Source organism: Pelophylax lessonae (genome assembly GCF_965119305.1).
Source record: "Pelophylax lessonae genome assembly, chromosome: 7".
Taxonomy (NCBI): Eukaryota; Metazoa; Chordata; class Amphibia; order Anura; family Ranidae; genus Pelophylax; species Pelophylax lessonae.
Window position 1 is genome coordinate 60,891,490 of NC_138774.1, and position 258,652 is coordinate 61,150,141.

At 44.0% G+C, this 258,652-nt stretch overlaps 1 protein-coding gene across 1 annotated transcript; it reads left to right on the forward strand.

The window, feature by feature from the left end:
• The first annotated feature begins 38,578 nt into the window (after nucleotides 1-38,578).
• LOC309559769 (complement factor B-like) lies at nucleotides 38,579-229,152 on the forward strand. The gene is made up of 18 exons (XM_082263204.1): nucleotides 38,579-38,699; nucleotides 70,924-71,127; nucleotides 73,034-73,219; nucleotides 85,690-85,863; nucleotides 87,866-87,958; nucleotides 90,486-90,619; nucleotides 118,530-118,662; nucleotides 144,735-144,866; nucleotides 155,381-155,479; nucleotides 158,962-159,099; nucleotides 164,052-164,158; nucleotides 172,273-172,387; nucleotides 173,711-173,873; nucleotides 195,742-195,821; nucleotides 214,787-214,890; nucleotides 218,347-218,479; nucleotides 220,233-220,282; nucleotides 228,626-229,152. The coding sequence occupies exons 1-18, from the start codon at nucleotides 38,666-38,668 to the stop codon at nucleotides 228,776-228,778; spliced, it is 2,232 nt and encodes a 743-aa protein (XP_082119330.1). The 5' UTR covers nucleotides 38,579-38,665; the 3' UTR covers nucleotides 228,779-229,152.
• The last annotated feature ends 29,500 nt before the right edge of the window (nucleotides 229,153-258,652 follow it).

Below are 258,652 nucleotides of genomic sequence, written 5' to 3' on the forward strand. Positions count from 1 at the left end.
AGCACTGACACTCCTCCCACCCCCCCAGCACTGACACTCATCCCATCCATCCCTAGCACTGCCACTCCCCCCCAGCACTGCCACTCATCCCATCCATCCCTAGCACTGCCACTCATCCCACCCCCCCAGCACTGCCACTCATCCCACCCCCCCAGCACTGACACTCATCCCATCCATCTCTAGCACTGCCACTCATCCCATCCATCCCTAGCACTGCCTCTCTTCCCACCCCCCCAGCACGGCCACTCATCCCATCCATCCCTAGCACTAACATTCATCCCACCCCCAGCACTGAAACTCACCCCACCCCTCCAGCACTGACAATCATCCCATCCATCCCTAGCACTCCCACTCCTCCCCCCCAGCACTGACACTCATCCCATCCATCCCTAGCACTGACACTCATCCCATCCCCCCAACACTGACACTCATCCCACCCCCCAGCACTGACACTCATCCCATCCATCCCCAGCACTGACACTCTTCCCACCCCCCAGCACTGACACTCATCCCATCCATCCATAGCACTGACACTTCTCCCACCCCCCAGCACTGACACTCTTCCCACCCCCCAGCACTGACACTCATCCCATCCATCCATAGCACTGACACTTCTCCCACCCCCCCAGCACTGACACTCTTCCCACCCCCTAGCACTGGCACTTCTTCCACCCCCTCCAGCACTGACACTCACCCCCCAGCACTGAAACTCATCCCATTCATGCCTAGCACTGCCACTCATTCCACCCCCCTCAGCACTGCCACTCACCCCATCCCTCCGCCCAGCACTGACACTCCTGCCATCCCTCCCTAGCACTGTCACTCCTCCCACCCCCCACCCCCAGCACTGACACTCATCCCACTCCCCCAGCACTGACACTCATCCCCCCAGCACTGACACTCTTCCCATCCCCCCAGCACTGGCACTCCTCCCATACTACCCTAACACTGCCACCCATCCCACCCCCAGCACTGACACTCCTCCCACCCCCCAGCACTGACACTCCTCCCACCACCCCTCCCCCAGCACTGATACTCCTCCCATCCTTCTCTAGCACTGGCACTCATCCCACCCCCCCCCAGCACTGACACTCATTCCATCCCTCCTCTAGCACTGACATTCCTCCCCTCACCCAGCACTTACACTTCTCCCACTCTCACCCCCTCCCCAGCACTGACACTCCTCCCTTCCCTCCTTTGCACTGCCATTCACCCCCCCCCCAGCACTGACACTCATCCCTTCCCTCCCTAGCACTGCCACCCATCACACCCCCCCTCCCCTGGCACTGACACTTATCCCACCCCACCCCCTTCCCCAGCACTGCCACTCATCCCACTCCCAGCACTGCCACTCATCTCATCCCTCCCTAGCACTGCCATTTATCCCAACCCCCCCGAGCACTGCCACTCCTCCCAATCCCCACCCCCAGCACTGACACTCCTCCCATCCCTCCCTAGCACTGCCACTCATCCCACCTCCCCCCCAGCACTGCCACTCATCCCAGCCCCCCAAGCACTGCCACTCCACTTATCCCGTCCCTATAGCACTGCCACTCATCCCACCCCACTGCACTGCCACTCATGTCACCCCCCCATAGCACTGCCACTCATCCCACCCACCCCCCCCCCAGCACTGACACTCATCCCACCCACCCCCCAGAACTGACAATCCTCCCACCCCCCTCCGCCCCTCCCCCAGCACTGACACTCCTCCCACCCCCCCCTCCCCCAGCACTGAAACTCCTCCCATCCTTCTCTAGCACTGACACTCATTCCACCCCCCCCAGCACTGACAGTCATCCCACCCCCCCCTGATATCTCACCCACAGTGCATATTCCCATCAAACATGTGCATGGAAAAAGCTCTTACGGTACTGGGTGCTGCAGCGACCACCAGCTGGGTACTAGAACCTGCACGATATGTAGCTATTCGCCAAAACACCAGGATCATCACTAAAATAAAAAAAAATACTGACACCAGTGGCTGAACTACCAGGGTCCCAAAAGTTGCACTTGTGACCCTGCCCTAGAGTTTCGCCACTGGCTGGGGGTCAGGGGGGCCCTTTATGGTGTCTTGCACCCGGGCCCAGAAGGTTCTAGTTACGCCTCTGATCGGGGTGCCTGGCATGATGTGGAGCAGGGTAGTACTGGAGGTGCATAGTTTTTCTTGTCTTGACAGGGCCTCAGATGTGTTGTTGTTACATGTAGATGGTAATCCCTGTGGGGCCAGGTCCATGCGAGAACTAATTTGTGATGTAAAATTTGATTTTTTGCTGCTACGTGCTGCATTTCCTGGTATGTTGATTGTATGGTCGGAAATGGTGGGTAGGTTGTCCTGGGGTTTGGTCAGGTCAGTAGATAGGATTAACAAGGCCCGTATTGAGGTCAACAAAGAGGTGGGTAGATTTGTGACTCACAATGGAGGCTTGGCCACCTGGCACCGGAAGCTGGAGGTTGACACTTACCAATACCTTTGGGGTGATGGGATTCACCTTAATGCGGTGGGGATTGATATGTGGGCCCTAGGGTTGCAGGAGGGCATTCAGCAAGCGACATGTGTGTGACGGGGCACGCAAGGGTAATGCTTTACCCTTACGCGCTGTGGCAGTGGTGGGTCTTTGGAGGAGGAGAGAATTATTGATAATAAGAATGGTCAGGACCCTTCGGTGGTATGGGGTTCTCCGATACATTCCTGTTAACGAGGGGTTTACTCGGAATATGTAAAAAAGGAGGTCATTGCGAACTATGAGGTTTGTCTCTGAGCCGGTGTGTTGCGGCTGGGGGCCGAAGTGGAAGCAAAGGTTTTCGCAGTGAATAGTTTCTGTGTTGTTGCCCTCAAAGATCACCAAGCTTCTTGTTCAAAGTATTTTATTAATGTTATGCACGTACAATAGATACATCAGAGATGTAAAAAGGATACAACAAAAAATGCAAAGAAGACTGAGCCCAAATATAGAGTGGCCATATGGTATAAAGGATATGAAGAAAGTCACCGAACTATAATGAAAAATTAATAAGTATAATAAATAATATAGAAGTGGAAGTCAATGAAGTAGATACAATAGAAATAGTATGTCCGTGTCCTCCCTCTAGGTCACCCCTAATTGGTGCAAGCTGTGACCCAGAAGGAGAACAGGCAAGGAGAACAATCCACTAATAAAAGGATCTCTGAAATAATTATATATCTCAACTAATAAAAATATCTCATATAACATATGGAAAACAACATAAAATAGTATAGCATATAGTCATCTAGTCATTTAAAGTAATCAGGGACTCAAATCTAGTAGAGAAAATACAAAGTATATTGTTGTATCAAAAAATCACTAGAAACCAAACAATATTAAAGAAATATAAAAAAAGAAGTAGAAGGAAAGAGAAGAAAACAGAAGGCAAGAAAGCCAGAAAGGAAAACGAATAGAAAAAAAGAGAAAAGAAGCAAGAGCAATTTTCAGGAATAAGGCACCAGCTGTAGGAAACAATATACAAGGACATGTGGGAATGTTACCAAGAAAGTAAGACAGCTTCATTGAAGTCTGAGGGAAGCATCTTGGAAATCCAGGGTTTCAAAAGAATGTCGAATTTACCCAGGGTGCCATTATCCAAGGCTGACATCTTGGCATGTATCATAGAAATGTTCATTTGTTGTTTAGTTTCACAAAAATGTAGGGAAGGGGATTTCCATGCTTTGGCAATTGTCTGTTTGTGTCTGTTAAGAGTTGTATAAGGAGTTTAAACTGTGTGCGTTTGAGAATATCTGGTTTTGCATTTAAAAGTGCAGTCATTGGGTCTGGCAGTAATGGCATATCAAACGATTTTGAGGCCAGTCGAAAGATTTTCTCCCAGAAAGTGGAAACAATTGGGCATTGCCCCAGGGTGTGAAAGTGGGTACAAAGCTCTGAACAGCTGCGGAAACAGAGTGCTGAGGGTTGAGGCGTGAATTTAGCTATTCTGGAGGGCACCAAATACCAGCGCATGAGTACTTTTAAGAAGCCTCCATCGCTATAACATGGTGGAAGATTTTGTATTAGACCATATATCCGACCATTCTGTGTTATTCAAATGGCGACCCAAATCCGATTCCCATTTAGCTACATAATCAGGGGGTCCTTCTTCAGGTTTAACAAGAAGTTGCAAATATAATTGCAAAATAAGTCCCTTAACGTGGGGTTCTTTATAGCAAACACGTTCAAATGGCGAAAGCTGATTCAGAGGGACAGTTCCAGAAGGAAGTGGAGAAAATAGGTTTTTAATTTGCAAAAATCGAAAAAGTTCAGAGGAAGGGAGAGAAGTGGAAGCACATACATTCAGAAAAGATATGAAGTCAGATTAAGAGATCAAATTACAAAGTCTAGATAGTCCCGATGTGACCTAGTTATGGAAAGATGACGGGGATACCCAGGCTGGGTAAAAGGAAGGATTTCTAAGAAAGGAGAGTAGAGGGTTATGTGCTGACTGAAGGCCGTATGGTGTTTTCATTCTATCCCAGATTATAAGTGTGTGTTTGATAATGGGGTTATGAATAGGTGAACGAGCTTTGGGTTTTGGCCATATAAGATTGGAGATCGACAGAGGATCAATTTCAGTAGATTCAATAGCAACCAATAACGGTATTTCCTGTGTTGCATGATATTTAGTGACCGGTGCAATCTGAGCAGCTATATAGTAGGTATTAAAATTGGGAAACCCTAAACCACCATGCATTTTCAGAAGGAATAAAGTTTTACTAGAAATCCTCGGTCTAGTACCACCCCATGTGAAATTCAAGGTTTTCCGTTGTAAAATACGTAAAAAATGAGCTGGTATTGGGAGGACTCTGAAAAGATAAAGAAATTTAGGAAGCATCATCATTTTAATAACTGCTATTCTCCCAAACCAGGAGAGGGGAAGAGATATCCAGTATTTAAATAAATCATTCATCTTTTTCAACAAGAAGGGTAGTTGGCTCAGAATAAGCTAGATAGATCAGCGGTAAGTTTGATACCAAGATAAGGAAGGTGGTGTGAGGACCAGGAAAAGGGTAATGTGGACTGGGTCAAATGGAGTTTTTCAGTGGATAGGGAAATATTCAATGCTGTAGACTTATGGAGTTTCACATGTAGGCCTGAAATATTACTAAATTCATGCAAAGTATGAATCAAGTTGGGTGCAGAAATATGAGGGGAGGAGAGAAACAGGAGAACATCATCCGCAAACAAACATAGTTTGTGGTGATGGTCCACTAATTCGATCCCTTTGATAGAAGAGTTTTGTCTGATATGTTGGGCGAGTGGTTTAATTAATAGGGCAAAAAGTAGGGGCGACATGTCCCTTTTTTCACAGAAAAAAGCTCAGATTTGTAGCCCGAGTATTTAATATATGCTCTAGGTTCGTTATATTAGGCGGGCCACCCATGTTAAGAAATGAGGGTCAAAACTCCATTTGCGTAGGGCAAAATCCATATAAGACCAGGAGACAGAGTCAAAAACTTTTTTAATGTCTAAAGATAGGAAACAGGTTGGATGTTTCTCTTTCTAGCAATGTGGGAAAGTAGTAACGCCTGAGGAATATTGTCGCCTGCTTGACGACCAGGAATAAAACCTACTTGGTCTCTGTGAATACGTTTTCCAATAATATTATTTAACCTTAAAGCTAGAATTTTTGCCAAGATTTTAATATCCAAATTTAAAAGGGATATAGGATGGTAGTTAGACCAGGTAGTGTCATCAGTATGAGGTTTAGGTATCATACATATGGAAGCTGTTAGAGATTCCCCTCTAAAAGATGAGCCATGCAGGAGGAATTGAAAGCATTAGCCAAGAGTGGAGTCAAAGTAGAGGAAAATGTTTGGTAATATAATGTAGAGAACCCGTCTAGACCCGGTCTTTTATTATGTTTCAATGATTTGATAGCTGCTAATATTTCAACATGTGAGATGGGAGAATCTAAAAAATCTAGTTGTGGAGAAGGGATAGATGGAAGATTCAGGTCAGAGAAAAAAGAATTTGCTCGGTCAGGATCAATAGAACCTCTGGAGTTATAAAGAGCGGCAAAATGAGATCTGAAGTTAGCTAGAATTTTAACAGGGTTTCTAGAATAGGAATTGTTCACAATCTTAAATTTAATATTTTTGAAGGGATTGTGAGCTTTATTAAGCATGCGGGCCAAAAGGGTATTGGGCTTATTAGATTTAAGGTAGAAATAGATCAAATTCAAGCCTGGCGTTATCTAAATCACGTTTACGGGTAGGTGTTGGGTCACATTGGAATGCAAGATAACATTTGTTAAAGGTAGATTCCAGTTTATCGCTAAGGGTTTTACGTTCCTTTTTCAAACGTGACATCTGTCGCATACATATACCTCTCAGTACCGGTTTATGTGCTTCCCAGAGGGTTAAAGGTAGAGTTTCAGGTAAGAAATTATTAGTTAAATATTCTGACAAGGCATTAGCTATTTTAGAACGATGAGTCGGATTTTTAAGTAATAGGTCATTCAAATACCAAGTAGGGTCGTGTGCTTTAGGTTTGGCGGAAGCAAGAGTGGTACAAACTGCACTATGATCGGACCAAGGGATGGGAATAATTCTAGATGAAATAAGTTCTGGGAGCATACCAGTGGAAAGGAAAATATGATCAATTCACAAGATAGAGTTGTGAGAATGAGAAAAATGGGTGAAACTCTTTTTAGTCGGATTGAATTCTCTCCAAGAGTCAGCAAGGCCATATTGAGAAAGTAGGTTGGTCAAAGATAGTTTTCTCAGAGGGGGAGAAGGAGCAGGTGGTGCCCTATCTAGAAATGGTGAAATGACCTGGTTCGAGTCACCAGCCAGCAGAAGTGTGCCTATTTTATGGGAATCTATTATTTGTAAAAGGTGTGATAGGAAAGGTAAAGAATTCTTTTTGGGAGTATAAAAAGAGACAATGGTGACGGCAGTGTCTAAAAGGTGACCAGTTAAGATCAGGTAACGACCTTCAGGATCTTTCATCTCTTTAAAAGCTGAAAAAGGGGTGTTGTGGCAAAAGGCTATAAGAACCCTGCGTTGTTTATTATCTGCAGAGGCTGTGTAAACCTGTGGAAATTTAGAGTTGAAAAATTTGGGAGTAGAGTGGATCGAGAAGTGGGTTTCTTGTAGGCACAGAATGTGGGATTTCAAAGAGGCAAAAGCACGGAAAGCTTTGGTACGGTTATGCGGATTATTTAATCCCTGTAAATTCAGGGATAAAATAGTCAGTGGAGCCATCTTGTATTAATAAACATTATGACATTAAAATGTACTTTTATAACACATCTAAAAGGTATAAGTTTTATTCCCGAGGTCATAGATAAGAGCAAAAGGAGGAAAGAAAGGAAAAGCAGAAAAGAAAAAAAGGACAAAAAATAAAAATAAAAGCATGTAAAAGAGCATGGATATATACATTTACAAATAAAAAAGAAGAAAAAAGAAGACGTCCGTTAGTGGGAGAACAATGGTCCCTCACTAAAGGAAAGGAGGCCAACGTCAGGAGTTCTGTAAAAAAACGCAAACTCCTGAGGGTAACCAATGGGAGCACATGGAACAACCCTGGCAGAGGCAGATAACCGAACCGTAATAAACAATACCAATGATAACCTATGAGGGCAAGGCAAAAGAAAACGCCCAACCTATACCCATAGACCCGATAGATTATCTCAGGAACCCCTAAGAGGATTTAACAAGTCACCGGGGGTCTAAGGGTATATACAAAAAATATTATTAGTAAATATTGGAGAAAGGATGGTATGGCATGGGTTTTATTGATCTAGGGCATAACAAACAGCCCTAAAAAACTACAAAAAAAAAGATAAAAAGCTTAAAAAGATAAAGTTAGAATCAGCAAATGCTGTATAGCAAAAAGTGATGCGCAGTCACACAAAAAAAAAATGAAAAAATTGAACTGGCAAAAAAAGGGTTATGGAAAAAACGGCAGTTAATTATGCAGGAAGTTGAAACAGGAAGGAGTTCTATCAAAAGGGCGTAGCCACAAGATGAACTAAGAAAACTCCATTGAGTCTGCTGGATCAGGTGTAGGAGAGATGAAGCGGCTGCGCTTGTTTGGACTTTGTTTGTCATTCTTCCCAAACTTTCTGGGGTAGTTCTGCGGTGAAGTCGAAGATGATCTGCGATGTGGGTTGTCACTGGCAGACGGGGAATCAATCAACTGTAGATCGTGAAGTGTGGACTGCAGATCTTCTGCTGTGCGGCATACATATTTAGTACCTTGGAAAGTGAAGCGAATGGAGAAGGGGAAACCCCACTGATATGAAATTTTATTTTGCTGCAGAATTTGAAGCTGTGGCTTCAGGGCCCTTTGCCTTTTAATAGTGAGTGGGGAGATTCAAAAAAATCTTGGAAATTCAAAACATCTTTTCCCCTTGCTGCAGACATAAGTTGTTTTTTGGTGCGATAATAATGGAAATTAGTTGGCGGACCATCAGGTTTCCTGGGTGTAAGTGCACGGTGGACTCTGTCCATTTCCAGGCAATCCGCTGGAATAGTTGGCTGTAATTCTTGGAAAAGTGCCAACATAGTGGCTTGTAAGTCAGTTACAGATTCAGGGATGCCCCTAATGCGCAAATTAGAGCGCCTAGCCCTATTTTCAAAATCATCCAGGCGATATTGTAGTAAAAGATTTTCCTCTTTAACCGCTTGCCGACTGCGCACAGTATATTTACTGCGGCAGTCAGCCCCGGCGTCGCTAGCCTGTCACCGAGTTTTGAGCCAATAGCGGGCGAGCGCGCGCCCGCTGAGGCGCACGCCCGCCTCGGTTCGTTCACACTACGATCGTCGGTAGAGCGGGAGAAAGGCGGAGCGGCTTATGTAAACAAGCCGCCTGTCATTCTCCCTGGTGTAAAAATGAAGATCAGATGGTTCTACTATGTAGAACCGTTGATCTCTGTTTTTACAATAGGAGACCTGTCCCACTACAGTTAGAATCACGCCCCTAGGACACACTTAACCCCTCCCTCTCCAATACAGTTAACTCCTTCCCTGCCAGTGTCATTTTTACAGTAACAGTGCATATGTATAGCACTGATTACTGCAGTAATGTCACTGGTACCCCCAAAAGTGTCAAAAAATGTCAGTCAAGGGTCCGATCTGTCCGCCGCAATGTCGCAGTACCGCAAAAAAATCGCAGATCGCCGCCATTACTCGTTAAAAAAAAAAACACCAAAAATGACAAAAATCTTTCCCTTTGTTAGTAAACGCGATAACTTTTGCGCAAACCAATCAAAATACGCTTTTTGCTATTTTTTTTACCAAACATATGTAGCATAAAACAAATTGGCCGAAAATGTTAAAAAATTTTGATTTTTACATTTTTTTGGGGGGGAATTTCATATAAAAAAAAGTGAAAAATATTGTTATTTTTGCAAAATTTACGCTCTTTTTTTGTTTATAGCGCATGATCAAAAAATCGCACAGGTGATCAAATACCACCAAAAGAAAGCTCTGTTTGTGGGAAAAAAAGGACGTGCAATTAGTTTAGGTATAGCGTCGCATGACCGCGCAATTGTCCGTTAAAGTCACGCAGTAAAAAAACACAAAAAAAACCCTGGTCAGGAAGGGGGTAAAATCTTCCGGGGCTTAAGTGGTTAAGAGACTCAATTTCTGAAGTATAAGTTTGGGAATCATTTTCTATATCCTCCACTCTGTTTTCAAGGTCAGATAACCTAAAGCCCATGTCTCTTATTTCCTTAGTGAGGCTGTTTGTAATGTGGTCAGATGTTTGAGACAATGATTTTGGAAACATATTTTCCATTTGCTGTAACAGTGGGGATTCTGCCTGATTGTTTAAGCTTCCCTGTTTATTATTATGTTATATTATGGTCAAACTGCTGAGAGAGAGACCCAGAAATCTGAGGGGAAATAGAACACTGGGCAGGCCTCACAGGGCGTACAGTCACACCTGCAGCAGCTGAGGTATTAACAATAGCTGCCGCCATTTTGCTAGGAGCGCAGGACAGTGTCTCTTTAAGGGATTTAGTCTTATTTTTGTGCCTGTTCCCAACTAAAACCATACCGCCGTTTTCCAGACCGTTTTAACTACCTTTTAGAGCAGAATAGGTTGAATTTAGCAAGCGGTAGTCAAATGTAGTTATCAGTCTGTCAGGAGCGGAGCTTCAGCCAGGCATAACCGCCTCCACGCATGCGCCCGACCACCAAGCTTCTTTTATCAGTTTCTGTTGTAAGGAATGTTAGGTTATTTATTTGAAATTGCTGTTTTGTAATAAAAGGCTGCGATGGCCATTTTACTCCAAAATGTTTATTGTGCCTTTTTTATGGTATAAGTGGGGTTTGGAGGGGATGGCCTAGCAGGTTGGGTAGTGCTGTCAGGTATCTATACTACACATGTCATGTTTTTAGGTAGTCACGTTTATCAGGTGGTTGGGGGGGGGCACTTTAAGGTAAATGTGTGTCTATGAATCTCCCACTCATGGCACAGTAATTTGGGGTATTTTGTGGGTACAAGGACTAATGACCAGTTTATATTATAGGTAGACTCAGATTCTATTTAACCTTTTCCTTTTAAGCCACACCCAATTTCCAATGTAGCCACACCTTCATCCAACATGTCTTCACCATCCCAAGATGTGCCTCTTTCTTCAGGGTTGCAAGGTATGTATGAAAGTACGAGATTGATTTAGATCTACTTTAAAGTGGTCATGTCATGACATAAATTTGTCCTAAACATGCATATCTGTAGAATAAGAGAGGGGATACCTACCTTTCCTGCTGCTCACACTACTAAAAAGTCACAGAGTTCAGTAGAAATATTTTTCTGTCCACAAGAAACTGACACTTCCAGGAGTGTCGACTTCCTGTGTTCCCTCCACTCTTCTCATTGCTTCCTCCTGCTGGCCTTCTGTAATTACACGAGATAGCAGTCATGCAGAGGTGAGCAGCAGGAACTCATGAGAGCAGCGGGGGGACCAGGAGATCGACACTCCTGCAAGTGTCAGTTCTCCTGTAGACTTCAGAGAAGGATTCTACAGAAAGGAACAGTATTGCACGCACCAGGAAAGGTAGGTATTCCCTCTTATTTTGCAGACATGCCTGTTTTGGACATGTTTATGTTATTATGACAGGTCTGCTATAAAGTATATCTAAATCCAGAAACTAAAATCCAATGCCAGGACAGGGACATCCAGTGTCCACAGCTAAAATACGGAACTGCATCCCCCTCTTTTGCTGCCTAGTCCACTTTTTAATAGTTAGCCTCCACCACCAATCTAGTGTGTGCATGCAGTGGGGTGCTAGATAAGTAGCGCCCCCTTTCCTTGCACCCTGGTTCGCTGCCTCTCCTGCCCCTTCTCCCAGTCCTGCTAAAATCTCATATTCTCATACATACGCCAACCCCAGAATCTGAGAAAGAGGGACACTTTGGGATGGAGAAGGCATGCTGGACAATGGTGGATGTGGCTACACTGCATCACATAACAAAGTCCCTATAAGAAGAATTTACCTTGTCTTTCTTTGCTTAACCCAAAGTATACAGCAACAAGTTGTGAAATGTTTATTTTAGCATTTAGCAACATATAGCTAGAATTCAGGAGAATTTCCTCTCTTTACCTTTCTCCTGTTTTTCCGTAATATCTATCCAGAGTCTGATCAGTACCATCATTGTCTGGGACAGAGAGTTGAAAGGACAGATGGTGTGTTGGAGAGGCACTTTTCAGGATGCTACCTCTGCTTCTACTCATCCACATTACATGATGTAAGTAGTGATGGGCCGAACACCCCCCTGTTCGGTTCGCACCAGAACACCACGAACGGGGGAAAAGTTTGTTCAAACATTTGAACTCCATTGAAGTCTATGGGACTTGAACCTGAAAAATCAAAAGTCCTCATTTTAACCACTTGCCGACCGCTCACTGGAGCTCTACTGCGGCAAAGTGGTTAGTTCCCGTCCAGCGACGTAGACCTACGTCGCTGGACTCCTCCCCTTGTGGGCGGCGCACGCGTGCCGCTGGAGGCTCGCTCCCGCTGTATTCAGTCACAGCGGGAGTTGGGCCAGGGGAGGAGTGGCGGTGATCACCGCCGCTCTTCCCCTATCATCGGGGAATCGAGTTTGAAGATCCGCCCGCTTGTGTAAACAAAGCAGGAGGATCTCCTAAGTGACAGACAGTGACAGATTGCAGGGTTCAGCATAGCTGAACCTGCGATCTGTCCCTGTGTCACTCAGTCACCTCCCCCCACACATGTCAGTAAGCACCAGGCATACATTAACCCCTCCCTCTCCAATAAAATGAACCCCTTCCCTGCCAGTGTAATTTTTACAGTAACAGTGCATATTTATAGCACTGATTACTGTAGAAATGTCACTGGTACCCCCAAAAGTGTCAAAAATGTCAGTCAAGGGTCCGATCTGTCGCAGTCCCGCAAAAAAAAAAAATCGCGGATCGCCGCCATTACTCGTTAAAAAAAACACCAAAAATGACAGAAATCTTTCCTTTAGTTAGTAAACTTTATTTAATTTAAAAAAATTTAGATTTTTCAATTTTTTTGGGGGGGGGAATTTCATATAAAAATATGTGAAAAATATTGTTATTTTTTCACAATTTACGCTCTTTTTTTGTTTAAAGCGCAAAAAGTAAAAATCGCACAGGTGATCAAATACCACCAAAAGAAAGCTCTGTTTGTGGGAAAAAAGGATGTAAATTTTGTTTGGGTACGGAGTCGCACGACCGCGCAATTATCAGTTAAAGTCGCACAGTGCCGAATCGCAAAAAGTGGCCTGGACGTAAGACAGCAAAATCCTCCGGTGGTAAAGTGGTTAAAGGCCTAAATGCAAGTTATTGCCCCCAAAAAAAAGTGTATGGGGCCCCAGGTACTGCCCTGGGGGACATGTACCAATGCAAAAAATTTTTTCTTAAACGATTGTTTTTAAAGGACCAGTGATTTTATTGATACTTAAAGTGAAACAATAAAAATGAAAAATTCCTTTAAATATCATGCTTGGGGGGGGGCCCTTGAATGTGCCTGTAAAGTGGCGCATTTGTGCGATGTATATAGCCTGCTGCAGCTATACTGACATTTCCAAAGGAAAAAAATGTAATTTAAACTTGCCTTGCGGCTGTAATGTATTGTCGACTCCCGGCAATACAGATAAAAAAAAATGAAAAAAGATGGCGTAGGGACCCCCCCCCCCCCCTCAGTCCCTTTAGGTCTGATATGGATTTGGATCTGGTACGCCAAAATTATTTTTAAAAAAAACGCACAGGCGCAGGGCACAGGAACGGGCCCTGCTGTTAAAAATTTGATACAAAATTGAAATCGCATGTACTTGTCATACAGGTGCAGAAAAATTGGGCCTTGGGTGTTGGTGGTGCCTGAACACCACAACCCCTCAGTTACTCTTGCTGGGTGCCTGAAACTCGAGTTTATGCGTGGGGTAGCTCTTCTCGGCGGGTGCCAGACTCTGGCTCACATAAGTGACTGGCCGCAGGCGCCTGTCATGTTCTTGAAACAGTACCCCACCTAGCCCTTCTCAGCTGGCATCAACATGTAGCTCTTATGGCTTGGTTGGATCTGCATAGGCTAGGACTGGTGCGGTTGTCAAACTCCACTTCAGCTGCCCAAAAGCTTCCTTACACCAAACAGTCCACTGGTCCTGAATGGACTCTCGAGGTCTTCTGGGCCCTCCAACTGGCCTGACAGGTTTAGTTAGGTCTGAGTCACTGTTTTCCTCTTCAGTTTTTAGCAGCTCATTGAGTGGGCGAGCTATCTTCGGGAAACCCTCAATTAATCTTCTATAATATGTGCAGAATCCCAAAAAGAACCTGAGCTCGGTCACATTGGTGGGCCTCAGACAGGAGGTAATGGCTTCCAGCTTCTGAGGGTCGGTGGCCACTCCTTCAGCAGACACAATATGACCAAGGTAGTTGACAGAGGGTTGATTGAACTGGCATTTTTCCAACGACAGCTTCAACCCTTCGTCATGAAGTCTCTTCAAGACCTTCTCCAAACGCTCTTCATGTTCCTCCAAAGTCTTTCTGAAAACGATAATGTCATCCAGATACATCAACACTTCTATCAAGTTCATATCTCCCACCGTCTTCACCATCAGTCTTTGGAAGCTGGCTGGAGCGCTGAACAGACCCTGAGGCACCCGGTCAAAATTCAAAGAATCCTACCGGGGTAATGAAAACTGTCTTCTCCTGATTTTCAGGGTGCATAGGGATTTGGTAGTACCCACTTTTCAAGTCCAGTATGCTGAACCATCTTGCCCCTGACAGGCTCTGCAGGGCATCTTCTATCATAGGAGTGGTATATTGATCAGGGATGGTCTTCCGATTCAATGTCCAATAGTCGATGCACAGCCTTAGCTACCCATTCTTTTTCCGTACCACCACTATCAGGGAAGTGTATGGACTCTGAGACTCTTGGATGATACCTGCTCTCTTCAGTTCTGTCAGCTGCTTCCAAATCCTCCAAAGGGATTCATCGCACTCATTCCCGGAATGGCTTATCCTCCTGGAGGCATATCCGGTGGTGGGAACTCTTTGCACACTCCATGTCAAATTCACTCTTGGAGAATTCTATCTGCCATTTCCATAGCTGATTCTTGACCTTTTCCTTCCATTCAGGTGGTAAAGGAGTGTCCTTCGGGTAGAATTCCTCCACAGGGATTCCATCCTTTGCTCCCCCCACCAAATCAGATGGTGAGACTGGGGTGGCTGGATTCACTTGGCCTATCAACATCCGAGCAGGCATCTTCACTGGATAGGCCGTGATGTTACAGACACTGACTGAGACCTTCCCTCGGCTTCTATGCAGTGCCTTAATTGCATCCAATTCTGGGATTATTTCCAGCCCTGTGTCTTCCCCTTGGCCATCTGCTTCCAGGACAATGAAAGGACCTGGGTTCTTCCAACTAAGCTTGACAGTGGCTTACAGAAAATCATTTCACCAGGCTGTAATACCTTCTCACACCGGTCCAGGTGCCATATCTTTCCTACCCCCTCAACTGGGGCCTTCTGCTCCTGTACTAGGCATTGTTTGGCTTGTCTCAGCATGGGATGTACATCGGTAGTTGAAGTACTAGACTCCAAAACAAGAGGTGTCAACAGCCTTCGAACAAGATCAGTATTGGTCTCCATGATCAGGGAATTCTTGCTGGCCCCAGGCGGGTGAGGGCAAACCACTGCCAGAGTATCAAACATCTCTGTCTTTCCAGCCATGGATGGGTCAAAGGTCAGTATGACTGCTAGATAGCCATCGTAAGGAAAACTTTGAATCCCAATGCCCCATATCTCTTCCACCTTCTACAATGGCAGGTGCTTGAGGTGCCTGTTGTAAAAGGCTCTGTAGAGGAGGGTCACTTGAGCTCTGGTATCCAGAAGGGCCTTAGTATAGATTCCCTCTACTTGGATGGAAATGACAGGGGAAGGCCCCACTAGCTCGGCAGGGAACTTGTAGGAAGGGGTTGCTTTGGCCTGTTCTGTGGCCTGTATCCACGCCCCTTTCTTGCAAAAATCCTGATTTGGCTTGAGTCTCCTTTGATCTCTAGGGGTCTGGTGTGCACTGACTCTCCCAAGCTGAGTAGGGAGTGGAACTGAGGCAACATTCGGGGCCCTTTGCAAGAGTTTGGACTTCTGCCGCGGTCTCCTCGCATCGTTGGTTTTGGAGCTAGCTATTGTAGATGGGCACTCCTTCGTTGGCTCCTTCATCGGGGCCCTCTGAAGTTTTCCGTCGGCTTTGCGGGGGGACAGCTTCTTCAACACTCTCACCACCTCCGCAGTGAGATTTGTCTGGTCCTCTTCATTTGGACACTTGGCGATGAAATGTCCTAATTCCCCACAGCGATAGCACTCCTCAGCTGTAGGAGAGGCAACATCTCTTCTCTCAGTTGTAAGGGTGGACACTGTTTCACTTCCTAGTGTGATTGTTGCATATTGGCATGGGCTTCCATCACTTGCCCCTGTGTCTTCTGAATCCCACAGAATGTTTGCTGGAAAGTAGTTTGCACTTGGGCTATGGCTTGCACCAAAGTGTCAATAGGAGTGCAGGGCCCTCCATCTGAACTGGTCTCCAGTCCAAGTCCAGATTGTATGATATAGGCTGTAGCACCGGGCTTGGGACTCTTGGTAGACCCCGAACCCCGTACTTTGGCTTTAATGAGGGCCGCCTCCTCTCTAATAGACTTCATGAGTTTAGAGTAGCTGAGGTGGTCACTTGAACCCCGAGTTTGAAGCTGTAACACGATAGGATCCAGTGGCTGCAACACAATAGGATCCAGTGGCTGTGCTCCTCTCTGCACCTGTAATATTAAAGCTTTACTGGCATCTTTGGCTTCCATCCCACCTTTCATTATGACTTGATGAAGGATTCAGCCATTTGGTATGTGTAGTTGAACAGATAGATTAACTCCATGCAGTATTCAACTCTTCCATAAATCTCATGAAGTGCTTCTAGACACTCGGAAATGGAACAGCTGGGTTTATCCCATTTCAAATTCTGAATTACATCAGAAGCTGGGGCTTGCAAACTCTCAACCACTCTTTGTCTCTTTACCATATCAGTCACTTCCCACTCCTCAACTGCTCGGATGACTTGATTAATCCAGGTATCAAAATCATCTTCCCCTGAGGGTGTGGAAACTTTCCCATAAAAGAACCGTAGCTTGTGATAACCATAATTGATTAACACTACTTAAGGAGCCCTGTTACCAACTTCTCAAGCTCAGCCACTAGAAGGGAAGAGGAATCTTCAGAGGATGTAGCTGGCTTTGAAGTGGTTACCTCTGGATCGGGCAGGTGGATCCGGAGCTCTCTGGAATAGAGCTTGATTCACCCAGATGAATCAATAAAGCATTAAGATCTGTGGTTAGTTGGAAGCTATCTTTGCGCAGAACATCAGGGACTTCCTTCTTCCACTCTGTCAAGACAAAGGTACAGTTGGAGCTAAGATCCATCTTTTCCTTTAGTATATATGCTCTCTGGCCTAGGTCTGAGACAACCAATGCTTGGCGGATTTGGTCCTCAGTCTATTCTGTGCGAGGGAGATTAATCAATACACACAGCTCCACTTTGCCGTTTTCCTTTCTATACCACTGAGTCGCTGCAATGGGGTCCATCTCAGTGTCTTTAGGGATGCTGTCTTGAAAAGTTGATTGCAGAGTAACAATATATCCTGGACGAGCCCCCACATGTAACGCTACCCCTGCAGGAGCCACTTAAGTAAACGGGTCCCGCACTCTGCTTCTCAACCACAAGAACAAGCTCCGCCCCACTGACACACCTGGTGATTTGATAGTGTATACCTTTAAATGACACACTGACACAAGACAAATAGATTCTTGCTCCTTAGTTCAGCTTTACTCAAGGAGGAGACTTGAAAAGAGTATTATTCCACTAGACCCTGGATAAACAGGCAGGCTCAGTTGGAATAACACTAAAGAACAGTGAATAAGCATTTATAATAACAAGTAAATGTAACAAATATACACAGTATCTTTGCAGTAAGTAAAATAATCTCTCAGGGCAACATATTGCTGTAAGAAATGCTTTTACTAAAGGGGAACCCCGGGCCGGCCTATAATTACTGTATCCTAATGAGAAATAAGATAATCTAGATACCAGAAATGTGTCCTCTTTAAGAGCAATAATATAGCAACGTTCTACTTGCAAGGCCTTGCTATGATCTTCACCGGCAGTTAGAGCTCATTACACATATGATACCCAATGTGGCACAATGTATAGCAAGTGATGTAGAATAGTTGATTCTTATTTTGTAAAAGATCCTGTAACTGATCCAAATGTAAAGTGTCTGTGTTCAGTGTAAAAAGAACTGTAGTGACTGGTGTCTGAACTCTGAGCAGGTGCCCTCTCACCAAATCCTGATGTCTAGCAAGGAAAGTCCTGAAAGAAACAGGCAACGGCAGTCCTCCAGACTAAGAGGCCCCGAGACGGCTGCGATCTGCTGTCTCTGTGAGTTCCACCGACCTCACACGCTCAGCGATGCTTCAGGGATGTCTGGGATGCAGCGATGCACATCCGTCCCACCAGGGCTGAGTCCGTAGGCAGATCGAAGGTGTACAGTAGGCCGCAGTCTGCTATCGCTTTCTCTCTGTACAGCAGAGAGATGTGCACACGATGGATCCCAGGATGCAAGAGAGCCTGGGCCTGTTTAGCAGATTCCTTTATAGTCTCTCCCACAATCCTCCCCAGCAGCCCAAGGCTTGCTGGGAAGTACAGTTCCCAAACAATCCAGCAGTGCAGTAATATCCTTGTAAGAGACTATAAGTCCCACAATGCCCTTCTTCCAGTCTCAGGAGTATGATACATGAAACCTGAGACCAGCACTAGAGGTATGCAAAGACAGTCTGAAGAAGCAGAAGGTAAGTCTGCATTATTGGCAGTCCGCTACACATACAATACACTTCAGTGGCCCCACTACAATCACAGCACAGCACTAAACTGACTGCAGTACACTGTGTAACATAAGAATCAGCCCTACACTACATTGCAATGGCTGATATATAAATACTGCTTTGGTGGATATATACACTGGACTTGGCTGATATACATACTGCACTGGCTGATATATATCCTGCAATAATTGAAAATAAAAAAGTGGTTGGGACCAAAATAGGACTACAAACACTCGCCCAGCGCTCTTGGTACAGGGGATGAACCACACACTAGAACACGGTATTGACAATAAATAACATTAAATAGCATAAAATTGTTGTTGATCGCAGCCGCTGTGTTAAAAACAATGTATGTAAAATGATGAAAAAAATACTGTAAAAGTACATAAAAGTAGAGTCCAGCACTTAATTGCATCCAGCAGCGCACAATATATCACCATATATCGTAGACCATAAAATCCTTAAAATGAACAAAACTGTCTTCAGACACAATAAAACGTTCTTAAAATCTCCAGACAGTTCATAAGGTGCTGATAATAATCATCCCCGGTGTATAGATGTCAGTAATTGGTTTCCAACCTTCACCACACCAAACGTGACCCCCCTAAGAGTGGGCACTCACCGGAAATATTATAAACACACGCCTGTAAGCATAGGTAGCTTGGACCCTTTACACCTTTGGATATCCACATCACTACCAGATGACTTCCACATACGTATTCCAATTTTGGATTCAGATGTGTCATGGAAATAAAGATGGGGGGCAGCTCACCACGGCTGCATGAAGATAGTCAAGCCTGCCACTCAGGGGCGTAACTACAGGGGTTTCAGGGGTTGCAATCACAACCGGGCCCCATGCTCAAGGGGGCCCATGTGGCTCCCCTGTACACCTGAATAGGAGGGGTGGCGGGGGCAGCATGTAGAGAAATCACTGTCCTCCTTTTTCCTTCTGTAGCTGCAAGAGGAAAATGGAGGAGATTGTTTCCTCTGTATGCTGCCCACGCCACTCCTCCTATCCAGTATACTTATGTTCTGCTGTCTCTGGGCCCCTGTGTGCTCCCCTGGTCCCCCCCCCACTTCTGTGCTGCCCCCCCTTCAAAATTCTCCCTTCCCTCACCGTAAAAAAGGGCCCCGCAACTAGAGTAAAGGGCTCCAGGGGTCCAGGGGGCCCTTCATGGTTTCTTGCACCGGGGCCCTGAAGGTTCTAGTTACGCCTCTGCTGCCACTCCTCAGTAGAAGTCCACACGGACGAAACGCGTCAGGACACAGGCATGCTGTCTCCTTGGTAACCTCAAGTGGCTTTGGCTGGCATCCGGATCTCACCTTGAAGGAGGCTTGAACATTTTCATGCAGCAGTGGAGGCTTGACTATCTTCATGCAGCCGTGGTGAGCTGGCCTTAACCAATGGGTTACTTTTATTCTGCTTGAAAAGTTCTGTTTACATGTAAGCATATTGGATTTGGGGTGTTTTGGGTGTGATTTGTGCAATAAATGTTGAAACAGTATCACGCTATTGTGCCCCCATCTTTATTTCCATGACACATCTGAATCCAAAATTGGAATACGTATGTGGAAGTCATCTGGTAGTGACGTGGATATCCAAAGGTGTAAAGGGTCCAAGCTACCTATGCTTACAGGCGTGTGTTTATAATATTTCCGGTGAGTGCCCACTCTTAGGGGGGTCACGTTTGGTGTGGTGAAGGTTGGAAACCAATTACTGACATCTATACACCGGGGATGATTATTATCAGCACCTTATGAACTGTCTGGAGATTTTAAGAACGTTTTATTGTGTCTGAAGACAGTTTTGTTCCTTTTAAGGATTTTATGGTCTACGATATATGGTGATATATTGTGCGCTGCTGAATGCAATTAAGTGCTGGACTCTACTTTTATGTACTTTTACAGTATTTATTTCATCATTTTACATATCCTGCAATAATTGATAAATATATATGCTGCACTATCTGATATGTCCTGCAATAGCTGATAAATATATGTATATACTACACTGGCTGATCTATTAATATATAAAACGCACAATCCAGTAACTTTCTGCCTAATCTCACTCCTATCTCATCCTCTAACACACTACACATGGCTGCCATGTAAGCAGCCTTATATAGTGTGGGGCGTGGACTTAGCCTCTGAGCCATGATTGGCTAAAGGCACCCTGCGTTTGGCCAATCATGGCTCTGACAGGACATTGTGCTGTGATTGGCCAAAGCATAAAGGTTAAGGTGCATGCTTTGGCCAATCACAAGCATTGCATTATGGCGGCAAATTTCCCGCGAACGGCCACGTTTGTTCGTGTGTTCAGCGAACGCACGAACACCCGATGTGCGAGTCAAAATCAAAGCTCATCCCTACTTGTAAGTAAAAGAGGGACTGAGTTTTCAATGTCAGTAATCAAGATTGTCTTCCTTAAATGATCTATGACCACAGAGGTTTTGTTTAGAAAATGTGGGTCATGGGCCTGGCAGAATCTTCTACTTGCTGTCCATTAGACAAAGACTTGACTTTTAAAGGAGTTGGAAAGTCAGAAGGTGATTTATCTTAATGCATTCTATGCATTAAGATAAAAAACCTTCCGGGTGTAGCAGCCCCCTAATACTTACCTGAACCCCATCTCTGTCCAGCGATGTCCACAAATCCCTCGGTTGTTCGGGATTCTCCCTCCTGATTGGCATCCGCGGCTGTCAAAAGTTAGTTAGCCAATCAGGAGAGAGAGGAGGTGAGCCGAACTGCAGCTCTAAGTCTGAATGGACACATGGAGCTGCAGCTCAGCCTGGGTGCCCCCATAGCAAGCTTCTTTCTGTGGGGGCACTCAACAGGAGGGAGGGGCCAAGAGCAGCAACGAGGGACCCGAGCAGAGGAGGATCCAGACTGCCCTGTGCAAAACCAACTGCACAGAGGAGGTAAGTATAACATGTTTGTTATTTTTCTTTTTTAAAAATCAACTTTTCAATCACTTTAAAGGATAAGTTAATTAAAAAAAATAATAATAATAAATGCACATTTTTTGCAGGTAAAAAAAATGTGTATTTATGATTTTTTGTTGCAGGAGCCTGGAAAACATTGCATATGTGATTAGTAGATCGCTGATCCCATGCATGTCTCCTGCACACTGTCAGTGTATCCGCTTACCCGTACATCCCATACAGGTAAGCTGATACTCCCTGACTGGAACATTCAATGAACTAACAAAGTGCTCCACAGCGGCCCACAGCGCCATGGTAGTTCATTGAGAACTACAAGCCAACAGCCGCTAAGGTTGTCGGGGCTTGTAATTCATTCACACACACAAAGTTGTGTGTCTGAATGATTGAATGATGCAGCCGTGTGGTCGGACCTCAGCATGGCCACTCTGTTTTTTAACCATTTATGGACCGCCCCACACAGATATACTGCGGCTGGGCAGCCATCCTGCGTGAAATCACGTACCTGTACGTGATTTTGTGCTCAGGGTATGGGGTGCGTGCACGCCGCTGGCGACCCGCTTCAGCTGTGGTTGGACAAAGGGGGAGCCAATCAGCGGGTCCAGTGGGCTCGATGTAATACCTGGACCCGCCGATCGTTCACAGGAGAGACAGAATGGTGGTCTGCCTATGTAAACAAGGCAAACCCCCATTCTGTCAGAGAGAAAGATGAAGATCTTGTGTTTCTGCAAAGGAGGAACACAGATCTTTGTCTTCCTCCAGTTAAGCCATCCCTCACACAGTAAAGCTGGATACACACTACAGTAATCCCCCGCTCCATCGTGGTTCAGTTTTTGCGGTCCCGGTAATTCGCGTTTTTTTTTCTAATGTTTTTTTACTATATAAATCATTAAAAATGAAATATTTTTGTGTTTTCCATAGCTCTTGCTCTGTCTCTTAGTATCTTTTATGTGTTTAAATGAGTTTCTATTGTTTTAAAAGTGTGTTTAAAGACCTTAAAATGCTTTTACAAGTACAGTGACAGTAAAAAAAACATGCCTACAATGCATTTTAATAGGGTTTTTCTATTTTGCGGAATTTCACTTTTCGCGGCTTGGTCCGGAACGTAACCCCCGCAACGGAGGGGGGTTTACTGTATACAACTTTTGTTGGTAGATTTCCTTTAGATTTTCCTTCAACTATGTATGTAGTACAAGGGCCTGCCTGATTGCATATAAATTGAAAGTGTTTAGGTCTGACCCCATATTATATTATATTGTTTTGGTAAATCTAAAGGAAAAAATCTAAAGAAAATTGTATAGTGTGTATCCAGCTTTAGAAAGCACTCCTTAGGCCTAGAAGCACACTTAACCCTTTGATTGCCCCTGATGTTACCCCCTTCCCTGCCAGTGTCATTAGTACAGTGAGAGTGCATTTTTTTTAGCACTGATCACTGTATTGGTGTTACTGATCCCCCAAAAGTGTCAGTTAGATGTCCAATTTGTCTGCTGCAATGTCGCAGTCGAGCTAAAAATTGTAGCAGAATACATATTGGCCTAAACTGATGAAGAAATTTGATCATTCACATTTTTTTATTGGATATGTTTTATAGCATAAAGTAAAAAATATTGTTTTTTTTCAAAACTGTCATTTTGTTTTTGGTTTATAGTGCAGAAATTTAAAAACCGCATGTAGCCGGGTCCGGACTACCATGTATGCAAGCTTATCTTATCTTTTGTTTGTTGAAATCGTTCCTGTGCCCCTTTAATGCTGGACTCAGATGGGATCGTCATCTTGCAGGAACTGGAAGACTGGCATTGTGGGAACTGTAGTCTTTTTCAGAGTGTTGATCATGTGCCTGGATTGCTAAGGAAACTACCTTCCCAGGAGGCCAAGAGGGAGTGAAGATTTTGGGAGGGGCTATAAAACTATCTGTGAGACAGACTTAAATTATCTTGCTCCTGGGACCCATCGCGTGCACATCAGGCTGCTGAGTGGTGTGTAAGACAGCAGATTGCGGCCTACTGCACGAGGCCTGACCTGCTTACAGAACTCAGCTTCAGCAGAGCTGATGCCTGACGCTGCACTGCGGATGACTTTGCAGTATCGCTGAGAGAGAAAAGTGGAGGTCAGCTGAATATCCTGAGGCAGCAGAGCGCAGGTTTTCCAGATGCCAGAGCGTGGAAGACCACATCGCCTGTCCCATAGGGCCCTCACAGACAGACATTAGAAGTTGGTGAGAGGGTGCCTGTTCTTGGTCCAGACTGCAAGTATACATTTCATCTTTACACTGAACACAAACATTGAAGCAGATATTGGATCCCTTAGAATTACAATTTATCATCTTTTGTTATATTAAGCCACAGTGGAAATTGCCTTATATGAGCTCCAACTGCCGGTGAAGAATATAGCAAGGCCTTGCTAAGGGGAAGGACATTGTTGCAAGGTTGCTCTTAAAGGGGACATTTTCTAGATTCTATTGCCATATCTTTAATTAGAATACTGATGGTATAGATTAGCTTAGAGTTCCTCTTTAACCTGAGTACTGCTTTACTATAGTAGAGGATATTTATATACTTTCAGAATATAGAAGATTGTGTTTAATACTGTTCGTTGATATTATAATACTCTGTTTATCTGTTGTTTTCGGTGTATACACTATGTCTGAACCTAGAGTGTCAGGAGGGCTGGACGGTTTACATGGTCACGGTAGTGCTGAAGAATACCCATTAACCAGCAGTCCTCAAGGGGGTAGTGCTACACGCATAAGTGATCAAATACCACCAATAGAAAGTTCTATTTATGGGAAAAAAAGGACATACATTTTATGTGGGTACAGTGTTGCACGTCCGCGCAATTGTCAGTTAAATTAACGCACTGCCGTATTGCAAAAAATGGCCTGGTCATGAAGGGGGTAAACCTTCCAGGGCTTAGGTGGTTAAACAGTGACAGCTAGTACGGGAAACTTCTTCCCATACAGCTGCCACAGGAGGGGGGGGGGGGGGGGCAGTGGGCGGCAGCTACACCAATGGGAACATTCACACCTCTGCTATCCGATCCAATCCTGTTTGTGAAATTCAGATGGATGGAAACCCTATTTTCCATCTGTCTGGAAGATCGGATTGGATCGGATGAAAACGGACAGGCGGTTCATTTTCATCTGACCTCCCATAGAGGAGAGTGGGAATATGACAAGTCTGTCTCTGCAAAGTAAGCGGAGACGGAGCTGTCATCTGCCTGCTCAACAGGGATCAGTGAATCGATCCCCCGCTGAGCAAAACAAAGTTCGCCGGGTGGAAAGCCCATGTGAATGGACCCTAACGTTCCCAAAATAGGGTGACCAGACGTCCCTGGTTCCTAGGGACAGTCCCCGGACCGAGGACACTGTCCCCGGACCAAGTCTGTCCCCGGTTTTGTCCCTGGATTGGATTTGAACAGGGGACCGGGCAATTTCAAAGACAGTCAGTGCAGAATTTTAAAAAAAATTCTGAATTAGACAATCCCACTCCGCTGCTCCTACTAGCTCGGGGGGGGGGGCATCCCCGATGTTCCTGCTAGTCCCCTTGCTTTCCTATTAAAAACTGACCACACTAAGCAGGAGAGTACAGCGTGGTCAGTTCTCTAGCTGTGCGAGCAACTCAGCCTGCTCTCCTCCAGTGATCGGACTTGTCTTGAAACACGCCCCTGCTGCACAGCTAATCACTGGGAAGCTCAGTGTGCTGCTGCTTCTCCTCCCCTCAGCTCTTATGCAGCTGGAAACAGAGGGAATGTGATCACTTATGAAAAAAAAAGGTATTTATAATTTATAGTCTATATCTATACCTACATACAGCAAATAAATAAACAATTGAATTTTAAAAATGGAGATTGTTTTTTCTTTCAAGTAAATTTCACCTTAGCCAACAGTGAAACTGGTATCTTCATGGTGAAATTAATTTAGCCAAAACTTCTCCGTGCCATCGCACTTCTAACACCACTTTTAGATTGGCCTTTTATCAGCCATTGATGCAAACATTTTAAAAGACAAAAGGCAAATATGTTGTTCACATTGGAAGGGAATTTTCCCCACAGCTTAGCGAATTTGGGGACATTTTACTTTACAAAAAATACCCAATCAAATGCAAGCAAAAAAATAAAATCAATATTTTTTGCTTGGACATGATTGGATTATGGAAATAAGCAGAGTTCCGCCCCCCCCCCCCCCCCCATTCACTGAACTCTGGGAAAAATTCCCTTGCAAGGTGAACAGTCTATTTGCCTTTAGTAAATCAACCCTAAAGTGTGAAACCCACGGCAGTTATTGGAAAACAGGGGCGATCTGTCTCTTGCCTGTCCTCTTTGGCTGTCTTGACTATTTGTGAGGGTCCTGCTCCTGTTTCTATATAGGAGCACATAGACTTTGGGAGGAGAGGATGAGGGAAATTCCAGTAATTGATAAAATAAATAGATTTTTTTTATAAGTATTTGCAGAAGGGAGAAGGGATAGAAAGAGAGAGTTATACAAAGACATGTGCAGCGTTGCTCCCGTATGGGTCGCTGAATTATGCTTTTTCTCTGGAACTGCCCTGACCTTGCAGCATACATCTCTACCCGTCTGATACTCTAGGCTCAGTCATGGATTTCACAAGCAATACTTAGCAACCTTGGCACAAGTAATACCCAGCACAAATATTAGCAGTAAACCTAAAGTTTAGTCAATGCTACTGTATCCACTTGCGGACCGCAATACATATTTATACATTTCAGTTTGCAAATGCTGAAGCTATTAGCCATAACCCTGGTCATTTTTTTTTTCCAGCCAACTTTCTTTCTTACGAAAGCGGTCAGAGCGGCTCATTAGCCACTGGATCGCTTTCAGAAGCGGCGGGAGGGGATGTCACTTCTGGTCTAAGGTAGAAGTAAACACATTTTTTTTTTGTAAAGCAACAGATCAACAAATTTTGATTTTTGCTTTTAAAAGGTAAAGGAGAGATTTAGGGTCTTCAAGACGCCAGATCTCTTCATCCTTTTTTATATTACAAGGGATGTATACATTCCTTGTAAACAGGTGTAATAGTGATAAAAAAATAAATAAATAAATAATGGGACAGTGTAAAAATAAAAAAAAATAAAAAAATTTAAAGCGCCCCTTTTTCTCTGAGCTTGCGCGCAGAAGTGAACGCATATGTAAGTCACACACCCATATGTAAACGGCAGTGGCGGCCAGTGTAATGAGGGCGCAGGGGCGCCGCCCCCCCCATCCATGCATCCGGCCCCCTAATCTGCATGCAGGGGCGCCGGACGCATGGAGCTTAATGGGTTTTTTTTAATCACCTGATTAGAGCCAGAGGCTCAGTGCAAAGGGTGGAGCCGGGGCGCAGAGCAGTGTGCCCCGAGCCCACCCATTGTGTGACAATAGCGAATGAAAATTTGCTATTGTCACACCGATCCTCCTCCTGGCCAATCAGGAAGCGCGTCCGATACGCGCTCCCTGATTGGCCGCAAGGCAAACCCCATGCCATTGGCCGAGGAGGAGGCGGAAGCAGGAGGACTCAGAGGTGCGCTGCCGGGACTGAGGAGAAGCCAATGCCGGGACACTGATGAGAAGCCGCCCGCCGCCGCTGCTGCTCCAGGTAAGTAAGGGGGCACGCACGCTGATCTCTGCATTGGGGGAATGTATGCTGGTCACTGCATTGAAGGGGGCACGCACGCTGATCTCTGTATTGGGGGCATGTATGCTGGTCACTGCATTGAAGGGGGCACGCACGCTGATTTCTGCATTGGGGGAATGTATGCTGGTCACTGCATTGAAGGGGGCACGCACGCTGATCTCTGCATTGGGGGAATGTATGCTGGTCACTGCATTGAAGGGGGCACGCACGCTGATCTTTTCCTTTGTGGGAATGTACCCTGGTCACTGCATTGAAGGGGGCATGTACGCTGGTCACTACATTGAAAGGGGCATGTACGCTGGTCACTGCATTGAAGGGGGCATGTACGCTGGTCACTGCATTGAAAGGGGGCATGTATGCTGGTCACTGCATTGAAAGGGGGCATGTATGCTGGTCACTGCATTGAAGGGGGCATGTACGCTGGTCACTGCATTAAAAGGGGGCATGTATGCTGGTCACTGCATTGAAGGGGGCATGTATGCTGGTCACTGCATTGAAAGGGGGCATGTATGCTGGTCACTGCATTGAAAGGGGGCCTGTACGCTGGTCACTGCATTGAAAGGGGGCATGTACGCTGGTTACTGCATTGAAAGGGGGCATGTACGCTGTTCACTGCATTGAAAGGGGGCATGTATGCTGGTCACTGCATTGAAGGGGGCATGTACGCTGGTCACTGCATTGAAAGGGGGCATGCTGGTCACTGCATTGAAGGGGGCATGTACGCTGGTCACTGCTTTGAAAAGGGGCATGTATGCTGGTCACTGCATTGAAGGGGCATGTACGCTGGTCACTGCATTGAAAAGGGGCATGTACGCTGGTCACTGCATTGAAAGGGGGCATGTACGCTGGTCACTGCATTGAAAGGGGGCATGTATGCTGGTCACTGCATTGAAAGGAGGCATGTACGCTGGTCACTGCATTGAAAGGGGGCATGTACGCTGGTCACTGCATTGAAAGGGGGCATGTATGCTGGTCACTGCATTGAAAGGGGGCATGTATGCTGGTCACTGCATTGAAAGGGGGCATGTACGCTGGTCACTGCATTGAAAGGGGGCATGCTGGTCACTGTGCATTGAAAGGGGGCACATTGGTCACTGTGCATTGAAAGGGGGCACGCTGGTCACTGTGCATTGAAAGGGGGCACGCTGGTCACTGTGCATTGAAAGGGGGCACGCTGGTCTCTCTGCATTGAAAGGGGGCGCGCTGGTCTCTGCATTGAAAGGGGGCAACCTGGTCTCTCTATATTGAAAGGGGGCAACCTGGTCTCTCTGCATTGAAAGGAGGCACACTATACCTTATTTACTGAAGGCCCCTTTCACACTTTTGCGACCTCAAAGTCACGCAATTTTTTCCAGCGTTTTTTGCCGCAAAGCAATGCCTATTACATTTTTCTGTTTGTGCCCCCGAAAACATTTTGAGCACCAGCCGCCACACATGTGAGGTATCGCAGCAAACATTTTAGTGCTAGACCTTCTCTGTAACTCTAAACAGAAAACCTGTAAACATTTTAAAGAGTCGTCAATGGAGATTTTTAAATACTGTAGTTTGTTGGTGTAATAGTATCTTTCATATTTTACAAAAAAAATTGGGATATATATATTGTGTTTTTTTTTTTTTTTTTTAATTCATTAAAGTGTGTTTCTTTTTTTTTTATTTGAAAAACCGCTGTGCAAATACCATGTGGCATGAAAATTGCAACAATCACCATTTTATTCCCTAGGTTCTCTGCTAAAAGAAAAAAAAAAATATGTATATATAAATAAAATGTTTGAGGGTTATAAGTAATTTTCTAGCAAAAAAATACTGATTTAAACTTGTAAACAAAAGTGCCAGAAAAGGCCTGGTCTTCAAGTGGGTTATGTACTGTATACTTCAAAGCAGTTCAGATTTGTAGTAGAAACAAACAGGGAGCAATACACAGTCAATTTATATTAGACAATTTTGATAGATTAACTTTTCCAAAAGAGACAACTGGGTTTATACAAACGAATTGCGAACGAGGTAATTATGTCAAGGAACTTTTTAATCTCTAAACAATGGAGTTTCTGGTATGCACACAAACCTGACGCTTGGCTTTTACTACTTTGAGACTGGGCTATATTTACAAATCAACATTATTTGACAAGATAGATAAGAAAGAAATCCTTATTATTCCTGTTAACTTTTTCAAGGACAACTTCAATCCTTTGTAAAGTCTCTGAAAGACCTTCTCTAACCTTTGTTTCATGCTCTTCCAACGTTTTAATGAAGATGATGATGTTTGTCAAGGTGCAGCAATACCTTGGATTGCGAGCATAATTTGTTCCGGAAGCATGCTTGTAATCCAAAGCGCTCTTATCGCAAAGCAAATTTCCCCATAAGAAATAATGGAAACTCAGATGATTCATTCCACAACCATTTATTCTATTCTATTCTTATATAAAAATGATTACGGCAATACTGATGTAGCACCATACAAAGTAGGTGCTAGGTAAAGTATAGTGGGCCCTGGCTGCCTAACAGCAGGGCCATGATTTTCAGCTGGGTTGTCATGTCTCCCAGGTGTAGCTGTTGGGACTGGAGAGTCTCCCCACTGTGCTCCATGAGAGAGTTCTCATTGGGCAGTGGAGGAAACCCAGCCAATGGTACACTAAGGCCTGTATCTACCACAGAAAGGCAGATTCTGCCGCACAGCATTCTGGGAGTGGGTATATGTTTGAGGGGAATGCATGACGCAGCGTCTTTGGCAGGAAGCAGAGTCCCAGGAGGGAGAGTACGGCTGTCCCTCCTCCTGTCAGCAGGATCGGGTGTCCCAGGCGGCTTGCCTGAGGTGACAGAGGGCTGAGCTGCAGAGAGGATTCGGTGTGCCAAGGATCAGCGGAGCTGAGAGGGGTTCGGTTTCAGGAAAGCATGCCCAGTTTGTGAGTACTGCAACTGCCCCTGGGGGTCTGCCTAGTAAGAGGGGACCACTCCGGTGAAGGTCCAAGGGATCCAGGAGCTAGCTAACTGTAAAGGAGGTGCCAGTGTTGACCCTGAAGTGTAGAGAGGGCGCCTAGTGAGAGGACCCTGAAGTGTAAAGGGGGTGCCTTGTGAGAGGACCCTGAAGTACAGAGGGGGCACCAGCGATTGGGCCCTGAAGTGTTGAAGTGTACAGCGTGCAGTGTACAGTGTTGAGAGTTGCAGCAGCACAAACAGTTATAGTCAAGGAGGACTGGAGGGAGCTGTATCTAGGACTTTTGAGCTAACCAGAGCATCAGGAGTCAAGCCTCAGTGCAGTCCAGGACTTTTGAGCTAAGCAGAGTGTCAGAAGTCAAGTTCAAGTTCAATACAGCAAGTCAGTGTTTTTCAAGCGCCAGCAAGCGTTGGTCGGCATCCAGTTGGCGTCAAGATAGCGCTAACAGGCATTTTTCTACAAAGTGTCCCAGTTGTACCTAGTTGAGCCAGAGGAGTATCCCACTCATGGTGCCATAGGCAGAACATCTATTTACCATAAATAATTAATATTTAAATACCTGAAATAAATAAACTAAGACACTTTACTTGCATTGAATACAATTGGCCGCGGCCATTTATTAAAATTTACTAAAATTATAACTGGTGGGATATAAACCATTTACTTATAGTTTGGCCAAAAAGCCCAAACTAACCATTACAACAACACCATAAATGTAATTCAGCCAAATTGCTTGAATTACCCATTAATATTTAACCATAAAAAATCATCCTCCCACACATAAGAAAGACTGCGACAATACAACTAAAAAAAAAAAAAAAAAAAAAAAAAAAAAAAAGTAATAATAGGGTGGGGAGGGAGGGACAACTCTTCTTCCTCTGCTCCCACTGACTGTTTGTAATAATGGTTTTCTCTTCCTTAAATAGGCTCATTTCTGGATCCAAGGTGGTTGTTCTTGACAAGTTTGACCAATCACAGTAAGTACTTAACTGACCAATAAAATACTTTATTTAAAGACCAATCATGTTTAACATCTTTATAACTTAATGTCATGCCATGGCCCCATACATGTAAGGCGGGTACAAGGATGACCCACCTTCCATTTTCATTCCCTTCTCCCATCCCCAATATCAAATAAACAAAACAAACCAAAGACGCCAGAATGGTCATTGTCTCCAATCTCACACTGGGGTATTCAGCTTAAATGGGCTGAAGGTGTCACCGGTAACCATGGCAGACCCACATCAGGCCCAATGCCTGGAAAACCTGCTACACTAAATACAGTATAAAGTGTACCATGTAATTTGGCCTGTGTTAGGTGCCCTCCCCCTCCCCTTCTAATACTGAAAAACCTTTTATTATCTTATATAATCCTCTTTGTTTCCCAATGCTAGCTGCTCCTGTCACTGTGTTTTAAGAAAAAAAAATGGTTTTACCCCATTTCAGAGTGACAATCAGCCATCACGTGACCTGCTGCCTCTCTCCTCCTCCCCTCCTGACGGACGTCAGCGGGGAAATCTTGGCTCCGTCTGCTGCAGCTGTCAGGCGGGGAGAGGAGAGAGGCAGCGGGTCATGTGATGGCCGATGGGCGCTCTAAAATCGGGTAAAGCCAGCATTTTTTTTTATAAAACACAGTGACAGTAGCAGCTAGCATTGGGAAACAAAGAGGATTATAGCAACATAGCAGTGTGGGTTAACAAACACTTTAACATTGTGAGTGTCATTCTTTTTTTTATTTTAGCACTGCCCCCTTGAGGACTGCTGAATTATTCACCAGATCCCCCTGGGTTACCATTAGTAACTGCAGCATGCACAATTTAACACTTTACTTTTTGGCTCAGTCAATGAACAGTCTAGGGGATGTAGTTGTTTTTTTGTTGTTTTATTTAATTAGGGATGGGAGAAGGAAAGAGTGGGATACTCTAAATTAAACTATTCACAATGGACAAGGACTCTCACTGACGATGTAGCCAGGCCGCTCCTAGTAGACGTCCTTCGACGAAACCGGTAGGGCGGAGTCTTCGTCATCATTCGTCATTTTCGGCACCCGGAGCCAGAGCCGTGGAACGCGGAAGCTTCCCGGCGAACACTACCACTGACCGCGGACAGCCTGAATCTTCCCTGTGAGTCTCTACACATTTCTTTTGTATGCTTTTTGGATATGGCACCTAGGGGTCTCCTTCTCTTCATTTCTCTTTGAGGACCACACGATCCACCAGGGAATCAGAAGGAACGGTGAAACCCCAAAACGGTACCCCCCCAGCAGGAAAGCCATATCAGGTCGTATACAAGGAGCGACACCTAGCGGTCACGCTGGTGGTTGCAACCCGTAGTCATCCCATTCATTTCTCTTTGAATTTCCTATAAGGAATTAAACTCTATCATCCATGTTTGATTTTTGCTCATAGTAGCACGTATTATTTATTTATCTTTATTTTTCACTGGGCACAATCACCTTTATTTTATTGTGAGATTGGCTATACACTTCACTTGGTATACTAAATTTAAAATAAAAATCACTACCTTGCTTTAGCCTTGTGTCTTCCTTACACCAGCACTTTGCACCATACTATTGCACTATTTAAAGGCACAGGGTATATATATTTCCACCACAACTGGCTTCTGTAAATAAACTGTGAGTCACATCTAATTTATTTCTTAAAGCACATTCAGTATTTTATTATTTTATTATTTTACATCACTGCTCACGTCACTTGTTCATCATTTGTTGTTAACCCTTCAAACACGGTAGCGCCGTTCACAACCCCACTTGCACACATTCCATTCTTTAACCCTTTTGGGTTTGGTTGTTGGCAGCTTACACCGCAATTCCTAACCTACATTCACTGTATAGTCCATAGCGCTGGTCACCCTTGTCTTAATTAGGCTGCAGATTCACCTTGCCACCAGATGAATTTGGGTTAAGTCTCTGTATAGATGACTTGTTTGGGTAGATTATCTTCAGGATACACTCCTAGTATTCCCTCTCAACAGACTGACACCTGTCCTCTGACTATCCTACACCTACGTGGGCCCGCTCAGGTCAGGCCTCTAAACACGATCCCCTGTACTCATGATACTGTTTTTCGCGGGTCTCCAGTGTCTCTACCCCTCCAGTCAGCTCTCTTGGACCTCTGGCTTCAGTTCCTTTCCTCTGGTCCCCAGGCCGACCGCCTGTAACCACGAGCCACCACTACAGAGGAGGAGGCAGCCACCACCCTCCCTCCGGGACTCTGCTCACCAGCCAAAGACCCCGCAGGCTTTTATACAGTATCCCAAAATGCACCGAGACAGCCGGTCTCTATCAATCACCGGGACTGTATCAAAGCCTGTGTACCCATTGGTCAGGTTTCCTCCCACTGTCCAACATGCCTCCCTGTTGGACCAGTGTGAAACACTATCGAGACCCAATGAATCACACACTGAGACCTAACTCACAGATCCTGTTCTCTGGTAGGCAGAAAGCAATATAGATTTGTCTGCTGCTCCTCTGATAGGCAGACAGAGCCAAAAACTATACTCTCTCACTAGCACCTAGCTAGGAGGGTGCTACATTATATTAAAACTACTGATCGGATATTGCTCGTATATCAAGACAGCACTTGCAAACCAAAGCAAGATTTAAAAAAAAACGTTGCTCGTCTTTCAAAAAAATCCTACACCGCGTTACTCGTAAACCAAGGTTTTACTGTATACCAACACTTCTATCAAGTTTATGTCTCCCACTGCACGCTCCATTAGTATCTCGAAAGTTGGAGGGGCATCTGACAGCCCCTGCCCGTAAAAAAAAAAAAAGATCAGCATGTTTGCGTCTCTGAACTGCACATGCATGTGCATTCCAGAGCCGGACAATTGTAAAACTACCAACCTCGGCCTTGACTCGGTTCCTGCCAACCACCACACTATTCACAGACAAAGCTTGCCCAGGACAGTAGGAGTAGGATGGCTGAAACAGCATAGTTAGCCCAGCGCCCACCCACATTTCCTTAGTTCTTTCCAACAGCGGGTTGGTAGCTAGCTGCTGCTACTTCTAGCGGCACTGCACTGTCTTTGTACATAACTTTATGACATACCGAGTCTGACTGGTCAGTTTGAGGGAAGGGGCAATCTCTGTGGTGTCATCTCTCTGGGAGCAGTCTTTCTATGTGGGGGCAGTCTAGGAGTCACTATTGCCTTTGGGGGCGGTCACTCCTAAGTTTCCACAAGCTTTGGCAACCCTGCTTGCATGTGTGGGATTTTTTTTTAAATGGCAGGGCAGGTTAATTGGTGTGGGATCCAAGTGCTGAGACTTGTGTAGCACTGCCCCTGTAGGGGTTGCTGGGTATGAAGCTCCCTGGATTTCCCTCTAATTATCCTGCAGCCAGATGCATGAGTATTTTCACACAGCCAGGTGCACACTCATCCACTTGTTATCCAATGACCAGTCAAGGGAAGTGTTTTTTTTTGTGTTTATTGGTAGAACTTGGATAGGAGAAGGGATTAGTGGTATACTCTAACTTGAACTATGCACAAAAGAGGACAACTCTTACTTGGCCTCACTTAATTGAACTGAATAGCAGACCCTCTGATGAACCATACAGGATCTGTATGGAAGAAAAGTCCTTTGCTCACTCTAGCAGCAGACTCAATGAACACTGACTCTTTAGTATCCTCTTTAGCTGGTACCCGTCCACGGACTTCACTGGCATGAAGGGATGGCCCTCACCGAACAGGCCCCTAGATGTAAATCTGTGCTTTACAGCAACCAGAAACAGATCCTTCCAGGTATATCCCCTTCTCAGTCAGTTCTGCCGGACATCAGGGTTGAAGCTTCTGTAACTCCAGCCCTCAGGATGACCCCCTGAATCCACATGGCAGCTTGTACAAAGGAGAGCAGCCCCCACTCTTCTGGACTCCGCTCTCCCGCTGAAGACCCTCTGCACACGTTCTCTCTGGTATAAATACAGTCACCCAGCTTGCCTTTACTCTGCCAATCTACAACCATGCTCCCATTTGTCAGGTTTCCTCTCACTGTCCAATATGCCCCATCCCTTTGGACCAGTGTGAAACAGGCAGACAATATGAGCAGCATCTGATCACACTGAGCAGACCCTATAAATGGATCACTGCTCCCTGTTAGGCAGAGAGTACCTAAACAGACCTGACAGTTCCCTTGGTAAGCAGGGAAACCCAAAAAAACTATGCACTCTCTAGTACCTACCTAGGAGGGTGCTACACTTGGGAACCTGTGGAAGGAGGAGAAAGCAGGTAAGTACTACAAACGTTATTACTTTTAGATAGAATGTTTTTAGGTAGTCAAGTCTATAAGGTGGTTGGGGGGGGGGGGCACTTTAAGGTAAATGTAGGTCTATGAATCTCTCACTCATGGCACAGTAATTGGGGGTATTTTGTGGGTACCAGTCTATATTATAGGTAGACTCAGGTTCTATTTAACCTTTTCCCTTTAAGTCACACACAATATCCAATGTCGCCACACCTTCATCCAACATGTCTTCACCATCCCAAAATGTGCCTCTTTCTCCAGGATTGTGAGGTATATATGAAAGTTTGAAATTGATTTAGATCTACTTTAAAGTGGCCCTGTCATGACATAAATGTGTCCTAAACAGGCATATCTGTATAATAAGAGAGGGGATACCTACCTTTCCTGCTGCTCACACCACTAGAAAGTCACAGAGTTCAGTAGAAATATTTTTCTGTCCTCGAGAAACTGACACTTCCAGAAGTGTTGACCTCCTGTGTCCCCCCACTGCTCTCATTGCTTCCTCCTGCTGGCCTTCTCTAATTACACGAGATAGCAGTCATGCGGAGGTGAGCAGGAGGAACTCATGAGAGCAGCGGGGGGGGGGGGGGGGGGGAATTTTAGCAGATTGTAAGATTGAAATTATTTGGGATTATGGCTGTTTTCTATGGAATGACATAAAAATGATAGAAGGAAATGCCAATAGAGAATAAAGGGAAGCAAATTGTGACCCGGAGTCAAAACTTGGGATCATTTTTATGTCAATCCATAGAAAACAGCTATAATCCCAAATAATTTCAATTTTACAATCTGCTACTCTACTTGGGGAACACCTGTGGGAAAGAATAAATTGCTGAGCTTCTCATATTTGCCTGCAAATGAGTTTATATTTTGCTTCCCATTACCAGTGGCGGCCGGTCGATAGGTGGCGCAGGGGCGCCGCCCCCCCCCCCCCTCAATCATCTTCAAAGAAAAAAAAATAATTACCATATAAAGTCCACTATGGGGCGCCGGACCTATTGCTGGCTATGGGGGGGGGGGTGGAGTTTGGCATCCCACGTGGTGCCAGGAAGAGGCGCCGATTGGTGGACGTTCTAGGGGGTCACCGGGGCGCAGAGCAATGCGCTCCGACACTCCCCACTAGTCCTGTCCTGGCTGTGATTGGTCCAGACTCCAGCCTGGACCAATCATTCAGGACATCTCGGCTGACGTCGTTGGGGGCGGTGCCGGTGTGTGCGTCAGTCCGACTCTGTCAGCTTCCCGCCGTCAGAGCCCTCAGAGCGAAGAGAGAGGGGCAGCGCGCCATGGATGTCTCGCAGAGTGTGGAGTCACAGGACAGGAGTCGAGTCAGCGAGTCAGCAAGCCAGCCCAGGAGAGCAGGTAAGTGAACAGTGATTGAAGCCGCTGCAGTGCGATGCCATGCCCTTACCATGACCTGTGCCATGCCCTTACCATGACCTGTGACATGACCTGTGCCATGCCCTTACCATGACCTGTGCCATGCCCTTACCATGACCTGTGACATGCCCTTACCATGACCTGTGCCATGCCTGTACCATGACCTGTGCCATGCCCATACCATCACCTGTGCAATGCCTGTACCATCATCTGTGCCATGCTTGTACCATCACCTGTGCCATGACCTGTGCCATGCCTATACCATCACCTGTGCCATGACCTGTGACATGCCTATACCATCACCTGTGCCATGACCTGTGACATGCCTATACCATCACCTGTGCCATGCCCGTACCATGACCTCAAAGTCATGCAATTTTTTACCGCGTTTTTTGCTGTGAAGCAATACCTATTACATTTTTCTTTTTGCGCACCAGCCGCCACTGCCCATTATACTCTATGGGCATTCCCTTCTGTCATTCACCCTTGCCATTCCCTAGAAAACAATGCTAATCCCACTTCAAAATCAATCTTATCTCTGAACGTGGAGAGAATATCTGCTAAAGATTGCTTTGATATGTCTAATGGTTTTGACTCCAGGTCACAATTTGCTTCCCATTATTCTCTAGTGTTATTCCTTTCTATCATTTTTATGTCATTCCATAGAAAACAGCTATAATCCCAAATAATCTCAATCTTACAATCTGCTACTCTACTTGGGGAACACCTGTGGGAAAGAATAAATTGCTGAGCTTCTCATATTTGCCTGCAAATGAGTTTATATTTTGCTTCCCATTACACTCTATGGGCATTCCCTTTTGTCATTCACCTTTGTCATTAAAAAAAAAAAAACAATAATAATCCCACCTAATCTGAAAATTTAACATCGCCACTGATATTAAAAAGTATGTTTATTAAATATTTAGTTGATATGTCTAAGGCCCCGTTCACACTGGGGCGATCCGACTTCCCGGGGCGACCTCACAGGTCGCGGCGCGCAGCTCGCACCGCGACCTCGGAGCGGCCGGCACGGACTTCATAACATTGAAGTCAATGCAGGTCGATCCAGGTCGCCCCAAAGAAGCTCCAGGCCCTTTTTCTAAGTCGGAGCGACTTGTGTGGCTCCTATTAGAACGGGTCCACAGCTTCTCTATGCCAGGCAACCTACGGCGACCTGTCAGGCGACCAGGTCGCCTGACAGGTCGCCCCAGTGTGAACGGGGTCTAAAGGTTCTGTCGCTAATTTAATTTTTTTTACCATTGTTGTCTATGGGCATTCCAATTTGTTCCATTTTTCTCTATAGGCATTCCATCTTCATGTTAAAGTCTATGGGCATTCCTTTCTGTCATTCCTTTTAGTGTGTCCCGTAAAGACTCCAAATGTATGAAGCAAGGCTATAAAGCGATGTTAAACAATTCTATATAAATAATAAAAAAAAAAAAATAATAATAATAATAAAACTAGATATCTTCTGGGGAATTTTTAGTATTGCGCTGATCATTTTTTGACTCATGCTTATGCAATTTTTTGCAGCCTATTAGCAGCAAATACTTATTCCCAGAGTGAGTAGTAGCCACACCACTGACGTCCTGGGCGCTTGATCGTTTATTTCACATACAATGTGTAAGCAGTAGCTGTTAAAGCAAACAGAAAGCCATGGCCCAGTGAAGGGAAGTCCACGTTTCAATAGTTAGCCTCCACCAATCTGGTGTGTGCATGCAGTGGGGTTCTAGATAAGCAGCGCCCCCTTTCCCTGCACCCTGGTCCGCTGCCTCTCTTGCGGCTTCTCCCAGCCCTGCTAAAATCTCATACTCTCATGCATACCTTCCAAACCCAGAATCTTAGAAAGAGGGACACTTTGAGATGGAGAAGACATGCTGGACGATGGTGGATGTGGCTTTTGCATCACATAACAAAGTCCCTAGAAGAAAAATGTACCTTGTCTTTCTTTGCTTAACCCAAAGTATACAGCAAAAAGTTGTGAAATGTTTATTTTAGCATTTAGCAACACATAGTTAGAATTCAGGAGAATTCATTCTGTTGATCTTTGTCCTGTTTTTCCCTTATATCTATCCAGAGTCTGATCAGTGCCATCATTGTCTGGGACAGAGAGGTGAAAGGACAGACGGTGTGTTGGAAAGGCACTTTTCAGGATGCTACCTCTGCTTCTACTCATCCACATTGCATGTAAGTAAAAGAGGGACTGAGTTTTCAATGTCAGTATTTAAAATTGTCTTGCTTAATGATCTATGACCACAGAGGTTTCCAAAAAAAAATTTCATAAAATTTGGGTCATGTGCCAGGCAGAATCTTCTACTTGCTGTCCATTAGACAAAGATTGACTTTTAACCACTTCTTGACCATTAGGTTTTACCCCCTTAACCACTTTACCACCGGAGGATTTTGCAGTCTTACGTCCAGGCCACTTTTTGCGATTCGGCGCTGTGCGACTTTAACTGACAATTGCGCGGTCGTGCGACGCCATACCCAAACGAAATTTATGTTATTTTTTTTCCCGCAAACAGAGCTTTCTTTTGGTGGTATTTGATCACCTGTGCGCTTTTTACTTTTTGCGCTATAAACAAAAAGAGAGCGTTTATTTTGAAAAAAATAATATTTTTTAAATTTTTTTATATGAAATTCCCCCCCAAAAAAATGTAAAAATCAAATTTTTTAAAAATTTTTGGCCAATTTGTTTTCTGCTACCTATGTTTGGTAAAAAAAAAATCACGATAAGCGTATTTTGATTGGTTTGCGCAAAAGTTATTGCGTTTACTAACTACGGGAAAGATTTCTGTCATTTTTGGTGTTTTTTTTAACGCGTAATGGCGGCAATCTGCGATTTTTTTTGCGGGACTGCGACATTGCGGCGGACAGATCGGACCCTTGACTGACATTTTTGACACTTTTGGGGGTACCAGTGACATTTCTATATTAATCAGTGCTATAAATATGCACTGTTACTGTAAAAATGACACTGGCAGAGAAGGGGTTAATTTTATTGGAGAGGGAGGGGTTAATGTATGCCTGGTGCTTACTGACATGTGGTGGGGGAGGTGACTGAGTGACAGAAGGACAGATCGGATGTTCAGCTATGCTGAACACTCCGATCTGTCAGTCCCTGTCACTTAGGAGATCCGCCCGCTCTGTTTACACAGGCGGGCGGATCTCCAAACTGGATTCCCAGATGATCGGGGCAGAGCAGCGGCGATCACCGCTGCTCCTCCCCTGGCCCGACTCCCGCTGTGACTGAAAACAGCGGGAGCGCGCCTCCGGCGGCGCGCGAGCGCCGCCTACAGGGGGAGGAGTCCAGCGACGTAGGTCTACGTCGCTGGACGGGAACGAGCCACTCTGCCGCAGTAGCAGCACAGTGGCTGGGGGTAAAGTGGTTAATGACCAGGCCATTTTTTGCGATTCGGCACTGCATTACTTTAACGGACAATTGCGCAGTCGTGCAACGCTGTACCCAAATAAAATGAATGTCCTTTATCCCACAAATATAGCTTTCTTTTGGTGGTATTTGATCACCTGTGCAATTTTTTTTTTTTTTTTTATAAACAATAAGAGCAACAATTCTAAAAAAAAAATAAACAATATTTTTCATTCTGCTATATAACATTCCCAATAAAAAAAATGTAAACATAAAACTGGCCACAAAAACCCCTACTTTCTCTATACTTTGTTTTTGCATACATTTTTGGGGCATGGGCCAACCTCCACGGTTGATTTACTTTAAGCATAAAATGTTTTCATAATTTTAGGCCAATTCGTATTCTGCTACATATTTTTGGTAAAAAAAAAAACCCAATAAGTGTATATTGATTGGTTTGCGCAAAAGTTATCACGTCTACAAACTACGGGAAAGATTTATGTAATTTTTATTTATTTATTTACTTTTTTACTAGTAATGGCGGCGATCTGCGATTTTTAGTGGGACTCCAACATTGCGGCAGACAGCTCGGACACCTAACTGACATTTTTGGGGGGACCAGTGACATTACTACAGTAATCAGTGCTAAAAATATGCACTGTTACTGTAATAATGACACTGGCAGGGAAGGGGTTAACTCAGGGGCGATCAAAGGATTAAGTGTGAGCCTAGGGGGTGTTTTCTAACTGTGAGGTGATGGGCTTGTGGAATCAACACAGAGACCTGTGATCCTAAATAGGAGGATCACAGGTGCTCTGTGCTGATTCCTGAGAGAACAACAGTCTGCTGTGTTTACAACAGCAGACTGCTGTTCTCTTTCCATGGGTAGTGATCGCGGGTGCCTGGTGGCAATCACGGCTGCCGGCCCGTGAATCAGCTTCCCTGCTGGCTAATGGGGAGCGCGCATCCCCAGGATCACTTCCGCGGATCGCCGTATAGGTACGGCGATTTGCGCAGCCGAGCCAGCTTGCTGCAGTATATATGAGGCGGGTGGTTGGTAAGAGGTTAAGGAGTTGGAAAGTCAGAAGGTGATTTATCTTAATGCATTCTATGCATTAGGCTTCTTTCACACGGTCCGCCTCCGCAGGCGGATCCGTGTTGCTCAGCGGGGATCGATCCGCGATCCCCGCTGAGCCGGGCGGATGACAGCTCCGTCTCCGCTTGCAGAGCGGAGAGGGAGGTGTCTCAGCACCCGCTGCCCTCTATGGGGGATCGGAGGAGAGCGGACCCCTTGTCCGCTCTCATCAGATCCGCTCCGCTCCGATTACTGAACGGATGGAAAAATAGGGTTTCCATCCGTCCAGATTTCAGCACAGGATCGGATGCGGATGGCAGCGGGTGTCAGCAGAGGTGTCTCCGCTGACATCCGCTGCCCCATAGAGCTGCATGGAGGATCCGATCAGATCCGCCTAAAAAACTGACAGGTGGATTTGATCGGACCGCCCGTGTGAAAGAGCCCTTAAGGTACAAAACCTTCCAGGTGTAAGCAGCCCCCCTAATACTTATCTGACCAGCGATGTCCACGAGTCCCTCGGCTATCTGGGACTCTCCCTCCTGATTGGCTGAGAAATAGCTGGGGCGCCATTGGCACCCACGGCTATCAAAATCAGTTAGCCAATCAGGAGAGAGAGGGGGCAGGGCCGAACTGCAGCTCCGTGTCTGAATGGACACACGGAGCTGCAGCTTGGCTCGGGTGCCCCCATAGCAAGCTGCTTTCTGTGGGGGCACTCGACAGGAGGGAGGGGCCAAGAGCAGCAACGAGGGACCCGAGAAGAGGAGGATCCGGGCTGCCCTGTGCAAAGCAAACTGCACAGTCAGAGGAGGTAAGTATAACATGTTAGTTATTTTTTTATATTTTTTTTTAAACTAACTTTACAATGACTTTAAAGGATAAGTTCGCTTTTAAAAAAAAAAAAATAATAATAAATGCACATTTTTTTTAAAGGTAAAAATATGTGTATTTATTATTTTTTGATGCAGGAGCCTGGAAAACATTGCACCGGTGATCAGTAGATCGCTGATCCTATGCAGGTCTCCTGCACACTGTCAGTGTATCCGCTTACCCATATATCCCATACAGGTAAGCCGATACTCCCTGACTGGAACATTCAATGAACTAACACTGTGCTCCACAGCGGCCCACAGCGCCATGGTAGTTCATTGAGAACTACAAGCCGACAGCCACTAAGAATGTCGGGGTTTGTAATTCATTCACACACACAAAGTTGTGTGTCTGAATGATGTCGCCGGACCTTTTAACCACTTATGGACCACCCTACACAGATATACTGTGGCAGGACAGCCCTCCTGCGCAAAATCACGTACCTATATGTGATTTTGTGCACAGGGTCTGGAGCGCGCGCGTGCCACCGGCGACCCGCTCTAGCTGTGATTGGACATATGGGGAGCCAATCAGCGGGTCCAGCAGACTAAATGTCCACCTGGACCTGCCGATCGTTCACAGGAGAGACAGATATGCGGTCTGCCTATGTAAACAAGGCAGACCGCTATTCTGGTAGGGAGGAAGATGGAGATCTTGTGTGTTTCTGCAAAGCAGGAACACGGATCTCTGTCTTCCTCCAGTTAAGCCATCCCTCACACAGTTAGAGAGCACTCCCTAGGCCTAGGAGCACACTTAACCCTCCGATTGCCCCTGATGTTAACCACTTCACAGCCAGTGTCATTAGTACAGTGAGAGTGCATTTTTTTAACCACTGATCACTGTATTGGTGTCACTCGTCCCCAAAAAGTGTCAGTTAGATGTCCAATTTGTCTGAGTCCCGCTAAAAATTGCTGATCGCTGCCATTACTAGTAAAAAATAAATAAATAAAAATTCCATAAAAATATCCCATAGTTTGTAAATATTATAACTTGCACAAACCTATCAGTATATGCTTATTGGGATTTTTTTTACCAAAAATATATAGCAGAATACATATTGGCCTAAATTGATGAAGAAATTTGATTCTGTACATTTTTTTTATTGGATACATTTTTTATTACTTAAAGTAAAAAATACTGTTTTTTTTTTTTTTTTTCAAACTTGTCTTTTTTTTTTTGTTTGTTTGTTTTATAGCGCATAAAATAAAAACCACAGGAGTGATCAAATACCACCAATAGAAAGGTCTATTTATGGGAAAAAAAGGACATACATTTTATTTGGGTACAGTGTCGCACGTCCGCACAATTGTCAGTTAAAATAACGCACTGCAGTATCGCAAAAAATGGCCTGGTCATGAAGGGGGTAAACCTTCCGGGGCTTAAGTGGTTAAACAGTGACAGCTTGTATGGGAAACTTCTTCCCCTACAGCTGCCACAAGGGTGGGGGTGGGGGGCAGTAGGCGGCAGCTGCAGCATTGGGAACATATTAAATTTTCCACCCTAAAGGCCCGTACACACGTTAAGAAAATCTGTAGGGAAAATTCGTCCGACGACCGATCTGCCGATTTTCGGATTGTTAGTATGGTGCTTTCGACAGCCAACTCCGACTTTTCGGCTGACAAAATCCTGATGTGCAGGCTATAAAATGTTTGTCCTCCGTAATACAATGTCCGATTTTCGTCTCATTAGTACAGATTTTGACGGAAAAAAATCTTAAGAGTAAGACTAGGCATGCTCAGAGACGAAAGAACACATACAAAGCAATCCAACACATGACATCACTTCTGAAGTAGAATTCTGTCGTACGGGAAAATTCGTATGAAAAAAACCTCTTCACTTTCCACATCAAACTAGCATGCCACAAAAAACGGTCGACAGATCTTTCGATAATCTGATCGTGTGTACGGGGCTTTAGGCTCCATTCACACCTGAGCGTATCGTTTTCAGGCATTTTTTCGAGCATTTTTCAGGCGATTTTACGGGCACTTTTCCAGCCATTTTTTACAGGTGTTTGGAGGCAGGCATTGACACTAGTGATCAACCGATATCATTTTTTAAAGCCGATACCGATATTTTGGGCATTGAATATCAGTATCGGCCGATATTGGCCGATATTTTTGTACATTTAAAACATTTGCTTTTTTAATGACAGGTACTGTTGTGGAGGGATCAGGGGGATCTCCTTTGCACTTAAAACCATTCAAAACGCCAAGTTTGGCTGTTTTGAATGCTGTAATTTTTTTTTTTAATTTGGCGCAGAGTACCCGGAAGTGATGTCATGACATCACTTCCGGTTTTTTACATGGAGACCTGATCAGAGTTTAATGAGGCTTTGATCCGGTCTTCGGCGGCCGTGCAGGATGGTTGCCCAGGTCTCCTGGTGGTACGGAAGACCTGGGCGAGCCACGGAAGGCGGCGGGAGGGGCGTCCCCTCCCGCTCCTTGTAATGACAGCCGAGCGCGGCTTCTCAGCCGCATCAGTTGTCATTACAAGACAGGCGATCATCGGCTATGGACGCCGGTATCGGGGTGATGCCTCTAGCTACAGGCATCACCCTGGTACAAGCACTTTCCCGAAATATCGGCAATATCTGTAACCTCAGGGACCGATTCCAATATATCCGCGAAAGTGCATATCAGCCCCCAATATATCGGCATTGCCGATAATCGGTCGATCCCTAATTGACACCTAACAAAAGTGCTTGTAATCTGCCAAAAAAGAAGCTCATGTACTTTTTTGAAGCGTTTAGCTTCGGGTGACAAAACGCTCATATGGGCCATTGAAATGAATGGGATTTTGCTTGTTGAGCGTTTTGAGACTTCAGAGATGAGCGTTTTACGAGCTGAAAAACTCTCTGGTGTGAACTAGGCTTAAAAAAGGGGTGGAACATGTAACATGTTCCCAAAGGTGAACTTATCCTTTAACTCATGGGTGTCCAACCTTTTGGCTTCTCTGGGCCACATTGAATGTAGAGAAATTTTCTCGGGCCGCATATAAAATAGATACTATAGTTAAGGTAGATAAGCAATAAGATGCCACTGTGCCCTTCCCGTGCCGCCGCCCCCCCAAGCACTAATTCAACACAACTAGAGGACGATCCCCTCCCTTCCCCTCCAAGGTGGCCTCTGTCTACAGTTAGTTGGAAAACGCTGTGGCCGTGCCCCATACTCAACTTCCTTCCTCCCCAGCAAAAAAAAAAAAACGATTGTCAGGGGGCAGTGGGCCGCATTGCCTGCGGTTCTGGGCCGCATGCGGCCCCCGGGCCACAGGTTAGACATGCCTGCTTTAACTGAACAAGCTGAAGTTAGAAGCTGATTGGCTACCATGCACAGCTGCACCAAGTTTTGCACTCTCTAGTTTTAAGCCTGGTACACACGCAACGAATTTCCGCCGACCGGTCGTCCATCTTTTGTCCAGAGTGGTGTCTGTTGGTTGGAATGTGCTCTAGACTGCACACGAATTTTCCCGCACGGCAGAATTCTACTTCAGAAGTGATGTCATGTGTTGGTTTGCTTTCTTTGTGTTCTTTAATTTCTGAGCATGCCCAGTCTTGCTCATAAGATTTTTCCCTGTCGAAATCTGCACTGACTGCACGAAAATCGGACGTGTTTTGACGGAGGACAAACATTTTATAGCCTTCACACCGGAATTTTTTTCGCCCGAAAAGTCGGAGTCCGTTGTCGGAAGCATCATACTAACAAGCCGAAAATCGTCAGATCGGTCGTCGGACGAAAATTCCCGGCCGAATTTCGACTCGTGTGTACGGGGCTTAAGTAAATCAACCCCACTTATTATCTCATTACAATGGCACATAAAACTGGATGGGATATGTAAGGGTCCTTTTACATGGGCTTTCCGCCGGGGGACTCCGTTTTGCTCAGTGGGGATCCATCCGCCGATCCTCGCTGAGCAGGCAGATGACAGGTCCTTCTCCGCTTACTTTGCAGAGACAGACCCCGCTCTCTTCTATGGGAGATCCGATGAAAACAGACCGACTGTCCGTTTTCATCCAATCCTATCTGATCCTATCCGATCCTCCAGGCGGATGGAAAATAGGGTTTCCATGTGTCTGGATTTCACGGACAGGATCAGAAAGCAGCAGGTGTCAGCTGAGATGTCTCCGCTGACTTCCGCTGCTTCATAGGGTTGCATGGAGCATCCGATCAGGTTCCGACTGAAAAAACTGACAGGCTGTAATGTTCTGGTACCGCTGGTACCCTTGTTCCATATATTTCTCCTTTTCTAATTGCGTCTCATCTTGTTACACAAGAGACGCATATACCTTTAAGACCGGATGACATCATTGCCGAGCGCCGCTATGAGCGGCTATTTCAATCGCCGGTTTTCTCTCACTCATTGCTCGTTCAAACCACATGTTCACCGCACCTTCTCCTGTGAAGTCAGAGCTGCTGGCATTTCCCTTTGCTGAACTGAAACCGGAACCTCGCTGCTGATCCGTACCTCGCTACGGGATCACCTCTCACCATTGGACTCTATCCTTACTAACCTATCTATGTGATAAGTACCCCACAGGGGATTCCTTACTAACTGCACTCCTACTGTCATCTACTGCAACTACCAGGACTATCTATATCTATCTATCTCCTATCATCTGCATAAGACTGTTAGCTCTTGGGACTACCTACACTATCCTTGCACTAGGTTACTCTGTCTGAAGTATACTCCATCTGTGTCCTCTTACCATCTGCATTATACTTGACATCAGAACCTATCTGCCTATTATTACCACCTGCAACTCTCCTTATTACTCCTAAGTGCCCACTATACAATTGCCTGTCTCTCATCTATACTTCTCATATATTCTATCCCTCCAGCTATACATCTGATTGAGTATATGTAATTTGTATACAGGCTGTGCACTATGATGAAGTCCTGAGAGTTGGATATGTTGTTCAACAGATCTCTATATGGATACTGAGTGTAATAATTCTGCAGCTGTAAATCCATCCACTAAACAAAAACGCATGAACGTTACAGATTGAACGAGCCTTAAAAAAAAATATCGATTCAGCAGAATTACCCACTCATGTATTACAATTAAAACAGCAAGTAGATGCATTGATCCTTGCGCTTACAGAGGTACAAAACGAAAATCAGGCCTTGAGACAGCAGGTTGGCCGTCTTGCACAGCTTCCTACTGCTCAGCCCCGTGAACCTAAGATAAACCCTCCTTTAGTGTTTTCGGGTGATCGGAGCAAATTCCGTGAATTTAAAAACGCATGCCGATTGCTTTTTCTATTAAAACCTCTAACCTACACCACTGACCAAATTAAGGTTTGCACCACTATCTCCTATTTGACGGGTGAACCCCGGGCCTGGGCAGACGCTCTCTTTGAGAAGGATGACCCACTCCTCAATTCCTACCCTTTGTTCCTAGCACAACTTGCTACTTTGTATGAAGACCCCAATAAGCAGAGTACTGCTGATACCCAATTAAGGGCCTTAAAACAAGGGAGGAGACCTGTTGAAGATTTCGTGGCAAATTTTAAAAGATGGTCCCCTGATTCAGGGTGGAACGACACATCTTTACGAACGCAGTTCAGACTCGGCCTATCTGAGGCCGTAAAAGACGAGCTCGCCCGAGCGGATTTACCTGGCACTCTAGAGGGACTGATACAGACCAGTATCAATATTGACAGACGACTACGAGAAAGAAAGGCTGAGAAGATGGGCTCACCATTTCCCAGTCCTTCTCGGATGTTGCCTGCTGACCCTACTCCTATGGAAGTAGGAATGATACGCCCACCTCTGTCCTTTTCTGAACGTGCCAGGAGGAAAACCGAACATCTCTGCATGTACTGCGCATACCCGGATCATTTGATAAGCGGCTGTCCCCTTGTCCGCAGAAAAGAGGGTGAGTGTTCAAACGTCTTACTAGGGGGACTTACAACTTCCTTTTCTAATCCTTATCTTTTTGTTCATTTAACATTGCAGTGGGACCAAACTAGGATCACCACTAAGGCTATGATCGACACAGGATCTTGTGGAAACTACATTGACATTTGTTTCGTCTCCCTTAATAAAATACCTATTGTTTCAAAACCCAAACCTGTTTCCGTTAGTTTTATTAACGGTACCCCTTTATCCTCTGGTCCTATCACCAGTCAAACACAGGCACTCCTTTTAACTGCTGACGGGTCTCATGTGGAGACCACCACCTTTGATGTATTAACTTCACCACATTTCCCAATCATTTTGGGACTTCCCTGGTTACACATACATCAACCAATCATCGATTGGAAAACGAGAACGTTAGCCTTCTCTTCTCCCTATTGTAAAACGACATGTAATCTCCCCACATATGATAGGATCCTGTCTGTAGTGCCGGATAACATTATACCCAAGTGTTATCAGGATTTATCGGAGGTTTTCCTTGAAAAAAACGCTCAAATGCTACCTCCCCATAGGGACTATGATTGTTGTATCGACCTACTCCCTAATAGCAAGCTGCCTTTTGGTCATGTTTATCCTCTTTCACAGGATGAACTCTCTCATCTAAAGGAGTACCTGGATGTGAACTTGGCAAAAGGATTCATCCGACCTTCTACTTCCTCCACTGCTGCTGGACTCTTTTTTGTCCGCAATAAGGATTCGAGTCTTAGGCCTATCATTGATTTCAGACAATTAAATGCCATTACTATAAAGGATCGTTATCCTTTGCCTCTTATTCCTGAACTTATCGAACAGGTGCGTGGAGCTTCTTTCTTTACAAAGTTGGACTTAAAGGGAGCATATAATTTAATTTGAATCCGTAAGGGGGATGAATGGAAGACGGCATTCAAAACCAGATACGGACTGTTTGAGTACCTTGTGATGCCTTTCGGGCTATGTAATGCTCCCGCAGGCTTCCAATGTTTTATAAATGAGATATTCAGAGATTTGCTTGACGTTTGTGTTGTAGTATATTTGAACGATATACTCATCTATTCTCATTCCTTACCTGAGCACATAAAACATGTGAGACTTGTGTTGTCAAGACTACTTGCACATAACCTATATGTTAAATCAAAAAAATGTTTATTTCATAAAGAGGAAGTACTATTTCTAGGATATATTATATCTAAAGACGGAATCAAAATGGACATGAGCAAAATATCCTGCATTCTGGATTGGCCTGTGCCAACAACTCGCAAAGCATTACAAAGGTTCCTAGGATTCTCTAACTACTATAGGAAATTCATCAAAAATTTCTCTGCGATTGTGAAACCTCTCACACAACTCACAAGCACGAAAAAACCATTCAATTGGTCAAAAGAAGCAAATGGAGCATTCTGTCTGCTGAAATCAAGCTTCACTACTGCCCCCATACTATGCCATCCAGACCCATCCCTTCAATACATCTTGGAGGTAGATGCGTCAAATATGGCAGTAGGAGCAGTTCTCTCACAACGACCAACAAACACCTCACCGCTTCACCCAGTTGCTTTCTTCTCAAAGTCGTTAAGCAGCCCCGAGGTGAACTACCCAGTAGGTGAAAAGGAGTTACTAGCCATAAAACTGGCGTTAGAAAATTGGAGACATCTACTTGAGGGTACTCAATTGCCAATCTTGATATATACCGATCACAAAAACTTTCAATACCTTCAGACTAATAGAACTCTTTCCCACCGGCAGGTACGGTGGTCGTTATTCTTTCTGAGGTTTAATTTCTTAGTGACTTACACGCCTGCAGAAAAAAATAAAAAAGCGGATGCGCTTTCACGACTAGCCGAAAGGGATTGCACCGAGGTTCCCTCAGTTCCTATAATACCACTTGAGCGTATTATCGGTGTCATTTGTTCCCTGAAGGAGGAAATTTTGCACAGCATAGGACTGGATTCACCTCCACCACAACTAACTACTGACGCAGAAGGCTTCCTCTACTACAATGATAAATTATACATACCCCCTACTATGCGAACCAAGATTTTGCAATTGTCGCATGATGTACCTCTGGCAGGACATATGGGTATGACTAAAACTTTCAATCTACTTACGAGGCAGTTTTGGTGGCCAGACATGAAGACAACCGTAAAAAAGTTCGTTTCATCTTGTGATATATGTGCAAGGTCTAAAATTGACAATACGAAACCATCGGGGTTACTTTGTAGTTTACCGATACCCCAGGTCCCGTGGGAAGTGGTATCCTTAGACTTCATAGTGGAACTACCACCTTCCAAAGGATTCAACACCATCTTGGTGTCAGTGGACCATCTGACCAAGATGGCACATTTCACTCCTATCCGAAAACTACCTTCATCCAAACAAACAGCGGAATTACTCGTGAAACATGTCTTTAAGTTACATGGTATTCCAAAAACACTGCTGTCTGACCGTGGTTCACAATTCATCTCAAAGTTTTGGCTAGCTCTATGTCAGATACTACGAATAGAGCGTAAACTTACTTCTCCCTACCACCCTCAGACCAACGGACAGACAGAGAGAGAGTTAACCAGTGCATTGAGCAGTACCTGCGTTGCTATACTTCGTACCTACAGGACGATTGGGCGGATCTCCTCCCGCTGGCGGAATTCGCCTATAACAATGCGACTCATAGCACTACTAAACAAAGTCCATTCTACTTAAATTATGGGTTTCATCCCACACTCCTTCCACCACGTATCTTGCCATCAAGTAATCCAGTGGCATCTGATTATCTTGCCCAGATAAAGGATTCTCTGGGATTGCTCAACAATACCATATCACATGCTCATAGCCAACAAAAGAGGTACTACGACCTCCGTAGGAAACCCTCTCCCCAATATGCCATTGGGGATCTTGTTTGGCTTTCTACAAAAAATCTAAGATTAAAGATCCCTAGTAAGAAACTTGGACCTCTATTTCTGGGACCATTCCCAATACAGAAGCTTATTGGAAAAGCGGCTGTACAACTCACATTACCAACAGACCTTAAGATACACCCCATCTTCCATGTGTCCCTACTGAAGCCCCATGTTCCTAACCAAGGAATAAGGCCTACTATCTCACCTCCACCACCCGTACAAGTGGAAGGTGGAGAAGAATTTGAGATAAAAAAAATTTTGGATTCCCGTTTTCATAGAAGAAGACTCCAGTATCTTGTACGATGGAAGAACTATGGGCCCCAAGATGACACCTGGCTGGATACCTCAGATATACATGCCCCTAGACTGATTCCCAATTTCCACTCGAAATATCCAGAAAAACCAGTTCTAGAGGCCTTCCGGAGCCGGCCTTAAGGGTGGGGGGTACTGTAATGTTCTGGTACCGCTGGTACCCTTGTTCCATATATTTCTCCTTTTCTAATTGCGTCTCATCTTGTTACACAAGAGACGCATATACCTTTAAGACCGCATGACATCATTGCCGAGCGCCGCTATGAGCGGCTATTTCAATCGCCGGTTTTCTCTCACTCATTGCTCGTTCAAACCACATGTTCACCGCACCTTCTCCTGTGAAGTCAGAGCTGCTGGCATTTCCCTTTGCTGAACTGAAGCCGGAACCTCGCTGCTGATCCGTACCTCGCTACGGGATCACCTCTCACCATTGGACTATCCTTACTAACCTATCTATGTGATAAGTACCCCACAGGGGATTCCTTACTAACTGCACTCCTACTGTCATCTACTGCAACTACCAGGACTATCTATATCTATCTATCTCCTATCATCTGCATAAGACTGTTAGCTCTTGGGACTACCTACACTATCCTTGCACTAGGTTACTTTGTCTGAAGTATACTCCATCTGTGTCCTCTTACCATCTGCATTATACTTGACATCAGAACCTATCTGCCTATTATTACCACCTGCAACTCTCCTTATTACTCCTAAGTGCCCACTATACAATTGCCTGTCTCTCATCTATACATTTAGTGTTTGCAGCTGCTTCTAATTAGGTTGATTCAAAGAGTAACTCCACTTTTGGTGATAAAAAAACATTCCTCTGTGGGTGATCTAAATACATTGCAAGGATTTTAACAAACTTTGTTGCAGATTCCTACCTTTTATTATTCTTAAGAAATAGCTCTTTGTTTGTCCATGTGTCTGTATGGGAGTGGTTTTATCATTATCAATCAGCATCCCTTTAGACGTAATTTTCATTAGAGAATCTCACCAAAAATGACATTTTTGTTGCAGGGAATGCTCAAAATCTGACTTGCATCCTAATTTTACATTGACACCTCCAGCGGGTCGCAGAGGGCAGTGTGAACTGCCTACGAGTGAGATGCTATGCGGGAACTCTCGATGCAATCGTGCTGGTTCCCGTATCCTAAAATGTTCCAGCTCCTGTCACAGGCGGAGTGTTATTAAATGTATCCTGCGGCCGCCTGTGACAGGTCACTGGAGTGATACAGGAAGCATCGGCTGCGCATGCTTCCTCCAGTGCCGCATTCCGTTGGTGTCTCAGAGGAGCCAGCTGTCCCAGCCAGCAGTACCAGCCAGCAGTACCAGCCAGCAGTACCCACCAGCAGTACTCACAAGCAGTACCAGCCAGCAGTACCCACCAGCAGTACTCACGAGCAGTACCAGCCAGCAGTACCCGCCATCAGTACGAGCCTCCAGAACCCACCAGCAGTACCCACCAGCAGCAACAGCCAACAGTACCCACCAGTGGTACCCACAAGCAGTACCATCCATGGAGGACCGCCAGCAGTACCCACCAGCAGTAACAGCCAACAGTACCCACCAGTGGTACCCACAAGCAGCACCATCCCTGGAGGACAGCCAGCAGTACCCACCAGCAGTACCAGCCATCAGTACCCACCAGCAGTACCAACCAGCAGTACCCACCAGCAGTACTATCCAGCAGCACCAGCCAGCAGTACCAGCCAGAAGTACAAGCCAGCAGTACCAGCCCTGGAGGACAGCCAGCAGCAGCAATACCTGCAGGAATCCTGAGGAAAACTGCAGTGCATCTGTGTGAAAGCAGCCTCAGGCCCCTTTCACACGATCAGTTTGATTGGGTCCGCCTGTCTGTTTTTAAGGTGGACCCAATTGAACCCTCCATTCACCTCTATAGAGCTGCAGATGGAAATGCTCTGCATATGCTAAATGGACACGGACCTGTCATCTGCCCGCTCCGCTCATTGTGGCCCGCGACCAGTTACCAAGTCGCTAAAGTGGCCATTACTCCTCAAAAGGTTGGGCACCCCTGCTATAGAGGCATGAGTCCCGGATGGAGAGTGCGCTGTAGCAGCATTCTCCCTTATGCCCCATACACACGTGCAGATTATCTGAAGACTTTTGTCTTCAGATTTACCTTTTCTATGTAGTGCAAGGGCCTGCCGGATTGCATACAAATTGAAAGTGTTTAGGTTTGACCTCATATTATATGGTTTTGGTAAGTCTACAGACAAAAGTCTTCAGATAATCTGCACGTGTGTACGGGGCATTAGTTTCGCCACAGTGTGTGGCGGAGGGAAGAAGTTCCGGATGGAGAGGTGCGCTGTACTGTAGCTCATCAGTAGACCCACGGGGAAATCCTAAAGATCTCCCATGAAGTTGATAAAAGAGAGGGGGGAGGTGTGGGACTTTGAGTGAGGTGCACGAGGGGGCTTTTTGTTGTGCATCTCCATCCCTATTCAATGAAGAAAAAAAGGACAAGTTGGGACTTTGAATGAGAGACATTGCAAGGCTGGTTGGACAAAAATGAATACATTTATTGATACATACATACATATATAATAATGTAAAATACAAAATGATAGAGGAGCTAGTAAGTGGTCCCCAAATCCAGGTACATATCAATCGACAAGGCAAAGATTCCAAAGGGTAAGAAGTATTGTGATACAAATCATGACATCATGGGACTCGACGCGTTTCGTGGACTATGTTCGCCACTTCTTCAAGAGTAAATGTGTGATATATATCTAAAAAAATATGAATGAGTATAAGGAAATTGCAACTATGATGATGAAAAGGAGCTGGAGGGGGGAAGGGGGGAGAGGGGGACAAAGCCCCCAAAATCCCAAACTTACATAAAAGCTCTCACGGCACCAGCACTGAAGGTAAAGACACGCCCATGAGTGTCTCCCATGAGTGTCTCCCCTCTCCCCCCTTCCCCCCTCCAGCTCCTTTTCATCATCATAGTTGCAATTTCCTTATACTCATTTATATTTTTTTAGATATATATCACACATCTACTCTTAAAGAAGTGGCGTACATAATCCACGAAACACGTCGAGTCCCATGATGTCATGATTTGTACCACAATACTTCTTACCCTTTGGAATCTTTGCCTTGTTGATTGATATGTACCTGGATTTGGGGACCACTTACTAGCTCCTCTATCATTTTGTATTTTACATTATTATATATGTATGTACGTATCAATAAATGTATTCATTTTTGTCCAATGTCTCTTATTCAAAGTCCCAACTTCTCCTTTTTTTCTTCATGAAGTTGATAAAAATGTTAAGACCGCTGCCACTGTCACGGCTGGTCCTAACACTTTCATTACTGTGGTTGGCAGGTCTCACTATTCTTTCCTACCTCCTCCACACTGAGAGCATGGCATCAACACTAAGCTTTATTACTGCTTAAACAGGCACCAAAACTAGGCTATATTACTGCATAAACTGGCATTAATACTAGGCTTTATTACTGCATAAACTGGCACCAATTCTAGGCTTTATTACTGCTTAAACTGGCATTAATACTAGGCTTTATTACTGCTTAAACTGGCACTAATGCTAAGCTTTATTACTGCGTAAACTGGCACCAATACTAGGCCTTATTACTGCATAAACTGGCACCAATACTAGGGGTTATTGCTATGTAAACTGGCACCAATACTAGGCTTTATTACTACGTAAACTGGCACCAATACTAGGGGCTATTACTGCATAAACTGACGCCAATACTAGGGGTTATTACTGCATAAACTAGCACCAATAGTAGGAGTTATTACTGGGTAAACTGGCACCAAAACTAGGCTTTATTACTGCATAAACTGACACCAATACTAGGGGTTATTATTGCGTTAATTGGCACCAATACTAGGGGATATTAGTGTGCAAACTGGCACCAATACTAGGGGTATTACTGCATAAACCGGCACCAATATTAGGGGCTATTACTGCCTAAACTGGCATAACTACTAGGCTTTATTACTGTGTAAACTGGCACCATTACTAGGGGTTTTACTGCATAAACTGGCACCAATACTAGGGGTTATTACTGCATAAACTGGCACCAATACTAGGGGCTATTACTGCTTAAACTGGCACCAATACTAGGGGTATTACTGCATAAACTGACACCAATACTAGGGGTTATTATTGCGTTAATTGGCACTAATACTAGGGGATATTAGTGTGTAAACTGGCACCATTACTAGGGGTTATTACTGCATAAACTGGCACCAATATTAGGGGCTATTACTGCTTAAACTGGCAACAATACTAGGCTTTATTACTGCGCAAACTGGCACCAATACCAGGTCTATTACTGTGTAAACTGGCATCAATACTAGGCTTTATTACTGTGTACACTGGCATCAATACTAGGCTTTATTACTGCATAAACTGGCACCAATAGTAGGGGTTATTACTGTGTAAACTGGCACCAATAATAGGCTTTATTTCTGCGTAAACTGACACCAATACTATGGGTTATTATTGCGTAAACTGGCAACAATACTAGGGGCTATTACTGCATAAACTGGCACCATTACTAGGGGTTATTACTACATAAACTGGCACCAATACTAGGGGCTATAACTGCTTAAACTGGCACAAATACTAGGCTTTATTACTGCATAAACTGGCACTATTACTAGGGGTTATTACTGCATAAACTGGCACCAATACTAGCGGCTATTATTGTATAAACTGGCATTAATACTAGGGTTTAAGCAATACCTGAGGAAGAAAGGAAAACTCTTGAAAGCTTGTCTTTTAGGTGCTATGTTAGTATCATTGGTATCAAAAGGTATAATTTCATACTGCATTACTCTCATATTTTGTAACTTTTATATATATACCTATTTCGTTTTTTTAGTGGTATGATATAATGGTGGAAATTATGAGTACCCCTACCCACCCCCCCCCCAGTTTTGTCTGTGGTATCTTATGTGCCCCCCCTATATATTGTTCCTAGAGTCGCCACTGACGATTATGGCGAGGAATGAGGAAGATCATGAGGATGACTATGGAGATTGAAGTGGATGATGGGGATGACTGTGTAGAGGGATGAGGATGATGATTATGGAGTCGGTGTTGAGAATGAGGATGATGAAGTCACTATGTAGAGAGGGATGAGGACAGATATGTTTTGGGAATTATATATATTATATATTATATTATGTATTATGCTCTTTTATTTTGTGTGACAGTGTGTCTCTAATTATTCTGTAATTGTAAAGAAAAAAACCTCTAAAGAAAATTTGATTATAAAAAAAAAGGAATTCAGGGATGAGGAATACTTGGTTACAGTACAGATGAGGATGAGGATGATTTTGGAGAAGAAAGTTAGGGATGAAGAGAGTTATAGAGAGGGAAGCTGGAGATGGGGATGATGAGGTTACAATGTTGAGGGATAAGGATTCATATTTTTTGGCCCAAAATATAATTCTTTACTGTTAAATCTTGAAAGCACTGATGACTTGGAATACACTTTTAATTTTCTTATATTAAGTTGTAAGAGCGTTAAAATAAAAGTGAGTGCACTGAAGGACTCGTGGGATGGCCAGTGGGTGGATTCGGTGGGATGGCCAGTGGGTGGATTCGGTGGGACAGCCAGTGGGCAAGCCTTGGGGAATGTTTGTGGTCAGGCCCGGGGGGACCCAGACCTAAAGCTGTGTAAGGGGCCCCAAAATTTCTGATGGCTGCCCTGCTCCCACGAGCAGGCTCCTCCTAAAACTGGCCATGACTTGATCAAAATTTGGCTGGTTCGGCAGCGACTGGCCGAATTTTGATCCATCTTTAGGCCGTTCCTTCTCCAGAAAAGTTGATTTAATAATCTGCAAGTGGAAAAACAAAAAAATCCTGTGCACTGCCACCACACCTAAAGGGTAACTCTACTTTCCTGGGAAAAAAATAGCAAATAAAAAATAACATGGCATATACAATTGTGACACAAGTCATATTGTAATTTAATGCTATTAAAAATGACCTTTACTTTTCAATCTGCAGCCGCTGTAATTTTCAGTAAAATGCAATGCAAATGGCTACCTGGAGACATTCTGTATGCAGTTGGTGTGCTAAATGCCCCCAGATATGTAATTTCCTGCTTCTGTGATTGGCTTCCTGATTTTCCCAGAAGTCTGCTCTAGGATGCAAGTCAGATTTTGAGCATTCCCTGCAACAAAAATGTCATTTTTGGTGAGATTCTCTAATGAAAATTACGTCTAAAGGGATGCTGATTGATAATGATAAAACCACTCCCATACAGACACATGGACAAACAAAGAGCTATTTCTTAAGAATAATAAAAGGTAGGAATCTGCAACAAAGTTTGTTAAAATCCTTGCAATGTATTTAGATCACCCACAGAGGAATGTTTTTTTATCACCAAAAGTGGAGTTACTCTTTGAATCAACCTAATTAGAAGCAGCTGCAAACACTAAATGTATTCCCATATTCACCAGAAATTGAAAACCTAAATTGTGTTGTGCTACTTCAAAAATTACATACAGTCAGGTCCATAAATATTGGGACATCGACACAAGTCTAATCTTTTTGGTTCTATACACCACCACAATTGAAATGAAACAAACAAAATGTGCTTTAACTTCAGACTTTCAGCTTTAATTTGAAGGTATTTACATCCAAATCAGGTGAAAGGTGTAGGAGTTACAACAGTTTGTATATGTGCTTCCCACTTTTTAAGGGACCAAAAGTAATGGGACAGATTAACAATCATAAATCAAACTTTCACTTTTTAATACTTGGTTGCAAATCCTTTGCAGTCAATTACAGCCTGAAGTCTGGAAAACCTAGACATCACCAGACACTGGGTTTCATCCCTGGTGATGCTCTGCCAGGCCTCTACTGCTACTGTCTTTAGTTCCTGCTTGTTCTTGGTGCATTTTCCCTTCAGTTTTGTCTTCAGCAAGTGAAATGCATGCTCAATCAGATTCAGGTCAGGTGATTGACTTGGCCATTGCATAACATTCCACTTCTTTCCCTTAAAAAACTCTTTGCTTGCTTTCGCAGTATGCTTTGGGTCATTGTCCATCTGCACTGTGAAGCGCCGTCCAATGGGTTCTGAAGCATTTGGCTGAATATGAGCAGATAATATTGCCCGAAACACTTCAGAATTCATCCTGCTGCTTTTGTCAGCAGTCACATCATCAATAAATACAAGAGAACCAGTTCCATTGGCAGCCATACATGCCCACACTATGACACTACCACCACCATGCTTCACTGATGAGGTGGTATGCTTTGGATCATGAGCAGTTCCTTTCCTTCTCCATACTCTTCTCTTCCCATCACTCTGGTACAAGTTGATCTTGGTCTCATCTGTCCATAGGATGTTGTTCCAGAACTGTGAAGGCTTTTTTAGATGTTGTTTGGCAAACTCTAATCTGGCCTTCCTGTTTTTGAGGCTCACCAATGGTTTACATCTTGTGGTGAACCCTCTGTATCACTCTGGTGAAGTCTTCTCTTGATTGTTGACTTTGACACACATACACCTACCTCCTGGAGAGTGTTCTTGATCTGGCTAACTGTTGTGAAGGGTAAAATTGGTAGAAAATACTGCGCTACCCTAGTACCGACTTAGCAATGAAAGTGCACGTGCAAACGTGTAAATAATGCTTCAGTGCTATATGTCCTTATTGCTGATATAAAATAGTATACCAGTAAATAAATCACTGTGATATGAGCAATGTGTGGTTAGCCACTAAAGTGCACGTGCAAACGTGTAAGCAATAAATAAAGTGCCACTGGGCTATACAATAAATTATTGAATTAAAATATTAAATATTAAGCAATAGTGATGACCAAAAAAGTGATTAAACAAAAAAAATCCAGTGTAAAAATAGTCAGTGAAGTGAACACAAATTGGGAAGTGCATAAACATGCTCAAAAAGTCTCTTAGTGTAGGGATGGGGTCATGCGTGCCGGTGGTCCTTGGGTTCTATCACTCTGTGCCAAGGGGTAAGGTAGCACACTTACCGGAAGGTGTGGATTCCAATGGCGTACGCCAATAGGAATCAAAAACGCTTTTTCTGCTGCTCCTTTGTATGGATAGGCGGGTGGACGGTCTCCTTATGGATATGGATGAGCATTCAGCATGAAAGAAAGAAGGTAGAAGCTCCTCATAGTGTAAAAAGGTTTTAAGACCTTTATTGAACTCAAAAATGCACATCAATCTTCATATAAAACATCCGTAAAATATCCATAAAACCCCCGATCGGTACTGCAGCTCAAACTTAAAAACACTCCAAATGTAAAAACACTCCAAATAGAAAACGTAGGTGACACAGCAAATCGAACTCGACCCAAAACTATGGGGTCAATAAGATATTAGAATAAACCGCTGTTGAGCTCCTGTGTTGCCTCGCGGCTAGGATAACACAGGATGCTGGCTCTATCCGCTGGTGCGCCGTACCCGGAAATGGGAGTCCCGGCGTGCGGTCCAGCTACTGGCTCAGAGCGAGGCAACGTGCGTGCCAACTTGACGCGTTTCGTCAGAGATGTGACGTCTTCGGAAGTGGCACGTACGTTGCGTTTCAGCTTGGTTATATGCAGGAATATTAGCTCATTTCCGCTCTTTAACACCCGCTCATATTCCCCTTTTTGACAAATAAACCGGAAGCAATTCACTGGATTCATAGTCTGTACTTTACTAGTATGTTTTGCATAATGATAATCTCTTTATTACAATATGTGTGTATTAAAAAACATATAGTATTCCCCAGGTGGAAAGAACTATTAATTTAGTGAGAAAAATTGATATGTATAGCAGCCTCTTGCTGGCTAGTTATGGTCCCATGTGCAAAAATGCTATTTACGAAAGAATTGAAATTGGGTGACTGACAAGGTTGCACCTAAAGCCAACCAAAAACACCACATCCCTGGTATGAATATGAAGAAAGGATGCGGTATTCAATGGACTGGGACCCCAGCCATGAAACCACCAAAATATGGGACTTTTAAGGTGTGTGGTAATGACACAGACAGAGCAAAAGAAGATAAATTAAAATTGAACTTTAATATTTAACATAGTAGATTAAAAGATACAGTAATTGTACCCAAACATTGTTGGTCAAATACATAAGACAGACATTGCAGTAGATATACATAAGAATACTACGTTCATTAGAAGCCGAGAAGATGCAGGGGGTCACCAAGGTCCTACATGTTTCGCCATTTCATTGGCTTCATCAGGGACTAACTGACTTGTGACCTCTCGCAGTGGCTCTAAATACTAAGAAATAAGAATGTTAATAGTGTTCATGTGCGCATATAAACGCACGAAATCCGAATCAATAGCATTTGAAGCAAATAGATACAAATAAGCATTTCAAACTTACCAAAACGTAATAAACAAAGGAAAAGCAACTGTAAACTGCATGGCTGGACGTGTGTATAAAGTGGTGCCAGACCTCCCCCCGAGAGTCCTGGATGGACGCGGGGTAGTGAGTGCCTTGAAAGGCCAACCAATGCTGGACCGGGCTGGGACACAACAGTCGACTAATTTGTCAATTGCGAAGGGGTAGAATAAAAGATTCCAACCTCTGAAAGAGGAAAGGGGATAGGTTGCAAACTCATTAGAAAAAAAATATATATATATATATATTCCACATCAAAGACGGGAAAATTAAAGGGTCCTTAGAAAGAGACTATAAAAAAGAAAGAACCAAAAATACCAGAATAAGTGAAGAAAAGAACAAGTGTAAAAAAACAATAAAAGACCTTGTGCCGCAACAAGTGCATCCTAAGGGAATAACGGGAAAGCAGTGATGAGCACAAAGAAAAAGAGGATAAAGGTAGATAATAGGGTGGTGTGTAGGTGGTCACCTATTGATTTAGGGGACGCCATGAAACAGAGACTGAAAGGAAAAAGGGGGGGAGGAAAATGGGGACGTGAGTGCCATTAGTGAAGAATTGGCAACATGTGAACATTATATATATATACCGGTGGATATCAGCGAGAGAGGGAGTGAAAAAAGATGGTCCAAATATAAAGTGTGATGGCCTGGAAAGGATTGCCAGGTGATCAGACCTATAAGGTGGAAACCAGTAAAACCTAAATAATTGAGAAAGAAAGGAGCCCAAGATAACCTTAAACAAGGAAGGAAGAAATAGTGGATACAATAAAGTATTCCCTGCCAAAAAAGGCGAGCCTTACCATAAGCCTGAATCGAATTTGCATCCGTCCCGCGCACCGCAGCGTCAGGTAGTGGTGACCTGATCATACTGCGCCGCAGTTGGTCCTTATGTAGTCCGGTCCCACCGGAAGTGACACGGCCATGACCGGCCTCTATAGGTCACTTCCGGTGCGGGCGCCAACTAGTGGTCGGATGAGCGCACACCGCGCATGTGCGGGGAGCGCCAACATCCGGCCAAAACAACCGTCCCTCGAAAGGGCGGATGCGGGAGCCTCAGGGGGAGGAGCGGATGACTCCGCTAGAACACCCCCCTAGCCCCCGACTTGGCGCCCGAGCACTGGCCGAGGGCCAAAGGGCAACTCAACAGGTATTGGCAACCAGACAAACACGTTCCAGTGAAGATGCAGTAGGCAGTTTAACATACAAAAAGAAAAAATAAAACAGATTAATAGAACAATAACTTATCAATTAACATCACCATAGGCATATCCCTGAGAAAGCGAAGCTGTATCAGGGCGCAAGCAATGCACATATAGTTATATAGAACAAGATCCAATGCAATAGTCGCATGGGAACAGCGACTGAGAATTGATTAGAAACTAGTCAAAAATCATTGAAGAAAAAGAAAGAAAAGGAAAAAGGAAAAAAATGGAAAAAGGAAAAAATAGGGGGAAGAAAAAGAAAGGACCAGAGGGGGAAAGAGAACTAAAGGGTCAAGGAGGAAATCTATAACCGAGCTCAATGTGACCATCCTATTCCAAAAAAGGTTTGTAGGATATAGCGGTATTTAAACCGGGGGATTTTGTGGCCTGAAGTCTATAGATCCACTTAACTTCATTTTTGAGTATATTGTTATCAAAGTTACCACCCCGTGGATTCTGTTTTATTACTTCCAAAACAGAGAAAAGAATGGTATAAGGGTCAAACTTGTGATGTATGCCGACGTGCTTACAGATGGGGGTGTACATTAGGCCCGCATCGATGTAGTACAAGTGGTCATGTATACGCAGAGCGAAGGGCCTTTTCGTCTTGCCGACGTAAAAGGCCCCACATATACAAGTGGCCAAATATACAACCCCCTCCGTAGAGCAAGTGGCATAGAATCTAGGCTTAAGTGTGCCCCCTCGGGGGAGAGGCAAGAGATAGCCCTCTCTAACCCAGGGGCATTCATCGCAGTTGCCGCAGCGAAAGGTTCCAAAGCCCCCCGTAGCACCTAATTCCGCCTCCACTGGAACTGAATAGTGGCTATGCACCAATTTATCCCTTAGGGAGCCCGCCTTCCGGTAGACCACCTCAGGGTAAGGTTTGACGTATTTTGAGATGATGATATCATCTGTAAGAAAGTGCCAGTTTTTTTCCAAAACACCTCTTAGGCTTTGGTGGTGTTGGTTGAACCTGGTTATCATCTTGGTGGTGGTTGAAGTTTTTTGTTTACGGGGCCCAAAGATTAGACCTTCTCTGTTTTGATTGTTGGCTCCAGTAAACGTAATTGTAGGGCCTTGGCTTCACGTTCGAAATCTGCATCTAAAGTGCAGTTTCGTCGTATCCTGAGGTATTGCGAGTATGGAATACTCGAAACTAAAGAGCGTGGATGGGCACTTGTATAGTGTAATATAGTATTTCCCGCCGTACTTTTCCGGTACAGGGAAGTATACAAACTACCATCAGGGTCAAGAAACACCAAGGTGTCCAGGAAAGGCACTTGGACATAGTCAAAATGATACGTGAACTTGAGATTGAAGTTATTATTAGAAATATATTTTATAAATTCCGAAAGTTCATAAGGTGAGCCTGTCCACACGACGACAACATCATCAATGTATCTGCGCCACAAGGCCAGGTGGCGCAGATACATCGAGGCGGAATCGTCGGCGAACAGTTCTCTCTCCCATCCCCCCAGGTACAGGTTGGCGTACGATGGGGCACATGAAGTCCCCATCGCCACCCCCTGTACCTGGAGGAATGTAGTGCCTGCTACGGGGGGCTTTGGAACCTTTCGCTGCGGCAACTGCGATGAATGCCCCTGGGTTAGAGAGGGCTATCTCTTGCCTCTCCCCCGAGGGGGCACACTTAAGCCTAGATTCTATGCCACTTGCTCTACGGAGGGGGTTGTATATTTGGCCACTTGTATATGTGGGGCCTTTTACGTCGGCAAGACGAAAAGGCCCTTCGCTCTGCGTATACATGACCACTTGTACTACATCGATGCGGGCCTAATGTACACCCCCATCTGTAAGCACGTCGGCATACATCACAAGTTTGACCCTTATACCATTCTTTTCTCTGTTTTGGAAGTAATAAAACAGAATCCACGGGGTGGTAACTTTGATAACAATATACTCAAAAATGAAGTTAAGTGGATCTATAGACTTCAGGCCACAAAATCCCCCGGTTTAAATACCGCTATATCCTACAAACCTTTTTTGGAATAGGATGGTCACATTGAGCTCGGTTATAGATTTCCTCCTTGACCCTTTAGTTCTCTTTCCCCCTCTGGTCCTTTCTTTTTCTTCCCCCTATTTTTTCCTTTTTCCATTTTTTTCCTTTTTCCTTTTCTTTCTTTTTCTTCAATGATTTTTGACTAGTTTCTAATCAATTCTCAGTCGCTGTTCCCATGCGACTATTGCATTGGATCTTGTTCTATATAACTATATGTGCATTGCTTGCGCCCTGATACAGCTTCGCTTTCTCAGGGATATGCCTATGGTGATGTTAATTGATAAGTTATTGTTCTATTAATCTGTTTTCTTTTTTCTTTTTGTATGTTAAACTGCCTACTGCATCTTTACTGGAACGTGTTTGTCTGGTTGCCAATACCTGTTGAGTTGCCCTTTGGCCCTCGGCCAGTGCTCGGGCGCCAAGCCGGGGGCTAGGGGGGTGTTCTAGCGGAGTCATCCGCTTCTCCCCCTGAGGCTCCCGCATCCGCCCTTTCGAGGGACGGTTGTTTTGGCCGGATGTTGGCGCTCCCCGCACATGCGCGGTGTGCGCTCATCCGACCACTAGTTGGCGCCCGCACCGGAAGTGACCTATAGAGGCAGGTCATGGCCGTGTCACTTCCGGTGGGACCGGACTACATAAGGACCAACTGCGGCGCAGTATGATCAGGTCACCACTACCTGACGCTGCGGTGCGCGGGACGGATGCAAATTCGATTCAGGCTTATGGTAAGGCTCGCCTTTTTTGGCAGGGAATACTTTATTGTATCCACTATTTCTTCCTTCCTTGTTTAAGGTTATCTTGGGCTCCTTTCTTTCTCAATTATTTAGGTTTTACTGGTTTCCACCTTATAGGTCTGATCACCTGGCAATCCTTTCCAGGCCATCACACTTTATATTTGGACCATCTTTTTTCACTCCCTCTCTCGCTGATATCCACCGGTATATATATATAATGTTCACATGTTGCCAATTCTTCACTAATGGCACTCACGTCCCCATTTTCCTCCCCCCCTTTTTCCTTTCAGTCTCTGTTTCATGGCGTCCCCTAAATCAATAGGTGACCACCTACACACCACCCTATTATCTACCTTTATCCTCTTTTTCTTTGTGCTCATCACTGCTTTCCCGTTATTCCCTTAGCATGCACTTGTTGCGGCACAAGGTCTTTTATTGGTTTTTTACACTTGTTCTTTTCTTCACTTATTCTGGTATTTTTGGTTCTTTCTTTTTTATAGTCTCTTTCTAAGGACCCTTTAATTTTCCCGTCTTTGATGTGGAATATATATATATATATATATATATATTTTTTTTTTTTCTAATGAGTTTGCAACCTATCCCCTTTCCTCCTTCAGAGGTTGGAATCTTTTATTCTACCCCTTCGCAATTGACAAATTAGTCGACTGTTGTGTCCCAGCCCGGTCCAGCATTGGTTGGCCTTTCAAGGCACTCACTACCCCGCGTCCATCCAGGACTCTCGGGGGGAGGTCTGGCACCACTTTATACACACGTCCAGCCATGCAGTTTACAGTTGCTTTTCCTTTGTTTATTACGTTTTGGTAAGTTTGAAATGCTTATTTGTATCTATTTGCTTCAAATGCTATTGATTCGGATTTCGTGCGTTTATATGCGCACATGAACACTATTAACATTCTTATTTCTTAGTATTTAGAGCCACTGCGAGAGGTCACAAGTCACTTAGTCCCTGATGAAGCCAATGAAATGGCGAAACATGTAGGACCTTGGTGACCCCCTGCATCTTCTCGGCTTCTAATGAACGTAGTATTCTTATGTATATCTACTGCAATGTCTGTCTTATGTATTTGACCAACAATGTTTGGGTACAATTACTGTATCTTTTAATCTACTATGTTAAATATTAAAGTTCAATTTTAATTTATCTTCTTTTGCTCTGTCTGTGTCATTACCACACACCTTAAAAGTCCCATATTTTGGTGGTTTCATGGCTGGGGTCCCAGTCCATTGAATACCGCATCCTTTCTTCATATGCAAAAATGCTATTATTAAAATTGCATACCTTGCGGTATTACCATAATTTAATGCAAAATATGCAAAAATGTGCAAAATTGCTATTATTAAAGTTGCATATTGTGCGGTATTGCAATAATTTAATGCAAAATATCCAGATGTATGAACAAATGATTGGCTTCCGTTTACATATATACTAAACATTTCATATATACCCAAATGTGAGCATAAGATATGCATGGCAATAAAAGGATGACCACCCCTCAACTGCCAGATGCAGATTCGAATAAGATACCGCAATTTCCCATTAATATGGGACCCCGCAATATCTCATTACATGATAAATATATATAAATATAACAATACAAATTAATTCAATAATTAGATAAAAAACAGTTAATGTCCAAATCTTTGTTCATTCCCCTCGGCTGTAAAGTGTCTAATTCACATATCCAAAAGGTCTAATTTTTTGATATGGCTATTTTCCTATCACCCCCTCTCCAATGTGATTCAACTGTATCAATTCCACAAAACTTTGCTAATGTGGGGTCTCTGTTGTGGTGAGTTCTAAAATGCATGGAGAGGCTATGTTTTTTGAAACCCTTTCTAATATTATTTAAGTGTTCCCCTATTCTGATACTCAACTTTCTAGTAGTGCGGCCCACATATTGTAGGCCGCATGGACAGGTGACTATATACGTTACATGGGTGGTAGCACATGTGATACGTTTTTTTATTTGGTACTCTTTAGATGTAGTGTGGGATTTGAAGGAGGTTTGTTTCCTATTCTTTATTTTGACTGTATTGCATGCTTTACATTTTTTACAAGCATAAAAACCTTTAAAATCCAGGAAGGTTGGCCCCAACGTCTTGGGAGGGTCTGGGATGTTATGGACCAATTTATCCCTCAAATTGGGCACTCTACGGTAAATGAAAGATGGTTTTGGGGGTAATATCGTTTTAAGAGTTTTATCTCTCATCAATATGTGCCAATGACGCTTGATTACTTTCTCTAGTTGTCTATAGTTTCTGTGATATTGTGTAATAAATGCTAGGTTAAAGTGACTGGTGCTAAGGTGATTGCTCTTATCCTTATCTGCTAATAGCGTTGTTCTATCCATCTTTCCAATATCATCTCTCAATGTCACTAGTTCTTTTTCATTATACCCCTTATCAGTAAATCTATCTATTATTGTGTTGGCTTGTTGCACATAATCATTATCGTCTCTACAGTTCCTCCTCATTCTTAACAGTTGTCCCTTGGGGATATCATTAATCCATCTCGGATGGTGGCAACTGTGGGTGGGTATATACCCATTGCGATCTGTACCTTTAAAATAGCTCCTGGTGTAAAATTTTCCTTGTTTAAAATTAACAGTCAAATCTAAAAAGTTTACTTCATTTTTATCATAAGTACCCGTAAAATTTATTTTGTAATTGTTAATATTCATGTCATGCATAAAAACTTTTAAAGCTTCCTCCGTTCCTGACCAAATAATACAAATATCATCAATGTACCTTTTGTAGATTACAAGATCCTTAATGTTTTTTTGAAAAAATTCTTCTTCCTCCCATTTACTGAGAAATATATTGGCTACACTAGGGGCGTACTTGGCCCCCATAGCTACGCCTCTGTGTTGCCTATAATATTGGCCCTCATGCCAGAAGTAATTGCTACCCATGGCGAGGTCCAGCATTTCACCTAATAGGATTTGTTGGTCGTGTTTTAAGTCTGACTTTTCTTTTAAAGCCCACATAACAGCTCGTAGGGCGTCTGTTTGATCTATATTGGTATACAACAACTCAACGTCGTTGTGAAGGGTGTTTTTTTCACCAAGGAAAGAATTCTTCGGTCATCCACCACAGTTGTTTTCCGTGGTCTTCCGAGTCTTTTGGTGTTTCTGAGCTCACCAATGCGTTCTTTCTTTTTAAGGATGTTCCAAACAGTTGATTTGGCCACACCTAATGTTTTTGCTATCTCTCTGATGGGTTTGTTTTGTTTTTTCAGCCTAATGATGGCTTGCTTCACTGATAGTGACAGCTCTTTGGATCTCATATTGAGAATTGACAGCAACAGATTCCAAATGCAAATAGCACACTTGAAATTAACTTTGGACCTTTTATCTGCTCCTTGTAAATGGGATAATGAGGGAATAACACACCCCTGGCCATGGAACAGCTGAGCAGCCAATTGTCCCATTACTTTTGGTCCCTAAAAAGTGGGATGCACATATACAAACCGTTGTAATTCCTACACCGTTCACCTGATTTGGATGTAAATACCCTCAAATTAAAGCTGAAAGTCTGCAATTAAAGCACATCTTGTTTGTTTCATTTCAAATCAATTGTGGTTGTATATAGAGCCAAAAAGATTAGAATTGTGTCAATGTTCCAATATTTATGGACCTGACTGTATATGATTAACCCAAAACCCAAAAGTTAAACTAACATTAACTGTAATTATCAAGCAATATCTCATGAATCGATATGTAAAGAAATTAATCAATATCAGTGAAATATACTAAGTATATGTGCTACACATAAAACTGAAGCATTGGGGTTAATTTACTAAAGACAAATAGACTGTGCACTTTGCAAGCTCCAGAGCTTAGTAAATGAGGTAAAGCTTCACTTTGCAAAGAATACCCAATCGTGTGCAAGAAATATTGAAAAACAGCATTTTTGTTTGCACATGATTGGATGATAAAAGTCAGCAGAGCTTCTGCTCATTTACTAAGCTCTGGAGCAACTGCACTTTGCGATGTGCACAGTCTATTTGCCTTTAGTAAATCAACCCCAATGTGTGGAAGTTCTTTCACTTTTCAGTTTAAGGTGTAACATATATATATATATATATATATATATATATATATATATTTCACTAATATTGATTTATTTCCTAACATATCGATTCACGAATTGTTGATTGATAATCACAATGGATTTCCTCTTTACTTTTAAGTTTTAGGTGGAGCGTACAGTGGGGGAAACTAGTATTTGATCCCCTGCAGATTTTGTACGTTTGCCCACTTACAAAGAAAGGAAGGGTCTATAATTTGTATCATAGGTGTATTTTAAATGATAGAGACAGAATATCAACTGAAAATCCAGAAGAAAACACATAAAGCAAATGCTATAAATGAAGTTGCAGTTCAGTGAATGAAATAAGTATTTGATCCCCAAGCAAAACATTACTTAGCACTTGGTGGAGAAACTCTTGTTGGCAAGCACAGAGGTACGATGTTTCTTGTAGTTAGTGACCAGGTTTGCCCACAGATCTTCTCTAAATCCTTAAGGTTTCCTGGCTGTCGCTTGGCAAATCGAAGTTGCAACTCCCTCCAAACATTTTCTATAGGATTAAGTTCTGGAGACTGACTAGGCCACTCCATGACCTTAAGGTGCTTCTTCTTGAGCCTCTCCTTTGTTGCCTTGGCAGTATGTTTTGTTTCATTGACATGCTGGAAGACCTATCCATGACCCATCTTCAGTGTTCTGGCTGAGGGAAGAAGGTTCTCATCCAATATTTTACAATATCCCATCCATTGCCAGAGAAATAGCCCCAAAGCATCATGTTTCCACCTCCGTGCTTGACTGTAGGAATAGTGTTCTTAGGGTCATAGTCAGCATTTTTCCTCCTCAAAACATGTGTGATTCTTTTCATTACAAATCAAAATTGGGACAAAATTTTCTTTATTCAGAGATTTGGATATATTCGAATTTCTGAATCACAATAGTAACGAATTTTAATTAATTCAAAATAAGTTATAAGGAAAATTATCATTCAAATTCGAAAAATAAATTTGAAATCCAATTTGAAAATGTATTTGAATTTAAAATGTAAACATATGGTAATAAATACAGTAAGGTATAAAAGTTAAATAAGATGATGATTCCTACTTTTTGTTTTAGAATAGAATAGAAGCAAACAGAATAGAATTAAATAGAGTAGAAAATAAAAACAGAATAGAATATAAAATAATCAAACAGAATAGAATAGAAGAAAAAGTATGCAATAGAAAAAATAGAATAAAATGAATACAGCCATCTTTTTTGAATTTTGAAAGACAGCTATATTCCTTATTTTTTTATTCTATTATTTTGTTTCTATTCTCTTCTTTCTATTCTACTCCTATTCTATTCTATTATTTTCTATTCTATTTCTTTATTTTTTTTTATTTTTTATTCTACTCTGTTTTGTTCTATTCTATTATTTTACTTCTATTCTAGTCTATTCTATGCCTTTATATTATGTTTTATTCTATTCTATTATTATCTATTCTATTATTTTCAATTCTATTGTATAAAGCAGCCTAAATAGGAATTATCATCTTATTTCACTTTAATACCTTACTGTATTTGTTGCAATATGCTTCCTTTTTGAATTCAAATTCATTTTTGAAATTTGAAAATTTTCCAAATTGATTTGAAAACAACGAACATATGAAATGAATCCAAATAGAATTATCCTTTTTTGGTATTCATTTTGTATAACATAACGAATATGACAAAACTAAATTATTTATCTAACAAAGGAATCCAAAACGAAACACTTTTTTTCCCGTGGACGTCTCTACTCACTAATCTTCTCTAAGCAGTCTTCCCTGGAGATAACAGGAAAAGGAAAATATATCTAGGACTCTAGAAGAGCAGTTCCAGTCCATATAGCATACTCTAGTACTTAGTTCCCTTCTAGCACTTGCACAACCAAGATTTGACAGCAAGGTCCTTACTCACAATGTCCCAGAAGCTGTCTGCCACCAAACATCCACAGGTAGTTCCTTAGTGAATGATATAACAAGAACCTCCTCCAGACCAGGACTTCAGGACAGTGCCCTCCAGCAAAAATCCATTAGTAATCTTCTCCAGGCCCTCAGCTTAGCACCTGCTGAGTCCCAGACTGCAATTTGTAATCCCACTAGCTATCTCCCAGGGACAGCAGCCCCAGGAAAACTGGAACCTTCCCTGGAGAGGGAAAAACACTCTGGAAAGGCCACCCAAACATGCATCACCTCCCCAGCCACCTATTGGATGCCTTCTTCCAGGGATTGGCTAGGGCATGATAAAATTTCTTACTGGTTCTTTGACTCTCCCTGCACTATATTCTGGAAGCTTCTTCCAGAGGCAGGTGAGAGAAATCAAATACCCATCTAGGAAACACGAGCAGATAAAAATAATAGATCTCTGCTCCGCTGACTGCAGTGAAGCCAAAAACTAAATTTGGCCTAACAGCCTAACTAGAGGTGGGTGCTACACAGGGAATGCATTTAAATAAAATAATTTGTGCCTGGAGTTAGCTTTAAATGTCTGTGCTCAGTTTATGTCTGGCACATCCATTTGGAGTGAGTTGAATAAGTTTGTCTATAAGACATGGATGCGGTGACTTAACAGTTTTTTTTTTCGTCTTTCTCTCAGTGACTTTTGCGACTCCTAAAATAGAGTGTGACCTGACCAAACTGGCTATTGATGGCGGTAACTACACCCTAAGCGATGGTGGCAATATTGGCAGTGAGGCGCACTACAGTTGCCCCAAAGGAAAGTACCCTTATCCAACGTTTTTACAGGAGTGCCTTGCTGATGGACAATGGACTCATGCTATGCACAAGTTTGTATGTAAAGGTAAGTAATAGCTGTGCCATTTGCATGTATTCGTGCTTTGTAAGACTATTACTGTATTAAAGTTGAACAAAATTTAAACAGTAAATGTTTGCCATGTTACAGGGAACATCTAGAAGGGTTAATTGTGCCAAACAGTTCTCTAAAAAATATATATATATTTTTTTCTGGAACACCTTCGAAAATAAAAATTAAGCACTTCCTGGTATGTGAGTGTGCCTAGACACTCCTGTTTAGAAGTGACAATATAATTTTATCTCACATTTTTAATCTCACTCCTGTTTAGAAGCCTTATATCTGTACTGTATATCTGCAGTGTGAGATCCAAGGCATTGCTGCCTCCGACTGCCAGTCTCAGGAGAACTGGAGTGAGACTTGGTGATATTTCTATTGTGCTGCTCATTGTTCTCCTTGCTGGAGGATCTGACGTGAGGAAGCAAAGCCCTGCCTCTATAAGGTGGCTACCCCCACAGATGACACAAAAAACTGGTGACTACTCTTTCGCCCTTCGCCTTCCCTTTTCTGGGTGTAGCACTACACCCTTTGGAGCTGCTGATATTTTTCCTGGGTCTTCCCACCTTTTCATCGGCAGCCAGTCACAGGGTATTTTCCCACACAGCCGGTTGCACACTCCCTTCTCCTTGTTGTCTCTATTGACCAGGTTAGGGGATTTGTTTTTGTTGTTTTATTTGGAGAACTTGGATAGGGAAGGGATATAGCAGGATACTCCAAATGAACCTAGTCACACATGAGGACAGATTTCTCAGGAGAACTGTGTAGCAGACTGTACAGAATAGAGCAAAGTACCTTTTTAGTAGAAGAAATTGTCTCCTATAGCCTACACCAAGCAGCTGACTTCTAGCACCCAGAGGGGGATTTAGCAGCACCAGTCCCTAGGATCCCTTTAGGAGTGTGTACTCACGAGACCCTGGTCACAGGTCACCTTTCTCCTAATACCAGGTTCAGGTCCCCAGATCGCCCACCTGAGGCCACATGGCAGCCTGTGCTGGGGAGAGGCAGCAGCCCCCTCCCCACCTGGACCTCTCTCTGGAGAAAGAACCAGAGCCCATGAGCTCATCCAATATAAATACAGGCACCCAGCATGCCCTCCTCACCTTGTAATTGGCCAGGCTGTATGAATATTCATGCTCCAATCTGCATGGTTTCTGCCTACTCTCCTGCACTTTCTATAGTTGCTAGTACAGAGGGAAACTTCAAGACAGTACTGAGCAGACTACACTATTCGATCACAGCTCTCTGTTAAGCAGACAGTACATACAAGCCAGCCGCTCCCGCCTCCTCCACAGCCCAACGCTCCAGTGAGCACAGGGGGGGAGGTTGGGGGCAGAGCAGAGAGCCAGTGACTGACGATCACCAGCTCTCTGCTCAGGGAGTTTTAAGAACCGAGCGATCTGCTGATGGGACTGATGCTGCATCCACCTAGGTAAGTATGATAGTTAAAAAAAAAAGAGAAACATACTTCTATTTTAAGTAGGGTACGCACTATAAGAAAATGGGAAGAAAAATTCAGTGTGAGGCGCAATCATTCAACTTTCGTATAGTGTGGACACATCTTTTCGACATTCGATTCAGATTTCCCAAATAAAAATTTCCGAAGAGGCAAACTTCAAAATTTTTCATGTACATGAACAGACCTAAAGAGTTTCATCTAGTGTGTTCCGGTTTTTCTTATGGTCTTTCAGAAACAATAAACCACAAAAAAGCCTTTGTTGTACAAGAATTTTTGTACATTATTTCTATCCCTCTGTTTCGACTCGCTGTGGAACATCAAAGAAAATCAGACGATCATTCACCCGATTTACTTATAGTGTGTACCCACTTTCACCCTCAGTTTCTTACATTTATCATGCTTTGCTACTGTGTCATCTTCAATTTTGTTTTCTGCTAGATGTCCGCTGTCCGGGTCAACTGATGTTTGAGGGTGGAGAATACTTTCCAAGGAAAACAAAGCACAATGTTGGCGACACCCTACACTTCCAGTGCTATTCTGGATTTTCAATGACTGGACCAGAAAGCCGCATATGTCAGGAAGATGGACAATGGAGCGGAACCACAACTTCCTGCCAGAATTACCGTAAGAGAGGCATGGGGACCAGAGAACAGCATGTTACCTTATGGTGGCAAGAACCCAGTGCCAGGCAGTTCTCGGTGTGGGGGTTTCAGCAAAACAAAAAAGTATAAAAATAGTCTGTGTGATGCGGGAACGCTGCGAATATGCAGCGTGTTCCCACATCGCATCCCCACATCTGCCAGTTCACACTGCCATATGCGATACGCAGGGGGTGTCAATGAAAAGTTAACCACACCCCCAGATGCGATCGCATATCGCAGTGCGATCTGCAAGTTCGCACAGAATCGGATCGCACAAGTGTGAACCACTGTGCGATCCGATTCTGATGCGGCTCAAAAAAAGCCTCATGTGCGAGTTTGCTGCGGAAGCGTTGCGAATTCAGCCATACAAAGTGTATGGCTGAACTCGAATCCGCACATGAGATCGCATGTAATGAAGGAGCAGTGCTCTCCGAATTACATGCGATCTCGCAAACCGCACAAGTGTGAACCGGCACTTACAAATAAAAACATTTTATCAGAAGCAACCATTTTGTTACGCACAGTAATCTTATCAAAGCTGTCATCTTAGGGGCTGTTTTAGGTGCTGCCACAGCGCTCACCCCTGCAGGAACCGCTTGGTAATTTTTTCTCTCACACTTTCTCTAGACACAAGGAACAGTCTTTGAGCTTGGTTTTTTTTACATTATTTTAGGGGTAATAACTTGAATGGGGAATAGGAATTTGGGGATGCCCAACTTGATAGCAACAAAAACCAGGGACAACTTCCTCTCCATGTATAACTCTGATTAGTAGGGTTGAGCGAACACGGACTGTATTATTCGTGTTCGTACCGAATAATTGGATTTTTGTTACCCGAACACGGACACAAACACTTTACTGTATATTCGGGTAAAAATCCGTGTTCAGTCGTTTTATTTCCGGGTTTTGCATGCTTTGGCGCGCTTTTCATGGCGGGCTTTCAACAGCCAATCAACAAGCGTTTAACTGGTGTGCCTAAGCCATCCCAGCCATGCCTACAAATGTATCAGTAGCTGTGATTGGCCGTCTGAAGCATGTGACCAAGTCTTTATAAGTTCGAGGCAGCGCCGCTGCGGCGTCATTCTGCTGTTTAGTTCAGGGAGAGAGCACACATCAACGTGCTGGCTGCTGATTAGGGACAGACAGGAAAAAAAAACATTTGTGTCTGGATAGAATTGAGGGACAGGTCGGAGTGTGTTAGGCAGGGCGAGTTGTAGGAATTTTAGGGAGAGAGTCTGCTGATTTTTTAGGGTCAGTGTGTTCTACAAACTACAATCGATATTGCTGTGTGGGGTGGGGTTTGCAGTCCCGATCTACGATCTTATCAATCCTCTTAGGGACAGAGTCTGCTGATTTTTAGGGACAGTGTGTTCTACAAACTACAATCGATATTGCTGTGTGGGGTGGGGTTTGCAGTCCCGATCTACGATCTTATCAATCCTTTTAGGGAGAGAGTCTGCTGATTTTTAGGGACAGTGCGTTCTACAAACTACAATCGATATTGCTGTGTGTGGGGGGGGGGGTTTGCAGTCCCGATCTACGATCTTATCAATCCTGTTAGGGACAGAGTCTGCTGATTTTTAGGGTCAGTGTGTTCTACAAACAACAATCGATATTGCTGTGTGGGGGGGGGGGGGTTTGCAGTCACCCGATCTACGATCTTATCAATCCTGTTAGGGACAGAGTCTGCTGATTTTTAGGGTCAGACAGTGTGTTCTACAAACTACAATCGATATTGCTGTGTGGGGTGGGGTTTGCAGTCACCCGATCTACGATCTTATCAATCCTTTTAGGGAGAGAGTCTGCTGATTTTTAGGGTCAGACAGTGTGTTCTACAAACTACAATCAATATTGCTGTGTGGTGTGGGATAGGAGATAGGCAGGTGTCAGTGGTCCACATCCATTTTGCTGTGTGTGGGCTGCAGTGAACACAATCTTTTTGGGGTGCAGTGAACACAATCTTTTTGGGGTACAGTGAACACAATCTTTTTGGGGTGCAGTGAACACAATCTTTTTGGGGTGCAGTGAACACAATCTTTTTTGCCCACTGAGGAGGAGGGAGAAAAGTATTTTTCTATCAGGCACTGTGTGCAGCATTTTTCCTTCAGCTGTGCTGTGCTGAGTGACTGATCATACACTGCTGTGTTCAGTTCACATGTGCTAATATTGAGTGGTTTCAAAAATCATACACTTTTTTTCTATTCCACTATTCAATATACAGCCTTGGGTTAAAAAAAATTAAATTGTGGCCTGCAGCAGGGCTGAATGATATTTGGGGTTTTTTGTGGTTCATCTCATACTTCTGAAGATTTGAGGGTGCTGCCTGTTCCAAACTCCTCCTACTCCTCATCCAGCCTTTTAGGGGTACAAACAATAGTAATTGGGGCCTAGTGTGGTTGTGTACGTGTGATATACATACACTTTTTTTTATCATATTTTCTATTCCGCTATTTAATCAAAACCTTTGGGGATCAGTTAAATTGCGGGATAGTCTGTGTTGGTACGTGTGAGATCCACCTTTCCAAGTTTTTGGGGTTCATCTCATACTTCTGAAGATTTGAGGGTGCTGCCTGTTCCAAACTCCTCCTACTCCTCATCCTGCCTTTAGGGGTACAAACAATAGTAATTGGGGCCTAGTGTGCTTCTGTACGTGTGAGATACATACTCTTTTTTTGATCATATTTCCTATTCCGCTATTCAATAAATCAATTAAATTGTGGGATAGTCTGTGTTGGTACGTGTGAGATCCACCTTTCCAAGTTTTTGGGGTTCATCTCATACTTCTGAAGATATGAGGGTACTGCCTGTTCCAAACTCCTCCTACTCCTCATCCTGCCTTTAGGGGTACAAACAATAGTAATTGGGGCCTAGTGTGGTTGTGTACGTGTGATATACATACACTTTTTTTGATCATATTTCCTATTCCGCTATTCAATGAAAACCTTTGGGGATCAATTAAATTGCGGGATAGTCTGTGTTGGTACGTGTGAGATCCACCTTTCCAAGTTTTTGGGGTCCATCTCATACGTCTGAAGATTTGAGGGTGCTGCCTGTTCCAAACTCCTCCTACTCCTCATCCTGCCTTTAGGGGTACAAACAATAGTAATTGGGGCCTAGTGTGCTTCTGTACGTGTGAGATACATACACTTTTTTGTGCTGCCTGTTCCAAACTCCTCCTACTCCTCATCCTGCCTTTAGGGGTACAAACAATAGTAATTGGGGCCTAGTGTGGTTGTGTACGTGTGATATAAATACACTTTTTTTGATCATATTTTCTATTCCGCTATTTAATCAAATACGTGTGAGATACACCGTATTATAAAATTTTTCCTATTCCGCTATTCAATATACACCCTTTTGGAGTGTAAAAAATTAAATTACGGCATAGTCTGTATCGGTACGTGTGATGTACGTGTGATATACATACACTTTTTTTGATCATATTTCCTATTCCGCTATTCAATGAAAACCTTTGGGGATCAATTAAATTGCGGGATAGTCTGTGTTGGTACGTGTGAGATCCACCTTTCCAAGTTTTTGGGGTTCATCTCATACTTCTGAAGATTTGAGGGTGCTGCCTGTTCCAAACTCCTCCTACTCCTCATCCTGCCTTTAGGGGTACAAACAATAGTAATTGGGGCCTAGTGTGGTTGTGTACGTGTGATATACATACACTTTTTTTGATCATATTTCCTATTCCGCTATTTAATGAAAACCTTTGGGGATCAATTAAATTGCGGGATAGTCTGTGTTGGTACGTGTGAGATCCACCTTTCCAAGTTTTTGGGGTTCATCTCATACGTCTGAAGATTTGAGGGTGCTGCCTGTTCCAAACTCCTCCTACTCCTCATCCTGCCTTTAGGGGTACAAACAATAGTAATTGGGGCCTAGTGTGCTTCTGTACGTGTGAGATACATACACTTTTTTTGATCATATTTCCTATTCCGCTACTCAATAAAAACCTTTGGGGATCAATTAAATTGCGGGATAGTCTGTGTTGATACGTGTGAGATCCACCTTTCCAAGTTTTGGGGGTTCATCTCATACTTCTGAACATTTGAGGATGCTGCCTGTTCCAAACTCCTCCTACTCCTCATCCTGCCTTTAGGGGTACAAACAATAGTAATTGGGGCCTAATGTGCTTCTGTACGTGTGAGATACATACACTTTTTTTGATCATATTTCCTATTCCGCTATTCAATAAAAACCTTTGGGGATCAATTAAATTGCGGGATAGTCTGTGTTGGTACGTGTGAGATCCACCTTTCCAAGTTTTTGGGGTTCATCTCATACTTCTGAAGATTTGAGGGTGCTGCCTGTTCCATACTCCTCCTACTCCTCATCCAGCCTTTTAGTCATACAAACAATAGTAATTGGGGCCTAGTGTGCTTCTGTACGTGTGAGATACATACACTTTTTTTGATCATATTTCCTATTCCGCTATTTAATCAAAACCTTTGGGTATAAACAATTAAATTGCGTGATAGTCTGTGTCGGTACGTGTGAGATACACCTTTCCAATTTTTTGGGCGAATCTCATACTGCCGAGGATTTGAGGGTGCTTCAGTCTGCCTTCTGCCTGTTCCGAACTCCTCCTACTCCTCATCCTGCCTTTAGGGTAGAAAAAATTGTAATCGGGGCCTAGTTTGTGTTTGTACGTGTGAGATACACCGTATTATAAAATTTTTCCTATTCCGCTATTCAATATACACCCTTTTGGAGTGTAAAAAATTAAATTACGGCATAGTCTGTATCGGTACGTGTGAGATACACCTTTTAAATTAGTTTGGCGCATCTCTTTCCCCCGCCAAGGATTGCAGGGCGCTTCAGTTTGCCTCCTGTTCCCAACTCCTCCTACTCCTCTTCCTCATCCTCCCTTTATGGTAGAAAAAAATTTAATTGGGCCTAGTCTGTGTTTGTACGTGTGAGATACACCGTTTTTTATCCTATTCCGCTATTCAATATACACCCTTTTGGGGTAAAAAACATTAAATTGCGGCATAGTTTGCATATTTGACTGTGAGATACACCCGTGCGATACTGTTGTTGTTTTTTTCCGCTATTCAATAAACACCTTTCTAGGGCAAGATCTTAAATTACAGAAATATGAGGAGACCGTCAATTAGGGGCCGTGGCCTGGGTCGTGGTGCTGCTGGTAGAGCTCCTGTTGCAAGGAGAGGACGTGGTCGATCTGTGCCAGCTACATGCACAAGTGAAACACCTTCCTCAAGTGTGAGTAGGCGACAGAACCTGCATCAGTATTTGGTAGGGCATCATACGCCTCTAGAAGTGATGAGGCCAGAACAAGTAGAGGCGATAGTAGATTGGTTTGCTGCTGACAGTGCCTCCAGTTCCTTCACATTGTCTCCCACCCAGTCTACTGCAGAAAGGTCAGAGTTGGCACCTGCGGCCGATGTCCAACCGTCTTTCACCTCACCCCCTTGCAAATCAGGCAAGCAGTCTGAGCCCCAAGCCATACAGCAGTCTCTTCTTCTTTTTGATGACTCTGTCAGCAGGGTTTCCCAGGGCCATCCACCTAGCCCTGCCCCAGAAGTGGAAGAGATTGAGTGCAGCGATGCCCAACCACTTATTTCTCAAGATGAGTACATGCAAGGACCATCGCAGCACGTCTCCGATGATGACGAAACGCAGGTGCCATCTGCTGCGGCGTTCAGCATTGTGGAGACCGACAAGGAGGGCAGGGGTGAAGACTGAGTGGAAGATGATGTGGAGGACGATGAGGTCCTCGACCCCACATGGAATGAACGTCATGCAGGTGACCTGAGTAGACTGTAGTTTGGAGGAAGAGGCGGTGGTCGCACAGAGCCACCAGCACAGCAGAAGAGGGAGCAGGGTGCAGAAGCGGAGCGGCCGTGCCCTAGACACTACGCCTGCTACTGCCCAACACAGCAAGGGAACGAGCGCACCAAAGTCAGCTCAAAGGAGTTCTCTAGTGTGGAAGTTCTTTAGAAAATGTGCTGATGACAGGACACGAGTGGTTTGCACCCTGTGCAATCAGAGCCTGAATCGAGGCATAAACCTTCTCAACCTGAGCACAACCTGCATGATCAGGCATCTAAGTGCAAAGCACGAGCTACAGTGGAGTAGACACCTTCAAAACCAAGAAACGTCTCTGGCTCATCCTGCTTCCTCTTCTACTGCAGTCTCGGCCGCTCCAGCCACATCTGTAGTGATACCGGCACCTGCCACCCCGCAAACAGAGGATCTGTCAGCAACACCACCACCTGGGTCACCGTCCCGTGGAAGCGTTCAGCTTTCCATCTCCCAAACACTTGAGAGGAAGAGGAAGTACCCCCCTACCCACCCGCGATCCCTGGCCCTGAATGCCAGCATTTCAAAATTCTTGGCCTTTGAAATGCTGTCATTCCGTCTGGTGGAGACGCACAGTTTTAAAAACCTTATGTCGGTGGCTGTCCCACAGTACGTCGTGCCCAGCCGCCACTACTTTTCCAGGCAAGCCATCCCTTCCCTGCACAACCAAGTGGGGGAAAAAATCAGGTGTGCACTGCGCAACGCCATCTCTGGCAAGGTCCACCTAACTACCGATACGTGGACCAGTAAGCACGGTCAGGGGCATTATATCTCCCTAACGGCACACTGGGTAAATGCAGTGGCGAGTGGGCCTGAGGCGGATAGCAATTTGGCGCATGTCCTTCCACCACCGAGGATTGCAGGGCGCTTCAGTTTGCCTCCTGTTCCTAACTCCTCCTACTCTGCTTCCTCATCCTCTACCGCCTCCTCATCCGGACAGCGTAACACCTTCACCACCAACTTCAGCACGGCCAGGGGTAAACGACAGCAGGCAGTTTTAAAACTTGCCTGTTTTGGGGACAAACCACACATCGCGCAGGAGTTGTGGAGGAGCATGGAACAGCAGACAAATGAGTGGTTGCTGCCAGCGAGCCTCAAGCCCGGCCTGGTGGTGTGCGATAACGGGCGAAATCTCATAGCAGCTCTGGGCCTAGCCGGTTTGACGCACATCCCTTGCCTGGCGCATGTGCTGAATTTGGTGGTGCAGAGGTTCCTTAAAAACTACCCCGATATGTCAGAGCTGCTGCAGAAAGTGCGGGCCGTCTGTGCGCACTTTCGGCGTTCTCACCCTGCTGCTGCTCGCCTGTCAGCGCTGCAGCGTAACTTAGGCCTTCCCGCTCACCGCCTCATATGTGACGTGCCCACAAGGTGGAACTCCACCTTGCACATGCTGCAAAGACTGTGCGAGCAGCAGCAGGCCATAGTGGAGTTTCAGCTGCAGCACGCACGCGTGAGTCGCTCTGCGAAACAGCATCACTTCACCACCAATAACTGGGCCTCCATGCGAGACCTGTGTGCCTTGTTGCGCTGTTTTGAGTACTCCACCAACATGGCCAGTGCCGATGACGCCGTTCTCAGCTTAACTATCCCACTTCTATGCCTCCTTGAAAAAACAATTCGGGCGATGATGGAAGAGGATGTGGCACAGGATGAGGAGGAGGAGGAGGATGAAGAGGTAACATTTCCAAGGCTTTCAGGGCAGTCATTCGCAAGGGGCTCCGAGGGTGGGTTCCTGCACACACAAACGCCAGGGACACAATTGTCCAGCAGGGGCACAGTTCTGGAGGATGAGGAGGAGGAGGAGCTGGAGGAGGAGATGGAACCATGTTCACAGCAGGGTGGCACCCAGGCCAGCTCATGGCCATCACTGGTGCGTGGCTGGGGGGATACAGAGGACACGGACGATACACCTCCCACAGAGGACAGCCTTTCGTTGCCTCTGGGCAGCCTGGCACACATGAGCGATTACATGCTGCAGTGTCTCCACAACGACTGCCGAGTTGCCCACATTCTAACTTGTGCTGATTACTGGGTGGCCACGCTGCTGGATCCCCGTTACAAGGACAACGTACCGTCCTTAATTCACTCACTGGAGCGCGATCGCAAGATGCGCGAGTACAAGCGCACGCTGGTAGACGCGATGCTGCTGGCATTCCCACCTGACAGCGGGGCCACAGTGGAAGCACAAGGCAGAGGAGGAGGAGGAGGAGGAGGAAGAGGTCGCCAACGCAACCAGGGCACCGCCAGCACCTCAGAAGGCAGGGTTAGCATGGCCGAAATGTGGAAAAGCTTTGTCAGCACGCCACAACAAAAAGCAGCACCAGCAGCTCATATGGAACGTCTTAGCAGGAGGCAGCATTTTACCAACATGGTGGAGCAGTATGTGTGCACACGCCTACATGTAGTGAATGACGGGTCTGCCCCCTTCAACTTCTGGGTCTCCAAATTGGGCACATGGCCTGAGCTTGCCCTTTACGCCTTGGAGGTGCTGGCGTGCCCTGCAGCCAGTGTATTATCTGAACGGGTATTTAGCACGGGTGGGGGCGTTATAACAGACAAGCGCAGCCGCCTGTCCAGAGACAATGTGGACAAGCTCACGTTCATTAAAATGAACCAGGCATGGATCCCACGGGACTTTTCCGTACCTTATGCAGAATAGCGATGGATACCGACCTTACCCACCCATTGTTCCATTTTTGCTCTTTCTCACTCTTTTGGGGTGTACCCTCATTTAAAATTTGTGAAAAGAAGCAGTGTTGGCTACCTCGTCCTCCTCAGGGCCAGATTAACGTAGGGGCTATTGGAGCTGCAGCTTCAGGCCCCTACCTTTTTATATAGGCCCCGGGTTGGCCATATTCACTGTTACCGCTCTTCTGTCACTTGTAAACACAGAAGTCTGGCTTCTATGCTCGCTTCCCCAGGCAGCTCCCTCAGAACCTCCCCACACAGCACGGAGGCCGGACAAGGAGGGACAGTTGCCGATGCATGGATGTGTTTATGGGCTTCAGAGACAGCATCCCATGTTGAATTAGGCATGCATGGCTGCACCCTTCCTCCTCTGGGTGCATGCCAAGGCACGGCCCTTAAGGCCCTTCAAAATCCTCAGCACCAAGCCCATGATGCTCTTAATCCGGCCCTGGTCCTCCTCCACTGTCGCTTCCACCTACACCGCCCATAGGTGTGCGCAGCCTATTGCATTAGGGTGTGCACCCCAAAGTTTAAATACACATGCATGTGTTTGCCTACATGTACATGGCCCCGATACATTACTCTCCCTGCTGGCAAAGAGAAATAGAGCAGAGCAGGTCCGAGGGAGATCTTTCCCATCTCCTCACTGGCAAACAGAGTGATAATGCTAATGTGCCCTAGGTGATTAGGGTGTGCCCAGGTACACCCGGCACACCCTGTGCGCACGCCTATGACACCGCCACCTCAACCTCCCTCCTACTCCATATGGGCCTCGTCCTTCAGAGATGAAGAACATTGTTTTATTTTTCTGTTTTTTTTTTGTTGTTTTAAGTTATTTCCCTATCCACATTTGTTTGCAGAGCACTTGCCATGCTCTTAACTACGTTTTGCTGCCATTTGCAGCACTCTAGCCCTTTCCTTTGGTGTTTTAGAGCCATTTTAGTGCCTGAAAGTTCGGGTCCCCATTGACTTCAATGGGGTTCGGTGTCCGTGAAAAGTTCGGCAAAAGTCCGGGACACGGACCCGGACTTTTTTTTAAAGTTCGGCCGAACCCGCCGAACACGGACATCCAGGTGTCCGCTCAACTCTACTGATTAGTCTTCTCTTCTTCTCTATGTACAACTCTCATTGATCTCACTCGTATCTACTGACAGTATCTGACAGAAAAGCAAAAGCCCATTAAGGACTACGAATTCTCAGTCCCTTTTGAAAATAGCACAAATGTTGTAGGTTGCATACAGTGGTTACCTCAATTCCACTGTAGACACTGATGTCAGTTCTACTGACTACAGGAACTACAAGCCCACCTGGCTGCTATTGAAGGGCAAGGTAAAGAAAAGGTTTAAGCCCAACGCTGCCTTCCAGAAAGGTTGGCTGCATGTGACAGTCTTGTCCTTTGCATGTTCCTGATCATGCTGATGTACTCACACTGTCCTCTTTGCTCCTGCTGCCTCTTAGAATAAGAATCCTTTTAAACCATGAAGCTGCCAAAATCCTTCCAGGTCAGCTCAAGCCCCAGCCCAAGGCAGCGGCCCCTCGCCCCCCCCCCCCCCATTCATTCATATTTATGGGCTGGCTCAAACACCATGCCAGGCCCATTGCTGGAGGAAGTGGGCACCTTAAAGACCACAACATAAAGGGGTATACAATGTATGGTTAACATCAAACACACACACACACACACATCATAGGTTGAACTGGATAGACTGATGTCTTTTTTCAACCTCACAAACTATGTAACTATGTAACTGCTTGGGGATTGGCTAAACTCCTCTAAGTATGAGGATAAACCCTCCTAAACTCCGCCCTCCAGTTTCCAGAAAGTTTTCAACCTTCCAGAATCAATGGAGGCACCAGAGTCCTGCCTGTATGAGTCATCCAGCCCTGAACTGCAGTAAACTTTTGACCCAGATTTAAAGACTAATTTTACCATGAGCCAAATATAAATTTGACTCACAGCTTGACTCACACTAGTAGCACACTTGAGGGTGCTACAGTATTAAAGTTTATGACGGCATATACCGTTTCAAGGAAAAGGTAATCTGATAAGCATAAGCACGGTCGACAAGGTTAACTGACCAAAAGAGAAAAAAGGACATTGCACAGGATTGTGACCTGGAATAAACATACCAACTGCTGCAAAAGTGACTGCAGAGCTCAATCTCAATCTTCACGGGTCATAGATGTAAATTAAGAAATTTGGAGTATAAGGATATAATTTATTGTCACTTTAACCTCCATCTAACATTAAAACTGACCCCTTACAATTTTATCTGACTCTAATGGGCCATACACACTATAAGATTTTCTGAAGAATTTTTCCTTTAGATTTACCTAAACACTTTCAATTTGTATGCAATCTGGCAGGCCCTTGCACTACATAGAAAAGGTAAATCTGAAGGAAAAAGTCTTCAGAAAATCTTATAGTGTGTATGGCCCTTTACACTTAAAGCTGGAGTTTAGTTAATTTGTTTTTTTTGGGGATACATCTTCAGTCACATAACTTACCTTTAATGAGGTGTATCCAATGTTCTGCTGATTGCTCTTTGCTATAGGATGGACCAGTAATGTCTGGTCCTCTTCACAACGCTGAACTTCCAGAATTAATCCTTAACTTTACCCTAATCTTAATCCTTGACCCAAAATCATTAGAGTGTATCTAAACCAAAAAATATAAAAATGTGTTATATTGCAGTTTACATGCGGTGGCTACGTTCTTTTTTATTTTTTTCAGGCTTTTAACCCCCCTGGCGGTAATCCCGAGCGTGACTCGGGGTGGACTTTTTAGTCCAGGATTGGTATCCCCGAGTCACGCTCGGGGTGGATGTGCAGAGAGCGCATCGGTGTTCTCTTACCTTCTCCTGGCGATCCAGCGATGATCTCTCATTGCTGTGACCGCCTGCCGAGAGTCCCGCCGCTCCTCCGTTGGTGTGATCACTTCCTAGTTCCGTTCCCTGCAGCAGCAATGCTGCATGGGAGCGGAACTGGGGAGGGAAATTAAAAAAAAAAAAAAAAAAACGTTGCACAAAACACAAACACATAACACATTTTATATATATATATATATGCATATATATATATATATATGCATATATATATATATATATATATACATGCATATATATATATATATGTGCACACACACACATATATATATATATGTGTATATATATATAAAATTATATTATTGATTCAATTATAATTCATGCGTTATATATTATATATATATATATATATATATATATATATATGTGTGTGTGTGTGTGTGTATATATATATATATATATATATATATATATACACACACATATGTATATATATATATAATATAATGCATGAATTATAATCTAATCAATAATATAATTTTATTATATATATTATATATTAAATAATAAAATTATATTATTGATTCGATTATTATTCATGCATTTGTGTTTCAAATTTATCACATCTGGGATGTCTACTAGACTCTTGTTTTGGTCAGGTTTAAGTCAGTAATTAATTACTAAGAATTGTAGGCCTATAATACATAACGCCAAATTTCCATGAAAACAATTGTACCGCTTTTGATATGTAATTCCTGCCATGATCATACCGCCAGGGAGGTTAATTTTTTAAAGCTAATCCTGCAAATACCACATTCCCCTCATGGCTGTACTAACCCCTCCACCATCAGTGGAGGGAGCCATAGTTGTCACATAGTTGTTCTTGCTGTCTTTTAGGCTCACAGAATGTAACAAGAACATGACATTATTGGCAGGATCAACAGGTATTTTTTGTACTTGCTGAAAAGGTTCTTATCCTGAATAAAGAAAACGAAATCAGCCACTGCATCTAAGGACTCATAAGCTGCATTATATTACCTTTTTTTGTTCTTGGGATAAACTATGCTTTAAATCTTTAAGTCTTTTCTTTATCTCTTCTCCTGTGTAGTTGGACACTGCCCTGATCCCGGAGTCCCGCCTGGAGCAAGTAAAGCTGGAACTTCATATGAAGTGAGTGACAAAGTTCGTTATTGGTGCCGAGCTGGGTTACATCTGATTGGATCTAAAGAAAGACAGTGTATGTGGAACAAGCAATGGTCCGGTGCTGAGCCATTCTGCAAGGGTAAGAGAAGATGTTTTATTGTGAACTAGAACTGGGGTGGTGTACTATATTGCCATTGTCTATTTCTTTTCACCTAGAGCACTGATTTTTAGCGGTGTTGGTGAGGTGCCTGGGCTCAACCCCACTAATGGCACCAATAGGCGGAACCTAATCCGGTACACTTTTTGGGAGGAACTCTACACACAAACACACAATATACGGAGCACTAATACATTCTGTATTGATCTTAAGCAGGCTTATTGGTGCAACTGACAGGCAAGTTGTCATCATGGCTATACAATGGTCCAGTGAATAAACAGTTCCAATGTTTGACAAGATGTGTTACCAAAGGAAAGCTTCAGTTACCAGGAGTGGTGTCCCTTTTCAGTAGTCTCCCGTACCAATCGCTGTTTAACTGTATAAAGTGACGAGGGAGCCTTCGCTGAGCTATCCCTGCTCAACTGGTACCTTTCTCTTTGCTGAGTGCTGTCCCTCACAAGTAGGTCCCTGTCTTTGACCAGCCACCAAAATGACATAGGTTGCCTATTTAAAAGGTTCCCCAACCAAAATGGCCACCAAAGTCTCTAGAGAGTTCTGTGCCCCATCGGACAACTTCTCTTTCCTAGGCAACTGACATAATCCCTTAAGAGACCCCCTTCTATGTAGTAATGGCACAAGGCCTCCTACAGGTGGAAAGACTACTCCTCAGTGGTCCCCCATGGGGAAATGACCATTGTTTCAGAGACAGAAAGTAATGGGAAATTCAAAATTTTAGAGTTGTAATCACAGCAGGAAGCGAGGTCAAATGTTGCAATGTCTTATGTGTAAAATAGGAACTCTAATTTTCTGTAGATTTTCTCTCATTTCCAGTTGCATCTCCAGGACAGGGAGCAAAGGAAAAATCTCAACAGTGAAACAAATAATTAGGGGTTCTTACTCCTCTTTATTTTATTCAAAACTAAATAAACACTTTGGCTATACATACGTATACTTTAAAGCAATATTAAAACCTTGTTTTTTTGTTTCTAAAATAACAAACGTGCTATACACACCTGATCTGTGCAGTTTATTTTGCACAGAGCAGCCTGGATCCTCCTCTTCTTGGGTCCCACGCCGACCCTCCTGGCTCCTTCCTCCTGCTGGGTTCCCCCACAGCAAGCAGCTTGCTATAGGGGGCACACAAGCAGGCATGCACCCGAGCTGTGGCTCTGTGTGTCTTTTCACACAGGTAGCTGTGGCTTGGCCCCACCCCCTCTGTCTCCTGGTTGTCTCACTGGTTGTGATTGACAGCAAAGGGAGCCTGTAGCTCCTGCAGCTGCCAAAAGCCAATAGGGAGTCCCCAGAGAGCCAAGGCTCTTGTTAACATCGCTGGGTCAAGAGGGGGCTTAGGAAAGTATCGGGGGGGCTGCGGCATACAAAAGGTTTTTTACCTTCATGTATAGAATGTATGAAGGTAAAAAACCTTGTGCCTTTACAACCACTTTTTGACACCCCTAGAGTTCACTTTTGAAAAAGAAATATCGTTTTAGGGTGTATCTTGGCTTGAGTAATTCATCCCAAATGGGAATGTTTTTAAGGCTCTTGCACAGGGCCGTACATTAGGGTGTACAGCCCTTCAGTAGAATACCCCTGTTGTTGTGGTGCCTGGTAGTCACAGCTGCAGTGTACTTTTAGCCATTACAGTATTCTCTGTGCACAGCTATATGAGTATAATCTGCATACTCTATACACCCATTACCCTACTATACGGCCACATGCAAACATCCTTAGATAGAAAATTTGTACTAAAAGAATATGTAAACCTAACATTTCCTATTCCTGATGTGTACCTGCTGTTCAATGTACTTGTATGATAAAGTATCCTATTCTCTTTGTATTGCTTCCTTTGTGTGAAATCCCTGGTGTTCCTGCCAGTCCCTAACTTACCTATGACCATCATGGCAAGATTTTACTTTTTAACTGGAAGATTAATTTTTAGGTAATTAATAACAAAGTGATTCAAGTCTCTTCCACTGTATTACAGATCGGTACATGTATGACACTCCAGAAAAGGTGGCAGAAAGTTTTTCCTACTCAATTGCTGAAATTATTGCTGAATCAAAACCAGCTAGGGAAGGTAAGATCCAAAAAGTGTAACCACGCTAGTGAAAATGTAAACAGTAAAAGCAGCAGCTTCCAGTGAGACAACACCAAAACCAAATAATAATAAAACAAGCTGCGCTAAGTGATAAAAAGTGGGGTGACCAATTAATAAATTGAACAAAAGGTATGTTCAAATATATCTATAAATTGATTTTATACAAGTAAATAAATAAATAGTGACAACGGTGATGAACCAAGATGTCCCAAATAACTACAGTGCTAGGAGATTGGAAAAAAGTACGCTAAATAATAATCATCAATAAATTAATAGGCAATAAATATAAATAAAAAAATCTAGCAAAAATTGATAGGCATCAGCAATGTCCAAAAGCAATAATTTAATAAAAATAATTAATGAATATGTGAATAAAAAGTCCAAAAGTCCCATTGAAGAGTATGACACAGGGTGTGATATTCAATAAACTGTGGAACAAATCCACTGCAAGTGCTCAATCCACCACCAACATCAGATCTGCTTACCAGAGGCCAATTAATATAGGGCTTGTAAACACCAAGGCAGAGGAAGCAGCAGAGTTCCAATAGACCAAAGGAAAACCTGGGGAGATGTCCACGGCTGTGAATATATACACCATAGGTGTCACCTAAGTGACAACACTTGTCCCAATCTCACGGTCCACGGATACGTTTAGCAGCCATCATGGAATAAAAACCATTGGGAACTCCATAATGTAAAACCGTCTAAGTAAACTTAATTATAAAAAGAGAGACACTTACAATAATGCTGAGTGTGAGCGCTAAAAAACCAAAGCCGCCGGCTGGCTGGAAAATCACGTTTCGTCACAGCTGACGTCTTCCTGTTAGATTTTTTATTTATATTTATTGCCTATTAATTTATTGATGATTATTATTTAGCATACTTTTTTCCAATCTCCTAGCACTGTAGTTATTTGGGACATATTGGTTCATCTCCGCTGTCACTATTTATGTATTTATTTGTATAAAATCAATTTATAGATATATTTGAACATACATTTTGATCAATTTATTAATTGGTCACCCCATTTTTGATCACTTAGCGCAGCTTGTTTTATTATTATAGGGAAGGTAAGATACTGTATCTAAGTAAACTTAATTATAAAAAGAGAGACACTTACAATAATGCTGAGTGCGAGCGCTAAAAAACCAAAGCCGCCGGCCGGCTGGAAAATCACGTTTCGTCACAGCTGACGTCTTCCTGTTAGATTTTTTATTTATATTTATTGCCTATTAATTTATTGATGATTATTATTTAGCGTACTTTTTTCCAATGTCCTAGCACTGTAGTTATTTGGGACATATTGGTTCATCTCCGCTGTCACTATTTATGTATTTATTTGTATAAAATCAATTTATAGATATATTTAAACATACATTTTGATCAATTTATTAATTGGTCACCCCATTTTTGATCACTTAGCGCAGCTTGTTTTATTATTATAGGGAAGGTAAGATACTGTATCTAAAATCCCAGCAGATCAAAGAAAAGGCTTACTTGATTAGGGTCGCCATTTAGTAACATGGAAGGATTTCCACCTTCTATGGCCTTTGTAAACAACATTGAAGGGCTTGGCAAACTGAATATGCCAGTTTCCCACTAAGACTTGTGAATTCATGACTTATGTTTTTAAGATCCTGGTTTCCCAAACCAATACTAAAGGTGGCAGCACAGTCATTAGCTAAAGATACACATCCTATGCTATATACAGTTTCTAATCTTATTCATTGTTTTGACTGAACGAATATCCAATTCCTTGAGAGATATAATTTTATCTTATGTTGGCACATCTTGTTTTATTCATTTGCAACATTGTTACATTCTCTCACTCATTTTGATTTGGGGCCCATTTACACCATGAATAGCACAGGAATGCTCTGTGAATTTCTGTGCGATTCACATGCCATCCGGGTGCATTGCGATTTCAGACAATTCATTTGAATAGGCTGAAATCGCACAGGACCGAAGCAAATGTAGTGCACACACTACTTTACAAAGCGCAGAGCAACTGGATTGCATGGTACAGAAGTGTCATGTGATCCAGTGCAGGCAAACACACTGCATTTGCAACCTGCATCTGGGGTGTCATTTGCATTGCACTGACACCCACTGCGAATTGCAAGGGCAGTGCGTTTTGAACACGGTGCAGGAAACATGCACTAAATGCGGGTTTCTTGCACCACAGACTCTCTAAGCTCTCTGATGGCTATTTAGATTACTATTTAGTAATTGTGCCTCTCTTGGCCACAGCCCACTGGTTTATTGTGAGCAGCATGGTGAAAATGTATTTCTTGGCAAACTGAAGCCTGACCATAGCAATAGTCATAAGATTCTCTCTAAAGGGCCATCTTGACTAGAAAAAATGTCCAAAACTGTTGGCAACTGTGAACACATCTGCAGTGTACATGGGCACAGCTGGACGCAATCTGATGCAAGTGACTAGCAAACTATCTACTTTATGTTCCTACCTCCTACAATTGTTGACCATTTCCCTTTTAATCACCAGACAGAGAAAGCCGCAAGCTGACAATACGTAAAGAAGATCCTCTAAATATCTTCATCGTCATTGACACATCAAGAAGCGTAGGTTCTAAAAATTTTAAGACAGCAAAGGAAATCAGTGAAGTCTTCATAGAAAAAGTAAGAAATCTCTCTCTGAGAAATCTATCTCTGAGAACACACTAGAATATTAAACTATGGTTAGCTTGGGGCGATTACTCACAAAGCACTCTGACACCTAGAACAAGTATGCAACTAGTGAAGTCAACAGGGAGTCAAAAAAGTCAAAACTTCTGAAAACTTGTTCCAGGTCAATGGTTTAAAGCAGTGGTCCTCAACCCTGGCCTACAGGGCCCACTAACAGGCCAGATTTGCAAGATAACTGAAATACATCCCAGGTGATATCATTTGCTGCTCAGTGATTGCAGTACTCTAGTCTGCATCTCCCCAAGGGAATACTTAAAATCTGGCCTGTTAGTGGGCCCTGTAGGCCAGGGTTGAGGACCAATAGTTTAAAGCACCACTGGTTCAACATGACAACCGGGCAACTAATATTTTGAGAGAGGTCAGCTACTGAATGCCAAGAAGACTGGTAGTTTCTACAGTATGTTAACTTTTAGTGGCAAGAGACTGGTTTTGGTAGTTTTCGGGGCAGCTCCCAGCACAAAGATCTGTGACCTACCCTAGGCCCCCTTTACACTTTGCCTCCTTGTAACCCTAACACTAAAGGTCTGTGTCAATGGGCTTGTGACGGGCCCCCCTACTCCTGAGGAGTATGTCCGCAGTATGAGCTCCCTTTCCAGGACAAAACCCGACCCTGCAGCCCACCCAATCACTAGTCAGGACTCAGTGTAGGGTAGATAAAAGCATATGACTTTTATTGAAGAACAGACAGACGTATATTTACCACTGGGGACAATCCCCCTCCTTGTTTGCATAGAGACACAGGGAGGGGTAAACTGTACATCCAATAACATGAGGCACAGGTACATTCAAACATTTCAACAAATCTTATAAACAAAAACTGGGCACGCAGCCAACTTTGTCAGTGGGAAGAACACTTGAGGAAACGTTCCCCTTTCTTACTCTACCTCTGGTCTTCATGCTAAGAACATGTGTAGCACTTTCCCCTTAGGGCTTGCTGTGTAATGACTTCTTGGGCCTCCCTCTGGTTACCTTGCAGACAGTCACTGGGGGATTTTTCACATATCCATCCTTACTCCCGTTTGCTCATTACTGAATAAACAGTCCAGAGTATTTGGTTTTGTATTTATTGTATTTATTGTGGAACTTGGATGGGAGAAGGGAATAGTGCTGTAGCACTGTCCCCATAGGGCTTGCTGTATGATGACTTGTTGGGCATCCTCTGGTTACCAGCACACAGTCAATTAGGGTACAATTCACACATCCCTCCTTACTTCTGATGGCTCGTCACTCAAACAGTCCAGGGTTATTAGTTTTTAGTGTTTATTTTTGAACTTGGATGGGAGAAGGAAATAGTGGGATACTCCAACTGTAACTATTAAGGACAACTCTCACTTGGCCTCACCAGGTTGCTTTTGGAAGCAGCTGCACTGCTTAACCCATACTGCCTCATGTACAGAAAATGTTAAGTCTCCTTGCTCTTTTCTCTCCAGCAATAGACTTGGTGAATTACCTTTTTCTTCAGGACACTCACTAGCATCCGCTTTACTGACACCTGTCCACTAAATCTTCTAGCTGCAGGGGTGCCCTCCCTTCAGGTCAGGCCCCTTGACACAGATTTGTACTCACTGTACTGCAGAATCAGATCCTCCAGTGTCTCCCTTTTCAGTCAGCTTCACAGGACCTCTGGGTTCAGTTCCTCTCTAGCACTCCTTAGGCCCTCCGGTCAACCACCTCTACAGAGGAGGAGGCAGCCACCCCCTCGATCAGGGACTCCGCTATTCAGAGGGAAAGACCCCGAGCACATGTGCTCCTTGCATTTATACAGTATTCCACCATGCAACAAGGCACTTTCCTGCAGACAGAATGCGTTTCACCTGAGCACATTGAGCAGACCTCACTAACAGATCCTGCTCTCTGGTAGGCAAAGAACAATATAGATTTACCTGCAATCCCTCTGGTAAGCAAACAGGATTCAAAACTATACTCTCTCTAGCACCTACCTAGGAGGGTGCTGCAGTGGAGTACTCCAACTGAACTATTCACAGTAGATAAGGACAACTCCTACTTGGCTTTACCAGATTATTTGTTAAAGCAGACACACTGCTTTAACCATACTGTCAATTGTATGGAATGACTAAGTCTTCTTGCTCTCTCTTTAGCAGCAGGCTTGATGTAACTACTTTATCTTCAGGACAATCTCTAGCATCCCCTTGACTGACACTAGTGTTGAGCGAACACGGACTGTATTATTCGTGTTCGTACCGAATAATTGGATTTTTTTTTACACGGACACGGACACTTTACTGTATATTCGGGTAAAAATCCGTGTTCGGTCGTTTTATTTCCGGGTTTTGCATGCTTTGGCGCGCTTTTCATGGCGGGCTTTCAACAGCCAATCAACAAGCGTTTAACTGGTGTGCCTAAGCCATCCCAGCCATGCCTGCAAATGTATCAGTAGCTGTGATTGGCCGTCTGAAGCATTTGACCAAGTCTTTATAAGTTCGAGGCAGCGCCGCTACGGCGTTATTCTGCTGCTTAGATCAGGGAGAGAGCACACATCAACGTGCTGGCTGCTGATTAGGGACAGACAGGCAGGAAAAAACCATTTGTGTCCGGATAGAATTGAGGGACAGGTCGGAGTGTTTTAGGCAGGGCGAGTTGTAGGCATTTTAGGGATAGAGTCTGCTGAATTTTAGGGAAAGTGTGTTCTACAAACTACAATCGATATTGCTGTGTGGGGTGGGGTCTGCACTTAGTCCTGATCTACGATCTCTTCTCAATCCTGTTAGGGATAGAGTCTGCTGAATTTTAGGGAAAGTGTGTTCTACAAACTACAATCGATATTGCTGTGTGGTGTGGGATAGGAGATAGGCAGGTGTCAGTGATCCACATCCATTTTGCTCTGTGTGGGCTGCAGTGAACACAATCTTTTTGGGGTGCAGTGAACACAATCTTGGTGCAGTGAACACAATCTTTTTGGGGTGCAGTGAACGAAATCCTTTTGGGGTGCAGTGAACACAATCTTTGTGGGGTGCAGTGAACACAATCTTTTTGGGGTGCAGTGAACAAAATCCTTTTAGGGTGCAGTGAACACAATCTTTGTGGGGTGCAGTGAACACAATCTTTTTGGGGTGCAGTGAACAAAATCCTTTTGGGGTGCAGTGAACACAATCTTTGTGGGGTGCAGTGAACACAATCTTTTTGGGGTGCAGTAAACAAAATCCTTTTGGGGTGCAGTGAACACAATCTTTGTGGGGTACAGTGAACACAATCTTTGTGGGGTGCAGTGAACAAAATCCTTTTGGGGTGCAGTGAACACAATCTTTGTGGGGTGCAGTGAACAATCTTTGTGGGGTACAGTGAACACAATCTTTGTGGGGTGCAGTGAACAAAATCCTTGTGGGGTGCAGTGAACACAATCTTTGTGGGGTGCAGTGAACACAATCTTTTTGGGGTGCAGTGAACAAAATCCTTTTGGGGTGCAGTGAACACAATCTTTGTGGGGTGCAGTGAACAATGTTTGTGGGGTACAGTGAACACAATCTTTGTGGGGTGCAGTGAACACAATCTTTGTGGGGTGCAGTGAACAAAATCCTTTTGGGGTGCAGTGAACACAATCTTTGTGGGGTGCAGTGAACAAAATCCTTTTGGGGTGCAGTGAACACAATCTTTGTGGGGTGCAGTGAACACAATCTTTGTGGGGTGCAGTGAACAAAATCATTTTGGGGTGCAGTGAACACAATCTTTGTGGGGTGCAGTTAACAAAATCCTTTTGGGGTGCAGTGAACACAATCTTTGTGGGGTACAGTGAACACAATCTTTGTGGGGTGCAGTGAACAAAATCATTTTGGGGTGCAGTGAACAAAATCCTTTTGGGGTGCAGTGAACACAATCTTTGTGGGGTACAGTGAACACAATCTTTGTGGGGTGCAGTGAACACAATCTTTGTGGGGTGCAGTGAACAAAATCCTTTTGGGGTGCAGTGAACACAGTCTTTGTGGGGTGCAGTGAACACAATGTTTTTGGGGTGCAGTGAACAAAATCCTTTTGGGGTGCAGTGAACACAATCTCTGTGGGGTGCAGTGAACAATCTTTGTGGGGTACAGTGAACACAATCTTTGTGGGGTGCAGTGAACACAATCTTTGTGGGGTGCAGTGAACAAAATCCTTTTGGGGTGCAGTGAACACAATCTTTGTGGGGTGCAGTGAACACAATCTTTTTGGGGTGCAGTGAACAAAATCCTTTTGGGGTGCAGTGAACACAATCTTTGTGGGGTGCAGTGAACACAATCTTTTTGGGGTGCAGTGAACACAATCTTTGTGGGGTGCAGTGAACAATCTTTGTGGGGTACAGTGAACACAATCTTTGTGGGGTGCAGTGAACATAATCCTTTTAGGGTGCAGTGAACACAATCTTTGTGGGGTGCAGTGAACAAAATCATTTTGGGGTGCAGTGAACACAATCTTTGTGGGGTGCAGTGAACACAATCTTTGTGGGGTACAGTGAACACAATCTTTTTGGGGTGCAGTGAACAAAATCCTTTTGGGGTGCAGTGAACACAATCTTTGTGGGGTACAGTGAACACAATCTCATACTTCTGAACATTTGAGGGTGCTGCCTGTTCCATACTCCTCCTACTCCTCATCCATCCTTTTAGGGGTAGAAACAATAGTAATCGGGGCCTAGTGTGGTTGTGTACGTGTGAGATACATACACTTTTTTTTTTATCATATTTTCTATTCCGCTATTTAATTAAAACCTTTGGGTATAAACAATTATATTGCGTGATAGTCTGTGTCAGTACGTGTGAGATCCACCTTTCCAAGTTTTTGGGGTTCATCTCATACTTCTGAAGATTTGAGGGTGCTGCCTGTTCCATACTCCTCCTACTCCTCATCCATCCTTTTAGGGGTAGAAACAATAGTAATTGGGGCCTAGTGTGGTGGTGTACGTGTGAGATACATACACTTTTTTTGATCATATTTCCTATTCCGCTATTCAATAAAAACCTTTGGGGAACAATTAAATTGCGGGATAGTCTGTGTCGGTACGTGTGAGATTCACCTTTCCAAGTTTTTGAGGTTCATCTCATACTTCTGAAGATTTGAGGGTGCTGCCTGTTCCATACTCCTCCTACTCCTCATCCATCCTTTTAGGGGTACAAACAATAGTAATTGGGGCCTAGTGTGGTGGTGTACGTGTGAGATACATACACTTTTTTTGATCATATTTCCTATTCCGCTATTCAATAAAAACCTTTGGGGATCAATTAAATTGCGGGATAGTCTGGGTCGGTGTGTCGGTGTAAATAGTAATTGGGGCCTAGTGTGGTGGTGTACGTGTGAGATACATACACTTTTTTTGATCATATTTCCTATTCCGCTATTCAATAAAAACCTTTGGGGATCAATTAAATTGCAGGATAGTCTGTGTCGGTACATGTGAGATCCACCTTTCCAAGTTTTTGGGGTTCATCTCATACTTCTGAAGATTTGAGGGTGCTGCCTGTTCCATACTCCTCCTACTCTTTATCCATCCTTTTAGGGGTACAAACAATAGTAATTGGGGCCTAGTGTGGTTGTGTACGTGTGAGATACATACACTTTTTTTTTTATCATATTTTCTATTCCGCTATTTAATTAAAACCTTTGGGTATAAACAATTAAATTGCGTGATAGTCTGTGTCGGTACGTGTGAGATACACCTTTCCAATTTTTGGGGCGCATCTCATACTGCCGAGGTTTTGAGGGTGCTTCAGTCTGCCTCCTGCCTGCTCCTCCTACTCCTCTTCCTCATCCTGCCTTTAGGGTACAAAAAATTGTAATCGGCGGGGCCTAGTCTGTGTTTGTACGTGTGAGATACACCGTATTATAAAATTTTTCCTATTCCGCTATTCAATATACACCCTTTTGGAGTGTAAAAAATTAAATTACGGCATAGTCTGTATCGGTACGTGTGAGATACACCTTTTAAATTAGTTTGGCGCATCTCTTTCCCCCGCCAAGGATTGCAGGGCGCTTCAGTTTGCCTCCTGTTCCCAACTCCTCCTACTCCTCTTCCTCATCCTCCCTTTATGGTAGAAAAAAATTTAATCGGGCCTAGTCTGTGTTTGTACGTGTGAGATACACAGTTTTTTATCCTATTCCGCTATTCAACATACACCCTTTTGGTGTAAAAAACATTAAATTGCGGCATAGTTTGCATATTTGACTGTGAGATACACCCGTGCGATACTGTTGTTTTGTTCCGCTATTCAATAAACACCTTTCTAGGGCAAGATCTTAAATTACAGAAATATGAGGAGACCATCAAATAAGGGCCGTGGCCTGGGTCGTGGTGCTGCTGGTAGAGCTCCTGTTGCAAGGAGAGGACGTGGTCGATCTGTGCCAGCTACACGCACAAGTGAAACACCTTCCTCAAGTGTGAGTATGCGACAGAACCTGTATCAGTATTTGGTAGGGCATCATACGCCTCTTGAAGTGATGAGGCCAGAACACAGAGAGGCGATAGTAGATTGGTTTGCTGCTGACAGTGCCTCCAGTTCCTTCACATTGTCTCCCACCCAGTCTACTGCAGAAAGGTCAGAGTTGGCACCTGCAGCCAATGTCCAACCGTCTTTCACCTCACCCCCTTGCAAATCAGGCAAGCAGTCTGATCCCCAAGCCATACAGCAGTCTCTTATTCTTTTTGAGGACTCTGTCAGCAGGGTTTCCCAGGGCCATCCACCTAGTCCTGCCCCAGAAGTGGAAGAGATTGAGTGCAGCGATGCCCAACCACTTATTTCTCAAGATGAGTACATGGAAGGACCATCACAGCACGTCTCCGATGATGACGAAACGCAGGTGCAAACTGCTGCGGCGTTCAGCATTGTGGAGACCGACAAGGAGGGCAGGGGTGAAGACTGGGTGGAAGATGATGTGGAGGACGATGAGGTCCTCGACCCCACATGGAATGAACGTCATGCAGGTGACCTGAGTGGTTTGGAGGAAGAGGCGGTGGTCGCACAGAGCCACCAGCACAGCAGAAGAGGGAGCAGGGTGCAGAAGCGGAGCGGCCGTGCCCTAGACACTACGCCTGCTACTGCCCAATGCAGCAAGGGAACGAGCGCACCAAAGTCAATTCAAAAGAGTTCTCTAGCGTGGAAGTTCTTTAGAAAATGTGCTGATGACAGTACACGAGTGGTTTGCAGCCTGTGCAATCAGAGCCTGAAGCGAGGCATAAACCTTCTCAACCTGAGCACAACCTGCATGATCAGGCATCTAAGTGTAAAGCACGAGCTGCAGTGGAGTAGACACCTTCAAAACCAAGAAACGTCTCTGGCTCATCCTGCTTCCTCTTCTGCTGCAGTCTCGGCCGCTCCAGTCACATCTGTAGTGATACCGGCACCTGCCACCCCGCAAACAGACGATCTGTCAGCAACACCACCACCTGGGTCACCAACAACCATCTCCACAATGTCCCGTGGAAGCGTTCAGCTTTCCATCTCCCAAACACTTGAGAGGAAGAGGAAGTACCCCCCTACCCACCCGCGATCCCTGGCCCTGAATGCCAGCATTTCACAATTATTGGCCTTTGAAATGCTGTCATTCCGTCTGGTGGAGACGCACAGTTTTAAAAAGCTTATGTCGGTGGCTGTCCCACAGTACGTCGTGCCCAGCCGCCACTACTTTTCCAGGCAAGCCATCCCTTCCCTGCACAACCAAGTGGGGGAAAAAATCAGGTGTGCACTGCGCAACGCCATCTGTGCCAAGGTCCACCTAACTACCGATACGTGGACCAGTAAGCACGATCAGGGGCGTTATATCTCCCTAACGGCACACTGGGTAAATGCAGTGGCGGATGGGCCTGAGGCGGATAGCAATTTGGCGCACGTCCTTCCACCACCGAGGATTGCAGGGCGCTTCAGTTTGCCTCCTGTTCCTAACTCATCCTACTCCGCTACCTCATCCTCCTCATCCGGACAGCGTAACACCTTCACCACCAACTTCAGCACGGCCAGGGGTAAACGACAGCAGGCAGTTTTACAACTTGCCTGTTTGGGGGACAAACCACACACCGCGCAGGAGTTGTGGAGGAGCATGGAACAGCAGACAAATGAGTGGTTGCTGCCAGCGAGCCTCAAGCCCGGCCTGGTGGTGTGCGATAACGGGCGAAATCTCATAGCAGCTCTGGGCCTAGCCGGTTTGACGCACATCCCTTGCCTGGCGCATGTGCTGAATTTGGTGGTGCAGAGGTTCCTTAAAATCTACCCCGATATGTACGAGCTGCTGCAGAAAGTGCGGGCCGTCTGTGCGCACTTTCGGCGTTCTCACCCTGCTGCTGCTCGCCTGGCAGCGCTGCAGCGTAACTTCGGCCTTCCCGCTCACCGCCTCATATGTGACGTGCCCACAAGGTGGAACTCCACCTTGCACATGCTGCAAAGACTGTGCGAGCAGCAGCAGGCCATAGTGGAGTTTCAGCTGCAGCACGCACGCGTGAGTTGCTCTGCGGAACAGCACCACTTCACCACCAATAACTGGGCCTCCATGCGAGACCTGTGTGCCTTGTTGCGCTGTTTTGAGTACTCCACCAACATGGCCAGTGGCGATGACGCCGTTCTCAGCTTAACTATCCCACTTCTATGCCTCCTTGAAAAAACAATTCGGGCGATGATGGAAGAGGATGTGGCACAGGATGAGGAGGAGGAGGAGGAGGAGGATGAAGAGGTAACATTTCCAAGGCTTTCAGGGCAGTCATTCGCAAGGGGCTCCGAGGGTGGGTTCCTGCACACACAAACGCCAGGGACACAATTGTCCAGCAGGGGCACAGTTCTGGAGGATGAGGAGGAGGAGGAGCTGGAGGAGGAGATGGAACCATGTTCACAGCAGGGTGGCACCCAGGCCAGCTCATGGCCATCACTGGTGCGTGGCTGGGGGGATACAGAGGACACGGACGATACACCTCCCACAGAGGACAGCCTTTCGTTGCCTCTGGGCAGCCTGGCACACATGAGCGATTACATGCTGCAGTGTCTCCACAACGACCGCCAAGTTGCCCACATTCTAACTTGTGCTGATTATTGGGTGGCCACGCTGCTGGATCCCCGTTACAAGGACAACGTACCGTCCTTAATTCACTCACTGGAGCGCGATCGCAAGATGCGCGAGTACAAGCGCACGCTGGTAGACGCGATGCTGCTGGCATTCCCATCTGACAGCGGGCCACAGTGGAAGCACAAGGCAGAGGAGGAGGAGGAGGAGGTCGTCAATGCAACCAGGGCACCGCCAGCACCTCAGAAGGCAGGGTTAGCATGGCCGAAATGTGGAAAAGCTTTGTCAGCACGCCACAACAAACAGCAGCACCAGCAGCTCAGATGAAACGTCTTAGCAGGAGGCAGCATTTTACCAACATGGTGGAGCAGTATGTGTGCACACGCCTACATGTAGTGAATGACGGGTCTGCCCCCTTCAACTTCTGGGTCTCCAAATTGGGCACATGGCCTGAGCTTGCCCTTTACGCCTTGGAGGTGCTGGCGTGCCCTGCAGCCAGTGTATTATCTGAACGGGTATTTAGCACGGCTGGGGGCGTTATAACAGACAAGCACAGCCGCCTGTCCAGAGACAATGTGGACAAGCTCACGTTCATTAAAATGAACCAGGCATGGATCCCACGGGACTTTTCCGTACCTTGTGCAGAATAGCAATGGATACCGACCTTACCCACCCATTGTTCCATTTTTGCTCTTTCTCACTCTTTTGGGGTGTACCCTCATTTAAAATTTGTGAAAAGAAGCAGTGTTGGCTACCTCGTCCTCCTCCTCAGGGCCAGATTAACGTAGGGGCTATTGGAGCTGCAGCTCCAGGCCCCTACCTTTTATATAGGCCCCGGGTTGGCCATATTCACTGTTACCGCTCTTCTGTCACTTGTAAACACAGAAGTCTGGCTTCTATGCTTGCTTCCCCAGGCAGCACCCTCAGAACCTCCCCACACAGCGCGAAGGCCGGACAAGGAGGCACGCATGGCTGCACCCTTCCTCCTCTTGGTGCATGCCAAGGCACGGCCCTTAAGGCCCTTCAAAATCCTCAGCACCAAGCCCATGATGCTCTTAATCCGGCCCTGGTCCTCCTCCACCGCCGCTTCCACCTACACCGCCCATAGGTGTGCGCAGCCTATTGCATTAAGGTGTGCACCCCAAAGTTGAAATACACATGCATGTGTTTGCCTACATGTACATGGCCCCGATACATTACTCTCCCTGCTGGCAAAGAGAAATAGAGCAGAGCAGGTCCGAGGGAGATCTTTCCCATCTCCTCACTGGCAAACAGAGTGATAATGCTATGTGCCCTAGGTGATTAGGGTGTGCCCAGGCACACCCGGCACACCCTGTGCGCACGCCTATGACACCGCCACATCCACCACCACCTCAACCTCCCTCCTACTCCATATGGGCCTCGTCCTTCAGAGATGAAGAACATTGTTTTATTTTTCTGTTTTTTTTTGTTGTTTTAAGTTATTTCCCTATCCACATTTGTTTGCAGAGCACTTGCCATGCTCTTAATTACGTTTTGCTGCCATTTGCAGCACTCTAGCCCTTTCCTTTGGTGTTTTACAGCCATTTTAGTGCCTGAAAGTTTGGGTCCCCATTGACTTCAATGGGGTTCGGTGTCCGGGAAAAGTTCGGTAAAAGTCCGGGACACGGACCCGGACTTTTTTTTAAAGTTCGGCCGAACCCGTCGAACACGGACATCTAGGTGTCCGCTCAACCCTAACTGACACCCATCCACTGACTCTTCCACTTAAGGGAGGGCCCTCACAGGACAGGCCCCCTGACCAAGATCTGTAGGCAGAATCAGATCCTTTCCAGTGTCTCTCTTCCAGTCAGGTCTGCAGGACATCTGGGTTCAGCTCCTATCTGACTTCCAGGCCCTCAGGTCAACTACCCAAGGCCACATGGCAGCTTCTTCAGAGGAGGGGTAGCCGCTCCCTCCCTCCAGGACCCTGTTCTCCAGACGAAGACCCCAACCACATGTGCACTTGGCATTTATACAGTTACCCAGCATGCAATGAGACACTTTCTTCTGCCAATCACCAGGGCTTTAACAATTCCTGTGCCCTCATTTGGACCAGTGTAAAACATTCACAAAAGCCAATCTGCACCTGAGCATCATGAGCAGACCCTACCAATGGATCCTGCTCTCTGGTAGGCAGAGAGCAATCTAAATGTACCTGGCAATCTCTCTGGTAAGCAGAAAGACCCAAAAACTATACTCTCTTCTAGCACCTACCTAGAAGGATGCTACACATCCCCCCCTGCCAAACTGAGCCATGTCCTCACTGGCTCTGGGCATCCGCCCCTACAAAAATACCTGTGCAAAAATATACAAGGAGTATCCCACAAACTTGGAAAAGGGGGAAAAGGGAAATAACATATGTACAGGGCCATGGGGTATACCCCATATGTGGCCAGTAAGTACAATAATTTACGTGAAAAAATAAAGACATCTGCTGTACAAGAATTTACAAATTTACACACAAGTAGCCACTAAGTGTATTATATTAATGAACCCCCCACCAAACAAAAACTGCTTGACAGGACATGGTTAAACACCCTAACTGTACTGCAAATAACATTTGTACATATATAGAGAATGGGAAATGGACAATCTTCCAAGAGGCATGGAGACCACTTGCAAGCCTGCAAAAAAATATAAGCATGCAGCAAATTTACATTCTGTGTACTTACAGTGAGTCTGTCCTCTCTGCAGAGGTGACCTTCTCACCTGAAGAATCTCTTATCACTAGCATTTATGTAGAGACAGCATCCAGCACCCTAAGGGCAACTGTTGACTCGTTGTCCTGTTGTGTTCCTGTTATAGACAAACGTAACAACCCGCCATTCTGACTAACTAAACATATTCCGTACTTTTTTCCATTTGGGAACCACATGACTAGCAAAAAGCAAAGTCCCTCTCAATTTCCAGGGTACTGACCCTTTCCTACTCTAGTCAGACCCACAAGCTAGGATGAAGGGGTGTGGCATCCATCCGACTGGTGTTCACAGTGTCCTTCCCTCTGCAACACCAAGGCAACACATCTTCTCCTGGCGGCACGCTGTCATTTCTGGAGCCTTAGCAATAGCTGGTCAACTTGTGAGTGTCTGTAAGTACTCTTCAAGAGGCCCTTCCTCTCCGGCAAACCCTTTCTCTGAAGAGACAATAAGCCATTACCCTTTTTCTTTCTTAAAAGGTAGCAACTAAAAGTTAATGGCCCATGGCCAAAAGGATCTTCACAAAGCATCTTTGTGAACTAGGGGTTTACCCCCTCCAGGTAGCAGCCCCTGGCTTTAACAGGAGAAGTCCTCTGTGGCAGAGGTTCAATGACCCCTTCATCATTTGCAAGGATAGAAGGGAAAGGGGATCTGGGAAAATGGCTTTTAGCCCCAACAGCAACATTTTAACAGTGGTAATTCTTCAGGACCAACAGCCACTTTGTAACTGTAGCACCCTCCTAGGTAGGTGTTAGATAGAGAGTATAATTTTGGATCTTTTCTGCTTACCAAAAAGATTGCCAGGTAAATCTATATTGTTCTATGCCTACCAGAGAGCAGGATCTGCTAGTGAGGTCTGCTCCTGGTGCTCAGGTACAGCTCAGTTTGTCTGAAGAGTGTTTCACACTGGTCCAATAGCGAGGCATATTGGACAGTGGGAGGAAACATGACAAATGAGTGCACAGGCATTTAGAACAGCTCTGGTGATTGGCAAAGGAATGTGCCTCTGTGCATGCTGGAATATTGTATAAATGCCAAGGGCACATGTGCGGCTGCCCCTCCTCTGTACAAGATCCATGCGGACTCAGGTGGTCGACCTGAGGGCCTGAGAGTTAGAAAGAACCTGAATCCAGAGATCCTGCCGAGCTGACTGGAAGGGAGACACTGGAAAGGATCTGATTCTGTATACAGTGAGTACAGATCTGTGTCAAGGGGCCTGTTCTGAGGTGGCCATCCCTTCAGCTTGAAGAGTCAGTGGATGGATGTCAGTAAAGGGGATACTAGAGAGTGTCCTGAAAATAATGTAGTGTATCAAGTCTGCTGCTGGAGAGAGAGCAAGAAGACTTAACCCCTTCCATACAAGTGGCAGTATGGTTAAAGCTGTGTGACTGCTTCAAAAAGTAACCTGGTGAGGCCAAGTGAGAGTTGTCCTTATCAACTGTAAATAGTTTGAGTTGGAGTATCCCACTATTCCCTTCTTCCCATCCCAGTTCCATAATAAATACCAAAAAAACAAAACCCCTGAACTGTTTATTTTTTTTCCCTGAACTGTTTATTGAGCAATGAGCCATTGGGAGTAAGGATGGATGTGTGAACTGTCCCTAAGCAACTGTCTGCAGGTAATCAGAGGAGGCTCAAGAAGTCCTCATACAGCAAGCCCTACGGGAACAGTGCTACATAACATACAACTCTTTCAATTAGATCAAGAACTCGGCATACCTCAGTAGTAATGGTCAGGATAAGGTATACAAACCATCTTGCCTTTAGGACTCAAAATGATAATGGCCCAAGGTTCATCTTTCTAATCTGGATGGTTGACTTCCACTCGATCAATGTATATCAACGGCCCCAGATTCCAATTTTCTTTGATGGATAGGAAGGTTTCCCACAGCTTGGGGCCTGGACGGATTTGGATGCAGCTTGGGGACATATAGAAAGTCCCAGACAGCTTCTTCACACTAAGCCTCCCTCTTGCTTTCGATTTCCTCCATTATCTCCCATGGAGCATATTGATATCATAAATGTCATGAATCATATCCATATTGCATAACCACCTTCCTCTGAATGAGTCGTTGGAAACAAGAGAACCTGTGAAGGATCTCCTCTCCGAGGTGGGGCATCCGGGGTCTCCACTTTAGAATAAGCATTGTTCTGTGCTAGGGCACGAGTGTAGGGCAGGGATAATTCTGGGACCCTTGTGGCATAGGCCTCACAGAACCTGACATTCCTCCCACACCTCATGCGAACGACGCTTCAGTTTCTTCACTAAATGAACTGGAGCTTGGAGGACTTCTTCTTCCTTCAGTTCCCCAGTCCCACTCAGTCTTCACATCTGATTCCCTTTCCCTCTTCCAGGGGTTTGTATCGGCCTTCAAATCTGGGTGATCCCACATTAAGGATCCCTGCCTCCTCCTCACTGGACGAACTGGAGGACCTCAGCTTCTGGATCCATTGAAGGCCCTCTGCCTCTTTAGGATCTGGCCTCTTGTTGCTGCGACCGCAAGCAATGCATCTTGTGACCGCTGCTCGGCCCTCACGACTTGTGTGCACCTCTGAAATATGGGTTTCCTAGGTTTGGCAGATGGTTGTGCGGGTCTACACCACTGGTCCTGGTCCGAGTGGTGTTCTCAGCACTCCCTGTCCTCCCCCAAAGGAAGAAGCCACTACTGGCAATAGCAGTTCAGAGGTGGTTCCTACTTCCCACTTCACATATAGTCTTCTGGGCTGGCAATCGCTCTGCTCCAATTTCAGCAACTTGTCACCGCAGTGCCCACACTGGCCCTATGCTCGCAGCCTCAGATACATTCAAGCATCTGCCACATACCAGTCCAAGATACAGTACTTTTTGTCTCCTCCACTGCACAATTCCAGATTTCCCTTGGGCATCAATAGGACTCCTGTATCTAACAGGGTCAGATTCTAAATCTCAGTCTGCTCTGCAGGATGTCCGCCAACACGTGGGATAGCCTCTGTGCTCTGGCTCACTCCAGCATCTTACTCCTCCACACACATGTCTTCTTAGCTACACCCGATGGTGGAAGTGATGTCTTAGCTCACTTCATCTATTCGGATTGGTGGCCCGCAGACGGTGACTCCGCCACGTCCCCAGACTCTCCGGTGGTGACTACTCCTGCTAAGCAGATCTCTTTGGTGTGCTCTCTTCCGCACGATGCAGTAACCCCTTCGCTGCTATCATAACACTGCTCAGCCTGCATGAATAGAACTTCAATTCAGATTGTGTTCCCTGCCACAGACACACATGCATCTGCCTCTTCTATCTTTACTTGAGCTCCCATTACACCTTTTCGTTCACATGTCAACCAAACTACCCCACTGCTGCTGGAAAGTGTCCTGCTGTTACCGACTGCACGGCAGACATTTTCTTCTACAGCACATGTACTGAAACAACCCCTGACACGCCGATCCCCACGTCCCAGGTTGCTGCCTTCTTGGCCATAACTTGAAAGCACACTTGCACTGATCACTGTAAAGCAAAAATTGCTTTCTTACACAGTAAAGTACATTCTTTCTTCGCTGACACTCCAGCACTTTACATGAGAAGACATAGCATTTCTTGGGTATATATCCGATCGTTACTGGTAGCAACCACTGCTGTAACTCAGAGGAAGATCCCGGACGAAGCCTCCCAATGTAGCACTATCCCCGTGGGGTTTGCTGTGTGATGACTTCTTGGGCCTTCCAATGGTTACCTTGCAGACAGTCACTAGGAGATTTTCACACATCCATCCTTACCCCTGATTGCTCGTTACTCAATAAACAGCCCAGAGTATTTGGTTTTGTATTTATTGTGGAACTTGGATGGGAGAAGGGAATAGTAGGATACTCCAACTGAACTATTCACAGTAGAAAGAACAACTCTTACTTGGCCTCACCGGATTACTTGTGGAAGCAGATACACTGCTTTAACCATACAGCCACTTGTATGGAGGGATTAAGTCTTCTTGCTCTCCCTATAGCAGCAGACTTGATGCAACTACTTTATCTTCAGGACAATCTCTAGCATCTCCTTGACTGACACCCGTCCACTGACTCTTCCACTGAAGGGAGGGCCCTCACAGGACAGGCCCCTTGACACAGATCTGTACTCACTCTAGGCAGTATCAGATCCTTTCCAGTGTCTCCCTTCCAGTCAGCTCTGCAGGACATCTGGGTTCAGCTCCTATCTGACTTTCAGACCCTCAGGCCGACTACCCAAGGCCGTATGGCAGCTTCTACAGAGGTGGAACAGATGCCCCCACCCCTCCGGGACCCCGCTCTCCAGCCGAAGACCCCAAGTACATGTGCCCTTGGCATGTATAGAGCGCAGGTCTGGAAAGCAGGGCCACTGATAAGGCAGTACAGCCAGCCCTCCTGTACTGGGCACCTTCTGAATAGGAGGGACAGCTGTACTATCTTGCAGACACCAATCCTCTTTTGCTTCCCCCTGCAACACTGCCAGCTTCTCCTCCTCTTCCTTTCTCCAGCTATACTGCAGGAGGATTAGTTCTAGCACATGCACCCCTTCCATCTGCTATCCAGGCCCCCTGGGTGCCCCTTACCCCTGCAGCACTGCCAGCTTCCCTCCTCTCCTTTCCCAACAGATTTTGGTTACAACCCCTTCTGGGGATATGTTTCTCTATAAGTAGTGACGTTAATTGTTTGATTTTATCATTGTATGTTATGTCAGTCCTCTGTTATCACATATGCATGGTAGTCCATGCTTAGTTTTATTGTTCTTTATACAAATAAAATGTAATTTTGGTTTTATAAACGGTTCTTTGTCTGATCCTTCTACTCCCACTGGCCCGCAAAGCCCCATCTTTTTCTGTCATTTTGTTTTTGTAAATCCTTTCCCATCGAAAGCTTCTGTGGGCACATAGGGGGATGTTTCAGGATGGAGGGCAGGGGAAGGGGCCAGTAAATATGTTGTTTATTGGCCCCTACCTTTCCTGAATGAACACAATGAGCGATAGGTATCAATCAGTCACGTGTCTATTCACAAATGAAGCATAGCAAACCATGTTTTCTATGCTTCAGTTTGTGAAAGAGCAGGAAGCTTGAAAGCGCTTTGTATTCATTCATTTGTGCAGCTGAGGCTACAGAGAAAGAGACTAATAAATCTACAGTATGTCCTCAGTCACTCTCAGCCCGGGAGGGGGTCCTGTCAGGTAGGCTGTATGTGACCCCTGTGATTTCTAAAAGCAGCCTTGCTGGGGAGGGATCCAAGGAAATCACTGTGCTGTGTAGCTTCAGCATAAAGCTGATAATTAGCAGTAGCCAGCAAACACAAGTAAACTCTGCTCTGAAGGAATGCTGAAAGATCACATACAACTGCAGTGTGCAGAAAACAGCCAAATCTTACTCTGCCCTTCATAATCATCTAATAAAGTGCAGGGCTTTTTTTCTGAGATCGCCTTTTGCATCCTCTTTCTTATTTTTGTCTGTCTAAGGCCCCTTTCACACTAGTAGACCGATAGGGTCCGCCTTTACATTTTTCAGGTGGACCTGATCGGACCCTCCAGTCGCCTCTATGGAACGGAGGGTGTAAACTGACATGTATCCGCTTACACCTCCCTGCATCTGATCTGGCACTATATTTAAAGGTAATTATAGTAATTGCCGGGAGAAAGGAGTTTGGGAGAGCTGGGCTAATGCCCAGTGTTCATGAGGCTTTATGCCGAGATTGCACAGCTCAGTGCTTTCCCTGGATCTCTCCAGACTTGCCTAAACACTGTGACTGTGCAATCCCTTTGCTGAAGCAGAACACTTTAATCATTTGTGTAAGTGGATATTATTATTTTATCAATAAACAGTTTTTCTACTGACACCTCCCTTCACTCTGTCTAACTTAACTGTTTTGAAGCTGGATCTTGTCCAAGATCTCTTGATGTTGAAGCTGCGGTTGATAATTAGCCCTCTCCTGGATTAAGAACTCATTTAGTTGGCCACTACCCTATCCATTTTGCAGACGGCTGCCGATGGATATCTTTTCCTTACACTTTTGAGGACAATATTAGCTTATGAACATTTACATTGTTTTTTAATTTATTTAGTACTGGTAACTGATTAATTTTTAGCATTCCATTCCACTTTTTTTCTCTCTAGTGTAGCGCTACCCCCACAGGGGCCACATAATAATACTTGTCCCCAATAGTTGCCCTGACCTTGCCTGGACCTCCTTACACCTCTGACACTGGATTCAGACATATTTCAACAGTATGAAATAATAATGCAATAGACACGATTCTTTAGTGACACCTCTATTATATTAGGATTGTTCAACACAGTAGACCACAAGAATAATGGGCTTAGGATGTACAACCCCAGTTAATGCATAAAAGCAGAACACTGATAAAATAGAAATAACCGAATAGCACTTTTAACAGATTATGCAATAACAAGCAGTAAGCCTCAACTATTTAATTGCAACACCAGCAGCATGAGGGGGAAGAAAAGGCTCGTTGACTTATCAGCTCCCTCCGGGCCACAGGCGCTACAATGAGGAATGCAGAGAGTTATGAATGAATTATGAATAAATAAATTGCATAAATAGATAAAAGCAACCGAATTTGAATTGGAATGACCTTAGAAGAGAGAAGCTCCCTTTTAAACAGAGATTGCAACGTAAAGTGGCCCTAAAGGCAAACGATTTTTTATCTTAATGCATTCTGTGCATTAAGATAAAAAAATCTTCTGTGTGCAGCAGCCCCCCTAATACTTACCTGAGCCCCATCTTGATCCAGCGATGTTGCACGAGAGGCTCGGCTGTCCTGGACTCTCCCTCCTGATTGGCTGAGACGCACAGCGGGGGCCATTGGCTCCCGCTGCTGTCAATCAAAGTCAGTAAGCCAATGAGGAGAGAGGGGTCGGAGACGAGCCGCGGCTCTGTGTCTGAATGGACACAGAGTAGCGGCTCGGCTCTGGTGCCCCCATAGCAAACTGCTCGCTATGGGGGCACTGAACAGGAGGGAAGGGCCAGGAGGGCTGGCGAGGGACCCAGGAAGAGGAGGATCGGGGCTGCTCTGTGCAAAACCACTGCACAGATCAGGTACGTAAAACATGTTTGTTATTTTTAAACAAAAGAAAATACTTTAGTATCGCTTGAAGTCCTGTGATGTTTAACATACAGTAGTTACATAGTTAGTGAGGTTGAAAAAAGACATCCGTCCATCCAGTTCAACCTATGATGTGCGTGTGTGTTTGCTGTTAACCGTACATTGTATACCCCTGTATGTTGTGGTCTTTAAGGTGCCCATCTAATAGTTTTTTGAAACTATCAATGCTCCTTGCTGATACGACTGCTTGTGGAAGAGAATTCCACATCCTTACCGCTCTTACAGTGAAGAACCCCCTACGTATTTTAAGGTTAAACCGCCTTTCCTCTAGTTTTAGTGAGTGGCCACGTGTCTTATTGTATTCCCTTTCTCTTAATAGTTTGTTCCTTATGCTAGGGTCGCCAGTACAGTATTTGTACATTGATATCATATCCCCCCTCAATCGTCTCTTCTCCAGAGAGAATAAGTTCAGTGCTTGTAGTCTTTCCTCATAGCTCATGTCCTCCATTCCCCTAATTTTTTTTTGTTGCCCTTCTCTGGACTCTCTCCAGTTCCAGCACATCTTTGCTGAGGACCGGTGGCCAGAACTGGACAGCATACTCCAGATGTGGCCGGACCAGAGTCTTGTAGAGAGGGAGAATAATATCTTTATTTCTGGAGTGAATCCCCTTTTTCATACATCCCAGTATTCTGTTGGCTTTGCTTGCAGCGGCTTGGCATTGCATGCCACTGCCAAGCCTGTTGTCTACCAGTACCCCCAGGTCCTTTTCCATCCTAGACTCACTCAGAGGTCCCCCCCCCCCTAGTGAGTAGCTTGCTTTCTGGTTTCTGGCCCCCAAGTGCATTACTTTACATTTTTCAACATTAAACCTCATCTGCCATGTAGTTGCCCACCCCATTATTTTGTTCAGGTCCGCTTGTAAGGTTTCCACATCCTGCATAGACAATATTGGCATGCTTAGTTTAGTATCATCCGCAAATACTAAGATTGTACTAGATATCCCCTCCTCCAGATCATTTATGAATAAATAAACAGGATTGGTCCCAGGACAGAACCCTGGGGGACCCCACTTTACACACCCGCCCAATCCGAGTACTCCCCATTAATCACCACCCTTTGCACTCTCCCCTGGAGCCAGTTCTCTATCCAGGTACTCACCTTATGGTCTATACCTACCTTCCTTAGTTTGAACAGTAAGCGTTTGTGGGGAACAGTGTCAAAGGCCTTTGCAAAGTCCAGATACACCACATCAACAGGCTTACCTTTATCTAGGTGGCAGCTCACTTTATCATAGAAGGTTAATAGATTGGTTTGGCAAGAACGATTTTTCATGAATCCATGCTGATTACTACTAATAATACCATTTTCATTACTAAAGTCTTGTATGTGGTCCCTTAACATCCCCTCCAAAATCTTGCAGACTACTAATGTTAGGCTGAACGGCCTATAGTTACCCGGGATATATCTCTGCCCTTTTTCAAATATTGGTACCACATTGGCTTTTTTCCAATCAGCTGGCACCATACCCGTCTGTAAACTATCCTTAAAGATCAAGAATAATGGTCTGGCAATCACCTGGCTGAGCTCTTTAAGAACCCTCCGATGCAAACCATCCGGTCCCGGTGATTTATTTATGTTAAGTTTCTCTAGTTTAGTTCTAAGTCTGTCTTCTGTTAGCCATGGCAGTACTTCCTGAGGTGTGTTATTTAGTTTGGCCTTACAAGCTGGGTTAGTGTAGCCCCCCAATTCTTTTGTGAAGACTGAAGAGAAAAATGTATTTAACACTACCGCCTTTTCCCTGTCCTCTGTGGCCAAATCTCCTTTGTCGTCTTTTATGGGGCCAATGTGTTCTGGCCTCGCTTTCTTACTGTTTATATACTTAAAGAATTTTTTGGGGTTATTTTTACTCTTTTCCGCTATATGTCTCTCGTGATCTATTTTAGCCGCCTTGATTTCGTCTTTTCATTTCTTATTACACTCTTTGTAATGCTTGAATGATGCCAATGACCCCTAAGCCTTGTATTTTTTGAAGGCCTTTTCTTTAGCATTAATATGCATTTTTATGTTGGAGTTTAGCCACCCAGGGTTTAGTTTTGCTCTTTTAAATTTATTTCCCTTTGGAATGCACTGGCCAATCCCTTTGTTAAGTATGCTCTTGAAGCACTCCCATTTTTCCTCTGTGTTCTTTGTTTGACTACAGGACTACAGGTCCCAAGATCCTCAGCTGTAGAAGAACTGTATATATTTTACTAACAGGAAGTGATGTAGTAGTCCCAGTTCTGGGCACTAGGGGTAAAATGATTAATTATAGTCTTACCTGTACATGTCCTTGAATGGCATAATGATATAGGCACCTGGCTACACTAGTATCTCTAAAGTGATCTACCACCCCCCCTGTACCAGTATCAACCTTTCTTGATGACTTCTCTGCCTGGCTACCCTACTTTCTCTCTTCTGAAATCCCCACAATCATTCTCAGAAACTTCAACTCCCTATTAATACTAACACTCCTTAGAGGTGTACCGAACTGTTCGCCGGCGGACAGTTCCCGGCGAACTTAGCATGTTCGCGGTCGCCGCTGCGGGCGAACATATGCAATGTTCGGTCTGCCCCCTATAATACATCATTGAGGCAAACTTTGACCCTGAACTTCACAGTCAGCAGGCACATTTCCAGCCAATCAGCATACCTCCCTCCCACACCCTCCCACCTCCTATAAATAAGCAAGGGCAGCATCCATCTTAGATCATTCTGAAGCAGTGTGTGTTAGTGAGAGCAGGGAGAGCTGGTGCTGCTGCTGCTGTTAAGCTAGGGACAGTTGTTAGTCAGTGTTCCTGGTCTTGCTAGTCAGTGTTCTTGGTCCACTACTGCTGTAAGGACAGCATCCTAGTGTCCCCAAAAGGGCTGGTAATTGAGTTTTTTCTATATATATATATATATATATATATATATATATATATATATATATATATATATCTAGTGTCCCTAAAAGCCCTTTTAAGGGCTGGTAATTGAGTTTTTTCTTTTTATATATATATATATATATCTATTGTACACTGCAGTTGCCTGCCCGCTGTGTGTGAGAGGCCACAGACCCACCACAGACTGTACTGTGTGCACACCACACTCATTTCGGGTGGCACAGTACCTTGCATTTTGAAAAATATTTTTTTTTTCCTCTGTCATAATTGCAGTGAGTGCTGTGTCAGGTCCACAGAGTGCACTGTACCCACTGCAGTGCACTGCCCACCACTGATATATATACAGTGGCACAGCATCTTGTTGCAAATTGAAAAAAAAAAATATTTTTTATTATTGCAGTTGCCTGGGCTGCCAGTGACTGTCAGGTCCACAGAGTGTACTGTGCCCACTGTAGTGCCACTGCGTGCCCACCCACCACCAAAGTAAAAATATATATATTTTTTTTATAATTGCAGTTGCCTGGGTGCCAGTGACTGTCAGGTCCACAGAGTGTACTGTGCCCACTGCAGTGCCACTGCACACCCACCACTGATATATACGGTGGCAGGCATGACTTTTTTTGGATTAGTGTCTGGGGGGGTCTAAAAAGCGTACCTGTGAAGTTTCAGCTCTGTAGCATGTCCAGAACCAGAAAAAAAAGATCATATAGGTGTAAAAGGGGTTCCCACCATCCCTGCTCTACTGAAAAATGATCTTTTTTTCTGGTTCTGGACATGCTACCGAGCTGAAACTTCACAGGTACACTTTTTAGACCCCCTAGACACTAAATCACACAAAAAAGTTCTTAAAAATGGTCATTTTTGATAGAGAGCCAATTATTGGAAAACTTAAAAAAAAAAAAAAAAACTTAAAAAAAAAATAAATTTCTTTGGATTTATTGTCTGGGGTGTCTAAAAAGTGTACCTGTGAAGTTTCAGCTCTGTAGCATGTCCAGAACCAGAAAAAAAAATAGAATTAGGGTTAGGGCTAGGGTTACGGTTAGGGTTAGGGCTAGGGTTAGGGTCAGGGCTAAGGTTAGGGTTATTTTTAGTGCTTAGGGTTAGAGGGTTAGAGTTAGAGGGGTAGGGGTAGGGCTACGAACTCCAACCCTAAGTATCTCACCGTAACCCTAACCCTAGCCCCTAACACTAAACCTAACCCTCTAACCATAACCCTAACCCTCTAACCTTAACCCTAACCCTCTAAGCCTAGCCATAAAAATAACCCTAACCCTAACCCTAACCCTAGCCCTAGCCCTAGCCCTAGCCCTAGCCCTAACCCTAACCCTAACCCTAGCCCTAACCCTAACCCTAGCCCTAAGCCTAACCCTAGCCCTTACCCTAATTCGTAATTTTTTCTGGTTCCGGACATGCTACAGAGCTGAAACTTCACAGGACCCCCCAGATGCTAAATCCAAAGAAATTTTTTTTTTTTTTTAATTTTTCCAATCATTGGCTCTCTATCAAAAAGGACAATTTTTAATAACTTTTTTTGTGTGATTTAGTGTCTGGGGGGGGGGGGTCTAAAAAGTGTACCTGTGAAGTTTCAGCTCTGTAGCATGTCCAGAACCAGAAAAAAAAAGAATTAGGGTTAGGGCTAGGGTTAGGGTTAGGGCTAGGGTTAGGATTATTTTTAGTGCTTAGGGTTAGACGGTTAGGGTTAGAGGCGTAGGGGTAGGGTTACTAACTCTAACCCTAAGTATCTCACCGTAACCCTAACCCTAGCCCCTAACACTAAACCTAACCCTCACCCTTAAAGCCCAGTTCCTGTCCCATTTTGGTCGGTTCTGGTCTGTTTGCGGTTGTTTGCGGTGCGTTAAACGGGGAGTTTGGTCTGTCACTGTGAAGCGGGCGTAACCCTTACACTACCTGATCGATACAACATCATAGCTGATCGTATACACACACTGGATGTTTTAAAGTACGTTATTCCAAACAATTTAGGAATTTTAGGTGATTTATGCCCTTTATGGAATAAAACCCGACTCTGCGTCAACTACGTAATTTTCCATGGGAGTTTTGCCATGGATCCCCCTCCGGCATGCCACAGTCCAGGTGTTTGTCCCCTTGAAACAACTTTTCCATTACTATTGTGGCCAGAAAGAGTCCCTGTGGGTTTTAAAATTCGCCTGCCTATTAAAGTCTATGGCGGTTCGCAATGTTCGCCGGTTCGCGAACATTCGCCGATGTTCGCGTTCGCCGTTCGCGAACGGCGAATTTTATGTTCGCGACATCACTAACACTCCTGCCACTTCCAAACTTCTCAGTCTAACCTCCTTCTTTGACCTGAAGCAATGGTCAAATCCTTGACCTTGTTTTCTCCCACCTATGCACTCTGTGCAACCTTTCCAACTATCCTTTCCCTCTCTCTGATCCCTACCTCAGTTTCACTCTCTCTCTCTCTCCTCCACCTCCTCTCCCTCCAACTGACTTACAGTTACTGTACCTGTAGAAACCTACACCATTTCAACCCTTCTCTCCTCCACTCTGCTACTGATCACCTCTATGACAAAATCGCACCCCTGTCCTGCACCAACCTAGCCACTTCTATCTACAATGCTTCACTTTTAGCCTCCCTTGACACACTGGCCCCCCTCACTACCAGACATGGGAGTAAGTCACACATGTGCAAGTCACAAGCAAGTCTCAAGTCTTAACCTTCAAGTCTCAAGCAAGTCCCAAGTTACTGTGGCGAAAAGCAAGTCAAGTCGAGTTCCTGCTAGAAGTCAAGCAAGTCAAGTCAAGTCATTTATTTTGGTCAAGTCACAAATCAAGTCAAAATACTAAATTACCCCAATTTTCACCTTTAAATCAGTTAAAAGTCAGTGGTCAGGAAAGGGTTTGTTTTATTTTCAGCATTAACAAAACTGCTTAGTGCTTTTTTCTTGGCATAATAAAGAAACACTTTGAATACCCAAACAGCTCAAAATCCTTCGTCCGGTCATTTTTCAACACCACAGTCACTAAAAACATGTTAAGTATTTCCATTGTTAAACAGCAAGTGTCCTAAAAATCAGAACACACCAAGGTGTTTTAAGTGACTGTGGTGTCAGAAACATAACAGGCACATTCATTTTGCTTTAACACATCTTGAGAAAATGCAAATATTTAATAACTTAAAAAAGTAAAGTCATTTCGAGTCATATGTCTCAAGTCAAAGTCAAGTCTCAAGTCATGAATACCAAGTCAAAGTCAAGTCGAGTCTTTTATTAATTTTAGTCAAGCAAGTCTCAAGTCCTCAAACTGGTGACTTAAGTCTGACTTAAGTCAAGTCATGTGACTCAAGTCCCCCACCTCTGCTCACTACACATAGACTCAGGCCCGACCCCTTCAACTTTGGCAAACAAATAACACTAGAAGTCTGAAAAAGTATAGCTGTGCTCCTGAGCGCCTATGGCGTAAGACTAGCTCTCAGAAAGATTTCAACCAATATAAATCTGCCCTTCAAAAATACAATTCCAGTCTCCACACTGCTAAGCAGACCTATTTTATCACTCTCATTAACAACTTATCATCCCGTCCCTGGCAACTCTTCTCTACCTTCAATTCTCTACTTCGTCCTCCACTGCCTCCACCCACTAACTCACTCACTGCCCAGGAGTTCGCCAATCACTTCAAACAGAAGATTGATACAATTCCTGAGGAGATCTCTGCTGTTCAGATACAGTACCTTCCACGCTTTACACTTCATGCCCACAGGTACAATCACTAATTCCCTCTTTCAACCCCACCACTATAGGTGAGATTGCTAAACTACTTGCTAACATCCACTTAACCACCTGCCCTCTGGATTCTGTTCCCTCACAAATGCTACGTTCACCCTCTGGCTCTATTCTACACTCTCTAACCCACATCTTCAATCTCCCCCAACTCTTTAAACATGCACTAGTCAGCCCCATACTTAAAAAGCACTCACTGGACCCAACCAATCTTAACAACCTACGCCTTATTTCCTTGCTCCCCTTTTTTATCCAAACTCTCTGAAGGTCTGGTCTACAACTGACTGAGCAACCACCTTGCTGAGAATAGCCTTCTTGATCCCCTTCAGTCTGGATTTCGGCCCCAACACTCCACAGAAACTGCTCTCCTGAAACTAGCAAATGATCTACTAATGGCCAAAATCGATGGACACCATTCTGTATTCCTACTCCTGGACCTTTCTGCTGCCTTTGATATGGTTTACCACCCCCTTCTCCTCAAAAAACTCCACGCCTTTGGTCTCTGTGATTGTAATCTTCACTGGTTCTCTTCCTACTTATCCAACCACACCTTTTGTAGAATTGTAGCGTTTCTTACAATTCTACTTCCTCCTCTCCTCTTCCTTTCTCTGTTGGGGTCCCCCAAGGTTCTGTTCTTGGACCTCTCCTATTTTCAATCTACACCTCCTCTCTGGGTCAGCTGATAGCCTCCCATGGCTTTCAATACCATCTCTACGCTGACGATACCCAAATCTATTTATCCACCTCTCAGCTCACTCCCTCAGTCTCCTCACGTATCACTAATTTACTAGCAGATATATTAGTCTGGATATCACACCACTTCCTCAAACTCAATCTATCCAAATCCGAACTTATAATTTTTTCTCCACCACATACCCCTTCCCCTGATTTCTCTGTCAAAATCGATGGCACAACTATCCCATCCCTACATTCCAAGGCCCTAGGTGTAGTCCTGGACTCTGAACTCTCCAAGCCCCAAATCCAATCACTGTCCAAATCTTGCTGTCCCAACCTCTGGAACATCTCCAAAATATGCCTATTTCTAACCAATGACACAACAAAGCTCCTAGTTCACTCCCTGGCCATCTCGCGCTTCAACTACTGCAATTCCTTTCTCATTGACTTACCTTTACATAGGCTATCCCCCCTTCAATCCATTATGAATGCTGCTGCCAGACTCATCCACCTTACCAATCGCTCAGTGTCCTCTACTCCTCTCTGTCAATCCCTCCACTGGCTTTCGCTCACCCAACAAATTAAATAAAAAATAAAAATACTAACAACATCTTTAAAAACCATCCACAATTTAGCCCCCAGCTACATCACTAGCCTAGTCTCAAAATACCAACCTGATCATTCTCTTTGTTCCTCTCAAATCCTCCTGATCTCTAGCTCCTTCATCACCTCCTCCCATACTTGCCTCCAGGACGTTTCCAGAGCCTCTCCAATCCTATGGAACTCCTTACCCCAATCTGTCCGATTAGCTCCTTCTCTATTAGCTTTTAGACGATCCCCAAAAACCCTCCTTTTCAGAGAAGCCCATCCTACCCACACCTAACAATTGTACTTCCATTTTCTTCATCAGTTTATCCCCCCACAGTTATTGCCTTTTGTTTCACTTGACTCTCCCTTCTAGATTGTCAGCTCTAAAGAGTAGAGCCCTCTAATTCCTCCTGTATTGAATTGTATTGTAACAGTATTGTCTTCCCTCATATTGTAAAGTGCTGCGCAAACTGTTGGCGCTATATAAATCCTGTATAATAATAATAATAACAATAATAACTGTATCCACTTTGCTAACAGGAAGTGATGTAGTAGTCCCAGTTCTGGGCACTAGGGGTAAATAGATTATTTATAGTCTTACCTGTATATGCCCTTGAATGGCATAATGATATAGTTGGCACATGGCTACACTAGTATCTCTAATGTGAGGGCAATAGAACCCCTTTAGAAAGTTGTCACTAGAACAGATTACCCCATTAGAAGATTTCTTCTCAACCACTGTTCTGGAGACAACTGTAATGTTTTTAGATTTCCCATCAATTTCCATAACAATGACAATGGTCCTATGATGAGCCCATGATGCCTTGAATTCACTGTATGCCTTCTGTCTTCCGGATTGAATGACGCTGGACATCATGCATAAGAGGAAAGGAAAGAAAAGCTCATTGATGACTGAATAACCCAAGTTTAAAACAAAATTTGCATACAAATCATTGTAAGTAGGCAAATGATTGGAGACCTTCATGCCAGGGTACTTATGTTACTTATTCTGAATTTTGTCTCCCAAATCTGTGGAAAATGGCAAACATCCACCGAAATCCCTCAATGTAGTGTACCATGACTAATACTATGCACAAATGTGCTGTTTTTAAAGGGCTGAGAATGTTATACTAACATTTTTTTTTTGTCTCTCGACTAGATTTCGTCCTATGACATTGTGCCTCGCTATGCTGTCATCTCTTACGCTTCAAATGTAAAAATCATTGCAAGTCTAAATGAAAATTTGAATCCAGAAGAAGTAATTGAGAGACTTAAGATATTTAAATACAGTGGTAAGATATTATACAGGTTGGACTCTTATCAATAACCCCCTGGTACAACTATGTTATTGGACAGCGCAGAGCACCACCTGGTGGGCAATTTGCTTTCAAGAATATTTGATTTGTGAAGTAATCTATAGAGATGGCCTTGCGGTTCACCCGGCGGTCGGTTCGCAACAAATTTTGCTTGTTCGCTACCCGCCAAATTTGCAAACACATGGCGTTGTTTGCAGAGGCCATATTAGTTTACATTGGGGAGAAATTTGACCCATGACACAGCCGTCATGTGGAACGGGACAGCCAATTAAAAAATTTCAGCACATGGACATGCCCCCTACCCTATAAATAGACCTGAGCTGTCGGCCATTTCACATTCTGCTTTTTGTCAGCGTAGGGAGAGGTCAGCTGTATGCATCAGGGAGAGATTGCAAGACACAAATAGCTGTGTTAAGAGCCACAAAAGTCCTTTTCAGGGCTGGTATTTCGGTATAGGTCTACTAGTATCTTTTCAGGTTAGAGGCAGGTATCCAGTCGGTGCTTTAGGGGCAGTTAGAGATTGGCAGCAGTCACACAAATCGCTCTGTTAATGTCCACAAAAGTCCTTTTCAGGGCTGGTATTTCGGTATAGGTCCAGTCTCTTTTCAGGTTAGGGACAGGTATCCAGTCTGTGCTTTAGGGGCAGTTAGAGATCGGCAGCAGTCACACAAATCGCTCTGTTAATGTCCACAAAATTCATTTAAAGGGCTGCAAATTTTTTGGTATTGCTGTGCAGTGCACTATATAGGGGGGGGGAGGGGGGTAATCCACAGTATAATATACTTTGTAGAAAGCATATTATAGTGGATTAGTAGTATTATTGTGCACTGTGCCACATTGTGACAGGTGTGGTGACTGAGCGTTGCTGCAGCAATGCTACAAACAGTGCAAAACTCCCTGGCCAATTTTTTCAACAACTGGTGTGATAGACCAGTGGCCCCACAATACCACATATTGAAGTGGGGTGTTATTTAACAGTATACTTTTCTAAGAGTGTATTTTAGTCCTGCAAAAATGGGGCCTCTCTTGCTGTGTTAACTGTGCTACACACAGTGACAACAGCTACTGCCCAATTATTTGTAGAACTGGTGTAATAAACCTGTGGCCCCCCTATACCACATATTGAAGCGGGGTGTTATCTGAGTATACTTTTACAAGTGTATTTGTGTCCTGCAACAATATTGCCTCTTTTGGTGAGTTGAGTCTGATACACACAGTGCCAAACTCCCTGGCCAATTTTTTCAACAACTGGTGTGATAGACCAGTGCCCCCCCCAATACCACATATTGAAGTGGGGTGTTATTTGAGTATACTTTCATAAGTGAATTTGTGTCCTGCAACAATATTGCCTCTTTTGCTGAGTTAAGTCTGACACACACAGTGCCAAACTCCCTGGCCAATTTTTTCAACAACTGGTGTGATAGACCAGTGGCCCCCCCAATACCACATATTGAAGTTGTATTTTAGTCCTGCAAAAATGTGGCCTCTCTTGCTTTGTTAACTGTGCTACACACAGTGACAACAGTTACTGGCCAATTATTTGTAGAACTGGTGTAATAAACCTGTGCCCCCCCCCAATACCACGTATTGAAGCGGGGGTGTTATCTGAGTATACTTTTACAAGTGTATTTGTGTCCTGCAACAATATTGCCTCTTTTGCTGAGTTAAGTCTGATACACACAGTGCCAAACTCACTGGCCAATTTTTTGAACAACTGGTGTGATAGACCAGTCCAGTGGCCCCCCAATACCACATATTGAAGTGAGGTGTTATTTAACAGTATACTTTTCGAAGAGTGTATTTTAGTCCTGCAAAGATTTGGCCTCTCTGTTAACTGTGCTACACACAGTGACAACAGTTACTGGCCAATTATTTGTAGAACTGGTGTGATAAACCTGTGGCCCCCCAATACCACAGTTTAAAGTGGGGTGTTATATACCTTTTTCCAGATATACTGCGATTCTCTAGAGACTTTTGTCACAGGGTAATTAAAAAACATGACAGGCAGAGGAAGAGGCAGACACTTACGCAGGGGTGGTAGGGGTAGGGCAGGAGCAGTAGGCCGGAGTCAAAGTGTGAAGTTTCAGAAGGTGCTTTCGATTACGTCAAAGGAAGCACCAGACTTGGTTGAGTGGCTCACTAAGCTTTCCTCTTCTGCACCCTCCTCATCCTCTCTATCTGCACCCTCTTCACTCTTTGCTGTGTGCACCCCCAAAGACACCACCACAAACACCACCACATTCCCTCCGCTTGAGTCAATGGAATTATTTTCCGATCCATTACAAGACATTTGCGATGCGCAGCCATTGTTGGCATTGGATCAGGAAGAGGAGGTAGCAACAGCCGCCACTCAGCAGTCTGACGACAGTACTCAGATCAGCCCAAGGAGGTTGGTCAGCGCTGTTTCTGCCTATTCCGAGATCTCGAATGTTAGTGGTGGGGAAGGTGACGTGGATGATGACGTGTCTATGGACGTCACGTGGGTGGCCACAAGAGAGGAACAGGAGGGGAGTTCAGAGGGAGAGACGGACCGGCAGATAGGGAGGAGAGGCAGGCAGAACTTGCATTGCACAAGAGGTACAAAGCAGACTGCAAATGTATCAGGAGCGAGCCATCAACCATGTACAGTCACATCTGGCGCTACCAGGACGCCGGCACATGGCTCCGCAGTGTGGGCTTTTTTAATGTGTCCGTTGCTGACAACAGTGTCTGCAGCCTTTGCAGTCAACGCATAAGTCGCGGTAAGCCCAACACTCACCTAGGGACAACCGCCTTAAGAAGGCACCTGAACTCCCAACACTGTCAGAACCCACAAAGCCACACTCCAGGCTCTCACTGTCCAGCCTCTTCTCCTTCTCCTCTCTCCTCACATTTGTCCTCCACTCCACCTTCCATGATGCCGTCGTCACGTTGTTCTGGAAAAAGGCAGGCTTCTGTGGCCCAAATGTTGGAGTGTAAAAAAATTATGACGCCGGATAACCCTCTTGCCCAACGTTTGACTGCTGGCTTGTTGGAACTGATAGCCCGCCAACTACTGCCATATCAACTGGTGGACTCGGAGGCCTTTCGGAAATTTGTGGCCATTGGAACACCACAATGGAAGGTCCCAGGCAGGAAATATTTCTTGCAGAAGGGCATTCCAGAGCTGTATGGCCATGTTCAGTGGCAAGTGAATATATCTCTGGCACACAGTGTTGGTGCCAAGATACATCTGACCACAGACGCTTGGTCTAGCAAACACAGGCAGGGAAGGTATATCACTTTTACTGCCCACTGGGTGAATCTTCTGACGGCCGTCAAGCATGTAACCCGTGGCACCCGTGTAGATTTAGTTGTACTGCCATGGATTGCATGCAGGCCTGCCTCTTCTTCTCCTCCTCCTCCTCCATCCTCCCTCTTCTCCTCGGCTGACTCCTCCTTTTCTACCGTCTCTTCCACTGCGCCGCCCAAGATCCCCAGAACCTATTCCACATGCCAGGTGAGACGTTGCCATGCTGTGCTGCGTCTGTTGTGCCTGGAAGCCAAGAGCCACACTGGTCCTGCACTCCTTTCAGCTTTGCGTTCACAGGCAGATCAGTGGCTGACACCACTGAATTTGACAGTTGGTAAAGTGGTGTGCGACAACGGTGCCAATCTGCTGAAACAGGGCAAAATAACACACGTGCCATGCATGACACATGTCCTGAACTTGGAGGTGCAGCGATTAGTTGCCAAATACCCTGGGGTCCAGGATGTCTTGCTGCAGGCCAGGAAAATCTCGGGCCATTTCAGAAGATCTTACACAGCCATGGCTCGCCTTGCTGACATTCAGGGGCGTCACAACCTGCCCGTCAGGCATCTTATTTGTGACTGCTCGACGCGATGGAACTCAACGTTGCATATGCTTGATAGGCTGCTCCAGCAGAAACGTTCAGTTAACGACTACTTGTACGAACCCTGTGGCAGTACAGGTTCTGGGGAGCTTGGGTTTTTTTCACCTCTCCAGTGGCTGCTCATGCGGAACGCATGCAGACTTCTGCGGCCATTCGATGAGATCACCAAACTGGTCAGTCACGGCCAGGGCGCCATCAGTGACATCGTACCTTACGCCTTCTTTCTGGAGTGTGCATTGCGTCATGTCATTGATCAAGCTGTCGAGGAGCAGGAGCAGGAAGATGAGGAAGTCGCAATGTTGGATGAATTCCCAGTGGGTGCTACTCCATCTGAGACAAGTCAACAGCAGGAGTCTGAAGAGGAGTCAGAGGAGGATGGTGCTGGGGGGGATGAGGAGGAGCAAGAAGAGCATGCTTTAAACCTTTCTGGGATCCCTGGTGTTATCCGTGGTTGGTGTGGCAGGCGCAGCACTACAAAGTGCCGTATGCGCTGTGGCATTAGAAGAATTGGATCTCTCTGACTTCAGTCTAACCAGACTGTCTGTTACTCTATAAATTCCTCTAATACCGTTCTATGGAAAGCAGTAGGTTTAAAGAGCACACCAAACGCTTAAGATATCTTCTTTATTAACTTCAACTTTTCTTCATAGATAACAGTGACACTTTTGCAGCAGACAGTCCATGTACAACATGTGCTGAATACAGTATAACAAATGGTGGATATATTTCTCTCACTATTGCTGTTTGCTGTTTGAGTTTGTTTGCTTGGGTTTGTTTGCTTGATAGTTTGAATTCGATATAACTTTTGAAGTTTGATAGTTTGATTTCGTGTTCGAGTTTGGTGGAACTACAAGTGAACACATAACTAGTTCAGTATACAGCTCTAATCACATTACTAACAATAGGAACATGTATAACTGTTAATTACCTATTTTTGGCCACTTGCTTCCATAAAACTGCTCTGTGGATCTGTATGTCTATTCAGCTCTCTTCTGTAGTGGAAAATGAGAAGGCTGGCTGAAGCATGAGGCTTCAGAGAAAAAAATATGGGTGTAAGGCTGGCTGTAATTGGCCAAGACTGTTGCTGAGTGTGAGATTGGCTGTGATTGGCCACAAACTCCTTATGGGTAATAAAGTTTAACTCTGTGCTTTCTGGTTTCAACTCTGCTGTGTCTGAGCTTACCTTACATGCATACAAATGAATCTTACAGGCATATTTTTCCTTTGCTTCTGTGAACACAATATACAATTGTTATATGACATCCGAACATGAAATCACAGTAAATAATTCTGCTTTTGTCTCTCACATATAAACATATGCACTGTATTGAGGTTATTAACAGGTCTAGCTGTATATACATGTAGGTCATATTAGCAACCTAGGACAGGTTCTAGCTGGCCAGCTACACTCCCACCAAAATTACCTATAATTCTATGTTCTCTATAGTAGGATTTGAACATGAATTTGGGGAATTTTCTATCAGGTTCTCAACTTCCAAGTGTCTTTTATCACTTTCAAGTAGAACAACTAACTGCTGTATAGGACGTTCCAACTTGAGTGGAGTAGTGAGACGTTTTCCCTTTTGAACAACTGGATAGTCTTTCAAGTATGTCATCTTGACACTTGGCAGCAGTGCTCAATGTTTGTACAACTTTTACTTCTGGATCACCCATAGACAATTCTGTGTAACCTTCACTGGGTATGATCTCCTTTTCCCAAAGGAACTCTGGACCGGTGAACCAATTTGAATTTCTCAATTCTGTTACATTCAGGCCTCTTGAAGCATGATCTGCTGGGTTATGCTTTGTATCAATGTGATGCCAATGTTCCGGATTTGTTATTTCCCGAATTTTCTGAACTCTGTTGGCGACAAAGACATGGAATCTTTGAGCTTCATTATTTATGTATCCTAGGACAACTCGTGAGTCTGTCCAAAAGTATTCTTCATCTATTTTTAACTCTAATTCTTCACTCAGAAACTTGCTTACTGATGCTGAAACAACAGCTGCTGTCAGTTCAAGTCTTGGTATTGTCTGAATACTAGTGATGTCGCGAACATAAAATTCGCCGTTCGATAGAGAGCCAATTATTGAAAAAATTAAATAAAAATAAAAATAAAAAATTTTTTTGGATTTAGCATCTGGGGGGGTCTAAAAAGTGTACCTGTGAAGTTTCAGCTCTGTAGCATGTCCGGAACCAGAAAAAAATATGAATTAGGGTTAGGCTTAGGGCTAGGGTTAAGGTTAGGGTTAGGGCTAGGGTTAGGTTTAGGGTTAGGGTTATTTTTATGGCTAGGCTTAGAGGGTTAGGGTTAAGGTTAGAGGGTTAGGGTTATGGTTAGAGGGTTAGGGTTAGGTTTAGTGTTAGGGGCTAGGGTTAGGGTTACGGTGAGATACTTAGGGTTAGAGTTAGTAGCCCCACCCCTACCCCTCTAACTCTAACCCTCTAACCCTAAGCACTAAAAATAACCCTAACCTTAGCCCTGACCCTAACCCTAACCCTAGCCCTAACCCTAATTCTATTTTTTTCTGGTTCTGGACATGCTACAGAGCTGAAACTTCACAGGTACACTTTTTAGACCCCCAGACAATAAATCCAAAGAAATTTTTTTTTTTTAAGTTTTTTCCAATAATTGGCTCTCTATCAAAAATGACAATTTTTAAGAACTTTTTTTGTGTGATTTAGTGTCTAGGGGGTCTAAAAGGTGTACCTGTGAAGTTTCAGCTCTGTAGCATGTCCAGAACCAGAAAAAAAGAACATTCTTCAGTAGAGCAGGGATGGTGGGAACCCCTTTTACACCTATATGTTTTTTTCTGGTTCTGGACATGCTACAGAGCTGAAACTTCACAGGTACGCTTTTTAGACCCCCCAGACAATAAATACAAAGAATTTTTTTTTTTTTTTTTTAAGTTTTTTTTTTTTTTTTTTTTTTAATTTTTCCAATAATTGGCTCTCTATCAAAAATGACAATTTTTAAGAACTTTTTTGTGTGATTTAGTGTCTAGGGGGTATAAAAAGTGTACCTGTGAAGTTTCAGCTCTGTAGCATGTCCAGAACCAGAAAAAAAGATAATTTTTCAGTAGAGTAGGGATGGTGGGAACCCCTTTTACACCTATATGATCTTTTTTTTCTGGTTCTGGACATGCTACAGAGCTGAAACTTCACAGGTACGCTTTTTAGACCCCCCCAGACACTAATCCAAAAAAAGTCATGCCTGCCACCGTATATATCAGTGGTGGGTGGGCAGTGGCACTGCAGTGGGCACAGTACACTCTGTGGACCTGACAGTCACTGGCACCCAGGCAACTGCAATTATAAAAAAAATATATATATTTTTACTTTGCAAGCTGCTGTGCCACCGTATATATATCAGTGGTGGGTGGGAACGCAGTGGCACTACAGTGGGCACAGTACACTCTGTGGACCTGACAGTCACTGGCAGCCCAGGCAACTGCAATAATAAAAAATATATATTTTTTTTCAATTTGCAACAAGATGCTGTGCCACCGTATATATATCAGTGGTGGGCAGTGCACTGCAGTGGGTACAGTGCACTCTGTGGACCTGACACAGCACTCACTGCAATTATGACAGAGGAAAAAAAAAATATTTTTTAAAATGCAAGGTACTGTGCCTGTGCCACCCGAAATGAGTGTGGTGTGCACACAGTACAGTCTGTGGTGGGTCTGTGGCCTCTCACACACAGCGGGCAGGCAACTGCAGTGTACAATAGATATATATATATATATATATATATATATATAAAAAATACTCAATTACCAGCCCTAAAAAGGGCTTTTGGGGACACTCGATATATATATATATATATATATATATATATATATATATATATATATATATAAAATTACACAAATACCAGCCCTTAGAAGGGCTTTTTGGGGTGCTGTCAGGATGCTGTCCTTACAGCAGTAGTGGACCAAGAACACTGACTAGCAAGGCCAGGAACACTGACTAACAACTGTCCCTAGCTATTAACAGCAGCAGCAGCAGCAGCAACACTCTCCCTGCTCTCACTAACACACTGCTTCAGAATGATCTAAGATGGATGCTGCCCTTGCTTATTTATAGGAGGTGGGAGGGTGTGGGAGGGAGGTATGCTGATTGGCTGGAAATGTGCCTGCTGACTGTGAAGTTCAGGGTCAAAGTTTGCCTCAATGATGTATTATAGGGGACGGACCGAACATCGCATATGTTCGCCCGCAGCAGCGAACGCGAACATGCTAAGTTCGCCGGGAACTGTCCGCCGGCGAACAGTTCGGTACATCTCTACTGAATACTGGTAGGTGCGACTCTGGTCTTTCCCATAACCAGGGCACAGTGTATTTTTCCTTCTCCTATCACTCTGATGTAGGAGCACTGACCATAACCATAACTACTGGCGTCTGAAAAGTGATGAAGTTCTATTTTCTTGTACTCTCCGAAATCATGAGGCACAAAACATCTGGGTATCCGAACTTCTCTTAAATTCTGCAAGTCTCTTATCCAAGCCCCCCACCTTGGCCTCAAATCTTCAGGTATGGGTTCATCCCATCCCAACTTCCATCTGCATAATTCTTGTAGTATTTCTTTTGCTTTGAGGATCACTGGGGCCAAGAATCCCAATGGATCATATATAGAAGCCACTGCGGAAAGAATGGTACGTCTAGTTGCAACTTTCTCTTCAAAGGATACTTCAAAGAAGAACTCATCATTCTCTACATTCCATCCCAATCCAAGTACATTCTAAACTGGAAGATGATCATAATTGAGATCTACATCCTTCATTGTTGATGCACGTTCAGAGTCACTGATGGATTCCAGTACCTCTCTGTTGTTTGAGATGAATTTATGAAGGCGCAGATTTCCTCTTGCGCATAACTCTTGGCTTTCTTTTACTAGTTTGATTGCAGATTCTGTGGACTCTAGACTTATAAGACCATCATCTACATAGAAGTTTTTCTTAAGAAAATTTGCTGCTGATGGGCAATCCTCTTCATTTTTCTTGGCCAGGTACTTCATACCATAATTGGCGCAACCTGGAGACGATGCTGCTCCAAACAAGTGTACTTTCATTCTGTATTCTGCTGGCTCTGTATCTCCGTCCTCCCACCATAGAAACCTCAGGAAGTCTCTATCTTCATTCTTCACATGAAACTGGTGGAACATCTTTTCAACGTCACACATGACCGCTACGGGATACTTTCTGAATCTTCAGAGTACTCCAGGCAGAGTGTTTGTAAGGTCTGGTCCTTTTAGTAGATGATCGTTCAATGCAACACCATCATACTTTGCTGAGCAATCAAATACTACTCTAATCTTATCTGGTTTCTTTGGGTGGTAAACACCTTGATGTGGGATGTACCATACTTCTCCTTCTTTAGGTTGGTTATTCACCTTCTCTGCATGTCCTTCTTCAAGGATGCCTTCCATGAATTTAAAATAATCTTGTTTGAATTTGGGATCTTTTCCCATCTTTTTCTTCAGGCATTTCAATCTTGCTAGGGCAAGATTTCTGTTATTTGGCAAACAAGGTCGTTCTCTGAAGGGTAAGGGCATTTCAAGATAACCTTGTTGATTCTGCTGAATACTTTCTTCTAGAGTGTGTACGAACTTTATGTCTTCTTGAGATACACGCTTTTCTTCAGAACTTATGTCTGCAAAGTCAGACTCAAGGATCTTGATTACTTTTGCTGAACTTACAGTTGGTAACTCTTGGACGGATATTCGATGACACAATCCTGTCACCTGTCTTGAGTTTGCAATCTGCTGTTTTCCTCCAACAACACCCCATCCTAGATCAGTTCGAACAGCGCAGGGTTCACCCTTTCCTCCTGTGATTACCTCTCGTGGTACCAAAGCTTCGGGACAATCGTAGCCTATCAACAGTCCAACACCAAACTCCTTCAGCGGGGACATTTAATGTGATATGACAGATAGGTGTTCCCATTTATTGGCTGTTTCACTGGTAGGTATGCGATCTCGATCTAGAGGTATATCGTCTTTCGTATAGGCTGGAGGTAGATTTAATGTGAGGTTTGAATGAAGTCCTCTAACTCTCAATCCTTTGACTCTTTGACTGTTCACTAATGTATCTCTCCCCGTCATTGTGGTGAGTTTGAGCTTCACTGGTTCTGTAGCCACTTGTAATTTCTTGCAGATTTCTTGATCAATGAAGGTAACATCGCTTTGGGCATCCAATAGTGCATAGGCATATACCTTCTTATTCCTCCTTTTAGGATTTGAAATGCACACTGGTACGACCATTGATGTGCCGTTGCTTTCTCCTTCCCTTACCCTGCAAGAGAATACTGATACTTTCTTTTCTTCCTCAGCATCTTTAGGTATTGAGGATTCATCCTTCTTTGGACATTCTTCATGTAGTGGTGTAGGATAGCGTCCTTTGCAAACACTACATGTGGCCCTTTTCTTACACTCCTTAGTAATAAGTCCTTTTCTTAGGCATCCAAAACACGGTTGATTATCAAGTACAAATTTTTTCTTTTCATTTGAGGACTTCTCTTTCAATTGTTGGCACTTGTTTATGGAGTGGTTCTCTCCACAGAACATACACTTAAAGGTAGTCTGAGGATTTGTCAGTTCTGTCTCTCTACTGATCCCAGTAGTGACTTTGAACTTGCTCTCGTAGGTATCTAGACCTTTAGCTGCTGTGTTGGTTGCAAAGCTAGCTGCTCTTGAACGTCTTATATCTCTCGCAGGCCTTTCTTCTAAGGATTTTAATGCATAAGATGCTGTTACTGGGTTACATGCTATTCGTGCTTCCTTATTGACAAACTCAGAGAACCTTTCAAAACTTGGGAAGTCCTTATTTAGATCTAACTGTTCAGTCACATAGCGATTCCACCTAGAAGCCACTCCTTCAGGTAGTTTAGCTAGCATCCTGTGGTTTTCCAGATAGTCGTTCAGTACTTCTAGTCCTCGTACATGTGGGATGGCATTGCTGCATGCTTGCAGGAAGTCACCATACTCTTGGAGTTTGAAATGTTCTTTAGGACCTATCTTAGGCCAGTTATTCAATTTCTCCCTAAAGGCTCTTTGTACTAAGAAAGGATGACCATATCTTGCATTTAAATTTTCCCAAGCTTGCTTGTAGGCTTCTTCGTCTGTTCTATAGAAGTTACCTTCAAGAGCTTTCTTTGCTTCTCCACCAACATATTTCTGAAAGTAGAATAACTTGTCAACTGGCCTGGAGCAATAGTGCTCAATGATCATTTCAAAACTCGCCTTCCACTCTATGAACTTCAGTATGTCTCTTGAAAATACAGCAGGTTCTGGAACGGGCAGTCTTGCTGGGACAATAGTTGCAACATTTTCCTGATCATTGCAGTGACATCTAGGAATAGGATCATCTAGTTTTATTTTCTCACCTAGTTCTGAATTAGGTAAGTCTCTCTCTTTGTCTTTCTGAGCAGGGATAGAAGGGCACTGACTTTTTTCTTCACTACGTACTGGTGGTTTCCTTTCATTCTCCTGGGCGTATGAAAGCAAGTAGGAGTGTGCATCTTCACTTAGTACAGATTTGGACTTATGATTACTATTCATGTCCTCTTCGTGTACTCTCAGTCTGGCTTCTATAATCTTGACTTCTTTCAGCCTTTCCAGACTTTCCATTTTAGCTTCCATTTCAGCTTTTCGTAGGCGCTGCGCCTCAATGGCAGATTCCACCTCAATTTCTGCTTTCTTGACAGCAAGTTGTTCGACCAGTTCCTTTCTTTTGGCTATTAAGGTACTTGAGGACTCTGATATGTTACTGGCACTTCTGCTAGTGAAGGAAGTCCCACTTGAGATTGTGGTTCCCCCTAAGGACCTAGCATAGTCTCTCATAAAGAGCTCGTTCATTCTCTTTCTTGCCTTAACTTCATCATAGTTAGCTTCAGATGATAGTTCTCTCATGAGCTTTACTAAATCTTTAGTGACTGCAGTACACGTGTCCATGTTCCTTACAATATCCTGGGAAGGTGTCGTGGATGACCGCAGATTGACATATGCTGCCATGAGCTCTGATTCAGATTCTTCTATCGTCTCTACAATATCACTCAAGTTTCCTTTTATACTTTCTTGCTTTAGCCTTCTACGAACATCTTTAATGTATAATTTCCACTTATCATACATTCTGGTGAACTTTTTTCCTTTTAATGCTGCTTCTTGCTCCAAATTTTCCAGCATCTTTGCGGTCGGTTTTCTGATACGTTCTCAACGTCTTAGTTCGTCTGGTTGGGATATATCAGTTTGGGGCAAGACTAATGCTGCATCTGACTCTTTTACCTCAGACAGGTTCCCTTGCTCTTCACTTTCTAACTTATCTATCCTTGTATCCTCTAACAGTGGCATAGCAATACTAGACTTAGACATTTTTACTCTAAATGCTATAACACTCAATAAGAATATTAAGAAGACTTTCACTTTAAATGCAATAGCAATAGGTGCAGGCAATAAAAATTACTTTCACTTTAAGTGCAATAGCAATAGGTGCAGGCAGTAAAAAATGACATTCACTTTAAATACTTTAGAGTCCGTGTACTACAACTGCCCCTTGTTTTTTACTTACAGTCCTTTTATTCCTGAACACGAAAATGTCTCTTTCTTGTGAAGCCTATTGCAATGATAAGTAATAAAGGAAAGTTCTGACCTTATTCTGAAGAGCAGGATACTGTGATCTGTAGGTTGCTGGAACAAATATCAGTCTTAAAGGAGACTTGTCTTTTCTTGATCTGATGCTCTATGCAGACTTGCGATGCTTTGCGCTGACTTGCGATGCTCTGCGCTGACTTGCGATGCTCTGCGCTGACTTGCGATGCTCTGACTTGCGATGCTCTGCGCTGCAGGCTTTGGGCCTAGTGGCGGGAAACTAGCTGGCTGCAGTACGTGGTCTCTCCGTGGGTAGCGGTGCAGGCACTCTAGCTCTGGACTTTGGCCTGCCACCATGCGTCTCTTTCTCTCTCTAGGAATTGCAGGAGGGTTGGCGCTCTTTCTGTGTCTATCTTGCCTTTGCCGTTCTGCCACTTTAAGAGTCGGCTGCAGTTTGACTAAAACCACACGTTATGGCCTCTATGTAGCTCCGCTGCTCAAATGCGCTCTTTACTCTGCAAGTTGAGGAGCACTATTACTTTGCCCTCAAAGGGCTAAATATTTTCCAGTGTGGCAGGCGCAGCACTACAAAGTGCCGTATGCGCTGTGGCATTAGAAGAATTGGATCTCTCTGACTTCAGTCTAACCAGACTGTCTGTTACTCTATAAATTCCTCTAATACCGTTCTATCGAAAGCAGTAGGTTTAAAGAGCACACCAAACGCTTAAGATATCTTCTTTATTAACTTCAACTTTTCTTCATAGATAACAGTGACACTTTTGCAGCAGACAGTCCATGTACAACATGTGCTGAATACAGTATAACAAATGGTGGATATATTTCTCTCTCTATTGCTGTTTGCTGTTTGAGTTTGTTTGCTTGGGTTTGTTTGCTTGATAGTTTGAATTCGATATAGAAGTTTGATAGTTTGATTTCGTGTTCGAGTTTGGTGGAACTACAAGTGAACACATAACTAGTTTAGTATACAGCTCTAATCACATTACTAACAATAGGAACATGTATAACTGTTAATTCCCTATTTTTGGCCACTTGCTTCCATAAAACTGCTCTGTGGATCTGTGTGTCTATTCAGCTCTCTTCTGTAGTGGAAAATGAGAAGGCTGGCTGAAGCATGAGGCTTCAGAGAAAAAATATGGGTGTAAGGCTGGCTGTAATTGGCCAAGACTGTTGCTGAGTGTGAGATTGGCTGTGATTGGCCACAAACTCCTTATGGGTAATACAGTTTAACTCTGTGCTTTCTGGTTTCAACTCTGCTGTGTCTGAGCTTACCTTGCATGCATACAAATGAATCTTACATGCATATTTTTCCTTTGCTTCTGTGAACACAATATACAATTGTTATATGACATCCGTACATGAAATTACAGTAAATAACTGCTTTTGTCTCTCACACATAAACATATGCACTGTATTGAGGTTATTAGCAGGTCTAGCCGTATATGCATGTAGGTCATATTAGCAACCTAGGACAGGTTCTAGCTGGCCAGCTACAGTTGGGGGGAGGAGAACGAGGACGACATTATCCTGGATGATGAGCTGGAAGCAGGCCACTACACCGCTTCCAGTTTAGTGCGAATGGGGGCCTTCATGCTTCAGTGTTTTAAGGGGGACCCCCGTATAAAAAGCATATAGGCCAAGGACCAGTACTGGGTGGCAACGTACTTAGACCCCCGGTACAAACAAAAAATGGCAGAAATGTTACCACAATCACAGAGGGCAGTCAGAATGCGGCGCTTCCAGGCCTTGCTGTGGGAAATGCTGCATTCTGCTTTTGCGTGCGCTAGCAGAGGAATTTCCAGTCACAGAGAGACAGTTGCGGGTAGCAATCCAACAGCGTCTGCAAGAAGAGGGCGGTTTGAAGATGTCTTGGTCACTTCAGATATGAGATCCTTCTTTCAGCCGAACCATCAACAGCTGTACTCCGAATCCAGCATGAGGGAACACCTAGACCCACAGGTGTCCGACTACATCGGGTAAATGGCCGATGTGAATGCTCTGAGGAGTGATGAACCCCTGGACTACTGGGTGGGCAGGCTTGACCTCTGGACAGAGCTTGCACAATTTGCAATGGAAATGTTGGCTTGCCCCCCCGTCCAGTGTCCTGTCCGAAAGGACGTTCAGCGCAGCGTGACCGATAAGCGCACTCGCCTAGCTCATGACAGTGTAGACTACCTCACATTTATAAAAATGAATGAGGCATGGATCTCTGAGGAATTCAACACATGTGACCAGTAGACCATGTTTCATCGAAATTTCTCTTGCCAGGCCACAAATATCTGCCAGACCGCCATCCACCCACAGCAATTCCTGGTCCTTGGCTTTGCTACATACAGCAGCATAAAAGGCATTTCATGTCCATTGAATGGCTAATTTTTGGGGCCCATACAGGCCGACACTTCTGTATACTGTGTGAATGCCTAATGTACCTCCAGCCATCAAATACTACGTTCTTAGCTATCAGTTAAACCCATGTGGGCTAATTTTTGGGGCCTATACAGGCCGACACTTACTTCTGTATCCTGTGTGAATGCCTAATGTACCTCCAGCCATCAAATACTACGTTCTTAGCTGTCAGGTAAACCCATGTGGAAAAAATTTTTGGGGCCTATACAGGCCGACACTTACTTCTGTATCCTGTGAATGCCTAATGTACCTCCAGCCATCAAATACTACGTTCTTAGCTGTCAGGTAAACCCATGTGGGCTAATTTTTGGGGCCTATACAGGCCAACACTTACTTCTTTATCCTGTGAACGCCTAATATACGTCTAGCCATCAAATACTATGTTCTTAGCTGTCAGTTAAACACATGTGGGCTAATTTCTGGGGCCTGTACAGGCCGACACTTACTTCTTTATCCTGTGAATGCCTAATGTACCTTCAGCCAAAGAATACTACAGTCTTAGCTGTCAGGTAAACCCATGTGGGCTAATTTTTGGGGCCTTTTATGGCCAACACTTACGTCTGTATCCTATGAATGCCTAATGTACCTTCAGCCACAGAATACTACGTTCTTAGCTGTCAGGTAAACGCATGTGGGCTAATTTTTGGGGCCTGGAATGGCCGACACTTCTTTATCTTGTGAATGCCTAATTTTTCAGACTGGAATTGAAAATCAATGGGTCTGTAAAGGTTCCACCAAATTGTGGAATGGATGCGGACCCATTTTACAGATGTGTGAATGGACCCTATATGTATTAGACATGTATGTACCGGCTTTTGTCAGTTCTGGCTGATTTGTGAAAAAAATTTTTTGCTGTAAAAAAAAAAAACTTTTTAGGGCAACGTTTCCAATTGTAATACTTCTGTTATGACATTGTCTATGTGCTGGGAAAAAATAAAGGAACAGAGCGCACACCGCCCTAGTGTAACACCATTTATTTGAAGTTAATAGAAGCCATAAAAACAGGTACTCACAAACAGATTATCTGTTTGTGAGTACCTGTTTTTATGGCTTCTATTAACTTCAAATAAATGGTGTTACACTAGGGCGGTGTGCGCTCTGTTCCTTTATTTTTTGTACAGCTGCTTTGCCTCATATCCCATGGAGGGTTAGGAGAGCTGCCACGCTTCATTCATGTGTTTCACCACAGGCCATATTACAAGATTCCCCAGCTTGAGAATCAATCTCCAGGATCTGCGCAGGGACTGGTAATGTGTGTTTTCTCTGTGCTCCATGTGCTGGGACTATTTGTGCACAGTTAGTACGTCTTTTGTGGCTGCAAATATGACCTAAATGTTTTCAAAGTTCGCCTCCCATTAAAGTCAATGGGGCCCGCCGCGAACATCGCGGTTCGCGGACTTTTGAGAAAATTTGTGACCAACGTTCGTGAACCACCCCGGCCGATGTTCATCTATCACTAGTAATCTATACACAAATAGAAAAAATGTGAATAGAATAGAAAATGGGATTTTTGACTCACCATAAAATCCATTTCTCTGATGTTCATTGATAGACACAGCTCCTGTCATTCTTGACCATTGGGTTATATTGCCCCTACAGGAGTAGGACACTAGGCAGAAAAAACTTCTGGCTACACTCATGGTCAATCCCAGGGGGTATACTCCCTCTTCCTGCTATAGTCACTCAGTTTTGTTACAAGCAGTGTCAGGAGAATCATAATTCCATAGAGGGGTTGGTGCTGTGTCCGTCAATGAACATCAGAGAAATAGATTTTACGATAAGTCAAAAATCCCATTTTCTCTTTCCTTCATTGACGGACACAGCTCCTTTCATTCTTGACTATTGGGATGTCCCAAAGCAATGTTAAACATGAGGGGTGGGAAACAGCAAAAAATTCCCAAGGCTAAACACTAGCTAACCAGGCAACAACCAAAACAACTGGCGCCCACCTGAAGAAAACAATACACCCTCAAAGAAGATCAGGTCCCCTTAACCACCTAAGTCCCAGGCCTATTTCGGACACTTTTTGTTTACAAGTTAAAATCAGTATTTTTTCCTAGAAAACTACTTAGAACCCCCAAACATTATATATATTTTTTTAGCAAAGACTCTGGAGAATAAAATGGCGGTCCTTGCAATGTTTTTTGTCACGCGGTATTTGCGCAGCGGTCTTTAAAACGCAATTTATTGGGAAAAATTATGAAAAATCACATTTCACTGCATTTAAAAAAACTAAACCGTAAAGTAAGCCCATTTGTTTTTGTATATTGTGAAAGATGATGTCACGCCGAGTAAATAGATACCCAACATGTTACAGTTTAAAATTGTGCACACCTGTTGAATGGCGACAAACTACGGTCAATAGAAATCTCAGTAGGCGACGCTTTAAAAATTTTTAACGGTTACCAGTTTAGAGTTAGAGTGTAGCTCTTTTTTTTAAACTATTGCTGATGGCGATACCTCACATGTTTAAAACAATAATTCACAGCCCCACACCTCCAATGCAAAATACTCTCCGCGCTTCAGGAAGCACCAACTGATAGCTGGCAAAAGATATATACCAAAGATGCTGCCACTTAAACAAATAACGAAAATATTTGATAATATATGAATAAATATATATAAAATATACAGTAGCGCAAAACATGTAAAATTGTCACAAAGAACCAGAAGGTGGATAATCCTAAATGATTAGTGCACACAGTGTGTAACCATGGAACACCAAAAATCCATGGTTTTCATGGGTTCCATGATCTCTACTGGGTTCTGGTCACATCTTCCACGCCCCCTCGTTTCCTATTGGCTGATGCGGCACACTTCTGTCCTGCTTGATAATTCCCCAGCAGTAGCAGGCTGATCACACTGCGGGACATGGAAGGATCTCTGATGAAATGGACCAATTACTTGTCAGGTTCGGGAGTAAGAATGGATTTCCCAGAGCGATTTGGATAGCAAACCAGCCCTTAGTGATCTACACATGCTCTGTGACAGCGTGCGTTTATCTATGTACATCCGAAGTGTGCTCATTTATGAGAGTATATGAGCATAGGGATCTGGTGAGTGGCCATTCCTTACATTGCCCCCTGCACTTGGTGGTGGAATAGAGGTGATCCTGTCAGACTGCACGAGTTATCGGTTATCTAGTGGAGTTTAACATCTATCGCTGCCATATAGACTGCACGAATCATCGGCTATCTAGTGGATTTTTTATCTATTTTTGCCTTATATACCGTATCTGGAAAGGATTGTGGAACTTTTCTCCGAGTGATTTTTGGTGTTCCATGGTTACACACTGTGTGCACTAATCATTTAGGATTATCCACCTTCTGGTTCTTTGAGACAATTTTACATTGTTTTACGATACCTCACATGTGTGGTTTGAACAGTGATTTAATTCGCGGCTCGACTTCTGTATACGTTTTCTTTCGTGTGCGAGCTAACGGTGACGGGGGCGGCTAAAATTTTTTTTTTTTCTATTTATTTTTTTTTTTTTAACTTTATCACAGGTTTTTTAAAAACATCCCTTGTGACACCAATATGCAGTGACAGGTACTCTTTATGGAGGGATCGAGGGTCTAAAAGACCCCAGACCCCTCCACTACACTTCCAGGTATTCAAAACGTCGAAAACGGCATTTTTGAATACAGTCGTTTTTTTAATCTGCCGCCTTTTGCAGCAGAGTAACCCGGACGTGACGTCATGGACGCCGCCTCCGGGTTACGTCATCGGAGACCCGATCAAAGCCGCTTCCGGCTTAGATCATGACTCCATCTAGCCAGCGGATGTGCCGGCTGGTTGCTCGGGTCTCCCGGTGGAACGGGAGATCCGGGCAGAGCAGCAAAAGGCGACTGGAGGGGGGGGATGTCCCATCCCGCTTGCCCTATTAACGATCGAGCGGCTCCCGAGCCACATCAGTCGTTACCGCCAGAAAGCCGACTCTAAACAACGGTAACGGGATGGTGCCTTTAGCTAGAGGCATCATCCCGGTATAACACCGCAAAGTTAGCCAACGTAAATATACGTTACTTTGCGGTAAGTGGTTAAACAGCAGCCTGCAGAACCTTGCGGCCAAAAGGAAGCATCCGCAGATGCCAACACATCCACTTTATAAAACTTTCTAAAAGTATGCACAGACGACCAGGTGGTTGCCTTGCAATCCTGTGCACTGACGCTTGATGAGGGAAGGCCCAGGAGACACTAAGCGCCCTAGTAGAGAGCGCCTTGACAGGGAAAGGAGGAACCTGACCCCTGATGGAATAGGCCTGTCTGATCCACCTGGAAATGGTGGCAGAGGGAGCAGACAACCCTTTGCGAGGTTCACTCATGAGCACAAATAGAGATTCTGACTTTCTGAAAGACTCTGTAGCTGCCAGGTACACCCTAATTTCCCAGACCACATCCAAGTTATGCAAGGCAATTTCCTTCAGATGTTTTGGTCAGGGCCAAATCAGATTCAGGATCCGGTGAGACAGATGAGGCAGGGGAAGGCACGGGGGGGGGGGCTTTTTGCTGGCCAGTCACCAACAAGCCACCTCCACCCAGGACACAAGGGACTCCAGGACCGCCGTCAGTGCATGGATGGATGGCTGGGACCTCGAGGGCCTCGCAGCCTCAGAGAGAGGATCAGGTGGGGAAACATGCTCCAAGGACTCCATGAGTCACCAGGGGGACCCCACAAAAAGTGTAACACACTGCTAAGGGACAACCCCCACTGCACTGGCAGCACCAATCAGTAGCCAAGCACAAGGCACAGGGAGGGAGGGGACCCCACCAGACTCACCACCCACCGACACAGGCACCTGCAAGCACCAGGAAATTCTGCACTACACATCAGGAAAGTAAAATAATCCACGAGTCAGCACCAGGGGATAAGGAGGGGCTCCCACCACCAAAATCACTGTCCACAGTGCTTCACTGTCATGGCCGCTGCTATTTGCAATGGTAAACCCCAAGAAAATGTCCGCCGGACTACACAAACATGGCCACCGTGTATAGAAACACACAGGCTACAACAAAATAGCGGCACCACGAGGCACACAGGGACACAGAATGGGGGAACCAGGCCTCAGAACAGATCCAGGCAGGATGTGGGGGGCCCTGGCATGGGCCCCAACCATGTACAACCCCTGCACAATCGATCATCCGGCCACTGGTGGTGCACCCCCTCTGTCCCCCATCACCATTAGCGCCCTGCCCCAGCCCAGGAAGGTGGCCAGACCACCCACAAAAAATACATCCCCAGCGTATGTGGGGGGGGGGGTGGGTCAGGATGAGGGACTTGATGGGGGGGTACCTGCAGGAAGGAGGGGAACCCGGGGGTCCGACCGTCCCAAGGAGGGGCCCACGTTCATCCAAAAACCCTCCAGGGGTAGAGGGGAGACAGCTACTCACCATAAAAGGAACCAGGTGGATTCCGCTCCAGACAGATCCAGTCCAGCAGTTGATTATAGATCCCACAGAAAAAATCCAGGAGGAAAAAATGTTATATCTAAAAAAATGTTGCTAGGACGAAAGATGCCAGCAAGGAACTAGGTCCTTACTCCTGACTAGGCAGAAAAAACTGAGTGACTATAGCAAGGAGAGGGAGTATACCCCCTGGGACTGCCCATGGGTGTAGCCAGACGTTTTTTCTGCCTAGTGTCCTACTCCTGTAAGGGGCAGCATAACCAATGGTCAAGAATGACAGGAGCTGTGTACCCCAATGAACGAAAGAGAAAAGAATAGAATAGAAAATAAAATAATAGAATAAAAAAGAATAGAATAAAAAATAGAAAATAATAGAATATAACAGCTTTCCAAAACTTGAATTTTGTATAGAATAGATTTGAATTTCGAATAGAATATATATGAATTTCGAATAGAATAAATTTGAATTTCAAATACGGTAGAATAAATTTGAATTCAAATAGAATAGGAAATAAAAAAAATTGAAAATAAAAAAATAGAATAGAAAAAACAATACAAAGAATATAACCATCTTCTAAAAATCAAATTTCGAATAGAATAAATTTGATTTTAAATGGAATTCGATTGGAATTTAAAAAATTTGCATCGATTTAAACTAAACTAATTCCAAAAGTGAATTAAACTTAACTAATTTATGTAAATTAGGAATCGAAATGAAACAAAATTTTTGTTCTGCACAGGTCTAGTCATAAAGTTGAGACCTGCTGTCTTCCGCCTGTTCTTTTTATGTTATCAGCAATTATTATCCCACTATCACTACCAATAAAGTAGATGTAAGCCCTAATTGATTGAGATTGTAGTTTACTAAGACAATATGGGGTTATTAGATTTAGCACTACCCAGTTTTAGTAAATCAACCCCTATATCATAAAAAACTGCCTTTTTTTAATAAAATAGTCTTTTATAGTATTTTATCCTATGGCATAGATAGGAAGAGGCATGAATGGCGCTGCCACAGTATAATGTGTATAAAATAGTGCAAGATCTCATACACTACCCCTTTTAAAGTGGAGTTCCACCCTATTTTTATACTTACCTCCATCTTCTCGCTCCGGGTCACCTGAAAAAGAAATGGATAATCGCATATTTTTTTTTTTTTTACTTACCTCGTAGCGAAGAAAATATACTTACCTTACTTCCTTCTTCCTCCTTCCTCGGCCGCGGCCCGTCGTCACTTCCTGGCTCTGCAATGATTCCTGGGAGCTGGACGTCATAGCTCCCAGGAATCATTGCGCCTGCACCGGCCCCGACGTCAGTTCCGGGTCGCGCGCGTCATCCCCTTCTAAACAGCTTCTGGGCATGCCCAGAAGCTGTGGAGGGATGACGCGCGCGACCCGGAAGTGACGTCGGGGCCGGCGCAGAGCATCGTGGGACCAAAGAAGGCGGAAGAAGACGCCGAAGAGGACGCGCTGGCTTCAAGCTGCCCACATGTGAGATGGCAGCGCTGGACAAGACGTTTGCAAGGTAAGTATTTGTCCTAACAGGTAAGTGCAACCCGGGACAGATCAGAGGCTAGCCATTGTGGAATGTACTAGTCCTGACTGTCCCGGGGGTATTAAAAAAAAAAAAAAAAATCCAGGGTGGAACTCCGCTTTAAGTAGTGTGTGTGGTGTAAAAGATAATGTTACCATATGGGCAATACACAATAGATATATGTACCAAGTCATTGAATCATGTCTCTTATCCACATGTATAACCTGGAGACCATCCAGTGTAATTTGAAGTGCAATAGTGCCCAAGAAAGAATTCATAAGTGTAAAAAACAGTGAAACAAAAACCAAAGTAAAAATCTAAATATAAAGACAATACATATATATATACATATATATATATATATATATATATATATATATATATATATATATATATATATAAATATTTCCTTTAGGAAATGTCAAGCGCTGCTTTGTAGAAATCAAATTACTTATCACTATTAGAAAACTTTCTCATAAAATCAACTGATGTAACCTTTACCCATTCAATATAATTAGAAAGTGCTAAAATACATATGAAAAATAAACGCTGTGTCAAAAAACAAGAAAGTAAACTGTCCAAATCCAAAGTGACTTCTGTAATAAAATATGTGCAACAGTATCCAGCCAGTGAATGGGTGAAAACACTTGTGCTGCCCCCTTTTGGGTCCACACTCACCAAATGGTTGCACCCCTGCAGGGGCAAAAGGTATTATGTGTAAGTGGTTCCTTGGGGAAGAAAACGTCTGGTCTCTCCTTCTCCTCCTCATTTCGTGCAGTCAGTGGATATTCTCATACAGGGAAACAGGTGAACAAAAGAGACTCCTCATAGCGTGAATCCGTTCCGTGAATTTATTTACCATAAAGCCAAAAACTCAATTAAAATATACAGGATCTAAACAGGCATATAGAGAATGCTATGTCCCCTCCAGAAACATCATCCTCTACCAAGCCACGGTCTGCTGCAGAGTCCCCTAACCCACTCCTCAACCACCCCCCACAGTAATACCCCGCCCCATCAAGAGCCCTTCCAGCATTTCAATACATGTTTTGCATTTCCATACTTTTATTGCGTAAATATAAATGATATTTTTTGTTGTTGGGGCATGGAAAAGTTTTGGAATAATTTAACTGCCCTGATCTAAAAATGTTGAGAACCACTGTTCTAAACAACCTCATTTTTCACCTAAGTTATAAGCCACCATTCTTTTAGCTTTGATGCAGCCAACAGACTATCACTACCAGGTTGGGAGGGGCTGCTAGAGACCCAACATTGTAAGTCAGTATAACAACTTCACGTCCAGCATTTTTTGCTGGAAAATTACTTAGAACACCCAAACATTATATATTTTCTGAAAGCAGAGGGACTGGAAAATAAAATGGCGGCTGCTACAGATTTTTATATTGCACGATATTTGAAGAGCTATTTATTAAATGCCTGTTTTCAGTACAGAATACAGAGAAAAATAATTTTAGTGCACACAAATGCAATAAAATAGCCAATTTTTATTTTTTTTTTAAATAGAAAAGATGAAGTTGCATTGAGTAGATAGATTCCAAATATGTCAAAACCCCAATTGTGCAGCCCTTAAAATTGCGGCAGACTATGAAAGCCTTTAAAAGCCTTTTCAGGTAATCAGTTTAGAGTTAGCCATAAATTATGGCTCTAGAATTATTGCTCTCACTCCAATGTTCATGGTGATACTTCACGTGAATGGTACAAACATTGTTTACATACAGGTAAGGGACCTATATTTGAATTGCGTGTATGCACGGTAGGGTCGGGGTGCTTTTAATTTTTTTTTTTTTATTATTTTTATTAAAACATAATACATTTTGCACTTTTTAATTTGTTTTTTATTCAATTTTGTTGCTATTACAAGGTGGCTAACAACCCCTCTAAGAGATAGCTTGGGCAGGTGACAAGTTATCTTTATGGAGACATCAAGGGTCTATTAGACCCCAGTGTCTCCCCTGCCCTCCACTACAGCTAACTACAGCTAACCAAGCACAGATCACACTTGATTATCTGCTTTCACAGCTATAACAGCCAGGGAATAATAGCTCTGAAACTGGAAGTGATGAAATCCTCATTGCTTCAGGGTTCATTGGTCACAGAGGAGAATGGGGAACAGTGACCCCACCCACGAATGTAAAAGTGATCAGGCAGTTGTAGAGACATTCAGTCACGTGCCTCCCAGCACTGAGACCGTCCTGGTCTCACACTAATGAACGGGAGCCAGGAGGATCGGCTCCTGATCATGTGATCACTGCGATTATCCAACCACAGTGATCACTACTGTGAAAACCCACCCAAGTAATATTTTTCCTCTATGAGGAGAAATATATAGGTTTTATATTTTTCTTCCTGCCAGAGGAGGTCTGTTTAAAATAAATAAATATAAAATACAGTAGACGAGGGCTTGATCTCGTTTAGGGAGTGTCAGTGTTAATGTCAGCTAGTCTCAGTTTTAGGGTCAGTGTGTTTTGGTAGAAAAAAATAAGTTTTATATTTAGTGTCAGTGTGTTTAGGTAGGGCAAAAAAAAAAGCAAAATGCATACTTTTATTATTTGGCGCTACTACGGTGGTACAAAGAACAAATAATGCATTCACCTGTAGTATTGCCACGATCGTCAGGAATATGATAATTGTATTTTGCTTTGTTTTTTACGATGGGTCATGTTAGGTATAAAAATATACACCTAATATTTAATATTTTGGGACAGATTTTCCTTGATAATAAAATGCAGGAGATATTCATTAGTATTTATGACCAAATTAAATCCCAAACTGTCCTGAAAATAAATTCAACTGAATACACTAAAAAGTTACCAAGATGTACGGTTTTAATAATATATGCCAAAGTTACAAAACTGGGTTTGTTTTGACCTTGGCCATGAGGGGGTTAACATGCAAAGCACCCCATTCTAATGCACATGTAGTAATGCACCACATCGGACTGTATAGGGCTTAGGACTGCTTCACACCACATCGCAAGCTTTATGGCATCTGCACTGATACACGTTAAATTGCGTTATTTTAATGTGTTGATGTGCATTTCTGATGCATTTGCAAGGTGTTGATCTGTGGTTTGAGCAGGGCCGGGACAAGGGGTGGGTGGAAGGGACGGCCGCCCTGGGCACTGTGGTATCATGTGAGGTGAGGGGGCACCACAAGGAGATTGGGGGGGAGATTCATGTTGGAAGGTGGAATTTGGGGGCAGCAGGAGGTAAGTATTGTTTTAGGAGAGGAAATTTGGGGGGGGGGGGGAGTGGTGATTTAGGGGGATTTGTGTTAGGAAGGGGGATGGGGAAGAAGGTTTGTGCTAGATGGGGGGATTTGGGGGGAATGTATGCTGGGAGAGGGAAATTTGAAGTGGGGGAGAGAAGATGTGTAAGAAGAGGGCACATTTTAGGGGTAAAGGATTTGTGCTAGGAGGGGGTACATTTTTTGGGGGGTTGGGGGGCATTTGAGCTAAAGGGATTTGGTGGATGGGGGGGGGCAAAGATTTGTGCTGGGAAGGGGTATTTCAGCAGGAGGGCGATTTTGTACTTGGAGGGGGGGGGGGATTTATGCTAAGGGTGTAATCACGCAGATTAGTGCTCAGTGTTTTTGTGGGGGGATTTTTGCTGACACATGATGCTCATACATCTTGGAGGGGGGGGTCAGTTTAGCATGTTCGCCCTGGGCTCTAGATGACCTTGCCCCAGCATTGGGTTTGAGGGTGTTTTTGTTGCACTTTGTTGAGCTGTGTTATCTTGTAGTGTATTGTGTACATATTTTCTGTGACATCTCTTCCTTCATGGTTACTGATTGAGTGTAGAGTAAAAAAACAAGATAGTGACAGGAAAGAGAAACACTTTTTTTCTTAGCAGTGCTCTAGCGATGCGTTTTGCAAAAATGATGTATGCATGAATTTAGTGCAATGCAGCACATAAGTGTGAACAACCCCAATGGCCGCTAATGTTATTTCTCCTGATATTGCGTTATGGTTGTATTGGGCAATGCCGTCCAATGCATCACAACAGTTCTAGTGTGAACCAGACCTAAAGGAAGCCTAAACGAGTTTGAACAGAAATGGTACAACCAGATTGTAACTTGTGTGGCCAGTTTAAGAGCTTACTGATTTGACTTGTTGCTTCCAATGATTTGAGAAAGTGTTTTTTTTTTTTTTGCTTTATATTTATTTTAATATTCCCATTTCCAAACCTTTTTTCCCCTCCCAGAACATGAAGATAAAACGGGAACAAATACTCGCGGAGCACTGGCTAAAGTGTATAATATGCTGTCTCTGGAACTGTTAAGAAATGGAGAGAAGTTCCTGGAAACCCGGAATATCATTCTGCTAATGACAGACGGTAACGGCTCTTGTACTTGATGGTGCTAATTCAGTAATGGGAAGAACAGTGAGGATGCGCAATGTGCAGCAACCCCTAGAAACCAAAATTCAGTTTTAACTCAACCTAAAAATCTGTGCCTTAAAGTGTAAAGTATCTAAATCCCAACAATGAACTTTTTTTATTTAGCTCCTTTTGGTCTTTAAAACATACCACTGAAAGGGTTTTTATATATCCATTTGATGAGTGCAAAAATAAAGGCTGAACATGCCAAAAATCCTGTGCACCAATAACTTCCTGTGCTCTCTGCCTGTGCTAACGTTTAACAGTCTACAGAATCGCATCCCTTTCTGTTATATACAATAGGGGAGGGGTGGGGTGCTGTGCTCCAATTTTGTTTCTTTTGTCCTGTTAAAGAAGGGCAAACAAGCATTGTCATCCTAAAACATGAAATGTGTTACTGGTAGTGTAGCACCCTCCTAGGAAGGTGCTAGCGAGAGAGTATAGTTTTAAACTCTGTCTGCTTACCAGAAGGGCTGCAGGTAAATCTATATTGTTCTCTGCCTACCAGAGAGCAGGATCTGTCAGTGAGGTCTGCTCATTGTGCTCAGAGTGCGATTCATTCAGTCTAGAGAGTGTTTCACGCTGGTCCAATAGGGAGGCATGTTGGACAGTGGGAGGAAACCTGATGAATGGGTCCAAAGGCTTTGATACATTCCTGATGATTGGCAGGGGGCAGGTTGCCTCTGTGCATGCTGGGATGCTGTATAAAAGCCAGGAGCCAATGCTGTATCTTGTTCCCCTGAGGAAGTCACATGCCCGTGACGATACGCGGAAGTGATAGGTGAACCCAGGAGTGATTAAATAAGTTTAGAAAAACCCACTCGCGCCAACCAAAATTGATAAATAGTAAACCTAGAATAAATGGTAAGGACTGCCGCTACTACATCCCCTAAGGGTAAGGAATAAAGAAGTGTATAGTCAACCAAATATTAGCAGCGCAATTCCTCAATAAATAAACAAGGTGCTTAGGAACTAATGTGATAAAATAATATATATATCATACCATGGAAGAAGTGCTTAAGTGCAATAAATAATTATATTAGTGATAAATAACAATAGTGAATATCATTCCAAGCATATATAATGTCCAAAATAAAGTGCAAAAAAATAGTCCAAATGTGTTGAAAGTGCACCAACAAACACTGTTTGCTTGAATTCCAAAACAGCATAAAATCTTCTCAAAAGTACAATGTGCTTCAATAGTGATGGTGACACCCTCTGTGTGCTAGGAAAATCAGGGAGAATTCAAACTCACCAGATGTTGTTGATATTATTTACCTTATGGCAAAAAGATCAAATAACGCTTAGGAGATCCCCGTGATCTCTGATCCACCAGCTCAACCTTGCTTTTTGGAGGATGATCCTAGATGTAGATGTTTGGAAACACAAGAGACGGACTCCTCATGGTGTAGTGTTTCTTTAAAAATCTCCGTTTTTTATTAGATATTTTAAAACAGGACAACAGCGATAGATAAATATAAAAAAAAAAGCTCTGAAGTGTGGGAAGACCCGCCTGCTTATGTAAACAAAGCAGGCGGATCTTCTCAGTGACAGACAGGAGGAGATCACAGGATTCAGCATTGCTGAACCTGCGATCTCTGTCTGTGTCACAGACCCCCCCCCCCCACATGTTAGTAAGCATGAGGCATACATTAAACCCATTTATCACCCATAGGGTTAACCCCTTCCCTGCCAGTGTCATTATTACAGTAACAGTGCATATTTTTAGCACTGATTACTGTAGTAATGTCACTGGTCCCCCCAAAAGTGTCAAAAATGTCAGTTAGGGGTCCGATCTGTCCGCCGCAATGTCGCAGTCCCGCAAAAAATCGCCATTACTAGTAAAAAAAAAAAAAAAAACAATAAAAACGAAATAAATCTTTCCCGTAGTTAGTAAACGCGATTACTTATGCGCAAACCAATCAAAATAAGCTTATTGCTGTTTTTTTTACCAAAAATATGTAGCAGAAAATAAATTGGCCTAAAATGTTAAATAATTTAGATTTTTACATTTTTTTTGGGAATGTTATATAGCAGAATGTGAAAAATATTGTTTTTTTTTTATCAAAATTGTAGCTCTTTTTTTGTTTATAGCGCAAAAATTAAAAGTCGCACAGGTGATCAAATGCAACCAAAAGAAAGCTCTATTTGTGGGAAAAAAAGGACATCAATTTTATTTGGGTACAGCGTCGCACGACCGCGCAATTGTCTGTTAAAATAACGCAGTGCCGAAGTGCAAAATAGGGCCTGGTCATTAAGAGGGCAAATCCTTCCGGTCTTAAAGTGGTTAAAAAGAGTGCACTCACTCACTTCACAGTATTGGACTTGATTGCTCACTTTGATATATTTTCCCAGGATTTAATATTTTTTGTTATTTATTTATTAGTGCACATATACATGGATTTGATTTTGCATTCACTTTTGTGATTTGTTTTAAGCACAAGTCATTTATTGTAAATACTTGATTATCTTGATTTGATGGTGTGTGTATGTGTATATATATATATACGTGTTTGATGCACACATTTTCAGCACATTGGCACACTTCATGCATTTATGTTTTTTCTTTCACATTTGATTAGCGCAGCTCCACCTTGTATTGGTTAGTAATCTTTGCAGTTTTGGTAAGGCTGATTGGGAGCTGCAGCTATCACCTTGTTGTTTACTTTTTTCCAGACAGCGCAGGGGTCACCATTTATATTTTTTTAAAGCTGCATCTTGGCCAGGCCTAGGGCGGCACTTGGCAGGGGAGCAGCAAAAAAGCTACACTACACCCCACATGAAGAAAAAAAAAAAAAACAGCCTCCCCCCCGGCTCCTGCACGAAAAGGGTCCCCCGCCGGCTTGCACTACACTTTTAGTATAGTGCCAGTCTTGTGGGGCGAAATGGACCTGAGGGCAGGGTCCAGAAGGCAAATCAGTCTGGCACCCCTATAAAGTGGTCCCACTGCTACCTCCTGGTATGAAAATACCGGCCAGTGAGGACATTCGGACAGACTGCAGGCCGCCGACCACACTTAATACAACTGGCCTGATGGCCGACAATGCTAATAAGTGTGCCACTACAGCCCAATGCTCTACCTACCCTCCACCCCCAAGTATGGCAGGCATCATGTCAATAATATAATTTTCTTTAAATATCCTTTTCCTTGAGCGAGCATATTAAATTGCATGACATACAATTAAGACTTTTAATTGTATATGATTGCAATAATATTTTGGACCTGCTCACCTCAAATGTGCTTTTGCAATATGTCACTGGGTTAGTAAGATTACTCTTATCTTATAAGATATTTGGACTTTTGTTTGCTGCCACTGGTCTTCCTAGTCATTATACAAATAAGTGAAATAATCCTATGATTACAATCAGTGGCAGCAAACACAAGTTCAAATATCTTAAAGAAAGGAGAAATCTTACTAATTCGGTGACATAAGGTTGTACTAATGGGCACTGATGAGGTGGCACTGATAAGCTACACTGATAAGGCAGCACTGATATGTTGCACTGATGGGCACTGATATGTTGTACTTATGGGTGCTAATAGGCTGCACTGATGGGCACTAATATGCTGCTCTGTTGGCCACTGATGAGGTGGCAATGGTGGTTTCTGATAAACTGCACTGATCAGGCAGCACTGATGGGCACTGATGAGGCTGCACTGATGAGCACGAGGTGGCACTGATAAGCTTCCCTGATGGGGCTGCCCTGATAAGGCAGCACTGATGGGCACTGATATGATGCACTAATAGGCTGCACTAATGGACACTGATAGGCTGCACTGGTGGCCACTGATGGTGCTGCACTGATGGGCACTGATGAGGCTGAACTTATGGGAACTGAGGAGGCTACACTGATGGGCACTGATACACTGTCTGTGGTTTACAGATGACAGGGCTGGTCATAAACAGGAAGGGGTGTAGCCTTTACAGGAAGGGATGGGTCGTATTTAAATTAGGGGGTGCAAAAGTTTAGTCAGGCCTAGGGCAGCGCAAGACCTAAATACACCACTGCCAGGAGCACATGTGTTCAGGGTCTTTCATTGGACAGCGGACCCGGAGGGAGGGGGCGGCTGCCTTTTCCTCTGTAAAGGTGCCATGCGGTCGCAGGAGGTCATCGTGAGGGCCAGAGAAGCGGTTGAGAGGAGCTGAACCCAGAGGTCCAGGGAAGCTGACTGAGAGGGGAGACACTGGAAGTCCTGTTTCTGCAGTATCATGAGTACAGGAACTTGTGTCAAGGGGCCTGACCTGAGGGGGGCCACCCCTGCTCATAGGATAGTCAGTGGACAGGTGTCAGCAGAGAGATGCTAGGGAGAGTATCCTGAAGATAAAATACTGTTCATTAAGTCATCTTGTGAGAAAGGATAAAGAAAGCAAGAGACTTAACCCCATTCATCTAAAGTGGCAGGATGAATTAACAGCATATATAGATATATAATATCTACAAGCAGAGTTGTGAAGATAGAAGTCCTCAGATATTGTGAATAGTTAAATCGGAGTATCCCACTATTCCCTTCTCCTTTCCCAATTACAAAATAAACAACAAAAAAACCCAATACCCCTGGACTGTTTATTTCAGTGAAGAGCTAAGAGGACTGTAGGAACTGTATTTACTCAAACCATGTGCTGGTAACCAGGAGAGTTGATATGCAGCAGTCCCTACGGGGGGGGGGCAGTGCTACATTTGGGGGCGTCATCCGGGATGTACCCCTGGGCTACAGCAACGGTTGCTACCAGCAATGTGCTAAAGTGTCAGTGTCAGTGAAGAACTGTGTCTGCTGTACAGTAATCTGTGCAAGTGTGCTTTCAAGTGTTGATGGAGAAAGCAGTGACCCAGGATGCAGGGATCGGCTCGTCAGGGGTCATGTCTGCACATACTGTGAAGAAAAGTGTTGGCCGTGCAGTTAATGACAGCGGGACAATTTTCACTGGCAGTACAGGAGATTGGTTGGCTTGTGAAGGAAGAAGTGCAACTGAGGCTCAAGTACAGATGGAATGGCAGATGTGTGTGTGTTGGTGAACACAGTCTGCAATGCAGGACCATTCGTGCTGACTGAGCAGGGTTGTAGCAGCAGCAAAGGGGTTACTGCACCATGTGGGAAAGCACACACTAAAGAGATCTGCCTTACAAGAGGAGCCACCATCAGAGAGTCAGCTTGACTGGAGTCATGGGCAGAGTTGCCGCGCGCAAGCTGCCAATCCGAGTGGAGAAAGAGAGCTGAGACATCACTTCTGCCATCGGGTGTAGCTGAGGAGCAGACACGTGTGTGGAGGAGCAAGATGGCAGATGCCGGAGTGAGCTGGAGTGCAGGGGCTATCCCACGTCTTGGCGGAGTACCTGAGGAGCAAGCGGAATCACCGAACTCCACCCTGTGGGACACAGGAGTGCAATTGGTGCCCATCGGGAGACTGGCTTTGTGCAACGGAGGGGACAAGGAGCATCTGGGGCTGGTATGTAGCCGATGCTTGAATGTGTCCATGCAGCTGCGGGCGGGGAGTCAGTGTGGGATCTGCGGTGATATGCTAATGCAGGCAGTGCGGAGTGATTGTCGGCTCAGAAGACTGAGTGTGAGCTGGGAGACAGGAGTCACTCTGGAGTTGCTGTCACCTACGACAGGGATCCCTGTGGGCAGAGGAAGAGGAGTGTTGAGAGTACAGGTGGGGCTGGGACCAGACCTACGCCACCATATGCCAGGCCAGGGAGACCCGCATCTAGGAGGTGAGATGCACACAGATTGTGCAGGCTAATTAGTGGCCGCAAGAAGGGCCAGTGCACTTGCGCGGCTCCTAAAGTGGCAGAGGGGAATCAATGGGCTCCTGAGAGGAAGGCCTCTAGTGTATCCAGTGAGGAAGAGGCTGGGGCCATTGACATAGGGTCACCCCGCATCCAATTAAGGTTTGGGTCCCTGGAAGAGGGCATCGATGTGTGGAAGTCAGAGGAAGAGACTGAATGGGACTGGGGAACAGAGAGGAGGAGCAGCTCTGCAAGTCCTAGTTCACTCAAAGATGAGACCGAGGGGCTGTCGTTCGTATGCAGTGTGCCAGGAACTTGGGGTTCTGTGAGGCCTATGCCACAAGGGTCCCAGATTTATCCCCTCCTCGCACCTACAGCCGGGCCCGGGATCAGAATGAAGCCTATGCTAGTCTCATCAAGAGGGAGGAGACCCAATACACCCCACCTGGGAGAGGAGACAGACAGAGACTTCCCAGGTTCTCTCGATGCCAGCGCCTGATCCAGAAGAAGGTGGCCCTGGAATACGGGTATGACTACCCCTACGCTCCTCGGGAGATTATGGAGGAGATAGAAGCCAAGAGAGAGGGATGGTGTGATAGTGTGATGAAGCGGTTTGGGATTTCCTTTACATCCCCAAACCATATCGCAACTAGAAGAGCCCTGAGATGTGGGACACCTTATCTGTGAAGGCTAACTGGAACTTGGGGGGGTCCATCCACATAGACCATGTGGAAGTTCACCGCCCAAATGGAACAGGCCGGGCTTGGGCTGTTTAAATTCAGGACTCTGCGTGAAAACCTGTCCAGATTCCTCATCCTGATTATTATTGGTAAGGATGCTTGAAATGTGATGTTAGGTAAAATGGGCTAGAGTGCCTGAAGAGCTTTTACTGAGTTCAAATTTGTTGTTAGGGCCAGAAGCCCTATTTCCAAATCCCCTTTTCCTTCTATCCTTGCAAGAGGAGTTGGGGACTCAACAGAATAACTACCACTGTGCAGTTTTCTATGTGGAAGAGGGCCGACCCTCTAACCCACAAAGACTTCCTGTTCAAATAACTTTAGGGGACAATTGGCTTTGTTTTACAGCTTGCTACAAGAAGCCATGTCTACTGGATACTCTGTCAAGATCTCTTGGGCTAATGGGCCAGGGTCACAAAATGCTGTTAAAGACATTCTGCGGAGAACTTGGGCCATTGGGCCAGGTTGGCTGAAGGATGGAAGAGGATGCCTTACAAAGATACTTTGCTCAAAGGACACTTTGTGAAGATCCTGTCAGGCCAGTGGGCCGGTTGAAAGAAGTTTGTGTGAGTTGCTACCTTGGGAAAAGGAGGTAGTGGCTCATTGTCTCTTCAGAGAAGGGGATGCCAGAGTGAAGGACCCCCTGAAGAGATTTGCAGTGACTCACAAGTTAGATAAGTTAAATAGCTTGTCACTAGAAGAAGATGTGTTGCCTCTGTATTACAGAAGGAGAGGACACTGTGAACACCAGTTGGGTGAACTTGTGAGTCTGACTATAATAGGATAGAGAGTCAGTGCCCTGGTGTCTGGGAGGGACTGTGCCTATTATTTCGTCAAAAATATGATTCTCGGTAGGAATCAATGGTGTAGTGTTAGATAGTCAGCCTGGCAGGATCTGTTTGTTGTCTATTATAGGTACACAAAGGGACGTGGAGTCAAGCGTGCCCTTAGGGGGCCTGGAGTGATAAAGATCTCTACGGGAATGTCAGTTAGTGATAATGTTGGTGAGAAGGTCGCCTCTGAGGAGAGGGCAGTCTCACCGTGAATAGGTAACAATGTACATCTTGTGCTTAACTTTTGTTTCCTTTGCAGGCTTGCATGGGACTTCCGGGTCTGGATAGGCCCTCCACTATTCAATGTAAATTTCTATACAATGTTGGTGTTGTATCTAGTTAGTTAGATAGGGTAATACCTTCACCTGTCAAGCTGATTTTTGTTTGGCACGGGGGGGGGGGATGCGTTTGTGTAAATGCACTTGATATGTGTGTATGCACATAAATGTGTGAATATTTGTACAGCAGAGTCATATATTTTTCCACGTAACTTCTAGTATTCACTGGCCACAAATGGGGTATGCCCCATGGCCTTGTACATAAGTTATTTCCCTTTTCCCCTTTTCCAAGTTTGTGGGATACTCTAGAGCAGGGGTCTTCAAACTACGGCCCTCCAGTTGTTCAGGAACTACAATTCCCATCATGCCTTGTCATGTCTGTGAATGTCAGAGTTTTACAATGCCTCATGGGATGTGTAGTTCCGCAACATCTGGAGGGCCGTAGTTTGAGGATCCCTGCTCTAGAGAGTGTTTGGTGCATAGGCTTTGATGATTGGCAGAGGGCAAGTCGCATCAGTGCATGCTGGGATACTGTATAAAAGCCAGGAGCACATGTGCTTGTTGTCTTTCATTTGAGAGCGGAGTCCCGGAGGGAGGGGGTGGCTGCCTCCTTCTCTGTAGAGGTGTCATGCGGTCGCAGGAGGTCTTCCTGAGGGCCAGATTAGCGGTTGAGAGGAGCTGAACCCAGAGGTGCAGGGTAGCTGACTGAGATGGGAGACACTGGAGGTCCTGTTTCTGCAGTATCTTGAGTACAGGAACTCATGTCAAGGGGCCTGACCTGAGGGGAGCCACCCCTGCTCATAGGATAGTCAGTGGACGGGTGTCAGCAGAGAGAGAGGGGATGCTAGGGAGAGTATCCTGAAGATAAAATACTGTTCACTAAGTCATTTTGTGAGAGAGGATAAAGAAAACAAGAGACTTAACTCCATTCATCTAAAGTGGCAGGATGAATTAACAGCCTGGCTTTTCCATATCTACAAGCAGAGTTGTGACGATAGAAGTCCTCAGATATTGTGAATAGTTAAATTGGAGTATCCCACTATTCCCTTCTGTTATCCCAATTATAAAATAAACAACAAAAAAAGCCAATACCCCCGGACTGTTTATTGCAGTGAAGAGCCAAGAGGAATGTAGGAACTATATTTACTCAAACCGTGTGCTGGTAACCAGGGGAGCCCATAGAGTTGATATCCGGCAGTCTCTACAGGGGGGGGGCAGTGCTACAGTAGGATCAATAGGCGATAATAAAGAAAGATAAAAGGCTAAAATAAAAAACAAATGCAGCCACCACCTCTAAGGATTGGTAGGCTGCTATATATTTTAAATTTTTGTTTTTGGGGTTTAGATACACTTTAACCGCTTGCCGACCGCCGCAAGTACATATACTGCGGCGGTTAGCCCCATGCAGGCAAAGTGACGTACCGGTACGTCACTAGCCTGTGAGCCAATAGGGGGCGAGCGTGCGCCGCCGGAGGCGCGCTCCCGTCCCCGTTCGTTCACGGATACCTCCGCGCGAGTGACCGGCGGACCCGATGTCCGCCGGTCACTCGCGATCATCAGTTACAGAGGGAGAAAGGCAGGCAGCTAATGTAAACAAAGCCGCCTGTCATTCTTCCCTGTGTAACAGCAGAGATCATACGGTCCTGCTATGTAGGACCGTAGATCTCTGCTGTTACATGAAAAGCCACATCCCTGCACAGTAAGAAGCACGCCCTTAGGGACATACTTAACCCCTCCTTCTCCAATAAAGTTAACCCCTTCCCTGCCAGTGTCATTTTTACAGTAACAGTGCATATGTATAGCACTGATTACTGTAGTAATGTCACTAGTACCCCCAAAAGTGTCAAAAATTGCAGTCAAGGGTCCGATCTGTCCGCTGCAATTTCGCAGTCCCGCAAAAAAAAAGATCGCCGCCATTACTCGTTAAAAAAGAAAAAAAATGACAAAAATCTTTCATTTAGTTAGTAAACGCAATAACTTTTGCGCAAACCAATCAAAATACGCTTATTGCGATTTTTTTTTTACCAAACATATGTAGCAAAAAACAAATTGGCCAAAAATTTTAAAAAATTTTGATTTTTACATTTTTTTGGGGGAATTTTCTATAAAAAAATGGAAAAATATTGTTATTTTTGCAAAATTGTCGCTCTTTTTTTGTTTATAGCGCATGATCAAAAAATCGCAGAGGTGATCAAATACCACCAAAAGAAAGCTCTATTTGTGGGAAAAAAAGGACGTATTATTTGTTTAGGTACAGCGTCGCACGACCGCGCAATTGTCCGTTAAAGTCACGCAGTGCCGAATCGCAAAATAGGGCCTGGTCAGGAAGGGGGTAAAATCTTCCGGGGCTTAAGTGGTTAAGCAACGATAACTGCATGATACCCCTCTGTGTTTTAGGTTCATCTATGCTATAAATGGCCCCCTAAAGGACAACAGGAGAGGCTGATCACGTGGCCACATTACCTTAAAAAAGAAAAATGCACATTTATGTGATTTACAAATGTGCTTAGTGGTTAACTTGATTTGGGACTCCTAAGAGGAACACTAAGCACATTTGTGAATCATTTGTAAATTTTTGGGTGTAAACTTTTTTCTTTTTAAGGGCCTTTCTAGCCTTTTGTATTTAAGGGACTGTGAGTGAGGTGGATCTTCAATTTTCATTACACATTTAAAAGGTTTGTCTGGTTCTGATTTAAAGTATCCAGTTAAAGAAAATGGGAATTCCTTATTTGTTTTGAAAAAAAAATAGTACTGTATAATTGTGTAATTTGGGTTTCAATTAGAAGCAGTTTTATCTCAGCTATATATTCCCGTTTAGCCATGCGTAAACCTTTTTTCTCCACTGCCAACCTGCTTATATATGTTCTCTAATTACTAATTTTGTGATTCTTCAGGACAGTACAATATGGGAGGAAACCCAGCTGTGGAAGTCCGGAAGATCAGAGAGCTTTTGGAGATAAAAAAGGGCCAAAATGACCGGGAGCAGTATCTGGGTAAAAAAAAAAAACAATCATCCAATGGGGTACCATTAAATCAAGACTGTTGAGCATTTTCCTATAGCAGACAAAGTCAAATAATGAGTTTAAAGTACAACTAATACCATGGTACAGGTCTCATACTTACCTTCAGCCCCCATCCAGAAATCATTACTGTAAGGCCCAGATAAGAGCTGCACAGACTTTCTTCTGAAAAATGGATGCTTCATATTGCACTTGATTACTTAAGGCCACCATGACTACAGCTTTCCTCGTTTACAAACTTTTTTATTCGGTATAAAATGGGGGTACAAGTAAATACAGCACATCCATAATAATGCATTGTAAAAAGGTGGAAAAGGTATAAAATTGATTTACATTTGAATGATAAAGTTGCTGAGTGGGTTTTTAGAAACATCATAATAGATACCGGTATATACGGATAATGTGGTCTAAGTGACAAAGAAAACATCCATACTGTATAAGTAATATAACATACTGTAGATTAAATGAACAATGTATATTTTGTTATTAAAAGGTCAATAATAGGAGTAAAGCTAGTTATTTGTAGTCTGAAAAAGAATCTCAGAGTGTTTGAACCAAGGATTCCATTTCTTGTTAAAGAAGTGCATAGAGTTATATAGAGTATGGAATATTTTTTCCATGAGGTTAATTGTATTTACTCTCGCTTTTAGTTGGTTGATAGGGATTAAGGGAGATTTCCAGTGGAAGGCAATAAGCCAGTGTATGGCAACACTTATTTTTTGGATGAGTCTCCTATGTGGCATAGAAATCCCTGGGATGGGCGTAAATAATAGACAGTTGGTTAGAGAAAGGTGGATATGGTTGCCAGAGATTGTAGAAGCATAATTTCCCAGTTGACCCCAAATATAAGATATTTTCTTGCATTTCTAAAAAACATATGAGGGAAAGAGCCTAGGGATGGGCATCCTTTAAAACAGACTGGGGGAGGGAGCGCATGCACAGCTTCTGGACATGGCGGACATGTGAGGACTGAGCTCCGGACTCCGTCTGCTCTACGTGACCCCCGCTCAGCTACTATCCGCTTCCACAGCATCGGGGTTAGGCGTTTTCCCTTTTTGAGACCCACGGGTACCCCATGGGCAATAGGCCAGCAAAAGCACGTCTTCTACCCTCGCAATCGGCCATAGATCGATTCCTTACTAGGCCACAATCCCCGGCCTCGCTTACACCTGCAGATCATTTTGCCTCCATGAACCCCCTGCTTAGATTTGAGGGCACCCGCAGCAATATGCCAGCTACACTGGCTATCTCGGGGTCTCCCTTGCCTCCCACACAGGCAGTTTTAACCCCTGACATTCTGTATGAAAAGCTGCAGGCTTTGCTACACCAAATAACAGGAAATATAGCAGCAGAGGTGGGCAAGATCTCTCAGGAGCTGAGTGGGGAAATCACCCAGACAGGCGAACGCAGGGATGCCTTGGAAAATAAATTTGATGATCTTGTGCAATATGTACAGGTAATAGAGGAAGAAAATTCAGCTTTGAAACGCTCGGTCTAACAATTGCAATTACAGCAGGAAGACTTAGAGAACAGGGAACGGTGACAAAACCTCCGTTTTTGGGGTCTTCCAGAAAATGTGGGCGACAACAATCTTCGATCATATCTACAAGGGCTTTTTAACACACTAGCCCCCACTATTGCGGACATTGACTGGCATCTAGATCGTGCCCACAGATCCTTGGGCCCTAAACCACCTGCAGGAGCAAGACCTAGAGATGTTATTGTGCGATTCCATTACTATGACAGTAAGGAGGTATTAACCTTGGCCACTCGTAATAAATTGCAGATTGAATACAAAGGTACTAAGATTCAAATATTCAGTGACCTATTTCCTATTACTCTCACCAAGTGGAGGAATCTGCGTCCTATCACTTCCCATCTTGAACAGCATCGAATTCCTTACTACTGGGGATTTCCTTTTTGCCTGATTGTCACCCGTGATGGTACCAAACATAGTATACGAGATCTTCACGAAGGGGATGCTTTTATAAAAAGCCTGGGTTTTCCCCCACTTCCTGAGGATAAACTGCTTCTACCACATCAATTTGGGAGATCCACTCCTACTACTCCTAGCCGGCTCTGGACCCCTGCTAAGGGGCAGCTGAAGAAGTCTGCATCTACTCCCCAACATGCATGCATTCCCAAGCCTCCCACCTGATGAGACATGAGATGTTTTTGTCTCCTCTCCCCCTCTTGGCTCTAAGCCTCTTTGGCCTGGACACCAGTTTTAATGTTCTGCTTATTTGGGCAGCTATTCCCCTACCCATGGGGCTTTGTTGTTTTTTCTCCAAGAAAAAACGTTGTGTTTTGATCTTGTTCATTTTTGACTCACATACTTCTCTGCTGGAGAGCAGACGGGTCCGTCCTCCTGAGTCCACATGTCGGAGGTTCCCATGTTTCCCTACCTAGTCCAAGGCTGGACCCTAAAAAAATAAAATAAAAAAGCCTCCACCCGCACAAAAGGCTCTTGCTGTCTGCCTGCTCTGCCGCGTGACAGTTATTAAATAGCTTAGGGGCGGGGCCACCTAGCAACACCACCCCCTGACACCCCCTCGTGACGTCACCGACTGGTGCATGCTGTATTGATGTTGTCACAAGGGGCTGTGTGGATCTTGGGGGGGGGGGGGACACCACGCCATTAAAAAAAAAAAAAAAATTGGTGTGAGGGTTCCCTTTTAAAATCAATATAAGACCTAAGGGACCTTAAAATCCGTACCAGACCACAATGTTTTCTTTTTGTATTGAATTTGTGTTCAAAACTTATCCGATGTGTGATTCAGATGCGTTCCCATAGAAGGCAATGAGCCTGGAATTTGCATCTGAGCCGCACTGCAGTACTTAAAAAACGCGCAGAACTCTTTAAATTTACAGCGCATGCGCACTGCACATTTAAAACGCATCCAATTTGCATATCTGTGAACGGAGCCTTAGGAAGTGCCACTATAATTGATATTGCTACACCGAGTGGTTCATTATTGTCTGTTTACCTTGCCTATTTATTATTATCTGTGTTGATCTACTACCTATTTCAACAGTGTTATTGAAATCCATGATCATTGCCTTTACTTTGTGCTGGGTATTGTTGGTGACCATGTTACTGAACATTGTCTGCCTAAGCCATGTATGAACCTAGAACAGTGATGGCGAACCTTGTCACCCCAGATGTTTTGGAACTACATTTCCCATTATGCTTACCTACACTGCAGATTGCACAAGCATCATGGGAAATGTAGTTCCAAATTGTCTGGGGTGCCAAGGTTTGCCATCACTGACCTAGATTGTCAGAAGGGTCGAGGTGTTTGCAAGGTCAGGGCAGTTCCAGAGGACAAGCATCATTCAGCGGCCCTTCCAGGGGTAGCGCTACACTGACAAGGCTCAAAAAAAAAAAAAAAAAAAAAAAAGCTTATGGCTTGACAGCCATTATAATGAGGCCAATGTTCCTTTCTCCTGCACAGATATTTATGCGTTCGGCCTGGGTGATGACATCAGCCAGGATGAGCTCAATGATATTGCCTCCAAAAAGGATCGAGAGAAACACGTCTTCCAGATGGAAAGTATAGATGCGCTGAAGAAGGCCTTTGATGAAATAATTGGTGAGTCATTTTCTGTATCATCTATATAAAAGGAAATGTGACCAAGAAATGATCTTACCTCATGATGTTATCAAACAATAACAAATTGCTAAAACTACCGGTATGTAAGGTATACGCTATGTTGTTAAAGGGGGTATCTGGGTAAAAAAAAAAACATATTTAGTATCAACAATACATGCACGTTTTCCTTTGTTTTTTCTCTTAAAACAAAAAGATACAATCACAGAAAATTACAGTACCTGTTGATCCTGCCAAAAATTAAATGATCCCCACCACTTTGTGTACATGTAGCTGCAGGGCAGGGAATCTCCCTTCTTTATGTCAGCATGGGGGAACTGCATGGTTGTTGTAGTGTACTCAGTTTCACATGTGGGTTAGCACCACCTCATGGCTGGTGGCCAAACTACTTCACTGGGGCCCAGCATACAGAAGGATAACATCCAGTGACACCTGTCCCGCCACTGACTTCTGAGACACTTTTAGAGGAATATTGCTTGCCACTGATTGTCATCCACCACCTCTTCACAACACACTTTACTCATTACTCGGGTTCAGTCCAAAAATTAAAGAAGGGAGCTACCACACTTATTTTGCTATCTCTCACACACATGTGGTTCCAGGCCCAGTCCCTAGGAGAGTTTCATTCCACAGTGGGCCCTAAAATAGGGACATAGCCACTCAGTGCAGTGTTCTAAGTACCAAGCCACCACTGTCTACAGAACCTCCATCACCAGCCACCACCGATCCCTCTCCCAACCTTGCTGTACCTCCTTGTCACTCCTCACTTAAGCCCCGGAGGATTTGGCTGCTAAAAGACCAGGGGGTTTTTTTCGATTTTTTTTTTTTTTTACTGCGTGACTTTAACGGACAATTGCGCAGTCGTGCGACGCTGTACCTAAACGAATTTGACGTCCTTTTTTTCCCACAAACAGAGCTTTCTTTTGGTGGTATTTGATCACCTGTGCGATTTTTTGATCATGCGCTATAAACAAAAAAAGAGCATCAATTTTGCAAAAATAACAATATTTTTCACATTATTTTATATGAAATTCCCCCCAAAAAAATGTAAAAATCAATTTGTTTTATGCGACAGTACATATGTTTGGTAAAAAAAAATCGCAAAAAGCGTATTTTGATTGGTTTGCGCAAAAGTTATCGCGTTTACTAACAAAGGGAAAGATTTTTGTCATTTTTGGTGTTTTTTTTTTAACGCGTAATGGCGGCGATCTGCGATTTTTTTTTTTTCGGTACTGCGACATTGCGGCGGACAGATCGGACCCTTGACTGACATTTTTGACACTTTTGGGGTTACCAGTGACATTACTGCAGTAATCAGTGCTATACATATGCACTGTTACTGTAAAAATGACACTGGCAGGGAAGGGGTTAACTTTATTGGAGAGGGAGGGGTTAAGTGTGTCCTAGGGGCGTGATTCTAACTGTATAGGGACATGGCTATTGGTGTAAAAACAAAGATCAAAGGTCCTACATTTCTCCCTTCACCGGAGCGATCGTAGTGTGACCGGCGGACATCGGGTCCGCCGGTCACACGCACTGACTTGTCAGTGAACGAGCCGCAGCGGGCGCGCGCCTGCCCGCAATTGGCTCTCAAGTCAGTGACAGGCGAGTGACGTACCCATACGTCACTCTGCCTGGCCGGGGCTGACCGCCGCAGTATATAGTCGTGCGGCGGTCGGCAACCGGTTAATAACCTAAAGTGTTAACTAGTGTTGAACATTTAGTTCTCCAATTCTCTGTAAAACACACTCTGTTCCAAAGTAATTTAGACCAGATAACTTCTCTTAACCAGTATGTGGGTAGGGCAGGGGTTGTGAAGTGGTAGTCACGTCCTCAATGTTTCCCTTCTCATGGCCAAGCAAGGGTCACATGAGAAGCCTGCCCCAGGGTGGGTTCTTCTGGGCTACGCTAGACACTTTGAATAAGGTCACTGCCCTTCACATGGGGTACCTTTATTTGAACAGATGACCGAGCTCTAGTAAACTCGTTTCATCTAAGTATACACCACCACGGTCACTGATGCATTTAGGAGGGACCTGCTCCACCTGTCCACTGTATTACTGATATGTCACTCTCAGTAAATATATGGGATCTGTGCACCTAGCGCTGTCTCCATGCGTGCACTTTACTTAACTCTTCCTCTTCTGTACCTGTGTACAGGCAGGGGATCTCTGTGGAGCTGATCTGCTCCCATTGCTGTGGGAGACAGACCACTCACAGAGGGAGTGCCGACAAGTCCTCCTGCAAGAGGCTATCGCACCGGTCACATGTACATGCTTACGAAAGGCTGCTAGAGAAGCCTTCATTACCCCTGGTAACCACTGATATCTTCACACTGTATTAACCCTTGTACCATTATCCTCATACTCCAATTTGCTTAATTGACCCAAACTGTAGGCTATGTGTGCCAGTTACTTGCATTGCACCCCTTACAGCGTGGCAAAGGCCCCTTTCACATGGGGCGGACTGCGGCTGCGATCCACTTGCTCAGCAGGGGATCTCTCTGCTAATCCCTGTTGAGCAGGCTGATGACAGGTCCATGTCTGCTCCACTCATGCAGAGCAGACACAGACCACTCTTCTCTATGGACAGCCAGATGTAAACGGACCACCTGTCTGTTTACACCCGACTACCATCCGATCCGATTCGTATACCGAGCCGTCTGTTTTTGGTGGATCGGATTGGATGTAGGCGGGTTTAAACTGACACATGTCCATTTACCCTTGCTGCTCCTTAACCACTTAAGCCCCGGAGGATTTGGCTGCTTAAAGACCAGGGGGTATTTTGCGATTCGGCACTGCGTGACTTTAACGGACAATTGCGCGGTCGTGCGACGCTGTACCTAAACGAATTTGACGTCCTTTTTTTCCCACAAACAGAGGTTTCTTTTGGTGGTATTTGATCACCTGTGCGATTTTTTGATCATGCGCTATAAACAAAAAAGTGCGTCAATTTTGCAAAAATAACAATTTAACATTTTTTTATATGAAATTCCCCCAAAAAAATGTAAAAATCAAAATTTTTTAACATTTTCGGCCAATTTGTTTTATGCTACATATGTTTGGTAAAAAAAAATCGCAAAAAGCGTATTTTGATTGGTTTGCGCAAAAGTTATTGCGTTTACTAACAAAGGGAAAGATTTTTGTCATTTTTGTTGTTTTTTTATTAACGCGTAATGGCGGCGATCTGCGATTTTTTTTTTTGCGGTACTGCGACATTGGGGTGGACAGATCGGACCCTTGACTGACATTTTTGAGACTTTTGGGGTTACCAGTGACATTTCTACAGTAATCAGTGCTATATATATGCACTGTTACTGTAAAATTACACTGGCAGTGAAGGGGTTAACTTTATTTGAGAGGGAGGGGCTGTGTGTGTCCCTAGGGGCGTGATTCTAACTGTGATTGGCTGTGGCTTGAGCTGTAGGAACAATGATCAACGGTCTTACATAGTAGAACCGTATGATCAGTGTTTCTACACAGGGGAGAATGACAGGCGGCTTGTTTACACTAGCCGCCTGCCTTTCTCCCTCTCCCCCGATGATCGCTGAGTGACCGGCGGACATCTGGTCTGCCGGTCACACGCGCGGGGGGGTCCGTGACCGCCGGCGGCGCGCGCTCGCTCCCCAGAGCCTCACAGGCTAGTGACAAACCGATACGTCACTCTGCCTGTGAGGGGCTGACCGCTGCAGTATATGTACTTGCGGCGGTCGGCAAGTGGTTAAAGAAGAATGGACATTCTGATCCGGTCCACCTGAAAAATTGACAGGCGGATTCGATCAGAATGTCTGTGTGAAAGAGGCCAAAGGCAAAGTTTCAAAAGCTTTACTAAATAACTTGGCATGGCAGTCAAACAGAGGCAACAATCTTTCCCTAAACTAACTGTAGTGCTACCCCCATAAGGGCCACTGGATTTTTGGGTCTTCCTCCCCCACAAAGTCAGGCAACAGGAATTTTCACACTCTCTCAAGGGCCTAATAATCAGATATTATTATAATCATATATTCAGATATTGTCATTAATGTATAATGACAATATCCCATCAATATCAAATAAGCAAACATTACTTTCTTTCATAAACAAAAAAAAAAAATAAAAACTGTGTTCCAGTCCATGCGAACAATATCAGGGCACAAATACTGTATATACAATGTGTTCTTGAGAAAAACAGTTTGCTGTTAAATGTGCGCTCTCACTCCATAAATAGTGAATTGGTTGATTATGAAACACCATGTGATGTCTTCCAATATATACACTAGCAGCTCACCTTCACGTATTGGCCTATGTGTTAAATAGGTCAAAATCACTTTTTCCAATTTAATGGGATCAATAACTGCATAATATTGATGGAATATTGTCATACATTGAGAAAACATTGCTTTATGTTTTAATTTGGAACACATTCACAGTTTTTTTCTATATAATTTTATCCAAGGGGGTGCCACCATTATTGCTAATGTGCAATCATATGTTTAAAGTTTTCTAAGGTATCGCTGCGTTTTCTTTCTTTATTTTTTGCTTTGAGATGTGGGAACTTATGTGAATGCTGGCTACCACCCATTCACTTGATTCATTTTCATTAGATTAGGGCTGGCCATACATTATCCAATTCTCTTGTACAATTTTCATTTTGATTTACCAAAACCATATAATATGAGGTCAAACCTAAACACTTTTAGTTTGTATGCAATCAGGCAGGCATTTGCACTACATACATAGTTGAAGGTAAATCTAAAGAAAATTGTTTAGAGTATAACCAGTGGTTGCTCAATTTTATTTTCACATTTTGTTAATGAAAAATCACTGCCAGAAAGGTAGATAATAGTATTATTGAGCGCAGTTTATTGCTGAGATTTTTGTTCTTGTTTCTTTTGGTGCCGCTGTCAGGACACAGTGCTAATATATTGGTTCTTCATTTTCCCCCTATCCTTTCAGATGAAAAAAGTGCATTTGAGATGTGTGGGCTCTCCAAGGATCACTCACAAGAAGATATAAAAGATAATAATGAACAATTTCCATGGATTGCCAAACTTACAATCACCGTAAGTAGGGAACACTAATTTCTTGCCCAGACCAGCAATGATGGTTAACCATGTAAAATACTTTTGCACAAATACATGTTTAAGGTCATTAAAGAATTGTACATGTGTAAATGTGAATACTTTAGGCACATACTTTATGCAGGATTTTCTGCTAGCTCTGTCAGGGAGAACCTGCTTTCCATGCAGAAAATAAGCATATGCCGGTGTGAATGAAGCCTAAGGCTCCACGCACACGGGCAGAAAACACGCAGATTTTAGAGGCATTTTCTTTTTTGCCTTAAAACACAAAAGGAGAGGTGGAGCCATGACTAAAGGGACTCAGGTTCCTATCTAAAGCTGAACTCCATGTTTGATCTTTATTTAGGGGCTGACTGGCAACTTTTGGCCCAGGTGGCAAGTACAACAAAGAGGCCCATGGTGCAGCAACTCGGCCCCACTCCCACTCTCCCTCTTCCCTGCCTCCTCTCAACCCCTTCCCAGGCTCAAGCTCTGCTCCTGGTACTCTCTGCTCACCTCATGGTTCGGGGTGAATAGCGCCTTCGGCACCAACTCCGGATTCCTGAACTGACCAGCAGGGGGGTGGCCGAGGGCTGCAGGGGGGGAAATGGAGCGGTTTAGTTGGGGCTGGCCAGGGGAGAACCTCTGGTTGGGCAATGAGTCGGCCTCTGCTCTGACATGCAGTGCATCAATGCCGGGAGGTGTGGCCTGTGTCCTGTACCTATTCGGCACTCCAAAGAACACTGGTGGGGACTTTTTACTCCTCCTCCCAGAAAGCTTTTAGGCATGTCTGCAGGGCCAGTGCAATGCTTTTGTCTACTCAGGTGAAGGTGCATTTTGCTGCCCCCACCACGATATGGCATACACTTTATTTGCGCTCCGGTCTGTGAGGGGGCAAGGCTATGCATTCCCTGCTTCCCCTTACAGGCTACAGGCAGTTGGCAGGTGAGGCAAACTAAAACCTCCACGCTGTGTGCGGTAGGAGAGAGGGCGCAGCATTATGCCGGGTACTCACAGGAAGATGTTTTTTCGTTCAACCCACATCTGACGTTAGTACAGCTATCTCCCCACTGAGCTATTGTGTTCTGACAGGGGGACCGCCTCACCGCTAGGACACAAATTGGCTGTAACTGCTGATTGGATTCTGGTTTTCCAGCATGATTCTGAGACTGGCTTCTGTAAGACAGGGAGCTGTACACATGGTCCAAAAGTTGGATGATTCCTGCTGAAATGACCATTTTCGGACGATTTTTTGGCCCATGTGTACCTGGCTCAAAGTGGTTGTAAAGTTAGACGTTTTTTATTCTTAATGCATTCTATGAATTTAGATGAAATATCCTTTTGTGTGTAGCAGCCCCCCTCGGCCCTCCTAACACTTACCTGAGCCCATCTCTATCCAGCAATAATGCAGGAGTGTCTCGGCTGCCCAGGACTCTCCCTCCTGATTGGCTGAGACGGCAGCGTGGCACCATTAGCTCACGCTTCTGTCCATCAAATTCAGTGAGCCAATGAGGAAAGAGAGGGGGTGGGGCTGGGCCGCGGCTCCATGTGTGAATGGACACAGGGAGCTGTGGCTCAGCTCGGGTGCCCCTATAGCAAGCTGATTGTTGTGGGGGCATGCAACAGAAGGGAGGGGCCAGGAGAGCAGAAAAGGGACCCGAGAAGAGGAGGATCGGGGCCACTCTGTGGAAAACCATTGCACAGAGCTGGTAAGTATAACATAATTGCTATTTTTAACTAAATTAAAAACAAGACTTTACATTCACTTTAACCACTTGCCGACCGCCGCACGACTATCTACGTCGGCGGTCAGCCCCTCACAGGCAAAGTGACGTAGGGCTACGTCACTAGCTTGTGAGGGTCTAGGGAGCGAGCGCGCGCCCCCGGAGGCGCGCTCCCGCTCCCGAGTGGTCACGGACCCCCCCGCGCGTGTGACCGGCGGACCCGATGTCCGCCGGCCACTCTGCGATCGGCGGGGGAGAGGGAGAAAGTCAGGCAGCTTGTGTAAACAAGCTGCCTGTCATTCTCCTCGCTGTATGAGAGCTGATCACATGGATCTACTATGTAGATCCGTTGATCACTCTGCATACAGCTGAAGCCCCAGCCAATCACAGTTAGAATCACGCCCCTAGGGACACACACAGCCCCTCCCTCTCAAATAAAGTTAACCCCTTCACTACCAGTGTATTTTTACAGTAACAGTGCATATGTATAGCACTGATTACTGTAGAAATGTCACTGGTAACCCCAAAAGTGTCAAAAATGTCAGTCAAGGGTCCGATCTGTCCGCCGCAATGTCGCAGTACCGCAAAAAAAATCGCAGATCGCCGCCATTACGCGTTAAAAAAAAAAACAACAAAAATGACAAAAATCTTTCCCTTAGTTAGTAAACGCAATAACTTTTGCGCAAACCAATCAAAATACGCTTTTTGCGATTTTCTTTACCAAACATAGGTAGCATAAAACAAATTGGCCGAAAATTTTAAAAAATTTTGATTTTTACATTTTTTTGGGGGGGAATTTCATATAAAAAAAAGGGAAAAATATTGCTATTTTTGCAAAATGGACGCTCTTTTTTTGTTTATAGCGCGTGATCAAAAAATCGCACAGGTGATCATATACCGCCAAAAGAAAGCTCTGTTTGTGGGAAAAAAAGGACGCCAAATTCGTTTAGGTACAGCGTCGCACGACCGCGCAATTCTCCGTTAAAGTCACGCAGTGCCGAATCGCAAAATACCCCCTGGTCGGAATGGGGGTAAAATCTTCCGGGGCTTAAGTGGTTAAGGGAATGGGAAACCTTTATTTTAAAAATTCGAATTTATAGTAAGTGGCTGGGGGATTTAAATTTTAGCACCCCAAAAAAATACACAAAAAAATTCCATGTGCTCAGATCCACAGGAATAAAACCAGAATAAATTAAATCTCTAAAACATATATATAAGCCCAAAGGTTACCAATCTGCCAAAGCCGCAAACACAGTGTCAGTCAATTGATTAGGACACAGATAGCCCCAGCAGAGAACCACAGTAAGGGCCATTTCACACTAGGAACTGCATTGGCTTCACATACAGTTCTATGCAGTACGATTTCACCACATGCACTAATTTTTGAAATGCACGGCAACCGGATCACATTGTACTGTTGTACCATGAGATCCGCTGCGGGCAAATGAAACTGCATTTGCAGTCTGCATTTGGGGTGTCGTTAACCCTGCACAGACACTCGCAACAAATCACAAGGGCAGTGCAACTGGAAAGCTGTGCGGGAACGTGGCTTTCCCGAATCAAACTCTAATGTGAATGACCCTGAAACTAGGAAGAAGCTCTTCGCAGCCTGGGATGGTGTAGCAGGGAACTGTCTCAGGGCCCATTCACATTGGAAAGTGGTGCGGGAAACTCACTTTCCCTGAGTTTTTTCCTCACTGCCCTCGCGATCTGCAGTGGGTTGTCAATGCAAAGCTCAGGACATCCCAAATGCAGGTCTCAATTGCAGTGCGTTTGCCCACAACTGATCACATAGTACAGAAGTCCTATGCAATCCAGTTGCAGTGCATTTCTAAAAGTAGTGCATGCACTACTTTCCGCGTGGTGCGGTGTGATTTCAGCCCATTTGAAATGAATGGGCTGAAATCGCACTGCACTGCACCCAGATCCCATGTGAATCGCACAGGAACGCATAGCACGAACTTGTGTGATTCATAGTGTGAATGGGCCCTTAAGTTGTGAAAAATAAACAAAGAACCCAGTACAAAATGAGTCTCTAATTGTAGCATAAAACAAATGTTTTTTTAGAAAAGGAGACGCGATCAGTCATTAACCAGTTCCCGCCCAGCCCATAGAGGGCCGAGTGGGCCTTTCATCCCTCCGGGTGGACGTCATATGACATCCTTCCCTTCTTGGCACGCAGCACTGCAATTGGTGATGAGCCGTGTCCCTCGGACACTGCACATCACTGATCAGGGTAAAGAGCCAATGATGTTGCCTCTTAACGATGTGATCAGCGGTGGCCAGTCATAGGTGATTACATGTAAACAAATGCCGGTTATCAGCATTTCCTTTCCTTAGTGTAGCAACGCCCCTTTGACGGCTGCTGGCTAGTGGCAGTTCTTTTGCACTCACCTGACCCTGAGAATTGTCCAACCCGCTGGGCACTTTAGGTTCTGACATTTCAGTGGTAACCTCCAAAATTACACTGACGCAATGGAGATACGAATCTTATTGTTTACTGAATAAAAGGTAAACTAATCAAACGTATTGATAACAAATAAGGTTCAGCAACAACCGATATTGTAGTGTCAATCAGTTAAACCCTACTGTTCACAATGGGACTCAAGAGACCGACCCTGTGAAGATAAATAGTTAACAAACAGAGTATTGTATTCAATGAATAATGTTAACTGACTATTATCATTTCTAACTTGTCAAAGTTGTTGTAATGTATGTTAACCCTGAATACTGACTGAGCCCTTTCTAGAATCAGTGCTAGCAATATCTCATCTTTACTTGATAAGGATCTAACAGGTCCCCTTTAAGGCAGCAAGTATTATAATTTCATGTCCGAGCAAGGCCTTGCGGAATCTTTGCCAGCAGTTGGAGCTCTTATCACTCTTCAGTGTGATATTTGTAATGCCAAAGTAAAGATGTACATGAGATTCTATCTGCAATCAGTGTATAACAGATGTAGGTTTATACTTGCGATTTAGGTTGTCACCAGACACTCTCTTACACAGCAGTGTCCACTTGTGATTATCCTGTTGCCCAGGCGAGGTATCTCCTCACGCTCCTGTGTCACTGGGGATATTCGGCTCTCACTGTTCCAGTCAGTCAGTTCAGCTTTGCCCACTCTGTACTCAGCTCCACAGGATCTATCACCGCTTCTGTGACTACCAGCATCCGCACCTCTGAGGATGGGCCCCCGCTCTCCTTAGGCCGCACTCTCTGGCCTCCGACACCAACCGTGTCCTCTGTCACCCCTCTGACCGATCTGTCCTCCACGAGTCCCAGAAGCAAGAGAGCGCGCGCTCAGCCCAGCAGAGCGGTATATCGGCTCTCCAATGATCCTTCACTCTCCTGTGGCTCCCTGGGAGTATAGTCCCTCCTGCCATCCACGCAACAGTCTGCCTTCAGATCCCAACTATATCTCCCACAATCCAGTTCGTCTATTTCCGGGGGAAAACCCATCCTTCAGTAAGAGCCTTAAAGGAGTACTCTGGCTGCATCATAACGATAACTTGAATATATATACAACCCGATTCCAAAAAAGTTGGGACACTGTACAAATTGTGAATAAAAACAGAATGCAATGATGTGGAAGTTTCAAATTTTAATATATTATTCAGAATACAACATATATGACATATCAAATGTTTAAACTGAGAAAATGTATCATTTTAAAGGGAAAAATAAATTGATTTTAAATTTTATGCCATCAAAACATCTCAAAAAAGTTGGGACAAGGCCATGTTTACCACTGTGTGGCATCCCCTCTTCATTTTATGACAGTCTGCAAATGCCTGGGGACTGAGGAGACAAGTTGCCCAAGTTTAGGAATAGGAATGTTGTACCATTTTTGTCTAATACAGGTTTTTAGTTGCTCAACTGTCTTAGGTTGCTCAACTGTCTTAGGTCTTCTTTGTTGCATCTTTATGATGCGCCAACTTTTTCTATGGGTGAAAGATCTGGACTGCAGGTTGGCCATTTCAGTACCCGGATCCTTCTTCTACGCAGCCATGATGTTTTTAATTGATGCAGTATGTGGTCTGGAATTGTCATGTTGGAAAATGCAAGGTCTTCCCTGAAAGAGACGACGTCTGGATGGGAGCATATGTTGTTCTAGAACTTGGATATACCTTTCAGCATTGATGGTGCCTTTCCAGATGTGTAAGCTGCCCATGTCACACGCACTCATGCAACCCCATACCATTAGAGATGCAGGCTTCTGAACTGAGCGCTGAGAACAACTTGGGTTGTCCTTGTCCTCTTTAGTCCGGATGACATGGCGTCCCAGTTTTCCAAAAAGAACTTCAAATTTTGATTCGTCTGACCACAGAACAGTTTTCCACTTTGCCACAGTCCATTTTAAATGAGCCTTGGCCCAGAGAAAACGCCTATGCTTCTGGATCATCTTTAGATTTGGCTTCTTTTTTGGCCTAACGAGTTTTAGCTGGCACAGTGAATTATGTTCACGACAATGTTTTCTGGAAGTATTCCTGAGCCCATGTTGTGATTTCTATTACAGCAGCATTCCTGTATGTGATGCCGTGCCGTCTAAGGGCCCCGAAGATCACGGGCATCCAGTATGGTTTTCCGGCCTTGACTCTTACGCACAGAGATTGTTCCAGATTCTCTGAATCTTTGGATGATATTATGCACTGTAGATGATGATAACTTCAAACTCTTTGCAATTTTTCTCGTAGAAACCCCTTTCTGATATTGCTCCACTATTTTTCGCCGCAGCATTGGGGGAGTTGGTGATCCTCTGCCCATCTTGACTTCTGAGAGACACTGCCACTCTGAGAGGCTCTTTTTATACCCAATCATGTTGCCAATTGACCTAATAAGTTGCAAATTGGTCCTCCAGCTGTTCCTTATATGTACATTTAACTTTTCCGGCCTCTTATTGCTACCTGTCCCTACTTTTTTGGAATGTGTAGCTCTCATGAAATCCAAAAGGAGCCAATATTTGGCATGACATTTCAAAATGTCTCACTTTCAACATTTGATATGTTATCTATATTATATTGTGAATAAAATATAAGTTTATGAGATTTGTAAATTAGTCCATTCCTTTTTTACTCACAATTTGTACAGTGTCCCAACTTTTTTGGAATTGGGTTTGTATTTATGATGCATGTACATATATAGTAGTCCCAGCTTGGCTACATTAGTGTTGTCATTGTCTAAGAAAAGGAAAGCTGATAATAAGCTTTCCTGTGACAGGGGACTATTACACTGATAATCAAGTCACTGATTATCAGTGCCCTAATGATCAGTGCAGTCTTATCAGTGCAGCATATCAGTGACCCCTTATCAGTGCAGCTTATCAGTGCCCACTAGTGCCACCCCATCAGTGCAGCCCCATCAGTGCAGCCTCTTCAGTGTCCATTAGTGCAGCCTCATTAGTGCTGTTCCCAATAGTGAAGTCTCACCAGTGTCCATCGGTGCAGTCTCATCAGTGCCCATCTGTGCAGCCTCATCAGTGCAGCCTATCAGTACCCAAAAATTAAGAAAAAAAATACGTACTTGCAAAATTATATACGCCGTAATTAAGATGAGGGAAGATGAAAACACTGCACTGGGATCAGAGGGAGGAGAGCCAGCTAAATTACACATAGAGATACCGCTTGAAGTTGAAACGCTGGCTGCTGTCAAACAAAGTCCCGCCTCATGGACCGGCTCCTATGATAGATGAAACACTAGTTCAATTCAAAGTTACAAATGTGCTGTCTATCATAGGAGCCGGTCCAATAGGGGGGACTTTGTATGACAGCAGCTGGCATTTCAGCTCCAAGCAGTGTCACAGTGGGAGATCCTCACTCTGCGCAAACCGGCCAGCTCCCCTCCCGATTCCTCCCTGTGTAGTGTTTTGTTTTCATTTTCTGGCAGAAACAGTGCAGCCTTTTTACGGGCCAATTGCCTCCCTACCCCCTGGCCCAATCTGCACCTACCTTTATTGTATAGGTATATTGGTCCAGCTTATCAAAATGTAAGTATGTATATCTCATACCTGATGAACTGCTGGGGAAGCGGACAATTAATGCAGTAGTTGGTGCTACTACTGTAATCACCACTATGTTCTGTATCCTGTGCTGCCCCACTGCACACTGACTAGTCTACTGGGGAATGTTTGTTTTATTGTTCTCAATGTGTTAAACTAAAAAGCCCTGCAAGTTTAATACTACTTTGAATTGCATTGGATAAAACTTGTGTGATCATCTTCCCACGCCAAAAACAATTGTGCCTATTTGTTTGTCACTGAAAATTCATATGTAGAGCAATGTAGACGCATAGTTGGACAAACCCTGATAATCTGATCATTTAAAAAAAAAAGCCACGAGACAGAGAGCATTAAGCAGGTATTATAGGAGGTCGCTCACTCTGGCCATTTTATCCTTCCAGAGGCCGGCAGGAGTGGAGAACTGTAAAGGATCCATTGTTACCAAAAACTTCATCCTGACTGCTGCTCACTGCTTCCACCTAGATGATCAGGCACACTTTGTCACTGTGGAACTAGGTAAGTGATGCTGTAGAAGCTGCCATGGTGGTAACTTTATGTACAGAATAAATAAAGGAGAACTTCAGTTAAAGTGTTACTAAACTCACAACAGTAAAATCAGTCTGTATATGCAGTAAAGTATGCTTGTTATACTCACTGTGGAACCTAAGAGGTTATTTGAGCCCATTGTGTAAAAAGGCTGTCTGATCCTGTCTTCTCTGAACCTCCCCTTCTTCCACAGTATCCAATCCATCTCCTGACCTGAGAGTACAGAGCTTTGGGGGCACTCTGCACATGCTCATTTTGTCGTGTATTGCTAGAGAGTATTTTCTTAGGAGGATGCATGTGATCAGCACAGGGCCAATCAGAACTCTCCAGACAGGGGGTCATGCAGCCTCATAGGACAGTCAGAGGAGAATAAAAACTCCTCCTAAAAGCATTAACCAGACACTAATAGGGACACACGGACACAGTCATGCTGGAACAGAAAAGGGCCTTCTTCAGTTCAGAAGAAGTAATAAATGCTCAAATCAATGGTCAGTGGAAGTTATAAATGCCCCAGTGTCAGTTGTCAGTAGAAGTAATACATGTTCTTGTGTCAGTGGTCAGTAGAAGTAATAAATGCCCACGTATCAGTGGGAGTAATAAGTGTTTCCGCTTCAGTAAAGGTAATAAATGCTCCAGAATCAGTAGTCAGTGCGAGGAGTGGTGCACCATCATTGGTGGACAGTGGAAGGAAGCCCCATCATTGGTGGACAGTGGTCAGAATATAACGACCCATTGTTGGTGGTCAATGGAAGAAATGTTGCCTCATCATTTAAGGTTGGCAAGAGGAATGAAGCCCTTTCATTGGTGGTCAGTGGGAGAATGCAGTCCCATCATTTGTGGTCAGCTGAGGAATGTAGCCCAATCGTTATTGGTCAGTGAGAGGAAGGTAGCCCTATCATTGGTGGTTAGTGCTCAGACTTTTCTGCTTAGCGTTCTGAAAGAAACCATTTATTTCTGCACTTTTAGATGTTATTGTGTTTATGATGTACTTGGCTTTAAGCAAACAAGTCAGAACTGTAATGAAGGGAACTGCCATTGATGACTGTTTGAAGTTACAAGCTCCAAGGCTACAATACTCAGTAAAACCCAAGCAAAGAGAGCAACTATCTGTGTATCAGGTGTTTCAGCTTCACTGGCTGCATGGATGCTCAATAAGCAGTGAAGGTAGGCTAAAAGATATTGGCCTTCAGAACCTGTACATTCACAAACAAGTCAGCAGTGGTAGCTCCTAAATTTCCATCCTGAAGGTGTTAATTCCGCTGAAAGAAGTCATATTCTTTTTGGATGTCTCAGGTCCATCCGACAGAGCAAAAGTTACACGGAAAGTCAAAAACATCTACCGCCATCCAAAATATGACCCCAACAGCAAGAGAGATAAGAATATTCCAAAATCCTTTGAATATGATTTGGCTCTTGTTGAATTGAGCCAAAAGATTGAGTTTTCTTCAACAGTCAGGTATTTTTTTCTATTTGTAGAGAGTTTGATATTTGCATGAAAGTAAACCCTAACAATGAACTTCTCTTCTTTGTTGCCTTTTGGTCCTTCTAAAATATAGCATTGAAAGTGTTTTTTGTAATGTCTGTTGTTCAAAAAACAGCCTGTTGTATTTTCCAGAAATCTTGTAAGCTGTGTACAAGGAGGGGCAATAAAGATGTGGAGGGGCTTTGAAGATGTGGAGGGGTTATGGACATGAGGGGGTTATCGGGGATGAGGAGTAAGAGTAGCTGAGGAGCGTTATGAAGATGCGGAGGATGAAGGAGATCAGAAATGGTTATAAAAACTAGGATGGGTTTTGGAGAGGTCTGTGTTCTTTGTGATCCATTAAAAATAAAATAGGCAGGGCTGACACCATAGGTTTGATAAACCATGGGTGTACATCATTAAAATAGCTCAGATTGTGACGTATTGAATTATGGATTTATCTTATAGCGGCCATATTTTTTTAAGGAGTCCTGCACCACCTACTGCTTGGCACACTAATATGGTAATTCTATGAAAAATACAAAATATACAGTCTATTCAATTATATGGCACACAAATTGCAAGATTTATACAAAATATCACACAGAGGGATATTACTGATGAACATCACATTCCACAGAAACATGCAATGAGAGTCATTGTTTATTTGTTACACTCAGATTGGTATAAATGTCACAACCTGCGCTATTTTAATGTTGTACTGTGAATAGTATATCAGGCTCACTGTGTTTTCAGCTCAAAAGGGAAGGACGGAGCATAATATATTTCTGGCACATCAACAGTTCATTTTCCTTAATACCAATGTGTTTAAGGACCTAAAACATGGGAAACATGACTTAATTCTGGATATATACTAAATATTTTTTTATATTTGCCTTCGTGTGCGCTTTAACCCTTTTCACTAATGATTTTGTTTTGCATTTTTTTTTCTTGCACGCCAGTTAAAATGTACATTTTAGTCTTGAAGATTAGTTAGAACTCCTAAACATTATTTAAGTAGAGACCCTAAAGCATAAATGGGAGGTAGTTATGGATTTATGTCAAACAATAGTAGCGCAATATTTGATCAAACCCATAATTTCAGTAAAAAATACACTAAATGTAATTTTAGTGCATACAAACACAATATTTTACCCAATTTTTGATAAAATATAAAAGGTGAAGTTCCAGCAAGTAAATAGGTACCAAATATGTCAAGCCTAAATATTGCGCACGCCTGTGAAGCTCCTGTGAAACCCCGGTGCCACAAAAATGCCTATAAGCAACTCTTTAACCACTTCCATACAGAGCAGTTACACCCCCTTCCTGCCCAGACCAATTTTCAGCTTTCGGCGCTCTCACACTTTGAATGATAATTACTCAGTCATACAACACTGTACCCAATCAAATTTTTTTATAATTTTTTCACACAAATAGAGCTTTTTTTGGTAGTATTTAATCATCACTGGATTTTTTATTTTTTGCGATATAATTGAAAAAAGAGCGAAAATCTTGAAAAACACATTTTGTTTTAGTTTCTATTATAACATTTTGCAAATAAGTATTTTTTTTTCATAAATTTGGGCTTAAAATTTATACTTCTACATATCTTTGGTAAAAATAACCCAAATTAGTGGTTATTATTTAGTCTGCGTGAAAGTTATACTGTAGAGTCTACAAACAATGGTGCAAATCATTGAAAATTGATCACACCTGATGTACCGACAGCCTATCACATCTCTTGAGGCCCTGAAATGTCAGGACAGTACAAATACCCCCCAAATGACCCCTTTTTAGAAAGTAGACATTCCAGGGTATTTACAGTGCCTTGCAAAAGTATTCCCCCCCCTGAACTTTGTGATCTTTTGCCACATTTCAGGCTTCAAACATAAAGATATTAAATATTAATTTTTGTGAAGAATCAACAACAAGTGGGGCACAATCATGAAGTGGAATGAAATTTATTGGATATTTCAAACTTTTTTAACAAAAAACTGAAAAATTGGGCGTGCAAAATTATTCAGCCCCCTTAAGTTAATACTGTGTAGCGCCACCTTTTGCTGCGATCACAGCTGTAAGTCGCTTGGGGTATGTGTCTATCAGTTTTGCACATCGAGAGACTGAAAGTTTTGCCCATTCCTCCTTGCAAAACAGCTCAAGCTCAGTGAGGTTGGATGGAGAGCGTTTGTGAACAGCAGTTTCCAGTTCTTTTTTTACAGATTCTCGATTGGATTCAGGTCTGGACTTTGACTTGGCCATTCTAACACCCGGATATATTTATTTGTGAACCATTCCATTGTAGATTTTGCTTTATGTTTTGGATCATTGTCTTGTTGGAAGACAAATCTCCGTCCCAGTCTCAGGTCTTTTGCAGACTCCATCAGGTTTTCTTCCAGAATGGTCCTGTATTTGGCTCCATCCATCTTCGCATCAATTTTAACCATCTTCCCTGTCCCTGCTGAAGAAAAGCAGGCCCAAACCATGATGCTGTCACCATCATGCTTGGCAGTGGGGAGGGTGTGTTCAGGGTGATAAGCTGTGTTGCTTTTACGCCAAACATATCGTTTTGCATTGTTGCCAAAAAGTTCAATTTTGCTTTCATCTGACCAGAGCACCTTCTTCCACATGTTTGGTGGGTCTCCCAGGTGGCTTGTGGCAAACTTTAAACAACACTTTTTATGGATATCTTTAAGAAATGTCTTTCTTCTTGCCACTCTTCCATAAAGGCCAGATTTGTGCAGTATACGAATGATTGTTGTCCTATGGACAGAGTCTCCCACCTCAGCTGTAGATCTCTGCAGTTCATCCAGAGTGATCATGGGCCTCTTGGCTGCATCTCTGATCAGTATTGATATATCCTTGTATGAGCTGAAAGTTTAGAGGGACGGCCAGGTCTTCGTAGATTTGCAGTGGTCTGATACTCCTTCCATTTCAATATTATCGCTTGCACAGTGCTCCTTGGGATGTTTAAAGCTTGGGAAATCTTTTTGTATCCAAATCTGGCTTTAAACTTCTCCACAACAGTATCTCGGACCTGCCTGGTGTGTTCCTTGTTCTTCATGATGCTCTCTGCGCTTTAAACTGACCTCTGAGACTATCACAGTGCAGGTGCATTTATACGGAGACTTGATTACACACAGGTGGATTCTATTTATCATCATTAGTCATTTAGGTCAACATTGAATCATTCAGAGATCCTCACTGAACTTCTGGAGAGAGTTTGTTGCACTGAAAGTAAAGGGGCTGAATAATTTTGCACGCCCAATTTTTCAGTTTATTTGTTAACAAAGTTTGAAATATCCAATAAATTTCGTTCCACTTCATGATTGTGTCCCACTTGTTGTTGATTCTTCACAAAAAATTACAGTTTTATATCTTTATGTTTGAAGCCTGAAATGTGGCAAAAGGTTTCAAAGTTCAAGGGGACTGAATACTTTCGCAAAGGCACTGTATGTCTGTCTATCTATCTATCTATCTATCTATCTATCTATCTATCTATCTATCTATCTATCTATCTATCTATCTATCTATCTATCTATCTATCTATCTATCTATCTATCTATCTATCTACTGTATGTGTGTATATATGTATATATATATATATATATATATATATATATATATATATATATATATATTAGGGCTGGGCGATATGGCTGAAAACTGTATCACGATATCAGTGTTTCATATCGGTCGATATCGATAATTATTGATATTTTTTATTACTCATTTAAAATAAGGACCCTAGGGTGAGAATGCAGGGCGGCGGGCATGGTACAGGAGAATGCAGGGTGACTGGCATGGTGCAGGAGAATGCAGGGTACTGGCATGATGCAGGGGAATGCAGGGTACTGGCATGGTGCAGGAGAATGCAGGGCACTGGCATGGTGCAGGAGAATGCAGGGCACTGGCATGGTGCAGGAGAATGCAGGGTACTGGCATGGTGCAGGAGAATGCAGGGCACTGGCATGGTGCAGGAGAATGCAGGGCACTGGCATGGTGCAGGAGAATGCAGGGCACTGGCATGCTGCAGGAGAATGCAGGGTACTGGCATGGTGCAGGAGAATGCAGGGCACTGGCATGGTGCAGGAGAATGCAAGGTACTGGCATGGTGCAGGAGAATGCAGGGTACTGGCATGGTGCAGGAGAATGCAGGGTACTTACTGGCATGGTACAGGAGAATGCAGGGTACTGGCATGGTACAGGAGAATGCAGGGTACTGACATGGTACAGGAGAATGCAGGGTACTGGCATGGTACAAGAGGATCCGGGTTTGTGGGCATACTACAGGAGATGCAGTGCTGTGGGCATGGTACAGGTAGACCATGCCCGCAGCACTGCATCCCTTGTAGTGTGCCCGCAGCCCTGCATAATGGCAGGTAGTGAAGCTGTTTCACTTACCTGTTCCAGAGGCGCCTTCATTTTAAAAATGGCGCCGCCACGTCATTGCGCACACGCCGCCACCGCTCGTGTAATTTCGGCTATTCCCGGCCTCTCCCGAGCGGCGGCGGCGCGTGCGCGGTGACATGTATGCGACGGGCGGCGCCATTTTTAAAGCTTAAACCCGTCGGAGCTGACTTTTCGTTTTATAGTTCAAAGTCTTTTTTTGCTATCGATCATGTGACTATCGCGATACATATAGGTATCGTTTTATCGCCCAGCCCTAATTGTGTGTATATATATATATATATATATATATATATATATATATACACACTGTGTATATATATATATATATATATATATATATATAAAGTAAAGTAAAACTGCAGGAAAAGGGCACTGGGGTGCAAACTAATGTCAATTTATTTTGTAATGAAATCAGTGTGTTTGTGTGTTTTACTATTTAAATTTGCCACCGGTTCCACCCCCCTGCGAGCGTCACGTCGCTGGAGACGGAAGCCGCGGCTCACAAGCATCGGGCGGAAAATCCGGCCGGGGTATGCTGCAGGGACACATCGCTGGATCCTGGGGACAAGGTAAGTAACCTCTACAAGGATCCAGCGCTGCTCCCTGGCGGTACCCCCCCTGTGGCTCGGGGTTACCGCTTATGGCAGAGAAATCCCACCTCGAACCACACTCAGGAATACCGCTAAGGAGGTTAAGTGCTATTTTTCTATACACTATGTCCATCGGCCATTGTTTTAGAATACTTTATTTTCCCTCTCTGGCTGGTATTTTTACAGTTGTAAATAAAAAGACAGAGTGATTGAATTGCTGAGAATTCCCCATAATGTCTACCATACAAATCTTTATATCTGATACAATAACAAAAATATGGGATAGCAAGTGTGAAAATGCTTGTCATACTAAAATGCATAAAAAAAAAACTGTTAATACCCTGTGCCTTGGAGAAATTTTACACCAATGTGTTAACAATACACTTTCTGCCACCATAAAAAAAACAAAAAGTTTTAAATACAAACAAGACTAACTAAAAATACACTCTCTGGTAGCGCAATAATACACTTAAATATCTTATAAGTGCTCCTAACACACCAATATAAAGTGCCAACATCCGTGATATTAAAATGTTCATACATTTTCTATATATTCATCAGTGATATCTTCATAAATTCATAAAGTATTCAGGTCAGCAATCAAAATTCTTCCTTCAAATACACCACAATTGTTGTACAAATCTTTGAATCCTCCACCAGAGAAGTGTTCACCACTCAATGGATCGCTACGCGTTTTGACTTTGCAGCTTCCTCAGGAGATCCTGTTGGTGCAAGACTCAAGGGGGAGGACAGAAGGCACCAAATAAACAATCCGAAGGTGCAGCCGGCTGGTCACAGAGGTTAACAGAGTCCAGATTTGTCTCTGATCACCTCTATGGCCTTGGAGAACCGGAGCGGCGTCATGACACAAGCAAACACATTTTTTTTTTTTAAAGCAAAAGATCAAAATGTTTTTATTGATCAGTTGCTTTTAAAGGTAAAGGAAAGATTTGGGATCTTTTTGATCCCAGATCTCTTTTTAAAGTGGACCTGTCATCCTTATTTCCATTACAAGGGATGTTTACATTCCTTGTAATAGGAATAAAAGTGATAAAAAAAAAAAAAATTGAAGGGACAGTGCAAAAAATGTAAATCACCTCTCATTCCTCCGTGCTCGTGCACAGAAGAAAACGCATATGTAGGTCGCGCATTCCTATGTAAATGACGTTTGCACTACACATGTGAGATATCCCCATGAACGTTAGAGCGAAAGCATAATTCTAGCGCTAGACCTCCTTTGTAACTCTAAACAGGTTACCTGTAAGATTTTTTAATGCTTCGCCTATGGACATTTGTAAGTACAGTAGCTTGCTGTCATTCCACAAGTGTGCGCAAATTTTAAAGCGTGACATGTTAGGTATCCATTGTATTTGCTCGGCTTAACAAAGCTTACCCAAAAAAAATATACCCTATATCCACATGATCTATATCTATATATATAGGGCTATCGAATACATCATATCAGGTCATTGGGTATCTATCGGTCAGTTGCATATACCCTATATTGATCACTATCAACATCATGTCGGAAAGGCCGACAAGGAGAAGCAGACGCTCACAGGCCACGAAAAGAGGGCAAGCAGCCTCTGTGTCCACTGTGAAAAGTGGTGGTCACAGTCGACATGGTGCATCCTCTGCAGGCGGGGCATGCCTGTCCTTTATTTCTGGTGCTGCTCATCTTATTCAGCCACAACATGTGGAGGAGTTGGTGGAGTGGATAAATAAGCCGTCCTCATCCTCCTCGTCCTCTGACACCCACTCACAGCAATCTGCCTTCCACCGCAGCTGCCAAAGCTGCCTTCTGACGCCCCACCATCATGCACGGAGGAGTCACCTGAACTATTCGATCATAGTGTCAGTGACATACTGCTGGAGGATGTGCAGAAATTTGAAAGCTTTGATGTTGGTTCACAGGTTGATGAAGGGAATAACATGAGCCTAGAGAGAGGGGGTGACAATGACGGACAAGAAACCAGCAGTTATGTTGCCACAGCTGAAGCATGCTGCCAAGTTTGCTCCAGTGGAGAGAAGGGAGGGGATGATGAGGTCACTGACTGTACTTGGGTGCCTGACGGGATAGAAGAGGAGGAGGAGAAGGGGGAGGAGGAACAACTCCAATGAGGCAGGATGTGCTCCAGGGGCCGCCATAGGAGTAGCGAACCTATTGCGTCACAGCACAGAGCTCTATAGGTGCAGGCTGCAGCAAACTCCCCGTGGACTCCCAAAAGTTCATTAGTGTGGGCTTTTTTCAGCACATGTGCAGTAGACTGCAGCATTGCTGTTTGCAACATCTGTCTGAAGCGGATAAAACGTGGCCAGAACACCAGCCGCTTGGGCACCACATGCTTGACAAGGCATATGACGACCTGCCATGCAGTCTGTTGGCAACAGCACCTGAAAGAGCCACCAGATCAAAACAAGCATACATCACCTTGCTCCTCATCTGTGATCTCGAACCCTACTATACCTCATGCCTTCTTAAATACCAGCATTGAGAGGGATGATGGTATAGCAATGAGTGCCACAGAGACTTGCACCCAATCTGCTAGCAGTACACCACCGCTTGATTTGAGCAGCAGGCAAATTTCACTACCCCAGTTGCTGAACCGTAGAAAGAAATACTCATCCACATGCTCAGTGTCTTAATGCTAGCTTGGCCAAATTGCTAGCATTATCATTGCTGCCTTTTCATCTGCTAGACTCGGCTCCCTTTCGCGAATTTGTGGAATGTGCTGCACCACAGTTGCAGGTCCCAAAAAGGTATTTCTTTTCACATAAGGCCATTCCGGCTCTCTACCATCATATGGAAGGTAGTGTTTTGGCCTTGTTGGACAGAGCGGTCAGCAGGAAGGTGCACATTACTGCTTACTCTTGGTCCAGCAGGCATGGACAGGGACGTTACATTTCGTTCACGGCACACTGGATAACTGGCAGCTGGGAAGGATGCAGGACAGGGTTTGGTGTTGCAGCTTGTTTTGCCACCATGCCTCCAAAAAGCTGGTGCTGGTTCTGCCACATCTGGCTACTCCACCACCACCTCCTACTCCTCTATTTCCTCTTCTGCTCAACTGTCCTTGTCCTCAGTGCTCCCTAAGCGTTCAAGGGGCTACACAAGCAGTCAGGCTAAAAGATTCCATGCTGTGCTTCTGTTGGTCTATCTAGGGAATAGGAGTCACACCAGTGCAGAGATTCTGTCAGCTCTGCAGGGGCGGGCTCAGAGATGGTTGACGTCATGACAGCTTGAGCCAGGAATGGTTGTATGCGACACCAACCTTCTCTCTGCCCTCTGACAGGGACACTTGACACATGTTCTATGCTTGGCATATATTCTGAATCTGGTGGTGCAGCGTTTCTTGAGCAGATACCCGGGCTTCCAAGATCTCCTAAGGCAGGCCAGAAAAGTCTGTGGCCATTTCCGCCGTTCATACAATGCCAGTGCTTGCTTATCTGACATTCAACAGGAACTCAAGCTGCCTACCAACTGCCTCATTTGTGACATGCCCACCAGGTGGAACTCAACATTGGCAATGCAGCAGCTGCACACACAGCAGAGGGCCATTAATGAGTACCTGTGTGAGTATGGGTCAGGGAAGCTTGGCTTTTTTTTCGCCACGCCAGTGGCTTTTGATAAAGGATGCATGCACCGTCCTCTCACTATTTGAGGAGGCCACAAGGATGGTGAGCTGGGACGATGCATACATCAGTGACACTATCCCTCTAGTGTACCTGCTAGAGCACGCGCTGCATGGAATCATGGACAGGGCACTTGAGGAAGAACAGCGGGAGGCCCCCTTTATGCATATATCATTCCTGCAGGGCCACAAAACACACAAGAGGAGGAGGATTTTGGCAGCATGGATGTAGAGGATAGTATACAGCAGTCTTCAAGGGATGGTTTTGATTCCCCAGAAACCCCAGGAGTTGTACGTGGTTGGGGAGAGGTTGACAATGTCATCCTTAGTGACCCAGAGGACTCAGAAGTTCATGCCTCCTCCAACTTACGTTGCATGGGCTCCCTGATTCTGCAAAGCCTGCGAAAGGACCCGAGGATTCGTGATATTAAGGAAACGATAAATACTGGTTGGCAACCCTTCTTGATCCATGTTACAAGGGTAAAATTGCAGAGCTCATCCTGCCTTCGCAGAGGGAGCAGAGGATAAAACATCTTGAGGAGGCCTTGAAAAAAAAATTGTGTACCCCCTTTCCATACACTGGGAGGTCAGCATTCTCTGGACGTGTTCCTGAGGCATCGTTCAGCCAAAGGAGGAGCGGTGGAGAAGGCGGCCGGTTGACCGATGCCTTTAAACAGTACTTTAGTCTTCAGCAGCACCCCGGGCTGTTAGGTTTAAGCAACCATCGGCAGCGTCTCCATCATATGGTGCATGATTATCTTGGTGCAGGTGCAAGGGCAGACTTGGAGACCTTTCCAGCTGAGCATCCACTGGGTTACTGGATCTTGAGGATGAACCACTGGCCAGAACTTGCCCAATATGCAATGGAGCTAGGTGCCTGTTCTGCTTCAAGCGTGCTTTCTGAACGGACGTTCAGTGCCACTGGAGGTTTTGTGACAGACAAAAGAGTGCGTCTATCAGACTCTGTTGACCAGTTGACTTTTATCAAAATGAACCAGTCCTGGATCAACAAGAGCTATCAAGCCCCTGATGCTGATGTAACTGATTGAATTTGCTAGGCGTCTGCCATCCCTTGAAGACTGCATATGCTGCCTATCCTATTCCTCTACCTTGATTCTGCTAGCTTCCAACAATGTTTTTGGTTTAGGTCACTACCAACCCCCAAGGCCTCATTTTTCTGGACTTATAGGACAGGTGCATACAATTTAAATTTTGTATGTAATTTTTAACAGCAGGCCCTGTCCCTGTGCCCTGCTAACTGTGAGGGGTTACAGTATTCAGGCACCACAAACACCAATTTTTGGCACCCATATGACAAGTAGGGATGATCGAACTTTTGAAAAGTTCGGTTCGACCAGAACACCCGAACTTCACGAAAGTTCGGTTCGGATTTCAGAACCCTATTGAAATCAATGGGACCCGAACTTCTGTAATCAAAAAACACCATTTTTAAGCCCTAAAACCCAATAAATGCCCCTAAAAAGTGCCTAGGGTTCTGGGTCATGCCCCAGGGACTATTAATAACACAAAAAAAAGTTCTTAAAAATTGTCGTTTTTGATAGATAGCCAATTATTGAAAAAATTAAAAAAAAAAAAAAAAAAAAAAGAGAGATTTCTTTGGATTTAGTGTCTGGGGGTTCTAAAAGGTGTACCTGTGAAGTTTCAGCTCTGTAGCATGTCCAGAACCAGAATTACAGCATACTAAACCTTCAAAAATGACTTTTTTGCTTAACCGCACCTTTCTTTTGCTCCTAATCAACGGCTCAGCCAATGTGTATGATGGGGACATAATGCAGTGCACTGGGAACAAGATTAGAGGTTTTTTGGAAAAAGGTGCTGTCTCTTTAAATGTGCATATAATTAACGGGTGTATTTCCACAATGGGGCTATTATTACCAAATGTTTCAAGAAGTCCAAAGATGTATGTAATTGCACTTTATTTCATGTAAAATGGTGTTTGGTGCACTTTAACTTGAAATCTCACAAGAAACAGACATATATGCACGGATACATTGAGGGTTAGGGGTAGGGGCCACAATGTAGTGCAGAGTGAACAAGATTAGAGATGTTTTGGATGAATACTGTTGTCTCTTGACTTTGAATAGAAGTAAAGGATGCTTAAAAATTGGGCATTTGGTGGTGCGGACGATGCCTTGACACCATATCCCTATGAAAGTGCTGGTAATGAAAGCAATAATTGCCTTTGTAAGGAAAAAAATTACAATGATATGCATCTGTGTGACAGGTGCGCAAAAATTGTTGTTTGGGTGTTGGTGGAGCCATACCACTGTAAGCCCAAAGAGCTGGTGTTGAAGAAGGCGTAAAAATTATGAAGGTGTGCACATGTGGAACAGGTGCGCAAACATGGTAGTTTTGGTGTTGGCGGAGCCTCCCCACCATAACCCCAAAGAGCTGGCTTTGAAGGAGGCCCAAAAATTGTAAAGGTGTGCACCTGTGGAACAGGTTCGCAAACATGGTAGTTTTTGTTTAGCATAGCCTCCCCACCTTAACCCCAAAGAGCTGGTGTTGAAGGAGGCCCAAAAATTGTAAAGGTGTGCACCTGTGGAACAGGTGCGCAAACATTGTAGTTTTTGTTTTAGCATAGCCTCCCCACCTTAACCCCAAAGAGCTGGTGTTGAAGGAGGCCCAAAAATTGTAAAGGTGTGCACCTGTGGAACAGGTGCGCAAACATTGTAGTTTTTGTTTTAGCATAGCCTCCCCACCTTAACCCCAAAGAGCTGGTGTTGAAGGAGGCCCAAAAATTGTAAAGGTGTGCCCCTGTGGAACAGGTGCGCAAACATTGTAGTTTTTGTTTTAGCATAGCCTCCCCACCTTAACCCCAAAGAGCTGGCGTTGAAGGAGGCCCAAAAATTGTAAAGGTGTGCACCTGTGGAACAGGTGCGCAAACATTGTAGTTTTTGTTTTAGCATAGCCTCCCCACCCTAACCCCCAAAGAGCTGGTGTTGAAGGAGGCCCAAAAATTGTAAAGGTGTGCACCTGTGGAACAGGTGCGCAAACATTGTAGTTTTTGTTTTAGCATAGCCTCCCCACCTTAACCCCAAAGAGCTGGTGTTGAAGGAGGCCCAAAAATTGTAAAGGTGTGCCCCTGTGGAACAGGTGCGTAAACATTGTAGTTTTTGTTTTAGCATAGCCTCCCCACCTTAACCCCAAAGAGCTGGCATTGAAGGAGGCCCAAAAATTGTAAAGGTGTGCACCTGTGGAACAGGTGCGCAAACATTGTAGTTTTTGTTTTAGCATAGCCTCCCCACCCTAACCCCCAAAGAGCTGGTGTTGAAGGAGGCCCAAAAATTGTAAAGGTGTGCACCTGTGGAACAGGTGCGCAAACATTGTAGTTTTTGTTTTAGCATAGCCTCCCCACCTTAACCCCAAAGAGCTGGTGTTGAAGGAGGCCCAAAAATTGTAAAGGTGTGCACCTGTGGAACAGGTGCGCAAACATTGTAGTTTTTGTTTTAGCATAGCCTCCCCACCTTAACCCCAAAGAGCTGGTGTTGAAGGAGGCCCAAAAATTGTAAAGGTGTGCCCCTGTGGAACAGGTGCGCAAACATTGTAGTTTTTGTTTTAGCATAGCCTCCCCACCTTAACCCCAAAGAGCTGGCGTTGAAGGAGGCCCAAAAATTGTAAAAGTGTGCACCTGTGGAACAGGTGCGCAAACATTGTAGTTTTTGTTTTAGCATAGCCTCCCCACCCTAACCCCCAAAGAGCTGGTGTTGAAGGAGGCCCAAAAATTGTAAAGGTGTGCACCTGTGGAACAGGTGCGCAAACATTGTAGTTTTTGTTTTAGCATAGCCTCCCCACCTTAACCCCAAAGAGCTGGTGTTGAAGGAGGCCCAAAAATTGTAAAGGTGTGCCCCTGTGGAACAGGTGCGCAAACATTGTAGTTTTTGTTTTAGCATAGCCTCCCCACCTTAACCCCAAAGAGCTGGCGTTGAAGGAGGCCCAAAAATTGTAAAGGTGTGCACCTGTGGAACAGGTGCGCAAACATTGTAGTTTTTGTTTTAGCATAGCCTCCCCACCCTAACCCCCAAAGAGCTGGTGTTGAAGGAGGCCCAAAAATTGTAAAGGTGTGCACCTGTGGAACAGGTGCGCAAACATTGTAGTTTTTGTTTTAGCATAGCCTCCCCACCTTAACCCCAAAGAGCTGGTGTTGAAGGAGGCCCAAAAATTGTAAAGGTGTGCCCCTGTGGAACAGGTGCGCAAACATTGTAGTTTTTGTTTTAGCATAGCCTCCCCACCTTAACCCCAAAGAGCTGGCGTTGAAGGAGGCCCAAAAATTGTAAAGGTGTGCACCTGTGGAACAGGTGCGCAAACATTGTAGTTTTTGTTTTAGCATAGCCTCCCCACCTTAACCCCAAAGAGCTGGTGTTGAAGGAGGCCCAAAAATTGTAAAGGTGTGCACCTGTGGAACAGGTGCGCAAACATTGTCGTTTTTGTTTTAGCATAGCCTCCCCACCTTAACCCCAAAGAGCTGGTGTTGAAGGAGGCCCAAAAATTGTAAAGGTGTGCACCTGTGGAACAGGTGCGCAAACATTGTCGTTTTTGTTTTAGCATAGCCTCCCCACCTTAACCCCAAAGAGCTGGTGTTGAAGGAGGCCCAAAAATTGTAAAGGTGTGCACCTGTGGAACAGGTGCGCAAACATTGTCGTTTTTGTCATAACCAAAATGAGGTTCTGTGAACGTAAAGAGAATGAGAGGAGGGTTTGAGGGTGGCACCATGGTCCAGGCTTAAACTGAGGCTCAACTGCCACATCACAACGATAGCCTAGTCTACAAGGTCTGCATCAGGTGCATCAAAGCTTGATATCCACGACTGATTCATCTTAATGAATGTCAAACGGTCGACTGAGTCGGTGGAGAGTCTCGTTCGATGGTCTGTGACGAATCCTCCTGCTGCGCTGAATGCCCGTTCCGATAGGACACTGGAAGCAGGGCAGGCCAACAACTCCATGGCATACTGGGCCAGTTCTGGCCAGTGGTCTAATCTTAAGACCCAGTATGCCAGTGGATCGGATTCGTCACATGAAAAGCCCTCTGTGTCACTTTGTGCCCGCACGTAATCGTCCACCATGTGATGCAGACGGTGTCGATGCGATGTGGCAGCTGAGAGGCCTGGGCGGTGAGGACTAAAAAAAGACCGAAAGGCATCCGTCAACCGCACGCCTTCTCCAACGCTCCTCTCGTGACCACCAGTAGAATCCATGGTAGGTTGTCCCCGCCCCTGCACCCTACGGGAGTCGGGGAACATGTTCACCAGATTCCTCTTGAGACTGTCCTCAAGGGATTTGATCCTGGGGACTCTCTGGGTGGATGGGAAAAGCTCCGAGACTTTACACTTGTATCGGGGGTCAAGTAGGGTGGCCAACCAATAGTGGTTAGTCTCTTTAATGGCCTTGATTCTGGGGTCCTTTCGCAGGCTCTGGAGCATGATGTTTCCCATGCGTCGCAAATTAGCGAAGGTCTGAGAAGCTGACTCCTCGGGGTCACTCATAACGACATTATCTTCAACGGGCTCCTCCTCCTCCCAGCCACGTACTACTCCAAAGTGTCCCGAGGGAGTCAAACTAGGCCTTGCAGATTGCCGCATGTCTTCCTCCTCCTCCTCCTCAAACCCTGCAAAAGTTCCCGCAGAATCGTCCTCCTCCTCCTCTTCCACCCCTGGATCCTGCTCGGGCCTCTGGGAGCTAGGCATAATGGGGTCAGGATTCTCAGGATAAAGGGGGCCTTGAGAGGCAAGGAAGTCCTCCTCTTCCTCCTGCTGCTCTGCCTCCAGTGCCCTGTCCATAATGCCACGCAGAGTGTGCTCCAACAAAAACAGTACCGGTAGGGTGTCACTGATGCATGCGCTGTCCCGGCTGACCATCCTTGTGGCCTCCTCAAATGGCGAGAGGACAGCGCATGCATCCTTAATCAAAAGCCACTGCCGTGGGGAAAAGAAGCCCAGGCGCGCAGAGCCAGTGCTGGTGCCGTACTCGCATAGGTATTCATTGAGGGCCCTCTGCTGCGTGTACAGGCGCTGCAGCATAGCCAAGGTGGAGTTCCAGCGGGTGGGCATGTCACAGATGAGGCGGTGTACCGGCAGGTGAAACTCGCGCTGCACTTCGGCCAAACGTGCAGTGGCACTGTACGACCGCCTGAAGTGACTGCACACCCTTCTTGCCATCCTTAGCACATCCTGCATTCCCGGGTACGAGTTCAAAAAACGCTGTACCACGAGATTCAGGACATGCGCCAGGCATGGCACATGGGTTAACTTTCCCTGACGAAGGGCGGCCAGGAGGTTTGACCCATTATCAGTAACCACCATCCCTTGCTGCAGCTGGCGTGGTGTCAACCACCTCTGGGCCTGTGCCTGCAGAGCCCCAAGAATCTGAGGGGCAGTGTGCTGCCTGTCCCCTAGAAACACAAGCTGCAGCACTGCGTGACACCTTTTGGCCTGAGACATAGAATAGCCCTTTGAACGTTTACGTGGTACCTCATCATATTCAAAGGACCATTCTGCAGAGGAGGTAGAGGAGGAGGAGCAGGAGGGGGTAGACGTGATCGATCTACCCGGATCAGCGACACCACCAGCTGTTTGCAGACGTGGGGGCAACACTGGCTGCAGCACCGAGCCCTGGCTACAATCCCTTCCGCTGGCAAGCAGTGTCACCCAGTGAGCAGTGACAGAAATGTACCGTCCCTGCCCATGTTTGCTTGACCAAGTGTCAGCCGTCAAGTGTATCTTACGGCTGACTGACTTGGCCAGGGACGACACTACATTGCCTTCCACATGTTGGTATAGGGATGGCAGGGCCTTACGGGAAAAGTAATGCCGACTTGGCACCTGCCACTGTGGAACTGCACATTTTGCGAAGTCACGGAAGGGAGCAGACTCTACCAGGTTAAATGGTAATAGTTGCAGAGCCAGTAGTTTAGCCAAACTACTGTTTAGACGCTGGGCATGTGGGTGGCGGGGAGTATACATTTTTTTTCGTTCCAGCATGTGTGGAATCGAAATTTGGCGTCTAGATGTTACAGCTGGTGGTGTGCTGGAGGTAGATGCGACACTGCCTGCTATATCATCATCCCTGCCAGTGGAGGCTGCCAACAGGTGACGAGTGACTATAGCAGGGCCAGGAACAGACTGATGTGCAGGTGGAGCAGGTGGAGCAGATGGAGCATGAGGAGGAGCGCGAGGAGAACTAGGAGGCCGACTGACCGATCTTTGGCCCTTTTGTGGGTTCTTTAAATGCTCCTGCCAACGGGCCGAGTGGTGGGTTGTCAAATGCCTGTTTAGGCAGCTTGTACCCAGGTGGTTGACATTTTTGCCACGTTTTATACCCTTCTTACAAATCTTGCAGATCGCAACTGTTTTATCTGCATGGGATGTCTCAAAAAAGGCCCAGCAAGATGAGGTGTGTATAGTGGCCCGGGAGACAACAGGTGCGGCCTTAGATGGAGTAGGCCGTCTGCTCTCCCCTCTTGCTTGCTCTGCCTCCTCCTCAACCTCAGACCCAACATCTGACTCCATCAAAGACTGAGCATCAGGCCTGGCCTGGGAGACAACAGGTGCGGCCTTAGATGGAGCGGGCCGTCTGCTCTCCCCTCTTGTTTGCTCTGCCTCCTCCTCAAACTCAGACCCAACATCTGATTCTATCAAAGACTGAGCATCAGGCCTGGCCTGGGAGACAACAGGTGCGGCCTTAGATGGAGCGGGCCGTCTGCTCTCCCCTCTTGTTTGCTCTGCCTCCTCCTCAAACTCAGACCCAACATCAGACTCCATAAAGGACTGAGCATCAGGCTGGAGTAGATGGCCGACACTGTGGTCAAACAGCTCAGCTGACTCCTCTGCCATGTCTGAAGTTGGGTCTAAGGGAGGACATGAGGTGGACATGGACTCATCTGTATTTGTTCTGACAACTGCAGAAGACTGACCACTTTTCTCTGCCTGGGTCACTGTAGTTGCAGATGATGCCGATGATGAGGGTTTGTTCATATAGTCCACCACCTCCTGTACATACTGTGGACGTATAGCTTGGCCACTGCTGGAGAACAATCCAAATGGTGGCCTGGCTGAGGACTGACCACCACGTCCACCCCTGCCTCTAGACACCCTAGAAGCTGTGCCCCTTTCCGCAGCAGGGCCACGTATGCCTTTTCTTGGTCTACCAGGCATATTTCTCACTGATGCGTTGGCAACTGTGTGCGGTGAAAAACGCACACTGCTATGCGACCCACAGTTGTCGCTGGATACAGCACAGCAGATGTGTCACGCACAGTAGCAAAGCCTTTTGCACAGTGGACCTAACGCTTTGAACAACAGGCGTTAGGTTGTCACTGATGCGTTGGCAACTGTGTGCGGTGAAAAACGCACACTGCTATGCGACCCACAGTTGTCGCTGGATACAGCACAGCAGATGTGTCACGCACAGTAGCAAAGCCTTTTGCACAGTGGACCTAACGCTTTGAACAACAGGCGTTAGGTTGTCACTGATGCGTTGGCAACTGTGTGCGGTGAAAAACGCACACTGCTATGCGACCCACAGTTGTCGCTGGATACAGCACAGCAGATGTGTCACGCACAGTAGCAAAGCCTTTTGCACAGTGGACCTAACGCTTTGAACAACAGGCGTTAGGTTGTCACTGATGCGTTGGCAACTGTGTGCGGTGAAAAACGCACACTGCTATGCGACCCACAGTTGTCGCTGGATACAGCACAGCAGATGTGTCACGCACAGTAGCAAAGCCTTTTGCACAGTGGACCTAACGCTTTGAACAACAGGCGTTAGGTTGTCACTGATGCGTTGGCAACTGTGTGCGGTGAAAAACGCACACTGCTATGCGACCCACAGTTGTCGCTGGATACAGCACAGCAGTTGCGTGTCACGCACAGTTGCAAAGGCTTTTGTACAGTGCACCTAACGCTTTGAACAACAGGCGTTAAGTTGTCACTGTATTTTGCTGCCTAGCAAGCACGTACACCTGCTGTGATAGAGCAGCACTGTGCCACGTGCTCACTAAACAGAACCCTCACACTTTCCCTACAGAAACTAAATTTTCAAATCTAACTAATGTAGTACAAAGTTCCCTAACTACACTAGATATCCCTTTCCACTAAATAGAAAGCTCCATACAGCAGAAGACTGACACTGTCCCTTAAGTTTTTTTTTTTTTTTTTGTAACTCTAAGAACCAGCACAATCGCTGTAAGCTAAATACAATTCTGCTATATGGAGCTTTAGAACCACTCGATATATAGGAAATGTAGTGTAGCAAGCAGGAGTCAGACAGAACTGCTTCAACTCTCTTCAACAGGCTCTGGATAACTGTGCTAGGGGTTAGGCGGGGCCATCTTATATAGTGTGGGGCGTATTCACTCCTGATTGGCCTCTGGTCCCCGTAGTCACTCCAATCACGTTCCTAGGAGACTCCTGCCCCCTCATTGGCTTTTGCAGACGTTTCTGGGCCAATCACGGGCTTTTAAAGCCCAGTTCCTGTCCCAGTGCATTTTGGGCGGTTCTGGTGGCCGAATACCGAACTTTTGCCGCAAAAAGTTCGGTATTCGGCCGAATATCGAACATCCAATGTTCGGGTCGAACCGATGGTCGACCCGAACCGTTCGATCATCCCTAATGACAAGTACATGCAATTTCAAATTTGTATGGAATTCTTACCAGCAGGTCCTGTTCCTGCACCCAGCAAGAGTAACTGCGAGGGCTTGGTTACGGTGTTCAGGCACCACCAACAGCAAAGGCCCAATTTTTGGCACCTGTATGACAAGTACATGCAATTTCAAATTTGTATGGAATTCTTACCAGCAGGTCCCGTTCCTGCGCCCAGGAAGAGTAACTGAGGGCTTGGTTACGGTGTTCAGGTACCACCAAACCAAAGACCCAATTTTTGGCACCTGTATAGTACATTCAGTTTCAAATCTGTATGAAATTCATACCAGCAAGTCCCGTTCCTGTGCCCAGCAAGGGTAAATGTGAGGGGTTGGTTACGGTGTTCAAGCACCACCAAAAGCAAAGGCCCAATTTTTGGCACCTGTATAGTACATGCAATTTCAAATTTGTATGGAATTCTTTCCAGCATGTCCCATTCCTGCGTGCAGCAATAGTAACTGTCAGGGGTTGGTTACGGTGTTCAGCCACCACGAACACCAAAGGCCCAATTTTTGGCACCTGTATAGTACATGCAATTTCTAATTTGTATGGAATTCTTACCAGAAGGTCCCGTTCCTGCTCCCACTGCCGTCCAGCAAGAGTAACTGCGAAGGCTTGGTTACGGTGTTCAGGCATCACCAACAGCAAAGGCCCATTTTTTGCCACCTGTATGACCAGTACATGCAATTTCAAATTTGTATGTAATTCTTACCAGCAAGTCCCGTTTCTGCGCCCAGCAAGAGTAACTGTGAGGGCTTGGTTACGGTGTTCAGGTACCACCAAACCAAAGACCCAATTTTTGGCACCTGTATAGTACATTCAGTTTCAAATCTGTATGAAATTCATACCAGCAAGTCCCGTTCCTGTGCCCAGCAAGAGTAAATGTGAGGGGTTGGTTACGGTGTTCAAGCACCACCAAAAGCAAAGGCCCAATTTTTGGCACCTGTATAGTACATGCAATTTCAAATTTGTATGGAATTCTTTCCAGCATGTCCCATTCCTGCGTGCAGCAATAGTAACTGTCAGGGGTTGGTTAGGCACCACCAACACCAAAGGCCCAATTTTTGGCACCTGTACGGTACATGTGTACAAGGTATGTGCTAGGCAAAAGTATAGTGGGCCTTGGCTGCCTAACAGCAGGGCTATGATTTTCAGCTGGACTGTCATATCTCCCAGGTGTGGTTCCTGAGAGGGGAGTCTCCTCACTGGCTCCATGAGAGGATTCTCATTGGGCAATGGAGGAAACCCGATCAGTGGCACATTCAGGCCTGTATCTATCACAGAATGCAGATTCTGCCGCAGAGGATTCTGGAAGTGGGTATAAGTTTGAAGGGAGCACATGATGCAGCGTCTTTGGCGGGAAGCAGAGTCCCAGGAGGGAGAGTACGGCTGTCTCTCCTCCTGTCAGAAGGATCAGGTGTCTCGAGTGGCTTGCCTGAGAGTACAGAGAGAGAAGAGCTGAGCTGCAGAGAGGATCCAGTGTGCCGAGGACCAGCGGAGAGAGAGGGGTTCAGTTCCAGGAAAGCATTCCAAGTCTGTGAGTGCTGTGAACTACCCCTGGGGGTATGCCTAGCGTAGAGGGGACCACTCTGGTGAAGGTCCCAGGGATCCAGGAGCTAGCCAGCGGTAAAGGGGGTGCCTAGTCGGAAGACCCTGAAGTGTTAGAGGGGGTGCCTAGTGAGAGGACCCTGAAGTGTGAAGGGGGTGCCAGCAGTTGGGCCCTAAAGAGTTAAGTGTACAGTGTGTAGTGTACAGTGTTAAGAGTTGCAGCAGCACAAGCAGTTACAAGGATCTACCTCAGTCAGTGAAGGGCTGGAGGGAGCTGTTCACAGGTCTTTTAAGCTAAACAGAGTGTCAAGAGTCAAGTGTTACTACAGTCCTGGATCTTCTGAGTTAACCAGAGTGTTAAAATCGAAGTTCTAGCACAGTTCAGCAAAACAGTATCTTCAAGCGCCAGGAAGCCTTGGTCGGCATTCAGCTGGCGTCAAGACCGCGCTAACCGGCATTTTTCTGTACAGTGTCCCAGTTAAACCTAGTTGAACCAGAGGAGTATCCCACTCATTCCCTTCTCCCATTCCCATTACAAAACAAACCAAAGATGCCGGAATGGTCATTGTCTCCAATCTCACACTTGGGTATTCAACTTAAATGTGTTGGAAGTGTTACCAGTAACCATGGCAGACCCATATCAGGCCCAATGCCTGGAAAAACTGCTACACATGCAATTTCAAATTTGTATGAAATTCTTACCAGCAGGTACTGTTCCTGCGCCCAGCAAGAGTAACTGTGAGGGGTAACGGTGTTCAAGCACCACCAACAGCAAAGGCCCAATTTTTGGCACCTGTATGACAAGTACATGCGATTTCAAATTTGTATGGAATTCTTACCAGCATGTCCCATTCCTGCTCCCAACAAGAGTAACTGCGAGGGGTTGCAATGTTCAGGCACCACCAACAACCAAGGCCCAATTTCAGTTTCAGTTCCTGCCGATACTAACCTTCCAGGTCCCCATTACTCCAGCCAGTTTGCATAGCCGCCACTCAACCTTGACCAAGTCAGATGACAGCACAGCGCCCCCACTAGATCACTGATAAGAACGCACACAACACTTGATCTTTGCCAATTTCAAATTGGTATGGAATTTTTACCAGCAGGGCCCGTTCCTGCGCCTAGCAAGAGTAACTGCGAGATGTTGTGGTGTTCAGGCTCCACCAACACCCAAGGCACATTTATTCTGTACCTTTATGACAACTGACAAATACATGCGATTTCAAATTTGTATGGAATTCTTACCAGCAGGTCCGGTTCCTGGGCCCAGCAAGAGTAACTGTGAGGGGTTGCGGTGTTCAGGCACCACCAACAACCAAGGCCCAATTTTTGTCACCTGTATGACAAGTACATGCGATTTAAAATTTGTATGGATCTTTTAGCAGCAGGGCCTGTTCCTGCGCCCAGCAAGAGTAACTGCGAGGGGTTACTGTGTTCAGGCACCACCAACAACCAAGGCCCAATTTTTCTGCACCTGTATGACAAGTACATGCGATTTGAAATTTGTATGTATGTTTGTATAGGACATTTTTTGCTTTAGAAATGTCAGTATTGCTGCAGCAGGCTACATACATCGTAAAGATGCACTACTTTACAGTCACATTCAGGGGCCCTCTCCAGGCATGATATTTGAAGGAATTTTTCATTTTTATAGTTTCACTTTAAGCCTCATTAAAATCAGTAAATCAGTGCTCCTTTAAAAACGATCGTTTTAAAAAAGTTTTTTTTCATTGCTACATGTTCCCCAGGTCAGGACCCGGAACCCCATACACTTTTTTGGGGCAATAACTTGCATTTAAGCCTTTAAAATGAGGCTGTTTGATTTTCGAGATTCGAGTTCCATAGACTTCAATGGGGTTCGTTTGTTCGAACAAACCTTTCCTCTGTTCGCGGTGTTCTGGGTGGCGGGGGGGGGGGGAGGGGGTGTTTGGCTCAGCACTAGTCTTTAAGTGGAATTTAGTTGAAAAATGTATTGAAATATGCACATTTTACCAAAGAATATTAAAATTATGTTCTTTTTACAGGCCTATTTGTCTTCCATGTACAAGTGGAACATCTTGGGCATTAAAACAACGGGACAAGGCTGTGACTTGCAAGGATCATGGTAAGTGTGCAATTATTCCAGGGAGTGTAACAGTGTGTAAAGTGAAAAAATAACAAACGTGCAGTGCAACCCCCGAAAGAGCCGAAGATTAAGATAGGTCTTCTGATGCTGGCCTCAACCTTCTCAAAACCCCTAGCCTCTCCGACATACCCAGCTGAGTACATGAGCACTAGGTCTCACAAAGAACAGACAGCAAACCTAGTACTCAGCAATAAGTCTATTTGGAAAGAATAGAAATTAGAACAATCAATTAAAGTAAACTTTTTATATTGATGCCTATTAATGATTAAACAATGTAACAGGACAGCGATAAGAGAAAAGGGCATTAAATGACAGAGATGGCAGTGCACTTAGAATACAGAGCAGTTAACAATACTATGTAGCCTAAAATTGTACCAGCCTCATAGGTCAGCTTAAACAGTAACTGGAGGAAAACAAAAAGCGCCATCTGAGTGCAGCATAAAGTGTTTATTTTTTTTGTTTTCAAAAGATTTTTATTAGAAAGTCATGAAAAACAGTACAGATCATTTTCAACATATGTCAGAGACAAGATTCAGAGGAATATTTCAGCGATACATAGTGGTTGCATCTCATAATAAAGAAGTTACAAACAAGGGTCTGCATGATAGAATAACAAGGAACACAGGCATAATGGCAATAGCATCAAAAAAGATAAACCATTACTGTAAGACTCAATACATATCAAAACGCCATGTAGTAATGTGGAAAGGTTCAAACATTGGAGTCCCAAATGTCCCATTTGGCGTGAAATAATGCCATTGAGTTATGTATCGAATGAAAAACTTTTTCTGACAGCTTGATACTTTCCATTCGGGAGAGAACCTGAGGCCATAGCAAGGTGTCTGACCTCCAATTAAGAGCTATCGTCCAATGAATGGAACACATTAAAGTATGGATTAATCTCCCCGTTGGGGTTGGGACATCAGAGATCTTCATAAAAAGTAAACAAATTTTAGGGGAGAGGGAGAAGTTGGACCCAACTATTTTCGAAATGAGCTTTTGGGTTTGATCCCAAATGGGTCGCAAAGAACTGCAGTTCCAAAAGAGATGAAGCAGAGTACCTTCTTCAAAACAACCCCTAAAGCAGGAAGAAGGGACCGACTCGTAGAAAGAGTGCATTAAAGAGGGGTTAAATACCATCTAGTAAAGAGTTTGTGGGGGGATTCCCTGCAAGCGCTTGAACGGGAACACTTACGTAGATTACTCAACATATTAGACCAATCCAGAGGTGAAAAAACACAGCTCAGGTCTCCCTCCCATTTAATCATATACCCCTGCTTCGCAGGAAGAGAAACACCAACCAAATGAGAGTACAATGAAGAGATAATACCCTTTCCTCTGGGGGAGGAGGAGCAAATGTTCTCAAACACATTAAATGGTGGGTTAAGTGATACGGAGCCTTTGGAGCGAAAAAACTCAATTATAGTAAAAAAATGGCTCAGTTCAGATCTAGGAATACCGTGTAGTTGAGTGAGCTGATCAAAAGTGCAGCGTGTATTACAAACTGTGATAGCTTTAAGGGAAACCAGATTTCTGGATATCCAAGGTTCTAGGTCCGTTTTCTCTAACGGGAAAGAGGGAGAGCCCAGACAGTTCATAAAGGAGGTCAAAGGTGATGTTCCGGATAACATTTCCAATGGGGTCTTAAGTTTGAACCATAGTTGAAGTAAATGGTTAATAATTTTATTGGGGAAAGTTTTGTATTGAGGTGGTCTCAGGATGTCCCAGAGTATGGCCTCCAACGTGCATGGGGCAGCCGAAGCCTGCTCAAAGTCCAACCAGGGGACACCATCATCTTTGGAACACCACTGTGCCAACTGTTGGAATTTGGCAGAGAGATAATAAAGCCAAAAGTCAGGGAGACCCAGACCACCACGAGATTGAGGGGCATATAAAACCTGTTTATTATATCTAGATTTTTTTCCACACCAAACAAATTTTGAGACCTCTCTCTGGAATGACAAAATATGTGTCTTTGGGACATTGATGGGGAGGGCACGAAAAAGAAATAACAACAACTTAGGAAGCACAATCATCTTTACTGCTAAAACTCTACCCAGGAGAGAGATATGATAAGTAGACCAGGTTTTTAGTGTTAGGGTTAATTTTTTGAACATAGTAGGGAAATTGAGCAAGAATAGGGAGTCGTAGTGAGGGGTAATATGCACTCCCAAGTACTTGAATGACCTCGGGCACCATGCAAATGAGAATCGTTCTCTGATGGAAATCTGCATCCAATTCGGGAGGTTGATTGGCATGAGAGAACATTTGGAGAGATTAACCCCTAAACTTGAGATTGAGCTAAATCGTTGCAGTTCCACTAATAGTTGGGGAAGAAATATATGAGGGTGGGACAAAAAAAGAAGGACATCGTCCGCGTAAAGGCTAAGTTTAAACTCCTTCCCATCCTTACGATAACCACTAATCTTGATATTGTTTCTGATAGAGATTGCTAAAGGTTCAATTGCCAGGGCAAACAAAAGAGGGGAAAGGGGGCACCCTTGTCTAGTACCTCGTTTTAATTGAAAAAAGTCGGAATTGCATCCAGGAAGGCGGATCCTCGTCTGTGGGGATTCATACAGGGCCCTAAAGCCATGAACGAATCCATCACCCAATCCATATCTTGGGAGCAGATGATCCAAAAAAGCCCAACTGATGCTGTCAAACGCCTTGTTAATGTCTAGGCTGACTAGGCAGGTGGGAGATTTATTAATATTGGCGTCATGTATTATATTGGAGACTAGTCTAATATTGTCGGTAAGTTGCCTACCCGGGATGAAACCTGTTTGATCAGGATTTATCAAATGGCAGATATATTTAGCCAATCTATTAGCAAGTAGGCGACCAAATAATTTCAAGTCATTGTTCATGACCGAGATGGGCCTAAAGCTTTGTGGGAGGGAGTGGTCTTTATCGGGTTTGGGGATAAGTGACATGTTAGCATATAGCATTTCTTCAAGGAAGTTACCGCCTTGTAAAATATAGTTAAATAATTTGGTTAATTTAGGAGTCAGAATTGAGGCAAAACTTTTATAGTAAGAGGTGGAGAAACCATCTGGTCCCGGGGCCGTGGAAGATTTCAGGGATTTGATCAAGTGTAGGATCTCCCCTTCCGAGCAAGGAGCTTCCAGCTCCTCCCTCTGGGAAGCAGAGAGGGAAGGAATCTGTAACTTCCCCACCCAAGAGTCAAACTCAGCCAGAGATACATCCGATGATACCGATAGTAGATCTTTATAAAAATTTGTAAAAATCTTCAATACCTCCTCAGGGTGAGAAACCATCTTTCCATCCTGCCTTCTAAGTTTATAAATATGGGTGGGTTTGGATTCTTGCGTGAGTTTTTTAGCAAAAATTGTAGACATGGAGTTGCTATTAAGCATAAATTTTGCTTTGGACCACCTGAGGGCCTTTTCAGTATCCCCAGACAAGATCTCGTCCAGGGCACGCCTTTTAGCAGAGATCAAATCCATCAAATCTGACGAGGGAGCCTGGTTATGTAAATTGTATAATCTATCTAACTCTCTAGTAAGGGATTTTATGTCGGCTAGTCTAGCTTTATTTTTGGCTGAAGCTAGGGCAATTATCTTACCCCTAATTACCGCTTTATGCGCTATCCAAACTGTTGACGTGGGAGTATCATCATTTTCGTTTATTCTAAAATATTCCTCCAAGGAGGCTGCATTCTGAGTTGTAAAAGTGGAGTCATTCAGCAAAGAATCATTTAGTCTCCAGTTAAAAGTTGAGCTCTTTAAACCGACCCCACATGTCTCGAATGAAACAATTTTATGGTCCGACCAAGGACAGGTGTGTATCCTAGCATCCGAGGAATTAGCCAGTAAAATCGGTGTGTGCAAAAAATATAGTCCAGTCGGGCGGCGCTTTCATGGGGGTGGGAGTAAAAAGTGAACTCTTTAATACCTACATTATGTGCTCTCCAGGCGTCAATCAATTGGAAGTCACAAAGGACCTTGGTTAGCGTTTTAGGGAATGCCTTAGAAGATGGAGTAATTCTACTCCTATCCAGGGAAGGGTGGGCAGACAGATTGAAGTCCCCCCCCAACCACCATATGAGGCGATGAAAATCTACCTAGAATCTCAAAGAAGTGTTTAAAGAATGTGGCTTGGGCTTCATTAGGGGTGTAGATAGAGGCAATTGTTAATGATTTACCCGCTATGGTACCTTTGAGGATCAAAAATCTACTGTCTGGAACATTATATATAGAGGATATATCAAAAATTACGTTGTTACGGATAAAGATAGCTACACCTCTTGCCTTATTGTGAAAAGTAGAATAATGAAATTGCCTAAATGACTTATCAAAAAATTTAGGATGCTTGTCCGTGGCAAAATGCGTTTACTGCAGGAGAATTATATCAGCACCTATTCTTTTGTAATGTCTAAATGCTTTATGTCTTTTATTGGGGGAATTGAAACCCTGAACATTATGTGAAATTATTTTAAGACCCATCTTTAATGAGGAGGAAAAATCTATAGAACCTGATTATTACGTGGATAGAATAGCTGAAACTGAGCCCAATTACTGAAGAAAACCCTTAAGTATGTGTGTGGCCAATATACGACCGACATATTAAGTGTAACTCTTTGATGATAACATGACAGAAATATTCCCAGAACAGGGAGTGATGCAATCTTCAAGCACAAGAACGCAAACAGGACAACTGACTGAGGAGCCAGTAAAAAAGTTATAATGATCTGAAAGGATGACTTTCTATTTTTCAAAAAACAATAAAATTGTGGTGTCAAAAAAAAAAACAGTATTAACAAGCGTCCTAGGGACTCTAAGATGTGAAAAACATCTCAGGGAGACGGGCAATATATGTAAACCCATCAAAAATACAACCAAACACAGGACAATTAAGTCCAGACGCCATTCGTGGGGTCCAGCGCCCCGAGACCGCGGGGACCCGCGGCGAGACACCGAATCGCTCCCATTGAGGGCGCGGGCACCCACGAAAAGGCACATGAGGGACAAACCAGCGAGGGGGGGGGGGGGGAGGAGAGAAAGGCACTTATAAATTGTGAGCTTAGAAATCTAAAGATTTCAACCATCAGTGATATAAAACATAGTATAAATGCACTGAAGAGTATCATAGGCACCATGGGGACTCATCCTGAGAAAACAGAACTCACATCAGTGATGAGTACCCATAATAGACCTCAAAAGCACCGCAAGGCTTCCTGCTAATTCACAAAAAACCTGTAGGAGAGGAGAGAAGAAAAAAAAAGGCCTCATAATTGGTAATTTAAATGATTAAAAGGGACCATCTCTAAAGGGGTTTCGCCATCTGCGCTGATCCCTTCTAGTAGCTGGGGTAGACCACACAGGTGAGGGTCTTGGAGTAGCTTGAGGTCGGGCTTCAGGAGCAGCGTTCATCAGGCCCAATTTGATAAGTAGTTCTTTTCCTTGTGTCAAGTTGTAAACCACATAAACCAAGCCATTATGGGGTACTGTGAGCTTAAAGGGAAATCCCCATCTGTAACGAATCCTAGCCGTCTGCAAAACTGTGGTGACTTCTTTCATACCCCGACGCTTCTCAAGGGTGGCCTGTGATATATCCGGAAAGATTTGAATCCTGGTACCCTCCAACATAATATTTGGAGTATTCCTGGATATGCGCAGAATGTCCTCCTTAACCAGGAAGTCCTTAAGACCTAGTACCACGTCCCTTGGGGGCTTATCGGGGGGGGGGGGGGTTTAGGGCGCAAGGCTCTGTGGATTCTATCACACAAGAAGGCAGCAGCAGGTTTATCTGGCAGCAATTCACCAAAGAGTTTGGACACTGCAGGGTTCAGCTCAATCACTGTCTCTGGAATACCTCTGAGGCGCAGGTTATTCCTACAATTTCTATTGTCCAAGTCTTCAACCTGAGATTGCAATAGATCGTAGTTGTCAGACAGGAGTTCAAAATCCTTCCTGAGATCATTATGTGCAATGGCCAGTTCATCATGTTTTGCCTCCAGTAAATCGGTGCGACCCCCTAAGGCAGCTATTTCTTGTGACAGAGTATTGGTCGATTTATCGATCTCTGTCTGGAATTTATCTGCCAGTTTGTTGTACATCGCCATGAGACTGGCGTCCAAATCAGCCTTAGATATGTTATTAGTGTACTCACGGTCTGCTGCAGGCGATGTAGTGGAGGGTGGCGGTGGAGCGGTCTCTGCATGCTGCTGAGAACAGGCCTGGGCGCCATCTTCAGTCATCTTAGTGGTTTCTTTAGTGCGGAGGAGATAAGTTGTCAGGGAGCGTCTGAGGGCGACCCCGATTGTTCTTTTTAGTTGACGGCATACACAGGGTGTTCCCACGGGGGTGCTGGTATTTTGTGCTGCAAAAAGTTTCGATCTGGCCCCGGGAAAGCTGCCTGTCTCTCCCCCCTCCGACGGAGCTGAGCCACTAGTGACCTTGCAGCTCCGCGCCGCGCATGCGCCCCCAGCATAAAGTGTTTATTATGGCAGAAGAAACATAGTTACTCACACTTTAGTATAGAGTGTGCTTCTGGCTCAAATAATCAATCCTAATGTCAGAATCCCCTGGAAGGAAGGAAGACTTCAGGGTGGCCTCAGCGGCTCCCGATCCCTGGAATGCGGCTGATGTGTGTCAGCCTCTCCACGGCTCAGCAGACTGTCCGGTGGCTTCTCCTGTGCTCAACTTCCGGGTGCAGGGGGGTTGCCAAGGCGACGCATTTGCGGAGCATGCGCTCCTTCTTCAGGCCTACTAGAGCCATGTTAGGGGTGAATTTAAATAGGACCGAGGACGTTTCTCCTGGATCCTAGCTTCCACAGTTAGAGATCGCTATTGTATTGTGTATGGGCACATTATAATGTATACATTGTATTTAAAAAGAATAAAATTAGATAAAAGCAAGGGACAATACAAACTGTTCGAGGATGCAATATAAGATAAGGCCAAAGCGAATTGTATATGTGTGCTTGCGTGGAAGAAGTGGGCTGTGGTCCACTGAAGAAATAGTTTCTATCCACTGAGTTAACAAAAGAATGGTCACAGATATCAGAATTCTGTACCCGCAAATAGATGCAAACTATAATCAAACAAAGAGAATTCAAATAGGAAGAAAATACCTTAGCACTTCAGAACAATATTTCCATTCTGGTTGAGCACACACACCATATTCCTGCCTCCTGGCTTCATACGTTGAAAATACACACCAAAAAAAAGAAGATGCATTACTCCAAACCAAACTTGGAAAAATTTTTAAGAGACATAGATGACTACAATTTAAACCGAGTCTTTAATTGAAAGAAAAAACGGTCATCTCTCCCATCAGGCCCATCCAGGCCAATCACCCATCCACCACAGAACCGATCTCTTGGACCTTACCTCAATCCACTCTCCGATGCAAACCCACCCCATCAGCGGTCCTCACCCATACCGCTCATGAGTTGTGTACCTCTGCCCACTCCAAGCCTTCTGCGAAGGCCGCCGTCGCAACAAACAAAAAGGTCAAATTCCAGAAACCGTGAAAATCTTTTATTTTTCCTCTCATCTATTGTCTGCTTCTGAAATTACCTTATTACATCGAGGATTGAACTTTGCCCCAACCGCATTGCCTAACTCCTTCACTTTATATAAAGATTTGAACAGCTTCATTAGACATCTTACCCTCAAGCGATTTTACAGCATCCAATCATCTAAAAACACCACCATACCCACCACTACCAACCCCACCTCAGTAGATCCATTTAATGAACTGGACCTAATTGGACAAAGGCTACTAGAAGAATTGTACATCAGTGATGATGATGAAGATTTAGCACCCTTCACACAGCATCCCTCCACTTCCCCCGGTGAGACATACCGAGTTCAGACCAAAATCCACTTTTAATCCGGTACAAGCAAAAGGTCATTATCTGCAAACTTTCTATCAGGTGTTTTTTTTCAGAAACCAAAAACATGTGCAACCACAGGATATCAGCCACGGCCAAACAGTCCAACCTCACCCACGTCGAGCAGCAAGCCCTTAAGGACCTTACGAATAATCTCAACATAGTAATAAAAACGGCTGACAAAGGAGGAAGCGTAGTGGTACAAGATAGGACAGACTATCTCAAGGAAGCACATAGACTATTGGCCGATAATACCATATACATCAAACTTCACATGGATCCACTACCAACCTTCATGAGAGAGGCAAAGTCATTAACATCGCAAGCAAAGGAGGATGGTATTCTTGGCAAAGAGGAATACAGCTTTTTTAACAGAGATCTATACTCCACACCATATTTCTATCATATCCCAAAAATACACAAGAACCAGTACAACCCACCAGGGAGACCTATTGTGGCAGCTATGGACAGCATAACCAACCCATTTTCTCAATATATAGACCAGTTCCTACAGCCACTAGCTCAAGGGCTCCCTTCTTACATTCGAGATGGGAGTTCACCTTTTGGAACAACTGGAACACTAAACCTGGGAACCCACCTACCTGTGGACCTCACTGGATGTAAACTCACTATACACATCTATCCCCCACCACATAGGGCTCAGAGCGGTCTCGGAATTCCTGATGGAAGATTCCGTACTAAACCTACAACAGACTCAGTTCATAGTCGATGCCACTAAATTTTGCCTTGACCACAACTACTTCAAATTTGACGATGAATTCTACTTACAGGTCAATGGCACAGCGATGGGGGCACATTTTGCCCCCAGCTATGCTAATTTAACAATGGGACTCTGGGAAGCCAACTACATCTGGCATAACAACCCATATCATTTTTTATGGGAGGTACATAGAGGACATTATAGTCATCTGGGATGGCCCGGAACCTACTTTTCACAAATTTGTCACCCATTGCAACAATAACAACTATGGCCTCACCTTATCCTCAGTACATGATTCTGTCCAACTTGCCTTTCTTGATCTCATGCTATACCATGAAAATGGCTAAAAATTAAACAAAACCCACAGCTGGAAATTAATTTCTACTCTACAGCAGTTGCCACCACCCCAGATGGATTCAACATATTCCAAAAAGCCAATACTTCAGATTGCGAAGGAATTGCACCAAGGGGAAGGACTACATGGAACAAAGTGCACTACTAAAACAAAAATGTACTGAAAAGCAATTCCCAGAACCCCTTTTGGATGAAGCCTATACCACATATTTAGCAGGCTCTGAACAGATGAAAGGAAGAATACAGGATAACCCAGACAGTGCCCCCCTTTTTGTAACACAGTTCCATGCCAATTTCAAACAGATGGAAAAAGTTCTAACGAGGCCAATACTAATGGATGACCCGCATCTCAAAGACATCTTACCGTCCAAACATAAGGTAGCTTATAGGAAAGCCAAAAACATCAAAAGCCTGGTAGCACCCAGCAAATTAAAACGTACACCAGGACCAAATGACACCAGACCATGCCTCATTCCCTTTATAGGCATGTACCAGTGCCGCAAAACACTCTGTCTAATATGCAAACATGTGACCCACGGACAGAAGGAATTCAGAGTAAAAGATCGCCCCTACCCCATAAAGAATTTCTTTAATTGCTCCACTGAGTTCGTGGTTCACTGCCTTTCCTGCCCCTTTGGCTCATATTATGTGGGTCGGACAATCCGTGCCTTGTGGAAACGATTCGGTGACAAGCACAGCATCCCTCATCATTTCCTCAAATACCACCAGAAGTCATCTTTTGGGCCTCAAGGTATGGATCATCGAATCCATCCCCAACACTTTCCCAACAGCAGAACGTTTCAAACGCTTGTGCCAGAGAGAAACATACTGGATTTATACCCTCGATACTTTGGTTCCCGGGGGCCTAAATGAAGAAATAGAAACCAACACACTAGTATAACCTTCAATACTGCTGTTCAGGTACACATATAGATCTCTGTTTGTTTTGACATCTATAGCCACTGGGTATTTTCCCATGCTACTATCCCTCCCCCTTATGCATTGGTGCATCTGAAAGAACACTGGTCTCCTGGTTTTAGTTCCAGCAGATCCGAAATATTTTTTTTACATAGATTTTTTTATTATCATTATTTATCATTATTATTTTTATTTTTTTATTTGTATTTATATTTTCATTTATATTTTTTATTTCTTATTTTTGTTTACATTTTTATTTTTATCTTTATTTTGAATTTCTTTTTTATTTTCATTGTTATTTTTATTTTTTTACTTTTATTTTTATTATGTTTATTTTTATTTTGTTTATTTTTATTTTATTTTTATTTTTATTTTTATTCTCATTCTCTCTTATCTATAGCATTACCAATCTAGCCTCCATCTCTTACTTCTTATTTTTTATTTATTTTTTTATTTTATTCATTTTTTTATTTTCTCACCATGTGCGTCTACACATACAAATATATGTAATAAAGTTTCCCAGACCACCTCCCATTATTCCATCTATGGAACATATCTTTCCCCCTTTGCCTTTTAACACATGTTGACACACACAAACTGCTATTTCTTCAGTGGACCACAGCCCACTTCTTCCACGCAAGCACACATATACAATTCGCTTTGGCCTTATCTTATATTGCATCCTCGAACAGTTTGTATTGTGCCTTGCTTTTATCTAATTTTATTGTTTTTAAATACAGTGTATAAATTATAATGTGCCCATACACAATACAATAGCGATCTCCAACTGTGGAAGCTAGGACACAGGAGAAACGTCCTCGGTCCTATTTAAATGCACCCCTAACATGGCTCTAGTAGGCCTGAAGAAGGAGCGCATGCTCCGCAAATGCGTCACCTTGGCAACCCCCCTGCACCCGGAAGTCGAGCACAGGAGAAGCCGACGGACAGTTTGCTGAGCCGTGGAGAGGCTAACACACATCAGCCGCATCCAAGGATCGGGAGCCGCCGAGGCCATCTTGAAGTCTTCCTTCCTTCCAGGGGATTCTGACATTAGGATTGATTATTTGAGCCAGAAGCACACTCTATACTAAAGTGTGAGTAACTATGTTGTTTCTTCTGCCATAATAAACACTTTATGCTGCACTCAGATGGCGCTTTTTGTTTTCCTCCAGTTACTGAACAAGCCCCTTATTGCTTGAACATAGAGCAGCCGTCACATGAGCCAGCACCCTTCTCCTATCAACACAATAATAATTATTGCATAAGACTTGCCATACATTGATGGATTTTGATGCACTTTTTCCTTATGAACTCATACCCGTTGCATCAGACTTGTCATGCTTATATGATCACACATGCATTAATGTATGATATTATTTGCTCTTGGCCACCAGCCGTATCCCATCACCCACAGGGACCAGCACAAATCCTCTTTGCGCCAGTATATTTTATTTTTGTTAAACAGTAACACTGTCACCCGAGTGTAACAATGAACAGTAGTATAAAATCAGTTATGTCTAAACCCCTAGCACTAAACTGCTCAATGGTACAAGGGTGGCCTTACTAGCCCTAAAGCGGAAGGTCACCAGTTGGGCCCAAATTGGGTAACAGGAGATGGTATGTGGGTAGATTTAGTAAAACAGGGACAGTCCTTAAAACGGACTTCTACCCAAAAGTGGAAGCCCTGCTTATCTGCTTCCTTCCCCTCTCCGGAGCAACAAGTTTGCCCCCCCCCCCTGCTTCCTCCGCCGCCGGGCCAGTTAAAAAGCACAGCAAGCTTTGCGCATTCGCAGTAGGGAACCAGCTGTAAAGCCAAAAGGCTTCACTGCTGGTTTCCCTTACCACGAATAGAGGTTGCAGCCCCCGAGAGACGAAATGAAGATGGGCTGGGGTGCCGAAATCGCAGGATCACTGGACAGGTAAGTGTCCTAATGTGAAAAGTTAGCTGCTACAGTATTTGTAGCTGGTGACTCTTCTTTTTTTCGTGGGTGGGGGGCCGAACTCTGCTTTAAGATAACTCTTCTGCCGGCTAACATTGTGGCCCTTTGAAGTGTTGATGCACTTTAAGAGTATGTAATGTGTCTGCATCCAGTTAGGGTCCGCGTAAAAACTGGTATAGCCTTTAGCTCAGTTGTAAGAAAGGCAAGAGAAACAAAGATTGAAAATGTCAAGGTCTTACCTTGCCTTCTTTTTGGCAGCCATCTTGGACATGTGCAAACTGCTGTCTTTTATAAACTTTTTAACTGTTTGCATCATCACTTGCCTGCTGCCTGGGCGTCACTCAGTGATGATGTTGCACACCGGACTATATATATCACCTGTTGGCTTGCAGTCCTTTGCCCTTGTGTTTATGCTCCAAGGTGCATCACTGCTAGCAGTCTTCTGTTCTCCCTGTTCCTCCTTGCATGACCTGGCTTGGCTGACCACTTTCCTGGCTCTTAATTCCGCATCGGAAGGTGACCCAGCATCAGCAGACTACCCGCCTCTGGACTCGACCCCAGCTTGGATGACTACCTGCTTCTAGACTCGACAGTGCAGATAGCGGGTTGACAACCCTTTCACCAGTCCTGCGGCACATCGTTGGTAGCAGAGGAAGCAGGTCTCTTTGTAAGTCTCCAGAGAACAGCACTGGGGATGGCGATTAGTATGCTTTCTATCTCTCTTTTAAGGACAGTCCTACAACAGCGAAACAGATGGTGTGGCTGTACTCTGCTCTTTGGTAGCGATGGCACAGGATACAGGTTCCTACCTTAGCTGGGATCCCTGAACAAATGGATACGCTGCCCAAGATGTTCGCACTCTCTCTCATCTGCCAACTGCCCTGAACTCTCTCAAGCAGTCTGGCATCATTCCCCCCTCCTCTCCCCCAGAGTCCTATGACTCCTTGGGAAATGTTCAGTAGTTTAATGTTTTGAAGAACACGTGATCAGTCTCGATGAAGATGCTGATCTTTAAAAGAGGTAAACATGGACAATTCCAATCTTCTGGCTTCCTGTAACACAACAACCCAACTTTAAATCAGATATGCCATAGTATGTCAAACCTCAACTGACTCCAGTTATAATTTAAAGGATAAAAAGTACAGGCCCTCAAAGACCAGTTGAGTAAATGCTGGTAACTTTTGTACATAGGTCCTCCAGAGAAAGATAAATTCTAGCCTCATCTGACTCTAAATATAATCCAAAAGTTAAACAGAACGGATCAAAGTAGACCAGTGGGATAATCACTGGTAACATACTGTATGTTCATGTGTTCTCCAAAGGTGGAAAAGCTTGCAAGGTCCTTTAAAGGTGGATGTAGGATAGTCACTCTAGTTGGTTGAATGGACTTCTTGACAAGTTCATGTTTAGGAGGCTGTGTCTCCACCTACATTCTTGCACAATGACTGGTATTGATGGGTCTTTTGAGAACTTTCACTATTAGCAAGGTTGCTGGTGTGATGCTTGAGCTGTCAGCTTCATCAGTTTGGATCTTAACGATCGTGTCTGTATCTAATATGCAACTTAGGTCAAGACTCCATTCAGGAATGTAGAAATCTGAAATGCTGGCTGGGATTTTCCTGGTCAACTGTCAAAAATCTAGTCTCCCAGCTGTGGTAGTTTCAGATGTTGTCTTACTTATGCCACTATAAGATGATTCTCTAATACAGACTTGATCACTAACAGAAAGTCTTGTTGTCAGAGTGCATATTTCTTTTGAGTTCCTGAAGCATGAGATATGAGAGTTGAAGAGGACTGTCTTGAATTTCCTCAACAATGGTTTTACAACTGTATTTAATAGTTAAACTATGCTTATTACTTGAGCAAGGAGTGCCGATAACGACTTAAGTCAATCCTTTAGGCATAAGGGCCATTACGAGGATCATTTATAGACTTATCTTCTACCTTGTGATCCCTTGGGACCCTCTACCCAGTAAAAGCATGACTTGGCATCTTTTTTTTAAGTGGTGGGATATAACTAGTCAAATCAATGAAGGATAGATATACAGTAAAACCTTGGATTGCGAGCATAATTCGTTCCGGAAGCATGCTTGTAATCCAAAGCACTCTTATATCAAAGCAAATTTCCCCATAAGAAATAATGGAAACTCAGATGATTCGTTCCACAACCATTTATTCATAAGTCCTTCAGTTTATAGTCCATATAAAAAGATTATAGCATTGCGATAGGTTATATAACCATAAAATGTCCATCCACAAATAGCCCCTTCCACAAGGGGATAAGAAGCAAAATCCAGTAGGAGCTACAGAGTATCAAAGAGAAGAAAGGCGCCTCTAAGTGTAGCAATATGGTTCCATTTAATGAAGGTACAACATTTAGCAACTCACATGGTTAATGAATAAAACAGGCACACCTAAGTATGCAGGCATCCGGGGTAAAGCTGTCCACATGGACTATCTTCTGCACCGCCGGCTGCCGGTCTGTAATCCTGACCGGGAAGACCACCCTGCAGTAAAGGGATCTGAAAGTGAGGGGCAGCATGGAAGGGATGACGTTGATGGCGGTGCAGAGGATGGTCTATGTGGACAGCTTTAGCCTGGATGCCTGCATACTTAGATGTGCCTGTTCCAATCATCAACCATGTGAGTTGCTAAATGTTGTACCTTCATTAAATGTAACCATATTGTTACACTTAGAGGCGCCTCTCTTCTCTTTTATACTCAGCTGTGACTTGAAGCTACTTGTATATCAAGACATCGCTTGTAAACCAAGTCAAAATTTATTTGAAAATTTTGCTTGTCTTGCAAAGCGCTCTTAAACCAAGTTACTCTCAAACCAAGGTTTTACTGTATGTCCTTTGGTGTAGGGATTTTCTCTATGTCATATTGACTCTGTATTTGACTGCACTTAAGTGTAGAAAGATGAATTCATTTAGTTCCTTTTATGTCTAAGCAATTCTTTCTGTGTTTTTTTTTTTTTCTATACCAGGACATATGTGCCGAGTGTAGGGCAGTCATTTTTCAATTATATTAAACTAAACATACATACAGTATCTCACAAATATGTGTACACCCCTCACATTTTTGTAAATATTTTATTATATGTTTTCATGTGACAACACTGAAGAAATTACACTTTGCTACAATGTAAAGTAGTGAGTGTACAGCTTGTATAACATTGTAAATTTTCTGTCCCCTCAAAATAACTCAACACGCAGCAATTAATGTCTAAATCGCTGGCAACAAAAGTGAGTACACCTCTAATTGAAAATGTCCAAATTGGGCCCAAAGTGTCAATATTTTGGGTGGCCACCATTATTTTCTGGCACTGCCTTAACCCTCTTGGGCATGGAGTTCACCAGAGCTTCACAGGTTTCCACTGGAGTCCTCTTCCACTCCTCCATGAGGACATCATGGAGCTGGCGGATGTTAGAGACCTTGCGCTCCTCCGCCGTTCATTTGAGCATGCTCCACAGATGGACATGGTTCCAGTGATTCATGTCCTTAGTCTGCTTGTCTTCAGCAAACTGTTTGTGGGCTTTCTTGTGCGTCATCTTTAGAAGAGGCTTCCTTCTGGGGTGACAGTCATGCAGACCAATTTGATGCGGCGTATGGTCTGAGCACTGACAGGCTGACCTTCCACCCCTTCAACCTCTGCAGTAATGCTGGCAGCACTCATACGTCTATTTCCCAAAGACAACCGCTGGATATTACACTGAGCACGTGCACTCAACTTCTTTGGTCGAACATGGCAACGCCTGTTCTGAGTGAAACCTGTCCCATTAAACCGCTGTATGGTATGGTCTTGGCCACCGTGCTGCAGCTCAGTTTTAGGGTCTTGGTAATCTTCTTATATCCTAGGCCATCTTTATGTAGTGCAACAATTCTTTTTTCAGATTCTCAGAGAGTTCGTTGCCTTGAGCTGCCATGTTGAACTTCCAGTGACCAGTATGAGAGAGTGAGAGCGATAACACCAAATTTACCATGTCTGCTACCCATTCACACCTGAGACCTTGTAACCCTAACGAGTCACATAACACTGGGGAGGGAAAATGGCTAATTGGGCCCAATTTGTACATTTTCACTTAGGGGTGTACTCACTTTTGTTGCCAGCGGTTTAGACATTAATGGCTGTGTGTTGAGATATTTTGAGGGGACAGCAAATTTATACAGTTATACAAGCTGTACACTCACTACTTTACATAGTAGCAAAGTGTCATTTCTTCAGTGTTGTCACATGAAAAGATATAATAAAACATTTACAAAAATATGAGGAGTGTACTCACTTTTGTGAGATACTGTATCTACATTACAAAAAAAAAGATAAATATGCCTGGTTAAAGTATTTCCTAAAGGACAACTAAAGATATCTACCAGAATGCGTGCCATTTTATAGCATAGGGTGATACCAAATACAAAGATAAACAAGTCGTAGTGCTGAACTACCACTAGATATCAGTATACTTTAGAACATTATCAATATAATGTAGTTGAATGCACAGCAGAAAAAAAATCATGGGTGGGACAGAACATATCCTTTCTTCTAGGACAAACAAAACTTTATTTTGGAGATATATTGTCTTCCAAAACGTATTTTGCTTGTTATGCAACCATAGACAAAGCATAAGGCTGCATTCACATGTCAGCTTATAATCGCGGGCAGAACCGCCGCGGTACCGCCCGCGATTCGGAGATTTATTGCAAATCGCGGGACGCCTAGCGTTGCCCGTTGATTTGCAATAGCCCCCCAAACGCCGAGCGATGTTGCCGCGATTTACGCCCGCCGAATCGCGGCAACATCGCGCAAACAAAATCGCGGGACGCAATACGCTCCAAAGAAGCTCTTGTACTTTTTTGGAGCGTATTGCGTCCCGCGATTTTGTTTGTGCGATGTTGCCGCGATTCGGCGGGCGTAAATCGCGGCAACATCGCTCGGCGTTTGGGGGGCTATTGCAAATCAACGGGCAACGCTAGGCGTCCCGCGATTTGCAATAAATCTCCGAATCACGGGCGGAACTGCGGCGGTTCTGCCCGCGATTATAAGCTGACATGTGAATGCAGCCTAACAGCTAATAGTGTTAGTTAAAAACAAATAGTGTTCATGTAAATAAAAAGTATAATTTTTTCTACAATTTGCCCTGTTTAAAATGACTCTAAAATGATTATGCAAAGCATTACAGTGTTATTTACAATTAAAATAAAGGTTTTTTTGGGAGGACACTAAAAAAAACATTAACATACACTCAAATAAAAATGACAAATATTAGAATAAAATAAATAAATAAATCAGCAGGAAAAAGTGTAAGGGGGAAAGGGGCAGAAGGGGTTAATTATGATTGAACTGACTAAAGTAAGGCTTAATAAGGGGTTAAATAGTAACACATTTTATTAAAAAACTGTTTTTTATTTGTCAGGTTGCTTTAACTAACATCATATGCAAAACAAAGCTCACCTCTTTGATCTGCAGATGAAAGGAAAAGAGTAAACACAAAAGTAACAGTAGTGATATTTTACTCTCTACCTTGCCTATGAATAGTGTTAATAAAGAGAGTGTCAAGAGGTCTGTTTTTTTTACAGCAGTGGCTATAGTAGCTCATGTATTTACACACAACTCCTGGCTGTAATTTTGACAGCTGCGAATTGCCGGCAGAAAGGCAGAGTTGCGGGTTTTTCGGGGTGTGTGCGGCACACCCACAACTAGTTATGTTATTAGCTACTATTTTTGCAGCGATGTTCTAAAAAGCGCCAATTTTCATAACAATTAACCACCTCCCACCCGGGCCATTGTACATATACGGCCAGGTGGGAGTCTCGTCCTTCTGATCGGAGGTTCCAGAATGCGGAACCCGGCGGCGCGATCTCGATGTGCCTGTGTCCCTCGGACACAGAGCAACAAGATGCGGCAGGAGGGCCCTGTGATTGGCCCTCCTGATCACATGACGGCTGTGTCCAATCACAGCCGTCATGCAATGTAAATACAGCCGTTGTAACGGCTTCGATCTCTTCTCCTCCTGACAGATCCTGTCAGTGAGGAGAAGAATAGGATCGATACTGGAGCCGGGGGAATCAGTGAGTATTTCTAAGTACTCACTGATCACAGGGGGGGTCTGTGCTGGTAATCAGAACATTGATTACCAGTGCAGCCCTGGGGGGGTGGGGTGCCACTAGAGCCACCAGGGATGCCCACCCATGACCACCAGGGATGCCCACCATGGCCACCAGGGATGGCAAACAGCCTACCAGTGGTGCCCTTCTATCAGTGCTTCCCACCACTGCCATATACCAGTGCTGCCCACCAGTGCCCATTATTGCCCACCAGTGCTGCCTATCAGTGCCGCCCATCAGTGCCCATCAGTGCTGCCGATCAGTGCCCATCAGTGCTGCCGATCAGTGCCCATCAGTGCCGCCGATCAGTGCCCATCAGTGCTGCCTATCAGTGCCCATCAGCGCTGCCTATCAGTGCCCACCAATGCTGCATATCAGTGCTATCTATCAGTGCCACATATCAGTGCCCATCAGTGCTGCATATCAGTGCTACCTATCAGTGCTACATATCAGTGCCACCCCATCAGTGTCTCCTCATCAGTGCCTGTCAGTGCGTCGTCATCAGTGCAGGAAAATTCACAAAATTGTATAACATAAACAAAAAAACTTTTTTTTTTTTTTTTTCAAACTTTTCGGTCTTTTTTTATTTGTGCACCAAAAAAGAAAAAACCTGGCGGTGATCAAATACCACCAAAAGAAAGCTCTATTTGTGGGGGAAAATGACACAAATTTGGTTTAGGTACAGTTTTGCATGACTGTGCAATTGTCATTCAAAATGAACCAGCACTAAAAGCTGAAAATTGGTCTGGGAAGGAAGGGGGTTTAAGTGCCCAGTATTGAGGTAGTTAAAAAGGGCCGGATTAGGAAATGTTTATCTTATAGCTATGTACTCTTAGTAGCACATTTTTGAAGGTAGAAATTGCTGTTTTTTCTGTAAAATTGTCATTTTTACAGATCGTTTTTCTGGTAATTGTATTAATGAATGACATTTGTACCTCCAAAGTTTTGGCTTTAGATATATTTTAACTAAATTTTATGGTGTTAAAAAACATACAGTACAAACAGTTGTATGGACACATTTTGTCTTTTTTTCCTCCCACAGAAAACATTCTACTGTATGGAGATCTGGTGAAAGCGTTGTTTATAACAGAGGAAAGGAAAAATGATTTGGAGCAGATGAATGTCCTGATAAAGCAAGGGAACTGGGTAAGGAGGACTGCAATCTATAATCCCACTGTCTAGATCAGGGTTTATGATATGCTTGTGTCTTAACCTCCCTGGCGGTATGATTATGTCAGGAATTATATACCAAAAGCGGTACAATTTTTTTCATGGAAATTTGGCGTTATGTATTATAGGCCTACAATTCTTAGTAATTACTGACTTAAACCTGACCAAAACAAGACTCTAGTAGACATCCCAGATGTGATAGATTTGAAACACAAACGCACAAATTATAATCGAATCAATAATATAATTTTATTATATAATATATATAATAAAATGATATTATTGATTAGATTATAACTCATGTGTTAGATATTATATATATATATATATATATATATATATATATATATATATATGTATGTGTGTGTGTGTGTGTGTGTGTGTATATATATCCACATACACAGTATGTGTGTGTGCATATATATACACACACACACACACACACATATATATATATATATATATATATATATATATATATATATATATATATATATATATATAAAATATAAATGTGTTTGGGTTTTGTGCAACGTTTGAATTTCCCTCCCAGTTCCGCTCCTATGCAGCATTGCTGCTGCAGGGAACAGAACTAGGAAGTCATCATACCGACGGACGAGCGGCGGGGATCTCGGCTGGCGGTCACAGCAATGGGAGATCATCGCTGGATCGCCAGGAGAAGGTAAGAGACAGCGCTGCGCGCTCTGCACATCCACCCCGAACGTGACTCGGGGATACCGATCCTAGCCTGAAAAATCCACCCCGAGTCACGCTCGGGGATACCGCTAAGGCGGTTAAGGCCTGTACACATGATCAGAAAATCGGATGACAAATAGCACTTTTGAAGCGATCGTACGATAATCTGATGGTTAGTACACAGCTTTCAAGAGCCGATGATCACCACAGTTCATCCTGATATATGAAGGGACAAACACGAAAATTTTTCTCGTATGACATCAGATCGTATGATTTTTCGTTTAATCAGTAGAGTCTTCATCCGAAAATACCACACAAACACAATACAATACACAACATCACTTCTGTCATACAAGAATTTTCGTAACTTTAGTAGCCTCTTTATTTTCAAAATGGAGACTATTGTGCCACAAAAAATGGACAGTCATTCGTCCGATAATCTCATCATGTGTACGAGGCATTAGGCTTTTGTCAGTGTTCTCTTGTTGTCCTTTCATAAAGATGTTATTCCAGAAAAGAGTGAACAAAAATCTAAGGGCTGGTAAGCTGCAATATACAAAATTTTTGTTCTTGTGTTTAGCTACGCTTTAACCAGTTGCGGACCGTTCACCATACATTTACTGCGGCAGGGCAGCCACTCTGTACCAGATCATGTACCTAGTATAGGGCATGCGCCCGCCGACCTGGGGGTGCTGTAATTCGATCCAACACAGAACCATCTAATGATTTTTGGCCAGGATCTGCTGATTGGTTCTGACACCAGATCACACTGATAGGCACATTACCCCCCCCCCCCCCCAGTTTCACTCCCTGTCACAGTGGCATTAGGTACAGTGTACAGATTTTTTTTTTTACTGATCACTGTATTAGGTGACGCTAGATAGCGTTAGCATCGATCCCAGATAGTGTCAGATTGCCCGCCACACATTCATTATCACATTTAACCCTCTGATTGCCAGTAACACTCACACACACACTATGCACCTCCATTACTAGTTTAGTGTCTGAATGGATCCATATCTTTGATCAGATCAGAACTATACTAGTGTCCCCAATTGTATAGTATCCCCAAAAATGCAGCATTAGCAGGATTAGCCCTGATAGCTGCCAGCACCTGCGTTTTGCCACTCCGCCCCCCCCTCCCCCAACAAATGCAGTGTCATTAGATCATTGTCACTTCTGATACACAGAAAACCACAGCGTTATCAAGATCAGGTCTGATCGCTGCTAGAACTAGCAGGTAAATTTAATTTGTAGTGGTTCAAACACTTTTCTGACACTACCATAGAAAGATCCCCCAGTTGGATCTAATTGACCTCCAAACCAAAGATTCCCCATTCTCCCCTGTTTGCAGTTATAGTCTGCTATGAAAGGATGGGTACTCGCTAATGATGAGCTGAACGCCCAGGTTTGAAGTTAATGGGAGATGATTAAATGACAACAACGTCCATTTTCTAGGCGGTTAGGCAAGGGTTTGTCAAACAAATGACATGGGGTCTGGATACTGCCCTAGGGAGCATGTACCAAAGCAAGTTAAAGTTTTAAAAAAAATGACCTGTTGGGGGAAAAAGAGATTTTAGTAATGTTTAAAAGACAACATTAAAATTTCTTTAAATACCATATCTGGGGCATATTCTGAACTTGCCTGTTAAGTGGCACATTTGTATGATGTATACAACGATCTTCAGCAAAACTGATATTTTCAATGAAAAAAATGCAGTTTAATTATGCCGGCTGCTTCATTCTGTTTATAAACAATGCAGATGGGGATTTTCTTAATTTATACCAGGCCCGTATCCTAAATGAGGATCTGGTATAGATGTCAATAGCGCCCCCCCACATAAAAAAAAAAAAATACAACAGTGTGAGTTCCCCCTTTGGATCTGCATTTCAAGGCTCAACCTAATGCAAAAAAAAAAAAAAAAGCATGGGGTTGCTCCCAAAAATCCATACCACCATGCAGCCTGGCAGCCCAGAAAAGGAGGAGGATGAGCGTGCGGCCCCCTTTTCCTGTATCATACCAGGCTACATACCCTCAACAAGGGACACCCGTGACAAGGCACCTTGTCCTCATGTTGATTAGGTCATGTGCCTCCTCCCCACAACCCTGGCACAGCGGTTGGGGTGGTCTGTGGACTGGGGGCTTGTTGGAATCTTGAATCCCCCTAAAAAAAAGGAGCCTCAAGGATCGACCCCCCTGCGTGGGGCAGGTATTATTAAAATAATTTATTTCTGACCCCTTCACACTGATTATCTCCCGGCCCTTTAGGAATTTTAAAGTTGAGAGGTGGAGGCATGGATTCAGGTTATGGATTCACTGTAATTGGCTGTCACAGCAGTCACATGATTGGAAAGCTCCTGATTGCAATATGCATCTGGAACTTACTGATCCCCCCCGCCCACTACCATGCTGACAGGATGGTAAGTTGTTTACACAGGGTTGCAGTTATGCGGCCGCTCGGCGCTAAGGCCCACCCACCAACAGGCCGCACATATGCGTACGGCCGGTGGGAAGAGGGTAAAGGAGTCTTCTAGACTCCAATAAGCCCCCCTGTCTGCAGACCCTTATTTCCCTGTGCAGCCTAGGTCCAGCTCTGCCAATTGACCATTTAGTTTGGCTGATTGCTGAACTTCTGAACAGCCAAAATTCAGTCTGAACTGGCAGCTCATCACTAGTACTCACAAAGACAGTCAGCCTCTCCTCTGTCTGATTTTTTCTCATTCTGTCCTTAACAGAGACAAGGCTGCCTGAAAGATGCAGAGAAAGTGAGTGACTTTAAAGATGTGGTCGATATCAAAGATGTTGTAACTGACAATTTCCTGTGTACTGGAGGAGTAGACCCTCAAGTGGATCCCCAGACCTGCAAAGGTAATCTATAACATTGCTAGGCCAATTTATTTATTGTTTTCGTGCTTGCCTTTTTTCCAAAGAATCTGACAGGACAGTACAAGGGAGCCGCCATTGCTGACTTGGTTTTAAAAGTGCAGTGGTCAGAGCTTTTATCCCAATCACTAGTCTTTACCCCTCTACATGTTACGTCATTGACCGTCCTAGAATTAGTGATGTGTATACCAGGTGCCAGGATAACTCGTATACACATGCCTTTTCTAACAGTCATGGACCTTGCACTTTAAAAAAAAAAAAGTCAAAAGTGGAAGTTCTCTTATTTCTATCCTGACAAATTACCTTTTCTTTTAGGAAGACATGGCTGGGTTCACCCACCCCTTTTCCTTGGAGACATCAGGAGGGGAAAAAAAGGAATAGAAAGTTCCAAATTGCCAGCAACCTTACAAAGCTCAAATGTCACTTTTGGATGGGCTTAAAAGTATTAGGAGGGCAACTTTCATCATGCTAGGACATGGCTTATGCAGGTCTTTCCAGAAATCTGGAGCTTATGGGGTTGATTTACTAATGGCAAATAGACTGTGTACTTTGCAAAGTGCAGTTGCATTCGTCTAGTGCAGTTGCTCCAGACCTTAGTAAATGAGGTAAAGCTTCAGTTTGCAAAGAATATCCAATCACATGCAAAGGGGAAAAAAAAAACTGCATTTTTTGCTTGCACATAATTGGATGATGGAAGTCAGTAGAGCTTCTTCTGCTCATTTACTAAGTTCTGGAGCAACTGCTCTTGCAGAGTGCAACTGTACTTTGCAAAGTGCACAGACTATTTGCCTTTGGGAAATTAACCCCTATGTGTCTTGCTTTTTCACAGTTCATCTTCCTTAAAGCGGAGTTCCAACCTGGATTTTTTTTTTTTTTTTTTTTTAATACCCCCGGGACAGTCAGGACTAGTACATTCCACAATGGCTAGCCTCTGATCTGTCCCGGGTTGCACTTACCTGTTAGGACAAATACTTACCTTGAAAACGTCTTGTCCAGCACTGCCATCTCAGATGTGGGCAGCTTGAAGCCAGCGAGATCCCCTTCGGCGTCTTCTTCCGCCTTCTTTGGTCCCACGATGCTCTGCGCTGGCCCCGACGTCACTTCCGGGTCGCGCGCGTCATCCCTCTACAGCTTCTGGGCATGCCCAGAAGCTGTTTAGAAGGGGATGACGCGCGCGACCCGGAACTGACGTCGGGGCCGGTGCAGGCGCAATGATTCCTGGGAGCTATGACGTTCGGCTCCCAGGAATCATTGCAGAGCCAGGAAGTGACGACGGGCCGCGGCCGAGGAAGGAGGAAGAAGGAAGTAAGGTAAGTATTTTTTCTTCGCTACGAGGTAAGTAAAAAAAAAATAAAAATATGCGATTATCCATTTCTTTTTCAGGTGACCCGGAGTGAGAAGATGGAGGTAAGTATTAAATTAGGGTGGAACTCCACTTTAAAGTCATTTGACTTCTGGTTTAGCTTTTCTTGTCTGTCATACACAACTGGCCTTATTCGATAAAGCGTGCTAAGTAGAGCAACTCATTACAATTCATCTTGTATCATAATGATTCATTCAGATTCATTGCTTTCAGTCCATCCAAAATGTATGAAGACAAAAGCACATTGACGCTTGCATTCATTATTGGATATGGCAGGCAATGTACCTATTTCAGGCAATGTAGTAGTAATAAACTCTGCTTAGCAACTTAGCAACAGTTTATCAGTTTATTTATGCTTATTTTTATCTCTTGCAGGAGATGCTGGTGGTCCTCTTATTAAACAATATAACAAGCGTTACATCCAGGTACAGTAAACCCATCTTTTAATTTCGAGGGGTGGATTGCCAGCATAGTTTTGTAACATGTTTTGCTTTACCTTGCCTCACTTTCCAGCAATCATTATGCATTGCCCATGTATTTTGGTATTTTTATTTTTTATGCCTGCAAAATAATGTTTCTTCCCTCGTGATCTTCCATTAATTGTTCTCATTACAAACCAGTGCAAGCTCCATACTTTACCGTTCACCTTTTCTTTTCTCTTCCATTTCACTTTTTCCTGCCCTCCCCTTTGCTTTGAAGGAGCACTGTCAGAGACCCTTTCCTTTCCTTTCGAATTATCAGAAAAAAAATTCATTCTTTGTTTATTGGAGATCCCCCCTTCCTGCTCAGGCCAATCTTTAGCTTTCAGTGCTGTCACACTTTGAATAACAATTGCACGGTCATGCTACACTGTACCCATATGAAATTTTTATCATTTTTTCACACAAATAGAGCTTTCTTTTGGTGGTATTTAATTGCCGCTGGGTTTTTTAGTTCTTACAAAAAAAAAAGAAAAAAGACAGAAAGTTTTGAAAAAAAAAACGTTTTTCTTATTTTCTGTAAGTACAGTTTGAAAATAATTAATTTTTCTCCTTCACTGATGTGCGCTGATGAGGTGGCACTGATGGGCACTGATAAGGTGGCACTTATGGGCACTGTTGAGGTGGCACTTATGGGCACTGATGAGGAGGTACTAATATGTCGCACTGATATGCGGTACTGATGAGGAGGTATATACCAATAATTAGTGACGTTAAAAACATTTTTAACAAACAGGAAGAATCCAAAAACGGCATGAACACAGGGGGAGCAGATGAAAAAAGTTGAAAACTTATGTATACATATGAAAACATCATCTCCTAAGTATCCCTGTGTGAACATTAAGTATAAAGGCATGCTTCATGTTCAATGTTTGTTGTCATGTTATCTTGCTTCATTAGGAGGCATTTTCATGTGTACGTTCCTACATCCCAGGTGCTGAATCACGGTTTAATCGGTTCCTCAATGAAAGATCATCAAGTTAATCACACAAGTGTGCAAGCAATTATATTAACTATCTAGAGTGTGTATAAGAAACCGATTTCCGTTATTCATCACTACGGTTATGAGTAAGCGGCCGTGTGAGCCGTGAAACGCGTTAACCTGGATTACCTGTTCCCTGCACTGTCTGTTCATCTATGATTTTGAAGAATAAATTACTTTATTTGCTTTCATCTACCTGAGTGCGGTTCCACTACTTCTATTTGCAATCTTCCGGATGACGGGTCTCACCAGCACCAGGTCGGGCTGACACACCTGAGCGGCTTTGTTCTTCCTTATCCCTGTTGATCTCCCTGATTACAGCCAGCCCGGTGAGTCCGATTTCTACACGCTACTTGGTTTCTTCATATTTTACGGATTGTACAAGACAGACAGTGCTTGCGTGTTCATCCACACACGGAACAGACATGGAAGCACCCTCTACCGGTCGGACGCTAAGACTTTTGAGCAATAATCCGTTGAGGCAGGATGCACAAGCTACCCTCAAAAAAGCTAAAGACGATTCCTCGCCTTCCATTAAAACTATCTTCCATAAACTGGAAAAGCTTATGACCAAAGAGGTAAAAGCATATTGGGAGAAGACAACATTAAGCAAATATATTGATGTTGCGAGGATCCCAAGAGGGCTTCGCATTAAGAAGTTCCCCACTTTCGATCTGTATAACGATGATCTTAAACAACAGTGGACGGAAACCCTCTCCAAATGTTCCTTTGATCTCATGAGATTAATCGTGGATTCAAAAAATTTGGAACTTGAAAAACTGCAAGAAGACATCTCTTTACTGCAAACAGAACTTTTACCCTTTAAAGAGTCTTCATTATTTGCAGATTTAGATCAAGCTTTAAATGATAAAATCGATAAACTTGAGATGGATATCATCAAGGGAAAACAAGAAAAGCTGCTCAGGGATGAAATCGACTATGAAACAAAAAATGTCTATACTTGGAAGAGGACAGGTTCCTGGCATCGCCAACATCCGATGAAAAAACGAGTCAGCTTTTCTGATCCTGATACGGTGGCCACAGACACATCGATGGCACACACATCGGATACATCAATGGACTCTAGATTGGGCAATACATCATCTACTTCAAAAAACGGGTCAAGCAAACGCAGCAGGCGATACACAAAGAAAAAGGGCAAAAACGTACAAGAAGAGGAGGCAGAAGACACCACCGGCAAATCTCGCCTCCGGTCCTTTCGGAAATTGACTGGGAAAGTCATCCTACCGGTACAAAAACAGCAAGTAACAATATTATCAATTTATCCAAGAGAACTTTAACTACTGAGGACATAAGTTTATTGTCAAAGGGCCTTAATTTTTGCCCGCATGTTCACTTTGACCCTTTTCAGACCATCTTACAGGTGAACAAATTTGTTCGTAATCTAACGCTTAAAAGGCACTTTTTCAATGATACTGACATAATGTCTAATGATGACGACATTCACCTGACCACATCTCCCAACCCTGACAGGCCCATGCTCACTTTTCGTGAGTGGTGTGCAGTCATTGAATTGGAGGATCTGGCTTTGGAAAATTTTTATCTGTCAGATGAGGTTTCTGAGGAAGGGGTTAAAAGTATCGCTCTGTCTAGCCACTCTAGCTTCTACCCTATCCAATCTCGATCACCGAACATGGATCTCTTCCAGAAGTCAGTGGAGAGAGACATATTCGGTTTAGCCATTGATACACCGTCTCCCATATCCAGATCACTTGACAATTTGACCAGCAGGGAGAGAGTCTCTTTAAAATCATTGTAGCAGGACACGTCTATTATCATTAGAAACGCAGATAAGGGAGGTGCAATAGTCATATTGGACAGTGAGGCATACAAAGAAGAAGCCCTTAGACAATTAAATGACACTTGCACTTACCAACCTTTGAAAGGTGATCCCACCACTGTCTACAAATCGGCACTATGCGCTTTAATAGAGAGAGGTTTAACCCTTGGGGCTTTTTCCACTAGGGAAGCAGAGAAACTTATCCCAGATTACCCAGTTACACCGATTTTTCATCACCTCCCCAAAGTTCACAAAGGTTTAAATCCAGTTTTGGGGAGACCAATTGTTTCTGGGATAGGATCTCTCTGTGAAAAACTAGGTGAATGGCTTGATGGTCAGTTACAAGATCTTGTATCAGAGCTCCCTAGTTATCTAAGGGACACCAAACACTTATTAAATATCATGGACACATTTTTTTGGACAGAGGACTATATCTGGATTACGTGTGACGTGTCCAGTTTATACTCCTCTATACCCCACGACCTTGCAATTATGGCCATAGATACTTTTCTAAAACAACGCACTCATCTTAGTTCTGAACTACGAGGTTACACTCTCGATGTGCTTATGTTCCTTTTGACACATAACTTCTTCTCTTTTGATGGCAGTTTTTACCTCCAAAGGTGTGGGGCAGCGATGGGGGCCAAGTTTTCCCCCTCTCTCGCCAACCTATACATGGGTTGGTGGGAGAGACCCCACATCTTTGGAGGTGACAATCCATACAGAGATCGGGTCGCTTTATATTACCGCTATATAGACGACCTGATCTTCGTCTGCCACAAGAGTGTGGATCTAGACTATTTTTTATCATACTTGAATCACAATTCGTTGAACTTGAAATTTACAGGTGTTTCAAGTACTGACACAATTGAATTCTTGGATGTTGCATTAAGCCATATTGACAACAAGGTGACAACAAACCTATATAGAAAACCTCTGTCCGGAAATAGCTTATTGCATGCACATTCTAGTCACCCTGTTCACACCATCAAGGGTATCCCTGTAGGGCAATTCCTCAGAGTTCGCAGGATATGCAGTAACTTAGAGGATTTTAAAAAACAAGCTTCTTCACTATACAATCGCTTTCTAGACAGGGGTTACCCTAGATGGATGTTGAACAGGGCTTACTATATAGCTTTAAATAAAGATCGTTCGGATCTTTTAGCAACGGGCACTTCTAATGATACATCTCATATGCAACAGGATACGGTCACCCATAATAGCCACAGAAATAGATCTAAGCTAAAAGCCACTAATAAATCTGTATCTAAGAGTTCTAAACAAATGATTCCCTCTATCACATTATCTTTGCCCTACAGCTTAGAATTTAAAAAGATAAAAAAGATCATTCAAAAACATCTACCCACATTGTACACGGATGACATTTGTGCTAATGTCCTTGGAGATGGGGTGAATATAGTAGCTAGAAGGGCTGCCACTTTGGGTAATTTTCTATCCCCCAGTCTTTATATTTCCAACAAACCCATTACATCCAGGACCTGGCTTTTTTGTAGAGGAAATTATAAATGTGGTATGACAGATTGTGTCACCTGTCCACATATCATCACTGGAGACAGAATCGTCTCCACTCATGATAATAAGACATATACTATAAAAAACTTTTTTAATTGTAACACCAAATACCTCATTTATTTAATTACATGTAAATTATGCTCTGTTCAATATGTGGGCAGAACCACTCTGAGATTAAAGGATCGATTTCGTGAGCATCTGAGTGACATTCGCACCTCTAAGTCTACTAATATAGCGAAGCATTTTAATAACATGCATCATGGCGACATGTCCTTGGTACAAGTCCAAATTATTGACCATGTCACCAGACCCCCTAGAGGTGGTGATGTTTTCAAATTATTATGTAAAAGGGAAGTTCTATGGATTTTTAAGTTACATACACGTATGCCACATGGTTTGAACTGGGAGTGGGATGTCACCCATTTTTATGAGTGACACCCTCTCCTGGTTTTTACTTCATTAATTTTTGGTGATCCATTTCTTCCCCTGTCTTCTTCCTTTTTTGCAGTCCATTTTTTGCAGTCCATTTTTTGCGGTCTATTGTTATATTTAACTCTATGTGCAATGATCTTGCTACAACAACGAATATGTTTATGCTCATATATGCTCACATATGCTTTTCTATGTATAGTGTCTTTCTCTCCGACTATGCAAATAATTGTTATACATATTCTTTTGAAATGTTTATACGTATATTTTGCAATGTTGGATTGATGTTCACGTGTATGGAACCTCAATTAACTAGATATCCATCACACATGACCATCACCCGTCCACACCATATATATATTTTTTGTATTTTTATGAGGGTGTTTCTATTTTTCCCGCTGGAATTGGGTCCTATATTCCATTGTTAGCTGGCACTTTATTATATGCTTGGCTAGTACATCATATATATAACAATTTTTACGTTATAAACTTTTCACAATGAATCTTGTGCCATGTTTAGACATTGTAATTTTTCTATTGGATTTTCTATATATATATATTTTTTTACTTTCATTATTGTAAAAAAATTTCCTTGTCTATAGGAATTTAGTGACCTTTTTCTCCAGCGGGTTTATGTACATCATGTTCACTGGAATATATCCATTTCGGCACTATGTTTATTTTTTCTTGACATGCTTCATGTTTCAGATTTCAATATTTATATAGTACTAATAAATAAAACACAATTACACATTAGCACTAACAATATATTTTCACACCGTCCACATATCATCCATTTATTATTTTTACATATGCGTAGTTTGTATTTGGCTTTTAATTGGTTTTTATTTGGCTTTCTCACCATTTGAGTTCACAATTATGCATTCACTTTTCCATATTTATGCACACACCCACTTTACTATTGTACCACTTTAGAATCTTTATATTCAATATTTTATCATCTCATGATCACTCATATATATTTTTTCCATGGTGAATCAGTTCTTCATGGGTAATTAGCACAACTCTTTTAATAGTTTCCATCGCCGATCACGGTAGGGGAACGCTATCTTGTATCTAATACTTTCTCCCAGCTTCTGTTCACTTGATAGCTGGGATCATTTATGATTTTTTCACCTTTTTATACTCACTGTTATCAGTTCACGTATATATATTATTTATTATTATATAATACTTTGTGAACTGTACATGTAGATCAATATGCATAACATCGGGTTTTTGCCTGCAGTCACTTGCATTTGCGTTTGTTTGTTTACAGTCAATTGTATTTATATTTGTATGTTTATATATACATGCTTTATATTTATATATATATAATCTCTTCAATATACTCTGCTTTTGCTTTTCTTGTGACTTCAGACAAAATATATCTGTGCGCCATGTGGTGTGGACTACATAGCATTTTTTGCATTTTTGCACTTTGTACATTCCTACATTTTTACATATATTCATGTATAGGTTCACGTATGCCTTATACACTTTTTCAGTGTATTTCACACATATATACACAGACGTGTTCATATACCTTTCCGTATTCAAATTTATTTGACCAATAATGAGAAATTTTTTATTCTCATTTTTATTTAATTGTTCGTTTTTCACTTTCCATTCATTTGTTTCTTTTTAGTCACTCACAAGTATACTTTAATATTACTTGTTTCATGAAGCATGCCTTTATACTTAATGTTCACACAGGGATACTTAGAAGATGATGTTTTCATATGTATACATAAGTTTTCAACTTTTTTCATCTGCTCCCCCTGTGTTCATGCCGTTTTTGGATTCTTCCTGTTTGTTAAAAATGTTTTTAACGTCACTAATTATTGGTATATACTATGTAAATTTTTTCTATACACTCAATGTTTGTTGTCATGTTATCTTGCTTCATTAGGAGGCATTTTCATGTGTACGTTCCTACATCCCAGGTGCTGAATCACGGTTTAATCGGTTCCTCAATGAAAGATCATCAAGTTAATCACACAAGTGTGCAAGCAATTATATTAACTATCTAGAGTGTGTATAAGAAACCGATTTCCGTTATTCATCACTACGGTTATGAGTAAGCGGCCGTGTGAGCCGTGAAACGCGTTAACCTGGATTACCTGTTCCCTGCACTGTCTGTTCATCTATGATTTTGAAGAATAAATTACTTTATTTGCTTTCATCTACCTGAGTGCGGTTCCACTACTTCTATTTGCAATCTTCCGGATGACGGGTCTCACCAGCACCAGGTCGGGCTGACACACCTGAGCGGCTTTGTTCTTCCTTATCCCTACTGATGAGGAGGTACTAATATGCCGCACTGATAGGCGGCACTGATGAGGAGGTACTAATATGCCACACTGATAGGCGGCACTGATGAGCAATGAAAGGCTGCACTGATGGGCACTGATGGACACTGATTGGCAACTAAGATGAGCAGGCACTGATGGGCACTGACTGGCAACACTATGGGCACTGATGGTGGGCACTGATGGGCATTGGTTGGGGGGACTTATGGGCACGTTTTTTTACTTTACAGTAATCAGGGCACTGATGATCAGTGCCCTGATTACCTGTCCTAGGCTCCCTTTGAGGAGGAGCCGATGATCGGCTCTCCTCGCCACATTGACAGGGTGAGGTGAGGAGAGCCGATAAACGGCACTTCCTCATTTACATGTGACCGGCTGTGATTGGACACAGCCGATCACATGGGAAAAGAGCCATGTCATTGGCTCTTTACCAAGATCGGGATCATGACGTGTCCTAGCAACACGGCACGGCCACGATCGCCGCACTGTGCGCCCCCACAGGCTGTTCTGGTGCGCCGTCATATGACGGCGTCCCACAATGAGAGCCGCACCGCTCCACCATCATTTAACGGTGGGCAGGCGGCGAGGGGTTAAAAAAAAATAATAGAAGCTGGTTGCAGTTTCTTAATAACAATCCTAACTCTAACCCTTGTTCTAGCTGTCAAAGGGACAACCCACTCAAAAGTATATACAGAGGCTCACGGCCAAGCAGGTGGACAGTATTGGTCATTGGCACTTTGCAAAATTAATATTTTTACTTACAATTTTGAAGCCAGTGCCTGGAAGCTAAGAAGTACTTTTGAAACTTGATATATTCACCAACATATTTCACAATGGGAAGAGTTGTATATATGGGAATTGCAGTTGTGGTTCAGTGCCTAAGGGTGCAACACCAAGCAATCAAAATTTGCTCATATTTTCCTTAAGTTGTTCACCTCTCCTGGCCACCCTGTGGCTAAATTCTACATGAGAACATTTGGGTATAGGGGTATGTGAGTCAGAAGACTTACTACACTGTAATTCAGAAAAACCAAAATGATCACAATTTTTCGTTTGTGCAATTGCAGTAGCTGTGAATACAAAGCATACAGCATTTTGCCTCCAAGAACATTCTAGCATTTATTTTTAATAAAATAATCACATGATACAAGAGGGCAGAGCAGCAGGGTGTCTAGTTCCCAGGTATTTTGCAATAACCTTTTGAAACCTTACTCTCTTTTCTGCTTCTACAGGTCGGAGTAATAAGTTGGGGAACAGTGAACAGCTGTAAAGGGTACAAAAGAGAACAGGTCCCTGCAGATTCCCGGGACTTCCACGCTGCCGTTATCCCCGGGATGAAGTGGATAGAAGAAATTATAAAAGATGAACTTGTATACCTGAAGTGAATGTTTCACCCCTTGTGGGCATAGAAGAACTAATAAAACTCAATGCCGGTTGTGTGATAACTTACTGATATTTCTGCCAAGACTGATATTTCAGCTTTGGATATTGGCCACCATCTTCTTAATGCACTTGGGGACTCTGGTATTTACTCTGTACCTAAGCTTCTTTCATGAGGAGCCCTCACTTTTTTTCTTGGATCTTTGCATTACTCTACATTATCCAGAGCATCAAGAGGAACTAGAATCCATAATAGCATTAGAGGGAGGAGAAAATAAGAAGCCAATGGGAAAAACTATTAGCATCCAGTCATAATTTATACAAATGTTTTGGGAGGGCTTTCCCTAAAATGGACCTATACGTTTCTGAATATATCACTCTGACACTTTGAGTGATGGTTAAAAAAAGTTATAGCAAGCTCTGAAATACTTTAAAGTTCTTGTACTTTGGCAGCCAGCTGGTCACATAATCAATGTTGTAGCACTGATCACCTGGTTCCTGCTATCTATCTAAAATCTATCTAAAAGTTCATCTAGAGCAAGGCAGGCAGTGGCTCCCATTTCGTCAACAGAGATTACAAAACTAAGTGACCAGTTATGTGGCATGCACTGAATTGAGACTGGAGTGGAAAGTATTTCAGCCCTTACATTACTCCTTATTTATCCATCTACACAAGACTATTGACATTTGTTTATATCACACAATAGGTCCAGTTTAAGAGTTAAGGCTACCAATAAAATAAAATGTATTTCTGGTATAGAGTGATAGTGGTAGACTGAGTGTAACAGCCTCACCAAGGAGATCCAGCACACAAAGGTTTCTTCTCGGACCTTCTCTTCTTCACTGGTCCAGTCATCCCCACTTCTTTAAATAGCATATCAAACTAGCAGCAGACATGATCTGTGCAGATAATCACACAAAAAATTTCCCATTAAAAGGTACAGTTAATGTCTTTCCCAAATGCATTGCTTTCTATCTCAAGCTATGATGAAGAGGGTGTTTTTGGACCCCTGAAATGTGTTGGATTTGATTTTGATTGTCCCTCTGACCCATACTGTGGAATAAAGTCATATCTGGACCTTTCAGCAGTGGTGTGTTGCTTCAATTTACATTTTTGCTACACTACACTACAAGCCAAGGAGAATGTGGAGATCCTATTGGGTGAAGAAGCTGCCTGTCTGGGAACCATATCACCTACATCAACATCGTTATATTAAGGCTGCTTTCACACTACTCCATTGCAAAAAACACGGTGAAAATGCATATGCTTTTTTGCTGTATTTTTCACCTACTATAAAAAAAAGGACATGTGACTCACAAAATGCAACAAAAACACAACCGCAGGTGCGTTTTTGATGCGGTTTCCATTTATTTCAATGAGGAGGTGCGTTTTTAATGTTTTTTTTTTTTTTAATTGCACCAAACATGCATCAAAAATACAGCATGCAGGACTTTTTTCCAAAGAAATATAAACCAGTTATTAAGGTCCTAATATTGCTGTGGATAGTGAAATAATGTGTATAAACAAATCACATTCAATGGTTAAAAAATTACATATAGTACGTCACATTCAGTGATGAAAAAACAAAAGAAATCAATGTCCCAAAAAATAGGTGCTCAAGTCCTAATAATACAAATTGAGTGAAATGAATGGATGGTCACTTAGAAAATCCAAAAATGATGTAAATATGGGATCAGCACACAAGGAATCCAAATCCCTTAGGTAATGCGCTTACCAGATATAAGATAAGTGTGTACAGGGTATTATATCCAAAAACAACTTGATTGGAGAAATCACAGATTGGACTCGCAGGATATGGTGATATGGAGTCATAAAAGAAAGAAAACGCCTTCTAGGAAGAAACGTTGTTAGGTCACGGCGTGCTGACGTCATCCCCGGAAGCGTTCCAAGTGAGCGAATGTGCCTTGCCGTCCAGCCGGCGGCTTTACATGCGCTTTGATTCATATTAAATGTGAGTGTTTCTCCTATTTTAATAATAAACAGTTGATACGTTTTTACACTATTGGCGTTTTTTCCTTTATATTTGGGATTGGCCGATGCTGTTTGTTTGTTGGGACCAACACCTGGCTTGTTCCTGGTTTATGAGAATGATCCGATGCCTACATCATCTCTGCTAAGTGCTGGTGGGAGCGTCCTTGGCCTGACTCCTTGACATTCACGGCGATTTTTAATCTCGGTCTGGTAAGGGGCTCAAGTTATTAGGGTTGGCGGCTTCTGTTTTCTCCTGAGATTACTCCTCATTCTGCTTTTTGTTATCTTTCGTCCGGTAAGAGGCTCCTAAATCGGTGGTGGTTTATTTAACCCATATTTCTCTTTTGCCTATTAACAACTATTGGGGAGAATCTTTCTGTGTGCTGGTTCATGTTTATGCATATCTATATCTGGTAAGCAGCTTCATAACTGGTGACGGATACACAACATTTTTTCCTTCCTGGTGCACCCTCAAGGTGTTTAGCATACTACTTGTTGTGAGGATATTATGCTATTGCGTTTTTTCTTTCTTTTATGACTCCATGTCACCATATCCTGCGAGTCCAATCTGTGATTTCTCCAATCAAGTTGTTTTTGGATATAATACCCTGTACACACTTATCTTATATCTGGTAAGCGCATTACCTAAGGGATTTGGATTCCTTGTGTGCTGATCCCATATTTACATCATTTTTGGATTTTCGAAGTGACCATCCATTCATTTCACTCAATTTGTATTATTAGGACTTGAGCACCTATTTTTTTGGGACGTTTATTTGTTTTGTTTTTTCATCACTGAATGTGACGTACTATATGTAATTTTTCAATCATTGAATGTGATTTGTTTATACACATTATTTCACTATACACAGCAATATTAGGACCTTAATAACTGGTTTATATTTCTTTGGACAATCAATTGTTCATTTTTATCAAGCGCAACTTATTTATTTTATATTTGTCGGAGGGTGTGGTCACACTTGAAGTCGCTGCTTCATCACCATTGTTCACCTTTAGCGCAATTATTATTATTTTTTCTTTTCAAGGACTTTAAAAATGCAACTGACTCACAACTGACTGGTGTGAAGAGTTCCCAATGATTTAATGGTCATGTGTTTTTCTTTTGCTTTTGGTAAGGCTGATCAGTGTGAAAGGCCCTTAAGATAGGATAGAAATACCTTTAACTTCCCTGGCGTTATGATTCTTTCCGATTTTAGGTGCTGAAACGGTACCATTATTTTGCATGTAATTCTTAAGAACAAGCAGCCCAAACCAACTATTTACATATGATTTTTTTTATTACTGTGCGTTCTTCTTTATAACATCTCGGGTATGATAAAGTTTGAAAAACAAAATCATAAATTATAATATAATAAATAACTATAAATAAGTTAAAGTATGCATGTATATGTGTATATATATATATATATATATATATATATATATATATGTATATATATATAGTGTATATATATAGTGTATATATATATATAGTGTATATATATGTATATATATATATATATAGTGTATATATATGTATATATACAGTGTGTTAAAGTATGCATGTATATGTGTGTATATATATATATATATATGTCGCCGCCGTCTTTCATGTGCCGCCTATGATCTCCGCTTTCCTGGCTGCTCCGGGCGTCCGATGCTTGGTTGGAGTGGTGGAGGGATGTGCCGCCGGGCTGTGACGTCGACGCGTCGGACGCCCGGAGCAGCCAGGAAAGCGGAGATCATAGGCGGCACATGAAAGGCGGCGGCGACAGACGGCGGAGGCGGATGCACTGCTCTACAGATCATCAGAAAGGTAAAACAAGCACTTGATACACAGGGGTGAAGAAACGGTTTCAAGCCGTCAGAGCAAAAACTCTCCATGCAACCGTACTGAACCGACATAACACAAGCGCGGTCAGCGGGAAACATTGAGACAGCTCTGCTTAGTCCCCAGCACTACCGAGTACCCTCTAAACAAAGCTGAATTTTGAGCAATTCTACCAAATAGGGGTGAAGAAACGGCATTAGACCGTCAATGAGTTAGACCCTACTGTCAAATCATTGCCTAGTCCCTGGATAGGTAGACGCATTTCTGCTCCAACAATGAGAAAGGTAGTATGTGCTTGTATATGTAAATAACTTTCATTACATATCTGTATAGCAACATCCGACCACCTAGGGGTGAAACAACGGTACCACAACCGTCAGTGATCAAGGCATTAATACATGACCACTGCAAAAGTCCCCGATCAAGCCACACAATCATATGAAATATCACATCATCATATGAGGAAACCATGAACAGTCTTTCTGTCCCACCTAATTAATTTTTTTGGGCGGCACATCCCCCCTCCCTGCCTTTACTGAATATATCAAAAAACACCAGATTAAGTGGCTTTCCTGGAGCAACCAGATAATACTAACTGCCCATACACAGTCACCAATCCAAATTGGCGAACGTTTGCTCATTAAGGAGTCCCTTCAAGAATTTATGCTGATGAAGCACTTGATTGTATATTTATACCAATTGAAGCAATATAAACTCAAGCCGGCCGGTTTTTTGTCACTTAATGTTTATGTCATGTCTGTCTTGTTTCTCGTTATTGCACTGATTGTATTTTTCCAACAATTTTCTTGCACGGTTGTTATTATACCCTAAGAATTTTTAATAAAACATCTATGTTCACTACACTCAGAGCCTGACTACACACTCAGACACTACACTCAGAGCCTAAACACCTTGTTTATATTTCAGTGAGTAACTGTGTCCTCTGAGTTCCAGACATGTGGGAACAGTGTGGAAAGGTAAAAGTATGGGTAAGCTAGAGGAATCTAACAAGCTACAAAGTATAGTCTGCCCTCATCACACTTCATTCAAAATGGATCTAAGTTTCTTTCCTAAAACCTGTCGACATTTTGTAAAAATGCATACTAGCTTTTTATCATTACAGTCAAATATTTACTTTGCTTATGAGTGCAAAACACTGAAATATGTCAGTGCAAAAGATTTTGTAACTATTTCCAGGCAATAAAAAATATGTAGCACTGCCCCCGTAAGGACTGCTTGATATTCACTCTGTGGGTTCCCATTGGTTACCAGCACATGGCAAAAAGTAAAGACAATTCCTTAATTCTCCTTGGCTCACACACCAATAATCAGTCCAGGGGTATTTGGTTGTTTTTATCATTTATTGTAGAATGGGGATAGGAGAAGGAAATAGTGGGATATATAGTGGTTGAGGACTCCTATCTTCTCTACTTTGCAATGGGTATGGAACAGCCAGCTGTTGATTCATCATGCCACTTTGGATGAATATGAATTAAGTCTCTTATCTTTAAGACGACTTGATGAACAATTAGTTATCTTCAGGACACTCTCCCTAGTATTCTCTCTCTTCCTCTGCTGACACCCGTACACTGACTATCCTATAAGCAGTGGTGGCCCCTCTCAGGTCTGGCCCTTTGACACAAGTCCCTGTACTCAGGATACTACAGTCCCAGGGTTTCCAGTGTCTCCCCTCTCAGTCAGCTTCCCTGGATCTCTGGGTTCAGCTCCTCTGAACTGCTCCTCTGGCCTTTAGGACAACCTCCTGCGACCACACAGCACCTCTACAGAGGAGGAGGCAGCCACCCCCTCCCTCCGGGACTCCACTCTCCAGCCAAAGACCCCACAGCACATGGGCTCCTGGCTTTTATACAGTATCCCAGAATGCACTGAGGCAACCTGCCCTCTGCCAATCATTAGGACTGTATCAAACTGTATTGGACCTCCCACTGTCCAACATGCCTCCCTATTGGACCAGCGTGAAACACTCTCCAGACTGAATGAATCGCATACTGAGCACAATGAGCAGACCTCACTAACATATCCTGCTCCCTGGTAGGCAGAGAGAAATATAGATTTACCTGCAGCCCCTCTGGTAAGCAGACAGAGCCCAAAACTATACTCTCTAACTAGCACCTACCTAGGAGGGTGCCACACTCACCCCCCACCAAAATGAGCCATGTCCTCACTGGCTCTGGGCAGCCACCCCTACAAAAATTATTCACCAAAAATGTCATGGAGTATCCCACAAACTTGGAAAAGGGAAGTAACATATGTACAGGGTCATGGGGTATACCCCATATGTGACCAGTGAATACAATAAATTACGTGGAAAAATATAGGACTCTGCTGTAAAAATATTAACAAATTTATGTACATACGCAAGGTGCATTTAGACCAATGCACCCCCCGCCAAACAAAAATCTGCTTGACAAGTAAAGACATTACCCTATCTGGCTAACTAAATACAATATCTACATTGTATAAGAATTTACATTGAGCAATGGAGGGCCTCTCCAGACCCGGAAATCCCAAGCAAGCCTGCAAAGGAAATAAAAGTTAAACACAAGTAGTACATTGTTACCTATTCACAGTGAGATTGTCAGAGGCGACCTTCTCACCAAAATTATCTCTAGTTATGACATTCTTATAGAGGTCTTCATGACTCCAGGCCCCCTAAGGGCATGCTTGACTCAACGTTCTGCTGTACACTTGCAATAGACAACAAACAGATCCTGCCAAGCTGGCTATCTAACACTTCACCATTGATTCCTACCAAGAATTATATTGTTGACTAAATAATAGGCACAGTCCCTCTCAAACACCAGGGCACTGACCCTCTCTCCTATTATAGTCAGACCCACAAGTTTAGACTGAAGAAATGCGGAGTCCACCCGACTGGTGTTCACAGTGTCCTCTCCTTCTGTAACATCGAGGCAACACATCTTCTTGTGTTACCTCTACCTCCTTTTCTCAAGGTAGCAACTCACATAAAGCTCTTTCAACTGGCCCACTGGCCTAACAAGATATTTACAAAGTGTCTTTTGAGCAAAGTATCTTTGTAAAGCATCCTCTTCTTCTGTGCTCCAACCATCCTGGCCAGTTGGCCCAAACTCTTCACAAAGTGTCCTTTGAACAACTAGTGATCCTGGCCCATTGACCCAAAGGATCTTGACTGAATATCCAGTGGATATGGCTTCTTTTAGATACTGGGGCACAAAGCTAAGTGCCTACTAAAGTTCTCTGAATAGGAAGTTTTTATTGGTTAGAGGGTCAGCCCTCCTCCACATGAGAAACTGCACAGTGATATATGTTCTGCTGATTCCCAGTCCTTCTTGCCAGGTTAGAAGGGAAAGTGGATTTGGAAATAAGGTGTTAGGTACCTGACTGGAAGCTGAAGTAAGGAGAGGGCTCCTGTAGGAGCACCCCTGATGGTGGTGACAGAGGGTGCTGTGCCCCAAGATGCACTGGTTGCCTGCCGGTGAAGCTGTCTGAAGAGACCAGATTCGAGGACACCCAGGGGTAGAGAAGGTGGTAACAGCCAAAGGTTCTCTGGAGGTTCTGGCGGATCTTGACAGTAGAGTAAGCAGGAGCAAGGTAGAAGCCAGGCTGAGGGTCAAACACAGCAGGTCAGTCCAGAGCAGAGACAAGTAGCATAGTCGAGATCATGCCAGGGTCAAACACAGAATATCAATCTGGAATAGACAGGTATAGAGCCAGGAGATAAGCCAGAGCAGGTCAGGGGTAAGCCGGGTCGGTAACTGGTAATGAAAACAAAGGCACAAGGCACAGGAACACAGGATACAAGCTGAAGATAATCTAGCAATTTCTGATAGCCACTTATGTCTTTACATAGGCCAGTGAACACTGGCAATTAGCACGCTTTGCGTACGCCAATGCGCCATTGCGTGCCTTTCGCTAATTTGCATGCATGAATTAGCGTGCCCATATTGGGCATTGGCATTTCTGCCAGTACTTCTGGACTTCTTCCCTGACATAGGGCTTCCGGCCCTAACAACAACTTTTTTTTCTGGTGAACTTTCTTCGGGCTCTCTAGCCCCTTTTTAATGAACATCCAGGCTAACCAGCCTTGTAACACATGTTGTGCGTTATACGTTTGAGAATAATTCCCGAACGATAATTATAACAAGTTCTTTTTAATCGATTAATTTCTTTTTAACAGCATATACCAATCATAGTGAATACAGACTAAATAGGGAATATATATATATTTATTCACAAGACATGTATTCACAATAAATAGTTAGATCTGGGCGACACAAAAATATAATCCCACATAAAATACAAACTTAATTATAACACTAGTTGAATTGGTTTGGCTCAGAAATGTAAATCAAATGACGGGATTACTTTTTCCCAGAAGGAGTAAAAACCATATATCAAAAATTATATATCAGACAAAAATGTCTGCGATTTGTGTAGCCAACAGACTACTCTCACTCCTCTGCAATTGGAGTGAGAGTAGTCTATGCAAAACCTGTGACCAATTCGCTAATATAGCGCTAAACCAAGAATTAAAAAAAAAAATCTAAAAACAAAAATAAAATTAGGGAAAAAATCTACAATGGTTGTTACCACTGGGGAAGGTAATCTAAATATCCTGAGTATACAATATTTATAGCACACAAGGAGCCCTATATGGGTGTGAATGTGTGTGTGTCTGTGTCCATGCCTTGTCTGGGTTCTCCTATATACTGTATTAGGACAAAAAGGCCATAAAAATTATAAGAAGCCAAACCCAGAAGGTGGAACTTCTTCCCATTGGTTGGGGTAGATAACCATTAATAGAGATGGCCTTGCGGTTCTCCGGCGGTCGGTTCGTGGCAAACTTTGCTCGTTCGCTGTCCACCGATCATGCAAACATATGGCGATGTTCGCGGCCGCCATATTTTTTTACATTGTTACATAGTTAGTGAGGTTGAAAAAAGACATCAGTCCATCCAGTTCAACCTATGATGTGTGTTTTCTGTTAACCGTACATTGTATACCCCTGTATGTTGTGGTCTTTATGGTGCCCATCTAATAGTTTTTTGAAACTATCGATGCTCCCTGCTGATACGACTGTTTGCGGAAGAGAATTCCACATCCTTACTGCTCTGACAGTAAAGAACCCCCTATGTACTTTCAGAGATGTATAGTAACGAAGTAGAACTACTTCACTACTATACTTAAGTACCGAAAGGCGGTATCTGTACTTTCCTAGAGTAGAATTTTTTTCTCCTACTTCCACTTTTACTTCACTACATTTTTTTTCCGATGATTTTAATACTTCTACTCCGATATTTTTTTTTGTGCTGCATAGTTACTTGTTAGAATTATTAAAATTACCACTGCCAGAACAGTAGATGGCAGGTTTCATGAAGCTCAAAAAAATGTGTATAATGTCATGTGTACTTTTGACTTCTTTCTTTAACTTTAATAAACTTTTGACTTCTTTCTTTCTTTAATAACTACATAACACAGTACTCGTACTTTTACTTTCAGTACTTGAGTAGCACATTTTTTTAAAAAACTACTTGCAATACTTAAGTACAAAAAATGTTGAATACTTTAGTACTTCTACTCAAGTCACTTTTTGATCGAGCACTTCCACTTCTACTCAAGTCACTTTTTGATCGAGCACTTGTACTTTTACTCAAGTATGGGTTTTGAGTACTTTATACAACTCTGCATGCTTTAAGGTTAAACCGCCTTTTCCTAGTTTTAGTGAGTGGCCACGTGTCTTATTGTATTCCCTTTCTCTGAATAGTTTGCTAGGGTCACCAGTACAGTATTTGTACATTGATATCATATCCCCCCTTAATCGTCTCTTCTCCAGAGAGAATAAGTTCAGTGCTTGTAGTCTTTCCTCATAGCTGATGCCCTCCATTCCCCTAATTATTTTTGTTGCCCTTCTCTGGACTCTTTCCAGTTCCAGCACATCCTTCCTGAGGACCGATGCCCAGAACTGGACAGCATACTCCAGATGTGGCCGGACCAGAGTCTTGTAGAGAGGGAGAATAATCTCTTTATTTCTGGAGTGAATCCCCTTGTTTATACATCCCAGTATTCTGTTGGCTTTGCTTGCAGCGGCTTGGCATTGCATGTCACTGCCAAGCCTGTTGTCTACCAGTACCCCAGGTCCTTTTCCATCTTAGATTCACCCAGAGGTTCCCCCCCTAGTGAGTAGCTTGCTTTCTGGTTTCTGGCACCCAAGTGCATAACTTCACATTTTTCAACATTAAACCTCATCTGCCATGTTGTTGCCCACCCCAATATTTTGTTCAGGTCCGCTTGTAAGGTTTCCACATCCTGCATAGAAGATATTGGCATGCTTAGTTTAGTATCATCCGCAAATACTGAGATTGTACTAGATATCCCCTCCTCTAGATCATTTATGAATAAATTAAACAGGATTGGCCCCAGAACAGAACCTTGGGGGACCCCACTTTCCACACCCGCCAAATCTGAGTACTCCCCATTAATCACCACCCTTTGCACTCTCCCCTGGAGCCAGTTCTCTATCCAGGTACTCACCTTATGGTCCATACCTACCTTCCTTAGTTTGAACAGTAAGCGTTTGTAGGGAACGGTGTCAAAGGCCTTTGCAAAGTCCAGATACACCACATCCACAGGCTTACCTTTATCTAGGTGGCAGCTCACTTCATCGTAGAAGGTTAATAGATTTTAATAGATTGGTTTGGCAAGAACGATTTTTCACGAATCCATGCTGATTACTACTAATAATACCATTTTCATTACTAAAGTCTTGTATGTGGTACCTTAACATCCCCTCCAAAATCTTGCAGACTACTGATGTTAGGCTGACCGGCCTATAGTTACCAGGGATATATCTCGCCCCTTTTTTAAATATTGGTACCACGTTGGCTTTTTTTCCAATCAGCTGGCACCATACCCATCTGTAAACTATCCTTAAAAATCATGAATAATAGTCTGGCAATCACCTGGCTGAGCTCTTTAAGAACCCTCGGGTGCAAGCCATTCGGTCCTGGTGATTTATTTATGTTAAGTTTCTCTAGTTTAGTTCTAAGTCTATTTTCTGTTAGCCATGGCAGTACTTCCTGAGGTGTGTTATTTAGCTTGGCCTTACAAGCTGGGTTAGTGTAGCCCCCCGATTCTTTTGTGAAGACTGAAGAGAAGAAATTATTTAACACTACCGCCTTTTCCCTGTCCTCTGTGGCCAAATCTCCCTTGTCGTCTTTTATGGGGCCAATGTGTTCTGGCCTCGCTTTCTTACTATTTATATACTTAAAGCGGAGTTCCACCCTGGAATTTTTATTTTTTTTAAAAATACCTAGCCTCTGATCTGTCCCAGGTTGCACTTACCTGTTAGGACAAATACTTACCTTGAAAACGTCTTGTCCAGCGCTGCCATCTCTGATGTGGGCAGCTTGAAGCCAGCGAGATCCTCTTCGGCGTCCTCTTCCGCCTTCTTCGGTCCCACGATGCCCTGCGCCGGCCCCGACGTCACTTCCGGGTCGCGCGCGTCATCCCTCCACAGCTTCTGGGCATGCCCAGAAGCTGTTTAGAAGGGGATGACGCGCGCGCCCCGGAACTGACGTCGGGGCCGGTGCAGGCGCAATGATTCCTGGGAGCGATGACGTTCAGCTCCCAGGAATCATTGCAGAGCCAGGAAGTGACGACGGGCCGCGGCCGAGGAAGGAGGAAGAAGGAAGTAAGGTAAGTATATTTTCTTCGCTATGAGGTAAGTAAAAAAAGAAAAAAAATGCGATTATCCATTTCTTTTTCAGGTGACCCGGAGCGAGAAGATGGAGGTAAGTATAAAATTAGGGTGGAACTCCACTTTAAAGAATTTTTTGGGGTTCGTTTTACTCTCTTCTGCTATATGTCTCTCGTGTTCTATTTTAGCCGCCCTGATTTCGTCTTTACATTTCTTATTACACTCTTGGTAATGCTTGAATGCTGCCAATGACCCTTCAGTCTTGGTTGGAGTTTAGCCATGGTTTAGTTTTGCTCTTTTAAATTCAAATGTATTTCCCTTTGGAATGCACTGGTCAGTCCCTTTTTTTAGTATGCTCTTGAAGCACTCCCATTTTTCCTCCGTGTTCTTTGTTCCCAGGGTTCTATCCCATTTGATATTTTCTAGCAGAGAGCGCAGTTTCGGGAAATTGGCTCTTTTGAAATTCAGTGTCCTTATATTACCCTTATGTTTCCTATTACTATGATTAATACTGAAACTAAATGACCTATGGTCACTGTTTCCTAAGTTTCCCCTTATTTCTATATCCGTGAGCAGATCTGTATTGTTGGTAATCAGTAGGTCAAGTACTGCATTGTTTCTTGTCGGTGCGTTCACTATCTGACCTATGAAATTGTCCTGCAAAACATTTAGGAACTGCCGAGCCTTGGCTGAATGCGTGGTTCCTTCTGCCCAGTCTATATCTGGATAATTAAAGTCCCCCATTATAATGACATTTGCTGCCAATCCTATCTGTAAAAGGAGGTCCGCCTCCCCCTCCTCCCTCAGGTTGGGGGGCCTATAGAATACACCCAATATTACCTTCCCCACAGTGCCTTCCCTTTGAAGTTCTACCCATAGGGATTCTGCCTCGTTCATAGCTCCATTATTAATATCATCCCTCATATTTTCCTGTACACTGTTCTTAACCTCCCTGGCGGTATGATTATGTCAGGAATTCTGTACCAAAAGCGGTACAATTTTTTTCATGGAAATTTGGCGTTATGTATTATAGGCCTACAATTCTTAGTAATTACCGACTTAAACCTGACCAAAACAAGAGTCTAGTAGACATCCCAGATGTGATAAATTTGAAACACAAACGCATGAATTATAATCGAATCAATAATATAATTTTATTATATAATATATAATATATATAATAAAATTATATTATTGATTAGATTATAATTCATGCGTTTTGTATATATATATATATATATATATATATATATGTGTGTGTGTGTGTGTATATATATATATATATATATATACACACACATATATATATTTATATATATATATATATATATATATATATATATATATATATATATATTATATAACGCATGAATTATAATCTAATCAATAATATAATTTTATATATATATATATATACGTGTGTATATAGGTATATATATATATATATATGTATATATATATATATATATATATATATATATATATGTGTGTGTGTGTGTATATATATATATATAAATATATATATATATAAAATATAAAATGTGTTATGTGTTTTGTGCAACGTTTTTTTTTTTTGAATTTCCCTCCCTAGTACCGCTCCCATGCAGCATTGCTGCTGCAGGGAACGGAACTAGGAAGTCATTGGACCGACAGACGAGCGGGTCTCTCGGCTGGCGGTCACAGCTATGAGAGATCATCGCTGGATCGCCAGGACAAGGTAAGAGACACCGCTGCGCTCTCTGCACATCTACCCCGAGCGTGACTCGGGGACACCGATTCTAACCTAAAAAATCCACCCCGAGTCACGCTCGGGATTACCGCCCAGGAGGTTAATATACAGACATACCCCTCCCCCTTTTTTACCTTCTCTATCTCTGCGATAAAGGGAATACCCCTGAATGGTCACCATCCAATCATGAGATTTGTCGAACCAAGTCTCTGTTATACCAACAAAATCTAAGTCCTCCTCAAACATCAGCAGCTCCAGCTCTCCCATCTTGTTCGTCAGGCTTCTGGCATTGGTATACAAACCCAGTATGATGTTTTTAGTCTGCTCTTGTGATTTTTCCCCATACCCACCCTGGGTTTAGGAGCTCCGAACACCCTACCACTAATGTCCTCATTTGTGCTCTCGGAATCTTGCTTTCCACTGGCTAATTCTACATCTGTACCCTCCCCCCCATCACCTAGTTTAAAAGCCCCTCTAACTTTTCCACCACCTTGTCTCCCAGTACGGCTGCACCCTCCCCATTTAGGTGCAATCCGTCCCTACCATAGAGCTGGTGGCCCAGTTCTCCAGGAACCCAAAACCCTCCTTACTACACCAGCTCCTCAGCCACTTGTTAACTTCCCTTATCTCCCGCTGCCTCTCTGGTGTGGCTCGAGGTACAGGTAGTATTTCTGAAAATATTACCTTGGAGGTCCTACTCCTCAACTTAGCGCCTAAGTCCCTGAAATCATTTAGGACTCTCCATCTTCCTCTACCTATGTCATTGGTACCCACGTGTACCATGACAGCTAGGTCTTCCCCAGCCCCACCCAATATTCTGTCCACCTGATCCGCGATGTGCCGAACCCAAGCGCCTGGTAAACAACAGACTTGTGAAGAACTTTGACCCATGACACATCCATCAGGTGGTACAGGACAGCCAATTGAGACATTTCCGCACATGGACATACCCCCTACCTTATAAATAGACCTGATCTGGCTGTCATTTTACATTCTGCCTTTTGTCAGTGTAGGGAGAGGTTTGCTGTGTGGAGCAGGGACAGATTGTCAGTAACACAAATCGCTCGGTAATAGGTCCACAAAAGACCTTTTAAGGACTGGTATAGGTGTACTGTCTAAGTGTCTATATTCTGTCTTTTGTCAGTGTAGGGAGAGATTTGCTGTGGGGAGCAGGGACAGATTGTCAGTGACACAGATCACTCAGTAATAGGTCCACAAAAGTCCTTTTAAGGACTGGTATAGGTGTACTGTCTATATTCTGTCTTTGTCAGTGTAGGGAGAGGTTGCTGGGGGGAGCAGGGACAGACTGTTAGTGACACAGATCACTCGGTAATAGGTCCACAAAAGTCCTTTAACCTCCCTGGCGGTATGATTCTTTTGGATTTTAGGTGCTGAAAGCGGTACCATTATTTTGCTTGCAATTCTTGAGAATGAGCAGCCCAAACCAACTATTTACGAATGATTTCTTTTTACCGTGTGTTCTTCTTTATAACATCCCGAGTATGATAAAGTTTGAAACACAAAATCCTAAATTATAATATAATAAATAACTATAAAATAATAATATAATAATAACACTTTTTTTCCCAAAAAATAACACTTTTTATTCAATAAATGATAGTAAATCATGTAATCAAAAACACTGACATTTTTTTTGTCAAACAAGGATGCAATATATTTTTTTTTTCCCCAAAAAGGATGCAATATTACTCTTCATACTGCTTCAATAAACGTCCCTGGTGTGTAAAATTTTGAAACAGGGTACAGCGCAAAGTCCAACATCACAGTCTGGACAGTAGTACCGCGTTTCCTTTCTTATTTTCCGCCCGGTGTCGTCGTGCTTGGAACAGCACGCCACACACATTCTTGTGGGTGCAGTCTTCTTCTCCGTCGGCGGAATGAGGTCCATAAAATGACGACCGGTCAGTCGTTCGGGGTTCACGACACCAGCAGCACAGCGTCCGGATCGACTTACAGTTGGTGTCTGGTGCCTGAGAAAAATCAGCTCCGCAATTTTCCACACAAAGTCCGCATGGATCACAGGCCGGTCACTTTTCTTTTTTAGCAGAATGAAGGCATTCCATATACACTGCTCCAGGAGGTGTTTGAATATTTTTTTATAGTATTTTTTCTGCTGTTTCCGCATTGCTGGATAGAAAGTAATGGCCTGGTCAGCTCTGTCCACACCTCCCAGGGTGTTATTATAATCCAGGGCCAGTTGCGGTTTCAGCACATCTTTTCCCCCTTTTGTATGGACCATGACAGTGGCGGTGTTATGGATGGTGCTCATCAGGCAGACATCTTTTTTGTCGCGCCATCTAAGTGCCAACATTTTGCCTTTCTGCCAGGCAACTAACTCTCCGGGCTTGAGTTTTTTGTTGGCAAAGCTGGGGGGCATGTCACGCCGGTTTGCTCTGACAGTTCCATACGCATCCGTCTTATGCTGTAGGAGGAACTCAAACAGTTCTGGGGACGTATAAAAATTGTCTGTAGTGACACAATACCCCTGATCCAGCAGAGGCTCAATCAGCTTCAGAACAGAAGCAGTTGCCATCCCATAGCTGCTGAACCTTGGGTTGAACTTGGTTCCTCTTCCGGTATATAGGACCGAGTTCCAAATATAGCCAGAGCTGGATTCACACAGCATAACAGATTTGATTTCAAAGCGTGCTCGCTTGGACGCAATATATTGGATCCAGCTAAGTCTCCCTTTATATGCCATAAGACTTTTGTCTATGCAAATGTCTCTTTCTGGGACATAGGACCGCTGGAAATTTTTCAAAATTAATTGGTAAATGTCCCAGATCTTTTTCAGCTTCGGAGCCGGATGAGAAGTCTCATCAAAATCCTCATTATTGGCAAAGTGCAAATATCGCATAATAAGGGAAAATTTGTACTCCGGCATAATGGTTCCAAAAAAAGGAGTGGCCAATAATTTGTTTGTGGTCCAATACCACTTCTGCAGGGGTTTCCCCACCACTCCCTGCAGAATAATTAGGCCCAGGAATCTCCAGATATCCGCACTGGTAACGGGTTCCCACATCCTGCTCCTGGAAAACCGCAGATGTGCTGCGGCTTGTTGTTCCTGGTACCGGTTGGTCTCCACAACAATTTTTTCGATAACCTCATCAGTCAAAAAAAGTTGCAGATACGCCAAGGGGTTATCCTCCTCAACATCGACTTTGAGACCAGGCATTCCGGTAAACGGGAACCTTGGGGGCGCTACGTGCTCTGTACCGCAGTAGATCACGCACCAAGTACGCACATCGCTCGGCACATCATCATCACTAAACTCACTTTCAGTGTCAGATGACGAGCTTCCCCATGAATCGCTGTCACTCCACTCTGCGTGCGATTCGGGATCGCTGTCGCTATCGCCCAGCAGGTCATACACCACTTTTGATGTTGCGGCGCGCTTGTTTGAGGCCATGGTCGCTCTGCAATGATCCAGATACAGTGTATGGGAATAATGCAGGAAGTGCAATGGAGAAAGCACTGGGGGGCAATGAAAGGTCAATTTATTTTATTTGGGGAATGTAATCCAATAGGATTACAGTGTATCAGTGTGTTTTGGTGTTATACTTTTTGCGGGGTTACCGCTTTTGGCTCTAAAATCTTACCCCGAGTCACACTCGGGAATACCGCTAGGAAGGTTAAAGGACTGGTATAGGTGTACTATTGTTTGGTGTGTAGTATATAGGGGTGTAATACAATTATAATATACTTTCTAATATAGAAAGCATATTATAGTGTATTTGTGTACTGCAGAAATGTTGCCTCTTTTGCTGCGTTAACTCTGCTACACACAGTGACAAAAGTTACTAGAAAAAATATACATATATATATATATTTATATATATATTTTTTTTAATAATATTTTTTTTTTGAAATTTCAAAAAGTGCAAACAACATACATGAAAGGAATGTCAACAAGGAAAATAAGTTCAGCGTCAATTGCTTACAGTAATAAGGGGAAGGGACTAAGGGAGAACAGGGGGAGGGTAAGGGAGAGGGAGAAGAAGGGGGGAGGAGGGGGGTCGGGGGATTGCTCCATATCACAACAGAAATTAGAATGCAGGGTCGTGATGAAAATAACATAGTCAGGTATCATTACATACATACATAACCAGAAATGCATGAAACATATAAAGGAGAGTGATATGGCACCCAGTAACTCTACTCGGGATCAGACAGGGGTTGAGGGATCCTGAGATATACCCATACTATGGGGCAGGTAAGGAGCGGGAGGGAGATGACCCCCACCCCCCGACACCCAAATGGGAACATACTCATCAGGGGGAAGAGCGCCGACCCCCCTGCCCACACCAGACCACAAAGTCAGAGTGGTGGCAGCAGTGCTATGTGGAATATTGCCAGTAGTGCCATGCTCTGTCAAATTTGGAGAGTGAGAGAGGATTGACTGCCAGGGACTTCTCTAGGCGGTAATTGTCATTTACAGTTTTGACTACCTCGGAGAAGCTGGGAATCTCCAGCGACCTCCTCCTACGGAAAATCAACGTTCTGGAGGCCAGAAGTACTGTTTGTGCGTGACCATCTGTCGAAAACATATTGGATATTCGTCAATACCAATGTTTAGCAAAGCCATCTCTTTCCTAGGGGGACAAAAGATGCCAGTACATTCCGCAATGCAACTAAAGACTCTGGACCAGTAACTTTTCAATGACGGACAATCCCACAGAACGTGAGCTAGCATACCTATACCCCCACAATCCCTGCAACATTGGTTAGAAACCGAGGGGAAGACCTTCGACAGCCTGAAAGGGGTGTAATACCATCTGTTGGTAATCTTAAGCATTTACTCCCAATGGGAAGTGCAGTGGTAATATTGGTAGGTAGACATAGTGGCACGGGACCATTGTTCTGGGGGGAACGTGCAAGCAAGATCCTTTTCCCACCTTAGCATAGGTGTGGACTTGGGGGAATTTGACCTATGTAGGAGGCACTCGTAAAAGAGGGATATACCTTTAGCCGGTGTTTTAATACATTGGTAGTACACCCAAGCTTTCTGGGGTATTTTTTCTGGTTGATAAAGGGTGTTTGGAAAGGAAGCTATGTATGTGAAGAACGGTAAAGGCCAGGGCAGGTGGAATGTTGTAGGTCTGCATCAACATTTGTGGAGAGCGGAGGACACCATCCATGTAAAAGTGGGAAGTTTAAACAAGCCCCGAGGGGCCAATTCGGCCAGTTGAATAGAGGGTAGGTGGGCTTCTAGAATAGTTAGCGGCAGGGACGAAGAGTCGTGCGGGGTATCTCCAGTCCGCTCCTCCTACGCGACCCCCAGCATGCGCTACGGCAGAAGGGAGGCCTGCATTGTTGGGGGGAGCATGGGAAGTCTCCAGGGGAGCCAAAGGTCGCCCAGGAGCAGCAGGTGGAGCAGCAGGTGTCGTTCAATCTGTGTCCAGGGATGTTCATCAGAACGAGGGAACCAGTCCCTCAACTGGTCCAGCCGTGTAAACCAGTAATACAGTTTGAGGCCTGTCAATTTGGCACCACCCATGCTCTTGGGCAATGTCAAAGTAGAGGTAGCTACTCGTGCTCTTGCGCCACACCAAATAAAATTGCGCATACAACGCGAGAAAGCATCCAGATATTTGCTCGGGAAGATTACGGGGAGCACTCTGAAGAGATACAAAATTTGGGGTAGTATCGACATTTTGTAGGCTGCCATCCTGCCGCCCCAAGAGAGTTCTACCTTGGCTATGGAAGCCATCTCTTTGAGAGCTTTTTTAAGTAAGGCGTCAGCATTCGCGGAGAGGAGGTTCGAAATGCGGGGGGTAAAGTAGGGGATGTGATCGTGAGACCAGGGATAAGGGTACTTATTTTGGAGAAGTGTTATTGTTTGCCTATTAATTCCCAGATTTAGCACTAGTGACTTAGTCGTATTGACTTTGTGATACAAGATTAGCACCAAATTCTAATAGGATACGGTGGATCGCCGGAAGGGACTGCAAGGGTTTCGTGAGAATTACTACAATATCATCCATCATCCGCAAAAAGGTTCACTTTATGGGATGTATCGCCAACTGGGAATCCCACCGCATCTTTGTCAGATCTAATGGCCCCTGCCAGGGGTTCAATCATCAAGTTGAAGATTGTAGGCGAAAGAGGGCACCCCTGACGGGTGCCATTGGTGATGTGAAACGGTGTGGAGATTGTACCTGAAGTACTTGGGTGGAAGGGCAGGAATAAAGGGCTAGTATTGAGGAGAGAATACCTCCTGAGAAGCCAAATTTCTCCAGAGCCAGGCGCATAAATATCCAGTGTAAGGAGCAGAGAAGGTGTTCGAGTCTTCTCCGCCAGGTGGACCAAGTTGATGATCCGCCTAGTGGCATCAGACGTTTGCCTCCCGGGCATCAAACCCATCTGGTCACTTTTAACTAAGTAGGGGAGGATGGGTTGAAGACGGGCAGCTAGTATTTTGGCATATATCTTGACGTCGCTGTTGAAGAGGGAAATGGGTCTGTAGTTGGCGGGGAGACTGGGGTCTTTTCCAGGTTTGGGAATAGTTGTTATGTAGGCATTCAACATCTCACGGGGGAGCGCAGTCCTCTGGGACACCTGATTGAACAAAGCAGCAAGTGTGGTGCTCAGGGTGGCATCGTGGAGTTTGTAATATTCATTACAAAGACCATCTGGTCCGGGGACTTCCCAGTAGGGAGTGTGGGGATAGCTCTGGAGACTTCAGTAGCCGTGAATGGGGAGGACAGGGATTGTAGGTGAGAATCGGTTAGAGTGGGCAGGCAGAGCCTGTCCAGAAACTCAAGGATAAGCTCAGTAGTGGGATGTGCAGTGTTGGGATCTTGGGCTAGATTGTACAGGGAACTGTAGAAGTCTGCAAACTCGTTCGCTATGTCACGAGGGTGTGTAAGTCTAGTTCCAGTCAGTCGATGGGAGAGGTGGGAGATGCGCGTGGTAGTCCTTTTCTGCTTGATCCCAGCAGCTAAGGTTTTACCCGCTCTGTTGGCGTGGGCATAGTATTTAAGCTTTAGGGCTTTGAGGTGGCGATCATAGCGGTCCATAAGGTGAGATTTCAGGGATTCTCTCTTTTGGGACAGCTGTGAGGCCACCGCCTGTGTAGGGGAGGTCTTGTGGGCAGTTTCTAGGTCACGGATCTCCGATATGAGGGTGGAGAGTTTTTGGTTGTAAGTCTTCCTCAGTCTAGCAGTTTGTTGGATACAGACGCCACATATGAACGCCTTATGCGCACCCCAGAGCGTCCAAGGGTCTGAGACTGAGGGCGTGTTAAATTTAAAGTATTCTGACAATTGATCCTTAATGAGTTTACCAGAGAGGGGATCCTGTAGGACCTTAACATCACATCTCCAGACCGACGTCCGTTCTCTGGGCCCGACCTCCTCCATCACCATTTCCACAGCAGCATGGTCTGACCAAGTGATGTTTCTGATGGCTGAGGAGGAGATCTTACCCAGCAAAGGGAGGTCAGTCAGGAACATATCTATGCGCGAATAAGAGCAATGTCTGGGGGAGTAGGAGTAATCTCTTTCTGAGCCATGCTGACACCTCCAGACATCATAAAGCTGTTCCCTAATCAGGAGAGAGTTCAAAGACAATTGTCGGCCCCGAGCGGGCACCAAAGTGTCAAGCCCTGGGTCGACCACAATGTTCAAATCTCCACAAACAACCAGGTTACCATACACGTCTGAGGAGACCCTCTGAAGCAGTCTGTCAAGGAAACGTTTCTGGTGACAGTTCGGAGCATAGATTGCAACCAGGGTCAGGGGAACAGAGTTAAAGTCACCTTGGAGGATGAGAAATCTACCATCAGGACGAAGCATAAATGCAATTGTATCTCTGATCGCAATCATCACTCCCCGCTTCTTCTCAGAGACGCTGGCAAAAAACTAGGTGGGGAAGTTTCTGTGGGAGAATTTCGGCTGACTGTTGAGCTTAAAATGTGTTTCTTGGATGGAAACAACATTGGCCTTGCTGTTGCATAATTCAGTCCATAGGGAGAACCGCTTGGCTGGGTGGTTCAAGCCATTCACATTAAGGGAGAGAAATTTGATGGTCATGGTGTCTTGAGGAGGTGGAAACGTATCAGCTGGACGTTCGGTGTAGGTATCATGGGCACATGACAGGTGCGGCAGTCAGCAGGTAACAGTGGACAACGAAGGTGAACGCTGGAGCAACAGGTAAGGGGGAAGAACAGTCCAAAACTGGCGCACAGCACCAGACCAGGAATAAATAAGAGTTCAGGGGCAGGTAAAACCTGCAACAAGAAGTGAGGGGCCATATAGGTCAGAGACTCTGCCTAGGGCGGGGACTAAGGTAGAGCGGGCAAAAGTAGGTGCTCACCTCCGGAAGAGGATTTTTTGGAGTTGGACCACTTATGTGAGACGACTTGCCATTCGCCAGAGAGATTTTGCAGAGGCGAGGAGACCAAGGATGAGGGAGGCTGATCCGGGATGATCCCCCATCTGTGGAGTAGGGACATGCCTTCCTCCAATGTGGATATGGTTACCGTGGTATCCTGGTGTGTGATGGTTAGGAGGGCCGAATGTTTCCACTTGTGTGGGATGCGGTGGTTCCTGAGGGCTTTAGTGATGGTGGCAAGGTTCCTGCGCTTTTGGAGCGTATGCCTAGATAGATCCGGGAGAATTTGGATTTGGGGGAATTCCCCAGGCATGGTTTGGAATTGTCTGGAAGCCAGAAGCACTCTGTCTTTCGCCTGAAATAAATGCACGCGGAGGAGAATGTCTCGAGGTAGGTCTTGGGCTATAAAGCCTGGTTTTGGGATCCTGTGGATCTGGTCAATCTCCAACTCAGAAGCCCAAAGGGAGGGAACCAGGGCAGAGAAGAGATCAATTGCCACCTTTCTCAAGTGTTGAGGCTGGATTGATTCCGGGACTCCCCTTGATTTTAGATTGTTCCTTCGGGACCTGTCCTCAAGGTCAGCCAGTTTATCTTTCATCCAGGCAATATCATTGGCATATAAATAAATCAATATTGCTGCGCCAAGTGAGAAAATCTATCAAGGTGATTAACTAAATACATATGCAAGAAAATATATGCAAGAACATATAATTTTTGTGTATAAGCAAAATAAAATTCCAATGCAATTCTCAAGTGCAATATATGGTGCAAGAATCCAAAAAAAAAATAAAAAATAAAAAAAGTCCAAGTGCTAGTGACAAGGGGATTATAGGAAAAGAGTCCCAAACTTAATCAAGCTCAATCTTAAATCAAATAAACACAAGAAATCTTCATCCGTGATCCGAAATAAAGTGCAAGCGTGCTTCACTCCAAACAAGTGCTCCCAGTGACTAGTGCAGGATTCGCAGCTCACCTTCGGGATAGACTCCAAGGAGTCATACACACATAGAAATAAATGGACCAGCAGCCTGTTTAATCCTCTCCTTCCCCTTCTCCTTCTACTGACACTCTGAGTGTGACAGGGACTAAGCAAAAATAAAGAGGGAAAGGATCTAGTGCTCTCTGTTTAAACGCTTTATTTTTAAGGCAAATAGAGAAATACACTTACATTTCCTGGCACTAAGGCAGTGCGGGCTCCAAACAGCTGATATTGTTTCATGGCAGAAGCTCCCTGGGTCTGACGTACATTGAGTAGGCTCCTCCCCCGTACGCGTTACGTCAGATGACTTCGTCAGCGGGGTGGAGCCTGAATCGAACGTCCGTCCTAAATAGTGCATTAGGAGATTGCCCGCCCTACTATTGGCAATGATGCTACATTGTACGGCGCCATGCCCTTATTCTAATTCGCACTCAGCATTGCTATACAATCGCCATTGCGGGACAATCTTTAACAAAACAAATTGTTTGCACATATGGTGGATATATCTTGGTGGATTCTATATGAAATAACAAAAATAAGCTAAATTATATGATATATATAATTTATAGGAGCCTACTCTCATCAGATCCCTGGAGGCTCTGCTATAATACATTAAGGCATTCATTACCTACTGCAAAACAAATCAATTCAAATTCTAGCATAAATATAACCTTTAAAATACATATAAAACCACATATAATTAAAAATTAAATTAAACCTCAATAATTTTGCTAGAATTAGTAATAAGACACTCACGTTAAAATATACCATAAATTTGAATAAAAATATATAAATATATATATATATATATATATATATATATATACAGACACATACAGTAGTTACATAATATACCAATGAGAACCCTATTTCCATTTATTAATATAGAGGAGGCTTATATGTCCAATAATGGAATGCTCTTTAAAACATATTAAAACTAAAAAGATCTTTTTTTAAAAATTTGTTTTAAATTTTTTTTTTTTTTTTTCTTAAAAATAAAGCGTTTAAACAGAGAGCACTAGATCCTTTCCCTCTTTATTTTTTCTGAGTTCCTGTCGCACTCGGAGTGCCAGTGGAAGGAGAAGGGGAAGGAGCGGATTTAACAGGCTGCTGGTCCATTTATTTCTATGCGTGTATGATTCCTTGGAGTGTATCCCTAAGGTGAGCTGCGAATCCTGCACTAGTCACCGGGAGCACTTGTTTGGAGTGAAGCACGCTTGCACTTTAATTTGGATCACGGATGAAGATTTCTTGTGTTGCTTTGATTTAAGATTGAGCTTGATTAAGTTTGGGACTCTTTTCCTATAATCACCTAGTCACTAGCACTTGGACTTTTTTGATTTTTGATTCTTGCACCATATATTGCACTTGAGAATTGCATTGGAATTTTATTTTGCTTATACACAACAATTATATTTTCTTGCATATGTATTTAGTTAATCACCTTGATTGATTTTCTCACTTGGAGCAGCAATATTGATTTATTTATTTGTATTCACTGGTGTTTTCTGTTTAGCACTGATTGTTTGCTGCCTTGTGTATTTCATTGAATTGGAATATTCACCTAAGTGGTTTGCGCTGATTATTACACATTCTTTAATATCATCGGCATGACCGTTGTGTGCTGTGATCAGGGTGTTAAATGAAAGGGTGCATTTTTCCAAAGAGGATTCCACACTGTCCACTCTCATTTCTAAGTGCTGTACATCCTTTTTTGTTTGAGCCAGGCCCTGCACTACATCAGCATGGATGGTGGACCATAGGGAGTGAAGTATGTCTTTAAGCAATGAGGCAGAGACCGGGGGCGGTCCCCAGCAGGAAAAGCTGCAAAGGGGTCTGCGGGCAGTGTAGCTGGCGCCCTGCGAGGGGGAGAGGAGACCGCTGATTGGTCCATCATGTAGGAATGTGAGGGGTCCGGAGGAGGGGAGCCCCAGCGGGGCTTCTGCTTCGCAGGGCTTCTAGCAGAGGGCGAGGGGGGAGTGGAGGAGCCGGGCGAGTTCCCACTGTCCGGGTTTGCTACCTGTCTGGGTGGCGGAACGGGGCCCTCCCGCCCGCTCGCACTATGAGGTGGTTGCTTCTGCGCCATTTTGCCGAAGTCCGGAGGCGGAGGAGAGGAGGAATCCGTCCAGCCTGGTGGTCTGTGAGGCTCCTTTTTTACCCTGCATGGTTCCCGGAGGCAGTAAGGGTCCGGTGGAGGCGTCTATGCCCGCTGTGTGAGCTGCTGAAGGCTGATGTCCCGGGTGGCCGAGCGGAGCTGAGGATCTAAGCCGCCATCTTCAGCACCGTATGCCACGTCCCACTAGAAAATATATATAACAGATTGAAGTGAGGTATTATACTTTCATAATAGTGTTTTTGGGTACTGCAGAAATTTTGCCTCTTTCGCTGCCTTAACTCTGCTACACACAGTGACAAAAGTTACTAGAAAATATTTTTCATAACTGGTGTGATAAACAGGTGGCCCCCCAAAATGACAGATTGAAGCGGGGTGTTATATACCTTCTTCCACATATACTGCGCTTCTCTAGAGACTTTTGTCACAGGGTCATCTAAAAAATGACAGGCAAAGGAAGAGGCAGGCCCTTCTGCAGGGGTGGTAGGGGTAGGGCAGGAGCACCAGGCCGGAGCCAAAGTGTGACGTTTCAGAAGGCGCATTCGATTACGTCAAAGGACGCACCAGACTTGGTTGAGTGGCTCACTCAGCCTTCCTCTTTTTTCATCCTCTCTATCTGCACCCTCTTCACTCTCTGCTGTGTGCACCCACAAAGACACCACCACCAACACCACCACCACCATATACCCTCCGCTTGAGTCACAGGAATTTTTTTCTGATCCATCACAAGACATTTGCAATGCACAGCCATTGTTGGCATCGGATCAGGAAGAGGAGGTAGCAACAGCCCCCACTCAGCAGTCTGACGAGAGTACCCAGATCAGCCCAAGGAGGTTGGTCCCCGCTGTTGCTGCCTACTCCGAGATCTCAAATGTTAGTGGTGGGGAAGGTGACGTCGATGATGACGCGTCTATGGAAATCACGTGGGTGCCCACAAGAGAGGAAGAGGAGGGGAGTACAGAGGAAAAGATGGACCAGCAGATAGGGAGGAGAAGTAGGCCAAACTTACATTGCACAGGAGGGACAAACCAGACTGGTAATGTATCTGGAGCAAGCCATCAACCATGTACGGTCACATCTGGCGCTCCCAGGACGCCGGCACATGGCTCCGCAGTGTGGGCTTTTTTTTAAACTTGTCTGCTGCTGACAATAGTTTTGCCATCTGCAGCCTTTGCAGTCAACGCATAAGTCGCGGTAAGCCCAACACTCACCTAGACTGCCTTAAGAAGGCACCTGGACTCCCATTACCGAGCCCAGTGGGAGCAACGCCGTCAGAACCCACAAAGCCACACTCCAGGCTCTCACCATCCAGCCTCTTCTCCTTCTCCTCTCTTCTCACAATTGTCCTCCACTCCACCTTCCATCATGTTGTCCTCAAGTTTTTCTGGAAAAAGGCAGGCTTCCGTGGCCCAAATGTTGGAGCGTAAAAAAATTATGACGCCGGATAACCCTCTTGCCCAACGGTTGACCGCTGGCTTGTCGGAACTGATAGCCCGCCATATTGGCATATTAACTGGTGGACTCGGAGGCCTTTAGAAAATTTGTGGCAATTGGAACACCACAATAGAAGGTACCTGGAAGAAATATTTCTCGCAGAGGGGCATCCCAAAGCTATATGGCCATGTTCAGCGGCAAGTGAATGTATCTCTGGCACACAGTGTCGGTGCCAAGATACATCTGACCACAAACACGTGGTCTAGAAAACACGTGCAGGGAAGGTATATAACTTTTACTGCCCACTGGGTGAACCTTCTGACGGCCGTCGAGCATGTAACCCATGGCACCATTGTAGATTTGGTTTTACCGCCACGGATTGCATGCAGGCCTGCCTCTTCTTCTCCTCCTCCATCCTCCCTCTCCTCCTCGACTGACTCCTACTTTTACGCTGCTACCTTCTCTTCCACTGCGCCGCCCAAGATCCCCAGAACCTATTCGACATGCCAGGTGAGACGTTGCCATGATGTGCTGCGTCTGTTGTGCCTGGAAGCCAAGAGCCACACTGGTCCTGCACTCCTTTCAGCTTTGCTTTCACAGGCCGATCAGTGGCTAACACCGCTCAATTTGACGGTTGGTAAAGTGGTGTGCGACAACGCTGCCAATCTGCTGAGCGCGCTGAAACAGGGGAAAATTACACACGTGCTATGCATGGCACACGTCCTGAACTTGGTCGTGCAGTGATTCGTTGCCAAATACCCTGGGGTTCAGGAATATCTTGCAGCAGGCCAGGAAAATCTTGGCCCATTTAAGAAGATCTTACACAGCCATGGCTCGCCTTGCTGACATTCAGCGGCGACATAACCTGCCCGTCAGACGTCTTTTTTGTGACTGCCCAATGCGATGGAACTCAACCTTGTATATGCTTGATAGGCTGCTCCGGCAGAAATGTGCAGGTAACGACTACCTGTACGAACTCTGCGACAGGACAGGTTCTAGGGAGTTTGGGTTTTTTTCACCGCGCCAGTGGCTGTTCATGCGCGATGCAGGAGTCTGAAGAGGAGTCAGAGGAGGATGGTGCCAGGGCGGATGAGGAGGAGCAAGAAGAGCATGCTTTAAACCTTTCTGGGATCCCTGGTGTTGTCCGTGGATGGGGGGAGGAGAACGAGGACGACATTATCCTGGATGATGAGCAGGAGCCAGGCCACTACACCGCTTCCAGTTTAGTGCATGCTCCAGTGTTTTAAGCACGTATAAAAAGCATAAAGGGCAAGGACCTTTACTGGGTGGCAACGTACTTGGACCCCCCACACAAAAAAAAATGGCGGAAATGTTACCACCAACACAGAGGGCGGTCAGAATGCAGCACTTCCAGGCCTTGCTTCGGGAAATGCTGCATTCTGCTTTTGCATGCGCTGGCAGAGGAATTTCCACTCACAGAGAAACAGTTGCGGGTAGCAATCCAACAGCGCCTGCAAGAAGAGGGCGGTTTGAAGATGTGTTGGTCACTTCTGATATGAGATCATTCTTTCAGCCGACCCATCCACAGCTGTCCTCCGGATCCAGCATCAGGGATGCCTAGACCGACAGGTGTCCGACTACATCGGGTTAACGGCCGATGTGGACGCTCTAAGAAGTGATGAACCCCTGGACTACTGGGTGGGCAGGCTTGACCTCTGGCCAGAGCTTGCAGAATTTGCAATGGAACTGTTGGCTTGCCCCTCATCCAGTGTCCTGTCCCAAAGGACGTTCAGCACAGCAGGGGGGGATCGTGACCGATAAGCGCTCTCGCCTGGCTCACGACAGTGTTGACTACCTCACATTTATAAAAATGAATGAGGCATGGATCTCTGCGGAATTCAACACATGTGACCAGTAGACCATTCAAATTCCTCATGACAGCCCACAAATATCCGCCACCACCCATAACAATTCATGGTCCCTGTCTTAGGTAAATACAGCGGCATAAAAGGCCTTTTATGCCCGTTAAATGCCTAATTTTTAGGGCCTGTAATGGCCGACACTTATTTATCCTGTGAATGCCTAATGTACCTCCAGCCACATAATACCAATTTTTTTGCTGTCAGGTGAACGCCTGTGGGCTAATTTTTGGGGCCTGTACTGGCCGACACTTACTTCTGTATCCTGTGTATGCCTAATGTACTTCCAGCCACAGAAAACCAAGTTTTTTGCTGTCAGGTGAACGTCTGTGGGCTAATTTTTGGGGCCTGTACTGGCCAACACTTACTTCTGTATCCTGTGTAGGCCTAATGTACCTCCAGCCACAGAAAACCAAGTTCTTTGCTGTCAGGTGAACGTCTGTGGGCTAATTTTTGCGGCCTGTACTGGCCGACACTTACTTCTGTATCCTGTGTATGCCTAATGTACCTCCAGCCACAGAATACAAAGTTCTTTTCTGTCAGGTAAAACCCTGTGGGCTAAATTTTGGGGCCTGTACTGGCCGACACTTACTTCTTTATCCTGTGAATGCCTAATTTGTCAGACTGGCATTGAAAATCAATGGGTCTGTAAACGTTCCCCTAAATTGTGGAATGGATGCGGACCCATTTTACAGACATGTGAATGGACCCAATATGTATTTGACATGAATTTACTGGCTGCTGTCAGTTCTGGCTGAATTAGAAAAAAAATAAATACATTTTTTGGCTGGAAAAAAAAAAAATGTTATGGCAATTTTCCCAATAGCAATACTTCTGGTATGTCAGTGTCCATGTTGTGGGACTATGTGGGCACAGCTAGTAAGTATTTTGTGGCTGCAAATATGACCTGGGGGTTTTTAATGTTCGCCTGCCATTAAAGTGAATGGGGTCCGCCGCGAATTTGCGGTTCGCGAACATTTGAGAAAGTTTGCAGATGGCATTCACGAACCGCCCCGTCCAATGTTCATCCATTACTAATCTCCTACCATAAGAAATTCGGATTCAGGAACTCAATAGGGTGTGTTAATCTATTCTTTTTTTGTTTTATTATATTTTTTATGACCTTTGAATTTTGATTACAAGCCCCTATATCACTAAAGAGGAGTACTGCTTTTTCTTGCTTGATGGCGCAGAGCTCCCAGATTCATGCTTTTTCTTTTTTGGTATATTTGCATATTTGATATCTGGAGGGCTACTGGGGATGCTGTAAGTTTGCCATAGTAGTCTGCGCTACATACAATGAAAGCCATGATCCCGCAGGTTCAGAGTGGGCAACTTTCCTTTTGCGTGCTGACCACAGGGTGTTGCTTGATCCCTAAAATGCCTTGTATTTTTTTTTCATGAATACCAGGCATTCTTTGATTGGGCAAGATGGAGATAGTGACATTTCCGTCCAATCATAGAACACATAATACATTCATAGAAAATATACAAGGCATTCTATGAATAGTAGAGGTGCTGAGTAAGCAACCTCCTGTAGTCAGTATGCGGAGGGGAAGCTGCTCTCACAGAACTTGGTAGTTCATGTCTCTCATTGTATGTAGAGCAAATTTCTACTGTGATTTACAGTATCCTCAGTGTCCCTACAGATATTAGATATGCATACTTACATTGAACCAATATGGCCCAAAGTATGTAAAAAATATAATTCCTAGCGTTCAGCTTTAACACCTAAGAAATGAGCATTGATACTGACTGTAGCTGTGCTAGTATAGAGGGCGATTTTTGTTTAGTAACTAGTATGGACCTTCTAAAGACCACAGTTGCAAAAAGCAATTGTGTACTTCCAACCTGGTTTCAAGAGTT

Bases quoted from the DNA above. Each gene is read 5' to 3' on its own strand.
- LOC309559769 (XM_082263204.1), top strand. From the start codon at position 38,666: ATGCTACCTCTGCTTCTACTCATCCACATTGCAT. The intron at 71,128-73,033 runs GTAAGTAATAGC...GTTTTCTGCTAG, and splicing joins GCACAAGTTTGTATGTAAAG to ATGTCCGCTGTCCGGGTCAA. The intron at 73,220-85,689 runs GTAAGAGAGGCA...TCTCCTGTGTAG, and splicing joins AACTTCCTGCCAGAATTACC to TTGGACACTGCCCTGATCCC.